The sequence below is a fragment of the Bactrocera dorsalis genome, chromosome 5, assembly GCF_023373825.1.
Source record: "Bactrocera dorsalis isolate Fly_Bdor chromosome 5, ASM2337382v1, whole genome shotgun sequence".
NCBI classification, from domain to species: Eukaryota; Metazoa; Arthropoda; class Insecta; order Diptera; family Tephritidae; genus Bactrocera; species Bactrocera dorsalis.
In genome coordinates, this window is record NC_064307.1 from 57,301,143 (window position 1) to 57,559,308 (window position 258,166).

At 35.9% G+C, this 258,166-nt stretch overlaps 2 protein-coding genes across 2 annotated transcripts; both read left to right on the forward strand.

Annotated features, from left to right (window-relative positions):
* The first annotated feature begins 26,794 nt into the window (after nucleotides 1-26,794).
* LOC105224760 (uncharacterized) lies at nucleotides 26,795-242,307 on the forward strand. The gene is made up of 9 exons (XM_049458844.1): nucleotides 26,795-28,714; nucleotides 87,574-87,638; nucleotides 105,534-106,721; nucleotides 191,335-191,558; nucleotides 234,123-234,267; nucleotides 234,510-234,623; nucleotides 234,865-235,023; nucleotides 235,100-235,595; nucleotides 238,169-242,307. The coding sequence occupies exons 3-8, from the start codon at nucleotides 105,974-105,976 to the stop codon at nucleotides 235,309-235,311; spliced, it is 1,602 nt and encodes a 533-aa protein (XP_049314801.1). The 5' UTR covers nucleotides 26,795-28,714; nucleotides 87,574-87,638; nucleotides 105,534-105,973; the 3' UTR covers nucleotides 235,312-235,595; nucleotides 238,169-242,307.
* Nucleotides 242,308-249,088: 6,781 nt separating this feature from the next.
* LOC105224759 (mitochondrial uncoupling protein Bmcp) lies at nucleotides 249,089-254,262 on the forward strand. The gene is made up of 6 exons (XM_011202953.4): nucleotides 249,089-249,486; nucleotides 249,878-250,025; nucleotides 251,583-252,002; nucleotides 252,067-252,127; nucleotides 252,641-252,739; nucleotides 253,028-254,262. Exons 1-6 carry the CDS (start codon nucleotides 249,315-249,317, stop codon nucleotides 253,142-253,144), a joined length of 1,017 nt encoding a protein of 338 aa, XP_011201255.1. The 5' UTR covers nucleotides 249,089-249,314; the 3' UTR covers nucleotides 253,145-254,262.
* Nucleotides 254,263-258,166: the final 3,904 nt, after the last annotated feature.

The window sequence follows — 258,166 nt, forward strand, 5'->3', positions numbered from 1 at the left end:
AATTATATTATAAAATAAATTGTGCATAAAAACTGTTTTTCTTTGTGTTTAATATTTATATATATAAATCTTCTGACAGTGTGTTTGAATTTGAACTGCTCCTAAACGGATGGACCGATTTTGATGAAATTTTGTGTGTACGTTCAAGGAGATTGGAGAATGGTTTAGATTTACAATTTGGTTCACTAGAAAATGTTTTTTAAATTATTTTTTTAATTTTTAATCAATTTTTAATTTTGGAATGTTTGACCGATAGATGGCGCTACCATCGCAGTATCCAATATTCAAACCTTAAATTGGCGTAAACGTGCATTAAACAAAACGATGCCAAAGTAAAAAACGACATCTGTGGATCAAATTTTTATGTTGTGGACAGAGTTCGTTCTTAATATCATGTTCAGACCGAACATTTAAAAGGTTAGATTTCATTTAAGCATTTCATAACCCAACCGTTAGAAAGATCAAAAAACAGCTGTTATTGTCATTCAAGAATTCACATCGCTTAATATTTATCAAAAGAAAAGATTGTCATATAGTATTTTGAAATAAAAGCCGTCTTTTTTCAAATATTTTCCATATAATAGAAATAGTGGATGCATTTTTTCATTTGTTAAGTCGATTTTCAGGTGAAATTAGATTCATTGCTTTAAAAAAAATTGTTTGTTTACATTTTTTCCCTTTGTAGTGTCTAAATCAGCTGTGATAATGTAACAGATTTCCAATGCTGACAAGTAGGTGGCGCAAAATCAGAGTCGCACAGAGAGATTTAGCGTGGATCAGTTTCAAACCATTTCAATGAAGTGATTTGGAAATGTCATTTTTGTATGGCGAAATCTTGATAAATTTTTAAGATTAGTGGGATAATCCATTCAACAGCCGAAATCGTGTGATTAAGTGTCGGTCTGAACATGGTATAAGTAATAAATTGGGTGATTCAATACATCTATGGGTAGCTATAACATTTTTTTCATACCTGCTAACTATTGGAGGGGGTATCTTGACAGGCAATTTAAAATTGCAAAAGGTCTGGCATAAAAAAATAGCGGCATAACTGAAGTGTTGATACAAAATGTGAGATATACAGACATCTTTTCGAAGCCTTGCACAGAGCAATACAATATTTAAACGGGAACGATGAATACATATATGCGTACAATTTCAAGCTGATCCTTTCTGAAAAATAATAAAATTGCTAAATATTGGGAATGGTAGAATAGAACTGCAATCAAATACACAATGCAATGAATTAAGACTGGCTCATTTATCATTCGATGAATAATATACCACGGGCATCCCAAAAGACTGATGCCATAACCTTGCCAGCCGATTTTTTTGTCTTTCCACGCTTGAGAACCGTTTCTTAATATGCAGTCCACCAGGCTGACAATCGATTGGGCTCGATTGATTTCACTGATGCACAGCCCAAATTCAATAGTATTTTTATCCCAAAAACCAATTTTTTCTTAACGCACGAAATGCTTTTGGATTCATTTTTGTTGCTTCATCAAAAATGCGATTATTCCTTAACTAATACTTATAATCCAACTAATAGGAATCATATACATGGTATTAGTAGTACTACCTATGTATCAGCCACAGTAAAACGTAGGCGGGTCCTATAGTATCTGTATATAAAACAAAGATTAATAATTTAATAGTGTAATTTGCTAGAAATTATGTTTTTGTTTATTGTTATTATTATTTATTAAAAATTTATAAAATTAATTTAATATTGCATATTGCTGAAAATTATGTATTTTTTTTTTTAATTTCGTTAATCAACATTTGCAAATTATTTATATGGTTTATAAAGCATAATTTTTATTTAATATTGTATATACCATATTTTTTTTTAATATTGTAAATATTTTTAATTTCAGTATAATATAATTTTTTTTTATTATTAAATAATATTATTAAATTATCCTCCGCTCTATAAATCACTGCCAAAGTGCTGCCACATTATTTCGCTTTTATTTTTATTTATTCAGACAATAATTTACCGCTACTGCATCGGTGCTCAGCAATAAAAAAGTGATTAATAATATTAAAATCAATAAAGCCGCCCATTTACAAACGCTTAATGAAGTGTAATGAAGACAAAAGCCGCACAAATCAAATCGCCAGCAGTTAATATGGCGCGCAAAAACAATTTACAAAAACAAATTACAAATAAATACAGTTATTACATGCCACCCAAGGGGGTCTGAGAGGTGTTAAACACGCTGCTCTGCGACACCATTTAAATGTTATCGGCATTCAATTAAATGATTTTTAATACCCAGCCTGCGATGACACACAAATTGGGCAACAACAGTTTTTTTTTAACAATTATGGCGTTTGCAAGGCGCATTGTTTTTGTGCAATTGATTATTTCGGCGGCAAGCAAATTTGTTTGTGAGCGTGTGTGTGTATGTTTGCATTTTTTTCTTATGAAATTGTTTGTATGTGGGTGTGTGTGTTTGCTTGTAACGGGTGTTAAACAACAAATTAAAACTTAATCACGCGCTAGACACCTACCTACATATTTACACACACACCTACACGTATGGGTGTCGGTCCATAAACTGTTGCGCACGATTTCACACATTCGATAGCGCAGCAAATACGACAAACGAATTAAAGCAACAAAATTTGAATAACAATAAACGTATAAAATGGATGAAATTGCATTAAAAAAAGCCAACAACAACAAAAATGTAATTAATAATAATTATAAAAGTAAAAAAAAAGTTTAAGTACTTAAAAAAAGATAAAACGGAAATCGACCTACTAACTTAAGGGCTCGAATACCAGAGGAATTAAAATGCAAACGAAATTGGTTCTTAGCCAAAATTCAGTGAATTTCCTCGAGCAGGTACATTCGGAGCCACGTAAGTTACGATAAGCAGCCCGTCAAATGCGCCATAAAGAGTTGCTCGGCGGCCGTGCTATCGCGGGACGTAGCGATCTATAATAGACTAATGCCATAGCGGCCATAAAGCAATGTGCGTACAAGTGTGAGTGTGTGTGTGGGGAAAAAGCTCTTTTCGTTGCTAAAAATAGTAACTAGTCTGACAACAACAACAATACGCGATTGTAGAGAGTAGTTACAAAGGCAATAAGCAACAAGAACAAATGAAGTCGCATGCCCTACTCTAATTTTAACAAATAGCAGACATATGCATTAGGGTGGTTCTCAAGAATTAATTTTTTTTCAAGTCGCCTTGTGCAAACTCCAAAACTATTACAAAAGCTAACCTTTTATAAAGGGTGATTTTTTAAGAGCTTGATAACTTTTTTAAAAAAAAAAACGCATACAATTTGCAAAATCTCATCGGTTCTTTATTTGAAACGTTAGATTGGTTCATGACATTTACTTTTTGAAGATAATTTCATTTAAATGTTGACCGCGGCTGCGTCTTAGGTGGTCCATTCGGAAAGTCCAATTTTGGGCAACTTTTTCGAGCATTTCGGCCGGAATAGCCCGAATTTCTTCGGAAATGTTGTCTTCCAAAGCTGGAATAGTTGCTGGCTTATTTCTGTAGACTTTAGACTTGACGTAGCCCCTCAAAAAATATGTATGGCCAACTTACGGGTCCATTTCTTGAGATGAATTGTTGTCCGAAGTTTTCCCTCAAAATGGCCATAGAATCGCGAGCTGTGTGGCATGTAGCGCCATCTTGTTGAAACCACATGTCAACCAAGTTCAGTTCTTCCATTTTTGGCAACAAAAAGTTTGTTAGCATCGAACGATAGCGATCGCCATTCACCGTAACGTTGCGTCCAACAGCATCTTTGAAAAAATACGGTCCAATGATTCCACCAGCGTACAAACCACACCAAACAGTGCATTTTTCGGGATGCATGGGCAGTTCTTGAACGGCTTCTGGTTGCTCTTCACCCCAAATGCGGCAATTTTGCTTATTTACGTAGCCATTCAACCAGAAATGAGCCTCATCGCTGAACAAAATAAAGCGCGAAACACATTTCGAACCGAACACTGATTTTGGTAATAAAATTCAATGATTTGCAAGCGTTGCTCGTTAGTAAGTCTATTCATGATGAAATGTCAAAGCATACTGAGCATCTTTCTCTTTGACACCATGTCTGAAATCCCACGTGATCTGTCAAATACTAATGCATGAAAATCCTAACCTCAAAAAAATCACCCGTTATTAACCAATATACCCGTAAACAAATTTATGTCCCGGTTATGGTGGTTTTTTATTATAACCTATTACTGATTTTTCATGCCAGTCGATCAAGAACTAAAAACCTATTATCTACTCGTATTAACTGTAATTTGAGTTCTTCAGGCTTTTCAAAAAAATCAATTACTGACTTGAAAACTTAACAAGAAGACTCTAACTCGCTAGTTTAATTAATAGGTACATACATATGTACATACATATTCGTGTTCTCGTCAGGGTGGTTCTTAATTATGTTCTGTCTCTAACCCTTTCAATTCTGTTTGTCGAAAATCAAAAACGTATTAATAAAACTCTAATTCGTTAGTTTAAAAAAATATATCCATTAAATTGTTCAGGTTAGGGTAGTTCTTAAAAATTTTTAATTACTAATTTTTTCTGAAAGCCTATATCTCGAAAAATACAAAAAAAATATTTAAACTTAAAATGTTCATATTAGGGTGATTCCAAAAAGTTCCAATAATTGATTACCTTATCGGAACCACATCCTTATTGTTTCAGTCACGGAAACGCTATATACGAGTATATCTTGGTCTGAATCGTGACCATGTATGAGATTAACATTAACTCAGTGCAAATGTAAACTAAATACTTGTGTTTTGTGTCTTGTCTTCGAAAATAATATTATGGGTTGAAAATTCATCATCCATCAATACTTGGACACGTTTTCCAACTTCAAATTTGATTTGTATTTGATATCTTCGAAGATATTATAATCGATATATCGGACATTACCTGTAAAAAATTATTAAATTTTGCAGACTCTTAAAGATTTTGTAAACTTTACCTGCAGTATTATTATTACATTCTCTAACATATACGTAGGTTGCTATATATATTTCTGGACTAGGCAACACTAAGTCTTGCCAGGTGCAATCTGACACTTCTATTGGAAAGTTTGACATTTTTTAGCATAACATCAATCAGAACGTTTTGTCATTTAATCGTGAATTGTTTTATTTACAGGGAATTAAAAAATTCATCTCGACCAAAAAATGGAATTAACTCGTGAACATTTTCGTGCGATCATTTTTCACAACTTTCGACGTGGATTATCACGACAAGAGTGCATCGATGAACTAAAATCTTTGTATGGCTATGAAGCACCATCCTATAGCACTGTGAAAAAATGGTACAACGAGTTCAATCGTGGCCGACGCTCGCTCAAAGACGAATTCCGTGAAGGTCGTCCAAACTAGCCGTTGTGGCAGAAAACATCGATGCCGTATGTGAACTGATAATGCAAGACCGTCATGTAACATACCTTCAGATAGAGGCATGCCTATTAATTTTTCCCACCAGCATACATTCGATATTGCATGAATAGCTGTATTCTCGGGTTTCTTTAGAGAGAGCTGAACATTGCAGCCTCTAGGCACTATGAATCATCGCCTCAGATTCGGAAAAAAATTAAATTTGTTATATTTGAAATAATATAGTTTCGTTTTTAGGTATTACTCTCGAAGAAATTTCATCATTCGAACTTCCAAAAGTACAACTGGAAACCACACCCTTCGTGTATCCGTCACTGCACCGAAAATGCAAAAGAAAATTTGAATGAAGGAAATAACGAAACAAGTTAAAGCTTAAAAAATCAAATACATTTTTCCTCATACAATTTCGGAATACCCTATTAAAAAGTCAAAAGTAGATACATACATATGTCTGAAGTACGCAGCTTTGTTATCAGTCGTTGAAGCATTGCGAGTAGTTAAACTTTCCGCACCTCAGTCTCTAATAGTTGCGCTACGAGTGTTTATGGCCTATGTATGGACTATGTAAATGAACACGCACTGGACGACAGCGGTTAACGGGTCGCGGGCATTAGACATTCTCCCGACTTGATATCAGCCGACAACTTAACTGGTGATTAATGATCGCACATGTCAGCCAGTGTAAGCATTCATTTGAATTGTCTGTTATCGTTTGTAGTTAAATTGAATGTTACAGAGGCCTGCAAAGTGGGGTTAGAGTATGGGAGAAAACATAAAAAAGATAAAAAGAAAACTCTAAAGCATTTAGTGGGTTGCTTAAAAAGTTCGTTCGAAAATAAGTGCTAATGACTTCAAATAAAGCCTACAATTGTTCGAGTTTATACGAATAGGGTGCTTAATTAGGGGTGGATAGATTTTAGTGGTGTAATTTTTAGATCAAGACTGTACATACATAGTTCAATATGCAATAAAATATATTCATATAGTCCAATCGACATAAACGAAATGGGCGGTAAGGGATTTTACGAGGTTTGACAATTAAGTAAAGAGACTTATTTTATTGCCGCGCTTGTGGTAAACCTGTGGTAAACCTATGACCTTTCTCTTTTTCCGGCATCTCTCCCCTCTCCATTGACATATGTACCATCGCTCTAGCTTGTTTAGTTCGCCTGCTGCGTCAAGTTGAGTAGACGGGTGTTTGTAGTGCTCGTCACGAAAATGGAAAAACGAAATCAAGAGCAACGCGTCGGGATAAAATTTTGCGCCAGATTGGGCGAAACCACTTCGGAAACGTACGCTAAAATTGGAAGAGTGTATGGTTATAGTGTTCTTAGTCGTGCCAATGCTCACAATGGTTGTCTCCGCGCGACCCCCGCCCGAAAAAAGCTCGCATGAGCAGGTCGAAGGTGAAAACGATGATTATTGCCTTTTTTGATAGCCGTGGAATCGTCCACAAAGAGTTCGTTCCACCGGGGAAAACTGAGAATCAAGTCTACTATTGCCAAGTACTCGAAAGATTGCGAAAACGAGTCAAGAGGGTGCGCCCACACATCGTTCGTAACTGGATCCTTCATCACGACAAAGCGCCGTGCCACACCGCCCTCAGCGTGTCCCAGTATTTGGCCTCTAAAGGGATCGGCGTGTTGCAACAGCCGACCCTGTGACTTTTTTTGTTTCCTCAAACAAAATCGGTGGTCAAAGCAACCCATTTTGAGTCGATTACGGACATCCAGGCGGCCGTGACGAAGATACTCGCGGACATCTCAGTCGAAGCGTTCCAGAAATGTTACGAAGCATGGAAAACGCGCTGGAAAATGCTATATAGCTGCCCAAGGGGACTATTTTGAAGGGGATGGCAGAGTTGTAGAATAATTTTCAAATATACGGTTTTTATGGAATCAGTCTCATTACTTAATTGTCATACCACGTAGAAAGATGATGGTAGGAGTAACAAACCTTAACCATTCATTTAAACATAAAAAAGCTATCCAGATAAACCGTCAGAAACAAAAATAAATCGAGTAAACAGATTTCTGACAGTTTGGAGATCCTTTTCATATGATACATAAGATATATTGCAATTGTTTTTTGGCTTTAAAAAGGAATTGTTTTTGACAGTCAGTCCAAGTTTAGTAGCTACGTTTGAAATCAGCCGTAGTAGTTAAACCAACCTGACTCAGATTACTTTGATCAGTATAATTTCCTTACCTCCCACTGAAGAAATGAGACTGTTATTATGGTGTCAGGCGATTGTTATATGCACCAAGCGGAGCTTAGTAGGAACTAGACCTCTCCGGAGTCTGTGGACGATGTCGTTGGCTCAGGGGAAGCTCCGCCACTACCAAGTCTACAATATGAGCCTATCGATTCATGTGAGGGTTGGTTTCGCATTAAAGGTTAGATTATTAGAGTGAATGGGCATAAAAATACCCGCCAAATCGCTAAGGAAGATCATAGGCACTCGGAATTTATAAATAATCCAGTACAACGCCAAAACCATGTCTGAAACTGTTTCTTTCATTTGCCGTTGAACGCTGTTTCATCATCGTCAACAAAATAATTGAAACCTGTACCTTAAGACCTCGAAAATACTACTACTATTACTATAGACCAGATTTAAACTATCTTGGAAAATCGACAGACACCATTTCTTCATCGATTTTAAAGCCACCTTCATAGCACGAAATAAAAAACTCCCCCTATGCCGATACGTCTGAACTTCGTTTCCTCGTAAAGCTAGTATGGTTGTGTAAGCTGACGTTGAGCAACTCCAAAGTTCCGTTAGGATCGGGTAGGACCTCTCCGAGCCGTTCGATACCAAAAGAGGTTTCAGACAAGGCGACTACCTATCGTGCTTCTGGAGAAAATAATTCGAGCTTCAGAACTTAATCGAGCCGGAACAATCTTCTATAAGAGTGTACAGCTGTTGACGAATGCCGATGATATTGATATCATTGACTAATCACCCGCGCCGTTAGTTCTATCGCCATCAGGATGGATAAGAAAGCAAAACAAATGAGTCTGGTTGTGAACGAGGATAAGACGAAATATCTGCTGTCATCAAACAAACGGTCGTCGCATTCGTGACTTTTCTCACACGTCACTGTTGTTGAGAGTCATAACTTCGAAGTCGGAGATAATCTTGTCTATCTTGGAACCAACATTCAGGCCCAGAACAACATCAGCCTCGAAATCCAACACAGAATCACTCTTGCCAACAGGTACTATTGGGACTTAGTTGGCAATTGAAAAGTAAAGTCCTCTCTCGACGAACAAAAAAAACTCGTCAAGTTGCTCATCATTCTGCTTTATGGTTCGACGGAAGATGAATGGTCCTTTGCGCATTGGCAACGGTGAATATCACAGTCGTTGGAACGATGAGCTGTACGAGGTATATCGACATAGGTCAGCGAATTATGAGACAGCGACTATGCTGGCTAAGTCCGAATGAATGAAAACGCTCCAGCTTTGAGAGTATTCAACGCAGTCCCAATTGAGGGAGGAAGGGGAGTAAGAGGAAGAGCTCCACTCCGTTGAAGAGATCAGGTGAGGAAGAACTTGGATGCACTTGGTATATTGGAAGAAACCACTGGCGCGCTGTTGTTAATTAGTCTGTAGCTGCGTAACCGGCTAGCAAAGAAGAAGAAGATAAAATGTTTGTGCTCGCCTGGTTGGTTATAGACCAGGAAGGCAAGAAGTTCGTTTGATCTTGCACGGCTGCTAAGCGAATATGTTACAAACCGCAAATTCTAGAGACCGATTATTATTGGAACAGTTACTCTGTCGCTTAAAGCTTAATGTCATATTTATAAGATATTTATTCTTGCTCGATGTTCAAATATTGCTGCCTGATTTCAATTTCAATTTGGACAAGGAAGAATTCCAACGAAATCTATGCGAAAAGTACAGGGAATAATTTCCTTGTCGTGGTCCAACATATGCTCCTTCGTTTCTTGAAACTTCGGAGAACATAGAATACAAAATTATATATAGTAGAAATACATTCAGAGATTTGCTGTTTTTAACTCCTAAGTGACCATTTTTAGAATAGTATTGTGTGTGTTAGTGAAAAGGATCGAACACTGATCCTACTTATCGGTAGCGTCTTTACTTACTAAGGTGGCCAAACTCTCAATAAAAATCGAATTGGTTAAATGTTGCTGAAGTCAACTAAAAAGTGCTTGCTGTTCTTATTAAGTTGATTAAATTTATTACCGCGCAAGCTCCTTTCAGTTCATACCAGTATTAGATTATACCCGCTGCTGAAGATTATATTCATCTAAATTCAAACATATTTCCTTGCGAATTGTGCGCCAGCAAATTCTGCTCGTGTGCCATTTAACTGGAAAGAATCTTCTATCACAACAAAAATTCTCGAAAGCGGACATAAAAATATGAAAATCATATAAATCTGAAAATTCTGAAAAATATATAAAAACTTTGCACAACGATTATCTGCTAATTAAATTTTAATGTAAAAAGTTCATTCTTACACTCCAGATATTTCCGCTGGCCATAAACCGCACTCGTGCCCCCTGCCTGCCTTACCAACAAAAACAAAGCAAGGGAAGAACTTGAAAGCCAAAAGAAGGGAAAATGTGTCTGCTGTCCTCCGGGGTGTGTGTGCTCGTCGCCAGCGCGACACACTTGGCGCAGCGCTGAGAATTTCCAACAACAAATGCAAAGAAAATTTCGAAAAGAAAGCTTTTGCGCCCAGCAACAGTGTTGCAGAAAACCAAAACGAATGTGTGTGAAAAGAAAACATTTCAAAGTACGACGGAGCCAACAAATAAACGCATGAGCCAGTTTGCGCGCCTAAATGTAGATTATAATTAACGATAGCCGAAAAAACGACGACGAAAACAATGAAAAAAACACACGCCAAATGTATGGAGTAAAAGCATGAAAACAATACCAATAACAACAACAACAACAAAAACTGGATTCTAAGGCAGCGCAGCCAAATGGACGATGGTGCGGCACAATATGTGGCACGAACACCACCAACAACAAACGTATACCGGCAGCCGAATGTGCCACCGACAAAGCAGCGTAAAATGCATCAACAACAACAACAGCAATGAAAAGAAACAAAAACAAGGTAATTACAATTGATATTTTTTCGACCAACTCACACTTGCGTTGCGCTGTGCCACTTGCTACATTTGTGGGTACGAGTGTGGACGAGGGCGGCCCGATATGTTTATAGGCTCAACGCTCGATAGCGCCAACAATGCAAGAGAAGATTACAATATATAGGTTCGCGTAGACGGTTACTGCCAGCCATACATTTGTACTCACACATTTGTTTCGAACACCTTTTACGGTTATTATGGAGAAAATCATGCTAAAAGTCCACGATCCTCTATTGAAACCCGTCCATTAGAAGTATGCGAGATATCATTCGGCATCTGAGAAGAGAGATGATGGTACCATGATGGGAGCGTCGACGAAACTTGCCGACCTCACGAATACACACAAGTATATTTCAGCAGGGTTCAAGTTGGATCATAGTTGGTTTAAGTGTGTTGAGCTAAGGGAAGACTATGTTGGGGATTAAATCTGCATTTTTCTGAAAATTTCGTTCTTCTTTTATTTGGGAAGTACTTATCGAACTGTCTTCTTATATGTGTGCGTGTGTGTTCGGTTCTGTTTTCTTTTCACTTTTCGTCCATGCACCGGCACAAGCCTTGACCATTTGGCTTCCTTTGCAACTGGGTAACCATTTTTGCGGGCGCCGATCATTCACTCATGTGGAAATTTGAAGAAGGCACACACACCGCAAAGCTACGAACACATTCACATGCTTGTTTTCAAGTACATGCGCACTTGTGTAAATGTGTCACACTAATATTTGCGCAAATAAATTGTAATAAATTGACTTTTTGAATTTTCGGCTTTTGTGCGTAATGGCGTTGGTTGCGAGGTCATGGTGTCTTCGGTGCGCGCTCCACTCTTAGCGTGGTGTTTGTGTTGCGGCTTGGCGTTTGGCTGCGTTGCCAAGTAGGTTTTGTGCCGTAGGAAAGGCAGAGAGGGGAGAGACAGAGAGTAGAACGACACAGCGTGGCAGACAGATAACCGTCTGGTACTCGTGTCAGCCCTTAATTATTTAATTGACTTAAGTGATTCTTTTTTTTTGTTGCTGCTTTAGTTTTTTATTTGCCTCTCTTTTTATTTTTATCTTTTGGTTTTCGGGGTTTTTACCTTTCTTGGTTTTGGCATTTGCATTAACATTTCGGAAATTATTCGCATTAATATGGCGGACAACTGAAACAACGAGGCATCATTAATCGTTTTATTACACGCATAAATGCGTTGATTTCTACAAATATTAATTAAGGTTAACAACTTGACAATTTAAATGCAATTATCTTTGGGTTCAGCGCACTCAAGGGCATATTTATTTTTGGGATTACATTTTCTGACTGCGGATAATACCACTTTGGGGGAGAGATGCTTCACAATGCCACTAACTCAACCGTAACTATGAGGGTTCTAAAGCTATAGCACGAGGTTCTAAACTACGTGAAGCTTTGACCTACCTAACTATGTTCATTTTCAAGAGAAAGCACTATCGACAAAACGCCTAGAGCTTGACACGTACAGCTAACACTTCAATGGATATTTTACGTTCCACACTGGTCCGGAAGGCTTTCGCAACTCCATCAGTGCTGGTTGCTCACCAATACTTGCTGAGCCCGCGAGAGCACAATAGATCCAGCGCTCGAATACTCGAAGAAAAGGGAACCCCTCTTCGTTACCATTTTTTTGTAATTTGTAAGGGTGCTATTTTATTTATAATTTCCGACGATCATTTAAGCTTCTATCCAACCCCATCCAAACATTTTTCGAAGGTAAATGCGCGGAGGAGATATGCTAGAAGTAGGATCCGCGGATAGGAAATCTTCCTAGGAAATCTTCCTTCTGCGACCCTTAACGGTTTAGCGAGTGTGGCTTTACTAAGCGCCCTCCACCAGAAAAATTCTATATAGATCCTTTTCGTAAAGCCAAAGTATAACTTTTGGTGAGAGACCCCACCGCTTCACAATAGCTCATTTACAACAATGTAAGCCAACTATTGCCTTTCTCACTCTCTTCAAAACATTGGGTTTCCATGACTGCTTTATGTAATGATTAGACGTAAGAACTTCATTTCACTTCGCGGTGAAGTCGATAGTTCCAAAGGAGGGAAGAGATGCATACGGCATTTTATACCTCCTCTTAAGGAAATCCAGTTTTACTTGGATTGCAAGCTAAGCTGCTTCTTTCCATGAGATCAACATCATCCGTATAGGCTATCACCCGATAGCCTCGTCCCTCAAGTTCTGTCAATTAGTCATTTACCACCAAAATTCAAAGTAAAGGAGATGGAACTCCCATGAGACTTAGAGTTCTGAAATAGACCAACACGTAAAGGGCTAAAAAATTTAAATAAACACGAGAAGTATAAGCGACTTGTAGAGTGTTAACTTTGCCTGCCGAAAGAAGGATATACATCTTAATTGTTACCCATCTCTAAAGATCCAGATCCAGGTCGTGATAAGTTAAATTAGGTTCTTGATTGTTTTCGACAAGGAGGCAGCTGATGTCGATTTTAAATTTTCGTGTATTATCTATTTACCTTGAAGTCGATGTATCTATAATCCTGTAAATAAATTTCTCATCTACTGCGTATAGTTAAGTCTAAGACTTCTCTTCTTCGTATATTGTTGAATGTGGGTGTGTTAGATAGAATTAATGTAAGGGACGGATGTAAAGGATGGAGCCATTCCTTTTACATTACAGTACATACAACAGGAACTAGCATTTATTCCTATAACAAGTTGCAGACCTGTTCTTTCTGCGTATTCCATGAACGTTCTCAGCTCTTTCGGTGGGGGTGGTCTCCGCGGACATTACAGCCACGCTGCCCTAATGAAGATGGGTCTTTAGGAGTTTAGGGACCTCTTCGCCCGCATAAGGCGTCGTTTGAAGTTGTCCCGCAGCTTCGGGAGATTCTCAACCATGAAGCTGATACTTGAAACGTCTTCAAGGGAGTTGATGAGCTGTGTTCATTTTGAACATTTACCAGTCCGAGGTCGACGACAGAACTAGATCCATAAGACCATCACTGAATATCGACCGGATCTGTCATTGCCGTTAACGGCATAGATGAAGGAACAGGTCACATCTGCGTAAGACCTTTTTTCCTTTCTGCCTCGTTACTGGTAGTTTTATTCTTGCTGGTATCTGAAACTGATGGTCCATTACTGCTCCGCTCAGCCGTTCTCTTGCAAGAGGCTTGATATTTCGCCCTTTTTGAGCGTTTTGTAACCTCAGGAAGTCAGGGTCGTTTAATATTTTCGGGGAAAGCCATTCTGTCCTTCGGGCTAAGTCCATCAGCTAGTATCCGCTGTTTGCGCTCTACGCGTCCCGGAGTTGCTAGTCTTTCGCACAGGGCTTCCATCTCATTTCGAAATAGTATTTGACTAACTCTTTCGTTCGTCTGTGAGTGGGGTTGGGGCCTGCAGAAGCCGTGCCCCTGCCACGGACGTACCAATGTATGTATGGTATACGACTTGCGTGTGTACGACCTGGAGTATTAGTCCAGTTTTAGTTACCTTCGCTCATTTTGGTTGGCGTATTTTTACCTTAATATAAAAGGAGGAAGCGTCTTTCAGGGGGTATAGTTCGCTCCTTCCTCCTACTTCCGGAGACGATTACTAGAAGCCAATTGGGTTACTCAGCTAATCCCCCTCCTGTCAAAACATTGTCTTGGGATCGGCTAATTGGCGGAGTAAAGAGATTATATAAAGTTCTAGACCGGCTGCATACCATATTTGTATATGTTGATTTTTGCATGAAAATTTTCTTAAGAACTATGATTCGTTCTAATTGTGGACTTATACCAGAGTAAGGATGCTCGCACAGTGGACGCTTCAAGCGGTCAACACTATGATTATCAGCGATACAACAACGGAAACTATCAACAATATATATAATTTCAGGTGCTGGTCTACATGTATTGACTCAGGGTCCATTTTGAAGGCGATAATAAAGTTGTGTATTAAAATACGTGAAAATGTCAGTCCGGGTCAAAATTGATAAGATGGTATACGATTATTTTATCCAGGTCATTACAGACTAATTTATAGATTTCTTCTTTCTCTCAATAGCATATACTCTGCTCAATTCCAACATTAACATTTTAATCTACATAGCTCCGTATATAGTTTATTTGTTATAATTTTCTTACTCCACCAATTCACACCTAATTCACCTAACGACTTGCCGAAGCAATTTTTGTGGTGCTTTTGGAATTTGTTTTGCAAGCCATTTCAATTTGTGATTGCTGTGCCACCAGGCAGCTGTTTGTCTGTGTGTATGTATATATGTATATGCATAAGTACCGCTACCTGGAGTATAATTGTAAGTAAACTGCGCTCACACAATTCTTACATAAATTCGATTTTTGTTACTTCCGGGCGTGAAGTAACTTCAAAGGATTCAATTGAACTGTACCACAACTTAGTGAGCCCTTGTTTCATGGTGGATCCACACACCTACTACACGCTGTACAAGCAAAAATGCAAAAACAAGAAATATACTTGTGTGTATGCAATTACGAGTAAAAATACATACAGGCACACACATATGCGCCTCTGTGGCTTCCCCACCGTCGGCAATGCTTTTAATCCTTTAACGAAATCAATCATTCAACCCTTTTTTTACCTTGGCTACCTATAGTTGTGTGTGCCTCTGGCGACACGAACCCCAATAAAGTGGCGTACAGTGGACGAGCCAAGCGAGTGCTCCCATGGGTGGCAAGTTTAGAAGGTGAATGAGCAATGTGGACGGGTCTGGATGTGAATGTGTACGGTTGGGGTAATTTTACAGTTACGGTTTGGAGATTTCTGTGTGTGTAAATGTTTCAGTTATAAATATATGTGGCAGTTGATATGAAAGTTTTTCTGAGGAAATCTATAAAATGCTCGGAAAAAATATACTTACAGGTAAGCGAACGGTCAGTGCTATACTACATATGTATATGTAAGTATATAGTCACATTCGGAGACCAACTGAAAAATGATTATGTATTGGGGCTATTTAAGAAAGCTGGTGCTTTAGATACGTTAATAGCTACTACTAGAGGGTATTGTGGCCCTTCACGAGAGATAATGCGCTCAGCAAAAGTTTCTTTCGTCGTCTGAGCGTCGTCTTATTGGAACTAAAGTTCGTCCCCATTAACGTCCTCCAATTCAGGCAAGAAAAAGACAGTAATCATAACTCTACGGCATTTCCCATTGGTTGTAAAGTTATTGCCGGCTTCATTTTTGAAGAACCATCGAACAATGATGCCTCATCACTTCTCTCAAAATATGTTTATCATAAATCTCATACCAGATTCGCACCATAGAATCCGCGTACGCATAAATTCGTTGGAAACTGTGATCAATAAGCTTACATAGATTTTAAGACTCCCGTTTTGGGTATGAAACGCGATCTTCTTCGACTCGACTCCACCCGATAAAGCCGATTTTTATTTCAAAAAGAGTACCGTAAATTAGTCTCTTTGGACATGCTTGATCGTGCCAGTTGCTATCCCACATTCATGGAGAGCATCATAACTGCCGATGAGATATGGGTTTATGAGTTTGACATGCAAACAAGTAAAAAAATCGTCGAAATGGAACCCGTTTTCCGTCGATCGAAGAGATAAAACAAAATTCGCTGGAGGAGCTGAAGATCATTCCAAAAAGTGCTTATGAAAAGTATTTCGAGGACTGGTAAAATCCTTGGCATAAGTGCATTACATCTGGTGGGGATTGCTTTGAAGTCGACAAAATAAAAAGTGATGAATAATTAAGTTCTATGTTGTACTAACTCAAATACAGGGTGGCGCACGAATTGTGATTCAAAAACAAACCGTAATCACTTTTTTATGTGTGAGTAATCGATTTACTTTTTGTTATTTGGTTATTTTTTATATTTAATAAAAATGAATTCTTGGAAAGTGCAGCGGTACAATGCTTTGACCTCCGTAATTTTCGTCCTAAAGGAATTCAGAAGGCATTTTGGCACTACTCCCCCAACTTATCGGCGCAACTTGCAGTTAGCAGACGCTCATTACAACATTCATTATGACTTAAACCTGTTAAAGTACAAAGTGCAAAAAACAGGCCACGTAAATCTTCCACCATCAAATTTTGCTAAAAATTATTGAAATGGCCGAAGAAGACAATAACTTGATAAATTGTCTGTTAATGTCTGATGATGTCTATTTTGATTCAAACAGAAATGTAAACAAGTAAAATTGCCGTGTATGGAATGAATTTAGAAATAATCCACGAGACGGACATCGCCCAGAACGAGTTACTGTGTGTTGCACAGATTCATCAAAGACTATTATTGGGCCATACTTCTTCGAAGAAAATGGTGTATCAGTAACTGTCAATAAGCCTCGTTATATAGAGTTGTTGAGTGAGTTTTTTTTACCCAGAACTGCGCCGAAGACTTATCCCTTTCAATAGTGTTTGGTTCCAGCAAGACGGAGCAACTGCAAACATAGCATAGTATTTCGAAGCTTTCACGAAAATTTGAAGGCAAATTAAAATCATGAAATACCACTCTCTCTCTGGCACCAGTCCATTTAATAGATGACTGAAGCAATACCGACTTCAAACCTTCGGGCGGCAATGGATAATTTTCTCATTAAGTTTCGCATATGCGTGACTGAGCATGGTGTGGTCATTTATGATATATAATTTTTAAAAATAATTTTTTAAAAATGTGTAGGTACTTTTCTGAATAGCCTTTTTTTAACAGATGACGCGTGAATCGTGTTGTTTAGTATTGTTAGGCATATCATCATGGAAAGACTTACGCTGGAACAACGTTTACAAATCGTTCAACTTTATTACGAAAATTCACGTTCTGTAAAGAATGTGTTTCGCGAGCTTCGCTCAACTTATGGTTAACATAATCGGCCTACTTAACGTATTATTCGGAACGCTATTACCCATCTTGAGATCCAGCACTCATTATTGGATAATATTCGACCGAATAGACCACATCCATAACGCAGCGAATAAAATATAGAAATATAGCTGAGAGTGTACAAGAAGACCGTGGAAGACGGGGCCGCTGGCAGCAACTCGCACCGACTATGGAACGACTTTTATGTCGAGATTTTACATTGAAATTGGACAATATACAATTTGTGCAAGAACTGAAGCTACTCGACCTTTTCAAGCGACGTCGCTTCGCTCTATGGGCTCTTGAATAGTTCCAAGAAGATCCAACGTTTTCGAACCAAATTTTTTTCAGCAATGAAGCCCGTTTTTGGCTCAATGGGTATGTAAACAAGCAAAATTGTCGCATTTGGATCACCCTTTTTAATAAGTTATTACGGTTTGATTTTGTAGTACGATTCGTGAGCCAGCCTGTATGTCTACTACTCTCTTGTTTGCCAAGTGTGCGCAATCTCTTAAATGCCTTTAAGGTCGTTAGTTTAATAAACCGTCTTTTCTTTGGCGTTTCTTGTCGTCTAATTACTAATCATTGTCTAAAAGCAGTTGAAGAGTTAATTTGGTAGAAACACCTTGTAACACAATGTACTAGTGGATACTGACGTATTGAGAGGAGACCTCAGTGACTGAATGTGAGATCACTACCGAAAAAAACATTATTAATATAAGTTGTAGTAATATAATTCCTTCTTTTATTTTTGCATTAATCGGAAGGTTTTTTTGGCATAGTTACAGGCATTCTGTTGCGATTCATCAGCGATTCCTTGAGTTTCCGCTTTTTCTTGTGAGGCACCCATATATCCAGCTTCCTTTTGTATCGAGCCTTATTTAAATAGTTTCAAAACGGTTTTTGCGCAATGTTGAGCTCCTGGACACAGAAAACTGTGCTTTCATGACAGTTGGACTCAACGATTTCTATTATTTTTTCGATTTTCGACAATTGGTCTTTAAAATGTGATTTTTAGTCAAAAAATCGGTCACAAGCGTCGGTCGAATGTTGGGTACTGATCAATTTTTGGTCGTCAGTCAATTTGTGCGAAACAAACCGTGCACACACCTTTCTAATTTCACCAATTTTAAAGCAAAATTTAATGTTGGCTCTTTTTGCTCCGATAACACAAACATACTGACACTTAAAACGCAATAACTTCTAACGCACCAGTCCACATATAGATGGCGCCATCAAGGGGAGCTAAATTTAAAAAGTCCTGCTTTTTTTGGAACTCCCCTTGTAGTACCCATTGGTTCCAATACACTTGTGCCACGTTTAACGTCTTCCATTGACTCAAAACGGTTTCCTCGGAGCGGTCGTTCGAGTTTGCTGCATAGTTAGAATCTGAAGTAGAAGAAGACACACGAAGCTGAATCAGGTGAATACGGTGGTTGCGGCACGATATTGTTTGAAAATTTGGCGCAAGACTCACGAAGACTCAATACAGCATGTGACGGTGCATTGTCGTGGTGCAAGAGTTACCGACCCATAATTCCGTCCTCTTTTTACGAAAAGCTTAGCGTAAATGACGCATAACTATCAAATAGTATTAGATGTTGACAGCTTGGTCGGACGGAATTAATTCGGGGTGCACCATTCCTCGAAGAATACTATTAACATAGCTTTAATTTTTGACCTGCTTTGACTTCGCTTCTTGGCTTCGGCTCACCTTTGCCACGATATTCGGCCGATTGATCGACTGTTTCCGATTTCTAAGCATAGATCCAAGACTTATAGACAGGAATTTCATAACCTCCTGGTAGTCGGAAAGTATTGTTTCACAGACGTTAAGGCGAAGTTATTTCTCGAAAAATTAAGTGATTTCACTTTTGTTAGGCCCAAATGATTTTTTCAAATGGCTTTCACTGATCCTTCCGATATTAAAATGCTGCCAGTAGGATCTCTGACTGTTAATCGTCGATTCTCAAGCACAAAACCTTTATTTTATTGACGTGTTGATTACAAGTTGATGTTGATTGTCACCGAAGGCCTTTTCCACTCTGAACCTGTCGACACTAGAAATTTGATTCCGCACACAAAATTTAATGGAACTTCTTTGTTGTATAATTTCATTAATAGTAAAATCGCCGAATTAGCTTTGTGTACTTCAGAAAACGTATGCTAAACACAAATGGTTATTTTGTTGTGACATTCGGCGCAGATGCCGCTGACAGTACCAACCTGGGAAAAAAATTTTGATTTTTCGCCCGAAATGTGAATTAAAAAGGCTTACTATTTTTCCTCACAGAAGTATTAATTTCTATTTTTTTTCAAGTATACAATATTTTTATTGAAATTTTCAATAATAATTTTAACTTATCATTCCTCTTATCTGCTCCTGCAAGGCATGCGACAAATCATATTTATCTGTTTTAATTGTATTAGCGGTGAAACGAACGGCACATCACTTGCTGGCGGAACAGAAGAAAGCGGGAAGCAACAGAAATTAACTCACTAACAACAACGCGTATGTAACGAAAGGGCTTACCTTACAAACACATACATCCTTATACACGCAATAACGGTGTGTTATCGAAAAGGGTAAGGAACTACAGTGGATATTGCATAATTTCAGGCGCATAAGGCTCATATGTAAGTCAGTTTATGTGCATATGTAAATATGTATAACTTGTACGGAGCGTCGAATTTTAGCGCCAAAAAGCGTGGATTACATGTTGCGAAAACAAAAGTGCAAAAAGACACAAAAACAAACACACTAACATTCACACGCACACAATCATACAGGCACAAAGCCACCAGCCACATTTGTATGTATGTATATATGCATGTGATTTTGCGGAGCAACCACGCTTAACCTTCCAAAAGCCTATGCAGCAGCAGCACAACCCTTCTCTCTCCCCCTGTTGCCCTCCCCGCCGTCAAGGCGCACATTTGTCTGTCCGCTTGTCATGATTAAAGTGTTTGCTCACATTGTTTGCTGTTTCAGTTGTTGGCGCTGATTGTTGTTACTGTTGTTGTTGTTCACGATGTTTTTGTTTTTGTTACTGTTGTGGTTGTTGGTTTCGGCTTTGTTCAACTGCTTACTGCGTGTAACTTCGAATTTCACACCAACAACTCACTTGAGCGCACACACACACACACACATACCAATAATTGCTGCTCGCCGCTACTGACGATTTAATAAAAATATATATTTACGTACATACATATCATATACATATATATTTATATAGCAGAAATTTGTTTATATGTATTTGAGCCAATGTACTCTCTCGAACTCAGGGACGCACACTCATACACACACCGACTTCACACTCTCTCTCTTTTCCTCTCTCTTCCATCCTCTTCAATTCATCTTCAGTAGCCAACTTACAATTCTACAACTTTTGGTTTTCGTTTTTCCGCCGCTTTGGCCTCCTTCGCCCTCTCAGCTCTGCTCCTCTCTGCTCAGTTTGGCATTTTACGCTCTGCGTAAAATCGATTTTGCTCATTTAGTTTATTCCTTTGGTAGGCAATTGAGTTGCACGGCGACACTCCCTGCACCCACAGTCACCGTCTGATTGTGGCAACTATGTAAGCTCCGGTCAAAAATCCGGCGTCGCAACGTCGTAAAATCTCGCAGTCGACGACGATATGCATACCACCAACCCCTCGCTGCAATTTTTTTGCGTGAATATGTATCGTCCTTCGCTATCAATGTCGTCGCCTTCGACGACGTTTCGTTCTTATTACCTCAGCTGCCGTCGGCTTAACCTTCGACAGCCAACCGACCGACCGAGCGACTTGATTGTACTTGGCTGTGTTGTATTTGTGTTCACGTTTCTTCCTTCTTTCTTTTTTTTTTGTAATTATTGTTGCTGTTGCTGCCTTGCACACGCTTCGTAAAACGCTTTTCATCTGATAAGCAATGAAAGGTGTAGCCTTTCACCTATCCAACGTCACCAATTACGCCTACTATGTGTATCCCTGCCACCACTCTATCTGCCCACTCTGCACCCGCACAGCAATTTATTCTTTCTATAGACTGACTCTACTCGATTTGGTCCGAGTATTTACACTTGCCGTCGCCACGACCACGTCAACGACTGTTGCCACCAGCACCGGTGTGTGGATGACGATTACGATTAATGGTTCACTGCACGTTGCATGGACAGTGCCACAGCGGGGTTTTTAGGCCGGGTGTTACTGCGTGTACCGTGGACTTGTAGTATTTTGGCGGTTTAATGTTTGGAGTTTCGTAGCTGGAACAATTTGTGGCACACGACGTATGTTTATGTGTCGTTTTAGTGTGAGACTCTGTGATTTGTGTATATGTTTCTGGTAAGTTTAGGCGCGAGTGGGTTAGATATTTGTGGTGTACGTGAAGAACCAGAAGAAATTCATCAGGTTATCTTGTGTTTGGTTAATTAATCACAATTTATACTCCGATCATTTTGCCGGCATTTTCGTGGACATGTGGACCTGATCTTCACAAAATGAGATCATTACTTAGAATATGTCGACAGAAATTCAATTAATTGGGGGTTGACGTATGTAAAGAGAAAATCAATCCTTTTTCGTGTAGTATTTTAAGACTCTTTGTGATTAAAGACCTCAGTGACCTGACGAACTTCTTGCCTTGAATTAAATTTCCTCATTTCGGGTTGGTTTCATATGACAATTGAGATAATGACAAGACGATAATAGATGACCAAAATGGAGTTGATAAAGCTTAATGATATTATCTTGAGCCCTACGCTCTAATATCGGTATATTATCCCAGTTCTTTTGTAGCTATTGTGGGTTCATTTTATAAAATTAGATTTCACAAAATATATTAAATACGTGGATTTGGTTTTGATTCGTGGTTCTGTCGATCAACCATCAAGAATTGGTATGCTAAGTTTAGAAACAAGCAAACCCAAGCTTTTACGTTGCTATGTGACAATGGATGAAACATGGCTCCATCATTTCACTGCGCAGTCCAATCGAGAGTCATTCGAGTGGAATGCATACGAAGAGCCCGTTCCAAAGTGTGAGAAAACGCAACTGTCGGTTGGCAAGGGTATGGCGTCTGTATTTTGAGATGCGCATCAAATAATTTTCATTCACTACCGTATAAAAGGAAGAACCATCCGTTACATAGTTTCATGGGACCGTTTGGACGAAATCGCCGAAAAACGGCCACATTTCAAGAAAATTAAAGTTCTTATTCACCAAGCCAATGCAACGTGTCAAAAGTCAGTGGTGACAAAAATCCATGAATTGGACTTTGAACTGCTTGCGCATCCACCGTATTTTTCAGATCTAGGCCCCAGTGACTATTTCCTGTTGTCCGATCTCAAAAGAATCTTCGCTGGGAAGATATTCGTCGAATGAAAATGTGATCGCCGAAAGAAGAAAAGGTCAAATCGTACTACCAAAATTGTATCGAAAAGTTGGTTCAAAAAATGTATTTTACCATTGTAGGCTGGGGACTTTTCACTTGATCTGTTATGAGAGATCAGAAACTACTGTTGTAGTAAAAAAATAGTAAGAGCTCGCAGGTTGCCTAGAGGCTAAATTAGGTAAAAATCGATTCTTGCACACTTTTGGCGATGATCATTTCGACATATCAGCCTTCAAATCCGCGTCAATTATTATACTTGCCGAAGAAATTTACACCGTATTCGCTAAGAATTGGAAATAGGTCAATACCGGTTGATATTTCAAGTGGTTTGATATCAATACCATCTTCTACCTTACTGACGTAGACACTGCTTACGCGATTATAGCCGAGTTAACAACAGCGCGCCAGTCGTTTCTTCTTTTCACTACGTGGCGCCAATTGGTCCTTCCAATAGGCCAATGCGCAAAGAACCATAAATCTTTCGCAGAACTTTTCTCTCGAAAACTCGCAACGTCGACTCTTCAGTTGTTGTCATCGTCCAAGCCCCTGCACTATATAGCAGGGCGGGAATTATGAGTGACTTATAGAGTTTGGTTTTTGTTCGTCGAGAGAGGACTTTGTGTCTCAATTGCCTACTCAGTCCGAAGTGGCACCTGTCAGCAAGACTTATCCTGCGTTAGGTTTCCAGGCTGACATTGTTGTTGGTGTTTACGCTCCAAGATAGACGAAATTATCTGCAACTTCAAAGTTATGACTGTCAACAGTGACGTGAGAGCCAAGTCGTGAATGCGATGACTGTTTGTTTGATGACAGGAGATATTTCGTCTTGCCCTCGTTCACTGCCAGACTCATTTGTTATGCTTCCTTGTTCAGTCTGGAGAAAGCAGAACTAACGGCGCGGGTGTTGAGGCCGATGATATCAATATCAATATCATCGGCATCTTATAAAATATTGTACCTGCTCGATTAAGTTCTGCAGCTCGAACTATTTTCTCCAGTAGCAGGTTGAAGAAGTCGCACGATAGGGAATTGCCTTGTCTGAAACCTCGTTTGGTATCGAACGGATCGGAGAGGTCCTTCCCGATCCTGACGGAACCTTGGGTGTTGCTCAATGTCAGTTTACACAGCCGTATTAGTTTTGCGGGGATACCAAATTCAGACATCGCGACATAGAGGCAGCTCCTTTTCGTGCTGTCGAAATCAGCTGTGAAATCGACGAAGGGGTGGTGTGTGTCGATTCTCCTTTCAAGGGTCTTTTCCAAGATTTGGCGGATGGTAAATATCTGGTCTGGATTTTCCAGGTCTAAAGCCACACTGATAAGGTCTAATCAGTTTTTTGACGATGGGCTTTAATCTTTCACACAATAAGTTGGATAGAACCTTGTATGCGATATTGAGGAGGCTAATCCCACGGTAGTTGGCGTAGATTGTGGGGTCTCCCTGATTTGGGCAGAGCACCCTTTGATTCCAATCGTTGGGCATGCTTTTGTCCGACCATATTTTACAAAGAAGCTGATGCATGCTCCTTATGAGTTCCCCGCCGCTTGGTTGTTGTTCAGGCGGGTAATTGCTATTTGAACTTCTTCATGGTCGGACAATGGAACGTCTGCTCCATCGTCATCGATTGGGGAATCGGGTTTGCCTTCTTCTGGCGTTGTACGTTCACTGCCATTCAGCAGGCTGGAGAAGTGTTCCCTCCGTAATTTAAGTATGCTCTGGGCATCGGTGACTAGATCCCCTTTGGGGGTTCTGCAAGAGAATGCTCCGGTGTTGAAACCTTGAGTAAGCCGCCGTATTTTTTCGTAGAATTTTCGAACTTTACCCCTTTCGTCCAGCTTATCAAGCTTCCCTCTTCAACTCTCGATATCTATCCCATCCCGCACGTGTTGTGGGCGATCGTAACGCTGCGAGGTAGGCAGCCTGTTTTCGGTTCTTTTGCATTTTCCGAAAACCAATGGTTTCGGCAGCAGCTGTACGTAAGGAGTTTGAAATGTCTTCCCATAGTTCCCTTATACCAAGTTGGTGAGGAGTGCTCTCAGAGAGCAGAAGTGCAAGTAGAAAATCGTTTGTCTGTCTGTTGTGATTGCAGCTTGTCGACGTCGAACCTTCCTTGTGTTTGTTGGCGTGCGTTTTTTACTGCGCAGAGGTGGCTGCGAATTTCGGCTGCAAAAAGATAGTGGTCCGAGTCGATGTTAGGACCTCGGAGCGCACGCACATCTATAATACTGGGGACGTGTCTTCCGTTTATTACAACATGATCGATCTGGTTGGTAGTTTTTCGATCCGGAGACAGCCAGGTAGCTTGATGTATCTTCTTATGCTGGAATCTAGTACTACAGATAGCCATATTTCGGGCCCCGGCGAAGTCGGTCAGCCTCAACCCATTTGGGGATGTTTCCTCGTGGAGGCTGAACTTACCGACCGTAGTGCCAAAGATACCTTATTTTTCCACCCTGGCGTTAATATCGTCAAGCACAATTTTGACATCGTGGCGGGGTCTGCGCTCCAAGCGCTCATAGAAGGCATCTTTGGTCACATCGTCCTTCTCTTCCTTGCCATGTGTAAAAGAATCGTTTCTGGCCACTCTCAGGGGAATGGCGATCAGAGAACTTTCCTCACTTGCTTGAACTTCTACACTTGACTTCATCCTCCGTTTATCAAATCATGAAAGACGAACTCATCATGAATGTTTATCCGAACATTGGCCAAATTATCGTAACTACGATTCCTTGAGTGCACGCGCAATTTTAGCTGCCAAAAATACCGATATTGGTGACTTAAACTGGAACATTCAAAGTCAATTTCCTAGAGACTTGCGCTAATCGAAAGATCGCCTTGACAATGAAGACGACGCCGTGAATTATTGCAATTAAAAAATTTCAGATTGCTTTATAAATCTACATATTGTCTAATACTTTACTTCTGCAAGATATTTCACTTAAAAGTACGAACCTGTGAAATATGTACATTAGGGTGATTAAAAAAATTTTTTTTTTGTTTGATACTCTACCTCTAAAAAGCCTCTCCAAGCATGAGTTCTTAATTGTAACGGGAAGGTCCTCCTACATACAGTTTTCTATTTTTTTATTATCAGATAGAAATTTTTTTTTCGTTTGGTACTCGGAAAATTGGTTCCTAGACACCTCTAAGAAAGGCTCTCCAAAAACCTATGAGTTTCATCACTCAATGATTTTTTCATTGAGTTATAAAATTCATAAGAAATAAATAATTTTCCCAAAAATAATCAAACATTAATATCTTTTAAACGGTTGGGTTTACGAAAAAGTCATAGGAAACCTTTTTTAGAGGATTCAATTTCCTACAAAATCTAAGGAACAAGATATTTTTTCAAGTAGTTGGAAGCGAGATATAAATTTTTCTATCTGAAAATAAGAAAAAAAAGAAAACTGTATGTAGGAGGACCTTCCCGTTACAATTAAGAACTCATGCTTGGATAGCCTTTCTTAGGGGTATCTAGGAACCTATTTTTCCGAGTACCAAACGAAAAAAAAAATTTTTTCTTGAATCACCCTAATGTACATAGGTTGAAATATTTTAAAACGTTGTTTTAGATTGCGGATTGAATTTGTTAATTATTTATTTACTCTTATGATTTTTTTTATTTATCTATGTAAAAAGAAAATTTATTATTATAGATGGCAAATCCTTATTATTTGAATACTGTTTTATAACAATTAGGAGTTCTGGTTATAAAAATCTTTAATTATGATAAAGAAAAAAGTTGGGCTTAGGTCTCTTTATGTTCAAATACAAGAGAGTATAACATTTGTAAATAACGGTAATCCAGAGCTAAAAATCTCACAACAGAGCTATTACAGAGTGAACAATGTATATTTATAAATTTACTCTTTCACTCTCTGCTCTTCTTTGCATTTGCACGTCGCGCTCTGGCGGGAGGGTTGCAAGCGACAAAGGACACCACTGTAAGACTACCACAAATACTACATATGTACACATTTACTACGGATAGTGTAAAATACGAGTATAAGACGAGCACCAAGTGCCGTCTGTGTCAATTTCAAAAGCACCGTTATTGTTGGCAGTATGCGGAGAGAATGTAAAAGGCAGGCACAGAGAGGTGTTGCATGGTTGAGAGGGTGTACGCTGTGGCTAAAATGGCATAACTGAGGAACATTTTTCCAACAAGAGGATGTGCGCTGCGCCGAGTTGGCTAGTTATTGTTGTAGTACTTTTTGGTGCTGGCGGTTATTGTACAGCCATGAATGGCATGAAAAGAAATTGGGGAAAAGTGCGTGCAAAGAAAACGCTGAATTATGGAAAAGCTTAGAAAATGTGCGAAAAATGCAAAATAAAAACAAAATAATTATGTGAAAACAGTGCAAAGTTGCAAGGATATATTTATGCAATGAAATTTATTGGAATTTAGTGAAAATTACGGCAAAGTAAGCGTGAAAGAAAGTGCGGGTGTGCCACCCAGGTTGGGTGTATGAGCGGTGAGCCGCCAAACTGGCGTTGCTTAAATAGAAATACACGAAAAAGGTGCAAGGCGAGTGTGCGCCAAGTGTGTGAAGTGGCTAAAGTGAGCTTAAAGACGTTGAAAAATTGTTTAATTGATGAAGAAAGCATATAAGTATTAACAATTTTCTAAAAAAAAAAGATTTTGCTTTTTCTACACTTTTTGGCTACATATAGCTGTCAAAACTCCAGCGAGTGACACTTTCTTGGCGCATAAAGTAGTGCTCCCATTCTCGCGCAACGCTTTTTAATCGAGATATTCGCTAACTGTACTTTGTAGTTGTGCTACTCTAATTTAGACAAGTTGGCAACCGTGTGCGAAAAATAACGAGTTATAGCAGTGAAAAAATCTAATCAATAAGGAGTAAAAAAATAAGCGACTACCGAGCTCAGCTAGAAATATTGCGGTGGTGTAACGAGTGCGCTCACACCAAAACCAAATATGCGAGCAGGCGCACTAATTGTCAATGCTTGCGCTCTCATACTATGCTTTGCGCTCTCGCACTATTTTGCGCTCGCCGTGGGCGCGTGTCCATAGTGACAGCGTTTTCTGCTATAACTTCAGTTGAGTAACGGTTATTGGTGCTGTTTGTGAGTTAGCCAGTGGCAGCCTAGTAAGTAGCACATTTTAACGGTATTTGCCAGTTTCACTACGGTACCGTGATTCGCATTCGTATTCGTTGCTTGATCGCTCCGGTGTGCTGTTCTCAACGACGCGCGTTGGGTAACGGTTGTGTGTGAAATAAAGCGACGCGTTTACAAATTTCCAAGAATTTGTGTGGAATTATTAAAAAATTAAATTTTACAAAATGGCTCAAAAAGTGAAGTGGAAGCAAAAATGTTACTAGAATATTTTCTATAACAAAGAAATCAATTACCTTTTAAAGTTACGGATTATAAGCGGGTTCCATGCTGCATGATTTAACAATTTGTGTGCATAAAATTCTAAGTTAACTGTAGTGAGTGCTTAAAGCTGGTTAAAAAGCTGAAAGTTTAGCGCTTGAAGTTGATAAAAAAATGTTTAAAGTGAAAATTTCTAAAGTGATTTATTGAAATCTTTATTTTTGTGTTCGAAAATTTGGATAAAAGTGTGTAAATAACTGCTAATAAATATAAAAAAATGTGACGCGCCTGAAAGTGTGCTAAATTCATAAAACCCTGTTTTGATATACTTTAGGCGCTTAAAAGGCAATTGAGGATTTTCTGCTGAAAATAAACTATACAACGCGACTGAAACTATGCAAATTATTTTTGGGCTAAAGCCATATTTTAAGGTAATTAAGACTAGGCGCCTGAAAGTCTACTACATAGCGGTTTAATTTGTGCAAGTAACTGCTGCTGATTAAAAATGTCGCAACGCGCCTGAAATATTTCTTGAAACTAACGCTTTTTTTTTAAGTACTTAGGGCTAGGCGCCTAAAATCTTGCTACATAGGCCTTTAAAAGTGTACATCCAACGCTAGTAAAGGACCCAAACGCAAAAGGTGTGTATAGAATACGTTAAAAAGCATTGAACAATATAAAAATTAACAAATATCAAGGCTAAGATATACCGCACAATAAATTTCGATTTTTTTGTTTAAGTTCTACAAAGTATAGCACATAGTTGAAAGCAACGAAAAATAAACAGCATTTCGTAAAAGCGCAAAGCAAACTTCTAACAAGAGTTTTTTAGTTTTCAATTTTCTAACAGCAGCAGAAAGGCCCATATCCATATATTCCTCAAAGGAAACGAGATGTATTCATATGTGTGTGTGTGTCAACGCATTCGCATGCACTTTTTTAGTATATTTAAAACGCACATAACCTGCCACTGAATGTTATTTCCCAGCATACAAATGTAAGCAACAACAAAAAAATAAAAAAATATGAAAAATGTCTACTATACCATACTATTCATATTAAGTGACTACAAATTCACATACATGCACACACACCAGCGCATGCATATTCATTTATAATTATTTCTGTATGTATGTGTGTGTGTGTGTGTAAGTGCAGTCGACTCTAGCATACAAAGTATTCGTAACACGATACTAGCAACGAGCAAGCGACAAGCGAATGTGTGGCGGCCGCGCAGAAACACCCACTACTCACCACCCACACACATACACATACGCAGACGTCGAAGTGGTGCAAAAACAAATATCTGAACAAACAGCGACAAGGACAATGAAAAAAAATGTAATGCTAAATCTCATTCATCATTGCTGTGAGTAAGTTTGCAGCGTAGCGGCGTTGGAGTTCATGTGACTGCCAGCGTGTCTGTGTGTGTGTGTGGGCAGGAGTGGGGGTTGAGTGTACGAGTGATGGAGTAAGCGTGAGTGAGTGAGTTTGGGATACACAAGCACACATATATAAAGTGGTGGTGTATGAAGTAGAGGCTTGATGGCTGAGCGTCTCCTTCTCTCATTTTGAAATCCTTCACATTAAATGTTAACTAAATGTCCGAGGACATCGTTGGTTGTTGTTGTAAATAACCTTACATTGCTTACTCAGAGCGATATTAGTTGGAGGAGCAGTTCGAGAGAGCGAGAAATGTAGAGAAAGAGCTAGAAAGAAAGAGAGTGAAACTTAAAGTAAAGCAATGCCTGCAAAAGCTTGGATAGTTATAAATTGACGATTGTAAAGGTTTACAGTAAAGGATTTAAAACAAATATTTGTTTTATGATTGAATATTACAAAATGCTTGTATATAGGAACGCTGATTTAGGAACTCTTGCTGGATATATAAATTATATTTACGCACATAAAGATAATTGAGATAGCGAGCTTTGGTCTAGTAGACAAAGATAAGACTGTCCAGAAGGAACCGAAGTTTCATAAACTCACTTTCAGACAATATCGCGATGTTATTATTAGCTATAAATCTCAGTTAGCCGAATTTATAAAAATCGAAAAATTGAAATGGATATCTATCAGGTCAACCTGGAGCGCTATTTTTTTATTCTCCAAACTATCTTTTCTTGTTTCTCCTTATTTAAAAAGTTACGAACAAAATTTTGCCTGACTGAAATTGTTCGCGAAAAGCTCTCAAAAAGGGTACCTAAATTAGTTCTAGAGTTCTTCTCTAGTTAATTATTTACCAAGTATTATTTTTGAATTTCAAATTTGGATCTTATGAATTAGTTCACTTCTAATAGACGTGGATTTATACCGGATTTCTCTGTTTAATCTTTATATATATAAATCTTTTTACCGTGTGTTTGCATTTGAACTGCTCCTAAATGGATGGACCGATTTTGATGAAATTTTGTGTGTATGTTCAAGGAGATCCGAGAATGGTTTATATTTACAATTTGGTCCACTGGAAAATGTTTTTTAAATTATTTTTTTCATTTTTAATCAATTGTTAATTCTGGAATGTTTGACCGATAGATGGCGCTACCATCGTGGATACTCAAACCTTAAATTGGCGTAAACGTGCATTAAGCAAAACGATGCCAAAGTAAAAGGCGACATCTGTGGATCAAGTTTTTATATTGTGGACAGAGTTCGTTCTTAAGTAATAAATTGGGTGATTCAATACATCTATGGGTAGCTATAACATTTTTTTCATACCTGCTAACTATTGGAGGGGGTATCTTGACAGGCAATTTAAAATTGCAAAAGGTCTGGCATAAAAAAATAGCGGCATAACTGAAGTGTTGATAAAAAATTTGAGATATACAGAAATCTTTTCGAAGCATTGCACAGAGCAATACAATATTTAAACGGCAACGATGAATACATATATGCGTACAATTTCAAACTGATCCTTCCTGAAAAATAATAAAATTGCTAAATATTGGGAATGGTAGAATAGAACTGCAATCAAATACACAATGCAATGAATTAAAACTGGCTCATTTATCATTCGATGAATAATATACCACGGGCATCCCAAAAGACTGATGCCATAACCTTGCCAGCCGATTTTTTTGTCTTTCCACGCTTGAGAACCGTTTCTTAATACATATGCAGTCCACTAGGCTGACAGTCGATTGATTTCACTGATGCACAGCCCAAATTCAATAGTATTTTTACCCCAAAAACCAATTCTTTCTTAACGCACGAAATGCTTTTTGATTCATTTTTGTTGCTTCATCAAAAATGCGATTATTCCTTAACTAATACTTATAATCTAACTAACAGAAATCATATAGATGGTATTAGTAGTACTACCTATGTATTAGCCACAGTAAAACGTATACGGGTCCTCTAGTCCTTTATATTTCGACAATTTTTTTTTGTCACATTTACTCGTATGTCGCTTGTTTCGTAATAATTTTTAAAACAATTGCAGATTTCCCTACCTTTCTACCAAACAACATTCAAGCAATATTTCAAAATATTCTATACTCTCTTCGACTCTTTAACTAGCTGCTATCTATAAAAAAAAAATTAGTATTTTAATATTGACCAAGCACAAGCTAATGTTTTTGAGTTCAAGGAAAAAATTTATTCTTAATCAAACATGTTGTTTCGACGCGGCGAGACCATTGGGAGAGTGGTGTTAGATGAGTGTCATACGGGCACTCTTTGTTTGCTGTACATACACCCTGTCCAGAAAGTGTCGGGAATTCTTCATTTCTCCCTCTCATCTCCCACTTATATGGAAGACTGGTTTCTTATGTCCTTAATTATGATGCCATAAATTAGCGCGATCTGTCAACCAATGTGTTTACAGTAGCTGTTTATGTCAGTCGACCTCAGTAGTGTTTGTCGAATTTTAAAATTTAAATCAACGCATTTGTGTTAAATTTTGCCCAAACACTCAACAAATATAATTGAGCAAGCACCGTATTCACCTGATATGGCCCCCTGTGACTTTAACCTTTCTCCATACTGAAATATTCACTTCGGGGAACACGCTTCGACTGAAATTAAGACATCAAAACAAATTCGACGCGAGAGCTGAAGGTCATCCCGGAAAATGCCAATAAAAAATGTTTTGACGATTCGAAGAAGCGTTGTCACATGTGCATCGCTTTAAATAGATGTTACTTTGAAGGAAATTTTCGTGTTATTTATAAATTCCCGATACTTTCTTGACTTGGTGTATATGTGATATGTTGAGGTCGATTCTGAATGAGTACGAGCAGATTCTCGCAGCAACACGAGTTCGTCGTTTGCAATTGGTATTAAATTCTCAAGACAGACGGTACTATGTTACCAGAATAGACCTGGATATTATCTGGTTAAGCGCTATTATTTAAGCGATTTACCCTTTTGGGATCGGCGAGTTTCTGGTTAAGTTATGTTCACATACGAGGGCTGCTATATATATTTCTGGCCTAATAATGAAAATAGGCATATTTATCAACGAAAATGGTTTTGTTTTTTCGTTGGATTTGGCTCGTCCTGGAAGACCCACACGGTCGATTGCTGTTTTGTTTCGGGCTCATACGCATAGATCCATGATTCGTCACCTGTGACGATCTTATAAACGTCTTTTGAAGCACCGCGATCGTATTTTTTCAGCATTTCTTTACACCAATCCACACGAGCCTTTTTTTGAGCAATTGTCAAATTGGTCGGGATGCAACGAGAACAAACCTTTTTTACGGCCGGGTGTTCATGCAATATCGAATGTATGCTGGTGGGAAAAATGCATAGCCATGCCTCTATCTGAAGGTATGTTACATGACGGTCTTGCATTATCAGTTCACGTACGGCATCGATGTTTTCTGTCACGGCTGTTTTGGACGACCTTCACGGAATTCGTCTTTGAGCGAGCGTCGGCCACGATTGAATTCGTTGTACCAGTTTTTCACAGTGCTATAGGATGGTGCTTCATAGCCATACAAAGATTTTAGTTCATCGATGCACTCTTGTCGTGATAATCCACGTCGAAAGTTGTGAAAAATGATCGCACGAAAATGTTCACGAGTTAATTCCATTTTTTGGCCGAGATGAATTTCTTAATTCCCTGTAAATAAAACAATTCACTATTAAATGACAAAACGTTCTGAGTGATGTTATGCTAAAAAATGTCAAACTTTCCAATGGAAATGTCAGATTGCACCTGGCAACACTTATTGTTGCCTAGTCGAGAAATATATATAGCAGCCTATGTATGTACATCTACGTCTTCACGTGCAATTATGGTCTGAATTCTATGCTTGCAGTGACTGTATTTTAACTCTACTAAAATCTGCTCATAAAACGAATGCAAATAATCAGTTCTAGATAATGATATAAATTGATATGTTTTGAAAGCTGTTTAAGAAATGATTTTCCGCAGCAAAAGCAGTAAGAATATATAATATTTTGAAAATTTCAGCAAGGAATTGGAATTGGTATTCATTATTTTTCAAACTAACACAAGACTAACACGTTTTTTATAACATTCTTACAACATAATACTGTTAGCTTATCTCTCTTAAGAACGTTACCAACACTGTGAATAACTTGAGGCAAAAAATCTGAACTGAAAACTTAAAATTTATATATTGAAAACTCATTCTCATGCCTCCTATAAAAAATACGCTTTCTCTCAGAGCGCTCTTACTTTATTAAAGTCAGCTCTGTTGTACTCTCCGCTCTCTGTGAATTACGGTGCTTGTCTTAGCTATATATTCTACCAAGTATTGTGTACTGCAACCATCATGCCATCTCCCTTGCCACTATATAGCCATACATTCGAGAGCAATACCCGTACGCACTTGTAGCTTACGTCGTCCTTGTCATAAATTCTCTCTAACTGATTTCTTAACATTTTTTATATGTTTTTTTTTTTTGTTTTGCGTTTTACCAACCTCGTTCGCTTAGCGGTTTCATTACATTCTATCGTTTCTTTTAATGAAGAGTTCGTGCGTGGCGAGTAAGTAAATTTTTCCAACATTAAAGGTATTACGTGCCAAGAGTGGGCTTCCGCGTCACTGTCAGCGTAAAAATCCCTCTAAATTTTTAGAGCGCACACACACTAACACAAACGCACATTGACATTTCGGTATGTTCGCACTGAAGTACGAGAGTTTAATTATAAGGCAGACAAATCCTGGTGCGACGTGTATTCCATCGTTGATTGTGATGGTGCTGAGTGATGAGTGGGCAGGTAGTTGCCAGTGTGACGAACGCTCGTGTATTATTGTAGTTATTATAACCCACAATACTCGTAGTGACGGCAATGATTATTATTCAATGCCATTTTGTGGCCCTCATATTGTTGAGTTTATTATTTGTGTCAGGCAATTATTGTGGCAATTGTCGGAAGTTGATGTGATTTCGCTTTGTGTAGACCTTTGCGCATGCTTTTGGTGAGCCTTCTTCTGGTTTTGATTTTGAGCGAGGTCTACAAAGCCGAGTTTTGTTGTAGTCAAGCAGTAGTTTATCTGGTCTTTCCATTGGTATGATTATCTATACGACCACAGTTTAAACGTTATAAAAATAGTCAGTCTCGGCAGTCATGACTACAGCAGATTCTGTAACACAGGGATCTCCCAAATTGAAATCGTCTGTCCTAGGACTTTCTTACTATATTACTGTTTCAAAACGGAGTCCAAAATAAGGTCTCCAAGCCTCTAACAGTAAGACTTGTGTGAAGGGTTCTAGAAGTATAACTTTAAGTACTATTGCGAGCTTCAAGATGCAAATATGTTAAAGTTTCTACGTTGACGTGAAATCATACTTAGTTTGCACTTCCTATTTTGATCCACAAGTGCCCCACATCTCCATCCAATTTTGATAAAGCCTTCAAGTGGATTACTTTAGAAACAATTCTTCAATCAATTACTTCTGTTTGCGGGTGAATCCTTTCGTTCGCCAATTATTACACAAACCTTGCTTCGTTTGTTTTTGCGGCGCCGCATCCTCGCTATGATTCAGTTATGCTCTTGATTACTGTTTGCTTTTACACTTTACTACCGTCATCTCCTCGTCGCTTCGCCAGCCATCGTACGCGCGTCCTAATTCAATTGCTACGCTCCAGACACACATGTCTGCTGCGTCATGGCACGTGACCTCATGTCCAAAGTGAATATCTTGGACCATATTGTGCGGTGGTTCTACCGGCCGACTGCCGGGCCGGCCGCATCGTCTTTGGTCGTCAGTTTGTTCATCTTTTCTTCAAGCTGCTCGAGTCAAAACTCCTTACCGTCATCGCCACATCATTTCTATTGCTTCGTTTATGATTTTAATTCTCTTTGCACACATTATCGCTTTGGCGGGTAAATACGCGTTATACATACATCTTTATTGCGGACACAGCTGAGGAATACCCACACCCTCCAGTAGTCATGCTACTCAAGTATTTGTTCATCATTGGTCGTCAAATGTTTGCTGTACGTGTGCTTGTGCATACTTCGGGGTTCTTTTTTCACTTGCAGACCGCTTTTTTCGCTCTTTTGTAGTATATTTTTTCCTTTTTTCCTTTTGTTTCTTAATTTTTTTTTTTCCGAAAATGAAATCCACTCATTTGGTAGTTCAAACAGTAATTTTTTCGTCTGTGCTCTCCGCTTATTTTCTTTTTTTCTTTGTTTAGTATCATTGCTCCATTTTGTGCTGCTGCTGCTTCTACTTTTTTTGTAAACTGTCTTCTGCAGTATCTGCCGCTTCTGTTTCTCTGCTTTGACGTTAGTTGTCTTTAGTTTAGTTTACTTAATCTTTTGGTTGTTTAAGAAAGTTGTCTGGGTGGTCTGAAAGTTGCGCCAATTTTACGCCCGTCCGCCACTTAACCACCACCTCAAGTCTTTCAACTGAGTTAGACTTTTATTTTGCTGTATTTTGCCACTCAGCTGATCCCCCCACTTTGGTGTTCTGTATTTTTTGCCTAACTGCAGCGACCTTATGTTTATCAGCTTGTCACCCGGTTGCTCGTCTTTGAAACCGTTTCCTTGTCGGCCATCTTTCCATATATGTGTGCTGGTATATGTCTGACTTGGCCTCTTTTGTGTAATTTCACTTGTCTTTTCGGCTGTCGCAATTCCAATCTGCCGCTATAGCTTTGCAGTCTCGCCTGACATGTCTAGGCTCGGCTTTGCGCCACCGCTGCGCTCCGTTATGGGAGTATTATATGGTAGTTGGTGCAGCGTTGTGGAATGATTTGATAGGTTCTTAGGTTCTTAGTAGTCATTGGCGTAGAAGTCTACTCGTGGCGCAGTTAATGTTTGCCGCTGCTGCTGTAGCTTGTCGCCGTCGGACGTTGACTGCACCACCAACATGAGTTGGCGTCTCTATCGATGTTGTTGAAATGTAAGTTTAATTTTCTTCATGTCCACATTACGACATTCTCGTATTGTATCGTTTTTTATTTGCTTTCCACTGAGTTTTGCTCACAGTTTTGCTGTAACGTTGTTGTATTTCGCGTGCTTCGTTCGTCGGCGGGTCACTAGCGCCGCTATGGCTTCAGGTCGTCGCTTGGTCTCGACGTGCTTTGGCATAACTGCTGCTTGATACTTACAGTAATATACAACAGTCACCGGCAGCACAGTCTAAGCTCGCGACCCCCGTACACTTACAACGCCAGAAAAATTAGGAAAAAATTAAGGTTGAAGTGACATGCAGTGTGGTCTCTGGTTTCGTTGACGTTGCCGGGATGGCCGGTGACCAACTGTATGTAGGCGGTTGTAGTTTATTTTCCGCTGGAACTTATCATTTTGAGTGACAGTTTAGAAAAGGAAGAAGAAGATGAAGATGAAAGAAAACAAGACATTCCGAAACGGTAGTAATTTAGTTCTGCTCTCCATGTCGGCACCCCTTGGCGTTTGTATAGGTTAGCTGAACAATAGTTAAAGTTCGAGAGAGAAGAGGATGAATAATGTTAGCTGTTCAATTTTTATTTTGAACGACACTTTCAGTAATAAGTGGAAGGAAGTTAATTCAATATAATGACCGATATGCTGAAGCAATGCGCCTTAATGGAATAAAGTAATTGAGCTTAAATTTGCGAAGGCTTAGGAGAGTCAAGTAGCGAGAAGAGGCATGCGAGTTAGAAAAAAGTATGTAATGTATATTTATGAAAATATCAGGCGAATAATTCATTCGTTAGTATAAAGTTAGAATAGTTTTAAACTAACCCCGTCTGCATATAAATGCCGATTTCCAAAAATTTGCAAAGTGGCGAATCGAACAATTAACTAATCAAATCGAAATGAAATAAAAAGAATTTATTCCACCATAATGTGTACAACATAGTCTTTTTAATGAAAGATTAAAGCGTTATCAAGCTTCATAAATCAGTTTGTAGGCATAGTCGCATATGTTGAAAGGGATTAAATATTTCTTCTTCTTAATTTTTATTGGGATAGACACCGCTATGTGTTATAGCCGAGTATACAACAGCGCGCCAGTCGTTCTTCCTTTCCGCTGTTTGCCGCCAATTGGAGATTCCAAGTGTAGACCTTCTCCACCTGGTCTTTCCATGAAAGTGGAGGTCTTCCTCTACCTCTGCTTCCCCCGGCGGATACTGTGTGAAATACTCACAGATCTGGAGTGTTTTCATCCATTCGGATGACATGACCTAGCCAGCGTAGCCGCTGTCTCTTTTCTCTCGAAAACTCGTAACGCCGACTCGACAGATGTTGTTATCGTCCATGTTACTATAATCCATGCCTCTTATAGAGTTTTGTTTTTATTCGTCGAAAGGGGAACTTCTCAATTTCCAACTTTGTCCGATGTAGCACCTATTGGCAAGCGATATTCTGCGTTGGATTTCGAGACTGACATTGTTCCAAGTTTTGATGCTGGTTCCAAGATAGACGAAATTATCTACAACTTCTAACAACTGTCAACAGTGATTTGGGAACCAAGTAGCGAATGCGACGAGTGTTTGTTTGATGACAAGGGATATTTCATCTTCTCACTTTAGCTCGCTTTCGAACGGATGTTCTTAGGCTACCCAGAGGATACTTGTTCTAAAACCGGGAGTCGTGAGCTGCTTGAGCAATATGTAACAGAATCGTTTGTGGCCACTCCCAAGTGAATGGCGATCAGAGAACTTTCCTCACTTGCGTGAACTTCTACATATGACTCCATCCTCCACTTTTAGTAATGTATTATATTATGGGCATAGTTAATTAGACAATAGGATGAGTTCACTATCACCTTGTAGTTGTCGTTATCGCGAAATTGAATACTTTTTTAATTGTGTCGACGGCAATAATCAATTTTATGTAGTGATGTCACTAGTACCTCAAATGTTAAACTATTCAAAGCTCTAACAAGTCTTATCTTATCTTACCAACAGTAGCAGAAAATATGTAGCTCTGGTATACCGTTGGTAATAGAAGAGGTCTATAGGTGTGTAGCACCAGTGCTTGAGAGAGGAATAGAGCCCCAGGTTGTGCCGAGCATCTGCATACCCGCATTGAAAGCATTGTTAGCTTTTCTCACTTTTTCTTCCACGTTGTGCTTCCACAGCAGTTTGTTGTTCAAGACAACTGCAAAGTACTTGATGCGGTTCTTGAGAGAGAATTGTGACCCATTTATCGAAGGGAACTTCCATATAGATGAATTTTGTGCTTTCTTGTGAACTCATGCAGATCCGTTTTCTTCGGGTTCAAACCCAGATCCGCTTACAATGCCCAATCCTGGACAGTATTGAGAGGAGTGATCATAATACTACTAATGGTCTGTAGATCTATTTCCATTTTTTGAACAAAAAATTTCAATTCGAACAAAATACTTCCATTTCATTGAAGTGAAATGGCATCAGCTGTTTGATTTGTTGATGCCGCCTTCAAAATTTGAAGAAGATGGCTCCAAGACACGATTTGCAGAAAATTTTGCATGGCACCGCCCACCTTTAGGTGAAAAACTATACTTCAGGAACTATATGACCAATTTTTACCATATCTAGTGTTTAAGGTTATCCAATAACAATTGTACATAATGGAGAGTGTTTCTTCTTGCCTGCGATTGTAAATAATAAGTGTTACAAAGTTCGTGGCAAACTTAATACAAGGTCCATTCCAAAGTAAACAGGACTTTTTGAAACTAGCGCCCTCTAATGGCTCTATTTATATGTCGACTGGTGTGGTGAATCTGCTAACTTTATCGATTGCCCAGTGAGAATTTCATAACATTTCATTGATTGGAAGTGAAGTTATTGCATTTTTAGTGTCAGTATGTTTGTGTTATCGGTGCGAAAATGAGCTTCAAACAAAGAGTCAACATTAAATTTTGTTTTAAAATTGGTAAAACTTTTACCGAAACGTTTCAGTTGATGAAACAAGTTTATGGCGATGATTGCCTATACCGTAGCAGAGCGCATGAGTGGTTTCAACGTTTTCAACATGTGAGCCAATCAAAATCCGTGATCACCGGAAACTCCATCGAAACTGTGCGTGAATTCATCAAAAATCAGACGAAATCATCGTTGAGATTCATGGAAATGGAATTGAACATCTTCAAAACATCGATTTATCGCATTTTGACCGAACATTTAGGCTTACAAAAGGTGTGTGCGCGATTTGTTTTGCATAAATTGGCTGACGACCAAAAATTGCTCAGATCCAACATTCCTAAAATCACATTTTAACCATTAACCAGTCCCCGTGTTCACCTGATATGGCACCGTGCGACTTCTTCTTTTTCGGAAAAATGCATTTTCCCATGAAAGGCAAGCGTTATGCAGACATAGAGGCCATTCAAAAGGCTTGCACCGGCTTACTGACGGCCATGCGGGCCAACGAGCTAAAACATTCAATCGACATACTGTTGGACCGTGCAAAACGCTGTATTGAAGCAGAAGGAGACTTATTGAATAAAATAAATTGATTTTGCCGAAAAAATCAGTTCTTCTGTTTTTTTTTTAAGTCCTGTTTACTTTGGAACGCACCTCGTATACCATTCTTCAGTTCGATCCGCCTTTTTGAAAGTTTGCTAATCAACATAACCCACAATTTCTAGCTTGCCGTTAACAAAAAGAAGAATTATAACGGAATTTTGGTGCTCTTCCCTACTAAATTTTTATTTTGTCTAAAACATTTACAAGAAACTGACAATCGCAATCAATTCAACCAAATTCTATGATTTTTTAGATCAATTCGCTTCCGGCAGAAAGAAACTACATATGTACGAATGACTTGCTGCAAACCTTCGTGCTTTAGACATGTCGGTTTCAAAAAGAAATAAAATGAATATATAGTAACGCATATAAAGTAATATTATGGCCAAGAATGTAGTTTTATTGTAAAGATAAGGGTTTGCCATTATGTTTTAAAAATGATTTCGTCCAAGTGACCATCGCAGTTGGCTCAAATAAATTTTAGCCTAGAGGCCAAATATACGACCCTTTTGCAGCAATTGGGGCTCTATATCAGCAATCAATTTAGGAAGCTAGCCTATAGTTCAACGACAAGATTCCTTCAATAAATTGATTGTTGCGTTGGCTGTGGGGCATGTAGCGCTGTCTTGTTGGAACCACAGGTCGGCTACATCGATATCACCCAATTCCAATACATACACCCTTCGTAAATTTTATAAGTTCTCTATAAGTAATAATGGAATAACAAAGGAAGGGCGGCATTTACGCTTCTTGACTGCCGAACGCTGGATTTGGTTTTTTCAACATAACCTATAATTAAATTATTAATAGAAAGCAAGGAACGAGCTTTGTCTCACGAAAAGCAATAACATCCATTAATACAGCGAAAAAAAACCATTAATACAAAGCCGAACGAAAACAACAAAATTTTTCGACGAATGGAATTTGGAAACACACACCGCTGAATATAGCGAACACTTTTGCCGCCAACAGCGACTTTTTGACTCGCCTGCAAAATTACTCATGCACGAACACAGTGACAGAAAAGTATTAATATATTCGTATATATATACATAGATATATAAGTATGTATATATATATATATGCCCACGAGTGTGTTGCTGCTGCTTCACACACACCCCAAGCCCAACTCAACACCGCAGACAACTTCAATGGATATAGTATGTGTCGACGCAAATTTTTACTTAGTAACTCGCTTTGAGCGAACATGAAAAGTAAAGCAAGTAAAGAATGCGTAGAACAAAGAAAAACACAACAACAACAAATAAAAAATAACACCCTCGCCAGCAAAAAGTGACTTCGTCGACATTCCCGGCAATTTTTATAGCACACGCACACATACATATATTCACATAACTGAGAAAATATATATATTATATACATATGTCTGTATGCATACACACAATAGTATTGTCAAACACATACATATTTATATACTTAGCCATGTCTGCAAGTATATAAACATTACAATAAAACACTTTACGCCACTTAGTTTTGGCTATATTTCCTCTCGCTCCCCCAACCCTCCACCCTACTCCTACGCCACTGCTTGGCTGTTGCTATGACCGGCATTGGCAGACATCGTCGTCTTCGTGTCGCTTTGTTTCGTCACACAACCCAGTTGTGCTTTTGTTCTTCAATCTATGTGACTATGTAGTATTTGTTTTTTTTTTTTTCAAGTACATACATACATACACATATCGGTGTATGAAAAAATTTTATTTTCCAACAAAACATGTGTGTGTGCGCAATTGCTGTTTGTTTCAAAGTTTTGTCAAGAAACAGGCGAGCAAGTCCTGAGACAAAGTGAATATTGAACGACGATATTGAAATAGGGAGTAGTTTAAGGGTTTCAGTGTTATTGTTGTGTGTTATTTCAATGTGAAAAAATTTAAGTTGCAACATGAATGAGAGACTTTTTGAAGATTGTTGTTAAAGACACACAAATTTAAATGGGCATGCAGTTCTTGGTAACTGCTAGTAGAGCCGCATAAAGGGTGTTGCAATTGCAGCTAGTTGTTGTTCTTCTTCTTCTTAATTGGCGTAGACACCGCTTATGTGATTATAGCCGAGTCAACAACAGCGCGCCAGTCATTTCTTCTCTTCGCTACGTGGCGCCAATTGGATATTCCAAGCGAGGCCAGGTCCTTCTCCACTTGGTCCTTCCAACGGAGTGGAGGTCTTCCTCTTCCTCTGCTTCCCGCGGCGGGTACTGCGTCGAATACTTTCAGAGCTGGAGTGTTTTCATCCATCCGGACAACATGACCTAGCCAGCGTAGCCGCTGTCTTTTAATTCGCTGAACTATGTCAATGTCGTCGTATATCTCGTACAGCTCATCGTTCCATCGAATGCGATATTCGCCGTGGCCAACGCGCAAAGGACCATAAATCTTTCGCAGAACTTTTCTCTCGAAAACTCGCAACGTCGACTCATCTGTTGTTGACATCGTCCAGGCCTCTGCACCATATAGCAGGACGGGAATTATGAGTGACTTATAGAGTTTGGTTTTTGTTTGTCGAGAGAGGACTTTGCTTCTCAATTGCCTACTTAGTCCGAAGTAGCACCTGTTGGCAAGAGTTATCCTGCGTTGGATTTCTAGACTGACATTGTTGGTGGTGTTTACGCTGGTTCCAAGATAGACGAAATTATCTACAACTTCAAAGTTATGACTGTCAACAGTGACGTGAGTGCCAAGTCGCGAGTGCGACGACTGTTTGTTTGATGACAGGAGATATTTCGTCTTGCCCTCGTTCACTGCCAGACCCGTTTCTTTTGCTTCCTTGTCCAGTCTGGAGAAAGCAGAACTAACGGCGCGGGTGTTGAGGCCGATGACATCAATATCATCGGCATACGCCAGCAGTTGTACACTCTTATAAAATATGGTACTTTCTCTGTTGAGTTCTGCAGCTCGAACTATTTTCTCCAGAAGCAGGTTGAAAAAGTCGCAGGATAGCAGGATCGCTCGTTTGGTATCGAACGGCTTGGAGAGGTCCTTCCCGATCCTGACGGAGCTTTTCGTGTTGCTCAACGTCAGTTTACACAGCCGTATTGGTTTTGCGGGGATACCAAATTCAGATATCGCGGCATAAAGGCAGCTCCTTTTCGTGCTGTCGAAAGCACCTTTGAAATCGACGAATAGGTGGTGAGTGTCGATTCACCTTTCACGGGTCTTTTCCAAGATTTGGCGCATGGTGAATATCTGGTCGGTTGTTGATTTACCAGGTCTGAAGCCACACTGATAAGGTCCAATCAGTTTGTTGACGGTGGGCTTTAATCTTTCACACAATACGCTCGACAGAACCTTATATGCGATATTGAGGAGGCTTATCCCACGGTAGTTGGCGCGGATTGTGGGGTCTCCTTTTTTATGGATTGGGCAGAGCACACTTAGATTCCAATCGTTGGGCATGCTTTCGTCTGACCATATTTTACAAAGAAGTTGATGCATGCTCCTTATCAGTTCTTCGCCGCCGTGTTTGAATAGCTCTGCCGGCAATCCATCGGCCCCTGCCGCTTTGTTGTTTTTCAGGCGGGCAATTGCTATTCGAACTTCTTCATGATCGGGCAATGGAACGTCTGCTCCATCGTCATCGATTGGGGAATCGGGTTCGCCTTCTCCCGGTGTTGTGCTATCACTGCCATTCAGCAGGTTGGAGAAGTGTTCCCTCCATAATTTAAGTATGCTCTGGGCATCGGTAACTAGATCACCTTGGGGGGTTCTACAGGAGTATGCTCCGGTCTTGAAACCTTCTGTAAGCCGCCGCATCTTTTCGTAGAATTTTCGAGCATTACCCCTGTCGGCCAGCTTATCGGCCAGCTTATCGAGTTGTTGTTACGTATCAGAAAAGAAAGATGTATGCATAAAATTAATGTTTACATTCCTTGACCTGACTTCTTCCATTATTTCGGTTTGCTTTTTACGGTTATTCAGTATATGGGGAGTTATAGTTTCTACTGTAATTCACTATTATATTTTTTTAATTCAATATTATATTTTTGAAAAGAAGGCAAATCATCACGGTTTGCCAATTTTTATACCACAGGATATACAAAATGCGTTCCAAAGTAAACAGGACTTGAAACAAAAAAACAGAACAAATGTTTGGCCAAATCATCGCCATAAACTTGTTCATCAGTTGAAACGTTTCGGTAAAAGTTTTGCCAATTTTAAAACAAAATTTAATGTTGCATCTTTGTTCGAAGCTCATTTTCGCACCGATAGCACAAACATACTGACACTTAAAACGCAATAATTTCACTTCCAATTGATGAAATGTCATGAAATTCTCACTGGGTAAACGATAAAGATAACAGATTCTAACGCACTGACACATAGTCGCAATGGACATATAGATAGCGCCACCAGGGGGTGCTGGATTGAAGAAGTTTACTTTGGAACTTACCTGGTAAGAAAATCTTTTGTTGGAGGAGATATTGTGCGTAGATAGGTGTCGGCTCGAAGACTAACTTTTGCTTTCAATTTTGTCCATATTGGTAACTATCAGATATAAATGCGTACGAAAAATGTGATATAATCGGTTTGGCTTTAATCAGACATCTTTTCCTTGGTCACAAAGTCTTGCATTGTCTTTAAACTTACTGTTTGTGTTCTTATTATTAAGTGGTTACATGAGTTTTTTTCATAACAAATTAATTACTTTTTATAACTTTTAAGCATATTAAAGAGCAAAATTTTTTTGGAAATTCAGCCATTGGTAACTGGTTTCCGGAGTCACCGCGCAAAACCACCTCCTCGCGGTAGTCAGCATAACAGACGTAGGATTCATTTAAAATCAAATTTCATCGGCTCTACTAATCGTGATTGATCAAAGAATTTGGAAAAATATAGTTATTTTTTGGCAAAACCTATCTAAAGGTTCTATATCCTACAATTTTAACGCGGTTGCCTTGAAACTTTGCGAAAAAGCTTGGACTTTTGGACTTGCCTCTTTGCGTCATATATCAGGCCCATTACAGCTACAATATTCAAATTCGTAGAGAAGAATTCTCATTAGAACTTTTACCAACAGTATGAAAACGGATAAAATAGGATGATAACCTCGCTCTCTCCTCATATAGCGGTACTGTTAAATACTACTTAAAGTGCGATAAGTCAATAACTAAATACACCAGAGGCATTAAATTTTACCCCCCAGATGGTATGAGAGTGCTTTAAAGGAGCCGGGTAAAACATTAGACAATGGGCGTGGCAGCGCCCACTTTTAGGTAAAATATCATATCTCAGGACCTGTTCTACTGATTTCAACCGAATTTGATGTAACGGGTGGGCCATATAAAATTTTAAATTTAAAAAGTCAATCAAAAAAAAAACGGCTTAATATTTTTCAAAGATCTAACATTTATTTAAAAGGTTGTTTTATGAAATTTATTTGTGGAAAACAATTTTTACAGTAGCTTATCCGATCCACCCAATTTTGGAGTACTTTCTCGATGGTTTCAGGCCTTATGGCAGCTATAGCAGCTTGAATCTCGTACTTTAGATCTTGAATTGTTTCTGGATGGTTGGCGTAACATTTATCTTTAACAGCTTCCCACAGAAAATAGTCCAACGGAGTTAAATCGCAGCTTCTGGGAGGCCAATTCACATCACCTCTTTTGTTGATTATGTGATTTTCGAAGATAGGGCGTAAAAGATTGAGTGTAGCGTTTGCTGTATGGCACGTAGCGCCGTCCTGCTGGAACCAAATGTTGTCCAAGTCTTCCTCTTCAATTTGCTTGAAGAAAAATTCGGTTAACATTGCGCGATATCGCTCACCATTGATGGTTACGGCGGTTCCTTCTTCATTTTCGAAGAAAAATGGGCCGATGATTCCACCAGATCAAAATCCGCACCATACAGTGATTCGTGCTGGGTGCATTGGCTTCTCGACGATTACGTGCGGGTTTTCAGTGCCCCAAATGCGACAATTCTGCTTGTTAACGTAACCATCAAGGTGGAAATGAGCTTCGTCCGAAAACGATGATCAAACGAACTTTTGCCCAATCTGCGAACAGTTTTCCAGTTTTCTTTTAGTGAATAGCGACCTATTTCGTAAATTTTAGACTTTACTGAATATCTGTTATTCTAACATTCTTATTTCACAGTGTGGAAATGGACTGCAACCACGCCTACTTCCCATATAACACAATTTTAAATTCCAATAGATCCCTTCACCTTTTGGTATGCAAATCAAGAAGAAATTAATATAACGGGATAATAATTTGAATGAATAATCCTTTTAAAGTATTCAATCTTGTAACCAAAAATTGTTCAAATCCAACAAAAAATTGTTCAAGCCCCTAAGTACCGATATTTGGACACAGTACCAATACTAAACTTTTGATCCAAAATATCGGTTAAGTGTGTGAGGTATATAATTGAAATTCAGGTATAATAATTCTCAGACAATAGTATGTTTGGATGCCTAAAATGGGATGAATTGGACCAATGGGAAGTTATTTATAGTTAGCGTCCATATACCTAATATAAATATTTTCGAATTCCCTGGTGACTTTATACCGCATATATAGGCTAATATGTGAGTTATCTGAATGAAAATGATGGAGCGAGAATCTCGAAGTCTCTCTAACTCGATTTTTTTTGTTTATTTTGGTAATACGTGTCAGAGAAGTTCAACTGTATAACTACTTGGATTCCGATCCATACCTTAAGGTACGTCCCTGGCTTTGATTCTTGCAAGTTACAAGTTGCGAACTTAGCCTTACTTGTTTAGATATCGAATTTTATACACGTCCCGTTTTCTCAAATAATCTGTTCATTTGTCGAAAACGCTAATATCGGGACGTTATAAAGATAGATATGCAACAGTTAAGGGTAAGCTGCTGCCAACATTAAGCTTTCTTCTTGTCTTTCTTCTTTATGAAGAGCACTTTTATTAAAAAACCTTGTCGAACTCAACGAGCCAACCTTTGAAACTTTTTCTATTTCATTGCGTTTTTAGCTCTTAATTCTCTGTGTCATTTTTTCATTTCTCTATTACTTAACACTTCTTTACAGTTACACCTTCACATCCTTTAACTGCATTACGGCAGGTGGCAACACCACACAAATGACAAACTTGCGCTCACAAAAGCGACTAACCGACAGTTATACAAATCTAACCACCTAGTTGAGACACACAGATGGCATACTGATTCAAACATAAACACACATGCACTCATACATTTGAATATACATATGTATGTATGATTGTATGTAGACGAGATTAAGCGCTCGTAAGTCCGATTCGCAACAGTCTAGTCCATTAGCTGGCATTTTAACTTTTCCAGCCGCATAAACTTACAAATACAACTGTAAATGCTAATATACATAAAGATGTATGTATGACTGCGTGTATCGGTGTGTGTGTGTGTTTATTGCTGCTTTTGAATTTTTACACGTTACTTTCTGTTTGTATGTGTGCGTGTCTGTTGGTGGACAGGTGGTGTTTTCGGCTGCGTGCAGTCGTTGTAATGCGATTAAGTGTGGATTGCGCGCACCAACAACAATAACAATAACGACAAGTGGCGCATTCATATAATAAAAAAACGAACAACAACAAAAAAGCAATACAAATTAAAAGGGCTGCTCTGGCGGGCGCGAAATAGCAATAAAACAAATGCAGAAATTGCGCGCGAACAAAAAGAAAAAAAAAACAGCTAAAATAACAACAACAAGTGCGACATGAGAAAGGCGCCAAAAAGAAAATAAAAGCTGAATGAGCAGAAAAATTAAAGGCTGACGCCATTGTAACGAAATAAAGTAACAACAACAACAAAAATAAAAATAAAAGAAAACAGCAACAACAACAGCAACATAATAAACGAAAATATTATGTAGCCAGTTGCAAAACTCGGAATGGCTTTTCTTTAACGCCACCGTCTACAACAACAACCACAACATTTGCAAACCAACAACTGCACAATAAACCAAGCAGCTATGTGGCAACTTGGCCATTAAGCAAAAGTGCCAAAGCGTGGCAACACTCGTGGGAGCACTCTGTCAGCAGCCACTTGTACCGTTATACGGCCTTTATGTTTGGTCATTTTTATGCATGTAAATATGTATTGTGTGTAAGCATGCACATATGTACATGTGTATGTATGCATGTGAAATTACAATTTCAACAGTTTTAATATTTAATAAAAATTGATTGTATGTGGTAATAATTTTCACCTTCACTGAGTGTAAGCCTTCCCACAAAACGTAATGGAAACAGTTGCCTGTTGTTGTTGTTAGGAGGATTGATAACGAGTTGTAGTCCTTAGCTGGAAAAAAAGCAGGACGCGTTTCGAAAAGTAGACTCAATCATCGTGGGATCACATGCAAGCTTATACTCTTTCAGGAAGCTTTCTTTACACTTTTATCTAAGAAAGAAAATTGCTTTATATACATATGTGCACATATACTATTACCCTTCCGTGCCAAAATTTATGAAGATGCCTCCTCAAATGAAAAACTTTTCCATAAAAGAACTTGAGTCCATTCGTTCAGTTTGCGTGTTAGTTATAAGTTAAAGTGCAATTCCGCGCAATTTTTAGGGAGAAAAGGACATGTGCAAAATTCCGGACCGAAAACTGAGGGATCGGTTTTCCTATAACCAGACAGACGGTCGGATAACGCTAAGTCGACTGAGCTCGTCTGGCTGATCACATATATCCATAGGCTGCTATATATATTTCTGGACTAGGCAACACTAAGTTTTGCCAGGTGCAATCTGACATTTCCATTGGAAAGTTTGACATTTTTTAGCATAACATAACTCAGAACGTTTTGTCATTTAATCGTGAATTGTTTTATTTACAGGGAATTAAAAAATTCATCTCGGCCAAAAAATGGAATTAACTCGTGAACATTTTCGTGCGATCATTTTTCACAACTTTCGACGTGGATTATCACGACAAGAGTGCATCGATGAACTAAAATCTTTGTATGGCTATGAAGCACCATCCTATAGCACTGTGAAAAATCGTGGCCGACGCTCGCTCAAAGACGAATTCCGTGAAGGTCGTCCAAAAACAGCCGTTGTGCCAGAAAACATCGATGCCGTACGTGAACTGATAATGCAAGACCGTCATGTAACATACCTTCAGATAGAGGCATGCCTATGCATTTCTCCCACCAGCATACATTCGATATTGCATGAACACCTGGCCGTAAAAAAGGTTTGTTCTTGTTGGATCCCGCACAATTTGACAATCGCTCCAAAAAAGGGTCGTGTGGATTGGTGTAAAAAAATGCTGAAAAAATACGATCGCGGTGCTTCAAAAGACGTTTATAAGATCGTCACAGGTGACGAATCATGGGTCTATGCGTATGATCCCGAAACAAAACAGCAATCGACCGTGTGGGTCTTCCAAGACGAGCCAAATCCAACGAAAAAAAAATATTTTCGTTGATAAATATTCCTATTTTCATTATTAGGCGAGAAATATATATAGCAGCCCTCGTACATGTATAGTATTATCTATTCTTTATAGGGTCTACGACGTTTTCGGATAGGTATTGAAATCTTCGTGGAAAATTTAATATACCCTGGTAAGCGTATACAGAGTTCATCGGAAAAATAGCCACCAAAGTATTTGTTTCAAATCTTCCCAAAAGATGTATCTTTTTATCAAAAATACACTTCTTTACTATTTGAAGTGGTTGTCAAGAGCTTTTTCGCTCATTCTGAAATGCGGAAGTAATCTTCGAAAAACAAAAATGTGTGGCTTTGTTTCTAATATCCACCATCTTCTATTATCAATTTTCTGAAGATTCGAACTCCGAAATTTTTCAGTACGAGAAGCTTTTGATTTAGCATGGGTTTTTTGCTATCAGATCAATAAATAATTTGAACAAAGCACTCATTGTTATGATATTTAAAATACCGTTCATTCCTTACTTTCCAAAGTTTTAAAAAACTACAACCACAGACTTAAACTGTCACTAAGCCGTTTTTTCATGTAGGATCCTACTACTTCATATCACAGTGGTGAACTATAACACTACTCGAAGAATAATTTTGCTTCACTTCACTTAATATTGATTGAATAGTTTGGAACAATGAAGGCCTTAATTAAAAGTTCAAACTTCATATTTTTTCTAAAAATTTCATCTGACTGCTCATTTCCGATTTTTGCTTGACTATAACTAAATCGCTTATATCGTAACTACATAGCTTTGCTTCCTTATTTTTAATATTAATGGAGAAGTTATGCCATCTGTCAGTACCTTAAAGAGCGATCAAAGAGAGTTTAGAATCAATCAATCGGAACATATTTAGTTTAAAAGACTAACTAAAAAAATCGCTAACATTTTTTGGTTACAAATTTCGGTTTCTTCTTCGTTACCCGCTATGTTTGAGTTTTGTTCAATTCGTTACTCAACAAGATACGAAAAATTGAAAGAAACTATTAAATGGAAAATAGGATTTCAAGATGTCGTATTGCGGCAACCTATCTTTGGAACTGAACCTACTTACATAGTTCAAGAAGGATGATATGATGAGTATTTTAAAGCAGATACTAATAGTCTACTAGATCTCTAATACAGGCTTACCAGAGTATTATCGGCCTAAGACGATTTTTTAATAATCGCCTCTTAACAACACATTGGTATAGAGTACATTTGCAAACAAAAAATATAAAAAATTGATAAGAGTTCTTGAAAACAGAGGACTATCAGTGCCGAAACTGTTGAATACATTGATTGAGATTATGTAATATGACAACAGGGATATTTTTCTGAAACTTTCGAACTAAAAAGATATATTGTGTGCTAAGAGATTGATCTATATTAACTACAGATCCATTTAGTACTACTACTATCATCTTTATTACACATAAATACTGTTCAATGTCATAGAATTTATACCAAATTTAATATTTTTCTCCAAAAGTCTCTTCTGTAGATCTGCAAATTGTTTTCTTAAGAAAACTTTGCGTTGAAAGCGAAATAAATGTTTTTTATGTCACGCCTCCATATTACTAAAACCATTTATCACCGAATTCAAAACAACAACATCGACAATCCATTGTCCTCAATTTAGTTCGAACTCTTAATGAAATAACAACAAAGCACACCAACAAATAAAACCATTAAAGAATGAAAACTTTCTTCGAAAATAAACATAACAAAAAGGACAATTTCTTCACAAAAGCGCCAGAAACTCCGACAAGCAGAAGTAATGAAGAAATACAACAAAATAATAATATGGCGAGAAAAATAAAGCGAGCATAAAAACTCCGAAAAATCAACAATGAAATTCCATTAAGCGTTAAGAATTATGAGTTTACGCTGCAGGAAACGCGAAGTGATAAAACGGGCAAGATATGTGTGGGGCACTGGTGAGGTAAAGAAATAGCTTAAGCAAGCATGTGACTCCCGCTTAGTAGAGCAATAATAGTGAAAGAGTTATTTAAAATTAGTTAAAGAACCTGGTGCCACCGTAAAACTGCGAGCCGATGACCTGTAGCAAAGTACGAACGATTGATAAGGCATATTAAAACGCGCTAGATGGTAACGAGAATAATGTATATATGTATATGGGGTCTTGGTAAATGCGTTAAATGGTCTAGTGCTTCCAATGTTGGAATAGCTAGTGTATGGAAAGCATAAATTGTGCCAAGTATGATACATGCCATCTCTGTTCTCTAACTTATATACATATCAATTAATTGCTGTCCTAAATATTAGTTTATAAATACTTCATGGGTTTCAATGTGAATTTTATAGGGGACCAAAGCATTAACGGTACTATTTTCAGCAACATAATCGGCTTTATAATCTAACTTTGAAACATTTAGAACACAGGGTCTACATTGAACTTATGTATCTAGTCTTCATATATATAAATCTTCTGACCGTGTGTTTGCATTTGAACTGCTCCTAAACGGATGGACAGATATTGATGAAAGTTTGTGTGTATGTTCAAGGAGATTCGAGAATGGTTTAGATTTACAATTTGGTCCACTGGAAAATGTTTTTTTAAATTAATTTTTCATTTGTATTTAATTGCTAATTTTAAATGTTTGACCGATGGATGCGCTACCATCGCATTATCCAATATTCAAACCTTAAATTGGCGTAAACGTGCATTAAACAAAACGATGCCAAAGTAAAAGGCGACATCTGTAGATCAAGTTTTCATATTGTGGACAGAGTTGTTCGTTCTTAAGTAATAAATTGGGTCATTCAATACATCTATGAGCAGCTATAACATTTTTCATACCTGCTAACTATTGGAGGGGGTATCTTGACAGGCAATTTAAAATTGCAAAATGTCTGGCATAAAAAATAGCGGCATAACTGAAGTGTTGATAAAAAGGTCTTTTAAAATTTGAGATATACAGAAATTTTTTTGAAGCATTGCACAGAGAAAGGCAACATTTAAACGATGAATACATATATGCGAACAATTTCAAACGAATCCTTCCTGAAAAATAATAAAATTTCAAAATATTGGGAATGGTAGAATAGAATTGCAATCAAATACACAATGCAATGATTTTAAACTGGCTCATTTATCATTCGATGAATACTTAATATACCACGGGCATCCCAAAAGACTTATGCCATAAACTTGCCAGCCGATTTTTTTTGTTTTTCCACGCTTGAGAACCGTTTCTTAATATGCAGTCCACTAGGCTGACAATCGATTGGACTCGATTGATTTCACTGATGCAAAGCCCAAATTCAATAGTATTTTTACCCCAAAACCCAATTCTTTCTTAACTCACGAAATTCTTTATGATTCATTTTTTTGTAAACTAACACAAGTTGCTTCACCAAAAATGCGATTATTCCTTAAATAATATTTATAATCTAACTAACAGAAATCATATAGATGGTATTAGTAGTACTACCTATGTAACATCCACAGTAAAACTTGAGCGGGTCCTCTAGTATTATATATATTTCTGGCCTAATAATGAAAATAGGAATATTTATCAACGAAAATGCCTTTTTTTCGATGGATTTGACTCGTCTTGGAAGACCCGATTGCTGTTTTGTTTCGGGCTCATACGCATAGACAATGATTCGTCACCTGTGACGATCTTATAAAGGTCTTTTAAAGCACCACGATCGTATTTTTTCAGCATTTCTTTACACCAATCCACACGAGCCTTTTCTTGAGCGATTGTCAAATTGTGCGGGATCCAACGAGAACAAGCTTTTTTTACGGCCAGGTGTTCATGCAATATCGAATGTATGCTGGCGTGAGAAATGCATAGGCATGCCTCTATTTGAAGGTATATTACATGACGGTCTTGCATTATCAGTTCACGTACGGCATCGATGTTTTCTGGCACAACGGCTGTTTTTGGACGACCTTCACGGAATTCGTCTTTGAGCGAGCGTCGGCCACGATTGAATTCGTTGTACCAGTTTTTCGCAGTGCTATAGGATGGTGCTTCATAGCCATACAAAGATTTTAGTTCATCGATGCACTCTTGTCGTGATAATCCACGTCGAAAGTTGTGAAAAATGATCACACGAAAATGTTCACGAGTTAATTCCATTTTTTGGCCGAGATGAATTTTTTAATTCCCTGTAAATAAAACAATTCACGATTAAATGACAAAACGTTCTGAGTGATGTTATGCTAAAAAATGTCAAACTTTCCAATGGAAATGTCAGATTGCACCTGGCAACACTTAGTGTTGCCTAGTCTAGAAATACATATGTAGCAGCCTATGTATATTGACACTTAATTTACCTCTTTCTAATAAATTTTACAAAAACATTATTTGAATGTTTACAGATCTTCAGCGTGCGAACCATCTTTGGGTTAGGTCTGTCTTTTCAATTCAGCCAAACGTCTTAAATTTTAAGAGTCACAGAAAACTAGTTAACGGCTTTTTATACCGAGGAAGTTTGTAACACCCAGAAGAATGCCCCTAGATAGATAGGTAAGTAGGTAGAGTGGATGTATAATGACGCACCTGGCTTTTAGGACATCATTTTGAAACCACCGGAACTGAAACCGCTCACTCTTATTTATCTCCTCTGACCACCCTGTGCGTTTAATGAAGTTCATCAATGCAAATGTTTTATTTCTGAAATTTTCCAACATTCGTGGTTATTTTTAAGGATATACAAGTAGTACACAGGTTTTATATAGTACCTACTACTCGAGGGCTCTATAAACCTAAAACGTTCTGATTATATCGGTAATGTTTAAGGCCTTTGGCGTCTTTGACCATTGTTAGGAGAGTCCTAGTTAGTTTTTGAGCTTGAAAGCTTGGTGTAAAAGCATTAAAACTTAAAGCACACTTTAGTAGAAATAAAAGTCTCACAACGAAAAACTTCGTAACACATGGATTATCAAAATGCACTCTAACGGCAAATATTTTGATCTCTTCCGTCACTTAGCAGGCAAAACGTCGCTTATTGTTGTCTATTTGGCCGCAAGTTTTACAAAATATAACAGAATATTTAAGCGCCTAAAAGCAGGCTGGCTTTACAGTAACAGTGGGTGTCACAGCAACGCACAAATAAAAATGAACATTTAATCGCTTTTGCTGGATTAATGAAAAATATATGAGAGGCAAACACACACACACACACATACACACATATAAATATATGGTATATACATATAAATATAGATGTGACTGCCCCACTAGTCAAACAAAAGGCTTAAGTAACGGTTACAAGGTCTATTGTGGCAAATAAAAACAAAATGACAAAACAAAATACGCACACATATCCACACATAAATGCTGTGTAGGTGGGTGTGTAAGTCGTCCCTTGGACTCAGTCAATAGCATGCGAACAAAACCGACGCATATTTCGTTAAATGTGACTATCGCACGATTTGTAACAGTTTTTTTCTCAGGCCAACGACGACAACATGCTGGCTAAGTCGCTTTGATTACAAAACAACAAGAACAACATAAGGTCGAAGGGAAATAAAATACAATCAAAGTAAGAATAAAAGCAGAAATAATAATCGAGCAGTCATTTGTGGAGGCGAGGAGAGTGGAAAGTTTGTGGCTACGACTGCGGTTGGTGAGCGATGATAACAACTGCTCTATAAATGTATGTCTTATATACTCGTATATGTACCATATATACTTTTTATATGTCATAAGAACTTATGTATGGACATGTTTGTGAGGGAGTGCGAGCTGCTAAAGTTTTATTTATGCAAGTGAGGTGTTGAGGGCAGAAAGGTTTCGGTATCATATTCATAAACCCACGTCTCGTCACCTGTAATGATGAGTTTAATGATTGTTGGGACCTTAGCTCCATTGTCTAACATCTCTTTTGCGACATGTACTCAACGTCGTTTTTGCAAAAGGTTCAAGTCTTTTTGTACGAGTTTGGCATTGATCTCAAAACGTTAATCACAATATGTTGAATCGTTTCATGAGTGATGTTGTGATCCTCACCTATGTATCTTTCTGGTACCAACACTACGATTATCAAGCACTGTTTCTTTAACTCTTCGACCAAATAGCAGATAACTTGTATCAGGGAACAAATAACCTGCTTTTTCGACGGATTTTTCTCTCCAAATCCCTTGTGTACTTATAACAGAAAGAGAGTTCAAACCCTTAGCCAACAATGATGTTACCTATGGAATTGTCCGACTTTCAGATAGATTGAAGTAGATACTTTGAATATTGCCACGTGCTTTGTTTTCAAGGGAATCGAACTGAAGTCAAAATCAAATTATTTTCAAATGATATTGAGAAAAAAGTTTTTGGGGAGAATAATATTGCTATTAGTGGGTATTTAGTGGAATCGCTCACGGTCATTTTAATACCCTCAGATTTTGGAAATTTGACAGCTATCATTTTGTCTGAAGATATGTATATAAGATTACATAAAATATATGCAATATCTATAATATATTTATTAAAATTATCAAATACCTTTTCCTTTTCCCTAATATTGCAAAAATTCAGTTTCCTTTAAAAAAATTTTTAAAATATTCTTCCCATATATTTTTCAAACTAAAAATTATAAAATATCTTATACTCTATCATTGAAAATAATAAAAAGAATTTAACAGGTGGTAACTCTTTTCAAAGGTAGCTTCAAAAGTATGGTATAAAAACACCTTTTCAATTACTGAATGTATTGAAAATCTTGCTATATTTCGTAAACACTTCTGACACTCCTGAATTGTAGACAAATTATAGAAATTTGTTAAATTTAAATATTTAAATTTTCAAATATAAATTTTTGATTTTTTTTCATTTTAATATAACAACCATTCACATAGATTTTACTTAAAATATTAAATAGGTGGCAAGCTTTTTTCAAAACAAGTTTTAAAAATATATTATAATATTTTCTTTATTTTTTATTAAATTAGTTATTCTGAAAAAGTTACAACATTAAGAAACGTTTCTTAAATAGCTTTACAACAACAAAAATAGTGATGAAATAAATTCTAGAAATTTGTTAAATTTATATTTGTAATTTTTTTTTATTTTAATTTACCAACACTCCTCATAAGTATATTGTACATACTTTTTAATAAATTAAGCTTGAAATTGGTGGTAATCTTAACTGTTTGTTCAAATAGTAGTATAGTTGCTACTGTAAAGTTTCTATTTTCAGCTGAGTTTAATATCCATATTATACCCTAGCTTTTTCTAGCATATCTTATTGTATTATTTATATTTATTTTTGAAACAGGTGGCAACTACATATATATATATGTATATATATAGATTTAATTTTTTTTATTTTTGTATATTCTAATTTTATCTCTTAAAATTTTTGTGATGTATAATACATTCTCAAAACAGGTGGCAACAATCACGTAAAAAATTTTATGAGCTGTAAGCTTTCTCAGCGCCTCTTTGTTTCATAGTCGTGTTGTGGTATAACTCTACTAAGTCAGTTTGTTTGACTTAAAAATTGTCAAATAGGTGGCAACCATTATTTTATATTTAGTTGCCGTTTAGGATGATCGGGTATTATATCGAACAAAGAAATGTATATAATCAAATCAGTCATCACGATAGTGATATCGTGACGGGATTTTGTTGCGTAACGCCTTTTTGTTGCGCTCCCTATTAATATAAAAGCCTGAAAAGTTCTATTCTAAAAAAATTTAACTTGCATATCGTGGCAGTTTCGAGTTTAATCTAAGAGCTAGGGCTGGCACTTCCTTCTTCTTCATAATGTAGTGTGCCTGACGGATATACCAAGAACTGCCTGATTTTTAAACTTTTCTTTACTAAGTGGAAAACTTTGGAAAGTGTTTTTGTTTAAGTGAATATATCGGAGAATTCCTTAGATCTCCAATTGGGTCAGTCCCGGATTGTGTCTGACCTCAAAATGAAATAGTTGTTAGAATACTTTGTAAAACACTTTTATCGATCGGCAACAACTACAATAACAAGAACATGGCATTCTGTGTCGCCATTATTTACTCTAATGCGCTGCTTAATGTCACAATAGATTTGTGACGAATGAGGACATTGTATTAACGCACGTATATTTGTAGGTGTGTGTGAGTCTGCCTCTAATGCCATCAGCGTCGCTATCAACAATAAACGCAGCCATTACAACAACACACGCCAACCATTTAAAGGGTGATTTTTTAAGAGCTTGATAACTTTTTTTAAAAAAAAAACGCATAAAATTTGCAAAATCTCATCGGTTCTTTATTTGAAACGTTAGATTGGTTCATAACATTTACTTTTTGAAGATAATTTCATTTAAATGTTGACCGCGGCTGCGTCTTAGGTGGTCCATTCGGAAAGTCCAATTTTGGGCAACTTTTTCGAGCATTTCGGCCGGAATAGCCCGAATTTCTTCGGAAATGTTGTCTTCCAAAGCTGGAATAGTTGCTGGCTTATTTCTGTAGACTTTAGACTTGACGTAGCCCCACAAAAAATAGTCTAAAGGCGTTAAATCGCATGATCTTGGTGGCCAACTTACGGGTCCATTTCTTGAGATGAATTGTTGTCCGAAGTTTTCCCTCAAAATGGCCATAGAATCGCGAGCTGTGTGGCATGTAGCGTCATCTTGTTGAAACCACATGTCAACCAAGTTCAGTTCTTCCATTTTTGGCAACAAAAAGTTTGTTAGCATCGAACGATAGCGATCGCCATTCACCGTAACGTTGCGTCCAACAGCATCTTTGAAAAAATACGGTCCAATGATTCCACCAGCGTACAAACCACACCAAACAGTGCATTTTTCGGGATGCATGGGCAGTTCTTGAACGGCTTCTGGTTGCTCTTCACCCCAAATGCGGCAATTTTGCTTATTTACGTAGCCATTCAACCAGAAATGAGCCTCATCGCTGAACAAAATTTGTCGATAAAAAAGCGGATTTTCTGCCAACTTTTCTAGGGCCCATTCACTGAAAATTCGACGTTGTGGCAGATCGTTCGGCTTCAGTTCTTGCACGAGCTGTATTTTATACGGTTTTACACCAAGATCTTTGCGTAAAATCTTCCATGTGGTCGAATAACACAAACCCAATTGCTGCGAACGGCGACGAATCGACATTTCACGGTCTTCAGCCACACTCTCAGAAACAGACGCAATATTCTCTTCTGTACGCACTGTACGCATTCGTGTGGTTGGTTTAATGTCCAATAAAGTAAACTGAGTGCGAAACTTGGTCACAATCGCATTAATTGTTTGCTCACTTGGTCGATTATGTAGACCATAAATCGGACGTAAAGCGCGAAACACATTTCGAACCGAACACTGATTTTGGTAATAAAATTCAATGATTTTCAAGCGTTGCTCGTTAGTAAGTCTATTCATGATGAAATGTCAAAGCATACTGAGCATCTTTCTCTTTGACACCATGTCTGAAATCCCACGTGATCTGTCAAATACTAATGCATGAAAATCCTAACCTCAAAAAAATCACCCGTTACAATATAAAAGCCGCCAATGGTCGTAGTAATAATGAAAATAATAGCCATAGTAGTAATAGTAATAGCTACAATAACAAAAATAACATATGTACATAGGATATGCTGTGTGGGAAGCAAAACATTGTGGCTTAGTGCATTTGCAATTATGTTTATGATTTTACACATTTTGCGACCGAAGGTCTATTAATATATACATATATAGTAGATATATCTATGTAAATATATATATGTATATAAGTTTGTATATTTATTTGTGTTTGTGTTACATTGAATTCTAACTGCATATAGAATGTGTGAGTATGTACCGTAAAATCCATTATGGTCAACACTCAATGAAAACAGCAACAAAAATGAAAATACTAGCAAAAACCGTTGATTTCGGCTGCACTGAAACTACTAACATTGTGCCAAAGAGGGACCCGGAATATTCATCAATAATTATTTTGTCGTCTCTAAAGTAATTCCTACCAGATGTAATACACTTATGAAAAAAGTAGTCCACTGAGCGCAATTCAGTTTGGGGAACAAGAAAATATCACACGGAATCAAATTTGGTGAATACGGTGGTTGATCGATAGTATTCATTGCGTATTTGGCTTTTAATTTGGTCACAATCGTGGCTCAATGCAATGTTGCATTATCATCGTGTAAAATCCATGAATTGTTCTTCCATATTTTCTCCGGTTTTTGATGGACGTTCTCACGGAAACGCCTCAATACGGCCAAATTGAACTCCTTATTGACCGTCTCCTCCTCCGAAACAAATTCATGATGCACCAATTCGCTAATATCGAAAAAAACTTATGAGAATTTCTATGTTTTGTGAACGGCTTTGGCGTTTTTTTTGGATTAAGCTCGGGTTTTCTTTCCATTCCGATGATTGTTGACTTGATTGCATGTCTAACACATAAACCCATGTCTTATCGGTAGTTATAATGTCCTCCATAAATGTGGGATCGGAATTCGACGATCAAGCATGCCAAAGAGCCCGGTTTACGGTAGGTAGGTAGGTAGGAGTGCAGCCCTATCGGGCTCAATTAGCACTGATGTGCCATTTTGATACACTGTTCGTGGAACCTCCTGTATCTGCTGTTACGTTCCACCTTCTCTCTCAAACCATTTTGAGGTTTCGATGAAACTACTTATGTCCGATATGCTTTTGGTGGAAATCCATTCAAGGTTTGGTGCTTGGTGGATTCCGAGTGTTTTGTGTCGGATCTGTGCCAGAGCTGGGCATTCGCAGAGAAAGTGGAAGATTGTTTCCTTGTTCCCTGCTACTCCGCAGCCACGGCAGATGTCGTTGTAGGGCATACCCATTTTGGACGCATGTTCCCCAAATGGCCAGTGCCCTGTTGTGGTAGCTGTTATTCTGTATATACTTTTTCTTGACCTATTTAATAGGTCGTTGGTTCTTTTCCTGTCGTATGTTGGCCATAATTGTTTAGCTATGACGCATTTTGTAATGTTTTTCCACCTGTTGTTAGCAATTTGTTGAAATTGTCTATTGATCTCTCCTTTGATCGATCCTAGCGGGCTCGGTATGAGCTTCGCCTAGGATTCATTGAGGAAAGCTCCTACCTTTGCCAACTCATCTGCTTTTTCATTACCGAAAATGTTCCTGTGGCCGGGAACCCAGATCAAGTTTAGCTGGAGCTTGTCTTTTATTGAGCTTAGCGCTCTCTTGCAGTTGTGAACTATACTGGAATTTGTCATGGGTGAAGACAATGCCAGGAGGGCCGCCTGGCTATCCGTAAATATAGTTGCTTTATGTATATTCCCGTGGTTTTCTAATAGAACTTCGCAGGCTTTTTCTATGCCGGACAGTTTGGCGTCAATCTCCACCCCCAAATACTTAGCTGTTGAGGATAGAGTGAGTGTTGTGCCGTTTAGTACCGGAAGTTGAAACTGAGGTATTTTGGTTCTGCTAGTGAATAGCATCAGTTCTGTTTTGTTCGGGTTAACTCCTAGACCATTGCTTTTAGCCCATAGGTTTAACCTACGAAGTGCTCTTTCCATAATCTCGCTGACTGTTGAAGGAAACATACCTGATACCAACAACACTATATCGTCTGCATACGCTACTGCTTTCACTCCTCCACCGTTTAATTGGAGGAGTATTTCGTTCAGCGCTACAACCCATAGAAGCGGAGAGAGGACCCCCCTTGAGGCATCCCTCTACTCACATAACTTGTTTGTGTTGCAACGCCGTTTGAAGCTATAATCTTCCTATTCTCAAGCATCGATAGTATCCATCTGCGCACAGTGTCATCTATGTCCCCATGCGCCAGAGAATTAATTATCGTATTTACTTCTATGTTATTGAAGGCGCCCTCTATGTCTAGAAAAGCAGCCATGGTGTATTGTTTGTGGTGCAGTGATTTTTCAATCACACTTATCACCTCGTGAAGGGCGGTTTCGGTTGATCGGCCCTTTATGTACGCATGTTGGGACTTCGATAACTTCTCCACCATTATTGTTCTTACGTGTATATCTATCAGCCTTTCTAGTACCTTCAGCATAAATGAGGTAAGGCTTATAGGTCTAAAATCCTTGGCGTTCTCGTGCGTTCTTCTGCCTGGTTTCGGAAGAAACACAACTTTACTCCTTTTCCAACTTCTTGGGATGTAAGATAGTTGAATGCTTGCTTTGTATAAATTTTCAAGCCTTAGAACCATTGGTTCTACCAGTTTCTGCAGCATTATGGGCATAATCCCGTCAGGACCTGCCGCTTTAAATGGTGCAAAACTATTTATGGCATATTTGATTTTTCTTTTGTCTACTATTTGGCTTCGATAGTCAGCTGCGTTCACCGGTGGTTCCGGTTCCCTCGTTGAAGGTGTTTGCTGACTCCCGGGGAAGTGTGTTGTGATTAGTACCTCCAGAGACTCTTTTGCCGAGGAGGTCCAATCACTTCCCTCCGCCCTAATGTAGGCAGTATTAATATGGTCTTTGGATAGCATTTTACTCAGCCTAGCGGCTTCTCTGCAACTTTCAATCGATGTGCAGAAAGCTCGCCATGAGTCATTTTTAGCTTTCCTGACTGCTTTTTTGTATTCCTTCATAAGGTCTTTATATGGCTGCCATATTTTAGTTCTAAAACTCTCATTGAAAGCTTTCCTTAGTTGTGTTCTCAAATTCTTGAGTTCACTGTTCCACCAAGGAAGAGACTTTCTCTTTTTCAAAACTGTTAGCGGAGTAGATTTATTAAAAGTTGTGATTAGGATTTTTTCCAACTTTTCTTCTTCTGAATCTAGTTCCTCTGTATTTCTGATACTCTTATTGTCTCCCTTTTCGAGGCATTTTGTTGCTATACTGGTAAATTTTCCCCATTCCGTTCTTCTAGGGTTCCGGTATGTGAGAGGCGGACTGTACCTCTCGCGGATGCTGAAGAGTATCCATCGGTTTACGGTAATTTTCGATTCTTCAAGTATTCAGCTTTATAGGGACGAGTCAAGCAAGAACGCGTTTCATATCAAAAATATCCACTAAAATCACTCGAACGGAATCGTAGGAGATTTCGCGCTTTCTAACGCTTGCCTGACATTTTCAAACATCATTTCCTACACTTTTTATTAGTTGAAAAGGTTGAAAGTCGTCCAAACGAGACATGTCTTCAATGGTCTCTGGAGCATTTTTGAAGGTTTTGTACCACTCGTAGACTTGTGTTTTTGATAAAACTGAATCACCATAAGCCTTTACCAGCTTAGAAACATACTTTATTTGTGAAAATATCATTTACCCGGGGAATTTAATTACACTTTCCGGGTGCTCTTTTCAACAATATGTAATGCTCTTCACATGGGCATTTCCTGCAGGATAAAAGGTAAGCAAAGATCTTGACTATCTTTACCTTGATTTTATTCGATCTTTTTAGCAGCTATGTATGTAATAAGCTGTATCTGCAAAAGAATGTCGGAGATTTTACCTACCTTGGATAATAATATATGCTGAATGTGGAGAAGATACCTTGACAAATACAAATAAAAAGTTTCCCATACAAAAACTTGATTTTCTCTATATTTTCTAAAGTGATCCGACATTGGCGGTTCCAACGAATGAGCAACTGTTTGTAGAGAAATATGTGGGTGTAAATTCACAGCTATCCCAAAAACTGAGAGAATAGTTGGGGTATATAATGGCTGACAGACCAACTAGACTGAATTTACTCATTGATTATTTATATACATATATATATATATATATATAATTTATGGGATCTCCGACGATTCCTTCTGCAAATAGCAAGCTTCGTACATATTTAAGCTTATCTGTATGTATGTGTGTGTTTCTGTTTGCTAGCTGCACAAACAAGCGGAAATAAAATTGCCAGCAATATACTCGAGAAGAAGCGATAACATCGCCTACAAATAATGACAATAGCAATGGTCAGCAAAAACAAAGAATACAACAAAAACAATAACACGCACATGTAAGTAATTGAGTTTATACTAAAATATGCAATTCGCTTGGAGAAAGCAACGTTTCAACTTCTCGCTCTTTTCCAAAAAAACCAACTGCAACAATTTCCTGTTACTCCACTTCCCCACCTCTTTCGCCGCATTACAACTCCGCCGCGAGTTTCACCGAAAAGCAGTCTGAGTGGCAGAGCGGTAAACTAACGGCCCATTATTAACCCACCCACTTATCCACTTACAGTTGTGCCTGCTTCCGCGCTCGCCTTCCGCCGCAGACGCGCGTCACCACGCCCATTCGACTAACAAACCAACTCGACGACCATCATCAACTCGTAAAATATTTGTTTTGCCGATTTGTGAATTGTGTTACTTTTTACTGCATTGTTTCAGTGCTCATTGCTGCTGTTGTTGCTGTTGTGCGAATAAATGACCGTTATTGCTGTTGTTATTGTTGTAAAAACTTAAATTATTGCTGTGTCCGTTTTAGATTTACTCCATAAATTCCCAGTACGCTACATTTCCACCACATTAACGGCATATTACCATTACATACGAGTGTGTGTGTAGTGCTGAGTCCGGATAATAAAAAATTAACAGTAAAACAATAAATTTGAATTCGTAAAGTGAAAATTTGGTGAGAATGCAGGATAAGCTAAAAGGCAGTTGCAGAGGTTAGGGAATGATAGAAAAAGTAGGATGTTGGTGTTTGGTAGCTAAAAGATTGGTGCGGATAAACCGGATAAGAGGGTATTTAATGTATAAGAACCGGCTATAAGGGAATATACCATTTTGGTGAATAGGTAAAGGCAGGGCAACAAATGGATAAGAAGATAATGAAAGAACTGATATATGTAACAAGAGTAAAGTATAAAACCAAAATGGATAAAAAATAAAAACTACGGATAATTATTAAACCAACAAAACTTATATGGATAAGACCACCAATATCGGATCGGACTTGAAATGCATAATAATATAATGAAGGATCGGATATTAAAGTGAAATGCTTGTTAGAATTCAGGATAAGCTAAAAAGCAGTTGTGGGGATTGGGATTGGTAGAAAAAATAGAATGTTGGTGTTTAGTAGCTAAAATTTTTATTAAGATAAGTAGGGTAAACCGGATAATAGTAACCAGATATAAAAGCATACTGTTGTTTGCGGATAAATAACAACAGGATAATAAATGGATAACAAAATAACAAATAATCTGATAATTGAATCAAATCATAGCTAAAGGTAAAGCGGATAAAATAGTAAAAAAGGGGACATGTGCATATGTACGAGGGCTGCTATATATATTTCTCGCCTAATAATGAAAATAGGAATATTTATCAACGAAAATGCTTTTTTTTCGTTGGATTTGGCTCGTCTTGGAAGACCCACACGGTCGATTGCTGTTTTGTTTCGGGCTCATACGCATAGATCCATGATTCGTCACCTGTGACGATCTTATAAACGTCTTTTGAAGCACCGCGATCGTATTTTTTCAGCATTTCTTTATACCAATCCACACGAGCCTTTTTTTGAGCGATTGTCAAATTGGCCGGGATCCAACGAGAACAAACCTTTTTTACGGCCGGGTGTTCATGCAATATCGAATGTATGCTGGTGGGAGAAATGCATAGGCATGCCTCTATCTGAAGGTATGTTACATGACGGTCTTGCATTATCAGTTCACGTACGGCATCGATGTTTTCTGGCACAACGGCTGTTTTTGGGCGACCTTCACGGAATTCGTCTTTGAGCGAGCGTCGGCCACGATTGAATTGGTTGTACCAGCTTTTCACAGTGCTATAGGGTGGTGCTTCATAGCCGTACAAAGATTTTAGTTCATCGATGCACTCTTGTCGTGATAATCCACGTCGAAAGTTGTGAAAAATGATCGCACGAAAATGTTCACGAGTTAATTCCATTTTTTGGCCGAGATGAATTTTTTAATTCCCTGTAAATAAAACAATTCACGATTAAATGACAAAACGTTCTGAGTGATGTTATGCAAAAAAATGTCAAACTTTCCAATGGAAATGTCAGATTGCACCTGGCAACACTTAGTGTTGCCTAGTCCAGAAATATATATAGCAGCCTATGTATAAAGCCATCCAAAGATTAGAAACTAACATCGGTTAATTTACGAAGAAACAGAGAAGTTTATGCTAAAGGAAAAATTGTCCTAAATTATAGCATGTGGAAAAGGTGAGAGTATTTTCGATTTCAATATTAACATTACAATGTGTGTAGTTTAAGGCATTATGTATAAGTAATAATACCCAACGGTTACCCTCCTCCCGCCCAACCGACGCGAAGGGCGCAATCCGCGAACGAGCGGAATTAGCCGAGTCATAAAAGGCAAGAGAGTTTTAAGCGTTGCGATCTTAAGCTGCTCAGCTACAGAAACAAAAATTTCAACAGCCAAAATTAAGAATTAAATTAAAGTTTATAATTTTACTTGTTAAGAGTAGATAAAATAAATTTTTAATTGTAAAAAGTGAGTCTGTTAAATCAAATGTGCTGGAATGAAAATTGAAATCATGACATATACGGCGGAATGGTTCGTTTAACTCAAAATTTGTTCTAGAAAATTTTAAAAGTAAGGGTCTAAACTGCCTGGTAGAGCGAGCGGGGACGTTAAAATTAATATCAGATAAGAGAGATGGGCTACAGACTGACCCATTCACGAGTTTTACAAGAAATATTATACCAAGCATCTCCCTACGACTAGCGAGTGTCGGGAGATTTATAAGTTTTAAACGGTTAGTGTAAGGGGGAAGATTTAAACTGGAATCCCAATTCAAATGATTTAAGGCAAAAAGTAAGAATTGTTTTTGAACGGACTCTAACTTATCCGAATGGACTTGGTAACTAGGGTTCCATACCACAGAATCATACTCTAATATAGGCCTCACCAGAGATGTAAAAAGAATTTTTGTGGTAAGCGGATCTCTAAATTCTTTAGACCAACGTTTAACAAAACTAAGAGCGCCTTTAGCTTTAAAAACCGTGGAAGATACGTGAAGAATAAAATTGAGTTTGGGGTCCATAGTTACTCCCAAATCAACAAAGTTCAGTATAAAAATAGATCGGATAAAACATGATAAACATAAATATATTTCATTGATAAGTTTGAAATCTCAGATAACAATAAAAGACAGACAGCTGAGAAAAAGATAAACATAAACTATATGGATAAATTGAGAGAATACAAGATTTTATTATTGATACTTTATTTTGAAGACATTACATTGTGACAAAAAAGAACCCGGAAAGTGTAAATAAAACGCAAAATATTTAATTTAATCATTATTTATTTTGTCGCCTTCAAAGTTGTCCCCTCCTCTCCAGATAAAATACACTTATACCAATAATTTTTATAGGCTTCGACCTTCAGCTCCTCCTTGTTTTATCTCTTCGATCGACTAAAAATCGGAGCGATAATTTCAGTTCGGGTATTAAGAAAAAATCACACGATGCCAAATCTGGTGATTACGGTGGTTTATCGATGTTATTTATTGCGTTTTTGGTTTTAAATTCAGTCACAATAGTACACTTTTTAAAAAATCGCTGCTTTATCGGAACGAATCGAGCAAGAACGCATTTCAGACCTAAATTACCCACCAAAATCATTCTAACGGACTTGCGATAGGTACTCTCTTGCCATCTCTCTTATACTTGCCTAACGATTTTCTAGCACCATATGTTTCATTTTTTAATATTTTCATTAGTTAGAGAGGTCGAAGGTCTTCGAGAATAAGGCGGATCTTCAATGATCTCTCGATCTTTTTTGAAGGCTTTGTACCACTCGTAGGCTTGTGTTTTTGCTGAAACTGAATCGCCATAAGCCTTTTCCAATATTCGCAATAATACCACACACGTAATTTGGTTAGAAATACATTTACAATTTTGATAAATTCTTTTTTCAATATTTTTGTACATTGTAAAAATCGCAACACATAATAATTAAGGATAGTCCTACCAACTTAGTAAAATATATTTTTTTTAATTTCGTTTTCTGGATGCTTTTTGTCCCAATTTATAGCTAATGAGCGGGGTTATGATCCAAATCCACTCATTTTTAAACTGTCTGTAGGGTTTCTTGCAAGATTTATCTTTAGCGAACGGTTTGAGAGCCAAAAGTTTTAGACCACGGGTGGCCCTTGCTACTGCGATCCTCTGTGCTTTGTGGGCGTGGCAGTGGTCTGATTACGCCCATCTACTAGCTAGATTTTTTATCTTGCCAATTTTTACACAAGTTACAGATAGTCACCCGGATTTAAACTCGTCTCGTCATCTTACATAATTAATTATATATACATAACCCTATATCTATCCCGCTTAGTTTTAGGTGATACAACCAACCGTTAGGTGAACAAAACTGTTATACTCTGTGGCAACGTGTTGCAAGAGTATAATTGTGGCACTGGCTTCATTGATTTCTCTTCATCTAATGTTTCGTAGTTAACGGCACTTCAGTCCGAGTTGTGGAGGTGGTCGCAGAAGCCTTGGAATTATAACTGTGAAACAATTTATTAGCTTTTATGAATTTCACTATTGTTTTTCACGACTTGTTTTCTCTTTCTTTTCATTCCTTCATTCACTTTCTTATAATTTATGTTTTTCATCGCCACTTGCTGGATTAAAGTTTTTTTTTTCAACTTAAAATTCGCTTCAACTTCCATTGTTCGATAATTTCCGGAGTTGCTTATTTATGCTTTTATTAAGCACGTATGATCTCACGATTTTGTAGTCTAGTAAGGCATAGACGTGTTAAGAAAGAAGGCGCAGAAGAAGTGTAAGAAATAATTAGCGAACGTAAAGAGTAAATAAAAAAGTAATCGTTAATTATGGCATCAATGCTAGCTAAGAACAATAAATATTATTGCTATAACAGTAAATAATAGACGCGCGGCAAAAGCTAGGTTAGGTGAAATATTCAGGGAAAGAAAGGCAAAATGCTTCCTTTTTAATCAACTAAGATGTTGTGTGATCAAATTAAAAGTGGAGCAAGGCAGCGATAACTTGGCTGAAATAAAAGTTCGTTTTTAATTGTAATTACCGAAATTTCGAATGATAAGTATGTAGTTTTTTTATCTCGAATTAACAACTTTTTCAAATTTAAAATTACAAATATTAATGTACGCCCAACGATTGGAATTTAAGTGTGCTATGCCCAATCCATAAAAAAGGAGACCCCACAATCTGCGCCAACTACCGTGGGATAAGCCTCCTCAACATCGCATACAAGGTTCTATCGAGCGTATTGTGTGAAAGATTAAAGCCCACCGTCAACAAACTGATTGGACCTTATCAGTGTGGCTTCAGACCTGGTAAATCAACAACCGACCAGATATTCACCATGCGCCAAATCTTGGAAAAGACCCGTGAAAGGAGAATCGACACTCACCACCTATTCGTCGATTTCAAAGCTGCTTTCGACAGCACGAAAAGGTGCTGCCTTTATGCCGCGATGTCTGAATTTGGTATCCCCGCAAAACTAATACGGCTGTGTAAACTGACGTTGAGCAACACGAAAAGCTCCGTCAGGATCGGGAAGGACCTCTCCGAGCCGTTCGATACCAAACGAGGTTTCAGACAAGGCGACTCCCTATCGTGCGACTTTTTCAATCTGCTGCTGGAGAAAATTATTAGAGCTGCAGAACTGAACCGAGCAGGTACAATCTTTTATAAGAGTGTTCAGCTGCTGGCGTATGCCGATGATATTGATATCATCGGTCTCAACACCCGCGCCGTTAGTTCTGCTTTCTCCAGACTGAACAAGGAAGCAACGCAAATGGGTCTGGCAGTGAACGAGGGCAAGACGAAATATCTCCTGTCATCAAACAAACATCAAACAAACACCAACAATGTCAGCCTTGAAATCCAACGCAGGATTACTCTTGCCAACAGGTGCTACTTCGGACTGAGTAGGCAATTGAAAAGTAAAGTCCTCTCTCGACGAACAAAAACCAAACTCTATAAGACGCTCATAATTCCCGTCCTGCTATATGGTGCAGAGGCTTGGACGATGACAACAACCGATGAGTCGACGTTGCGAGTTTTCGAGAGAAAAGTTCTGCGAAAGATTTATGGTCCTTTGCGCGTTGGCCACGGCGAATATCGCATTCGATGGAACGATGAGCTGTACGAGATATACGACGACATTGACATAGTTCAGCGAATTAAAAGACAGCGGCTACGCTGGCTAGGTCATGTTGTCCGGATGGATGAAAACACTCCAGCTCTGAAAGTATTCGACGCAGTACCCGCCGCGGGAAGCAGAGGAAGAGGAAGACCTCCACTCCGGTGGAAGGACCAAGTGGAGAAGGACCTGGCCTCGCTTGGAATATCCAATTGGCGCCACGTAGCGAAGAGAAGAAATGACTGGCGCGCTGTTGTTGACTCGGCTATAATCGCGTAAGTGGTGTCTACGCCAGTAAAGAAGAAGAAGAATGTAAAGAAGAAGAAGAATGTACGACAAAATAAAACATATTTATCGAATATTTTGCTTCTTGGACTATAGTGTAGAATATGAATATTATTTAAAAATTTTAAGTTATATAATTTTGATTGCTTCGACACAATAAAAAAGCAATCATAAAAAAGATCATATTTATATTTACTTATATTTAGCTCCGACTCAAACCTTGATATTCAAAATTTTAAAAATTTAAGTTATAAATTTATAATGCGTTAGGCACACTGTAAGACAAAAAAAAAATATTTTTATCACATTCCCTTGTTTGGTTGTGACCCAAAAGAATTATTTTAATATTATTTTAATATCTTAAAATATAAATTTTTGACTAGTTCGACACACTGTGCGATAAAATATAAAAAAAAATATAAAAACAGATCATATTTATATTTATTTTTAACTCAAACCTACATATTTAACAAAAAAAAATAAGTTACAAGTTTTTAATATGCTAGGCGCACTGTGCGACAAAATAAAATACGTTTATTGCATTTTTTTATTTTGTTGTGACACAGTATTATGTTGGATTTAGTATTATTTGAAAATTTTAAGTTAAAAGTTTTTAGTTGGTTTGACACACTGTGCTTAGATACTCATCATACACCGTTATTTTGGCTTTAAATTACATTTGATGCAGTTTAATATAATTATATATGTATGTACATATATTGATTTCTATACTTTATATGGTATACACATACAAGTACATCTGCCAACAATTATGCCCGCAATCAGCCTTAATTTTTCAAACTAAACCAGCATCGGCAAACAAGATATTTGCTCCATTGAGTCCATATTCTCCATTGTTGGATTTCTTTTGTATTATTTGTTTTTCTATGAAACTTAATTTTGTTATTCTTTTCTATCATATTCTGTCGTTTAGTTGTTATTTTGCCTTTTGTTTGCCTTCATTTTCACTTTCCGTTTTTCGGCGTTGCGTAGACCCGATTTTTCACACTTCTCCGCTTCTCTGCGCTTTTGTCCTAAATCCACTATTATTTTTTTCATTGTTCGTTGAATTTTCCGCAATTTCGTTGCTTTTGCTATTTGTGTCGCCTATTTTTGCGGCATTATTGTGTTTACCTCGGTGTATGGCTGCACTTTGTTTTTATTTGTTTTTCCATTATTTTAGTTTGTAAAGCTTCGCGTGAATTTAGTTGAAGCTTTTATGTGCTTTTTTATTATTATTTTTTATATACTTTTTTACTTTATCTACTTTTTCTGTTATTTTTTTCAATACTTTTTTTCTTCCAATTTTGCGGCCATTGTTCAGCATTAAACCTGTAATTTATACCATGGCCATTGTATCATACAAATTTCAGTATTATATTTATATTATGTGGTCGTATTTACTGTAATGCATTGCGTGTCACGGTCAACCGGCTGCGCGATAAGCATAATTGCCGCGTCCCCATGGCTGAAGAATTACATTTAAGTTTTGTACAACGAACAGGGTATATTGAGTTTACCACGATGTTTTCAACACAAAAAAAGAAACGTAGAGACCTTATTAAAAATATATGTAAAGGGTGATACATTTCGGTATTCCTTACTTTTTTTTAAGAAAACACAGAAATTCCAAATTTAATGGTTCGAATGGATCGAAAGATCATTCCTTCGAGTTTATTTTTTCAAATGTCTCAGATGATCAATCCGTTGAGTCCAACTATCGATGACTCGTTCGTGCATTTTGACTGGTAACTGGCGCGCGTGCTGTTTCGCTCCAAGGCCTGAATCGAAGCGGTATGGTCCGAATGGACTTTAGACTTTACATATCACCAAAGGAAAAAATCTAAAAATTTTATATCATATGATTTTGGGGCAAATCGACTGGCCAAAACGTGAAATTATCTGTTTACCAAAGTGTTCACTCAATAAATCAATTGATTGATGCGATGTGTGAGAAGTGGCACCGTCTTCCTGAAACCAGATGTCGCCAAGATCATGAGCTTACGACGTTATTTAAGGCTTGTTCTTGTGTACCTATTGGTTTACTTATTGTGTGACGGTGTGATGGACAACCAGGTTGCGTGCCAGCTATGTACTCAGTAAAAGTAGTTTTTTCTTTCTTCGATGGGCAAATAGATGCTGACACTGTCCCCTCTTCGTATTCTTCGTACCAGTAATGAAGAGGCGTCTGCTCCGCGTTTTGTCGATTTGTGGTATGATATGATATTTTCCAGGTTTACTAAGCATGTATACTTTGAAAGACATCTACTTTGAAAAGGAATAAGCTGTTCGTCAATCGTTATATTAACAAATAATTTTTTGACATTTACTTGCTTGAACAACTTTTAGAAATCCGTCAACTTTATTACGAAAATTCACGTTCTGTAAAGAATGTGTTTCGAGCGCTTCGTTCAACATCGGCTTACTGAGAATACTATTCGCTACACCATCACCCATCTTGAGACCCAGCATTCATTATTGGATAATAATCGACCCAATAGACCACGTCCAGTTCGAAGTGAAGAAAATATAGCAGCCGTAGCTGGGAGTATATATGAAGACAAGCAGCAATTCGAACTGACGTATGGAACGACTTGGCGCATTTTACGTCGAGATCTTAAATTGAAAGCGTAAAAAATTAAGCTTGTGAAACAACTGAACCCACTCGATCTTCCCATGTGACATTTATTTGTTCTGTGGGCTCTTGAAAAGTTCCAGGAAGATCCGACGTTTTCGGGACAAGTTTTGTTCAGCGATGAGGCCCATTTCTGGCTATTGTGTTTATAAACAAGCAAAATTGCGCCTTTGAGACGAGTATCCTGAAGAGATTCAAGAGCTGCCATACCATCCAGAAAAGAACACCGCTGTGCGGTGTGGTTTGTGGGGCGGTGGAATCATCAGTCGACATTTCTTTAAAAATGATGCTGTGGGGATATGTAAAATCTAAAGTCTATGCAGACAATCCCGATTCGATTGAGGCCTTGTAGCAAAACATCGCATGTGTTATTCGTAGTTTTTATTCGAAATACTCAAACGAGTTATCAAAAATTGGACTCAATGGTTAAAACAGTAGAAAACGTCGATGTGGATCACCCTTTACAAATAGAACACCAATGTTTACCCTTTAAATGTCAAAACAATTTACCTATGCTTATGGTTATGCCACTGAATTTGCTCCTCAAAATAAAAATAGACTCTATGAGGGCTCCTATGTTTTATTAAGTCCAGAAAATGGCTGCGTTTTAGAAGTTGATCCTGGGTGAAAATAAGATATGAGAACTTTTGTGTGGAAGAACCTATCACGACCTTACACAAAACCTGAGTTCCAATTAGAAGAGGTCCAAACATTATTGCTATTTCTAACGGGGAACCAAACGCCGCACTTACATTGAACTCTCCAGTGTAATATCAAATATATTAGCACACCGCTAAATCAAATTACTCCGTTTATTTGAAATCTGCAATAAATTCGTCATTTATACAACACTGCGGAAATTAATAATTGATTAGCCCAATAATGATTATGTAAATACATATGTATATAAATTCATGAATTACTCGCTTTGCTTTGATAAACCGTCATTCTTTTTTTTGCAACAGTTTCATTTAATTTAAACCTATTAGTCTTAATTTCAGTGCAACAAATTGAAAATAAGCTTTCCGAGTCAATTTCATAATTGCCTATGCATTTACAAATTGTTGACTAATTTGCCAAGCCGCGTTCTGGCAATTACCTAAAAATGTCGCCAAAATATTTTCGTAAATTCGTGCAAAATGAAGAGCGATCAATCAAAAGCTTAACTAAATTCGCAACTTATTTGCAGTATAAATACACAAATCAAACCAAATATTTCCAATGATGGATGAAATAGTCCATGCAAACGATTAAATAGGGAAAGCCATAGGTGACAGGCGAAAGGGCAACTGATAATGTTATTGTTATATTTTAGAGGTTAAATGGACTGCGAAACGTGAATTTATTAAGAACGAGACAGGCGGCACTATAGGCCAGATCTTTTTTTAACAGAATGGAGCCTGAAGTTTAGGTTTTAAGGCGAGTCGGTTTATAACAGGCATGTTTGAGCGTTGAAGAGAACCTTAATGGTTTCTCTAGAAAAAAGTTTGCTTTATGAAATGGCAGCTCTTAAATTTCTTCCGGTTGCTCTTCGTCCCTAATAGGGCAGTTTTGCTTGTTTAAATATCCATTGAGCCTGAAATGCTCTTCATCGCTGAACAAAATGTGGTTCGAAAACGTAGGATGTTCTACACACCTACACTCAGTAGGCCGATTATGATTACCATAATGTTCAGACGTACCATAAGTCTTTGCTTGATGAAATGTAAAAAATACTAAATAAAAAATACATGACAGCTTGACACGACGCACCAGTGATCTGCCAAGAACAGGTTATTGAAAAGAGTGTACCTACTTGGATCACCCTTTATAATCAATAACAGTATTATGAAAATACTAATAACATTAACAGATTTCTTTTTATATTGCATGATTAGGAAACAAAAACAAATATTATATTAATCACCGAAAATTGCTTTATTGTATTTCAAAATATTCTGCAATGAGGTCTTTATACTTTTGTATGCGTTTGAGGCAATTGTCAAAACACTTTTGTCACTCTAATTAAGGTAGAGGGTGGGCCATCTAACGTTTTAAATTTGAATTATCTATATTTCGACATTGGAAACTTCAAATACCATTCGAAAAGTAACAGATATTAAGTAAAAAGTCTAAAATTTAAGAAACGAGTCGCTATTCACTAGAAGAAAACTGGAAATCAGTTCGCAGATTGGGCAGAAGATGGTTTGACCGAGGATGGTCAATTTTACCGAAAAATCATCTTTTCGGACGAGGATCATTTCCACCTCGGTGGTTACGTTAACAAGCAGAATTGTCGCATTTAGGGCACAGAAAACCCGCACGTAATCGTCGAGAAGCCAATGCACCCAGCACGAATCACTGTATGGTGCGGATTTTGGTCTGGTGGACTCATCCGCCCATTTTTCTTTGAAAATGAAGAATGAACCGTAACCATCAATAGTGAGCGATATTGCGCAATGTTTGCCGAATTTTTCTTCAAGTAAATTGAAGAGGAAGACTTGGACAACATTTGGTTCCAGCAGGACGGTGCTACGTGCATACGGCAAACAATCACTACACTCAATCTTTTACGCCCTATCTTCGAAAATCGCATAATAAACAAAAGAGGTGATATGAATTGGCCTCCCAGAAGCTGCGATTTAACTTCGTTAGACTATTTTCTGTTGGGAGCTCTTAAAGATAAATGTTACGCCAACCATCCAGAAACAATTCAAGATCTAGAGTACGAGATTCAAGCTGCTGTAGCTGCCATAAGGCCTGAAACCATCGAGAAAGTACTCCAAAATTGGGTGGATCGTATAAGCTACTGTAAACTCAGCCGTGGTGGTCATTTGTTTTCCACAAATAAATTTCATAAAACAACCTTTTAAATAAATGTTAAACCTTTGAAAAATATCAAGCCGTTTTTTTATTGACTTTATAAATTTAAAATTTTATATGGCCCACCTGTTATCTCCAAAACATGAGTTCTCAACATATCAACCGTTTCTTCAGGTGTCGAAAAACGTTGACCTCTTAGTTTATTTTAAGAACGGGAATAAGGAGGAAAAATGTCATTCGATGCCATGCAAAGACTTTACGGTGTGATATTCATCAAATACATGTTTTAAGTGCTCAAAAATGCAGTTGTTTCAGTCGCTATGTAAGAGTTCTTATTTTCGTGGTGTAGAGTGATCCGTCTTCGGTGGTTGATTTTCCTGACTCACTCACTCGCCATACTAAAGAACTACTAAAAATTCAATAAAACAATTACTAAATATGCCAAAGACATTAAATTTCACTTTCGAGGTGGTATAAGAGGGTTTTATAGGAGCTTGGGTCAAAATTGGACAAAGGGCACCGCCCACTTTTAGTTGAAATCACTTACCTTACCTCGAGACGCGCCCAACCGATTTAAATTAAATTTGGTACGTGACATTCCTAAGACACAGTGTAAAAACGGGCGAAATCGGATTACAACCATGCCTACTTCCAATATAACATAATTTAAAATTTCGTTTGAAGCTTTCACTTTGCTCTTATGTACCCCATTTCCCCCATCTGAATCCACCACTGACTTAGCTATTCTTTACTTGTTTAATATTATGATATGTCTAGAATATTTTCCTAAAGCTACAAGGCAATCACAATAAAAATTTTGAAGGTAGAACCTTTGGGAAAGCGGTTTGTAAGTTTGACTGGTCGGCTACTTCAATCTTTGATCGGATTTTTCTCGAAACATCGTTTTCAAAGTTGGTGGTCCCGATTTTTTAGAAAGTAGTGGAGGGCTTTTATTTGGATTTTTCACAGTTTACAGATGACCTTGTAATAGAAGAATGTTTTTTCCGATTGAAACTAATTTCTTCAAGGCAATCTGTGGTACAAATTAAACCTAAAATAATACTGTTTTGGTTGCAACTTTTCGAAAAACTAATTTGTTTCCAAATTTTCCGATTAATTGCGACCTATTGTCATATGCTTACCATTGATATTTAATTATGGAAGAAACTTCAGGTTGACTTGATGAAAATAGGAATGTTTTCGGCCGTTAAAATCCAAGTGTCCCTTTAAATAGGATACTCTAAAATACAGGAAGCGTGCGAAGATACTCTGAGAGCTCAAGTTGATTACTCCAACCGACTTGGGAATCCTCGGTTTTGCAGTTTATGCAGTTTTAACAGCTTATGTACTCTTTAAAGATAAAATTAATTCGTGAAATTTAGCAGTAAGGTAATCAAAAGTTATCTTAAGCGAGTCGGCCGTATATGGTATATCTTTTATTTGGTTCCCGATTTCCTGCTTTTCGGACAAACATTTTTATACTTAAAATTAGATCCCCTAATGCCCTAATTATGTGCTTTATTTTTGCAAAATTGCTACGCGTCCGACATTTTTCCAACTTTACTGAGCAGAAAATCTCTTTACCTCCATCACCGTCCCTTTGCTTTGTCCAAACACGTGACTGATACCGGTAAGCACTTGTGTGTTGTTTGGCACTTGCTGCGCCGTCAACCACTCCAACTAATAAGTGTAACTTCAGCCCATCCTCTCATTGCGTTGACACATTCCTCGCGCGATTCAGTTGCATGCCACACCCCTACCGCCTATGGGCTGAATGCCTTGCCCTGCTCCACGCTTTGTTAATTTCTAGTTAATTGCGTACGTGGCAAATCAGGCAGGCATACATACATACAAACATGTAGCCAGGTGTGTAAGGTGACACCGAAATGCAAGAGGCAGCAACCCGCGGAACGCCTTTTGCGCGTGATGGACGGCAACGCTTTGGTCAGCGACACTACGAAAGTTGCATAAACTTGAGCGTTTTGTTGGCGATGCCCGATGTTTGTCAATTTAGCAGGTAACACTAATACCAACAACAACAACAAAAATGATATGTGTTCATGCTACACAAACAATAACAGTTGGATTGGCAACGTAACATTAGATGCAGTTTCAAAGTGCTTAGTTGTGACAGAGGGAGAGGGTAATAGAGGGTATCGCTTGCTTATAGTATGCAAACTATTTGCCAAATCATGCAACAATACGCGAAAACAATATGCAAAGCAATAACAATCCAATATTTTAGGGAAACAACAATAGCAACAGCACAAAAACCATACATATTACAACAACAATCAATTTAATTCAATTTGTCTGTCAACGCCGAACTGAATGCCACGTCTTACCTAACCTGCCGCCCTCCACCATTATCTGCCTCTGCGTTTGAGTGGCTGAGCGCCACATAGCCATAGTCTGCTTATAGGCGCACAAGTGCTTGTTGGCTTGGCTATTTGGTTTCAGGGGTGCGTTGTTGATTATTTCGCCTGTCGATAGGTCTGTGCGGTTTGTTAGTGGGTTTAGCTGCTTGATTGGCCACATGCATACTGACACACACATACTTAGTAATGAATATGTGTGCAATGCGTAGGTGGTGTTCGGCGCAACCCACAGATATGTACGAAGTGTGAAATGTCATCGCGTATACGCCATGCTGTGCGAATTGTTTGACTGCCGGTCTGCGTTGTTGGCATTTTTGCGTGAGTGTGTGTGTTTCGAGTATTCATATAAACTCGCTGGGGATATCTGGTAAGGTAAGCGTTGTATAAATGCCGAAGTAAAAGGTAAATATAATCTACCTAACATAAGGTGGAAGATGGAGCATGATTCCAGATTTTAGACCTAACAAATCTCTGACAATCCTACTAGATTTGCTTTTTGCTGTCTTGATCATGCTGATTTGATGTTTGCTAGACTAACTTAGGTAGCAATGAATGGATGAAACTGTGATAGCTTCAAAGTGGGAACAGGCAATGTCTTTCGGATGAGTAGATAGACCGGGAGTTTTCCATCACTAGCTCTCTACCAAATTCAGGTTGACATTACAATACGGTGTCAAGCGGCTTTGACTGGGATCAAGGTGCTGATCTGAAACGCATATTATTCAGGGAGATGTGCATTCACTCCGACAGCACAGAGACAATACTGGCTTTAAGCCCACTGATAGTGCGTTCTACATATGCCAAGGGGTGTTTGACCTTTTTACGAGCATAAAAATACTTTGTTATCCAACATGTTTGGGTCGCAGTCGCTGGAAACTAAAGAGCTGATTTTTTTTTTGAGAAGATATCCTTACACCGATTTTGTAAGAGTGGAAAATAGTCCGTACTTTGCTGTTATCTTTCGCCTTAGCGTTGGATATTTGGATAACACGCGAGCAGATTTGATTCTAGCTCAAAACGCTTCATTATCATCAGAAATATCTATGTATTACTATTACAAAAGACGAGAGTTCACAAGTGGGATCATGCGTTATTTATGTATTGCCTTCTTTTCTTTAAATTCCTCACCTGAACTCCACAAACCACTTTATTATCTTGTATAGCTGATGCATTCTTCAATGTGTTGGCGTACAGATTAGAGAAAGCTTTCTTAGATATCTCTTTATGGTTTTGTCAGAGAAAGAAGACAAAAAGAAGGTTCGAAGTCAGAAAAAGACGATGATATGGGTTTCGCTATTCTCGTCTAGACAACTCAATACTAAAGTTTACTCCTACTTTATTCTGCTGCTGTAGCCTGATAAATTATTCTGTAAATATTTTTGAAGAATACTGTTGAATTAATAGCACTTGTCCGACAATAAAATAAGGTACCCATAAACATATAATTAGCTATCTTCCGAACAGCATTTCAATTGATATTTGTTTAATTTATAGTCACTTAACTCTTTTCATATAAATTTTGAGGAGTTCCCTAGTGTAGTCTCAAAGTTGTGCTTCCATTTTTATGACCAAGTGGTTGTTCAAACTCTTTATAGCTCGCGAATAATAATTTACTTTCAGAAAAGAGAAAAAGAAAGAGAATGTTTCTCATCGGAAATGGTGATCCTCTCGAACTATTATGACACTAAATTTCACTTACGAGAAGGTAATTTCCTCACAATGCACTGGAAAGATCCCGAAGGGCTCAATTTAGGTCAGTAAATTTCTGTAGACCGTGAAAAGCATCTCTTAGTTCACATCCGCAACAAGTTATCGAACAGCTAATTTCGTCAGGTTCTCTACTTTTATTTCGCGAATGCAGGCTTCATAGCATCTAGTTTTCAACTTCGCAAAAACATAATCTATGGATCTCAAACAACCGTTGGTATCTAATTTAAACTAGTCAACTTGGAACCCTCTATTTTAGATATATCTTTACCAACTAACAATTAAGTTATCCGGCAACAATGTTAATTTTTTCCAAAAACTGCAATATACTTGTATTCCTTTACAATTATGAACACTGTACATTTGCTTACTGGCTAACAGCGCCTGTGGAGCTCCGCGCGAATTGTACTCCATCATGTTGCCCAACAACGAAATTTAACTGATTTATTAGACCAAAAATGCCATGCAACCAGTAGTAGAATTATGTAGCGGCAAAACCACACAACTTCGCCAGTCGCCGCACGTTGCAACTTCGCGGATGCGCAACGCTTAACGTCCACTAACTAACGGCACATGAAAAGCGGTTAACAGCGAGCAATGAGATTGCATTGCATTGCCATTTAACTCGCCGGTTACCTTGGTTACCATTGCCAATTTGTAGCGTTGGCCCTTCGCGTTGACGGAGATTTATGTGGTCGCAGCAAGCGCATGCCGTTACTGCTGTAATTCGTGTTGTAATGCGTGAGTGAGAGCTTGTGTGTGTGGGTGGGGAGTGCTGAATTCATTTCTACGATTGGGTGCGCAATCTAAGTAAAGTGAAGGCATTTGCACCGCCATCGCAGACTTAATTAAGCTAATTAATGCGGGGAACTCCTCGAAAGTATGTGAAAAGGCTGTGAAGTTAAAAAGAATGTAAGTCCTTCAGTTGTTAATGTAGATTGGTTCGCTGAAGTTTTTGGGTAAAATTATCGATAATTTTTATTATCAGAAGAGGTTTTTCAAAACAAATTTTTTTACGAAGTCGAGATTTCCGATGAAATAGTTGTACTTAGGAAAGGCTGTACGAGTAGTAAAGGAGGTAGTGGGATTACAGCAACTGGTTCTCTTTCGTAATTTGCTGAAAACAGTGATGGAGCTTACTGGTATCTCTGGTGAGACCGGCTGATTGAAGGTTCAAATAATTAACAACTATTGGGGTCATAACATATTTGGGGATGAAAACTCTTTTTTTCAGGTATCTATCCATGACAGAATGAGCTAGCTCTTATAGCATCTTAACCAGTTATCTAAATATGCTTAATTTGAGCGCTCAAGTCAAAACGCTGCAGTAATATTATCAATCTTTATATATATAAATCTTCTGACCGTGTGTTTGCATTTAAACTGCTCCTAAACGGATGGACCGATTTTGATGAAATTTTGTGTGTATGTTCAAGGAGATTCGAGAATGGTTTAGATTTACAATTTGGTCCACTGGAAAATGTTTTTTAAATTATTTTTTCATTTTTAATCAATTGTTAATTTTGGAATGTTTGACCGATAGATGGCGCTACCATCGCAGTATCCAATATTCAAATCTTAAATTGGCGTAAACGTGTATTAAACAAAACGATGGCAAAGTAAAAGGCGACATCTGTAGATCAAGTTTTCATATTGTGGACAGAGTTGTCCATTCTTAACCAATAAATTGGGTAATTCAATACATCTATGGGTAGCTATAACATTTTTTTCATACCTGCTAACTATTGGAGGGGGTATCTTGATAGGCAATTTAAAATTGCAAAAGGTCTGGCCTAAAAAAAGCATAACTGAAGTGTTGATAAAAAATTTGAGATATACAGAAATCTTTTCGAAGCATTGAACCGAAACGATGAATACATATATGCGTACAATTTCAAACTGATCCTTCCTGAAAAATTATAAAATTGCTAAATATTAGGAATGGTAGAATATAACTGCAATCAAATGCAATGAATTAAAACCGGCTCATTTATCATTCGATGAATAATATACCACGGACATCCCAAAAGACTGATGCCATAACCTTGCCTGCCGCTTTTTTTGTCTTTCCACGCTTGAGAACCGTTTCTTAATACATACATATGCAGTCCACTAGGTTGACAGTCGATTGGACTCGATTGATTTCACTGATGCACAGCCCAAATTCAATAGTATTTTTACCCCAAAAACCAATTCTTTCTTAACGCACGAAATTCTTTATGTTTTTTTTTTTTTGTAAACTAACACAAGTTGCTTCACCAAAAATGCGATTATTCCTTAAATAATATTTATAATCTAACTAATAGAAATCATATACATGGTATTAGTAGTACTACCTATGTAACAGCCACAGTAAAACTTGGGCGGGTCCTCTAGTATGTATATAAAGAGCAAAATACACTTATTTGTGATACTGTGAAAAAAATCGTACGTACACACAATCCTTTTAAACTTACGTTGCCATAACCCGGTTGAGAAGTAGATCAATTATACAAAGAATCGAATCAAGCAAACAACGCCTAAAATAATAATAAGTATGGCAAAAAACTGTTTGACTTCGTTTCAGCAGTATTTAGACACTTAGAACATTAACTCGCCACATATTTCTAGAACGCATCTGTCCATATATGCTTGAAAGTGTCATGTGAAATTTCTATCTCGCTTCAAAATCTTTCCTTGCAATTTTCTCATCAGACATTTTATTTTTAATTACTTCTAACTGTAAGGCTATTTCATATGCACAAACCTTTCAATTATCAACAGTTTCATTTGTCACTCATATTTGTGATTTTAATGGAAAATGTTATCTCGGCAACACAATAGTCATTTCAGTGGTCGGAGAGTTGCCAAATGGAATTCTAGTCTTCAAAGGTTTCTACGGTTTTTTATTGACTTTCCACTTGATTAGCAGTACAAATGCAAATGACTTTTCAATGTGCACATAAATATGCACAAAGGTATATATAGTACATATGTTTGGTATATGTATTAAAATTGTTGTCGCACAAGCAATGGCCACAAAAGCAGTCATAACAAACAACAACTGCAATTCCATTTCACTCCTTTTGTGAAAGTAATTTGAGCAGAGAAAATCATTTAAATGCAATTGAAATATTAAATGTGGAAAACTACTTAGTTACTACTCGAGTTACGTAAGGCTATGGCTAGTGTTTTTGGCAGTTGGCAATAGCTTCTGAATGCGATGAGCGTAAAGAGTACATATTTGGCTATTATTTTGAACAGGAAGCAAGTTCTTTATTAAATGAGCAGCAAATTTGACTGTTTTTTTTATTTTAAATAGTGATATTTATTTTGCGTGTAATATAATGAAGAAAGGAAATCAAAAAAAAAAATACCTTAGTTCAATTTTTAAAAATGGGTGAGAACCATTACAATATCACTATCTCCTAGTATGATAATTACTAAGCTTTTCAGTTTAGGACCCATATTACATTTTTACATTTATGTCGATAATTTATTTGCTTACAAATTAAAACAGGTGGCATCTCTTTTCAAGTTTTGCTAAGTTTAATTCTCGTTATAATCTTATAAAAAATATATTTACCTTATCATTTTTATTAAATTGAAATTTTATATAAGTGGCAACCTCAATAAAAAATTAAAACAGGCGGCAACTATGCTTCAAAATATCTTCAGCTGAGCTTTCATTAGTTTGTTCTCCATATTGCAAATATTAATTTATATTTTTATATTTCTTTAATTAAAATTTTAAATAAGTGGCAACCATCATAATAAATTCAAACAGGTGGTAACTCAGTTGCAAAATATTTTAAGCTGAATTCTCATTATTTAAGTAGTTATTCAGATTGTAAATATTAGTCTATATTTTTATTTTTATTGGATTAAAATTTTAAATACTTGGCAACCATCATAAAAAATTCAGACAGGTGGTAACTCTGTTTGAAAATATGTTAAGCTGAGTTCTCATTCTTTTGATATTCATATTTTAAAAACTGGTTGAGCATATCATTTTAACTGAATTAAAATTTTTTAAACATGTGGCATCCCTATGAAAAGTAATGTTTCACAGTAAGAATTTTACAACTTCTAATGCTTAAGACTCTTATTGTAGTGCTTATATCACACATTTTTTGATTCAACGTTAACTTTTCGAAGGTAATGGCGATGGTGTTCCTGCTATAAGCATACAGTTTAAACGCTTTACCATAGAGAAGTTGTCTTATTGGGTTTATGACCAGATTTAATGTTTCTAAAAATGGGAATTACTTTCCTTGAATGTACTACACATACTTATACGAATTTTCAATTCTTTTGATACCCGGCATTTGGTTACTTAGAGCCAGATGTGATGTTAAGGAAACTTTATTTTTAGCTGGGCAAGATTCCAGATGGTTTATTTTAGGCCTAGTCTGTTGAGAGAGAAGCTATCACGATTGCTTCAAGTCAGAGGTCTACATATAACAATCTCTCAAATATGAGTGAACTCTATAGACATCTTATTTCACTTTAAAGTAGAAAATAAGTAAAATTTGAAGCTAAGCCATTCAAATTGAAATAAGTATTAATATTTGTTAGAAATTAAGTTCTCTTCGAAGAATAGTGGAAACCACCACCACCGCCAATATATGGCGACATGAAGAGTTCTCTCTACAATTAAACATCTATTTTTGAACTATAGTCTTTCAAGTAAGAGCGTGGTTGTGTTAATTTATAAAAAATATTTTTTTATGAAACTTTCATATTTATAAATACATGTCCAGTCACCACCGGCGTCGATAATTGGCTGGTATCTCCGAGGCATGCTTTCTACTAATTTGACGACGAATTTCGTAAGACAACTGCTTCAAAGTGTATGTGCCTCTTCCACGAAGCTTCTGTTTAAAATATGCCCACAGATTTTCAATAGGGTTTGCATCGGGTGACTGCAACGGCCAATCCAATGTAACGATGCCAGATTGAGTTTTTCACTGAGTATAGAGCTTGCTGCGGTGTTTAGGATCGTTGTTCTCCTGCAGAATCCAATCTTCATTTTTTCTGATGATTTTGTTGATTTTTATCATTTTCGCGGTATTTAGGTTGTCAGTAAAGAGGTACAAAGTGCCGAATCCCTACTTTGAGAAGCCCCAAAGATTCACCTTTATTCCATGTTTTACGGTCCGCTGAACAAGCTTATTGGTGGAAGTTGACCAGGCTCGCGTGAGGATAGAACGTGCTCATATAGAACATTCATCAGTAAAAATTACATTTTCAAAATCTCTATCAATATTCTTTTTTGTTCAGTCAACAGAGGCTTCTTCATTGTATTGCGTCATTTCAAAACATGAGTATGAAGGAGGGTTCAGATAGTTTTGTAGGATATATCTAAGCCTTTCGCCATTAATTTTGCTTGTACTTACTGCAGTGTTAAAGCAGGATTCCACGAAAACATATTCACTATCCTTTTTTCATCTTTTTTGTTCACTTTTCCTATCGATCCACGTTCTGGTAAATCATCGAAATTTTTAGCCACTATACAAGTATATCGCCGTATCCACTTCTGTACAAATACCTTCGACTTTTTCATATATTTAGCAGCCGCTGATTGCGACATTTTGGGACCTTTCGGGTGGATGCAAAGGAACACAGCTTCGTAGCGCGACGCGTACTTAGCACTCATGGCGTTTAACGTGATTCTCTTTCAAAAGATCAACAACAATTGAACCTTTGTTGAAAATGCATTATTGACAAAGCTTCTCTCTATAGGCTCGCGAAGGAATTAGAACGAAATCTTTCATTAACTATCGATAAAGTCGACCACGCTCTTACTTGACAGACTGTAGTATCTTCCATTTTTCTACCAGTCGGTTTTTGGAGAGGAAAAGTGTGCCCCTTAACCTTGGACGGGCTTTCGCTGTTTGCAAAACACGATGATTTTTAGTCGAATCGACTAACAAAGCACATCCACGGTTATAGAAACTAAAGTCATATATATCTGACTCTGGGCATGTCAAAACATTTTTGAAGACCATTTGCACCCATTTTGGTTAATAAAGTATTTATTAATAAGATTGTGATTAGGTTTGTTGGGAAATCATATAATTTGTGTAAATTTGTTGATCTCTCAGGAACAGTTGGGCTAAGTTTATGATATAGCAGAATTTCTAAAATTTTAAGCTAATTATGTCATCTATTCAGTACATTTTGAACTAACTAATGATACTAGCTCAAATATCTCAACAAACTATGCGAAGCCATGGTTTTAGGGTTTTAGGTTTATAATTAAATTGACATGTTTCAAGACCACTATGAGCTTTCTGTTGTAATAGCGTAGAAAAAAATAATTTTCAAATTACCCTTTTCGGAACTAAGGAAATTTTGGTCATAATGCAGAATGATATATTGAATATATCACCAAATTTTGCGCGAAGAGAATGTTTCACGTTGATAGCCTGAATACTTTTCGCAATGCTTCCCTTATCCATTATTAAATCTTCTTTTATTTTCCTTCCTAAATTCTCAGAGTATACTAACTCCACCTTTTATGGAATTCCTCAACACTTTCAGAGCTTAAACCAATTTAAAAAATGAATTAAAAGCTTGCATTGCAATGGAAGCGCACGATACCTACGAGTACTCGTACGAGTGCATGTAAATAATAAAAAAATAGAGAGGAGAAAAATAATTGAAAGAGAATAAAAAAGTGGGCAAATTGTTGGCACCGTCCAAATGGAGCACTGAAATGTTGAAATTACTAATTAAACTATGAAACAATTTTGCAATTGCAAACAAATAGCAAACAACAACAACAACAATACTAATAACAACAAACAACAGCAAACGCAGTAACGTGAGTAAAAACTTTTGCCAACAACAATAGCAAACAACTGCGGCTTGTTGTATTTGTTGTTTACATATTTTTACGATTTTGCGGAGCTTTTGAGCGGCTGAAGTTGAAAGTTGTAACCGATGCTGGGCGGTTGAGGTGGTGGCAGCGAGAGGGCGGGACAAAGAGAAGGAGATGGCGAGTTAAACTAGTAATACAGGAAAAGCGAGTTCAAATAGTTCTGTAAAATGGTTGCAGGCAACGACTGATGTTGTTCTTGTTTACGGCGTTGTAACCTTAGCCAGCAGGCTACCGTCAGTTGCCGAGATTTTATTTAATTTACTTTTGTTTTAGTTTCGTTTTTCTGCAATTTTCTTAAGTGAGTGAACAGAGAGGGAGAGCGATAAAGATATGCGAAAAGAGGAAAATGTAATAAAAAATAACAAATTTAATGTATTTTAAAAGCAAGTGCTTGGAGGAATGTTGTAATATGATAAAAATATTAATGCACTATAGAAATCCAACAACAACAAAGAAAATAAAGTGTAAAAAATTGAGAACATGGACAATAATTTACATGCAGACTAAAAGCGTACTGAAAGCTAGCTGTTTATAATTTTTACAATTTCGATGTTGCCATCTTGTATCATTAAATTTTTTATTTATTTTTTTTGTACAACAAAAAGATTTGTTATTTACCTTTTTCGGTACAACACTTCTATACAAAGGAATACATATATAAAAACATATGTATATATTATTTTAAATAAATTTGTTGTTGCCACCTTTTACTATTTTAAAAAACTTTTCTGACTTTTATTAAATTTTTTCTGACATTTATTTCATTTATTTCTTTTATATAATGTTTTACTATTTTTATTATTTCGGTATTGCCACCTTTTACTATTTTTAAAAAATACATACAGCTGTTGAGCAGGTAGTCTAAGCAGTATATGCGCTTTCTTTTAGGTGTGAGTAACAGAAATTCGTTCAATCATCTGTGTTGCCCATGGCGTATGAGTGACATACAAAAGTTCAATATCTTGATTATGAAAATAATGAGGCATGGTATATACCACATATGATATGCATGCATATATGTATACAAATATACAACTTTATATGTGTGTTTGCAGACTTCTATAGTCGACAAAAGAAACTTTCTAAAACAAATTTACAACGCGTGAGTGTTATTGCTTCAGATGTATTGCAAACAGTGAAGAAGGACTTATGGCCATTACCGGCGACTTGATTGTCGGGTCGGAAGAAAAGTTTCCTACTTTTTACAACTTTTAGGTTAGTTGGTTAATGAATAAATCAATTGAATAGGAAAGTGCTTCAGTTAAATTAAACAGTAACTATTATATTTAACAAAGTCTAATAAATTAATAAAATTAAGTTGAATAATTAAAACTATATTTTTATATCGGAATTTTAGCTGAAATCTTAAATAGTTACGTATTAATTACATTTTCCAGTGTAGTGGTTCAATCCAAATTTTATACAAAGCCTCCAATCTTAAAGTATTTTTTGACAGTGCTGCCATCTATTTCGAAAACATTGCATAAAATAGCTGAAAGTGTGTTTTAACTCTATTAATAAGAATTTATATTGTTGTTTTCAATAATTTTTAATGTTTTTCAGGTTTAACAACCAACAGTCAAGGAAGCATAAATAGTGAACATTCAATAAAAAAAACTGAAAATAAGGTAAATAACTCAAAAATGCATGTAATTTTTAAGGACTTTTAAATTGCTTAATAATGTAAATATAGGTATATATATATATATATGTATATATATACGAGTATCGTCAACTGAAATGCAAAATAGCGTAACAACATTTTCGGAAATTTACAGTGGCATGAATGAAACACGAAATAAAATGGAACATGAGTGAAAAAACATTTTAATATTGATTAAAACTGGTTTATATGTGACCACAGAACCTGAAAATATTGAACATATGTAATATTATGTATGTAATTTGAAGTAGTGAAGCGTAGTCAATAAGACACTCAATTTCGAATTTTTTGATGATACGTTATTTCGCATTTCAGATGTCGATATACAACTAAAACAATCCACTTTTCAACTAGCTAGTTTATTATAGGGTTACCATATTGTTGCACAATTTTTTATATTAATTATAACTTCAGGAATATCGGACTACAATTTAATTACATTTTTATTAGGGTTGCAATGAACTTAAATTATAATATATTTGCATATACTTCACACCCACGTATTTATAGGTTCGTTTTATCATATTAATTAAATATCAGAGTTCGATAGGATAATAAATATAGGATAATAATAAATGAAAATTTAGTCTCAGAGTTACCCTATATATTTTTTTAGTTAGATAAATAATTTCCAAAAACATAAATGGTTGCCACGCATTCAAAATACTATTATTTTTAACATATACCAACCCAGTTGTATGTATTTTAAATAGAATTAATTTCAGATATAATACATAATATGTTGGATATTAATAATAAGAACTAAATAGTTTTCTTGCTTTTAAGGGAGGTTTTCACTTAGCAACTAGATTTGGTTGCTACATACATATATGGTTTTATTATGTATAATAATTTTCTTATATAAAAATGTGTTCGACAAAAAATATAAACAAAAAATATGTTATTATAAAAATATAAATTGTTCAGTTGGCAAGCCTTTTTAAGAAAATGAAATAAAATTATGTTCAAATACCTAAGAAAAATAACCGTTCGAAGTAATGAAAATATTTCTGCCGTTGAGGCAAGTGTTGCTGTAATCTACAATTTGACGATTCCAAGACGTTCTCTAAAATTGGTACTATCTCAAACTACAACCTGGAGTTTGACTAAGAATTTAGGCTTGCATCCGCATAAAATTGTTCTCACCCAAGAACTGGAGCCATTGGACCACTGCAAATGTCGTGATTTTGATTTTGTTGATTTTTCCTCAGAATAATTTGAAACGATAACGATTTTTTTAAGAAATTTATCTTCTCCGATGAGGCTCCCTTTCATCTGAAGAGTGTGTTAAATAAACTAAACTGTTGATGCTGGCGTGAAGCTAATCCACAAATTATGTATGAACAACCATTACTTTCAGCTAAATTCAGAGAATTGGTGTGGTTTTTGGTCTGGAGGAATCATCAAGCCCTATTTCTATCAAAATGAAGCTGGTGACTTCGTTACTGTCAATGGAGAGCGGTATAGATCGATGATAAGCAACTTTTTATGGTCGTAGTTGCAAGAAGTTGATCTTGACAATATACAAGTATGTTTCCAAAAAGACGTGACTATGTACCACACAACAATTGTGACATTGAATGGCCTCCAAGACGTTTTGATTTAACACCATTATACTACTTCTTGTAACGTTATTTGAAGTCATTGGTCTTTAGCAATAAACAAGACTCTCTTCACGCTTTAAAAGTCAATACTAAAAGCGCTACTGATGACATACGACTTGATCGACATCGAAAAAAGTACTCGAAAATTAAGTTCATCGAATTCGTTCTTGTGAAGAGAAGTCGTAGAGGACGTTTGAATGATATTACTTTCGTAACTTAATTGTATGGATTATACTTCACATCAAACAAGAAACATTTGAAGTTTTTTAACAATTAGTGTGTTGTTTGTTTTTTTTTTTTTAACAAATCATATCACTCTGATATAAATACTTTTTTTAATACACTTATTGTCTGTTCTCTCCCAAAGCTATTTGATGGTAATCTCTTCATATTGGCAATTTCCGCCGAAAGTAATTTTCATTGTTACTCACAAACACCTTTCAAAAAGAATGAATTTGCTGCAAATTTCTAATAAGTGCAGCATTGATTTCTGCTACGATTTTATTGGCGTAAGTGTGTATTGTCTTCAATATTGCCACTTAGCACAATCGAATGTCAATTTCGTGCTGCGATTTGCAAGCACTTTCGATAAGACTGACTTCAGGATATTAAGGCAAATTGTTTTTAACAAAAACATACAATCATACATGCATGATGTATATACAAGTACGTTATATATTATAAAAGCATATTCTTTGTTTCTGGAACACAGATAAATATACATATGTAAATATGTAAATTCATCTGGTCACATACATACATATATGCACATATTGCAGCAGCTGTGTTATATACACACATATTACGAGTATACAACTTGAGTTCACGAGTTGTTGTCAGACATCGTTTTAACATAAAAAATCTGTGCTTTTGTTGCTGCATTCCTGTTGCACTCGTTGCATTCTATACTTTAGGTGACGTCACAAGTGGCATTAAAAAGCATTTTAAGACTGACAGGAAAACTTTTTAAGCATTATTTTGCAGAAACTTTTATGAATGTCAGTGTAAAAAGAGGAGAAAAAAAAAAAACAAAATGAAACTGATTGCGGACTGATTTATGTGACTTTAAAGAGGTTGTGAGGTATACAGCATTAAGGGAGTATAACTTTAGCTAAAGGTGTTGCGAATTATTTGCATAAATTCAGTTTTTTCGTGTAATATTTTTTGTTTATTTAGAAAAAAATGGTTTCTAAACCTTTTTGATGGTTAATTAACGTACTTAAATTATGCCAAGACTTATATTTAGTTTCTTAGTGAAATAGTTACCAATAATGAAAATCATTACATGTTGAATACGGAAGTCGTGGTAATTCGCAGACCTATTTTACATATTTTCGGCGTTAAAATGAAGTACAGTTAATATTATACGCTGGCAATTATGATAATATATCTTAGTTATTGACCGATAAAGAGCTGGTACAAAGCCAACTGGAAGTTTGTCAATTGTGTGTTACATATATGTGATATAAGGCTCATATTGACCTGATTTTTATCTATTTTTGACAATATCACACATTGTTAATGGAAGAAGATGTTTTCTGTGTTTAATTAAGGTTCTTCACATACCATCACCAATCCACTAATGCGATAAAAAGTGAGTTGAATTCGTTTATGAAACGCAAATTATTTATTCATTCTGCTAAATCAATTTCGTCCCATTCAATGTAATCCCCGTCCAATAAAACCCACTTTTGTGAAGGCTTTTTCCAGCTCTCGAAACAGTATAGTATTTTTTCGATATTTCCTTAAGCACCTTGTTCGATTCGGTCTTTATCTCCTCAACGTACCAAAAAGGCATGCATACTCGTATTCGTTTTTTTGAGTTTGCTGAATAGGCAAAAGTCGCACGGAGCCAAATCAGGTAAATTTTTAGCATGAAAGTCGCGAAGAACCAATGCGAAAAAGTGAGGATTTATAAGCCTTAAATCTTTGATTTAAACATGAAAGAACGTAGCCCTGTTGTTGTTGTTGTAGCGGTAGAATACCTCGCTCAATTAATTTGAAGAAACGCTGCCGTTGACAGCCCTTGGCCAAATGAAAACCCGGGACCATTCCGGTTACGTAGATCCGACTATCGTAGGAACGTGGTAGAGGTTCATGGTCGCCAAGAGCGAGCTTCGTCTTAACAACTTCTTGGCCCACTTTGAACACGTATTGACCCGATTAAACCGTTTTTGACATAAGGGTATATTATATATATATTATTCCAAAAATCATACTAGTCTTGAGCTCACTAACCGTCCGTTAAAGGCTGCTTAAAGAATGTCATCGATCAATGGAATCCAGTCACTTTGTGATAAGCTTAGCTTGGGTGCCAGTGGAATCGCTGAAAGGCATCCTGGCCCCGCTATCACTTGGAAAGGAACGGGTTGGTGCTCCACTCTTCTGGTTTTTTCTGCTACCGGAGCGCCGCTAAAACATCGTATACAGAAGTACTACTTTTATTTTTTCACAAAGGATTGCATATAGTAATCCAAATGCGATCCTTGGACCAGCCATTGAACCTAACCAAAACGGTATGCGGCAAGATAAACTTTGCAGCGAGCAAGTAGATCTGAAAGCCGTTATACTCTAGGTCCAAAGGACCTCGAAGGCGCACAGGTAATCATTTGCACCTGCTCAGCTCACGCAAAGTTCAGTAGTATTGGTAGTATTTATTTGTATTTTCACTTTTGGATTATCCTAATATCACTGAAGTTCTAGTACTAAATTCTTTTTCAGAGCACGTCTAGGAAATTGTACGTAGTTTGAAGGAACTTGGATCATCAAAACCCACTTCGAATGGTTTAAATGGCAAAGATAAGTTAATTCTAAAGCACATAATAAAATTACCGCATGGTTAGTGGATTTTTGTCTGAAATTTTTAAGGAACTTTTCTTGAAAAGAACTTTCATTTCGATTGCACTTCCGTTTGTTGTACTGGCGTGTCTAGAAAATTTATTTTACTGGTGAGAGGAGAGAGAGAGAGAGCAGTATGCACACATGGTGCTAGTGAGAGGACGAAGAACTAAAGTGAGATAAGGGAGGGAGAATCGACTAGATGTGAAAATGCTTTATATAGGAGCTTAGTGATAATAACGACGCTCATTTAAGATATCGAGAGCACACACACATACTTACAAACATATACCATATACACGCAATTATTTGCGCTATTAAGATTGCTTATCGGAGTTGTCCATCTGTTGACTCCGCAATTGAAAGAGTTTTCTGCCAACGACGACTTTGCTGCCGTCAGCAGCAGACCTTAGCGATAGCACAACAACAACACACTAAAAGATTTGCAATACCATTTGTATGAGAACTTAATTCGAATCTTCTATTAAACTTTATCAGCGATAAAAATCTCAAACGCAATTGAAGGCGAGCATATGAGCGCAGACTAGTTAAATGCCTACAGACGGACTCACACGCACATATACACTTGCTTGATGTGCTCCGTTAATACACTTAATAGCTTGCTGCTGCAGCGAGCAGTTTTTTTCTGACACCGTTATCGTTTCTTCACTGGGACTGAAATTGAGTTGTGCGCCGGAACCGGAAGTGATTGACCCGCATGCACCCCGGGGGAGTTTGGCGAACAGCAAGATTGTAGCAAAAGAAATACTTTGTGGCTCGGTACTCAGCTTGTAGCGGAAGCGTGCGCTAGACACGCATGCTGCTCATATTTTCTATTAATACCAGCTTGTTGTTGTTGTTGCTGATTTTATTGATTATGCTATTCGATTTTCTCCGATATCTTCATTATTTAGTTCTTCTTGCTTTCGCTTCTTTTTATTATTTACCGTTCAAATGACTCAACAGCAATCGCCAGCTCGTCGGTTTGACTCACTTGATGGTCCTTGCGGTACCCCTTAGCTTCGTAGCTATATGTGTTTCCTATTTAGAGGCAACCATTTACAGTCAAGACTTCGTTGGCCTCAACCACAGCGGCGTCTCCCCAGCTTAACTCATTTTCCACTCGGTTTTCTTCTTCTTCCTCACCCGCTGCTGCTGAGCAGCATTGTTTGCGTGCTACTCACATGTGTGTGTGTGCGTTTGTTTTTCTGGGCGAGCAACTGACCCAATTCCGCATTTAATTAAATTTCGCTATTTATATCCGGGCGTAATGGGCGGACACTGAGGTACTATAATTTTATTATTAAGATATATTTATATATACCTATATATATGAAGAATAAAGTCTTGAAGCAATACAGAGATCTGCCTTTCTCTCTCTTAATCTTAATCTTCACCGCATCGACTGAATCAAAAGATAAAACATCTATTCTAGAAATTTTAAAATTGTCTTTTGCAAGATAAGCTTGGGTTTATACGCCGAACTTCGCTTTTAACATTGAAAAAGTTTCTGCCAAAAACAATTTACACTCTTAGAAAATGAAAATAACCTGCGTTAGTCATAAAATCAAAGCCGCCTTAAAGCTCTTCCACGGATTTATAAAATTTACAATCGTAGTAGTAGAAATCATTCTTGAAAAATATTAAAATCCTGAAAACACAGACTCCGAACTCCGACCGCTAAAGCTTCTAAATTTTGAAAGTTACCTGTCATTGAAAGCTGCCGAAGGCTTCTTTTTTATTTTAGAAAAGTAATGCTTAAGATTTCGATCCAATAGAAACGCAAAATTACTATATATAATTTCTAAGAGAGTCTAGAAAATGCTTAACTTTTGTTTGTTATAAATAACTAGCTCAAAGTATGTAAGCTTTTTTACAAAACTTAAAGCTTATATCGTAGAACTAATAATTAAAACACAGTAATACTCTTCAATAAAATAGTCGAAGGCTTCATAAATGTCCGGAAAAAATGGGCATTTATTTCATGAACAAAAGATAAACTCTTTTGAATATTTTCCTTAAACGGTATGTTCTAATCGGTTAATATTGTATTTCATTCTATAAAAGTATAGTATAGTATATAATAGATAATTTAGGTTTAAATTTTCCAATGTCTAATATTAAAGTGCCATCCGCTACTGTTTATTCATTTTTTATTTAAAGCACTGTCAAAACAAAAACATTGGCACTATAACATTATTGTGAATGTCGGTTTGAAACTCGGATTTTATAGCTGGTCTAAGCGAAGACACACGCCATTAAATTGACGGAATTTTCATACATATATATACGAGGTGTGTTCAAAAAGTATCGCGAATTTTGAATTTTTGCGGGTTACGTATATTCGAATTTTGAATTTTTTTATGGCGTTATGTTGGTACTCATGTCTCTCACTTATGCCGACAAGCTCGGCCATTTTGAATGTTCATTTAATTGTTGACAGCTGCTTTGCTTGCACGTGTTTTGGATCGTCTTCGATTTTTACCTATCAAAAAATTGCACCACGATAACGCCCCTGCTCACACATCGTTGCTTGTGCGCGACTTTTTGGCCAAAAATCACACACTAATGACACCATCGTAGTCCCCAGATCTGGCCCCTGTGACTTTTTCTTGTTCCCTAAACTGAAGAGGCCCATGAAAGGACGACGTTACGCTTCTCTTGACGAGATAAAGACGGCATCGAAGGAGGAGCTGAAGAAGATAAAAAAAAAAATGATTTTTTGAAGTGCTTCGAAGATTGGAAAAACCGTTGGCACAAGTGTATAATATCTCATGGGGATTACTTTGAAGGGGACAAAATAGATATTCATGAATAAATAAATAATTTTTGAAAAAACACAAAATTCGCAAACGTTTTGAACACACCTCGTATTGTATTTATGTTAAATATTACTGTGGTAGAGACCATAATAATTGAAAAATGATGCTTATATTTATTACAGTTTTATCAAAGCAAAACCTTAAATGAAATGTAAAATGAACAATAAAACTATTGCGAGTTTCTCTCAAATGAAAAAATTAAGCGAAGACACAAATCTATCTGCAGATTTAGAATAGTATTTATTGTTGGTTGATGAAAATCTTAGCTTCATAGTCGATATCGGAGCGGAAAGTCTCTAAGACAATATCTTTTAATAATCTGCTAGAAATATTGTGTCCACAGGCGTATATTTAACTAAAAATGGTTATAAAATGGAGTCTTGCGTAACTGATTTCTTAAACACTACAACACTACATTATTTTTTTCTTTAAAACATGACTTCAAATAAATTATATAATTATATTTAAATTAGTGGCAGAATTGAAAGGCAATATTCTTAAAAATATTACTATTTTCATGGAATATTTTCAAAATGTTTTACTTACATATAAAGGATCACATATAAAGGTTCCGTACTCGTTTAAAGAAAAAATATAGAAACTTCAAATTTAATAGATTATGTTTATTATCATTCGAAAGAACATTCTTCGGCATTTATTGTTTGAAGATTATCTCTTTCAAGTATTGGTCGCGGCTACGTCTCAGATGGTCCATCCGTTGAGTACAATTTTCGATGACTCGTTCGAACATGTCGACTGAAAACTGACGACTGACACGCGTGATGGTCTCCAAGGCCTGAATAGAAGCGATGTTGTCCGCATAGACTTTAGACATATCCCCACAGGAAAAAGTCGAACAGTGTCATATCACACGATCTTGGTAGCCAATCAGCCGGCACAAATTCAATATCAAATGAAATTATCTGCTCACTGAAATGCTGAAACCAAATGTCACCGAGACCCCGCACTTCAATTTCAGGCATCAAATAGTCGGTTTTCAAATTTTGAAATAAAATGCCAATAGTTGACAGTTTAACTCGACTGACACGTGATCTATTGAAAAAAGTACCATTACTTGGATCACCCGTTATTACAATATACTTTAGCTTGGATATGTTTACAAGAGTATGTACTCATAGGTTTCAATTTAATATTTATGGGAAAACTTATCGCATTAATTTGAGACATTTAAAGAGAACTTTAATTGTATAGCAGCCTGAGAGCTAGAGTAAAATATTAGTGCAATTGGTTTTGTTATAATAAGTATTTAGAATCTTAAAAAATTCTAAACAACTGTAACAAAAAGCACCGACACTGAAATAAAATATAAAAGGAGAAACAGGCTTACCATATCATTTCAATTAGGAAATTGTAAAAAGCAGCTTAAAATCGTATAATAATAAGAAATATTAATTAATACCTACTTGGGCAGGTTATATTACAAAAATAGAATTTTGTAGAAAGAGGGTTGCCACATTTTATATATTATGTAATTGAAAATTGTAGAAAAAGTTTAAAGTTAGCTAATTAGAAGGTGTTTAAACATTTTTTTCTTCTAAAAAATAATTTGACGAAAAATTTATAGTAATAACTAAAATATGAAGGATGAGCGTAAAATATTTTCAATACATGTACTCAAAATGTATGTTAAAAAAAACATTTCAACAAGGTTGCCACACTTAAATTTTTACAAGTGTAAAACAACTAAAACATTGTCATGTAGTTTTGGACAAATGTAGGAGAAAAGATGTTGCCACCTAATAAAAATTAAAATTATTTTCGTTGGCTTGGAGTTGTGTTTTACGCCTGGTTTCCGGCAACACCTGTTGAGTAAGTTGTGCATAAGAAAATCATCTGGAGATACGAAAATAAAAATAATACATATTTAGGTTAGAAGAGCATATTTACCGTTGCCAACCATTTTTTGTACGAGTACTAACAATGGTTAGTCGTTATATTAAAAGTTATTATTCTAATAAGATATTTCATATTCGGCAAAAATTCAAAAACTTCAATTACGTTAAGTGCGATCTAGAAGAACATATCGTCACCTGAAATGCAAAATAACTTAACAACATTATAAGAAATTTACATTGTCATGAATGAAAAACGAAATAAAATCGAACCGGAGGGAAACAAAATATTAATATAGGTTAAGACTGGTTTATATATGACCGCAGAACCAGAAAATGTTGAACATATGTAATATTATGTATATAATTTGAAGTAGTGAAGCGTAATCAATAAGACACTCAATTTCGATTTTTTTGATGATACGTTATTTTGCATTTCAGGTGACGATATACTGTTTCTAAAATCCATTATTGAATCATAGTTCGTATTACAGATACTTTTTTGGAAGTATGATTGACATTGAGACAATACTTTTTTGGGAGGTTTCGGTAGTTTTTGACAACTGATTGATTTATACTTGGTTTGCCATTTCATAATGAATAGACTTTGCAAATCACAGTTTTTATCACCTAAATAATGGTTCGGTTGGTGCAACGCACTGCGCTTTGCGCCCAATATTCGGTCGACATAGAGCATAGCCGATAATTGGACCAACCAAGGATCGGTTTCGCACCATGTTTTCTATGTATAAGTAGTAGACAATGAGTATCCTCAGCGAGTAGCGAACAAGACCCGAAACGGTTCATCCGCCATCGCTTGATAATGGAGATATGTCCTTCCACTTTATGGATGATTTCCAGTTCTTCCAAAAAAATATTGTTAATAAATTAATTTGTTCCACTTGAAGTGATGATAAAGCTTCAAATCATTGTTGAGACACCGTTACATCCTCATAAAGTCACTGTTTCATGTGCTCTGTAGGCTTTTTTAGAAATGAAGAAATCAATAGGTAAATGGGAAACGCTATAGAGCTTTAATTACTGACTTTTGTGCCTGAATTGGAGTATATTGGTGTGGATGACCTTTGGTGCCAATTGGTTCAGGTCCTTTCTCCACACTGGGCTCTGCTATCCCCGGTGGGTACTGTATCGGTACTGTATATACTCTCAGAGCTGGCATGTTTTTACCAATTCAGTCGACATGCCCTAGCCAGCGTAGCCGCTGTCTCTTAATGCGCTAAACTATGACAATGTTGTCGTATATCTCCTACAGCTCATTGTTCTATTGGCTGCGGTATTTGTCCTTGCCAATGCGCAAAGGACCATAAATCTTCCGCAAAACATTTCTCTCGAAAACTTATAACGTCGACTCGTCAGATGTTATCATCATCCATGCTTATGCGCCATATGACAGGACAGAGATGACGAGATACTTGTAAAATTGGCTCTTTGTTCGTCGAGAGCGGACTTTACTTCTCAATTGCCGACTTTGTCCAATGTAACACCTGTTGGATTTTTATGTTGACATTGTTGCTGCTGTTAATGCTGGTTCTAAGATTGAAGAAACTATCTACGACATCGAAGTTGTGATTATTAACAGTGGTGTGGGAGTCAAGCCGCGAGTGCGACGACTGTTTGCTTGATGATAGAAGATATTTCGTCTTGCGTTCACTACCAGTTCCACTTGCTTTCTTATTGTGATTCACTAATATTCCTGTGCAAAATATTGAATACATATGTATGTGTATATAGTAATGTGCATTTATGGCAGCCTCTCCTCCAGCTGTCCACACAAAGAATGCGCCACCATTAACTATCCTACTTTCCCAATAACTCGGAATGACCAAAATAGCCTTGGCTTGAATTGTTGAGTTGCTTGGAGAGTTGATTGGACTGTGACTCACTACTGCTAAAGTAAATTGGAGCACACCTATTTACAAAGCGATATATATATTATATACAGACATGCGTGTATATACATATATGAGATTATATATCATCTATATACACAAATATATATTTATATAAGTACTTAAAAGCTTGAAAGTTGCATGAAAATGCATAGTTGACTTGATTGTCTAATGCTGTTACCATGGTTTGTTTGCACTCATTGTTGTTGCTGCTGCTGCTGGTGGTAAAAAGGTTTCTTTGATAGTTGGTCGGTTGGCTTGTGCGGTCACTTGGTTCGTTAGTTTGCTGAATGACTAGTGGCGGTGGTGCCTAAGCAGCGCTTGCCAGGCGGCACCACATCATCGCCACGCCACAGCCCAGCCGCCTGTCGCCTCCCCACCTGTTGTTGTGCTGTTCATGGATGTTGTTTATTGCCTGCAGTCCGGGGCGTATACGCAACGCCTGCTCAAGTGTCACTTTCGTTCTTAATTTGTTTGGCGATGTGGCTTGGCGCCAATGTGGCTTCCAGCCCACCAACATATATATGCAATGTAATTATAAATATGTATGCATATGTACATAAGTATATGTATATATGCATAAACTATATTATAGTATGTTTGTATGTGTATGGTTATTTAGCGCTATGCGCGTTTTGCGCTGAAATGAGCGCATTGGGTGGTCGATTGCCTTATCAGACAGCACACATATACATACACACTCAAGCGTAAACAATGCTTATTGCATATTTCTCGTGTGCATTTTTAGTTGTCTCTTTGAAAGTGATGGCAACATTAGAATGTAGAAAAATAATATAAATCGTCCTTACCGAATCTATAATACCCTTCACAGTTGCATTTCGTATATAATAATAGGGTATGAATAGATCATTATCTAGATTTTTATCGTTCAGTTTGTATGGAAGCTATATGCTCCCCGGATTCTTTTTACGAAAATCTTCGCGCAAACGACGCATAACACTCGGAAAGTATTTCCTCTTGACGGCTTCGGCTCATCTTTGCATCGGTCGTTTTCACGTCTATTTCTGGGTCGTAAGCATAGATCTAAAACCATTCGCCAAATCATCAGCAGCTGATGGTGATAGATGTCCTAGATGTTGTTCGTCGTTAACGCGTTCTCGACCCTCTTTAAATTATTTGTACCAATCAAAATGTCACTGCCAGTGACCAACCTAGAAAAAGAAGGATATTCGACGATGGGGTTTCGCGCGAAATTTCGCAAATGAAAAAATTTTCCATACAAGCACTTTATTTCCAACGTTCAGTTTGTATGGATATAATGGTTGGTTTAAAAATATATACTGTTTCCCTTAGCAAAAACAAAACCAGCAACAACAACAATATTCGCAATTAAGTTGGCGTCATGTTCCTATGCATTGAACTCTGAAGGTTCTCCTTCGTTACTCAATGCAAAAAGTGCCTGTACATTTAAGTATGTATATATAGTTATGCATACATATACTTACACTTATTATTTATTGCATGCGTGGTGCGTTGGTGAAATGAATTGAAATGCGCGCAGTGGCAATCAGCTGTCAGCAAATTAAATATTTGTGCCAGACAATTGGATATGAGAGAAAATTCCACTTCTAATGCAAAAATCTGCATGGATCGAGGATATGAGTACGGAAAAAACTGCATATAGTGGGTTAGTATACCCAAGTGTGCAAATAACTGTGCTAATATATGGTATGTACATATGTTAAATAAATATGTATTTGCAGCGGCATTGATTGGTCTCTTGTCGCTTGGGTACTTAAGTATTTATATTCGTATTAATTTGCTTAATCAAAATAATTAAAAAGTAATTAAGTGGTTATATGGGTTTTCTCCGGTTAAAAAAAGCCTTTTATCAACATTTTTTTTTATATAAAAAATTAAATGTTTTATTAAATTTTTTATTGTTACAGACATACACCATTAACAAAGAAATTCTGAAATTTTGAAAAAAAAAATGTTTTAAGCTTTCGTGACAATTTTTTTCTTCAAATAGTTGTACTCGACAAAAAAATCCTTTGACCAAGTCTTTAAGAATTGTATTTCAAAGACCTGTGTAAAATTTCATGAAGATCGGTTAAGTCTCGAAAAATCTTGCCAAACGAGAAAAACCAGTTTCGAGAAAAACGCGTTTAAAGACGGCAAACGTTGCCTAGCCAGCCTCGGGTGCACAAATTCTCAAGGCTCTATCTCTGAAACTATTACTCGGATCAATATTACTTAGGATAATACTCAAGAGGTGTTGTAGAATGAATTTAATAAGACAAAAAATATCGATTTTTTGAAACTCATAAATTCATGTAACTCCTTAAAAACACTCAAGTTTCAAATCAGCGAAGCAATATTATGACTACTTATCTGCAAAAGTGATAAGAAATTACGAGGCAAACTGGAAACGTGCACTTATGTATTACCAACATAATTTTCTCCTCATGAGCCCGCTATTTACTTTAGCCTTTTTTTGCTTTAAAAGCTTGCTTCTAGAAAATTTCAACAGAGCTAAGCAGTTAACAACTTGATTATACAAAGGCCAAGAGTCTTTAATAAGATAAATAAAGTTTGATATATCAATTATACAGGGTCCGGCACTCGAAGTGTAACCAATTTCACACCGTACGCGCAGCTGTCGCACTGGAATCAGCTGTTTATAAATTTGCTGAATGACAGTTCTGAGTATTTTTCACAAGTGCACATAAGTGTACCACGCATATTGAAAAGTGAGCTCAAGGTCAAGCCTTACAAGTTCCAAAAGGCCCATGATCTCACACTGAAACAGCAACAAGTAAGACTTGAGAGAGCGAAACAGTTGCTTCGCTTGGCCGAAAGCGGTCAAATTCCGAACATGTTGTTTTCTGAGGAAAAAATTTTTCCAATTGAGCAATTCGTAAACTCTCAAAACGATAGAGCTTACTTGACCGACCGTTCATACGAGAATCCAAGTCATCGGTTGGCCACCAGGAGGCAGCACCCGCCACAAATAATGGTTTGGGTCGCTGTCACTGCAGATGGGCGCTCTCCAATTGTTTTCATCGAGTCTGGCGTCAAAGTAAATGCGACATATTATTGGGAAAGTGTTCTGGAGGCTGCTTTTAAGCCGTGGGCAAACAAACATTTCGATCGCAAACCATGGACGTTTCAACAAGACTCAGCACCGTCTAACAAAGCGCGAGTGAACTAAGAATGGCTGAAAAACAACGTTCCGAACTTCATTACAACCACACAATGGCTCTCGAATCCACCAGATGCGAATCCAATGGACTAAGTTCTCTCTGGGCCATTTTGGAGAGCAAGGTCCGAAGTAAAAAATACACCAGTCTCGAGATGCTGAAGAACGCCACTGTCCGTGAGTGGGCCAAAATACCGGCAAATCACTTTCGAGCAGCTTGCGATTCGTTTTTTGACCGTCTCAAGGCCATAGTTAAGACAAAAGGTGGTCATATCGAGCAAAAGTGAATTGGTCCTAAATTTTTTCACACATTTTGTACTTTAAAATAAATAAAAATAATTTTTAAACCGAATTTTAGGCTGATTTAATTATTTACACTTCGAGTGCCGGGCCCCTAATGTTGTTAATGCAACTTCCTTCAAACGCCGACTCAAGAACTAAATTCTTTAATCCGTGTAGAGTGGATTAGAGAATTTAGTTCTCGATGTCTATTATATATAATTCTCAACAGAATAGAGGACGGTTGAATGCGTCACTGCTATTTAGTAAATAAATTGTTCGAGTATAGGCTGACGAAAGTCTAAAACAAACTAATTTTTTGAAGATTATCCTTCTCAAATGTTGCAAACGGCCCAAAACGTGAAATATCTGCTCACCGAAGTGTTCTCTCAATAAATCTATTGATTGATGTGATATGTGAGAAGTGGCGACGTCTTGTTGAAACCACATGTAGCCGAAATCACTATTTTCAATTTCAGGCATCAAATAGTCGGTTATCATGGTGTGATAACGGTCGCCATTGACGGTTATATTCTTACGGGCATCATTTTTGAAGAAAGAAGGATAAATGATTCCACCGGCCCAGAAACCACTCCAAACCGTTGTTTTTTCTGAATTGAATAGCAGCTTTTGAATCTTTTCAGTTTCTTGTTCCATATCCATTGAGCCAGAAATATACATACATTATTGTTGAACAACATTTTGCTCGAATCGTCGGATCTTCTTGCGCAAGCTGTATTTTGTACGCTTTCAATTTAAGATCTCAACGTAAAATGCGCCAAGTCGTTCCATACGTCAGTCCTAGTTGATGCGAATGGCGCCGAATTGACTTTCCACGGTCTTCGTGTACACCATCAGCTTCGTGCATGCTGGACGTGGTTTAGTCGGTTGTCTATAATCCAGTAGTGTTGCGAATAGAACGCTAAGTAGGCCGATTATGTTGACCATAAGTTGAGTGATTATAAATCTTTCCATTATGTAAATTAAAAAAAAAAAAAACATCGAAAAATTGTTCATCTTTGCATGATGTAATGCCAAAACAATATGACAGCTTCACACCACACCATAAAAAGATCTACTTGGATCACTCGTTATACTCATCAATCATCTAGATAGTATTAATCTTTTAATTATTAAGTATAACAAATAGACGCGAATATTTTGTTGTGTATTCATTTCTAGCTAAGGCATTCACTTTTTGCTGAGTTGTGAATAACCTTTTCCATTTATTTTAAATTCTAATCAGAAGTTTGATTTTTTAAAAAGAAAAAGCATATATGTTTAAAAAGTTTAAGTTGAATGAGATAGGTATTTTGTATTATAGCAAAATTCGGTACTTGCACTTGATCTCTGTGCTATCATTCGTTTGTGTTTCGGAGTGATGGAGAGGTATTGTGATTGAATATTTAGTTATTCGAAATTTGGTTGATTAAATGTATCGGTTATGTTACGGTGGAATACGGAATAAAATTGCTATCAGTTGTAGGTTGAGAGATCGCTGGTGATGTTAAAGTTCATTAGGCGTGACAAATTAGTATATTATATTAATACATATGTAGGTATATTAATAGGCTCATATTTATTTGTGTACAAAGTAAATAAGCGATTTATTTCAAGAATTTTTGGCTTATCACTTTAGGTACTAATGCTGATACTGTAAATTCGAACTCGATTCTTAGAAATTTAAAGCAAAATATTTGTACTTATGTATATTTATGAGTTATTTAGCTATCAGTAATTTTAATTTGCATTACGTTAGTGACATTCTATCAAGTGAGTAAGATAATTGTGGAAAACAAAGCGAATCTTGTTAAGTGGTGAATCGAACAAACAAAACCCTCCCATAATCAAAAGGATATTAAGGAAGAAAAAAGTTTGCTTGTACGGAAGTTTGAATACAATTCACAAATAAATAAGTTTCCAACCAAAAATATAATTTTGATCGCTCAGTTTGTAAAGAATGTGAGGAAGATTTCAGAATGGCATATTAAAAACTGAGGTCCTAGTACGGCTACTCGTCAGAATATATATACTACTATGAGGATAGGAAGGAATTTGGAGTGCACCACGCCTCGATAATCGATGAAAGCTATCAACATAATCTTGATTAGACCTGCGTTGATGTGTTTTTTCGGCTTCGGCTCCTCTTTGTCATTATATTCGGCCGATTGATCGTCTGTTTACGAGTCTTAAGCATAGATGCGAGACTCATCGCCAATATAAATACATTTAATGGCATCCTGGTGGTCGGAGAGCATTATTTCATAGTCGTTAACACAAGGCTGTGTTTCAAAAAAATTGAGTTATTTTAGAATTTTAGAACCAATCATGCTTTCTCTTTTCTTAGGCTTGAATGATCTATCAAAATGGTTTTCACTGATCCTTCAGATATTCCAACGACGATACCAGTAAGATCTCTGTAGTCGTCGATTCTCAAGTACCAATTCATTTATTTCTTTGACGAGTTGATCACTAGTTGGTGTTGACGGCCGTCCTGGACGTGGTTCGTCATCAGCGCGTTCTCAAACCTCATTGAATAATTTGTATCAATCAAACACACTTGCTCGCGACGAAAAGTTATCACCTAAGGCCTTTTCCATACCAAACCATTTTTATGCAACGAGAGGGTATCAGTACACCGCTGGTCCCCTGAAACTTTGTCCACCAAAATCTATTTGAAGGTTGCTATTAATCTTGTGGAGCGCAACTCTGAAATACGTCTATACATATGTATATTCTAATGCTTAAAGTGTTGTTTAGCGATTGACCGCACATCTCCGTTTATTTTTGCTGTGTTTTTGGATATTAAGCATCAAACTGAGAAATTTAAATGCGTGTTTAGTCGATCTTGAAAGCTAACTGACTTCATAAGTAGCTTTTTGATGGATGAAATGTGCACGGAGGTGGTTTGAAATTAACGGTGAAGGAGCGATTTTCAATTTGAGTTGGTGTGTAGGTAAAATTCAGATCATTGAGGCCCTAAGTCGCCTACAGGTGTTTTTTGGGTTATAATTTCTAGGTTAACTAAGGTTTGGACCATATAAAGAATCGACGCCAACGGTTTCCCTCGTGGACTAGATTGATCCATTTTGGTTACAAAGCGGTGAAATCTCGTAGGAATGCAAGGTACTCTTTTTATTTCCTAGGTACATTTGGTCACGCTTGACGACTACATTGCTTGGCAGGCCTCTTAGATTGGAAATATAGTTTTATCTGTTCAGGCATTTTAGTAAGGCAAAGTTTTTTAAGAGTTCCTATGAACGAAACAAAATATTAATAATAATAACAACAAAAACATCTACAATAAAAAATTCTAATAATAATTTTGCTTTATGAACTCAGCTAACAAAATATCCACTAATAATGCATTTCCCTCAATTTTCAATTTCAGCAAACTTATTACGGTCAGCAGTGAGCGCCAGAGAAGCATATTTTCTCACCCACACAAAACCGTTCGCCGATGGAAATTGATGAGAATTTCCGAGTAGCAATGCGATTGCCGCCAGCTTCTGCAAGTGTCATTGCAATTAAAAGCGCCTAATTGCGCTAAAATGATGCAGCAAGCAACAACAACAATAACATTAACAACAATTTCAGTGGGTGTGTCAGAGGAGTAGTGTAAAAACACAAAGTAGAAAATAGCAAATGCAATTTAAAGTGACTAAAAAGGTGCAAAACACAACAAAAAACGAAGGACTTACATAAACGAAGCAAGAAGAAGAAGACGACGAAGTAGAGGAAGAAATAGAAGTAGAAAAAGGAGTGTAGTCAAATCAGCCAGCTTGGCCGCCAGTTGAGCTGTAAAAACGGCGCTGCAGACGTGTAGACGCCATGTTGCGGCCGACATCGTGTGGACCGGGGCCACCGTTGCCGCCACCACCTCCGCCACCGCCGCCAACGCTATCAACTGCGGGCGGCCGCATCAACAACAAGCGTTCACGGCTTGCGGGCAAATGTGTTGAAACGGTGGCGCAAAAACAGCTAAAGTCAATAGTTGTTGTGGCCGAAAGTGTGGCAGAGTCAAAAGCGAAAATCGCAACAACAACAAGTAGTCGAGTCGAAGCAGCTGCCGAGCGCTTGGCTGCCCGTACTGCGGCTGAGCGAACTGAAGGATTGCAGTCGGCCAAAGCTGATGATGATTTTTGCATACCAACAACAACAACAGTTTTGGATTGCCCAACAACAAATTCAACCAAAGCGTATACTACTGTAATTGCTGAGAGCGCCAAACAAAACAAAAACAATAACAATTGGTCAATTTTCAAATTACCCATGCTGCTGGCAACTGCCTGGGCAGCAACAACAACAACACTAACAGCGGCCGTCGCAAAAACCGACTTTGAAAGAAAAAGCGTTGCGAAGCAAGTAAAAAATGAGACGGCAACAGTTGGCGTTGTGAACACAACAACAGAAGCAGCAGCAAAAACAACAAAAATCCATGCAAATGCTAATTCGGAGCGTTCAACAACAATGGCAACAACAGCGCCATCCATAAAATGGCTGCTTATGTGGCTAATGCTTTTCGGCGTAATGGCCCAGGCGCCCCAACATCAAGTCGCTGCCGAGAAGAGCAAACACTGTAAGTAACCAATATTCAATCAATCAATTCTAGTTCTTTATAAAAAATATTTTAAAAATTCTGTGATTTTTTTATGAAAATGGGAAACTAAATTGAACTAACCACGAAGACTTTACAATTGATATGGTGGATGGTGAAATTACTTTCGAAATATATGAGACGAGATACTTTCTTTCACTTCTCCTATTTTAACATTTTTTTAACTTTCTCCAAACCATCTGCTGTTCTTCGAATCTTATTAGACTAATGTGCGGCGCTTTTGTGTACTGTGTGTTGGAAATAATTGCTTAGTTTAAGCCTAGTATCGATATAAGGCGTAATGTCCTTCTAAGGTCAAGGTTTTATTAACATACATTAGTAAAAATGATCCGGTGTAAACTGTTAAGAGCCCAGGATAGCAAAGGCAGGTGTGTCGACAATGCTTCGCACGGTGTAGTGTTAGCTTTAGGAAAAACTCTTATACACCAGGAATTGCCGTAAGCATTTTCCTCGACATTGAGAGAGCTGTAAACAATATACGGTTAGGCGGTGAGTAGGGTATTTTCTCTAATGTTTTGGATCTAGGGCTTTAACTGCCTACTTACCTACTGCTTCCGTACTTGTTGGTTAACTATCTACTTAAGGAACTCGAGCAACGCGGTTATCGTGTGAAAGCTTACGCTGACGACAACATTGCTCTTATGGTTAAAACCACCGTCCATAAGCTAACGCGTCATTCAATTGGGCGAATAGAAGCGGTTTAGAGTTCAAACTCCTCGAACCATAGTCAAGCCAATAATGTTCTGTAGTGTAACCGTCTAGTGGAGGATGTTCGAAAAAGCTACACTTATTAAGCAGCTGCACTGCGAACTACACCAATAACAGCACTTTGCGATTTAAGGCTCAGGGAAGGGGTTTGAACAAAAAAAGGAAGTCTTGTTAAACGCAAGCTGCTAACGCTGTATTGAGGTTGGTGAGGTGGAAGTATTCAGACGCTTTCTTCTCTATGGTCCAGCTTTTGCAAAAAAGCATTGCAATTATACAAAGCGAGATACAGATTATTAAACTATCATCTATTGTGAAAATAATGGAGTTTCTTTCCTTGTACTATTTTTTGCATTGAGTATATGTATAACTATGGCCAAAAATTTATGTATTCGACATTTATCCATCTTGTAACTGTTAGCGATCTCATTTGCTTAAAAATGTTATTAGCTATTTTCAATTACCCAAGCACTAGAAAGTATTCAATCGAACTGCTTATGCTAGTTAAGCTCATAAGCAGAATTATGTTTCGTTCCTTTTGTGGTTAGAGAAAAACTTCTTTCACGCCAAGAAACAGTCTAGAAACCCTCTAATTTCGAATGTTTAATAAGAAAAATGTATTGAAGATAGTGCTTAAACTACTCTTATGTGGTCTGCCCACATACTCTCTTGTATCGAATTCAAGTAAAATTAAATTTGTTGTTGCTTCCGGAAATGTTTTGACAGGACAGCAGCGACCAAAGATAGTGAGCTGTGAAAAGTATTTAAGGTAGTCTGGTAACTTATGCCTACTTTCATGGCTTCTTTTGAGGGTGGTTTTTTATAGGAAAATAAAAATGTATTTTATTGAATATTTAGAGTGTTTTTATTTACATATTGAAAATAAAATTTGAAAAAATTTAATACTTTATTGCTATTATTATTGTCACTCGAAGTTGGAACCTCAAAAAAAAAATGCACGTGGGTGGCCCGGGTGATTTTGGCTCTTGATGTTATCTGAAATCAAATATTCTTGATTATTCTTAATCTATAGACATGTCATTCTGGTCGGAACTACTGAAATTAAATTTCATGGGTATATAACAAAATGGCGGACTTTGAAAAAAAGTCCTTTTATTTTATCAAAGAAAGGGTTGTAAAATAAAAAGTTAGTGGTGAAAACAACTCCGATAGAGGAGACTCCGAGGCGCTCTAAAAAACTCATTATAACTCCCGAAATATTTCGAATTTCTATCTGAAATTTTCACAGTATATTCTCAAGACATTCTACTTTCAAATTAAGTAATAAAAAATTTTCGATTTTTTGAACCCAAGTAATCAGACTACCACCTTAATTCTGAATTGCTTATGCTAGTCCTTACATTTTTATCTCAATTGTTTGTACGATTCGCCATTATATAATGCATGTTTGACATATAAAACAATAAATTTTGTTGAAAGTGCGCAAAAAGTTGATACTTTAAATTTGCTCAGCTGAAGGTTGTACTCGTAGTTTGTTCGATGCTCTTTAGAGTTGATGCAACTTTATCTCTCATATGTGTACATACCCCGCATAAGCAAAACTAAAGGTTTCTCTATATTAATAAGACTGGGTTAGTCTAGATATCATCAGCATGGCCGCCGCTTAGTAATTTGATTTATATTTTATTATTTATTATTTTTGCGTTATTTCACTTGGATGTCCAAAAATATGAGATCCGAGGTGTTTTGGCCTTTTTTTTCTTGGTTTCTGATTGAATTAATATTAATTAGTTCTGTTTGAGAAAGAGTACTCTTGCTTAGAAAACATACATAAACTTAAAGGTAGAGGTACTTTTTCGACAGATCACCCGTGAACTGTTAAGTATTATTTGGCATTTCATCATGTAAAGACTTACGCCCGAACAATGTTTACAAATCGTCCAACTTTATTATGAAAATTCGCGTTTTGTAAAGAATTTGTTTCGCGCGCTACGCGAATAGACGATGTCCAGCATGCAGTGAAGAATATATAGCAGCCGTAACTGAGAGTGTGCACGAAGACCGTAGAGAGTCGATACGGCGCCGTTCGCAGCAGACGTATGGAAAGGCTTGCCGCTTTTTACGTCGAGATATTAAATTGAAAGCTTACAAAATACAACTTGTGCAAGAACTGAAGCCAATCGACTTTTCCAAATGTCATCGCTTCAGTCTATGGGCTCTTGAAAAGTTCCAAGCAGATCCGACGCTTTCAAACCAAATTTTGTTCAGCTCAATGGGTATCTATGTAAACAAGCAAAATTGCCGCTTTTGGGACGAAGAGCCACCTGAAGAGATTCAAGAGCTGTCGCAATCATCGGCGATCGTTCTAGCGCCATGATAAAAGACAATTTGATGCCTGGAATTGAAAATAGTGATCATGGCGACATTTGGTTTCAACAAAACGGCGCCACATCCCACACATCGCATGAATCAATGGATTTATCGAGAGAACACTTCGTTGAGCAGATAATTTCACATTTTGGGTCATTTGATTGGCCACCAAGGTCATGTGAGATCACACCATTTGACTTTTTCCTGTGGGAATGTGTAAATACTAAAGTTTATACGGACAATCTCGCTTCAATTCAGGTTTAGGAATAAGACATCACGTGTGTCATTCGCCACTTTCCTGTCGAAATGTTCAAACGAGTCATCGAAATTTTTAACTCCACGGATGGACCACCTGAGATGTAGCCGCGACCAACATATGAAAGAGATAACTTTCAAAAAATAAATGCTAAAGAATGTCCTTTCGAATGATAATAAACATTGTCCATTAAACTAAAGTAGGGAACCTCAAAATGGATCACTCTTTATATGACGAGCTGAGTCGATATACATACGTCTGTCTGTCTAATCTAATTTGTCGCCTAAACCTTAGTGTTTAATTATTATTATTCAATAAACCGAATGCAAAACAGCTTTCAAAGCCTGGAATTTTAGTTTTTGTATATTTTTTTAGCACGTGCGCGTGTTAAGCTGCGACCACAAGCGTGAAGAAGTCTAATAAATTAAATAATTATAAATAATATATTGATTTCAATTACATCACCGTAATTTAATGCGTAAAACGGTAATTAATTGCGCTATCAAATTGAAAAAGCGCATTGTTTCCAGCAATTAAACTAAGTTATATAACATATATTTCTTGTAATAAATGTATATCTGTATGTATGGCTATGTGTGTGCGAAATGAAATTATATGTTTTCGTTTACCGCACACACCAACAGAAAGTGGTTGCAGGAAAAATAATATTATTTATTATTTTTGTGCTGGTTTGAATGGAAAACACACACAAATATAAGTGAGGCATTCTATTTTTGCCATTGTATAATTTAAATGCAATATAAATACAGCAGCAAATATCAATTCATCTAAAAATATCAATAAAATGGCCATAAATACACGTGCACGATTGCAGATAATCAAATTGTGTGTATTTTTATTGCTAAGTCAACCGAAATGTAACTGACCACACAATTTCCACTGCCGCATCATTAATATTTACAAAAGTGTCGGTGTGTATGTGAGTTGCACACGTGTGGTATATATGAGCAATTTATATGGCCGATATTTGCTTTTGATACACATGCAACCCCGACAGCTTTAGGCTGTGCTTTGTTAACGGTAAAGAGCGGATGTTCGTAGGGGCCGCTCTTCTCATTTATTATTTTTATATTTCGTATGAATTTTGGGCTAAATAATATTTATTTCAATATCATGAATTGTGCTTAAAATACCTTTTTCTATAATTCAACAGCTTCAAAGGTTAAGCCCAAAAATAAATACCAACTGAGTTATACCTGTCGCAGTTAAATTTGATTTTCCAAGATTTTCGTCGCTCAATTTAGCAAAACACAGCCACACACACACAAAAGCAACAGAAACAGCAAAACCAAATTCAAACCAAAAAAAAAAAACATGACATAAAATTAGAAAATATTTATAGCTAAATATGTTAAACTACATTTACACAATTGCATATATTTACATACAGCTCAAATATATTATGGATAAATATGTACCTAAGTGTACATTCTATTGACCAATAACGGAAATGTACCGACAAAATGTAACCAGTTGTTTTGTGGTGGTGTTTGTTTGTGAGTAAAATCGAAAAAAAAAATATTTCAATACACAAACGTGCTACTAATGTTCAGAAGTTTTTTTTTTTAATTCACATCTACATTAGGGTGTGCCATTTTTTTAGCACGCTGCTTAGATATATTCAGTTTGCCACGAAGTTTGTAACACCCAGAAGGAAATGTTGGAGACCCATAAAATATGCTCATAAATAATCTGCGTGAGGTTATTAAGTGATTTAACCATGTCGGTTAGGGTGATTCAAAAATTTTTTTTTTTTTTCGATTGGTACTCGGAAAAATAGGTTCCTAGACACCTCTAAGAAAGCCTCTCTAAATATGAGTTTTTCATTGTAACGGGAAGGTCCTCCTACATACAGTTTTCTATTTTTTCTTATTATCAGGTAGAAAAATTAATATCTCGCTTCCAACTACTTGAATAAATATCTTGTTTTTTGTAGGAAATTGAATGCCCTAAAAAAACGTCTCTTATAATTTTTTCGTAAACCCAACCGTATAAAAGATATTAACAGTTAAAGTTTGATTTTTTTGGGAATTTTTTTTATTTCTTATTAATTTTATAAATCAATGAAAAAAAATTATTATGAATGATGATCAATCTAAGGAACAAGATATTTTTTCAAGTAGTAGTTCAAGTCGTTTTCTTAGAGGTGTCTAGGAACCTATTTTTCCGAGTACCAATTGAAAAAAAATAAAAAAAATTTGAATCACCCTAATGTCGGTATGTATGTGTTATACCAAATATGCGCTTTGGTCCCACAGTTATTCAGATATTGAACTGAAATTTAACAAATTTTTAGATCGGACCACTTAAGTACACAGCAACAGTACTTAAACTGACTATTTAAAATCTAGATGAAGAACTTTTTATACCCTTTACAGGAAATATACCTGTGAACGTATCATAGCTTCGGTGCAGCCAAATCTAACCTTATTTGTTGTTTATTTATTTTTTTGCTGTTACTGCTCTAATTGTTGGTATTTAATAGAAAATAAACCTCGTCAAATGTTATTTCGAATCACCCTAATGTACATACATACAAACGCACATGCAACTATACATATACAATTATATTCAATGTGCAAATATAATTATAATACGATTTCAATTTAAATACCGTTATTTGTTTTAAAGTGTTCAGATACTCAATGAAAATCGAATTTGTAGAAATGAAAAGTAAATACAAATAAAATAGAAGTAAATAAGAGAGGAAATTTACAAAAAGATTAAAAATAACAGAACTGTTTTTAATAAACTAAAAAAATAATATTTAAGAATGAATGTGGAAGATAAAATAAAGCGCAGTGATGAATATCTTGTCGGGAAAGAAATATACAAGATTCAGAAAAAAATTTATTTTTTAATACTAAGCTACTACAGATATATATACAAGGTCTGTCGCAAAAGAAACAGGACTTTAAAAAAACAACAACAAAAATTAATATTTTTCAAAAGTTATATTTTTTCATTCAAAGTAGTTTCCTTATGCTTCGATACAGCGTTTAGCCCGGTCCATTAGCATTTCAAATGAGTGTTTAAAGTCATTTTTCGGAATGTTCTTGAGAATATCAGTCGTCGCCTTTTGGATAGCTGAAATGTCCTGAAACCAGTGTCATTTCATGGGCAAATGAAGTTTTCCAAATAGGTAAAAATCACAGAGTGCCAGATCAGTTGAGTAGGGTGAGTGATTAATGGTTAATATGGAGTTTTTTGTCAAAAAATCAATGACAAGCGTCGACCGATGACAAGGCGCATTATCGTGCAACAGACGCCAGGACTCTGCCTCACTGTATTGTGGTCGAGCACGACGAATGCGTGACAAAAGACGCTTCATAACACCAAGGTAAAACACAGCATTAATCATTTGGCCAGGTGGAACGAACTCTCAGTGTACAATACCCTCGGAATCGTAAAAACAAATCAGCATTGTCTTCATTTTTGACTTTTTCGGTGATAGCTCTCGTTCTCACGACCTTCCGACCTTCCTGGAATCGCTTAAACCACTCATGCACATTACTACGGGATAGGCACTGATCACCATAAACTTTTTTCATAATTTGAAATGTTTCAGTAAACGTTTTCCCAAGTTTAAAACAAAATTTAATATTTGCTCTTTGTTCAAAATGCATTTTACGACCGATGTTCAAAAGCTGCTGTCACTTTTTGATCGATAACATTGATTGTAGTTATCCAATCGTCTTAAAATTTTTACGAAATTTCAACAAGAGGTCATACCTTTTATTTCATATACCCACCAAAAAACAGTTATATTTAAAAAGTTATGTTTCTTTTGCCACAGACGTTGTATATATAGTATATAGTATGTGTACATAAGCAATGAAGTTCTGAAATCTTACAACAAAAAGAAAAAAAAGTTAGAACACCTGTAAGTGTACTCATTATTCGATTCAAGATCGGTAGATACGAGTACATTATGACGGAAGGAAAACATCATTTACAGAAGTGAGCCACACGCCTTACAAAATGATGTTAGACTCTGTTTAATTGGACACCAGCAAAATTGTTAAAGAAAGAGTGTTCAAATAAGACAATATGAAAGAATGAATGAAAAAAAGAAAATATTTGACAACAGCTATAAGAGCTTAGTTCAATGTTCTTAACTATTGAAAGAAGATACGCCAACGTTCAATAAGAAGCTTTCGAAAAGGTTAGGTCCATAGTAATGGTGCTTGTACTTAGTAATGTTAGATGTAGGTGCAGCTTAATTTGTGCTGAATTATGTGCCATAAAGTGCGTCAACGGCTTTTGCGAAATTTAAGAGCGACTTTATATTTAATTATAATACTTCATCTAGTCCATTCAGTCCTCCTAGATATCTAAGACGAGTGCTAGATAAGGCTGGATATATGTAAGTATAAGAGCTATTCCAGCGTTTCTATCATGCCTATTTTCCTGCTCTTTCTGCATGTATCATCGTTATTTATGCCTAGTCATGTGAGAGCAGTAAGTTGTGGCCTGGCATTAAGCGAAAAACCGTTTTGCAGTCCTTTCGCGGTTCTTACACATGATCTTGTCGATCCTGCATGTGCTTAAGGAATGCCATCTCACCTTCATCCATCTATCAGCCTTTTGGGAAATTTCGGAGATTTCGAAAGTATCGATCGAATTGTTGAATCTATTTGTTGCAGATTTTTGTTAAGAATCTATTTTACACCCTTTTCATCATTCTTAAAAAATGTGCAGCGAGATTAATATATATTATATTATCTTTTAGCACATTTAAGCCAAGCTAACAATGTCTGCTTGATGTGCAAACTTCGAACTGTGTGTTTCTATTCTATATCATGATATGTGGTTATCAAGGTCTATGTTTTCCATTTGTTATTCAACATTATGAAAAATTTATTGAAGATGAAGGAATTTTAACTCTGATCACAGTTTCTCCGAGAAAAATCTGAGGCTAAAACATGCAATCTAGAAAAGTTTAGAATGAACAATACAAGAAATGGGCAGGGGGATAGGGTTCGGTTTAGGCGGTTTATTTCACGAAATATTATGGTATTTGACTTCAAGATATCATTATAAAAAATTACTTTTACAATTATTCCTTGAAAATGTGGATACCAACTCTGCCGAGCTTATGAGCACTTTGTTTGATGTTCAGGCACAGCTGAGGGTTTAATGTCCTTATTCCTTCGAAAAAGTTTATAATCTCTCAGTAAAGCCACATTCCTCCGTCTTAAACACCTGGCATTAAGAAAAAGGACTTAAAACCTCCTGGCTGTGAAAAACAATTAAACATTTAGCAGTAAACAAATAGCGAAAAAGATTGACCATATCTTTATGACTAAATAGAACCTTCACCGGTAAGAGGAGTTGCGGCTTGTTTGAAGAATTTTGTTGGACAACATCTTACATTCTATATTCTATACTCATATCTACCTCAATTTGTAGCTTTTGGTCAGCAAACTTGAGATCCTCATTTTTAGAGAGGTCCTTCAAGGTTAATCTAGCTTAATTCAGAATCAAACAGTCAACAACTTCAAGGTCATCCGACATATCCTAGAACGGAATTGTAGACGCGGCCTCAAGTCATTACCGATCCCACTAAATATATGGGATAAAACAAAAGTCGTTCAAAATATTTGAAAGTTTCTGCTTCTAGACATACTCAAAGTCCCTACAGGCACGTCAAAGCAGATATTGCGGAGCTTCAGCTCTTAAACGAATTTTTATACACTGAACAGGATATATAAAGTATGCCGCGAAGCTTGTAACACCAGAAGGAAGAAACGGTGGTCTTATAAAGTTTATATACAATTGATTAGCATGATGATAAATACGCGATCTAGTCCCTAAGTTTTTGAGATATCGAACTGGAATTGTGTACATATCTTTTCTTAAACCTCATAGAGTAATTTGCAGACTCCTGACTTCTAGTACTAACACGTATAGTAATGTGTTATAAAAATATATAAAAATTGTATTTCATTTGTATGTATGTATATTTGCATATATATATATATATATATATATTTGAATATGATGCTATCAGCCCAATATAATCCATTGTCTGCCATGTTCGCATGAATCTTATTTCTATTGTTTTTGCTCAGACACATTGTTATTGTTAGACTTGGCCTTTTATTGCTATTGTTGCTATTTGAAACGCATTATTATTCCACACACACAACACAATACTGTACACAAACACATATGCAAAGCCTTGCCACAACACACACGCATAAATTACCATTGAAAGGCGGCCTGCGCACAAAAGTAGGCAACAAAAGCAGAAATAACAAATATCAACTTGGTTTGGCCACACACAAAATACCGAAAGCATACGCACACACATACACATACATAGTTGAGTTATGCTACGCAAAGTAGAAGCAACAACAATGGCTACGGCAAACAAAGTAGCAAATTCGCATGCATTCGCACGCATTTACGACGCATGTTTACAAGGCGTTTGCTGTGGCCGGCAATTGCTCGCAGAATTCTGTTGTTGTGTTGTGTATATATACAGAATATCACTGCGTGAGGCCAGCGCTTCATGTACATTTTACAACGTCCAACGTGAAACCCTTCGTTTCGTTTCCCTTCTGTGTCTCTGCCGCATTTGCTTGCTGCTCAGCTTCGTCGCTGCCTTGCTCGCCTTATTTCCGTTGTGCGTCTATGACATGCGGGCAAATTGCTGACAAGTATGCTTTTTGTCATTTTATTGCATTGAATAAAATTGAATGGTTGGACAGTTGAATGCCAGAAATGATGCCGCATGCGAATCCAGCGGCATTGGGCCGACCAATGTGAACGATGACGAACGGAATGTTTGACAGGTTGACTGAGCGTGCGTGGTGGTGGGTGCTGGGAAGAGAGAGCTGGAGAGTGGTGATGCTTGCGCGAAAAGGTATTCCAAGTAATAAGTTTGTGTGTGAAGCAGCAATTTATGCTCAAATACCTTCGTTGTATTTATACATTGTACATATAAAAATATTTATAAAATGAATTGGTGTATGTATTAGAGTGGCTGGTAGGAAAGTTGTGGTTTTTATATATGTATTGCCTGATATATAGATATATATATTTAAAATATATTATAATATATGCAACACAACTAGCCCTACTATTACTACTTGAACACTAGTTGTAAATGAAATAAATTATTATCTTTATATATAAATAAATCTTCTGACCGTGTGTTTGCATTTGAACTGCTCCTAAACGGATGGACCGATTTTGATGAAATTTTGTGTGTATGTTCAAGGAGATTCGAGAATGGTTTAGATTTACAATTTGGTCTACTAGAAAATGTTTCTTTATATTAATTTTTCATTTGTAATTAATTGCTAATTTTAAATGTTTGACCGATGGATGGCGCTGCCATCGCAGTATTCAATATTCAAACCTTAAATTGGCGTAACCGTGCATTAAACAAAACGATGCCAAAGTAAAAGGCGACATCTGTAGATCAAGTTTTCATATTGTGGACAGAGTTGTTCGTTCTTAAGTAATAAATTGGGTGATTCAATACATCTATGGGTAGCTATAACATTTTTTCATACCTGCTAACTATTGGAGGGGGTATCTTGACAGGCAATTTAAAATTGCAAAAGGTCTGGCATAAAAAAATAGCGGCATAACTGAAGTGTTGATAAAAAATTTGAGATATACAGAAATCTTTTCGAAGCATTGCACAGAGCAATACAATATTTAAACGGCAACGATGAATACATATGTATATGTGTACAATTTCAAACTGATCCTTCCTGAAAAATAGTAAAATTGCTAAATATTGGGAATAGTGGAATAGAACTGTAACCAAATACACAGTGCAATGAATTAAAATTGGCTCATTTATCATTCGATGAATAACATACCACGGGCATCCCAAAATAATGATGCAATAACCTGGCCACCCGATTTTATTGTCTTTCCAAAAGACTGATGCCATAACCTTGCCAGCCGATTTTTTTTGTCTTTCCAACTTGAGAACCGTTTCTTAATATGCAGTCCACTAGGCTGACAATCGATTGGATTGATTTCGCTGATCCACAGCCCAAATTCAATAGTATTTTTATCCCAAAAACCAATTCTTTCTTAACACACGAAATACTTTTTGATTCATTTTTGTTGCTTCATCAAAAATGCGATTATTCCTTAACTAATACTTATAATCTAACTAATAGAAATCATATATGTAGATGGTATTAGTAGTACTACCTATGTATCAGCCACAGTAAAACGTAGGCGGGTCCTCTAGTTTTATATAAAAATTAACTCTAACATTAAAATTGAACTTAAAAGATTGAAATGTATATAGTCGTGAAGTACTCGGCGCTTATATACTTTCCAATATGTACACGTAATGTGTAATAATTGTTGCTGGTATGTCCGTTAAGGGTATATAATCCCGCAGAAAATCGAATCTTTTTCTTTACTGACACTGCTTACGCGGTGATAGCCGAGTTTACAACGACACACATTACATATTAATGTTGTCTAATAGGATCCAAAAAATAAAGAGGTTGTGATCGAATAATAAACTATATATTTAAGTATTAGTAGCAACTATTTGGGTCTTTACTAATTATAGTTAAACAAATATGTGAGTTTCGGCTAAGCAAATAACCCAAAATTTACTAGTTGCTAACCAGTTTGTAGTCAACTAACTTATATTACAAAGAGACAAATTGCGACCATTTACATATAACCTAGTATTAATACTAAGGATCTTATTGGCAAACAGATAGGCTTCTACTCTCCACTCGAAAATTTCTACAATATTTCTAAAAAAGTTTGCCTTCCAATTGTTGGAAAAGATAAGCTCAATTTCTTACGGGGCTTTAGGCATCTATGACTATTTATATTTATACAAATATAATATGTACTGTGAAATTACATCGCCTGCAGCCTGTCACGCTTATTGATCTCGGTTCACAATTTGATGTAAATCAAAAATATTGAAATCAATTTGCTTTCCCTTCACTTACCCCGCTGCGCTTGGCATGAGCGCCATTGCTTTGCCTGTCCTTTTGCCGTTGAGCCGCTGTCACTGCAGAAATTGTGTAAATTTACAACTTTACTACATTGTTTTTGTTTTTATTGCCATTTTTCCAACCTTTTTGCATTTTTTACGCTGCGGTAAATAAAAATCTACACACACGCACATGCCTACTGGCTTTTATGTGTTATTTTTTAATAAAAAGATTTATGCGCGCTTACAGCAAATAACAACAAATAATTTTGTGCAATTTGTTTGCCATTTTTTGCAATATTTTTATTTCCTTGGCATTACGTGTCACACTCACTTTATCAGTTTATCACTTTTTTATTGTTTGCAGAACAAACTTCACACACATACCCTTAGTGTGTCCTTTGTGTGTATGAGGCGTTTCGCTGGCGATTTAACATTTTAATTGATTTTTAATTTTATGTTAATTTTTTCGTAGTCCCTCACATTATTCACTTTATTTATGTAATTAAATAAATAACTTCGCGGTGATATGGAAAAGCGATATCTTCATAACCGTTTTAAAAAATATATATTGCTCGTAATCGCATTTAAATCACTTTAAAACTGTTTGCTTATAAAAAATAAGCAAATATAAAAAATGTTGCATGCCTTTAGGCGCAAAATTTACCTTTTATATTTTGCTCCATTTTGTGACTTTACCACTTCTCAACCGATTTATACAAATTATAAATAACGCTAAATAAATAATATTAACTCATTCTTTAGGAACTGGATAGAGCGTGTGAGCACTATCAATAAAAACCGACCCAATTCAATAGCGAATCCTTGTCAAAAACTTTACTGAATGCTTTCGCTTTTAAGAGCTAAGCGAAATCTATGCCTAAAAGTACAACCAATCCAAGAACCCTGTGTCTGCCCGAAAAAACATTACTAAAATGTAGTCTGTTTTAAGGAAGAAACTACCGCGTAATCGCCGTGAGACCATTATGTCGCTAGAAAACTTAAAAATAAAACTGCCAAAATAACACCAAACTTTTTGCTTTCTAAGAATTGAAAACCCCAAGAAGGCTCTTTGCATAATTTTTGTCGAATTTAAAAAAATAAATAGTGATTGTTATTTTAGATGCATATATATATGTAAGAAGAACATGTAAGAATACAATACATGTCCAAAATTCTCTTCTTAGGCGTCAATCGGGGTTATCTGCTTAAACATGTGCCTTTACATACATAGTCACAGGCCCATGGCCCGACATAATGCGCTAACCAAAGTGAAAATCGGGCTTTCTGATCATCTCGTTTGGGTCCTTTCACCGAATGAACGAGGCGAATGATGGTCGTTCGGCTTCAATTTTTTCACAACCAAGATCCTTTCGTAAATTATTTTATTATTATATTTATATTGGCTTAGGTCCAATCGTTGCGTGCGATGGCGAATGAACTTTCTTCGATACTCGCTCTGCAACAGCAATAGTGGCTTTAGTGCGCACTATATGGCTTCTCTGAAGATGCGCATTATCCGCTAGTGTATGTAAATGTGTACCTAAACCGATCGATGGTTGCTGAAATTACCGCTTCTACTGGGCGCTTATGACGACCGAATATTGAAAGCGGCGGGTGTTAACACGCTCGAAACTAACCATTTTATTAGTAATAAACTTGCAGGATTTGGGAACGTTGTTCATTGCAAGCCACGTGTTCTATTTCTCATTTGAGTGCTAAACGAAGCGTGTGAGGGCTACGAACAAAAGCCTCTATCAAATTATTTTTTCATTATCTGAAACCCCTTTTTTTAACTAAAGAAACATTTTGACGATTATTTCTGACATAATCAGAAAAAAGTATCTCAGCATTATAGCTTATAGAGTTGCATATTTGACTAGTACCATCAAATGGAAAAGACTTTGCACCGCGTTTAAGTTTTTAAAATTAATGTAGTTCCACAGCATTGACGTCCATCGTTGCGTGTATGAAAACTAATACTACGGATTATGTGTCAATAACCGAACGAAACATTCGTTACGTACTAGTAGAGAGATTGACTAGCAGAACTTGGTGACCACAAAAGGAACAGAATTCAACATTCCATTTCAATCATGAGACATGAAATAGTTTTGGACGCTTATGATAGTAGAAGATAGTACAAGTATTATTAAAGTTAGCTTCCAAAGATAAAAATTGTAAAAATTTGAAAATTGTTATACCTCTGCTATATTTTTCTTCTTAGTCTCTAATCGTAAATCTACACATATCCCTTGGTACCTTTTTGCTTCAGTCGATGCTGTTGAGAAGAATTATTCACAATGTGATTTCATATCCGTTACATTTCTTTCGGCTTTCGTCTGATAGCATAGTCCATTTACCTTATACTTTGTTTTTATACGCTCTTGTAAAGAATAAAAGCGTTCGACCCACTCTAGCCTCTAGTCCATCCACACGCGGTGTTGACACTTAATAGAGTTTGATTCGATTTATTTCAGACCTGGAGAACGCTTTCGGTATCCACTCTTATACTTTACATTATAGATTTGGCATAGGCAGGGACTTGAAAGTATTTTTTTATAAATATCCCCCACACTTTCGTCCTTTTACTTTTACTATTTAAATATACGTACTACATTTTCGTAGTACTTTGGTGTGCTGACCGCTTTCTTGTAACTTCCAACCAACAATTTGATGGTGCATTTTTTACAACCACCACAAAGTAGTTGTCCAAATTCCAGTACTTAATATTTTTATTACGTCATACTTTTACTATACATGCACTTACAGCAAGAAAACACTACAAATACCCTGCCGGAAAGCAAAAACTATTCGGTAAAGTTTCAAACCAAGAACTAAGTAAAGGTCAAAACAAGAACTAGGTAAGTTCATTACAGTCAATCTACCGTTATATACCTCGTTTCACTTTGTCGTTCGGCGAGCGTTTACCACTTCTACTTTTGAATATATAAGATATATAAAAAAGGTGGAAATTTGAGTTTGCTCGGTAGATTGGCTCACACTTGTGATATCCAAAAATCAATATACGGATGCTGCCCCTTACTATTTCTATTTCTAGTTCCTAAAATATCTGATTATGTCTAAAATCAGTTGTGGACAAAGCGTTAGCTAATATCTAAATATATTCATGTTCCAACAGCCGCTTAAGTATCGGATGTCACACTTGGTTGTTGTCTTTGAAAGGTGCGAGAGTTGGACGTAAGAAGAGTCCTTTCTCAGTATTTAATAATTACAGCCATATTCTTTACAAACAAATTGTCAAAATCAAAAAATTCAACTGACACTGAGATTATGGAGCTGAGTTCGCTAATACAATCCACTATTCCGTATTAGTCATATTTTGGTTAGATATGCTTAGTTATCTTACTCTCCCGAAATGGCTATACTATCTTATACTATATTTTGAGCGGACGGCTCGACCCAAGGCCGTATAATAACTCATTTACGTAGAATCGACAACCATGTTCAGTTTATATGCTCAGTAGCGTCTAAAGTGATCACCTCGGTTTTCTCTCTGGCTTAACTTCGAAATTGGTTAATTAAACGATTTTCTAATACTCTTTTAAGACCTGTACCCAATATTCCAGGCTAGAGAAAAAATTGGTCGAGCTCTAAGGTAGTCAGTGCATATAAAAGTGTCTGCAAACTTGTTTATCTATTTATAAGTTGGACGAATAGTACATTGTCGTTCAAAAGTACTATCGAGGTATTCTTAATGATTATTATTTGGGCTTGGGAAAAACTGCTTATGTTTGGAAGAACAAAAGATAGGTAGAGATTTCGTTACTCTGAACAAATTCATGGCTTTATATTATTCTACAATTTGGATCCGTTTATGATGATTTATTTTGAATTACACTTGACTATATAATCACTTTTTCGATAGACAGTAACCGAAAGCAAAGTCGGAATCGGTATCAACAACGGTAAGTTGATTTGTCTTTCAACTTTACTGAGGTGTGATGCTTTTTTGAGGAGAAATATGACAGGCATTTGTTGTTAGTGCCCTAAAGTCGAGAAAGTTGTGTGCTAAGCCAATTTCTCGCAGGGTGTGTGCGAGCAACTAAGTACCACTAAGTATATGTGTGAATGCTGGAGTGCATTTGCAAAGTTGCAACAAAATGCACGACCCATAAAGTATAAACATTTGGTTGTATATGTGTGTGCAGTTGCCGTAATATTAGTACCGAAAATTGTAGGCGAATGTAGTGGAAAGCAGAAATAAATTGTACATTATATCATTTACAGTTATTGGCATAAAGTGCTGCGTGCGTGTATGTCTGTGGGTGTGAGCAGTTGGTTGGATGCTTGTAAATGTTATGTATGTATGTACGTGTGCACATTTGCACTTTGCCGCTTATAATTTGATATTTGCAATTTGTTGTTATTATATTTTTTCATTTCTTGACTTTTATTGCAAACATTTGCTCATATTTCATTATAGTTTTCGCAGTTGCCACAAGTCAGAGTAGCGAAACTACTTAAATGGTGAAATTAAAAAAATGATCTGCATTATTCGTTGATTTCCCGTAATTTGCGCTCCACTTTGCTCGCATTTATTAGCAAATTGCAGCTGGATGCATGTATGCCGGTGTATGTGCGTTTGCGTGTGGCAAATGCAATGCGAGGTTTTTGCAACGCGGCAACTTTGACTACAACTTTACTGTGCCATTAGCACACTTTACCGCCCATTCGCTCTGCAAATATTGTTGCCAGATGTAACCGAACGACAAATGCACTTAAATATATGTAGTTATACACTTTAGGGCGGTCCTTAAAAATTTGAAGTTAATGATTTTTTTCAGTATCGGCGCAACAAACCTTTCTGTTCTGTTCGAATATAAAATATTTGAAACTTATTTTTAGTTAGGATGTGCCATTTGGTGGTCTTCAGACTGTGGATTTCTCTTCCCCCTGCGGGTAGGTGGGACCCCCTTCGGGAGAGAAACCGAATATACCCGCGGTAAGGCATGCCTGTCGTAAGAGGCGACTAAGATCCTGGCCACCAGGCCAGAGTTGTGTGGAAACTCAACTGGTAGTAGCTTCGGTTACAAGGTCATACAAAATACTTTAACCTGGTACCACGGGGAAGAGTAGCCCTTGGAGGTAACTCCAATCTGCTCATTGGGTTTGGCCCTTTGGAGAGATTCGTGGTGGCTATGGTTTAAATCTAAAGGCAGGAAGGACATGAGTCCAATGTGAAGACGCACTGCAGCCGGGTGCCGGACCCAGAGTACGGCAGAAGTTTTACATGGGCCTCGAACCCTACCACGGTGGTCAGTGTGACCTTTCCACACTGCCAATCGGTACCGAAAATGTTTACTCAGTTTTCAGGGCGTTGATCAACGCATTGTATTGATCCGTTGTACTTCTGAGCATCGTAGATTTACGCTGTTCGACAGTAGGAACCTACGTTAAACACAATTCACAGTTCACTGTTGTAGATTTGTTTATAAGAACTCAAATAGAATTCATTTTAACTCATACTGAATAGTAAAATTATTGCAAAGGTACAGTTCTTATAAAAGTTTATTCATGAAATACTGTATAAACATAAGGTCCTTTAAAAAAATTAAGTAAAAATTTTTTCAGTCTCATATATTATTTTTTTATGGGTTAGGATGGTTCACATAACGGTCTTCCGACTACCGAATTTTCTAAAAAGACTCAATAATTTGGTTTCCAAGCTTTTATATATATATTATAATAATTTATAAACATAAGGGTAGTCCTTAAAAGTTTAAAAGAACATTTTTTCATAATCACTGTTTGGAACGATATTTGATTTTTTCACCAATGTTGGACGGTTAAGAAAATCTCATAATGGTCTTCAGTCTTTTGATTTTCCTAAAATAAAACTTGAAACAAACATTTTTTTATCGCTGAAAGGTTTTAAGTTGAAGGAAGTAAAAAAAAGCTTACTTTGACCAGATGTAAGCATCGCCCTAATGTGATAGAAGATAAGCTTTGAAAAATAAATATATAAATATACTTAAGTACTTCTTGTTTTTAACTCTTATTCAGTATTGCAACAAACATTTCTGATCTGATAAAATTTTTGGATCCTGTGGATCCTGCGATCTGAGCTACCGATTCCGGTATCATCATCTCTTTGTATTAGTTTCGTTTACTTATATTAGTAGTGCCGCACATTTTTTATTAAAAAACACTTAACCGATTTAAGCGCCCCTTAATGTTCATAAATATAACTCAAGGCATTGCCAGTTTAAAGTGAATTGTTGTCATGATAGCAGCACATAATATTGTATTACACGCGCACGCTGTATGAATGCGTGCACTACATAGTGCAGTGCGAAGACGCAGAGTTGCACAGTAAAACTGCCACCAGGCCTGTAAAGGTAACAAAATTTTGCAAAAACAGCAGCAAATACATACGTTGCAGCAAATGTAATATTTTATGCTGGGCAAAACAGTTGCACTGGTAATGGGCGTACATTACGCCCGTGGGCGTGCGCCCTTAGACAACAGTGCCAGAGACCGACAACGTCTTCTTCAACTATCTGCGGCGCCACCTACTCCATTTTCATTTCGGAATATTTTCATTTGACATTTCGTTCAAGCGCTGCACTAGAAAGTTCCACAGAAAAAAATCACAAAAAATGTGAACACCCTTATGTAAGTGTGTGTGTGTAAGGGTCCAACAACTTTATGACAAACTGCAAAATGAAATGGGAAAAACATTTCATAATTAATTTTATTGAAGTTTGAAGTGTGCACAAAAGGAATACGCCCCAGCTCTGGTTGTGTTAAAAAATTGTATTAGTGTTGGTAGAAGAAGAGAGCGGCGTAGTGGGGTTGAGTGCTAAGATAATAGTTGACAAGTTGGTTCGAAAAGCAGCTAAATTAAATTTCAAAATTGCAGTTCAGATTTTTCAGCTGAACGTAGTAGTTCTTCTATTAATCAATCGAATACAAATCGAATCTCGATTCTCAATTCTAAGCAAATTTAAAATTTAAAAGTAGAGTGGGACCCAGTCGTCATAATTTGGCGATAAAACAGCTTGAGGTCGTGTTCGCCGTGTCTACAAGACCCATTGTTTCACTATGAATTCAAGAGTATCTACCAGAATGACAGCTTAGGATCTTGATATGACTGATCATAAACGGTTAAAACTACATATAAATCAGCAAACATGAATATGAGTAAGAGATTTCTTTAGTACTGATTTTCCTGCCTTTTTCGCACTGTCTAGTTCATCTATTACAATATATCTTGTCTAATATATACATGCGATTGTCCCTATGAGCGCGACAACTTTATGTCTATATTTGGATATTGTCAGCAGAAAAAATTTCGCCCTTAATCCAAAAAAAAAAAATATTTTAATAACATTTATGTAAGAACAAGCCAAAAACGTTATAGAGCTACAAGCTGAGGAAGAGAGAAAAATGAGCAAGCATGAGCGCATGTAAAGATAAATAGTTGTACGAACTGTTTTTAATGAGTGGGCGTGTAGCATTGGTAATTACTTAGAACATTAATTTTAATTAGCAGTGGTGCGTGAGAGTCCAAAATAACGCATACAAATGACAGTTTGGGTGTAAAGTTGAATCACTGATGAGATAGTCACATAAATTTGTAAACAAAGCAGTGGGACAGCCTAATAAGGTACTCAAGAGAGGTATGCAAAAAATTGCCTTTATTCAGATTTTCAATTTTTAAAGAGTTTCAATTATTTCGAAGGCTAGACTACTAGAAGATCAAATCGGAGAGTCATATGATTGGTTATGTTTCATATAATGATAGGGATTTCTGGCTCCACAGCACCAATTACACTTGACTGACCCTGATTTAGATGTAGCGGCGGAATGCTTCATCTAGGGATATAGACAAAAGTTTAGAGTAAGATTTCCGAAATCTGTTATTATCCCTATGATTATGATAAAAAATAATGACTGATTTTAGCCAATTTTTCTTTTAGATATTGAAATCCAGCGCCATTTTTATCCATTCCTTTTACAAAGTTTTTCATCACACCAAGTTTTATATGGAGAGGTGGTTGTTCTAATGGAGAATGTTTCACATTTTTTATTCCTGGAGTAAGATATCGTCTTTTGCACCAATTTTATTCACGTAATGGTTCTTCCTATCCCTACTGTCCCATTCACAAAGAAAACAACAAAATTTTGTATACCCAAGTTGCAATCCTAATAAAAACGCAATAACTTTTAAATCTCCGGAAATTTTCCATTTATGTTCGTCATACTGAATCCTTTCTAAAAGAAATTGCATTTTTTCATGGGATTCTTTCATGATAGCACCATAATTTACCGGTACGGAGGGAAAATTATTGCCATTATGTAACAAAACTGCCTTTAAGCTTGTTTTTGAAGAATCAATAAATAAACGCCACTCTTCAATTTTGTGTTGTGTTCCCAAAATATTCATAATATCACAGACACTGTTACAAAATATCAAATCATTATCTTGTGAAAAACAGCTTTTTAGCTCTTCATCTCCATGTCGGAAAAAAGTTATTTTCGTGTTTGGTTGCAACAAATTCCATTCCAGTTCTCCTTGTTGTTTAGACAAGTGTAAATCACAAACTAAATCATTAAGATCTCCTTGAGATAGTAGGTGTGGCGTTTCTACCTGGAGACAGATAGATGAAGAAGAAATATGAAAATCAGGATCAGTACTTATATTATCTGTTTCCTCTGATTCAGTTGAAAGATCAGAGCGCTGAGGTGGTTTTAGTGTAGGTAGTTCTTCACTGTGAGGAATTGGGTTTTTAGTAGATGACACATCAGGATACTTAATTTGTTTTTTAGTTTTAGTTTTTAGTTTTTCCCAACCCGTAAGAAGTCCTGCTCACGTAACACAACAGATATGTGGTACCCACACTTTATCTTGCTGTCCAATAGGAAAACCGAAATAACTTTCATACAATTTTTTTATTAAAATTGTTAAATTTCTTCGTTGAGATACAAAAGTTATTTCACCACAAATGTAACAGAACTTGTCAGGATCATTTTTACACTTTCTTGACATTCTTTAAGAATCACTCCACTTAGCAAACACAAAATACAGCCGCTTTTCTGAAAAATAAAGCACTGAGTTAGATTATAATAAGGAAAAGACGATTACTATTAAACTTTACTGATAAGTACCGGAACACGGAAACTAGTCCTAATCAAATCAATATACGTATTATTTGGTAGGGAGGTTAGGTAGATGTTTCGAAAGTACTGCTTACTTTGTTTGTTACAAAATTTTGTTGATCAATGTTATGATTAAAAACAATGACCTCGCTATGACTTGAGGAAGAGCTGATAAAACCTCAAGTCATAGCGAGGTCATTACTTTTGAATTTATAACACATTTAATAGCATGCCAACGATTATAGAAGCATGCCAACAGAACCTGCCATACACTTGTTGTAAGCCTCGACTGAGCTTCTTTGATTTCGGCCTTTTCTGTTTCAGTTTGTTTTTGAAGCGTTATTCTCTAAATTTTCTGGAAGCTTCGACTTCATATTCAAGAATTCATGCCTTGTTTCTAGAAATGCTGCGTTTGATAAATGGAGAGTCCTCAGCTGCGTCGTCAAACATCTCATTCTCTACTCGACGTCATGTTTGCAAAAGATTTGGGTGATTTGGTACAAACATTATACCCAAAACATTAAGCAAAAAGTATTGATTTGATCTAGAAAACATGTTGAGACCTTTAATGAGAAATTTCGGTTCGTATTACCCAAGTTTAAAATTAGTAAGGCTAGTTTTCACACAACTTCAAATAACGAGGCTTGCTTTCATATAACATCAAATCATAGTTTTTCGGAAAGTAAAATACTGTCATAAGTGCTTCAGCTCAAGCGATTTCAAATTATAAATGCTATTTGGTTCAGTACTTGTTTATGAATTTCCATGTTAATCAATTAAATGTAGCATTACGAAAATAGTACTACTAATATTTTGCTTTACCTCTCATACTTTTGCGTCGATTTGGCGACGAACATAAATTCCAACAATAATCGCACACGACTTTGCGGCTCCATCTGCTCCCACTTGGCATCGAAGAACTTTATCTACTACAGTTCGACACACTTTGGCGTTCAACGTCGCCGAGCCAGCAATATTTTGTAAACAATATTTTTGTCGCAAACATATTTTGTTTATTCCTGCGTACTTTCTGCATCAACAACAACAATTTTCTCTAAACTTTACTTCGATAGAAGTGATTTTGTTTTTGCTTTTGATTTTGAATGCTTACGGTGGGTCTGTGTTTGACATTACGACTTGGGGTGAAATGATAGGTTTTTATATTTTTCGTTGTAGTATAAAACATTACAATGTTTAGAACAATGTTTAGAACTCTTACAAATCTTGGACTTTAACGTACATAGCGTTCTTTGTATTTTATATTTCCCTCTTCTGTCTGAAGACCCGATAAAAACTGGAATTAATAGTTTGTTTATTTGAAATCTGGGTTTCTCCAACATTTTAAAGTCTACAACTCTCTGTAAAGGTTAAATGTGCTAAAATTCAGGAAGACACACTATTGAAGCGTATAGACCCCTACACATACGACTTGCAAACCTGCACTCAGAGGGTATGCATCCAGCTTTCTCTATATTATAGCTGGATCCATGGGCCTGGCGCGAACTCAGAAAGCGTCAATCAGCAACCACTGTCCAGTTTTCGTCAGAACAATATTGAAACACCACGGTTGCCATACTTTCCATGAATCCGGGGAATTAGTTGGAATTGATATTAGAAGCTTCAATATATTTGCGAATTCGAGGCATTTTTTCAATATACGACGGTGTTTCGATCTATATCTACGAATTATATGTACCACAATGAGCGGATGTCTCTAACAGCTCAGTTGAGATTATTCGTGGTCTCACGAAAAATAAGCATATTTTTCTAACTTACTCTAACCTCATCTAGCATTGCAAAAGTTATGAAATTATTCTAATATACAATTCTGAAGAAGGTGTCTGTAGCAGTTTGTGAGTTGAAAAATAAAACCAGTATAAAAATGAGGCACTAAAAATATGTTTTTCGAAATAAAAAATTGGGATTATGCAGGAGAATGAGAAAACTAGATATTTTTTAATTAGCGTTATTCTGAACGTTTTCTAGAAACGTTCACGGAAACAGATATAAAATTCTATACGAAAAAGGATATTGGCAAATGGGGGAAAAGAGACAGATGGAAAGAGAATAAGATGAAAAGAAAGAGACAAAGAGAAAAAGCGAGAGTTAAAATATATATTATTTGTATAGCTCAAAAGGTTACACATTTAAAATTTTTATTTCTATTGATGGTATTTATAACACAAGATTTGTGAAAAGTACCCTTAATAAAAAAGTAAATATCTTATTTCTTTTTTTTCTCCATTTTTTTATGCTTTTTATTAATTCTTTACAATACCAGATGGTGGTGGACTTTTCAAAATTTAAAATTATACCCTCGCTCAAACCGCTCTACGCAACCGCTTACACATAGCCGTTATTTGCTTTACAACTCTCTCCCATTTACCGTCTTCGTTTTACTCATTAAACATATAATTTACTTTATCATATTTGCCTGCGCTGACTCTCTTTTTTTGCCTTTTATAACATTTTCCTCTCACTCTCTTTGAGTTTTGTCTCAGTAATGATATTGCGTTTAAATTATTATTATTTAAATTAAAATTTATCGTGAATATAAGGAATAATTACATACATTCGCCGCTTGCGCCTTGTTTCAACTCAACTGTCGACCTCGTGCAGCGCCCTTCACTGCTTTTGCCGCACGCTCCAAATGCGTGTAAAGTTGGCACTCGGCGCTTCATAAAAACTGGTTATACATGGCGTATACGTACTTAATGTGTAATTTGTGAAGCGCTTGTATAATATGCATGTAAATTGTGATTTTCTGCGACCGTTTTCTTCATGCCACGCCGCACGGCCTGCCAGTGGGGGTTTGTGAGTGTGTATGTGTCTTCGTATATGCTTGGCGCATGCGGTGGCAATTAATTAGTTTTATTGCTTGGATTCATTCATTTTCATGTAGTCTGTGGCGCAGAATATTCGCTGCCTCATTTGGACTTATATTCTTTTTTTAATTTTCTTCCTTAATTTTTCTTTTGAGTGAAACTAAAAAGTGAGGAAAGGAAATAGTGAGATTAAATTTCTTTCTGATAAAGAATTATGATGTTATACACATTTACGACTGGTTTGCAGGCTTGAGGAAAAGCATCATACTGGGACATTAACTGAGTTACCATAAATATATAGAAATTAATCATATTTGTTCATAAAGTTAGTTGTAACTTAAAATCTTCGCTCAATCTCGACAGTTTGGACCAGTAAAAAGCAAGAGTATTTATACTCAGTTAGAAGAAACCTATGTAATCGGTGCACGAGGAGTACATATATAATATGGAATAGGACCAACTGATGGAAATTCTGCAAAATTTGTCAAAAGTATATGGAAATGATATTATGAGGCTAAAATTGACAATAACAACAACGATATAGCAAATACTTCATAAATCTCCTGTATCCGATAAACGTTCTTAGCCTTCCCACGTATTGGCTGTTGCGTTTGCTGCTTCCGAAAAGCGCGATCTTGTGACTGAAATTTGAATCCATTGACAAATCTAAAAGTTGTCGAAATAGTTTACAGGTTGAACCTGCTTCGAAGAAGCCGAAAACTGCCCCATAGGCCGAAAAATAATGACCGTCGTTTTTTTGCAAATTGGAAGGCATGACGACTACTTGACGAAGACTAAGATGGATACTGTGCTCCATTATACCCTGTTTTTCGACTAACTCCACTCCGAAGTGCAAAAAAATTGCATCACTTGGCAAAGAAAAAAGTATTCTTCCACCTTGACATCGCATCAGCTTGCATCTCCGACCCGCAAAATCAGTCGAGCCGCTATTCTTTCGTTGGAATTTTCCAAATTTGGCTTCGTGCGACTTGTTTTTATTGTCAATCTTGAAATAGTCATTTGTTCTACATAAATTTGATTCGCATTAGCCGGATTTTGCCTATACAGAAGCCTACTTTCCAAATATCCAGAAAACATATTTTTCAGTCCGGTAGCCGAAGTTAGAGCATTGCTGGAGTTAGTCTTGCTTAAAGGAGACCAACTTTTTTATAAAATTTGATCATAATCAGTTAATGACGTGGAATCAAATCTTTGTTTTAAATAATGACCTTATATGCCACACAAAAATCCTGTCGACTTAAATGGTATGAGACAAAGTTCCTCAAATAAAACCGTCGACACAATAAATTGACAAGGTAGATAATGTAGTCTATACCTGAATTGGTAAATTCTTAACCTAGTTTCACAACCTATTCGAGAGAGTCTGAATAAATTAGAGTGGAAGACATGAGACCATCCAAATGGCGGATCGTACTTGTTTAAACATGAATGAGAGAATCGATATTTCTTTCGCTCTTTTGAGAAGTTGAAATTGTGTAAGCTTTCTAAGGAGTTTTTCAGCAACATTTCATTGATTTAGTTGTAATTATAATTTAATGTTAATTATATGTTTTATACTTATACATATTTCTCATAATTTAAAGATTATTATTTATATATATTTTGCCATTGTATGGAATTTATAGCATTTTTTATATTACTCATGACTTGAATTTATTTTTCTTCGCAAACATATCAGATTCAAAACACTCCGAAGTAAGTTTCCTTGCAAAAATTCTAAATTTAATTGCACTCTATATGTCTACAATGTTCCCTATGACAACGAAATGATAACGTCCTAACAATTATGATGCGTCGAAAACCGAAAAATTTTTAATAATTTCAATTTTAATATTAATGAGGTTCTTTGTTTCGTGATTTTTTTTCTTCCATATGCACTAAACAATAGCAAATTACGAATACAAGATTAATTTGATATCGAATGGCATCTTTTCTCGCATATTAGAACAATCAGTCAAAGGCGGTACACGTTACTCTCTATTTGCTGGACTTTGTGAAGACACACGCCACACATGACATAAGAATATCGGCCGAATTGTTGTTAGTCAGCATCATTTACGATACCAAACATTGTCCATCCAAAAACACCCTATTAGTATACTTCGAATAAGGTACATATATCAAGCTTGCCACGAAATTTACAAATCCTACAATTTAACGTCGAAGATCCTTTCATTTCTAAGTTAATTTTTCGCCAAAAAACTGATCAATGTCGGAATCTCCGACATATACTCGTAGCTGTTATTCAAATTCATTCATCAAAATCTTCATAATGTATTGTGTATACCCTTTTATACTATAATAAATGCAACTATATATGAAGGATATTAGAGCTTCGATGAAGTCGAAGGTAACGTTTTTTCGTCTTTTGAACACCCCATGATTGTATGTTTCCGTAGTCTCAATGCTGGACAACAATCAATGCCAAATTTCGTGAAAATATTTTACAAATAAAAAAGTTTTCTATAGTATTTGGTCCATCAGTTTGTATGGCAGCTATATAATATTGTGCTTCGATATCAGCGGTTCGAACAATTAACACGTGCTTAGTGAGAAAAGAACGTATGCAACCATCTCAAAAACCGAGTTACTAGTTCAAATATATGTAAATTGAACAACGGGCAGGGCTTAATTGTCTCAGTTCGCCCCTCTGCGCTCTTATACATACATATGTATAAATGGCTAATAAAAACAGAACTGTGATGATACTGACATGGATCATATAAAGGGTATAAATATAGCGTAGCTTAAAAATTAATGAATATAGTTAAAGGTTAGCCTCAAAATTATTTGTTAAATACATTGTTTGCTGCGGTTCTAGATGCTAGTTTAGAACAATTCTGAGGACTTCAGTTTTTATCTGTGCCGTGAAATTTCGCCAATATATATTAGTTTATATCTATCTAACAATAAGACCTACAAATGTACCGTCACCTTCTCGTCTGAGTGCACCTTATCGCCTCGTGCGCTTCAATAAATTCCCGACAAATGCTCGCCGTTCTCTCCACAAACACGACAATAACATTTTTTCACACTATCACAACACTTAAATTGCTTTGTGAATGTTGTTATTGGTTTATTTCCGCTACCGACCGCCGTCATCGTCAATATGTCAACCGGCATTTTATTATAATGACAGATTTTGTTTTATACGCAATTTTCCTATTTATTTTGTATCAACATTTGTCTTCGCCACTAAACTAAGTTACCCACGCATCGCTCGCCCACTCCCATCCTCACCTCGCCTATCGCATTTCATTCGTTCTGCGTGCGCCATCCACTTTGACAGTTTGTTCAATTCGCATTTATTTGTATTTCATTTACATTGCAATTGATATTATTTTTCACATCTACACATTTTCGGTTGTTGTTGTTGTTGATGGTGCGTAGAGAGCTGTGAGTTTGTGTGTTGCTGTTGTTTTTCGTTTATTGCGCCACTATTGGCATGTGCGAGTTATTGTGATGCTTATTGCATGCAATATTACATACAGTATTTGCTATTCACTATTTAGTGGCATGTAATTCATGTGTATTTATGTAACAAGATAACCCAGTAAACCGAAATATCAAACTCGAGATAATATTAAAAAAATTTATTTTTGGGAAAATATATGAGTTTTTGATACATTTTTTTTTTTTGATCCACGCTAGAAATCCTTAGATAGTTAAGATAACACAGAAAACCAAAAAATTGGAGATCGAAAAAAACTTAAGGTTTGTAAATACAAATACAAGAGAAACTGTTTTAAACCACTTCATTTAAATTATTATGCTTAAAGAATCAGCCATAATGACAACTTACCCATTAAGGGGGAGCCTGCTTTAGAGACTTAAAAAATCGATTTTTAGAGAGGGAAAGAAATAATTGATTAAAGCGAAATTCTTGGGGTTTATAGTTATATATTTAAACATCATTCACATTTTGGATACGAAATCTTTGATATTCTGCCTTTGGAAAGCAATTGTCCGATGCATCGCGCATGTAGATTTGTCGTACGGTGGGCAGGATTCAGGTCGCAATTTCTATCGGAAACAAAAAATTCAAAAATATTTATATTTTTTAATAATTTATCTTCTAGCTAAACTAAAAAAAATCAAAAAAAAAGTGCAAAATTTTACAAATTTAAAAAAAAATTGAAAAATAGTGGTTTTTGACAAAAAAATTTTACTTTATGCTGTTTAAAAATATATTCAAACTTGAGTTTTCTTAGTTTTTTTTAGTTTAAATAATTTAATGCCAAAGATAATAAATTTTACCCCAATTCCATGCGACGTTTAGTTTTTTTCTATCCTGCCCGCTTATTAGGAAAAATCGTAAAAATGCGAAACTGAGAATTCGCGCGTCAAAGTTTTCCCTTTTTGGCCAAACGCTAATATATCTGTTAGACGCTCGATCACTATTTTCCTTCTAGCTTCGAAAATATTCCGAATTCTCATCTATAACTTTGGGGATTACTTTTAAAGAGATTTAAGCAAAAAAAGTCGATTTTTTGAAGCTTCTAAAGCAGGCTCCCCCCTTAAGCCAAATATCGAAATCATAGATTATTAATAAAATTTTATTGATTGTCAAAAAAATTCTATTATTGAATAGACCACATTAACACCATAGCTCCATTGCTTAATAAGCTAACCCAATAAACCAAGTGCCGCGAGCTCGGAATAAATTCATGCTTTAAAATTAAATTCTAAACTCATACTTATACACTTTTTTTTATATTTTATTTTATTCAGCTCTAAGAAACATCATACGGTTAAATAACCCATATCTTAAAGTTCGAAAACAATATTTTTTATATGGGATCCCCAGTATCTATAGTTGTCTTTTGCCCAAAAATATCGGTCAATGTGTGAAATATACAATTGAAATCAGCAAACTGTCCTGACAATAGTATTTCTGTGTATCGAGAAAGAGTTGTTTCGTGTCAATCATAAAAGTTAATAGATAAAATCTGTTCGATACTACCCCAACTTCTATATACTGCGTACATATAATCATTTTCGTTTAAGCTGAAACAGCGAACAACGTAAACCCGCAGCCCGAATCAGCTGATACGACCTATCTTATGAGAGCGCAATATAAATAGTTATAAATATATTGTATAAACTATTTTTAATAGTTTGATTTCAATTTTGATATTTATATATATGCTTATATTATGAAAAATTGTAATTGAAAACTAAGATGTGTACAAAACTATATATACGTATTGAGCAATGGCAACATTGTTCATTGAAAACAAAAAAGAATGGCTGATTTCTACGGGCTCAAATTTCGAAAAATTTTGTTCACTACGGCCGATAACTAAGGAAGAGAGGAGCGGAATTCGCTGTTTCTGCTATTTTTATGACAAATATTATGCGGCATTTGTCGGTCAGTGTATGAGTTATAAAGAGTATATATACAAGTATACTATATATAAAACTGCTTAGATCTCGATCTCGATTCTCAGGTAGACCTTTTACATCTTCAGGTATTTCCTTGGCGTTGATTCTTGTAAGTTGCAAGAGTATAAAATGTTCCGTTGCACCCGAACTTAGTACTTTTTTCCCTGTTTTTTTTTTGTTTTTGAACGTGTGACATATTATTTCTAATTTTTCTCTATAAGTATGTTTTTATAACTTACAAATATTTTTGTATAATCAAGCTAACCTAATAAACCACATAAAATTATGCAAAAAGATATTCGAAATTTAAATTTTTGAAAACAAGCCCTAATATTTATAAGATAACCCAGTTCACCTAAATATTGGAATCCGTGCAGATTTTTGTTTAAAAACAAAAAAACGAAAAACATTTGTGTTTTTGAATGTAAAAAAATTACAGACGTGTTTAATTTATCCCAGTAAACAAAACCTTTGAGATCAGCGGTAATGTTTGTCGAAAGTAAAAGGAATAACATTTGAATGCTATGTTAGCTAGTACAGCTAACCCAGTTAACCAAAAATTTAAAAGCTTTAAACAAAAAAAAAAAAATTATAATAAATAACTCAGTCAACTGAAACTTTTAAAACTAAAAACATTATTTGATTTGACTTTTTAATTTAATCGTTGAAAATCTAAAATTTAATACTTTTAACTGGGTCTTTTTGAGAAAACTCAGCCCTATATTTAATACTTTAAATTAAAAATTTTTATGCATGGGGCAACTATTCTCAAAAATATTTATAAATATTTGACAAAGACTGTTTGCTTTGACATTTACCATTTGTTATATAATTTTTCGTAAATTATTAGCTCTACAACTTTGCTTCCGACGTTTTTTTATGTAAATTTAAGGTTTTATTGTATAAAAAAGGTCCAAAAGTGTTTTCGCTTATTCCCTCAAAAAGCAATGCTTAATTAACAAACGAAATCCTTTATGATCCATTTTTTTGTAAACTAACACAAGTTGCTTTTTTAATACCTTATAGAAATCATATAGATGGTAGTAGTAGAGTAATAGTATTATCTACATATGTATGTGTCAGCCTCAGTAAAGCGTGGACGGATCCACAGCCGCACTTTTCTTCGAATTAAAAAGAAAATGTCGAGAATTCGGCTCAAAAAGTGACACTTTCAGTTGAGAATAAGTTTGGGATGTAAACAGATCTCTACAAATATTTTGTTGGGGTAACCAAGATCGATATAAAACGATGTAATCGATTTAATCAACCAGTGCTTAACCCTAGATACATCTATTGGAAAACGGCGGAAGCAAAGTTGTAGACCATAATTGAATAGACATTTATACAAGAGGCATCCTCTACTAAAACATTTTTAAATATGGGCACAAGTGAAAACGAACGACGCTGAGGCATACTATCGCATTGCTATTTATATTCTCCTCTTCTTGATACTTACATTGCTCATTTGAAAAGCCGCTTTCATGACCACAGATCAGTGTTAGAAAATTTTTGTGTATTTTTCCCAAAGTACGAATTTGACGCTAAAAAAGCTCGAGAAATATTTTCTTTTTATGAAAGGGTGATCAACTGTTCAGAACAAAACTTTCTTGCGGAGGTGAAAATGTGGAAATAGCGAATTTCAGGCAAGCATTTTCGGAATGCTCTCGAAGCTTTAGAAGCAGTGAACAAAACGTCTTTTGGGAATGTTTTCAAGATTTTACGCTTTTTGTAGTTATTGCCTGTTTCAATAGCATCTCCAAAAAGAAGTTTTTCAAGTTTAAAGAGAATTAAAACCTATTTACGAAATACGACAGGTCCAGATAGGCTTAATGGTCTAGCATCAATGAATATTCATATGGATATTGATCTGTCATTTGATGAAATACTAGAAGAATTCTTTAAAAAACCAAGGAATGTGAGATCCCGTGTAATCCTCAATTAATCACTGAGCTTCAACGATACTGCTTGTACAAATGTAGAGAAAGTTCAAATTATATGAATAACAACAAAAATCTTGTAACTTATTATAATTGTTTATAATTTGATGTGATCTGTTTGATCAATAACCTCATTCCAAACCCATATCATGGTGTTTTAACATCAAATCCCCCCCGTGGATCCGCCACTGACCGGCACTCTAAACTTATTCAATTAGTATTTCGGAAAAAAATTATTAAAATACAAACAAATATCAACTTTCTTGAAATTACTGACTGAATGACTTTTTAATAATTTTTCAAATTTTCAATATATTAAAGCTTTCTACAATCTTTCAATTTTTACAGCCCAAACAGGGTATATTAAGTTTTTCACGATCTTTGTAGCACCCAGAAGGAAACATCGGACACCTATAAAGTATATACTACAAAAATAGAAATGATCAGCGCGACGAGTTGAGTCGATTATATATACAATTAGTCCCTCACTTTTTCAGATATCGATCAGAACTTTTGTACATATTTTTTTTCACATCGCGAAGCGGCTCAATAGTCGGAGTGATATCGGGTCCCCATAGCATATACATATGTAGCTGTCATACAAACTAACGATTGAAATTAAGTTCTTGTATGGAATCCTGTATATTAGTGAAAGTTATTATAACTTTGGTGCGTCCGAAACTAACGTTTTCTCTTATAAAAAAAAAAAAACAAATCCTTTATCAAAAATATTTAATTAAACAGAAACTTTTTAAGCTCTTCTCTACAAATCCATTAAAGTTTTGCAGCGAATGGTTAAAAAAATTGCGGTATTCGGCTCCTAAAAGCAATTTATTTGTAAACGCCTCAATAAGTGCATTCCCAAATGCCGCCGAATTTTGTTTACTGTGCTTTTAGACACATGCTCTTACTATCTTCTATTCTATATAAACTGTTCCTACATTATTCCAGACACTTTTTTCTGTAAGCGCACTATCCTGCCGCTGTGGGAAAATATCAATATCAAAAAAAACAATAGTAAGTGACAAGCCTTTATTCTCTCCCAACCATGCCGCAATACTCCGCAGTACATTGTTCTTCTCTGCGCACTTTTCTTTTTTGCGCTCTATTTCTAAGTATTATTTCTAATACTAACATACATCAATATCAACTGACAGCATCCCTATAGATTGCCGTTTTGTGCCCTTCTCCTCCACACACTCTCATATTGAGCACCTACTTTACTCGATAGCAGCTCCTCTTCTGTTTGCTCGACACCCCTTTCCTATTGTTATTTGTTATGCGGCGACCGCCATCAAAGAGCCTGTTGTGTTGTGGCTAAAATGTCGCCGCCACTGCTTATCAGCTCTTCGGCATCGATAGCAGCATCGGTATCACCGGCGTTATCGGCATATTGCCTATTGTCTTTTGCCGCACTTGTGTTGTTTTTGGGTAATTTGCTGTTCAACTCTTTGTTTCGCCATTACCGTTATGTATTTTTATTGCCAGAGACATTCAAATCACCGAGGTACGCCCGGGCTGCAGGTATATACAGTAAATATAAAGAAGACAAAACCCTTTTGCAGTCGCTGGCTGGGAGACTCTTCAAACAGGTGTAATTTAGCTTGAAATGGGTCTTAAATGGTCGCATAGATTAGTGAGAAGTGTGTGCATTTTGTATTTAAAAGCTTTTGATTTATTTAATACAGAAAAGATTGGTTAAATAAATATTGTAGAAAACATGATTTGATGTGGAGGGTAGTTAATGGAACGGGAATGTTTGAGAAGGGTTAAATTGAAAGACTTAATTTGAGCTTGCCCACTAATCTGGAGGGTAAAAAATCTCTCTATTATTTTTTCAACAATTTATTTTGTATAGGGAAAAAAGGTTTAACTTTGACTGCATCAAATTATAGCCCGTCAGTTTGTATGGAAGCTATATGCTCAAGTAGTTCAATCAGAATTTTAAGTTCGGAGAATGTTTCGTTGGTTTGGAAAATTATCTACGTCAAATTTCGTAGCGGTATTTATTAAACTAATAAGGTTTACCATGCAATGACACGATTTTGATTACAGTTTATAAAACGGCTGTATGATACTCGTATAGTGGTCCGATATCGGCAGTTCCGACAAATGAGCAGATTCTTTGTGAGAAATGGACCTGTGCAAAGAGGAACTAGTTAATATACATACATACATATATACAGATGATAAATATACATATATATAAACATATATACCTGTATACAACTCTTTTCGACTATTCGGGATATAAAAAGTAAGGGATCCTAACATCTGCAATACTAAAAATCTCAATTGCTGTATACTACATAAAGCTGTGGGAACCTTTTTACTCCTAATTAAAGAGTATTAACGCTGCAATTGGACTGCTCAAAGCATTTTACCTCAAGCAGATCAAGTTCTCCATACGAACGGGTATGGAAAAGCTCAAAAGCTCCCCAAAATATTCCCAAATAATGTAAAACTTTAAACAACTTTTGAACAGTGTTGATCACATTAATCCAAACTTTGTCCCTTGAATGAATATGACGGCGAATCCATTCCATTTACGTAGAATCGGATGTCATGGGAGGGGCTTGGTAAGAAAGTATCTAGGTATGACATATAAATCAGAATTGAACTTAGTTAGACTTCAAATTATAGACTTATACTCTTGAAGATTCATAGTTTGTACGAGTTAAGTTACAAAAGTTGAACCAACATGACAGAATTTATTGTCATAAAGACATAATTGTGACCTTCATGGTCCAAAATTGGATCCGCCATACTGTTGTTTCAGTTGCTGATACGAACTTTACCTTCTGTTCATGAGATTTTCAACTATTCTTTTCTACAGGTTCGATACAAGTTTAGGTTCCTTTTTCAAGAAGAAATTACGCCACTCACTGGAAAGATCTTCATGATATTAATGCAGATCGTAAATCAGTCGATTCTTATTTCTATAAAACTCAGTGATTATACTTTTACAGTAATTATTTCATTTTCTCGAAGTAAGTACCCTGGTACGCGGTGGTTTCGCTGGCAAAAAATATTGTCCATAAAGTCTAAAATGCGGTAGTTAACTGTACTTAACTAAATCACGACAAAATAGATTTTGTCCTGGGTTTGTGGGTTCTATGAAGCTTAAGGCTCTCTCTTTGACGCAAGCTATTCCGCTGCAAAAATTATTAACTTCAAAGAACTTCTCGAAATGCTTTGAAGCCAGCTAAGAAAGGATATATGCCCGTTATTCTAAAAAATTCCGCTTTTCCAATCTTAACCAGCCAAATAATCGCTTATCGACAAGCCACCCACTTTTCAATCGCTTATATCACGCGAACATGTATATCAATTCCCTAGAATGGCTAGCAGATAACGAGCCCAACAAGCCCAACGAACCCAACATATACACCAGACAATTCAACAAATCGAACAACCTACAGGCCGGCCAAGCAACCAATCAATGAACCGGCGTACCAAAATACCGCAACTATACCGTTATACGAACGACAGTAGGAATGAGAAAGCAATCACCCGACAAAAGCAAGCGCAATAAGCGTCATGAGGGGCAGCATCGGGTGGCTGAACGCGGTGTATTGACTGTAGTTTGAGTGGCGCTGTATTGAAGCATTGCAAAGAGTGGGCCACACAATTTTAAACAGTAATATGAATACATCGCTGAACGTATATACTTGGCAAGGGCTTTGGAGCGGGATTGGGCCACTTGCGTTCTGGGTTCACCATTGAACAATGGGGGAATTGTGCGCGCAAACAGATCATTTATCAATATTTCCGATTTAAGTGGCGCTCTTTTGTGTATGCAACTGAATTGTTGCTATGCTCTAAAATCTGTACTGCTGCGCTGTGTGTGTGCGTATTTGGCTATATATTTATAACGGTGTGCATTGTATTGGCTAAAATTATTGTGTGATTTGTAGCAAGCCATTTAGGAAATATGGAATGTGAGTTGAGACATGTTTACTTTGAAAAGTGCTGACTTTAGGTTAATTGTTGTGTTGAGCTTTTAAGCTATACTAAGTTTTGTTATGCTATGCTGTGTTATGTGGTATAGCTACCTTATAAATTTTCAGCAGATTTTCAATAAAATATCTAGTATATTCCATGCTATCTTTCGATGTGCTATTTTTTGAGGAATTTTAACTCTGAAAAACTTATTTTTTAATAGTTGCCTTACTTATTAGTTCCTGCAGGGTCCTTGAGCCCTCTATTTGCCTCTATTATTTACCATTGTATTTGTACGAAAATCTACTTGTTTGTTTGAGCTATGGCGTACGTGTGTTTGTGTTTGCGCACATTGTAATAGATACTTAAAAATTTAATCCGTTTGTTATGCTTTTGTGTTTACTCAATTGTGCGCAGAAGCTTATACAATTTTTCCTCTGTTCTCAATATTTAAGGCAAATTTGTTATATTTGCTTATTTACTATTTATATTTGAATATTTAACAGGATGTGTTTCAATCAATGAGGCACATTAAACACGAAAATATACAAAATAAAATGAGAAAAATTTTATTTTGTTTTCTTCGCCAGAATAATTGCCGAAAATTACCTCAATTTGGTGAAAAAGAAGAAACCCCGTTAATATCGGTTTCACCGAAAAATTCCTCAGAAGAATTTGATTCCGATCGGTCAGTTTTTATTGCTGTTATATGCTATAGTAATCCATGGCAAATTTTTGGAATGAAATCTCATCAAATGAAAAAGCTTTCTATACAAGCACTTTATTCCGATTAAAACTGACACACAATTCAGTTTGTGTGGTAGCTATATAAGTAATATAGTGGTTTTATATTGGCGGTTCTGACAATTAAGCAGAAATTTCAGATCGATTTCTCAAAAACTGAGAGGCTAGTTCGCGTATATACAGACTGACATGGCTAAATCGGCTCAAATCGTCATAATAATCATGTTTATATATTTATAAATTCATGAGAACCAAATACCAAGAAATTATCACTCATCTAAACTGTTCATAACACAATTTGCTTTTCTCATCGACATCATTGGTTGGATGAGTATTTTGGCACTTGACTACAAAGCCAAGATGGTAAGCGTACAAAGTTCCACAAAAATTAACGACTTGTAGTTTGTGAGACTTCACTGTTCTCTCAAAACAGTATTTAAGCGGCTATATATTGTATATATATTTTTTTATTAATATTCATCTTAATTTACAATCTGTCGTGTGTGTGAATCACATTGATGCATTAAGTGCAATTTGGCCTTAACCTTCCAGTGGGCGCGTAGTCGAATCGACCGCGCTTAGTACATTTACGTTCATATTACTATTTAATAATTGTTTTTTTTTTTAATAATTTAAGGACAATGATAATATATCTAAGTACAAATAAATAAATAATTACTGAATAATTAGTGCTTTATTTCTTTTATTCATCCCAAACGTATTTTCGGTTACGCGCGAACGCTCCCGTTACAGAGGACCGCGCGCCTGCTTGAAGGTTAATATAAGGTTATTTAGTAACTAGTATTTATTAAGCTAAATTACGTAATGTGTATCAATATTTTTACAATGTGTATTATTTTATACTTAGATAATTCTTGCGATCTAAATAGCAGGTCTAGAGGATGTAATCTTTTCAATCGTCGTATGTCATCGCTGTTGTCTAATAAGTTTATAGCGTATGGATTAGGGTGCCAAGTTAATCTTGTTATGTACCTTGAGCTGTATCCCTTTATTTCATCAATCACCATAGGCATTCTTAGATCCTTATGTAGATGAATATTTTTTATGTACCATGGAGCGTTAGCGAGGTGTGCCGTGCATAGGTCTGAAATCAAACTGATGATCTGGAATAATTGATTGCTTTTCCAGCTCTGGCAGTAGTCTGTTATTTCGAGTATTTTCGAGAATATTATCAGTAGGCTTATTGGTCTATATGAAGATAATTCATTTTCCGGCTTGTTTGGCTTTGGTATCATTACAATTTCAGCACATTTCCACTGCGTGGGGAAATGGCTCAATTTGAATCTACTATTAAAAAGCAAGACCAAAAATAATAGACATTTCTTGGAAAAGTTTTTGATTGTCCAAGTGTCGATGTTATCATGACCTGGAGACTTTGAATTTTTCAAATGCGATATTTCAAATTGGACCTATGAGAGTCTTACGTATGTAAGAGGTTTATCCATTGGACATGGGCAATCAATGTATGATTTAACGTCCTCACGATGGCTGGTGCTACTGAGGTTAAATGGCTGAAATCTATCTTTAAGATGGTTGGCAGAAGCGTGTGCTTTGCTTTGCTGTTGTGCCATATCCTTCGAAGTCGCCTCTTGTTCTTAACCAACTTAGATATTTCGTCAGAATATGGTTGTCTGCTTCTATGTGTTGGAGAAGTTATATTACAATAGTTGGTTGAGGCTAGGAAGGCGGCTACATGTACTTTGTTAGTAAAAATCTCTACTGCATCATCTAAATCCCTAGTTGATCTTATCTCCATGTTGAGATTTATATTGGATTCAAGTCGAGATTGAAAGAGTTTAATATGGAATCTTTTATTTAATATAGCTGTCTCTGAGCAGTAAGTAAAGCAGGCAAATTAAAATTAATAATTAAATCGGAATGGTCTGAAATAAGATCATAATTATTTATTACTCCGACTAGGTTAGCGCCAATTCCAAAATAAACAGCAAATTCAATCAAATCAGGGGTCTTGCTGGGATCTGTGGCCCAGTAAGTGGGACAACCAGTAGAAAGAACATTTAAATTTTTTTCCATAATGCATTTGTATAGTTCGCGGCCTTTGGGATTAGTAAGACGAGATCCCCACCATGGATAAGCGGCTATATCATTCTGAAAACATTTTTCAGATGATTTCTGATGAATTTAACACATAATCGCCACCAGAAATTTCTTTTCGGTAATTCTCAAGTTCTTTTTAAAATAAAAGGGTGTACTACTATCGGAAAGAAGCAGTTCTCAATAGTTTGATTTAAATACAAGCGTTCTTAACAAGTTTGACAAGTCGTCTGAAACTGAAACAAAACGAAATATTAAAAAAATTTTCGTTCAAGTCGTAAAAATTTTTGGTTTTTAAAGTACACTATTATTAAATAGGTCTATTTTTTCTTAGATTTTATAGCTTAAAGTGGAGTGTACTAAGAAGCTGGAACTTCTGGTTGTGAGAAGTAATTATTATATAGGTCTGAAGTTTCTTGTCATTATACCAATTCCTTGTGGATAATTTATATTATCAGTCCGCCATTTGTCAGTTCAAAGACTGATCAGAAATTCTTTAAAGCAATTTTAGGATTGTTAAACAATTGTTTTCCAATCCAAGAACTCTACTTAAGGTTAAAGCTTTATAGCGTAAGCCTAAAGCTTTTGTTGTCGACATTTAGGAAACTTGAGCTTGAGCTCAAAAAAATCAACTGATTGGAAGCTTGATTTTGAAAGTTCTTGTTTAACAGATGTGATTCATGATTCTTTTAAAGTAATCCTGAAAAATAAATTAGAACGAAATTCTGCAAACAAGACGAAAAAGTTTGAACTGATGTGAGAGATTATTTATAAAATTTTAATTCTTAACGTACTATGTGAAACTTTAGCTAACTATTAATGTGGACACCGACAAATAAATTCGAAATTATTCGTGAGAGTTATTAGTGAATTGCCCAATATTTACGATCTGAGCTCTTCCTAAGAGTTATCGTTGATTCTTCGGACTTGTTCGCAGAATTCTAGTTATTACTATTATGTGAGAGATTTGTATATTTGAGTGTAGAAGAAGAAGTTTAATATGTTCCAACATGAGTCATAAATTATAAGGGGATTAGTATTATATCAATATCATTACAATAACATCAATGAGCTCCATGGAACTCCATTCGATGTATATACATTTAGTTTGTCAATTGGAGTTTTGGGCGACTTGATTCTTTGAATCTTAAGGAGAACTCACTGAACTGAAATGTCTTGTTTCTAGATTATGTTTCCAGTTTCTCAGCCGATATCTAAAACTTGAATGGGAAAGAAAGAAAAAATAAAAAATGTATGACTTTGTGACCATTTCTAATTGTTTTCGCGGAAGCATATTTGTAAAAACTTTCCTTTTTGATGGAAGATGTTTTCAACCTTCCTTATCCTATTAGATAGTGCCAGAGTTTTCGAAGTTAAAATACATGCAGCAAGAAACTACGTGTATCGGTCTTCTAGTCCCACCTGTCCTCACTTCTAAAACAAGTTCAGCTGTAAATTCCACTTTCAAATTATTTGGCTTGAATATCAGAATATATTTCATAAAGACTTGCCTTCAAACTCTTCTGCAGCGATTTGCTGACAAACTTTAAAATAACGGCTTTGGAGTGCTCTTAAAGCGCAAACAAACATCTAATCCGTTTATGCGCGAATAAAAGGAGGCGCTTGTGATGTCATAAAGACTTATATAAACATGTAAATATATATGTATATGTATATATAAGAAATATAGTTATAATATATGTATACTCCATAACCAAAATCCCTAGTCTCGATTTTTATGCGCAAAATATAAATAACAAATTCAAATTCAAATTTATTGCGTCCACGTCACGGGTGTCATCGTCCCAATATATCCGAAAGCTATTGAACGTTTTCATAATTTATTTACTTCCACACACATACATGACGATGTGTATATATGTATGTATGTACTTATGTAACTATGTGTAAGTGCATTTATTGCCGCCTTCGGCTACATTTGCTCTAAGCGCTGAGCAAAAATATGGCAGAAATATTAGAAAATAAAAATGCTGTACATGACAAAGCGTCAGTTAGGCTGTACATACACTAAGGTGTGCATAGTAGAATCACATACATACTTATATATGTACTGGCGAGATGTTTCTTGTATTTGAAATACGAATAGGCGCCGAAAATTGCTCATGTAATCATGCAAGATGGTGAAGTCTTGGCTAAAGAGAAAAAATAAATAAAAAATTTATTTAAAATATGTATACATATATTTAAAATTTATACATAAAAAATATAACAAAAAAAACTTTAAAAATAATAATTTTAATAAAAAAATTAAAAATTAATAATTTTAAGTTTTTTTATAAACAAATTATTCAAATTTTTGGAAAATTAAAAAAAAAACATGAAACCGAAAATACAAAAAATATTTTAAATAATTTATTAAACAATAAAAACGCAAAAATAATTAACAGACATAGTATACAAAAAAATTTTAAATTTATTGTAAAAAGTGTCAATAGATACTTAACCAATTAAAGCTATAAAAAAATCTGAAAAAAAATACAAAATCATATTCAAAGAAAATTATAAGTGCTCATTAAGGTGAGCCAAAAATTAGTTTATATTTTATTTTTCGTAGTTACCTTGAAAATCTCATTCAACATGACTAAAAACAAGTCCTGGTAAAATCTGAGCTCTTTATAACGGGTGATTTTTTTGAGGTTAGGATTTTCATGCATTAGTATTTGACAGATCACGTGGGATTTCAGACATGGTGTCAAAGAGAAAGATGCTCAGTATGCTTTGACATTTCATCATGAATAGACTTACTAACGAGCAACGCTTGCAAATCATTGAATTTTATTACCAAAATCAGTGTTCGGTTCGAAATGTGTTTCGCGACAAATTATGTTCAGCGATGAGGCTCATTTCAGGTTGAATGGCTACGTAAATAAGCAAAATTGCCGCATTTGGGGTGAAGAGCAACCAGAAGCCGTTCAAGAACTGCCCATGCATCCCGAAAAATGCACTGTTTGGTGTGGTTTGTACGCTGGTGGAATCATTGGACCGTATTTTTTCAAAGATGCTGTTGGACGCAACGTTACGGTGAATGGCGATCGCTATCGTTCGATGCTAACAAACTTTTTGTTGCCAAAAATGGAAGAACTGAACTTGGTTGACATGTGGTTTCAACAAGATGGCGCTACATGCCACACAGCTCGCGATTCTATGGCCATTTTGAGGGAAAACTTCGGACAACAATTCATCTCAAGAAATGGACCCGTAAGTTGGCCACCAAGATCATGCGATTTAACGCCTTTAGACTATTTTTTGTGGGGCTACGTCAAGTCTAAAGTCTACAGAAATAAGCCAGCAACTATTCCAGCTTTGGAAGACAACATTTCCGAAGAAATTCGGGCTATTCCGGCCGAAATGCTCGAAAAAGTTGCCCAAAATTGGACTTTCCGAATGGACCACCTAAGACGCAGCCGCGGTCAACATTTAAATGAAATTATCTTCAAAAAGTAAATGTCATGAACCAATCTAACGTTTCAAATAAAGAACCGATGAGATTTTGCAAATGTTATGCGTTTTTTTTTTTAAAAAAGTTATCAAGCTCTTAAAAAATCACCCTTTATTAATATTAAGAGGTGCCTCATCGACATTTTCGATTTCCCATATAAATTACATGGAAAAAAAATGCGTTAGCTGTACACTATATTTGTCCGATATCTGAACTCGAACTAGTCGCTCAAGTCAAGGCCTTGTATGGAAAACTTTTTTATTTGTGTAGATATCTTCATGAAATTTGGCACAGATAATACTTCAAGGCATTGCTACAATATCCAGCGAAGCGATATCAGTTCGGCAAACTACAGCATATAGCTGCCATACAAAATGTTCGGTAAAACTCAAGTCCATGTAAAGAAGATTTGTTTACTTGACCGATCAGAATCAAGATAAATATATTATCGGTCAAACTTAAGCGTAAAGAAGACTTCTTTATTTTGCAATATATATTTATGAAATCTGGAATAGATTATTATGTCAGGTAGCTACTAACTCCGGAAAATTTGTTCCGAACGTACCGATATAGCAGATAGTCGCCATATCAGCATCAAATAAATAACTTTTTATACGCTTTCAGGCTGTAAAAAAATGCATCTGTAAAAGGTGTTATAGTTTCGTGCAAGCCCTAGTTAACATTTTTTCTTGTATTCTTTTTTTGTCTCACACCCGCTGGGGTGTTGTAACATATCTTTATTAAGATGAAATACTACCATTTTCTACTATTTTCTTTACATATCAACATATCCATATATCAATATAAACATAAAGCAGAAGTGCTAAGACACACGCCCACACATGACGCCGTAAATTGTATGCACATATTTAAATTTATGCAAATGTACATTTTTATAGCATATTTTTTGGCGGCCAGCATGACGGCATGACCAAAATGCTGCTATCAATTCGCCTGCGCGCTCGAATGGAGTTCGTGACATTTTTTACAATATTCATAATATTCCATAAATATATTAAAATGTGCTTTACAACTGCTTGCCGGCTGTCTGTCTGTCTGTCGGTCGGTCTGGCTGCCGGCAGCATATACAAATATTCACTCACACGCACACATCTTTACAATATTTAATGTTTAACGATGTATATGCCAGTGCCACGTACAAGCACAACCGTGTACAACAATAATGAAAACGTCAGAGCGACACAGACAGCAGCACCGTTAGACGACGATAGACGACAGCCAACAGCCGCCAGCGTGTAAGCAGTCAAAGCTAGCGAAAAGTTTATGCATAATTTAAATATATTGTAGCTAGATGTAGTGTAGTTGTTGTAGTCTGTCGCATCTTTATGATGGCATTTCAACTACTTAGCGCACGCATCCACACGTACCGTAATTTATGTGTGTGTTTGTTGGTAGATTCATGCTGTGATCCTTGCGCGCACCATTGACAGGCGCTATTGAGCAGACGGCAATATGAAATGGCGATATGCTGATTTGCCAGCACAGACGGGGGTGAGGTATGTAAACGACATTTCGTTGAGAACTTAATTGCCCAGCTGGAAATTGGAGATACTCGTGATATGACAGTTACATTTGAGTAGGGTTTCGCAAAAAGTACATCACATACGGAACTGTGAGAAAAAGAGTCGAGAGAGACAGATAGCAAAAGAGAAAGACAGAGATGACATCAAATCTCAGACTTCCAACAATTAGATATATGTAGAAGTACGCCTCCTCAATTACAAAATTTATTATTTTAATTAATACTACCTGTCCCGAAAGCAATTTTATATATATAAATCTTCTGTGTGTTTGCATTTGAACTGCTCCTAAACGGATGGACCGATTTTGATGAAATCTTGTGTGTATGTTCAAGGAGATTCGAGAATGGTTTAGATTTACAATTTGGTCCACTGGAAAATGTTTTTTAAATTATTTTTTCATTTTTAATCAATTGTTAATTTTGGAATGTTTGACCGATAAATGGCGCTACCATCGCAGTATCCAATATTCAATACCAATACCTTAATTGGCGTAAACGTGTATTAAACAAAACGATGCCAAAGTGAAAGGCGACATCTGTGGATCAAGTTTTCATATTGTGGACAGAGTTGTTCGTTCTTAAGTAATAAATTGGGTGATTCAATACATCTATGGGTAGCTATAACATTTTTTTCATACATGCTTACTATTGGAGGGGGTATCTTGACAGGCAATTTAAGATTGCAAAATGTCTGGCATAAAAAAACAGCGGCATAACTGAAGTGTTGATAAAAAGGTCTATTAAAATTTGAGATATACAGAAATCTTTTCGAAACATTGCACAGAGCAATGCAATATTTAAACGGGAAGGATAAATACATATATGCGTACAATTTCAAACTGATCCTTCCTAAAAAAATATAAAACTGCTAGGTATTAGGAATGGTAGAATATAACTGCAATCAAATACACAATGCAATGAATTAAAGCTGGCTCATTTATCATTCGATGAATCATATACCACGGGCATCCCAAAAGACTGATGTCATAACCTTGCCAGCCGATTTGTTTTGTCTTTCCACGCTTGAGAACCGTTTCTTAATATGCAGTCCACCAGGCTGACAATCGATTGGACTCGATTGATTTCACTGATGCACAGCCCAAATTCAATAGTATTTTTACCCCAAAAACCAATTCTTTCTTAACGCACGAAATGCTTTTTGATTCATTTTTGTTGCTTCATCAAAAATGCGATTATTCCTTAACTAATATTTATAATCTAGCTAATAGAAATTATATAGATGGTATTAGTAGTACTACCTATGTATCAGCCACAGTAAAACGTAGGCGGGTCCTCTAGTTTTATATAAGTATCTTCGAGTATGTTATGTACATATATCAACGAGTAGAAGGTCGCATAAAACTGTTAGAAAGGCTAAAGTCTATTTTTTATTGATATCAGATATGTCTGATAGTCTTAAGCTCAGGTCAAGCAATAGTGATGGTCGAGAAATATGATATCAGAGTCTTCTTACTACTAAGCGGTTCTCAGCGATCCATGTCCATGGATATTATCATACAACTTTATATTCTTGAGCTAGATGTGGCTTAGCGTTATAGATCAGCGACTTCAGAAAAACCACAATAATTCAATATATCATCATCAGCTCATCTAAAAAACGATCACTACAAAGTCGCATGAATAAAAAACTTCTAATAGTCATGTTTTTTCTCGAAATCTCCATCGGTCACCATCTAAATCGACTTGTGACGATGTCCACTTCAGTTAGAAAGTTTTTACAAAAATCTTCGTAGATCGTAACTCTCTAGATGTTGCTATTTCTTCAATAGTCAATAGTACTCATTGCTAGGAACTATTTGCGCCATGGCGTACTTTTTTCATATGCGCAGATATTAGTCCTTTAATGTGGGACCAAACTGAAGCTTCAACGTCGAATCTAAGCAAAGAAGGCGATAATGCAGCTATAAAGGTCAAACAGATAAACTGTTTCTACAAGAACGCTATGCTAACTTTCAATTCATTCAGCAAATATAGTGGTCCTCTCTGATGAAAAAAAACAATATCTACAAAAACTATATATTTGTTAAAATTGAAATATAATTGTTTAAATTGTATGGTCATTTGAGTTAGATTAAATTGTTATTGTACCAATATGAAATACAGTTGAATTCCCATAACTCGAACTTCCACAACTCGCACTTCCATAACTTGGACTTTTATAACTCGAAGTCCTCCATAACTCGAACTCTTGAATTGTCAATAGAAGTCAAATTTCAAATAAATTTCCTTCCATAACTCGAAGTCTCTCTAACTCGCAGCTTCTTTGTGGATTATGGTGCTTCGAGTTAGGAAAGCTCAACTGTATTCAAATATTTCTATAAAATACTTCCGAGTTGATAGGCCTGGCGCTGTTAAAATCTGCGCTCATTCTGGTATCGTAGAAACGACATGCTCAACACATGAAAATAGAAGACAATTTGTGTATACACCAACAGTGAAGGAACCAATTTTAGGAGTTCAAAATAATGATCGGAACTTTGGTATAATGAGAATCAATCATTATGGGTTACTTTTCTATTTGAGACACTCTGAATACGAAGTATACCGTGAGACTTCAGAGTAAACTGTGTGATTTGAGTTTATTCAGTTCAGTGATTTGTTCGAACTGCAATTGGTTCCGGCACGACGTCATTTTAATTATTGAAAGCTTAAAATCTGTTCTGGGAACAATGATATTGTGGGGATACATATATACATCAAACGCTTTCCGTCCAAAATCGACCAAGCTCCTCAGAGATGAGCGAACACGGTCTTCGAATATAGGTATGAAGAAGACCCGCTCTTTGCACTCAAAGGAACAAGACCTTTTAGAGCTTGACGAACTATTTGATAAGTAGAATGTATTTTTTCTTAAAATTTCAACTACAATTTCAGAGCTTTCCAGTCACTACAGCTATAAAAGCTTACACACAGTAAAAAGCATTTAGAATATTTTATTTGGCTCACTTTCGCCGAAGTGTCGATTTTCTAAGCAACGGGGTTCAACTTTAGAAACTTCTGATCGTACGAGTATTTATTTGTGCTACCGAAGAAATTTTCTTTCTCACCTGCAACCTTCGTTAGCTAAACTATCCCATAGAAAAATATTTGGGGGAACTCGAAAGCAATCAAATAACTTGAGTTTAACTTCTATGTGCTTTTTTTCAAGATGCCTGTATAGATGCCTGTTTGCAATAATGTTTACAATAATATTAGCATCCTTGCAGGCTTTCCTTTAATATCTCAACGAAATTGTGACAACCATTCACATGACGTTATTTCGCTTTTGCGATAAATTTCGTTTACTTTTGCGCGTCAAAGCTCGAAAGCTCTTTGATAGACAAAAAAATCCGTACACAAATTTGTCGCCTTCGACGTTGTTTACTTAAGTACAACGTGCAATAATATTGCTCACAAAAATATTTATTTACAATCACACACACATATATATGCATATACACCCACACATGCATATTTATATACAAGATATATCGGTAGACATATATTTGCTTAAATATCCTTCGACAGCTGCCAAGTCAGCAGCGACATACGGCCGCCATGCAGTCGAAATGGAGCCGACTAAAAAAATGTAGAAACGACTAAAAATGTATTTGTAACAACAACAAGTGCTCCATTTCGGAATTCTTGCAAGCATTCTTCCTGACGGCTATATTAGATATATCTGTGGGGGTGACGTTGGCGTTCGACTTGTTATTGACTGTAGCATTTCTCAGCTTTTCTTGCTTCGGGCGGCGAATATGGTAATGTTGGAATCTGATCTAAAAAGGTTTTCGCTCCATTCAAACGCACGGCTGCTTCTTCTTATTAAAGCCTCGTTTGCTTTGCTCAGTCGTAGCAGGAATTTGAGAAACTGCTTTTGCTGGTTCTACTTTGTTTTGTGCCGCTGGCCGTCTTCTGAACTGAAATATTCGCACGATTATTTTTCATATCAGTGTTGCAACTAATCGCTCCGTATTCAGACAAGTATTTCTAATTCTTCGATCCCCAAAACTTTCCAAACTCATCATATTCTGATTTGATTAATTTAATCGTAGCTTTCAAGAGCTTTTTAACGTAATTGTTTTTGGAAAACGAAATCTATTATTGGCTTGCTTTATCATTTTTAAACTACTTAGACAGGTTACAGAGCCATGTTCTTATTCCTGAAAACCCTTTGCAATTTTCTAATTTTACCGTTTTTATGGGGGACTTTTATAACGGATCTCCAGTATCCAAAAACGCTTCGGAAAAACAACAAACTCACAAACAAGCATTGAAAAATCTTCCAGTCAGCTGAGATTTAGTAATTATTTGCAGGTAAATCTGTCTCTTCTGAAACTACACCACGAACGCAACCATCGTCATAGCTCGTCGGATGATTAATGCCTTCTGCACTCTAAAATCTAGTCTCGTCTACAGCAAATCATATTAAACAGATCTACGCAGATCCATGCTTTACTTCTTCTCAGCTTTGAGTTCTGATGCTTGTATATAAGCCACATGTCTCACTAAAAGCTCAAAATTTTCGATATTCGTCGTCGACAGCATTGATCGGAAGGGAGTCAACTTTGTTTACATTAAATGTTTGATCCAGAATCACTGAATAAAGGTCACGGACACCTTTGTAATGTACTACTATAAAACGACCTGAACCAGTTGTAGTTGACTTAGCATATAGACCAGTGGGCTTGATTGAACTAAAGCTAAGCTGCTCGTAAGGTTATTTGTAAGCTCTCGAGGGTCGGTAAAAGTTATTTAAGTCTTATGCTGAAGGCTTCATCATCGTAATTCCTTTGCTCTTATTGCTCTTATTGAAAAATATGGAAACTTTTACTAAATATGTTACGAAGTCAATTCAATTTAGCTATTTCCTCAAAAAAGGAACCACCTTTATGCTCTATGTATGAATTTGGTATCTTCGCAAAACTAAAACGGCTATGTAAGCTGACGTTGAGCAACACCAAAAGCTCCGTCAAGATTGTGACGGACCACTCCGAGTTTTTCGATACCAAAGAAGGATTCAGAAAAGGTGACTCCCTTCGCGTGACTTCTTCAACATACTTCTGGAGAAAATAATTCGAGCTGCAGAATAGAATAGAGAAGATAAAATCTTCTATAAGAGTGTACAGCTGCTGGCATACGAGTATGTCGATTATATTGATATCATTGGCCTCAACATCCGCGCCATTAGTTCTGTTTACTCCAGAGTTAATAAGCAATCGAAGCAAAGGGGTCTGGTAGTGAGCGAGGACAAGACGAAATATCTTCGGTCATTAAACAAACAGTCGTCGACTATTGCAGTCATAAGTTCGAAGTCGTAAATAATTTTGTCTATTTTTTAATTAGTATTAATATCAACAACAATATCAGCCTCGAAATCAAACGCAGAAAAATGTTTGCCAACATGTGCTACTTCGGAGTGAGTAGCCAATTGACCAAATTCTTCAAGCCACTCGTCAATTCCGTCCTGCTGTATGGTGTAGAGGCATGAACAACGACAACATCTGATGAGTCGGCGTTACGAGCTTTCGAGAGAAAGGTTCTGCGGAAGATTTACGGTCCTCTGCGCATTGGCAACATGTCGTTCGAATGAAAGAAAACACTCCAGCTTTGAGAGCATTTGACGCAGTAGCCACCGGGGCAAGCAAGGAAAAAGGAAAGGACCAGGAGAAAGACTGGGTACACATGGAAGCCCCAATGGACGCCAAACAGCGAAAAGAAAGAACGACGGGCGCGGTGTTGAAAACTTAGCTATAACCGCGTAAGCGGTATCCACGCCAATAAAGAAGAAGAAAACCCCAAAAATTGTATTATTATGTCAGATGAGTACAGGTAATGATTTAGGAACTAGTGACAGTTTTTCTGTTGGACGATTAATTGCTTATTATGAAAAAAGTTAGACTTCAAAGGGGTTTAATAGTTTAAAATTGTTATTAAAAATTAAATTCGAGTGGAAAACAGGCTTTCAAGAAAAGACACATTAGTGTTTAAGATTTCTGCATTCGATTTCATTAAGCTATACATTTATTACAAAAACGCTCATATCTTCAGTAAATATGTAGTTTCAAATCCACTTAAAACTTTCGCAAAATATTCTCAAACAACGTATATTTTTATATGCAAATCAAAATTTCGAGATTTTGAAATACCATTGGTTTAACCCCCTAAATAAACCAAGACAATTTTTCTTTCCTAGCACAGCAAACGCTTTAGATAGCTAATTACTAGAGAAGCCCAACAAGTAAGAAAAGAACCAGTCATAAATCGTTCAAACAAAAAACTATTAGTGTTATCGACATTTCATTCGACTTCATGGAAGTCTTCTTTAATTCTCAACCTATTTATACAATTTGTATCATAATAACGCTAATAGAGATTTTGTGAAAATAATTCATAAATTATTTCTACAGCAACTACACACACCAGTGCAAAGTTATGCACTTACAAAACCTCAAAGTATTCTCACAAATGAGTAGATCATTTTGAAAATACCCAAAACACTATTCAAGTGCAAATTGGTGTGACAAATAACTTGTTAACACAATAAAATAATTAGAGAGGAGAATAAATATTTCTTGTGGAAAATTGTTGCACCGCAAACTTGTGCAAAATACTTGAAAAGGATAATTATAGGGAAATACTTCGACAAGTAGCAACACACACATACTTATGGTGGTGCTTGTGTGAAAGAGGGGAGGTGTGTATGTATATGTGCGTTATACGGGTGAACTATTTTTAAGCAGCTTAGCAAAACAAAAGTTCATGACTTGATGACTTGAAGAAGCTTGTTGCATGACTTATGATACAGAGAAAGTGGGAGAACTAAGCACAAGCCTAAGCAGTTTGGGAGCAGTTGAGAGGGAGAAAAAGAGCGTGAATGCCAGAGACTGCTGGAGTGGGTGAACATGTGCTGAAAATGTCTAAAGTCAACTTGGTTTTTGCTACTAATTTGCAAATCATGTTGCAAATCATTTCAATCATTTGCGCCTGCCACATTGCTACACAGTTTACCGTTCGCTTTTCATGACCGAACATGGATCCTTTGTTGTTTGGAATGTTGTTTTTGTTATTGCGCTGTTCTGCTGTTGCGGCAGCAAGTTGACAAATCACGTAGTGTGTAATTTGAGACACTTCACACAAAGAACGAACGAATGAATGGCCAACAGAGAGGTCACACCAACACACAAACACATAGCTACATTAGCTCGCACACACACACACACACACCCTCTCACTCACATAAGCAAACTGTTGGCACAAGTACGGCTAGCAAACGCTTCTAAGCACATATGTTAATCTATAAATTCACCGATGTTTAGGTGTGTATGTGTGTTGACTTGCATGTTCATGGTTGGCCTGTGCTTCAAATTGCCGCCTCAAGTGTCTGTGATTTTGATGAAGTTTGCCGTGCCGTGCCGTACGTGAATGACCACGAAATCACTTGATTTTCCAACATTTGGCCGCTTCAGCACGAAGTGCAGCAGCAGCGGCAGTTTGGCTATTTCGTTGATTTGTCGCACTTAATATACATAACTACAAATACACATATATGTGTGCGGAGATAGTTAAAACCATCAACTGTCATATGTCAGATGCGGCTTTAGCTCACCCATATAACCGCTGGCGTGTGCCCGCATATAAACAAGTAATGCATAGACATAACCAAACCAAAAACATACATACACACACACTAAAATGCATACATGCATAACTATTCCCTTACATACTAATGAATATGCATGTAGTTCGGTATATGTATGAAACAACTGCATTATAGCAGATAGTTGATCGTATACAACGTGGCGTATGAGTAACCTTTAGTGTATTTGGGCATGTGAAACACATAAAAAACAAGAAAAAATGTTAACATCGGGTACACATAAAACAAAATACCCTTAAACCTATATATTATAGTGGTCCGATATCGGCGAACGCAACAAATAGGCAGCATCTTGGGCAGAAAATGACGATGGCGAATCGATATTACAAAAACTGAGTGACTAATTCACATATATACAGACGAACAGTATACCCTATACAAGTAATAAGTTTCACTACAGATGACGCAACAGAGTTAAATTGTTAATAAAAGTAAATAAAACCCTGAATAATCCACGTCAATTATAACTTCGGCTAACTCTCAACCTTAGCTACATTTATAATAATTATAAAGCTAGAGAGTTGACCGAGTTGAAACCGGATCGAAGTTCTGATGGCCCCAAAGAGAAGAGTATAACATCAATTTTTAGAAAGTAGGCCAATAAAGAAAAATAATGTCAAAACTGATGAACCCTACCAACAGTCCTCTATTTAGCCTCTTAGTGCCCAAAACTATTATATATCAGATATGGGGCATTCCGACAACATCAGAAGCCGAAATTTCATTTTGAACACCTCGTAATATACACGTTTGAGAATTTCGAAGGCAGAAATGCTGAGTTCTCACGGCAGTTTATTAAATCTCGCCTCCCTAATAAACCGATACGGTTATCAGGCGCTCCGGTAGGATCCGATAATCGATACCTTGAGCAATTTGACGATTTCGGATTAACAATTGGATTCGATACTATCATACTAAAAAGCGCGGACACACATTTTCTTGGCACAATTCTTTTTTTATTCCAACATTCCTAATTTAAGGGTGACACACTGATTATGACGATCTTCCAACTCTTCGATACGACCTTTATTGTAGTACGATTTGTCCCTTTCTTTATAATAGCCCTCAGTTTCGTCGATCAGCTCCTCATTCGTCACAAATTTTTTCCCAGCGAGCATTCTTTTGAGATCTGAGAACAGGAAAAAGTCGCTGATGGCCAAATCTGGATGCGGAGCAAAATTTATGATTTTTTTCCATCATTTGCATTGCTTTGCCTTAGTTAAGCAGCACATTCCTTTTCTTCAAATGCGGCCATTTTTCGGCGGCTTCGTCCTTCAAACAGTCCAATGGGTTAAATGGTTCAACTGCGCTTTAATACAGTCCTTCCTTACCTATTTGCATACTTTTTTTTGGGAAAATTTAGAAAACTAATTAAAAACTTGTTTTATCTCTTAGAATATATAATATTTGAATCAATTAAAGAAAAGACAAATATAAAATATTCGGCTTTCATTGAAATGCCGCAAGTTTCTAAAAACAGTTATAAATGCCAAAAATGTACCAAGCTGTCAGTATCATCATTGTAACCGCCAGTAGCCGATTGAAGTACCTTCTATATACAAAATTAAGCAATAAATGCACTTCAACATTCCACAAGCATAACTGCGCTTTGCATTCCTTACACACATGCCACTTCACTGGTCGCTACATTTCCTTTCACACTGTCAACCTTATACAGCCTCCCGCATATTCTCTCTCTTTCCAGCATCTCAACTCTCATATTTCAGTGCTTACTACTGAACAACTTCTTTTGTACATATATAATTATATACAAACATATATACATATGTACATATATGCACCAAAAAAACACACATCGAGTCACGTGTTGTCACCCTCGAAGCTTGTCGTTTCTTGTCGTTTCAACGACACTTCTGCCATTTTCAACACTTCATTTGCTCGCCTTACCATCTCCAGCCATTACTTTCGTCAACAACAAGCGTTCAATCGACCGCTACATTCGATATTGGCTGTCAAAGTCTTGCCACATTTCGCCTTCGAGCATCACATGTCCGACCACCACAACTCGCTTTCAGGCCAAACGCCGCTGCTTGACGCCAAGAGCGAGCTTCGACTGTCATTTGCCAGCCGTCAATGCGCGTTCATTGGTAACTTCATTCATTCGTTGTTATTGTTGTAATTGCTATTATAATTATAGTGCTTTTGTTGCTTTTACGCTGGTAATTGCAGTAGTGGTTCATATTGTTGTTGTTGTTCATGTTGCAGCACATAAGTATATAAGCACTAACCGTTCGCACTCGGCTTACGTGCTTATACGCTCAACGCCTTTCGGTGTCATCGCCGCCGTCGTCACCGACACCGTCCTCCATCGTCATGTCGCCGCTGGCATCGCTGTTCGCATCACTCTTGTCACCGTTGGCTCCGTTGGAGCCGTGAGCATTGCTCCAGTTTGATATGAGCTGAGATGGAGGGACCACCAACAGCTGTGGCCGCGACTCTGCTGATATGATATCATTAACATTTCGATGTCTGTTTAATGGATGCGCAGTTTACCCTACCAGCAGTGACCAGCGATTTTTCCCACTTACTTTGAGCTACTACATTTGCACTCATCCTTTAAGTAATTTAAGAATATCTATGTGGTTCCCTTTGATTTTAATGAGGAACTTTTTGAGTTCGTAATATTTATACTTCTCGGTTTGGCATAGAAATCGAAGGTAAGCAGAGCTTGGAGAAGCAGACCTCTAATCCGCAAAGCTTTGTATAACACCTACTGCTTTCATATTCGTTTGACTAAGACCAATTTGCGATACTTTAAAAATCTTTCCCATGATGAACATGACAAGTTTCTATCTCAGACTTCTTAGTGTTTCGTGGTCAACCCAAATAATGCTATAGTTCGTGGCTTCTTAATTCGAGTTAAGGATAAGTTTCGTTATTTATGTACCTGTTTTTAGAAACTGCGAAGAAGTTTTTAGGTCTAAGAGGTTGGTGCAAGACTTCAAGTTGCATGTGAAGATTACTGCAAAATTAAATCAGTCAGATGTTATTTTATGAAAAATATTTCCGAATATGTCAAAGTCCTTTCCAAATCTTCAACGCAACCTTGCGAATTTAAGTACTGAGGTTAAGTTAGGTAAGTTAGCTGCTTCTCCGTGACGTGGCGAGGGCCAAACTAAGACTACTAAGTACAGACTAAAGTCAAGAGAAAAAAGTGTTGAGATGATTCTATCTTATTCTCTTCCTGCTTTTTCAGCCAGTAATATTTTCCATCTTAAGGCTTGAGTGCCACTATGGTCGAAGAGCTCACAGACCTCTTAGGATTTACGCTGGAGCTGAAGGACCTTGCAGCCGCGAAGTTGCCAGTTGTTGTTGTAGTGGCAGAAACATTCCTGAACTAATTTCGTGGAATGGCGACGAGTTGACAGCCCTTGGTAGGATAAAAATCCGCGGTCGTTCCGGTTACTTAGATCTGTTTGGCATGGAATGGTAGCTATTATCTGACTAGCGCTTGGTGAGCTCGTCTGGGATACAACCATCTAGTAGTGAACCCAAAAACTCTGTTCTGCTTTCCTCTCTTGTGTGAACTTCTACACATGACTCCTAAATACTTTCTTAAGAAATACAAAATTCGCGGTACTTTTTTAACCTACCTCGTATTCCATATTATTCCACGCACAGTCTCGCATAATAATTTCAACTCGAAATTAATTAAGCTACTACATACTGCATTATTATTTCATGCAAGTGTACCAAGTAGTTACTACACGGATACACAACTCAATCAAAAACTCTATGGACTTGCTACTTTCTTGCAGACATTCGCTGCAGTCAGCGGGCAACTCAATTTCATTTAACTTTCCATACACGTTTCGACTGTGGCAAATTATGTTTACCGTAACCAATCGATCGCTGCAGCCAACTAAGTGCATATGCACTCACACACACAAGCATAAAGCATGGTTTTTGTTGTAAACTGACAACAGTCTAACGACGATTGAACTTTTCTTACCACCAATATGTGTTTGCGTGTGTGTGTCTGTGGTAGTTACTGCTGATTTTGTTGTCACTCACCGAGTTACAACTAACCGGCTCCCCACTGATATATCACTGATACTTGTGTTGTTTGTGCCCTCCACCTCTTCCCGCAGGTTGGATAGTCTTTGATGTACATGTCACACGCTTATCTTTTCACCTGCTTGCTTGCCTGCCACTCATCTATACACTACGCTTTGTTGCAATTGTAAGGCTGTGTTCGCACTTTGCAAGAAAAATGTTTATTAATACAGTGCTTGAAGTTCTTTTCAAGGGGATAAAACTCTGTCGAAAGATCTGTACCTTAAAAATTTTCTACAAGTAAATGAGCTTAACATTTATTACTCAATCGTTGATACGTGAAACTTCACCTTTCAGTTCGCCTCAAAAAACTTCTCCTCTTTCAGTTAAACAGTAAAGATATTTGAGATTTCAAATTGATATCGTAGACTGAAAAGTAGTCCGGGTCCAAAACTAACTGGTATTGTGCTTATTGGATTATTAAATCAATGAATTAGTTTTTAAGAAATTCATCTTTTTGCTGCACTGTTTCCTTGGTTTACTAGCGATAATGTAGAGCCTCGACACAGACCTAAACTGAATCAAAAGTACGAAGCTTTGTATTGATATGACGGTAGAGACGAATTTAATCAGGTCACATCTACTAAACAGGTTTTTCTCCGTTTAAGCCTACTTAAGCCTCACTTTACTTTGAGTTGCGTCCAAGAGTGTGGTCGTCGACAGATTTTTTACGGATGATATGGATGGATACTAGCCTTCATTAAAACATTATAAGGTATTCCATTGCATTTAAATATTCTAAAAATTATGTAAAAAGTTGGTGTCAATTAAACTTAAGCAATTAGGATTGAAACAGTTCGGAAATTATATCGACACCTCGCGTCTCTCTTTGCGAAAGTTTCCGTATTTTTAATGTCCTTTGAAAGTTATTCCTCAAAGCGCACATAGCTAGGGTTGTATTTAATGTGGAACAAGTGGGTGCTTGTCTAACCAACCAGGAAGTGCTATTTTTTGCGGAGTTCTACTTAATTACTTTGAAACTTCAGCTTGTTGTTGGTTAAGCATTTTTTGTTTTTCTAATTTTTCGCTGGTTTTTATTACTTTTAAATTCTACCGTGCTCCCTTCTAAGGTATCTGCCGGAAAGTTTAAGACAACCCTGAGGAAATTTGAAGGAATGTTACCGAATCGGCAGTGCTTAGCCGGATAAATAGAATATTTAGGCAGTAGTAGTTTTTGAGGTATATAATTCCGGATGGTTTTCTTATGTTCTTTATTCTTTTCTTTTATTTCAGTACCAATTCTTTCTCAGTACTCTACTTATGCTGCAAGCACTTTGGCCAAGTATGAACACGTCTTAAGCTTCAGTTGCATCATCGGCAATAAAGTTGTTACTTGAATGTTTTAGTGTGTGCATACTTACATATATACATATATATACATATCGATGCTACACTTACAGGTATCATTGTTCCCGTTTGCTCCACGCTGTACCGGCAACTAGCGACACTAGCAAATTCTGCTGCCAGCTTGTTTGCCAAGCATCGCAATGCAGCGTCGTCATTCTTTTGCCACCGATTCTACCGATATTACAACTGCACTTACGGCGTCACACACACACACATGTGTATACATAAGTATAGATTTTTCTGCAATGCCAACTAATTCTTTTGCTTTGCTCCGTTACCTTTCGCAGATACACCTGCCAGGCCCAGCTTCTTTGCCATCTGCGTTGCACTTCGTTTGGTTTTGTCATTCAACTGTCTCTTGGGCGGGTAGTCAGGTGGTTTGTCAGGGCGGTAGCTGGTCAGGGGGACACTATGCCGTTTGACGAAACCAGCATTGATGTCAACGTCGTCAGAAACAAGAACAACAACAACGCATTGCAACAAATTTGGCTGCTGTAAGTGGGAGTAATTGCTGTTATTGTTGTTGTCACGTTGAGTGCAATTGCACTGCACCTTCAGGCATATTTGAATGAATATGCGCGAGTGGCTGTGTTCGTGTATGTGTGCATATTGGCGCGTCGGTTTGTTGGGTGTGTGTGTGTGTGAGCTCTCTTGCTATTTTCAATATTTACACATAAAAGTGGAGATAAAAATTGTCAAAGCAGTTACGGCAAAAACGAATGCGATATTAAAACATTAAAAAATGTTGCTGAAAATTTTTCATTTACTCGCTTCTTCGTGAGGTAAGTGGGGCGAGCTTACTTCATTCAGGAAGAAAGTAAACATGACTATCAAAATCAAATAAGTGCCATTAGAAAACTTGACGATGGAGTAAAAATATATTTTGTTTGGTGTTTGGTTTGGTAATAATACCGTAATGAAGAAAAAAATGAACTTTTTAAAATTATTATATATTTTATATATACATATGTACTAGAGGACCCGCCCAAGTTTTACTGTGGCTGTTACATAGGTAGTACTACTAATACCATCTATATGATTTCTATTAGTTAGATTATAAATATTAGTTAAGGAATAATCGCATTTTTGATGAAGCAACTTGTGTTAGTTTACAAAAAAATGAATCAAAAAGAATTTCGTGCATTAAGAAAGAATTGGTTTTTGGGGTAAAAATGCTATTGAATTTGGGCTGTGCATCAGTGAAATCAATCAAGTCCAATCGATTGTCAGCCTAGTGGACTGCATATTAAGAAACGGTTCTCAAGCGTGGAAGGACAAAAAAAATCGGCTGGCAAGGTTGTGGCATCAGTCTTTTGGGATGCCCGTGGTATATTATTCATCGAATAATAAATGAGCCAGTTTAAAATCATTGCATTGTGTATTTGATTGCAGTTCTATTCTACCATTCCCAATATTTAGAAATTTTATTATTTTTCAGGAAGGATCAGTTTGAAATTGTACGCATATACAGTGGCGGACAAAAATCTACATACACCCCCTATTTCCATTGATATGAGAGTACAAAAAGTTTTTAGAAAAATGTATTTATACAGTTTTATTCTAATATTTATTATAATAACAATTAACTAAAAAAATTCATTATTTAACATAAAACAACAAATTTATGGAAGAAAAACTCAAAAATTGCTTTGACAAAAGTCTACATACAGTTCAAATCTCATACTTTGTACATTGTTATATTAACAGTAAGGTAACGTTAGCCTTTTTCTTATTTCAATATGTTTATTGTTTGATATTTATTGAATTTAGTTGTGGTTTAAACATTTCAATAGCTATAATGCCTCCGCGAAATGAAATATCAATTGATGTAAGAAATTTGGTGATAAAAGAACAAAAATCATATGGTGAAATTTATAAAAATTTAAACTTTAGTCGACCAACAGTACAGACAATTCTAAAAAGCTAAAAAAATAATTGTTCCAACGAAAATAAACCGCGCAGAGGACGCACAAAAAAACAATCTCGTACAGACGTCAGCCTGATTCTCAACGAAGTAGACCAAAATCCAAAAGTAAATGCTCCAAATTCAGCCGAACGCATAGCAAGTTCGTCACAAATGAGTATCCAACCAAGAACAATAAAAAAAAAACTGTAAACGATAACGGATTCCACAGTAGAACACCACGGAAGAAACCTTTTATTTGTTAAAAAACCGGAAACTTCGTTTTTAGTTCACCAAAAAACATAAAGAAAAGGAAATGGATTTTTGGAAAAAAGTTTCATTTACAGATGATTCTAAATTCACCCTTTTTGGTAGTGACGAAAGGGCTAAAATTTGAAGGAAAACTAACGCCACGCTTGAACCGAAGAACGTAGTATCAATTGTGAAGCTCGGTGGCGGCAGCGTAATGGTTTGGGGAGCTGTTGCGGCCTCTGGAGTTAGAAAGTTGAACTTTATTGAAGATGAAATGGACGGTTATAAATGTAAGTCTCTGTTGGAACATAATTTGAAGCCTTTTGTGGATAATTTAGGGCTGGGTTCCGGTTGGATATTTCAACAAGATAACAATCTAATGAATGCGGCGCAAATTGTTAAGGACTGGTTGCTTTATTATACTCCAAGGCAATTAAATACACCACCTCAAAGTCCAAATATGAATATTATTGAACATGTCTGGAAGATTTTGGAGCGTAGAATTAGAAAGCACCAAATTTCTAGCTCTGCTATACTCAAAGAGCGCATATTGGAATATTGGAACAGCATTACATCTGCAGCGTTGACAAATTTAGCAGAATCAATACCATGGCATCTTCAGCCAGTTATAGATGCCAATGGGGGCTCAACTAAATACTAAAACGTTTTAATAACTAGCATTTTGTAAAGTTTACGCACTGAACCAAGATATTTTTGTACTGTATGTAGACTTTTGTCAACACAATATTTGAGTTTTTATTCCATAAATTTGTAGTTTTATATGAATTAACGGATTTTTTAAGTTTGTTGTTATTAGAAAGACGATTAGAATAAAAGTGTATCAACTCATTTTTCTAAAAAGTTTTTGTACTCTCACATCAAAGAAAACAGGGGGTGTATGTTGACTTTTGTCCGCCACTGTATGTATTTATCCTTCCCGTTTAAATATTGCATTGCTCTGTGCAATGTTTCGAAAAGATTTCTGTATATCTCAGATTTTAATAGACCTTTTTATCAACACTTCAGTTATGCCATTATTTTTTTATGCCAGACCTTTTGCAATTGTAAATTGCCTGTCAAGATATCCCCTCCAAGAGTTAGCAGGTATGAAAAAATTGTTATAGCTACCCATAGATGTATTGAATCACCCAATTTATTACTTAAGAACGAACAACTCTGTACACAATATGAAAACTTGATCTACAGATGTCGCCTTTTACTTTGGCATCGTTTTGTTTGTGCACGTTTACGCCAATTTAAGGTTTGAATATTGGATACTGCGATGGTAGCGCCATCTATCGGTCAAACATTTAAAATTAGCAATTAATTACAAATGAAAAATTAATGTAAAAAAACAGTTTCCAGCGGACCAAATTGTAAATCTAAACCATTCTCGAATCTCCTTGAACATACACACAAAATTTCATCAAAATCGGTTCATCCGTTTAGGAGCAGGTCAAATGCAAACACACGGTCAGAAGATTTACATATATATATATAAAGATAATATAATTTTATTATTTTTCACTTATGTAGGTCAATGTATGAATACTCCTGCTTATGGCGTTAAATAACGGTATATAATTTTCCATTTATTTCTAGCTTCTGATATTTTGCTCTGCTATCTATAAGTTTTGTAATAAATTCTTGTAAAAGTTCCAAGAAATCTTCACCAAGTCAATAGCCTATCACATAGTTATCCGTACAACTTGTGAATGATTACGTTAAGAATAGTCACACAAACTTCAATAAGAAAATTAAGGAAACTCTTCTAATTAAACAATTATGGAAGGTTTAAAATCAGGTGGAACTGAACATTGCTACTAACGTGCTGAGATCGATTTTTTACTGTATTATCAAATTCTACAATACATTTTTTTCAAAAATTTCAGTATTTCTTTGTTAATAGTGTTTGTTTGTGAAAGTAAAAAAATTCTAGTCAAATATTTCAGTTTTTATTAGAACACAGTTTTTATTAGAAACAAGTTGCTGAAAAAATATTGTTTTTTACACGAAAAAATCCCTTAAGTAACCTCACACAGTATAAAGTCAAATGGAATTTTGAAACATGTTGCAAGAATATGGTATATAAAATGTGGCAACCTGGCTAAAATAAATTTGAGCAAGGCTTTGCTTATTAAGTTCAAATTTTTATAACCTGAACAGAGTATATTAAGTTTGTCAAGAAGTTTGTAACACCCAGAAGGAAGGGTCCCTATAAAGTAAATATATAAATGATCAGTATGTTGAGCTGAGTCGATTTAGCCATGTCCGTCTGTCTGTCGGTCTGTGTATATACGAACTAGTCCCTCAGTTTTTAAGATATTGTTTTGAAATTTTGCAAACGTCATTTTCTCTTCAAGAAGCTGCTCATTTGTCGGAACTGCCGATATCGGACCACTATAACATATAGCTGCCATACAAACTGAACGATCGGAATCAAGTTCTTGTATGGAAAACTTTTACATTTGACGAGATATATTCAAGAAATTTGGTACAGATTATTTTTTAAGGCAACAATGTAATCTCCGAAACAATTGTTCAGATCGGATTACTATAGCATATAGCTTCCATACAAACTGAACACATGGTTACTAACATAAATGCACCCGTGAAGGTTATTTAACTTCGATGAAACCGAAGTTAACTTTTTTTCTTGTTTTAAAAAAATTTAATGATAACACTTGTTAACAGTCATTTGGATGTTTAAGGCCATTTTTTACTAATTTTGGGTTGCTAAAACCGAAGATGATGATAAAATTTTCCTAAGGGTGTCTACAGAGTTGACTCTCAAAATCGAGTCTAAAAGTGCGTGTTGTGTAAATGGAGAAAATACGCTCGGCTCTGCGGGCACCCCAACACGTAAAATTTTTTGTGTTGCAGTCAAGTGGTGTAGGGGTCAAACCAGCACCATTTACTAAAACGACAAAAATTAGCTGTACGTGATGGAACATTTTGAACCCAAATTCATAACTAATAAACCTCATACATCCCACAGAAATCTATGCACATCAGTCGCAAATTTTTCCTTCAGATTTTTTGGGGAGTGTAGTAAAAATTATAAATGTCGTTTACAAAGGAGTAGAGGTAGAACGTAAAATAAGCACTTAGAGTAAGTGAAAATTTCTTTCTCTCAACTCATATACGCCATAGTGGAACAACCCTCTAAAAAACTCAAAGTATTATTGTCCAGCTTTTATCAATGAACACTCCACGCTAGAATTTCACTTTCCTAAGACTCTATGCTTCTAGTCCAAACTGTTTGAAACAGCATATTTTCTGGCTCTCTCATTCGCTGATATTCTCAACAAGACCCGAACATTTGACAAAAGCTCTTAGATTTTTCTAATTGATAACAACAACAAGAATAGATTCCGACAAAATATTTCCCACATATTTTTTTTTATTTATTGGAAGCTTGCATTGCCCACCATTGCCATAAATTCAACCATGTTAACCGGATGCACTCAGATCTTTGTATGCAGAAGATTTTCCATTTAACTAACAACGCAACAACTACAAACTAAGTATGACAACAACAACAGCTGTACGAGCTAAGCAACGCACCGGGCATTCCAGCCAAAAAGTGGGCAAAAAGGGGCGCAAAATCAGGCGCAAAATGACTAGTATTTACACATTCAATACCTTCTTCAACATTTGGGTGGCAGAGGGGTGACAGTGCAGTGTTGCTGGATGGCTGAAATGAAATACACTAAGAGATTTGTCAAAGCTACACTTTGGCGCATATGTGTGACGTACATTTGTCACTAATATCGTACATTTTGCTGCATGCCAAATATTGTATTTGCAGCACACACCGCGCATTCGCAAACGCCAAGGAAGTGGCTGTTGGATTAGAGGGCGCGTATGATAATAGAGCGAGTACATAGTTGGCAGTAAGCTGGTAATGTTGGCAATACCACACGCGGCGGAGACTAGCAGGCCACACAGCGAGTGACACACACACACACACATACAAACAGTGGCAGCTGTCAGTCAGAGCAGCGCTGTTGCAAGCGCTTTCAATCTATCTTCCAGAAAAGCTCAAGCTGTCCGCCCTAGAGTCGAGCGGATGCTTAAATACATATTTACATATATACGGACATACACATGTGCATATATTACTACTCACTTGCTCTCACGCTCTCTGCATCCACATGCAGCAGTTGGCAGCTGTAACTGTCACCGCGCTTGTCACAGCGTTGTCTTCATTTCGTTGACAGTTAAATTTATTTAAGTATGTAGTGGTGAACTGGCAAGAATCCGCACACTATATCACTTATATTTGTATACACATACATACATATATACATATATAGACTTACATAAAAATATAACTAGTATATATCTAACATAGATTTCCATAGTTATTTACTTCCTTGACAATCCTTCACTACTTTTCTTACTCAACTTCTTAATGTCACTGCTGCACCCCTTCGCACTTCGCACACCCCTCATACTCCTCCAGCAATTCTGGCTTTCTGCTAGTGCTGGCGCTCTTCATTGCTTTGCTTGGCAAACACAGCTGCCAGATAATCCCACAGCATATATCGAAATGATTGAAGGATTTGCTGTTGGAGTGCAAATGTATGCAAACACACACAGGCACACATATGCACACATGAGAGCGTTCCATGCATTAAATGAAACATGCAGCTTTAAGCATACATACACATGTATTTTTGTATTTCAGCAATAAAACATGAGTTTGTTTGATCAAAAGCAAGCAATTTAAGCACTTTACTCACACACACCCACTCTTATATACGCGTATTTATTAGATATATGATATATGTATAACTGTACATATGTTTTTTGTTAGCTAAGTTCGCGCATTTCCTCATTTGGCATATTAGAAAAATAAATAAATGGTGCGGCGGCGGTAAGTTGTGCATGAAAACGCATACGGCAAGAGTTCGCAAGGGTGATGCGACGTGACGTATACGCAACATTTTTTTCAACAAATAAACACAAGCTTTTAACAACTAAATTTCCGCAGAAAGTCGATGGTTTATAGCAAACAAGAAAAATATACACTCGTCTTATATACAGGATATAGTACTATATATGGTATTTTAAAGATGTAATCAAACTCTGGACCTGGCTGCTGGGTAAAAATGTTGCTGGTAGCAAGATAAAAATTAGAATTGAAATATGTATAGTTTTCATTAAGAAAAAATATATATTGAATATATCGATATATTAAAAGTATCGATATACAACGATTTATATATTTATCGATAAATTATAGATAATCGTATTTATAAATAGTTATCGATGAATTTTAAAACCATTAGAATTTTAAAACAATTAATTTATGGTTTGATGTGATTTTTTTTATCCGATAATAAGCAAAAAAATAGAGAACCGTTAGGCTTTACAATCAAGAGATCATATTTGGAAAGCCTTTTTTAGAGGTGTCTTTCAACCAATTTTTTCAGAGAAATTTTTTGAACTATTTTCACATACAAATTTATGTATGGTACATATGAATAAGTATACTATTTTTCGATAATTTTATGTTAGCCTTTTTGAATTTACTTTTAGCCAATATGGAATGTGTGGAAATATAGTTCTGGGTATTTTCTAAACAGAAAATTTAGCTTTGACATTTTAATCAGTTTTTCTCCACAATCGATTTTTGAATTCATCGATAAATAACTGATTTTTTATATATCAATAGATAATCTATTATTGTATATATCGATAAATTTATCAAAAATATCGATAGAAATACGAAAAGTCCATTTTCTTGTTATTTTGTTGTCTTTTAACGAAGCCTAGAAAGAAGGAAGTTCTAAGAACATCAGTATTAGTAAATTCCCCTATTTTGGAAATAATCATAATAGCTCATAACTCAACAGAATTGGTGTATGCAAACGATTTCCGACCTATAGGATGATTTCCTAAATTCTTTGCAAATAGCTTCTTCTAAACTTTGATTGACAGGGTTTTTGAAATCTAAGAGAGATACTCAGATATTTTGAGGTTAAGAATCAATATGCAAAATCACTCTCATCTCGACTCATACTTTGGGTGGAAATATGTCAGACACTCATACCATAATTATATGGGGTCTACCCATAATAACATGTACATATGTAAGTATTATATTCAGTAGCTCCAGGTTACTACTAAAAGTACAACGTCTTCTTGGAATATTACATGCTTCAATGCAATGCAAACGGCTTACATATATAGTAAGTACATTGTAAATCGTACATGCCAGCATATAAATTCGATAAGGCAAAGATTTGCTTTGTTATGTAATCCACAATTGATGGATTGTGGACAATGTGAGAGATTGCTCGATTTGAACTTGAATTACATATATCAATTTGGTAACCATTGGCATTAAAGTATTTACCATTGTTATGCAATAAATATAAATAAATACTTGTGTAGTATATTGACGTGAACATTTACTGTTAACTCACCGTTAAATGTGATATATGTGAGTAATTTGGCAAAGACTCAAGTCGTCGTAGATAGCTTCGAATGATGTGGCTTGCAACAGACACGAAAATGAGCATATACATACATACTTATAGGTTTCAACTGGAAAAAAATTAGTATCACTGTTTTGTATTTTTAGGATGTACAAAATGGATCCTTCTTTGACGAAAACTTGTGAAAGCTTTCAAAAAGCTCATTGGTAAACTAATATCATTTTAAAAATTTTAAATGCCTCTATAATAGAAACAATTAAAATCATCAATTATTAAAAAAAAATAAAAAAAATAAAATCCTTTTAAAACTTAGCAAACCTTTTAAATTCGGGTCGAAAAATATTAGTTGAAAACCTACGGTGAGAGTTGCTGAAAGAGCCTGTTTTGTGAAAAAAATTGTGAAAGCTTTCAAAAAGTTCATTCGCACTAATAATATCTTTTCAAACATTTTAATTTTTTAATAGAAACAATAATCAGGTGTATAAAAAATAGCAATAAATGCTATACTTTAGTGCTTAAAGCTTTTTAAAGCTTTCGATTCGGTTCGAGAAATTCGAGTGAAATCCGATATATTCTTATATCTAACAAAAAGCAACTGTTTTGTTTAAAAAGTTGTGAAAGCTTTCAAAAAGCTCTTTCGCACTAATAGTATCAATTTGAAAATTAAAAGATTTTAGTAGAAACAAATACAATTATCAATTGTATAAAAAGTATATTCTTAGATCTAACAAAAAGCAACTGTTTTGTTTAAAAAGTTGTGAAAGCTTTCAAAAAGCTCTTTCGCACTAATAGTATCAATTTGAAAATGAAAAGATTTTAGTAGAAACAAATACAATTATCAATTTTATAAAAGTGCTTAAAGCTTTTTAAAGCTTTCGATTCTGTTCGAGAAATTCGAGTGAAATCTGATATATTCTTAGATCTTACGAAAAGCAACTGTTTTGTTTAGAAAGTTGTGAAAGCTTTCAAAAAGCTCTTTCGCACGAATCGTATCATTATAAAAATTAAATTTTTTAGTAGAAATAATTATAGTTATCAATTGCATAAATAGCAAAAATTTTATTCTTTGAAAGCAATGCTTAAAGCTGTTTAAAGCTTTCAATATAAATCTGATGTAATCTTAAATCTTGCAAACAGAACCTGTTTTATGTAAAAAGTTGCGGAAGCTTTCAAAAAGCTCATACTAATGAAGAGATATTTTATATTTCTCTGCAAGGCATATGTTTCTGTTATACGAATAAAGTTACTACGTATAGCTTAAAGTACCAGCTTATTCAATGAGCTTCATTAAGCTTATGCAATTATTCATAAGTGCAGATACCTGAACTAATGAGATTTTTAATTATTTGATAGTACATTCTGTCAAATAAGTACTCGAAAATTTGAAATAAGACACAAAGAGTTTGTCAATCATCTAAATTTATTATATCCCCTTCAAAATACTACTTTAGTATACTACTTTACAGTATACTACTATACTGTATCTGCCAGAATACCAAAATGAGACTCCTGACTAACAGAGTCACTAAATTACGATTGTGACAATTAGAGGCATGAGACAATCGTGACAAGCAGAATACCAATATAAATGACACATAGCAATAAAAATTGACAGAATAGTGGCTGACAGTTGTGCCAACCTGGGAAAAAAAAAATTTTAAATATTATCAGCGGGAAAATTTAAAATGAGGATTTCCGGGTATTTATTTGACTGAATGTATTTCCTACTTCTAAAGTCATTTTGAGATGTTTGGAAACCAGTTGTTAACGTTGACTTTACTCGGCTTAAAATTTACAGCTAAAAATAAGAATATTAAACCAAAAAGCTTATGGTATATGCAGAACATTGAAAACGATCTTAGCAGAGACAAAAAAAAATACTTATTTACGCTGTAAATCAAAGCAATGTGATGAATATTTCTATAAAAAAAAGTACGTTGAAAAGAGTTCAAAAAGACCAGCAGAACATTTCCTTTCGAAAATTATTACTTTTTTCTAAGTAAAACTTTCTTTAGATCTCGTACGGTTGGTTGGTTTCGTAAAAAAATCCAAAAGCGCTTCAACAAAATGTGAATGCTTTAATCCTGAACAACCCGAGTACTTCTGCATTAAAGATTAAGTAGCGGTTTCGCCACAACTAGTTTATATAATAACAGAAGTGCTTTCACAAAATGTGTTCGAATTTTATGTTGAAATTTTTTGCGTGAAAAACATATTACTCTAAGTACATGTATATTTAGCCGAAATTCCAACATTTTAGTTACCTTCACTTTGGTATTTTTATACCGAAATTTGCGGTACAAAACTGAGTGTGGTAAATTCAACGGAAGTGCGGCTAAGCGTGCTGGTAAAGTGACTTCAAATAACAAACATATATACGTATACCATACAAACAAGTGGGCCATTGCGCTGCATAGACAATAGGTAACAACAACTAAAGCAACTATTTCCCATTGTACAGCTAGCAGCTCTGCCAAAAATCTCCGCACTATTGTATTTTTCGTCGCCTGGAAAAGTGGCCACCTGTGAATGCTGACTTGCTGCTGAGCTTTCTAGCGTCATAGCGCTATAGCGCCACAGTCCCATGTAGCCGTTGACTCTCCCACGCGCACGGGCGAATGCCGCATGCACCGTTGCACACACGCACAGTCGCAATTCAATTTGCTTCAGGTAAGCAGCGCTGAGGAAAATTTTGCTGAAAAATAGCGAAATACCGTCTGCAAATTGAATCAACGGTAAATGCGATTAAATGAATTTTGGCATGCTTGGAGAAATTTTTTGTTTTTGTTTTATGTTATTTTTGTCAAGCGACGGTATGGGGGTGGTGGCGCTGGTGAAGCGCTATTTTAGGAGAATTCGGTATTTTTGTTCTTGTTGTTGTTGTCGTTATTACAAATTACATACATAGCTGTAATTTTAGACAATTTCCTGCTTAGCAGCCACTTCCTGCTCTGCCGCAGTAATTCAATTTCCAATTTGAGTGTCGCAGTGGCAACGACAAAACTGCCAGCGCATACACAACTAAGTATTATATAATATAATATACGTTATAATGACAGTGTAAATATACAAGTATGTATGTACATATGTTGTGTGGAGGCGCCAATGTGTAAAGAATGCTCTGCAATACCCATATAATGCACTAACCTTATACTTTTTAAATGAAATGGCATTGATTTTGGTAGTTGTCGAAGCTTCTTTTAATAATAAATGGTTTACAGATTTTTTCATCGCTAGGGCTCTGCTACAATTGGACCACTTCTAAATCACCCTTTTACGTAGTATGGATCATGTAACCAATACGCTTCTTATAGCAATAGCTCAAACCAGTTTCAGGGATATCTGTTAAAATTGTAGACTCTGATCTTGTCGCATGGTTTTGATCCAATTGGAGTATCCCAACCATAATAATGGAACGCTTTACTTTCTTCTCTTACTATTGAAGACTTATGCGACTTTTTGCAGATCCAAAACCCCTTATTGAAATGTATTGTGTTGTGGGAGTTAAAAGAATTATCAACATGTAATCTATTGCTCGCAAACTATAAAACAGTCCGCAAACTGTGGACTACTAATATATTTGGGCATAAGTATCCGAGACAGTCATTTAGATGATATGAGAACGCTATCAATTTTTGTCGAATCAGGAGCTGGAGTTATGTGTAGAAGTTCACGCAAGTGAGAAAAGTTCTCTGATTGCCATTCACTTGTGAGTGGCCAAAAACGATTCTGTTACATACGGTTCAAGCAGCTCAAGACTTCCGGTCTTTGGCCAAGCATCCGCTGGGTAGCCTAAGAACATCCGTTTGAAGGCCAGCTAAAGTGAGAAGGCGAAACATCCCCTACACAGGGTTGTGCGCTAGGTTTGGGACCCGTAAACAAACGCACCCAATTAAAAATAGCAACTAGCCTGGTCCCTTAATTGGGAAGGTACCGCTGCACTGCTGGTTGGTGTCTTCGTTAGATTTCAAAACATTTACCCTCAAATTGCAACTCGCTGAAGTAATATTGACTTTACTAATAAGACTCCATTGACAATGCATTCGAGTACAAAGTTGAAATTATCACTCACAAAATTCCCTTTTATAAGATATGTATACTGTGCCCAAAAAATAAGATGACATTGTATTTATTTTGAAAATTCTTTATTTATTCTTCCAAATCAATTTCATCCCCTTCAAAGTAATCCCCTCCCGATGCAATGCACTTATGCCAACGGATTTTTTTTTTTCTTCGAAACACTGGTTGTAGTCACTTTCGGGGATGGCCTTCAGTTCCGTCTTCACTGCGGCTTTAATCTGCTCTATCGTATAAAAACGGTGTCCCCGGAGCGGTCTTTTGAGCTTGGTGAACAGCCAGAAGTCGCACAGCGCCAGATCAGGTGAATACGGTGGTTGCGGAACGATATGGGCTGAGTTTTTGACGAAATGATCACGAATTACGAGGGCAGCATGGGATGGTGTATTATCGTGGTGTAAAAACCAAGAATTGTCTTTCCATAATTCCGGCCTTTTTTAGCGGATAGTTTTACGCAAACGACGCATAACGTTCAAATAATATTCCTTGTTGACTGTTTGACCGGTTGGAAGGAATTCATAATGCACAACACCACGATAATCGAAGAAAACAGTCAACATGACCTTGATTTTTGAGCGACTTTGGCGCGATTTTTTTGGTCTCGGCTCTCTTTTGGCACGATATTCGCTCGATTGATCGGTTGTTTCGGGGTCGTAAGCATAGATCCAAGTCTCATCGCCAGTTATAATGCATTTCATGACACCCTGGTAGTCGGAAAGCATCGTTTCACACACTTCAACGCGACGCCTTTTTTCCAAAAAATTCAATGTTTTCGGTACCAGTCGAGATTTGACGCGCTTGAGGCCCAAAACATCCTTCAAAATGGTATTGGCTGAGCCTTTCGATATGCCAACTTCATCAGCAAGGTCTCTAATTGTTAATCGATGGTTTTTCAACACCAAATCTTTGATTTGTTGAACGTGAGCTTCGTCGGTTGAGGTTGATGGTCGCCCTGGACGCTTTTTTGGGCACAGTAGTATATTGCTTGAAGGAAACGATATACACCAAATTGCTTTATTTAATACGGCATTCCCTTAAATACAAAACTAATAGGATATTGTTACAAACCCCAGTCTTCCTCCTAAAAATTCAACTTCGAAAGGCTTTACTTTTTTGACTACATGTCGCACATAAGGACGACTGTTTTATTTCCTTGAATTTTAATTGCAAAGTATGCCTTGATTTTAACAAAATTTCCAATAACAGAAAATATTTCATTAACAATTTTATTAGATATCAGCAAAACTCGATTCGAAAATGTAAAAATCGACTGACACAATCATTCATACCAACTCATAAAAGCCATTAAGCCTTTTCGTCTGTCCCATAAAAGTTTCGCAACCGCGTAAAAATACCATCTAGCAAACTCTCTCTCTCTCTTTCCAAATGGAGTTTTGTATTGGAAGCTTCAATTCATACGTTGCCATACTTCACGTATATGAGTTTTTATATGCTTACAAAAGTGTTATTGTTGTTTTTCTATTTGTCGCGTAATTGGCAATTTGCTTTGATGTTCTTTGGTGCGACAACCTGAGATGCCAACAAACAAAGCACAGACGATTTCAACGTGTGTAGTCAGCTCGTTCGCTGAAACAGCAAAATTCACTTTTTTGCATTTTACCGTTATTCGCAAACTCTCTTGTTTTTCGCGCGCTTTTATATGAACTCACTGCAACGGTAGCGTTTAGCAAGAAATTGATATTAGTTCTTTTGAAAAATCGCACGAGAGAAAGTGGCTGAAAATGCATAAGATAATAAGCAAAACCTTAGAGGGGATTTAGGTTTAAGAGCATAGAGAACTAGTAAAAGAAATGATATAACTTAATCTTATATTTTATACTTTATCTTTCACAACTTATCTATTTCTTCGAGAACTCGTAATTTTCACAAAGTTTTCAGAAACTATAGAAATTTCACAACTCTCATCTTTCGATAAACACATAATTTAATGTTGTCATATACATACGTAGTAAACTTGTAGCAAATCGATATTTTTCGACTTCTTGTCTGGAGAACCTAATACATGACCAATCCGAGACAGAGTCTGAAAAAGACCTAATATTTGGAAATTTATTTCTTTAACAATGCTTTATGTTCCAACTTCTTTACGACTTAGTTTTCAAGTTCTTTCTACGACACCCATCATTATTTGCTAAACTTCCATCTAGACGTCGCACTTTTTGGATCTCTGAGCTCATTTTTCTTCTTGTCGCGACCTCAACTTCCAGCTTATGCTTGGTCATGACAATACATCAGTACATTCTTTAAGTCTTGAGCTAGTTTATTAATGAACCGGAGATTTAATTCAACTACATTTTCTAAACTAACTTGTGCCCATCTCAGCAGCCAAATATTGATTGAACATTGATTATGGCGATAAATATATATATGAGTTCCCTACTGTGGTAGGAACAAGCTCTTTGGTTCACTGAGTGCTTTCGATGAATAATATATACAGGCTCTGTGGCTCTCAAATTTTCACACATATCCACTTCTTGGAATAGTGAGAAAAAGTCGATACTACCTCCGATTTCATACCAATAGGTTTCTTTCTCCTCTGCTACATACATTTTGACCTCATTAGACTTCATAAAATGTTTTAATTCCCAGCTAATGAGCTGTGTGAAAGAACATTTGTAGAATTTCAAATAATATTGCTTTTGTTGTACGCGGAGGTGGATGCGCCGTTGAAAATGAACGAATGAATAGCCGCAAGTAATTTGCAAAGTGACAAACATTAAGACGATTGTCGAAGTTTGTCGCCAACGAAAATGAATGAGATTTAATTGCTGATTATAAATTCATATTTTGTGCGTAATTAAAATGAAAACTACTTAGTGCTTGGTAGAAAGCAAAGTAAATGCGTTTTAGGGCAACATTTTTCTTATACAACTACTTAAAGGCAGCTTACTTAAGAGAAGCTGGTGAGATGTAGGTGCCTTAGTTACTTAATAATTTTCGTGCGTTGTAGCGCCGCTTGAGCTGCTCATCATCATCGTAAGGCAACAATATTAAAGCGTTAAAGCTCCACTTCATGCAAGGGCGAATAGAACAGTAACTTACAAAAATGTTATAAATTGGTATAATAAAACGTATTTTTTGAACAGAGAGCAATATTCGGTAATAACAAGAGAGAGAGAGAGAGAGAGAGAGAATTTGCAACATGTTTTCAAAACATCTTACGTTGAAAGATATATATTTCATGATATAGATCATAATCATGATATGAATCATAAATATCTACCAGACCTACTAAGCAGAAAACTTCATATAAGAGCGGAAGTAAATGTTTGATTTTTGAAAGTTAGCCAACGTTATTATTAATATGCAGTCCTATAGAATATAAATTGATGACACAGGCTATTCGTTTTCTGTATAATTAATCAGTCAAAGGTTTGAATATTTATTTATATCCCAAAAATCTATTCAGCACAGTTTTTGGCGTTAGATTCACTTTAAAACACTTCATTCGTCAATTTAGTGAGCCACCGCCTTTTCTAAGGCTAGTATTTCATCGTCCTCATATAGAGATCCCTCCCAACTAACTGATGTGTAAAGGGATGCAAGTCAGTAAGAACGCGATATTTCTTGAAATTGTTTTGAAGAGCAATAATTTTTAATTAATAAATAATAAATAACAATATACATTTACAAATTTAATGTACCTACATTAATATTTACTGATTTATTTTGAAAAGTTCTGGATTACCTTGATCCCGTAGCCGATCTACAATATCTGACGTTAAGGAAGATTTTTCTGTTTAGAATTATCTCGTGTCCAAAACCACACAAATTTTTTCTCACAATAATTCGATGGATAATACTGATCGAAAGACTAACCAAAGTTTTATCTTTTGACAAGCTTTTTATGAAAAATTTAACTCCTCAGAGTGAAAATCGAAGTTGTTTTCGAAATCTGATTTATTCTATCATTAACACGCAAATGCTAAGGTCGTGCAAAAGTTTCAAGTCGATCTGCTCCATTTCGAAGAAAATTTTCTCCCTGACGCTGAAAACAGCGTTTCGCGGAAACGCGTTTAAAGTTTTGCGACGCGATTACACTAAGTTAAAAATACGCCCTAATCTCCGATACTATTTCCGGCAAACTGCAAATTTTCGGAATATATTTTAAAATTTCTCTTTTGACTGACAGTACACACAAGTAGAGTGCATCATATATGTGTTTGGGATTCTCAAAAAAAAAGTTACTAGTTGATTTCTAAACTATGTGGTAACTACAATATTATCGACTTCAGATCCTTCTTGATACGGAATCACTATACAAAGAGAAACTCTTCAAGATCTTTGAGGAAGAACTCAAACCGCAATAAATGAAACTAAAGTGGCTATCAAAGCACAGCGAAGCGAACCTCATCGGCCAAATTTCTTAGAAATTAAAAAAAAAAATTCTAGTTTCTCAAATCATTTGAAACACCATGTCCAACTCCCCGTTGAAGTATTTTAATACCGATTCCACGGAAATCAAGACAAATGCAAACCGCATCTAGCTTTAGTGTGGTTCTATAAATCGCAATCTCTACCCCCTTAGGTGACAATCAGATTCAAATACACAACTATTTGTATGTGCCTATGTGTGTGTGCGTGCACCCGCATAGCGATGACAGATTTTCATTTTCAATTTAACGCTCACAGGCTTAGCGTTCATTTTCCGCATGAGCAGAGTAGTTAAGCTATGAATTTCATTATGCATAGCGTGTGTATGTGTGTGTTTGCCTGGCAGGCTGTGGAGTCATGTACGAAATTCGCAGCTGTGCTTGAAGCCTTGAGGCAAAATCTCGCTTAATTGATAAATAGCACTTGTGGTCGTCGTTTTGAAAAAAAAAATGCCGGCAAGTTTTATACTTCACTACATATCTCGAGAAGTGCGTGTGTAGGAATACCCATTTTGATATCTCCTTCATCTTTAATTTTATATATGTATACTTGAGGACGCGCCCACGTTTTACTGTGGCTGTTACATAGGTAGTACTACTAATACCATCTATATGATTTCTATTAGTTAGATTATAAATATTAGTTAAGGAATAATCGCATTTTTGGTGAAGCAACTTGTGTTAGTTTACAAAAAAATGAATCAAAAAGAATTTCATGCGTTAAGAAAGAATTAGTTTGTGGGGTAAAAATACTATTGAATTTGGGCTGTGCATCAGTGAAATCAATCGAGTCCAATCGATTGTCAGCCTGGTGGACTGCATATTAAGAAACGGTTCTCAAGCGTGGAAAGACAAAAAAATCGGCTGGCAAGGTTATGGCATCAGTCTTTTGGGATGCCCGTGGTATATTATTCATCGAATGATAAATGAGCCAGTTTTAATTCATTGCATTGTGTATTTGATTGCAGTTCTATTCTACCATTCCCAATATTTAGCAATTTTATTATTTTTCAGGAAGGATCAGTTTGAAATTGTACGCATATATGTATTTATCGTTCCCGTTTAAATATTGCATTGCTCTATGCAATGCTTCGAAAAGATTTCTGTATATCTCAAATTTTAATAGAACTTTTTATCAACACTTCAGTTATGCCGCTATTTTTTTATGCCAGACATTTTGCAATTTTAAATTGCCTGTCAAGATACCCCCTCCAATAGTAAGCATGTATGAAAAAAATGTTATAGCTACCCATACATGTATTGAATCACCCAATTTATTACTTAAGAACGAACAACTCTGTCCACAATATGAAAACTTGATCCACAGATGTCGCCTTTTACTTTGGCATCGTTTTATTTGTGCACGTTTACGCCAATTTAAGGTTTGAATATTGGATACTGCGATGGTAGCGCCATCTATTAGATCCAATGTAAAACATTCCAATTAATAACAAATGAAAAATTAATTAAAAAAAAAAACATTTTCTAGTGGACCAAATTCAGAACTTAAACCATTCTCGAATCTCCTTAAACACACACAAAAAATTTCATCAAAATCGGTCCAGCCGTTTAGGAGCAGTTCAATTACAAACACACGTTCAGAAGATTTATATATATAAAGATAGTATAAGTTGTCATTTCAAATTAAATGTAATAGAGTTTTTCAATACGAAGACCAAAATCTAAAAACAATGGTGAGGGCGATTAGAGAAGAAAAGCTGAAGAGAGTGGAAGTATATTTATTTCAGATTCTTGAAATAATTTTTTTATTTCCGTCCGACTTTAAAAAAAAATTGTCTACTTTGTATTACTCACACTAGACGAGAACAATAACTATTTTATTCTCTCAATAGAAATCAGATTTTGTATGAGACTCATTCTCTTGAGAAACATCCGGAGACCAAACGATGGCGATTCGCATTTTTGAAATCGCTCGAAGTCTTAGGTCACCACTTATATCAAAGAGGCGTTCATCTTCGTTTCGTTTTGGGCATATATACAGTATAACTCTTTAACTTGCTCTCTGAATAACGGCCTTCTTGGAGTTATCTTCATTATGAAGTTATTTCCAAACGACTAATCGATTTTAGCTCAAAAAAATTATTGAAGCTCTGATCAAGATATGGTATAAAAAGTTAGTTTGGAACCTGTCGTTATATTTTATTTCTTTGATAAGAAGGGCCTATTTGTGGTTCGAAAATTAAATATTATTTGTGTATTTTGAAAGCTTTGAAAAGGAGTGGGTGGGTAAGTCTTATTCACTGTTGTTATTGCAGAGCACATCATTCTTTTCATGGAGTCATGTAATGGAGAAGCATTAGAGCATACAGCTCCATCTGCTTGATTTGAGCTACAGTTATATAATTCTTCCGAGTTTTAAACTGATTAAACTAACAGAAATTTTATTGAGATCTAAGTTAAGCTCAACCGTAATAGTTTTACAAGAAAATTGTTCAATAATAACTATAATAATAGTTTGAAGTTTAACTTTTTGAGCCTTAATTCATGAGCATGAGAGATTGAGCATAATAAATGTTTTTCCGCAGCAGTTCTGCCAGCTCTACTACTAGCTTTCCACTAAAACTCAACCACATATTTAAAACTATTAAAATAAAAGAGAGATGGGTTGAAATTAAATCCGTATATACCCAAATTCATTTTATTATCTAATAGCTCGCTTATATAGTATAAGCGAGTGTGCCTTAGTCATTTGATACGACTGTGGTAATTAGAGCCAAATACTGTATGTACACACCATTTCACCTCAAATACGAAATACCCATTGTTCGCGAATATATTTTTGTGCATATTTTCCAGCTTTCATATTATTCTAAGGCATTAGTATACTTTTGTGCGCGCATGGCTTTGGTTACCCTAACAACAATGAAAAATTTATATTCACTCAAATTAGTTATTATTTTACGGCATTAGACGGACATGTCTAATTATATCTGAGTAAAATAATCTTAATTTCAGAAATACAGTGCGAAAAAATACCAAGAAACCCGCTTTAATACTATACGCATTCTACATTGCTTAGTTTTAGGCGCTTTAGTTATTTATTTCGTTTTGCATTTTTTTCAGAAAGTTGGCAATTTCATCAGTATTTGACAAAGTGGTTTTAAGTTGCGGAAAGTTTGCTTCAAAAGAAGCTTCATGAAATTTTGAGCAGAGAAATTTTCGGAAATAGAAACAATGTAGAAAGTTTTCAAGTGTAAAGGCTTGAAATGTGAGTTGAAAAATATTAAAAGTCATTCGAGTTGGCTCTTGTTCAGGGGAAATAAAAAAGTGTAGCACTGAATTGTGAGACTCAGAAATTAAAACCAAAGATAAATCGAAGATAAAATAATATTAGGCTTAGTTCTTATTTTAAAAACTATTTCTGTTCTGACTTAAGTTCTAGTTCCAAGCTTGAAGCCTTTGTTATTACCTTAAAAAAATATATCCACAAGAAGAAACAGCTTCTTTTCCATTACATATTTTCTTCCTTTTTCCATCACTGTTAGAATAAGTTGATGTGAAAATATTCATTCCACAGTTCTTATGACCGCTATACAGCTTTATGAAATATTTTGATTCGAGTTAGAGCTAAGACTCTTTAAACTTCTAACTTTTAACTCACATATAATTGTAACAGTTTTCACCAAAAAAGGGGTAAAGCTTCCAGAAATTTCATTATCTAAGCTTTTTTAAAACCTTTTCTAAGCCTTTTTCCTTCATTTAATCATTCGATCTCGGACATTTATTTAACAATTTTAAATTTCAAATTCATACCCTATGATGCAGGTCTTTAACTACCTACGTAGAGGCCCAGATAAGTTTTCGAGCTCCATGATCCATAATGGATTATGGTCTAGAGCTCAACGTATAGTGGTATCAAGACTACTTTCCTTTTCGTTGATCAAATATCAACCCATGTCCCATATATATACGTCGTGATATCCTCGTGTTTGTAGCGTTTCCGTAGGTCCATTTTCGGCATCTAAGTTTTATCGATACTTCATATCAACTGAGGAATGGCCAACTTACTAGCCACATCATCAGACAATGAGCAACAGTGTGTGTTTGATCTTGAAATCGAGCGCATGCTATAAGGCCACAACAATTTGGAGTTGTTGAAGTAACTCAGTGATCCGAGTGGCAGAAACTTAACTTCAAAAATATTAAATCTTGTCTGAACCCTCGCGCTAGTCCCACTTTGAAAGCGGCTGAAAAACTGGTTCACAATCTGCACAATCTTCCAGAAAGCACCTACTAATGCAACTTTTTTATTTTAACTTGAATATTATGCAAACTTTCCCTCAACGAAATGTCTGCGTCAGTCTTCACAGCTGTTATGAAAGCAAGTTGCCCCGAGGTAGTCGCTACGGCGTTAATTGCTTAAATGACATTCATAATGAGACCCACGAGCCACACTAATAACTCAAAAGAGCGCGCGCTCGCGTTGTCTCGCCAACGCAGCAGCATTATTGAGAGTGATGGCAAATTAAAACAAAAAAATGCTTATTAAAATTTTAATTTTCATTTTGAATTCTTTTTTATTTATTTATTTTTTTTTTTCAAAAAGTTTCTGCAGCATTTCAAGCAGTGCAGCTAAATGTTCTTCTCGAGTAAAATACAGCCGCATTTGTATGTGTATGTTGTGTATTTGCTTGTGTGCGTTTATCTGTCCGTCTCCCGCTCAAAGTGGCTTGCGTTAAATACGCCGCAGTGACATATTAAATGCCAACAATTGAAAAATCGGAAGTTAGCAAACTTTCTGCTTTGCTACCCAAGTATTTACTTTCCAGCAATTTAGTTCCATTCTTCCCGCAAGCAGCTTTGGGCCTGCCGTTGTCTCTGTCACCGCGGTGTCTGTCGCTGACTACTTGCTTGTCTCTTAGATTTACTTAAAACTTTCGCTGCCTAATAAATACCACTAACACCCCTTAAACTCGTTACTCTCCTTTCATTTTCAACTCCATCTCTCGATCTCTCATACACACTCAGACAATGCGATATCACTTTAAATGTCTGCGTTGACAGAAATCATATTTAAAAAGTTGAACAAGATTTGCTCGTCATACTTTGCCGTCGGCAAACCAAGCAATTTTCGTACTTAGCAAAGTTTTCAACCCACTCTCTCACACGCCCGTTATGAGGAATTAGCTGTGTTCTACGCCCGCTAACTTTGGCAAAGAGCACTTCCACATCTCACAATATCCAGCCCACGCATTCTCCTAGTTCACCCTCTTTCCTATAGCACCCGTTCTCCTATCTCTTTCACTTCCTTCGCAACCACTGTCTCACACCTCAACTTAGCCTAACATTGTCCTCGAGCACTCAATCAATTCATCTTCTTTTTACTTTGCAAATCTATGTTTGACTTTTCCTTCAATTCCATTCTTCACTTTCGGGTTCCTTCATTATTATTTTCGCTGCTGGTATTTGAGAAGTGCCAAAAGTTTAATGATGCGCTTAAATTCGGGAAGCAGCGCAAAATTAGCCATCGCTATTTCTATGCATTTGGTATGAGCCAGAAAAGTAAAAAAAGAAAGGAAATAATTTAAAAGATTTGGGCAAAATGTTCTTTCACTTTTTGTGGTGATGATTGGCAAAAAATGTCAACAAAACTATCGCCGAAGTGTAAAACAAAATTAATAAAAGTATCAGCACTGCATGTTCGCATGAAGCGAACATCTAAGAATATGTGCAGAGCACCTTCTTCTCAGTTTGGGAATGCATTTTCGCCAATGTCGCAGAAATTGGCAGGAATTTGACATAACAAAAGTCAGATGTGAATAGTGGGTTAGCAGTAAGACAATTGAAAAAGAACATAAAGGGACATCAACAAGAGTTTATTATTTACTCCGGAGTTATTCAAAATTTATTTTTTGAGATATTTCAGTTTTGCGAAATTATAATAGAAGATATAATAATTATTCTGTCATTCCTTTAAATAGTTCAGATGAAGGTCCATCAGACTTCCTTTTTGTATACGGTAAACAAGGCTTACCGCTCACGGTTTCAACTCCATTTAAACTGAAGTGAACGGAGTTCAGTATTTCTTTAAACTCTCTCAGTACAAGAGAGAGACAACCAATGCCATATGAAAAATCAAGTACGCGGTTTTAGTCGAGTTTACAACAGCGTGCCAGTCATCCTTCTTTTCGTTGTTTGGCGCCAATTTCAGATTCCAAGAGTAGCTTGATCCTTCTCCACCTAGTCCTTCCAATAGAGTGGAGGTCTTCCTCTGCTTCACTCGGCGGGTACTGCGTAAAATACTCTCAGAACTTGACTATTTTCATCCATACGGAAGACATGACTTAGCCAGCGTAGCCGCTTTAAAAGTCGTCGTATACATATCTCGGACAGCTCATAGTTCCATCTGCTGCGGTGTTGTCCGCTGCCAATGCGCAAAGGACCATAAATCATCTACAGAACGTTTTTCTCAAAAACTCATAACGCTGACTTATTAGATGTTGTCATAGTGCATGCCTCTGCACCATATAGCAAGGCGGGGATGATGAGTGCCTTATAGAGTTTTGTTTTTGTTCGTCGAGAGAGAACATTACTTCTCAGTCCAAAGTAGCACCTGTTAAAAAGAGCTATTCTGCGTTGGATTTCTAGGCTGATATTGTTGTTGGTGTTAAGACTGGTTCCAAGATAGGCGAAATTATCTACAACTTCGTAGTTATGACAGTCAGTATTGACGTGGGGGCCAAGTCGCAAGTGCGACGACTGTTCGTTGCATGACAAGAAATTTCAGGACGAACGAAAGTCTGGTTGAATACTAGAAGAAGCGTTTAATCATTCTCGAATCTTCGAAAGTATATGGTTAAGAGAAGAAATTCTTGAAACAACTTGAAGAATATTTCGGTTTCGCAGGGTGACTACTCCGTCAGGCTTGACTGAAGGCCTGACCTCTGAACCGGTCTATCTATCTACCAAAAAATATTCGAGGTATTAGATCTAAAGACAATCAGCTAGTTAAACATATACATAGTTAAGTAAAAGTTCAACGTCTCTCCGCCGCCGTCAGACCGCCAGTAAAATACTTGTTAGACTAGACTGCCAAATTTTTTCAAAAGCAAAAAGGTCTTGCCTTGGTAAAAATTTCAGTAAAAGTCGATTTTTTTTGTTTATACACTTAACCTGAACAGGATATACTAAAATACTGAATTGTTAATATTTTGGTGATAGAATGATAATTGATAAGAGCAAAGCTTAGCTTAAAAGGACTCAATAGAGCACACTGTATACCTACATATTAATCTATCATAAATATGTTTGAAATATTCGTACTATAGCTAATCACTGTCGAAGTTCGGCAGTCCCAATGAGGCGTCAATTTAAAATAAAAAAAAAATCTAAATGGCGGTCTCTTTTATAACAAACTTTTCACTTTAGCTGACAACACTTTGGTTACAATTTTTCACAGAGTACGAAATCTTACGTAATTTCATGCCAACTGCCAGAAATTAAGCACGTACAAACATTTCTAAACCACATAACCTTATTTAATATTCCACACCAAAATTTTCTCTCGAATTTCCGCTCTTATCGTCGTCATAATTAACAATTTTCATTTAGCATTTACTATTAACGACCAAGTAGAAGGCGACGGAGTCGAAAGCAACTCACACAAACCTTCACCGTTACGCGAATTTGTCAACCTGCTCATATGTGCGCCACCCACTCACCTCACACCCTCCACAATGCACCCGCTTCATCGCAATCATTAGGCAAACAAATTTCGAAATTAGAGAGAAATTTTTTGAAGCGCTTTTTGTCTACAGGGTTTATCCGGAAAGTGATTTCGATTTAAAAAAATTTATTGAACCAATTGTTACAGTTCTTTACAAACTTTCAAAAAAGGCTCCTTCTGTGTCGATGCAGTGCTGCCAGCGCGATTTCCAAGTACTTTTGAAAGCGTCACGAAAGGCATTCTCCGGAATAGCCTTGAGAGCCTAGGTGCCTGCTGGGCGTTGTCGGAGTGTAACTCTCAATCGGCTACGTTGTCTTGTCGGACCCGATTGACCCTTCGTTTGACTCTCTTAAGGACTTCCACGTAAAAATTGGCGTTGACGGTTTGTTCAGGAGGAACAAATTCATGGTGGAGATTCAAGAATTTAATTGCGCACCTCTGCCCTAACGAACGTTGCATTTTGGCTTGCACCACTCACAGAAACATGTCGCGCGAAAATGTTTGTCCTGACTATCCAGGTGCTCGGAACAGGTGCTCGAATTTTAGTTCGAGCTGAATACTTTGGAGAACCAATAATAATAATAATATAATGCATTCTGCACTTATACCTTGGTTCCAATTGGTTCAGGTGGGACGCCCTAGCCGCCGTGGTCGGGTTTGAGGCCGATCTAAAACCTCTGCCGTACTTTGGGTCCGGCATCTGGCCGCAATGCGACTTCACATTGGACAAATGCCCTTCCTGCATTTAGGTTTAAACCACGAATCTCCACAAAGGGCCAAACCCAATGAGCAGATTGGAGTTACCTCCAAGGGCTAACTGTTCCCTGTTGTACCGGGTTATAGTTTTTGGTATGACTATGTCGCTTGGACGACAAATTCTTTATATTGTATTGTGAAATAATATGAAGCATAGAATGTGACTTCAAGCTGAATATTATAGCACTTTTCTGACTTTAGACCATGCTGACATTCAAACCAAGGCCTGTAAATGTCAGACACAGTGCATGTGGATTTTAGTCGCCTCTTACGACAGGCATGCTTTATCACGGGTACCTCGAACCCAAAGGGGGCCCCCTACCCGCAGAGGGTGCTCCGAAGTACAGTCGCGGCAAAAGAAAATCAGTCCTATTACTTTCCGAACAAACGCTGTATACTCATTTGCGCTCTTCCGGCATTTAACTCGTGTCGCTGGCTGCTGCACATCCGCCCACAAAATTAACAAATGCCTCTTTGGCTTTGCTTGACAAGCACAAACGTAAATTTTTCCCGATAATTTTGTAGAATATTTAAGTAGAAGTAATTTTGTTGTGCTAAAGTTTTAATATGTTTGAGAAAGAGTTAATCAAATCATGCTATTCTAATGAAGATTTATGTAAATACAAGTATATTAATTCTCTACGGTCTACAAGAACATATATGCGAGAAAATAATTGTCATTATACCTACCACATTTTGACGACGGAAGAGCATGTAACAGCCATGTTTTCTGACAAAGAACGACCTGAAATGATGTAACGCCGAAAGATCATCCACAGTCCCACTATTTCACTTTTACTTATCCCATCTGGAAAAAATTTCGACAACGTATACCACCAGAAAGCGAGTAAAATAAGAAGGACTTGTCTTATAATTAAAAAATAATTTTTCTGAGAAAAGTTTTATATTTATTCATCCAAAAATTTGAACACATATTATGGTATATTTTAACTGTATTTTAAGGCTTAGTGTTAGTCACAATAATTTTTTTGGAAAAGAGCTACAGCTGATCTCCGGAAGCTCATCTCAAAAAAGACGTTTCGCAGGTAATCACTAAATCTCTGATTCGGAACCTCTAAAATTAAAACACCAAACATATTTCGTTAAAGTAATGTTAAATCTAGTAATCAACCGAATAATTAAGCCAAATAAAATTTCTTGACAAAATCGAGAACTATAGGTTTCTTTGAAAACACGATTTTGAGCAAAACGCGTTTAAAATTTGGTCTCGTATTTTCAAGTAGTATGAAACGCCCTTTCACATTTTCGTGTAACTTCGAAAAAATTCACCGAAACGACATGAAATTTTCCGTGCGTATTCTTAAATATATGTACCTACATTAAGAAAAAAAATCTTTTGAAAATTCTAACTGTATATAACCCCTTAAGATGGAAGTTGCAAATAAATACCAAATTCATCGGGAAGACCAATTGAAATTTCTTGAGTAAGGAAAGCATTTTTTTCCGAGATCACGCCCAAAATCTCCAATAAAGAAAAAGGTTCTTATTACCCAGAGGCCAAGCTGAGTTTGTATTCCAATATAATTGAGTATTGTCCGAGGAATTGAATGTTCTGTAAACTTTAGGCTCCCTATAAATGTGTGCTGAAATTGTTTTGAGAATATTTTAATTTTAATTTCAGTTTTCAATTGACAATATGGAGAGCAGTTTTGCTTTTAAATCGTTAATTTAATACATTAAACAAGCGAAGAAAAGTGAAATTTTTGTGACGCTTAATATACTTTGTTTTCTAGGAACTGAAATATTTATAATATAGCCAACCAAGCTTAAAGCTACTTACGACTTTGTTATAGTTATTTTCTACTTTTATTCGACCTGAACCAAATTTCTAGCAGAAAAAGTTGTATTATCTGAAGAACAAGGCTAAAAGAAATGACGTTGGCTAGAATATGGGTTTGGCCCACGCTGAGCTACAATTCTCTGTTCACATATAGCTCCAAAATATGAACCGGTATAAGCTCGATACTAACCTTAAAACGTATCTGCCTTAGCTGTCAGAACCTTACGATATTCTATAAAACTCTTATTTATTCTTTTTCTCGCCCTTTTCTTAAAACCACACGGCTTAAGCTGCCAGGCTATATATATTCTCCCGCAGGAAGCGTCTTAACTTTTGCTTATGTGTGTGTTTGTGTGTGTGTGTGCGTGATTTCGCGTGCAAATTTTCCGCCAACGCAGCGTAAATGAATTTTTTATTCGCCATTAAAATTCTAATGCACTCGACTGTTGGGTCCACACAGCCACAAAGCGCGTCAGAAAACCGTAAAATCAACTGCCCTGCGAAATGTGGCAACCACTTTTTGGCCATTTGCGAGCATTAAGTTGTGATTTTCGACTATTAGCGAGGCGGTGGAGTGCCGCATGCGGATTTACTGCCACTACACACGTACTTGGATATGTGTATGTGTGTTAGTTTGTGCAACAGTCATTCACTTTAGTTTCGTGCGTGCGTGCAACGGCGCTATTCTCGTAAGCCACTTACTCGCGTTTTACTCAAACGAGAAGCTATGTACTACAAAACTCATTTTAAGCTTACTGCTTTCTTCCCTCCTTTCACCTCTCTTATATAGCGTATAAATCTTGTTCAACTATTTCATATAAAATACGTATACTATATATTTCTTACTTCATCTCTTTGCAGATTATATGCAAGCTCTGTGCAAGAATCACTTTCTGCAGCAGCTTTATCGCAAAATCGACGGTGCTGTACTTTGGTCGCAGAACGAACGGAATCTGGATTGCATCATAACATTCCAAACGCATTCGATATTGCAACGTTTCATGTTGCGCTTCGATATGTTGCAACTAGATTGTAATGATCATTTGTATGTGTATGATGGAGCGCACGCTGTTTCCACACCGAAGGTAAGTGTGAGTGCCGCGAATATGTGTGAACTTCTTACATCTTTATTCAGGTGAATATTAGCATGAGTGTGTTCCACTACAATTGCCTGCAGATATACTCATACATGCATATATTTATTGGGAGCACGTGCTTGCAGTTGCTTGGAGTAAGTGAAATGAATGGCTGTTGGGGCAGACTAAGTGTGAAAGGATTTAGTTAGTGCACAGGAAAAAATTAAAATTAACAAAAAACAAGAAAAAACGTTAACTTAGGTTGCATCGAAGCTAAATACCCTTCACAGGAGCATTTCTATTAGTAACTATGTCAAATGTGAAAGTTGTACATACGAGAACTTGATTCCGATCGTTCAGTTTGTATGGTAGCTATATGCTATAGTTAACCGATCCAAACAATTTCTTCGGAGATTACTTAGTTGTCTTAGAAAATAATCTCTGCCAAACTTCATGAATATATCTTGTCAAATGTGAAAGTTGTCCATACGAGCACTTGATTCTGATCGGTCAGTTTGTATGGCAGCTATATGCTGTAGTGATCCGATATCAGCGGTTCCGAGAAATAAGCTGCTTCTGTGGGAGAAAAGGATGTGTGCAAAATTTCAGACCGGTTTCTCAAAAATCGATGGACTAATCACAGGCAGACAAATGTACCGACATGGATAAATAGACACAGCTCTTCATCGAGATCCCTTATATATAAGTATTATATATATATTTACATCCAAAAGTCGACGAAGAATATATCGCGGCAGCCAAAGAACTCCATTTTTCGATCTGTTATCTGCTGGTTGAAACGATTGCTTCTGGTACTTATAGAATTCCCCTTTACCTTATACTTTTCTTCTTCTCTCAAAGGCCTTGGTATTTATTGTCTGTCTCAGCCATCTGGTAAAGACAAAAAAGTTTATGCTGAACTTTCTCCCGAATATCATAACATTTATACATAGTCCAACCAAGCTATATAAGTTTCTAAGAATCTTCTCTGGATATAGCTTTTATGGTCTGACTATACTCTTTAAAAAAAAGTAGAGGATTTTCTATCAAAGCATAAATCTTTCGAACAAACTTTTGAGATAGTTATAGGGAAGTGAGCAACTATATTTTTGCTTCGTAAGACTAGACGAAATATTGATCAATAATCAAGTCCGTTGTCAATGCAGCGGGGTCTGTTTGAATCGCACGGAGACGTGGACTGACCCCATATTAAAGATACTAAAAGTATTTGGAACTAAAAACAAAATTGTCTGGTGAGGATGTATCTGCGTAGATACAAAAGCAGCTGCAATCTTATAAAGTTTATGGGTACGGATTACCGTGACTTTTCAAGAAAAACGATCAGGGGCCACCCATCCCCCGGTATCTTCATATTCTGCAACTAGCTGTTGTGTATGCTCCGAAAGAATTAGCTCACTACTTGAGCTAATCGAGGCTCATAATTAAAACAAACTCGTGTTTTGATTGCTTTGAAGAAACTAAACTTTTAATAAAACTTTATGGAGTTTAGATTTAAAGAAAAGAAAATGTGCAGCAGATTTTCAGGAAGACTTAACCAAATCGATGGTGATGAATAAGATGCATGGGTAATACGGTCTATTGCAGGTGTAGTCTATAAAATTCTTTGGCTGGCTTTAAACTTTACACAACTATAGTTATATATACTATAATTGAATTTTCAACAACAAAAATTCCACCCACATTTCTCCGAGTGCAATGCACTACTCTGTAATCTCAAAAAGCGCATCAGCACATTCGCGTTGTGATAACTCACCAAAACAAAAACAAAAATAAAGTATATGGCGAAGCCAAATAACTGGAGCATAAAATATTCGCGCGTCAGGAGGCAAAAGTACTTGACTTCACTTACGAGTATAGTAGTAGAGATTTCCAAATCAATGGTGTTGGCACGTCCAGAGAGAAACTGGCGGCACGTAACCACTTGCACGTATGCGGTACTCGCGACGCGTCAAACTGCAACCATGCCACAGTGCATTTGGACACAATGTCTAATCTACATGTGAATGAAGATAACCTGTTATAAATACAGACGGACATATAACATAAATATATATGTATTGCAAGTAGTTGTTTGTGTTTCTTTTATTAAACCGCGCTAAAAATCCAAGGCGGCAATCTACGCCGGGAGTTTTGAAAGTCAAGCTTTTTGAAGAAATTCGCCAACTCAATAATGCAATATCACCGCAAAGAATACGAAAAAAAAGTGCAATGAACCTAAACAACAAGCAGCGTCAGCGTGCTTTTAGTAGCGTAGAGAGGTGAAGTGATCATGTGCTTGGTGAAGGCTAAGGCTCTGTGATTAAGAGTGTTTCATCTTGTTCATCTTGATTTTTCTGATGATCCAAATTTGACCAGATACACAAGAAGCTCGATGTACAAGGCACTTACAAGCAAGCAAATGGAGACTATAAAGAAATAATTTTCTTAAAGTTTTGAGACATCGATATGAAATTTTGTACAAGCTCTCTTCTATTGAGTTTTCGGAATCACTTATATCGCACCATTATGGCATATACATATGTAGGTCCCATACCAACCGACCAATAAAAATCAAATTTTTCTTGGAACTTTTTCATATGACAACCAACGGTGTAATCTCTGAACATATTGTACGGATCGGACCATTACAGCAATCTTGCATAAAAAATTTTCTTAATTTGACAAGATATCTTCAGGAAATTTTACATAAGTAGATGATTATTCAATGCAGTGCTCCAATCTTCGAACATATTATACAGATTGATCCTCATTGGCATATAGTGGGCATACGAACGTCGATCAAAATCAAGTTTTTGCATGGACAACTCTTTAATAATAGAAATTTTAATATAATACGAGGGCCGCTATATATATTTCTGGCCTAGTAATGAAAATAGGAATATTTATCAACGAAAATGGTTTACTTGTTTCAAAATATTCTCCATCAAGATTTATACACTTTTGCATGCGCTCAGACCAATTTTCGAAGCACTTTTTCCACTCCGATTGAGACACCTCCAAAACATGGTTTTTGAATGCTTCAACAGCATCTTCTGGCGACGAAAATCGTTGACCACGCATTATTTTCTTGATGTGTGGGAATAAAAAGAAGTCATTGGGTGCCAAGTCAGGGCTGTACGGCGGATGACCCATCAAATCGACGTTTTGGCCGGTCAAAAAGGCGCTGGTTTGAGCCGATGTGTGAGAGCTCGCATTGTCATGGTGCACAATGATTCGCCTTCTCTTCAGGCAAACAAATGGTGGTGTACCACTCAGAATTGACCGCTCTACGTTGCTCAAGCGGAACAGTCGCCACATGACCAGTTTTGCCGAAGAAACAGGCGACCATTTGCTTCGAAGTGCTTTTTCCACGAAAAACTTTCGTTGGATTTGGCTCGTCTTGGAAGACCCACACGGTCGATTGCTGTTTTGTTTCGGGCTCATACGCATATATCCATTATTCGTCACCTGTGACGATCTTATAAACGTCTTTTGAAGCACGCGATCGTATTTTTCAGCATTTCTTTACACCAATCCACAAGAGCCTTTTTTTGAGCGATTGTCAAATTGTGCGGGATCCAACGAGAACAAACCTTTTTTACGGCCAAGTGTTCATGCAATATCGAATGTATGCTGGTGGGAGAAATGCATAGGCATGCCTCTATCTGAAGGTATGTTACATGACGGTCTTGCATTATCAGTTCACGTACGGCATCGATGTTTTCTGGCAGAACGGCTGTTTTTGGACGACCTTCACGGAATTCGTCTTTGAGCGAGCGTCGGCCACGATTGAATTCGTTGTACCAGTTTTTCACAGTGCTATAGGATGGTGCTTCATAGCCATACAAAGATTTTAGTTCATCGATGCACTCTTGTCGTGATAATCCACGTCGAAAGTTGTGAAAAATGATCGCACGAAAATGTTCACGAGTTAATTCCATTTTTTGGCCGAGATGAATTTTTTAATTCCCTGTAAATAAAACAATTCACGATTAAATGACAAAACGTTCTGAGTGATGTTATGCTAAAAAATGTCAAACTTTCCAATGGAAATGTCAGATTGCACCTGGCAACACTTAGTGTTGCCTAGGCCAGAAATATATATAGCAGCCCTCGTACCACTAAACTTTTTAAGTGCTAAAAACAGCCGTTAGGTGAATAAGCCTATTTTATTTCGTGCAACATTTGGTGATGATAAAAAAATAAAGAGAAATGCAAGCAACAAAACATTATGCCAACAAGAATATAGAAAAAATTACAAAATAAAAACCGAAAATTAATACCAACGGATAAGGCTTGAAATATGCCAAAACAACTAACGCCATCCATCAGTTGTGCGCAAAATAAACTGCCACGAAAATTCAACGCGCCACAAATTTGCTAGACGACCGCATTTATTTACACAAGCACTAAATAAAATGTCACTCATACGCCATGCAATGCCACATGCAGGCCCAACGCACACGCATACTTCCATATGATCATAAGTGTGTGAAAGTGTGTGTGATTGTTCAAGCGCCAGCATGGAAGCTAAGCGGCGTGTGTTCGTAGTTTTGGGCGCCTGCAGAAATCGCTGCTAAATAGTTGAAGCAGATTAAGCAAACACGCACACACATACACACATGCAGGTGGTATACAGTGGCGTAGGAATGTCAACAACAATAACAAAAGTTGCCAGCACCAAATTTCCGCATACTTGCCTTGCCACACGCTCATTATAGACTTAATATTTGCCACCATTTACTACCAGCCAGCACATTCGAGGCAACATGCGGCAGCAACAGGCAGCGCGCAGCAGCGCGGTTTAGGTAACAAAAACATAAAACAGTAGCTACAACAACAACACGCACTCACACTTTCACATAAGCTTTTGGGCATGCAGCGCCGTCAGGCAACACCAAAACCAAAAAAACAATTCCTCCTTTCCTCTCTGCTTTGTCGCTCTCTTAGTTGCCTCGAGGCAGCGGCGCTGTGCAAATTGTGCTCATAAAAGTCGCGCGCGCGTTAAGTAATTAATTTGATTAAATTATCCACTCAAATATTCTAATGTCCTAATCAAACTAAAACTTTCTGCGTGTTCGTGCCCCCTTGTCGCATGCAACTCATACGGCGTGTTTGTTTGTCTGCATCTAACGGCTTGTAGTTTTGTGTTCTAAGCACATTCTGGTCGCTTACCGGCTGTCACCTTTCACACTTTGGCCAAATTAAACACGCAAATATGCTGATTGTAATCGTTCTACGTTCTCCTTTTCGCAAATGCAACTCTTTGTGTGTGTGTTCGGATATGTATGTGTTGGAATTTGTGTAAACCTCGACATATATACCAACGAATAATCACTTTTACTATGTCACATATAGTTTTCTGTTTGTTAGCATCTCGCTAAATCACGCGGTCAACGTTCATCGAAGAAAGAGAGCTAGAAAGTGAAAAGAGAGAGAGAGAGAGGAAAAGATATGGAAAGGAGTTCGTGCGCTGCTGTGATCAGTAGTTTTAAAAGATTCACGCACTCAGCGTCTATAGAAGTGAGAAAGAGTGAGAGAGTCAGGAGAGAGAGAAAAAATTAAATTATTAATGTCTTGATAAGAGAACTATGTTTCAAAACTTCTTATACCGGTTTGAGCACCCAATCATAGACTTCGCTTATTTCAAAACACGACTAGCTGCAATGAGAAATGATAGAAGAATGCTTAAAATTGTTATCCATTAAAACAATAAAAAATTATATTGTTGGTTCTTAGGTGCATTATATTCTTATTACCTCTTTAACGATATAAAACAGTGAGCGAAGATTCTTAAGCTTAGCTTGCTGATTTCTTAAAGAGCGAAAGGGCGTCTCCTTCTTTTCGCTTTGTGCTCTACATGCAACTAAGAGAATGCCAATTAAGAAGAGGTTTCTTACATCACACTAAGCCTAGAAAGATCCTATACAAAAAATTGTGAGTCAGAAATCAGCGCCAACATTGATCGATTAGTGAAATTGTTAGAGGCTCTCGCTCTCACTTCAATATAGTAACGGAACTAATACAAGAACAGACAAAGCGTAATAGTGCTGCGCGTTTAATGCAGGTTTCTATATGGGCTAAGCAAAAGGGTATATGGTAAAAACATCAACTCTGAGACATTCGGTGAATGCTCACAAGACTCTACCAACCTTCACTCTGACTATCGAAAGCTGGCGTCTAGTCTGTGAAAATATTCAAAAATTTTACAGGTAGAGTCAAGTCTATGAATTTAGAAGCAATATTGGCTTAGAATTCCATCTTGAATCTATATCTTAAACTATCATATCGTAATTTAATGAACTTGTTGCTTCCATTTGCAAACACATTTTTCAACTCCTTTATCAAATCGAGAGTAGCACTTATAGTGGGATGGGGATAGGTTGGCAATACTTCTCTAGCACGATGGCATAGAAATATTTTCGCAGCGATTTAATGGTGCCGTTCTTGATAATGAGCCAAATGGCTGGGAAGTTTTTACTTACAGGCCCACCCTCAAAACTGCCTATTATCAAAATGAAAAAAGCATACATAGAAACTATCTATCCACAACTACCATAAATCAAGATTATAATAATAGAAACTTAGATTCATTCATGGAAAGTATAAAGCTTTACGAATAATGTAAAAAAAATTGAATACACGAGAGCATCTGATACTCCTTTTGTACGCTCTCTGTTAACCTTTCCTCCCTCGCTTTACTTTTCTTCCCCTTTGTTCATACTAAAACTCCCCCGTTTAAGATTTCCATACATACTAAGACGCACAACCCTCCGTAAGCCAATAAAATAATGCACACACTGATTGAATATTATCACGCAGGTATTCCGTTGCATGCAACAAACTCACGTTATTCATGCAACAAACCCTTCGTCAACTCACTTTGTTAGCAGATAATTATAGTCTGGCTGCTTGCGGCAACTTCTGGAATTTCACACACATGAAGTAGCGCGTACAACAAGCCAAGGAATGCAGTCGTTTGGTATGCAACAACAACAACAGCTATTTTGACTCCACGTACCTGTGAAGGTACGAGTATATGCCAGTGATTGTATTAGCATATTAATTTTAAGAAATCTGCTTGCAGAAATATTTACCTAGCTTGTGTGTTTAGCGAGCGTGGCGAAGAGAGCTGCGAATGAAGTAACGGTATTGTAGGAGATGAGGAATTGAGTGATTCTGTGGAGTGAGACACTTATCGAAACGCAAAAACATTTATACATATTCATGTTTACTTTAAGACGGTATGAATTTCAGTATATACACTCAGGAAAAATATTAGGGTGGTTCTGAAAAGTGAGTGAATTTTTTTTTTTTTTAATTTTGTAACTCTCAGCATTTATGTGATCAATATTATTATTAACAATATCACTACATAAGTATAAACTTTTCTTCGATTAAAAATGTTCTAGATGTGAATTTCGAGAGCAAATCTGAAAATTAATCTCTGCAGAGTAACTCACAGAAAAATTTCAATTACAGAGACAAAATATTTTTTTTTTAATTTAAAAATGAATACTTTTATGGTTAAAGTGATCACAAAACCTTTTGATTTCCATTTGAGGGAATTAGGTTGGACATTTGTCACAAAGCTATATGCCTTAATGATCTTTTATCAGTACCAAAATTTGTATCTGATAATATTTTACTGTTATATTGTCAATTGTAGGTCTGAAAATGAACAACTAATGAATTGAATTCATTAAGAACCACCCTAGTGTGCATAACGCCGCAAAGTATGCAGCTATTGAGGCCTCATATCAACACCGCAATTTAAATTTGATCATTTTTGACTGTTGTATTGAGGTTGAACCCGAAAATTAATTAAGTAAATAACTTAAGAACCCTGCAAAATAAATAACTAAAAAATTTTTTAATTTTTACCGTTGTATTGCGTATGAGCGGGTTGTAACAATAATATGCATAGCTGCACAAACTCTTATGGCCTCTTATCGGCACAAGACTGTATGTACAATGTAACCGAAAAAAACTCTATTAAATGTCTTAATCGTCACCCTAATGTACTATATATATAACCCTAACGAGTATATATGGCATATTTTTAACGATATATCGTATATTTTAAGCACCGTATTGTCTATTTCAAGGTGGAAAAAAAAATAAGAAAAAACAATCGAATTTCTTAAGGAGCACCCTATTGTGCATAGCCCCTCAAAGTATGCAACTATTTGCGCTGCTACATTGATGCTTTATTCTGTGCTGTAATTTTAATATTTCAACATAAACACAGTAAACTACGGCAATAGAAGAGTGAAGAAGAAGAAGCAGCGTTCTCTACACCACACACACACACACAAGCACACGAACTTGCAGCCTTACGAAGGCTACCGGAAATTTACTACTTTACAGGCATATTTCCGTGGCAGCTGCTGAGCTTAAAAGCGCTATGTTAATTTTGCGTGTCACATTCGCACGCTCTGCGTGGCATGTGGCAAGGCCAATGCATAACGCTATTTATGTAGCGCCGCAGCTACAGCTAAGTCAGCGCCCAGCAATTTATGTTGTTTTTATTGTCATTGTCAGCACAAAAGATTAATGAAGTATGTAAAGGAAGCAAGCAAAATTTAATATCAGCATTTTTTTTTGTGGCACCACACACCCCTACATGCGTACATGCAGCCATTTGAATGGAAAGTTTTAGCGTTTCGTTGCTGCCAAGCGTATACCAGCGCGCGCTGGCGGGCGTGTTCATTGCCGCCATCGTCACTACCGCCTTCAAGTTGATGCAAATAAATGATGGAAGTTTTTATTAGCTCCTCTAAGCTGCCACAAAGCTTACCACTACCATGCTACATACACATCTAACTGCGCTTTTAAATATGTATATTTATGCGTCGGGCACTTTGAGCGCTGTTTGTTGTTGTTTCAGCTAAATCTCGTAATTTGCTTTGTTGTTATTCGCACTAGTAGTCGGTGTCCGCCCTCATGCGGCGTGCACAACTTTGGCGATGAAGCTGCATCTTTAAGTAATTTGAATACAAATCACTCAACGCGCTCCTTGTTGTAATTGTTATTGTTGTTGTCGCATCGTTTATGCAGCGTTTATGTTGGGAAAATGCATCTGTTTGAAAATGCAACTGCATATTAAATATACATACATATTTACGCTCATACACACAACATACCATATATTAAGATCTATGTATGTATGTCAATGTGTGTATATATATATTATATGTATGTAAGCAGTTTATATATGCATGTACATATAATACAACTATATATGTTTCGGTGTCATGGCAAACAATTTTAAATGCGCCATTTAACACTTACGCATAAATTCATGTGTGCGCTATTGCGTATACGTAACATATGAAAATTGCTGTTAGTGCTTCAATTCACAGGGGAACATGAATAAAGATTTTAGTTAGTGAGTTTTGCTATGTTTTCTATTCAGTAACTGCTTTAAGCGTAAGAAACACCATAAAAGTCTTTTGCTTCAAGAATAAAATTTTCAATATTTATCGATAATTTTTTATTATTACTGAAGAAATATGTTTCTTAGAATATTAAATGTTCAATATTTGTTATTATTAAAAAGTATGTTTCTTTGAAAATAAAACTTTCAATATTTATCGATAAATGTTTATAAATATTAAAAATATGTTTCTTTGAATATTAAATGTTCAATATTTGTTATTATTAAAAAGTATGTTTCTTTGAAAATAAAACTTTCAATATTTATCGATAAATGTTTATAAATATTAAAAATATGTTTCTTTGAATATTAAATTTTTCAATCTGATAGATAATTTTATGTTATTACTGAAAAAGTATGTTTCTTTCAAAATAAAACTTTCAATATTAATCGATAAATTTTGTTAAATATTAAAAATATTTTTCTTTGAATATTAAATTTTTCAATTTGATAGATAATTTTATGTTTTTACTGAAAATGTATGTTTCTTTGAAAATAAAACTTTCAATATTTATCGATAAATTTTTATAAATATTAAAAATATGTTTCTTTGAATATTAAATTTTTCAATTTGATAGATAATTTTATGTTATTACTGAAAAAGTATGTTTCTTTGAAAATAAAACTTTCAATATTAATCGATAAATTTTGTTAAATATTAAAAATATTTTTCTTTGAATATTAAATTTTTCAATTTGATAGATAATTTTATGTTATTACTGAAAAAGTATGTTTCTTTGAAAATAAAACTTTCAATATTTATCGATAAATTTTTATAAATATTAAAAATATGTTTCTTTGAATATTAAATTTTTCAATTTGATAGATAATTTTATGTTATTACTGAAAAAGTATGTTTCTTTGAAAATAAAACTTTCAATATTTATCGATAAATTTGTATAAATATTAAAAATATGTTTCTTTGAATATTAAATTTTAAAAATTTATCGATAATTTTGTGTTATTACTTAAAAGATATATTTTATTGAAAACAAAGGTTTCAATAATTATCGATATTTTTCATTACTAGCAAAAAAAATCTGTTTCTTTGAAAATAAAGCTTTCCCATATTATCATCTCACAATCGAGAATTCACCGTTCCTCACATAAAGAATATCACCGACGCAAAGAAGTCTTCGTACCACCAATTAAGTTGCCTTAACGATAACTCTACAATCTATATATAACTTTAATATTTTTGCAGAAACACATTTTGGGAAGCAAATTGAATAATTTTTTAGGTACAGTATTTCCAAGCAAACATATACATATATAACTGGATATCATTCATAGATAGTCTGTTGAACTGTCTTTCAACGCTCACTCAGAAATGACACTGTGGAATCAAAATACCATATAATTATAAAGAAGACCTATGTATGTGTATAAGGAAAGCTGAAGTTATGGCATTTAACACTACATGTATTATCTGCAACTATGTAACCACTATCTTAGAAATTAAAGATAGTGGTTTCAATATGTTATTTGGTATTGCCACCTTACCTAAAATATCAATTTATATAAGTATTTACAAATTTTTTTCGATACGGAGTTTGCAACCTTACTATATTTCCTTGCCTTCACACTCCAGTTGAAACATTGGAAAACATTGCGTGTATATGAGGAAAAGTATTTGAACAGTTATTATTTCAAAATATTTTTGATGGAGTTGCCACCTGACGTTAAGTATAAATTCGAAAATTATACATTTGTTAGTAGAGAACTTAGGATCAAGCATTGGCATAAAACTCGGATGTATTTGCATAAACTGTATTGCAAAATATTACTTTGTGGAGTTGCCAACTTACTTTAATTGACAATTTTTAAAAATATTGTGTTAAAAAGTAGCACTACTAAGAGAAGCATTTCATCCCTACATTTTGTCACAAAAACCGCTTAAAAACAAATGGAATTTTTACAACAACACAAATCGATATAAATATAAATATTTAGTAATACCTACATACATATACCCATATATCTGCCACATATCCTTTTTACCCATACTTTAATTTACTCATACGAATAAATGACACGAACAAAAATAATAACAAAACAAAACAAAAGATAATGCATAATCTCATTTACGGCACAGTACTGGGCGCTTAAGAAACCTAAGTCGCCTTATCTAACACATAGCACGATAAATGCATAATCTTATGCAGAATTTTCTTTGTATATCTGTATGTATATTCACTATTAGCATACAAACTCTGCCGCATAAAAGTAAGCAAATCACGCTTGCAACTATTACAAACACATAACCCCTAACCTGCTTGCTTGCAAATAGTTGGCAATGCACGTTCATCATACGCAACGTACGCCCAACTAGCTAAAACGAACTAAGCTGAACCATATCCCTTTATGTGCCGTTCACAACATGCATATAATGAAGGATAACTGTAAAAGCAACCACACATGCAATTTTAATTCAATCTCTGCACAATTCTCGGTTTAGCCGTTATATCTAAGCACCCTGTGAGTGGATGTGTGTGTGTGCAGGTGAACTACTCAACAATCTTTTTGTTAAATGCCATAACAGCAGCAACAACAACAACAATAACAATGAAAAAACGTGCACTCACATGCCACAGCGCTTGTGGTTTTCTATGTCAAGCGGGCGTAACTAAGAAACAATAACAAAAACAACTAATAAGATTTTATATAGAGAAAGTTATAGTAATAATAGCAAGCAGGAAAAAAGCAACAAGTCGAATGTTGTAAGTTGCGGCAAATTGCTAAGCACTGTCACTCCGAGAAGAACAAGGAGAAACAACTACAACAGCTAAGGAAGAAAAACAACAACTAAACCGCAAGCGCTGAAGCGCCAATAATGCAAGCGGATTGCGTATGCGGTTAGTTGACGGACTGACTAAAGTAAAAGTTGACTAGCAGTCGTGGGGTGGACGTACTGACTGACTGACTGCGGCACTGAAGGACCATAAACAAGTTTCTCGCACACACTCAAGGACATACATAGATATAGGTATTTACGTTTTTGTTGGTTGATTTTTGTTTTGGTGGCTTTTGCTGCTGTGGCTGCTGTTAATACGCCCTCGACCGCAAGGTGAGCTACTTTTCGTACAACTTCTACAATATTTATCTATATATATAGTATATAGATATAGATTTGTGATATGTATCAGCGCATAAGAAAATAGTTGCACAGTAAACAAAAGTAAACTTTAATGATTTAAAATATGGAATTTCATCTGATTGAGGGACGAGAGGGAAAGTGGAATAAATTTAAAATATATTACAAATCTTATAAAAAAATAACATAATATAAAATCTCTTTCAACATTATACAATAAGCTTCGTGGCAAACTTATTAGCATATATGTACACAGTTCAGGTTAACAAAATTAAAATTTTTTTGAAGTTAGAACCATAAACTGATTTTTCAAACACTCTTCCAGATATAGGTTGAATAAAATTGTGTTCACCACATTCTTTATTTATAAGACTTGCTTAGAATCAATACTATAATTTTACAAATATTAACCTTTTGAAGTAAGAGCGACTAGCGCCACCCAGCGGATCGGATCTTAAATCTTAATTTTAATCTTAAATATAACCTTTGTGGTCTCAAATTGGAATCTTTTCCTGTAAGCTTTCGTACCATATTTAAATAAAATATTTTTCCAAACTACTAACTACATATTTAATATAAAAAATAATTTTTTTACTAACCGACCACAGCGCCACCTAACAGAGCTTATACTCGTATTTTGTTGTTAGCTCCAAAACCGACGACTCTCTTTGCTTTCAGCTTCATTTTATTTAAATATTTTTATTCCAAGTAGAAATTGTCTGTAAATGAAAAAGTTCGACTAATTTGCTTTTTGTAATTCCAACTCATATGGTCACATCTATTTTTTTCCAATTATCAAAAGTGAGTTCCATAGAAAGTATAAATTGATGCAGCTCATTATCTGAGTACATTCGGAACAAGTCAGCTGAAAGATAGATTTTTTGCCGTATTGAAAACAGCGCCATCTACCGATTCAAAAGCTTTAATGCTTGCGAATACTTCAAAAATTGTATCACAATATTTTATTGATGTTCTTGGTAGTACTCACATTGGGAGCACCGACTAAATGCCCAATTCTATGAGTGTAGTTTTACAGTTTTTCTTTTTTTATTTCTGTAAGTTAATTACATAACATAGCAAAATAAAATCGATCAACATGGTCTCAATTCAGCTTTACAGATTTCAAGCAAGTGTACTAAGTTTCAGACTCTCAAAAGGTTCTAAATTCGGGTTTTTCAGAGCCAATCTTAATATTTGAATTCTAAACTTGGTTTTAGACATTTTCCTTTGCCCTGGTTGATGCATAATTCCTCGAATTCCGGCAATCAGACTTTTAAAAATCTTCAATAAGGCAATGAGTAAAGGTATTTTCATTATGTCTGATCTAGTTCTAGCTTCATTCGTCTAAAATGTTCTCTATTGTCTGTTATTCATTTGGAAACGAACAGTGCGAAGACAGTCGGATCTCTTAAAAAAAAATAACAACAGGTTCTTTCAAGTTACCAACGAACTTGCAGTAGTTAGTGGTAGTAGGCGTCAAATCTGTGCGGGGATTCATTGGTTCACAGATTTACTAGATATCGCAGTTATTACTTTCTTTATTTACATCTAGGATGTTTTTTTTATTAAACAAATCATTTTCCTTAACAGAAACAATAAATTATTTTTGTTAGAGGAACAAGCGACAAATCAACTGACAAGTCAGCTACCAAATTCAACAAATGCTCCGACGTTTATGGTCAAACCCCTCCAAAAGTTCACTAAAAATTTACGCTTTAGTTTGACACCCGCTTTGCTTTGAAAAAACATTACTTCAAAAGCTCATAGAACTTTCCGAAGTTTTTGATTGCGGCAACCCTGCAAACAGGGTAATACAACCCGTTAGGCAAAAAATAAAATAACAACAAAGCACTCGAACATACCTAAACGCTCACCACCAAGTATATGTAAAGCCACTTGTTTATTTGCATGTATGGGTAATGGGTAAGCACTTGCTTTCATCACACACACACACATAAATGAAGCAGCCAACCGCATGCAACCATGCAGCTTAGTGCTGCGGTCTGTCACCAACAACCACACAGCCGAGCGGGTCCGAAACACAGCGTGCACAGCACAGCGGTGGCAACAGTCAACTAAATCCGGCAAAAGTAAAAGTAACAATAACAACAACAAGTAGCGATTGTGCCATCAAAAGGTAAAAGTGACTTTTTGAGCGTTTCCTCTCCGCTTTTCTTTGCTCTCTAGTCGGTTGGAGACACATTTAGAAGCCAACAACAACAAATCGCCATATATGCATGAGCATGTACTTATAAGCTTGCATTGCTGCATGCTCATTTCACCGTTTTAGTATGTGTACTTATGCGATTAGTGCTAGGATGAGCAAAGCTGCTTTATTCAAGAAAACCAACAACAACAGCAACAACAAAAAATAACAGATTGTGTTGTTATCGCTTGCTTGTGAATGTTACTCGAAAAAAGTTAAGAACTTATTGAACAGCTTTAGATAGTGAGAGCAGGAAAGAGTTCAAAGAACTGTTAGAAGAAATAAAGATTTAAAGATTTTAAACAAAATATAATCCTGAAGTGTAATATTGTATAACCGAGACTACAGCATTTAAAGAGAAACTGCTTTAAGCGTAGCAGAAAAGTGCAACAAAAATGTGTTACGTAACGAAATTTCGAAACGTACGATGTGCATATACACTACCAATATTATGCCAAAACCGGATATTATTACGATTTTTAACAATAATTGAAATTATTTAAAATAATAAAGCAGGTTGCCACCTTTTTCACAAAATTAGTAAGAAATTATATTGCTGAACTAAAAGCTAAAAACTACTATATTCACTGAAGTAGTTAAAACAACTGTAGAGTTTCATTTTTTTTTTTTGAGAGTTGCCACCTGTTAAAAATTGTCAACATTTTTTTTTAACAATAGTAATAAAAATAAATAACATTTAAGGCTAGAACAAAGTACCACTTTCAACGCAGCAGTCACAAATTCCCGTTATATTTAGTTAGACATACATATAGGCAGCCGAAAGCAGAAGCAAGATAAGTTTTAATTATTATCGAAAATTTTAAATAATTTAACGCCAAATATCGTTACAATACAAAACAAACATAGTTGGGATTAAAATATCGATCCTAAATAGGATCATTAAATATACCTAAGTATTAAATATTTAAGTTTAATATTAATTCCGACTAACTCACCGGGTTCACCGAATAGAGAACTAACATCTCGGACAGTCTTGCAAGAGCTAGAAAGTGTCTGGATGTCTTCGCCTTACCTTCCTCCATACAACTTTAACAATTAGCACCCGCCTTATGCCTTACCGCATACTCGCTTATTGGACAATTTCGCGAAGAGAGCAAATAGTTTTCATTTGATGTTCTGCATTTTATTCTAAACCAGAACGATCTTACAATCGTACAGGAGCTAATTGTTTACGAACGGTTGCTAAGTGCAGTCGATGTCCAGAGCTGCAGCGCTAGAAACAAGAGGATAACGAGGTCCCAGCTCATTCCCAAACCGATGATGCACTTGGGCTTAGGGTGGATTAGGGTGCCTGTCTTGCGAGCTCAACGGCTATGCAATTTCCAGCGATTCTGCCATGATCAGACATCCAAAAAAGTTTGATAATGAAGAAACTTGGTGCTATGGATAGCGATTGCCAAAAATTATTAAGTTTGAGCACACAGTGAGCGAGCTCAAACTAGTGTCGCCTCTCTGCTGAGTAAATGTTCACCTACTTGAAAGAGGTTGCACTTTAGGCAGTACATCAACTGTACCTTAAGGACAGCCACGCTGCTTGAAAATCACTACAATGCTCTTTACAGAAACCTCCCCTTCGTACCTTACCTCCAAAATTCGACCTGCGACTTTTCTCCAAATTAATTTAAAAAATATATTTTCACTAAATTTAGGCATTGAAGTGTATAGAAGAATAACTTAAGAATTAGCACAAATATTGTTAACATTAAGTTTTATTCGAGAAAATATATAATTTCCAAATGCTAAACTGACGGCATTAGCATAAAAATCTTCGCCGAAGCGTGCCCTCTTTGCGTCCATTCGTAAAAGTTTCGCATTTCTAAGTCGTAGAAACTGTAAAACAACTTGCGGCTATTATTTGAGATTTTTTGGTTTTTCATGTAAGCGCAAAAACAGCAACTACAAATAAGTACTACGCAGCTCGGCAACAAATGCGAAAAACATAGTAAATGAGATACGAAAAAAGAAAACAAAAACAAAATGTGTAAAAAATATTAAAACACCAAACATTTACATATTTAAACATAATCTACACTTTATACGCACACACACACACACACTATGCATTCAAACACACACAAATATACGGACACTTAAATGCGCTTGAACTTAACATTGTACAAAAGTGTTAAGTGGGTAAATGGGGTAGCGTAGAAAAAATATGAAAAATAAAAATAATAATATGAAAATATGGAAAAACATATTAAAGGAATAATAGCGCACTCCGCGCAGGATATACGACGCGCGTGTACGCCGAGAAAATGGAGGGCAACTGCAAAGTAGTTCGCATTAAAAGTAACACACAAAAGCAAGCAAAAAAGTATAGAACGAGAAAAGTGCGAATATGCAAAAAATTAAAAACAAAATTCTATGCTGCACATTTTTTGTTGCTACTGTAGCTGACAAGCTCGTCCAGCTACTACTTTAAGCCTGTTACTTATTCTAGCTAAAGCTTTGCTGTTATTCTCTTTTGTATTTTCTAATTTGCAGAACTAATGGAAAAATTAAGCTTATTCTTCTGATTTGTGAAAGACTATAATTTTATTGTTGCTGTTTTTTCATAACTTACAATATTACGCGCTGCCTTATTAACTGTAATAAGGGGGGCAGCTACGAATTATATGAACTAATAAGAAGAAGAAGTTTAAGCTGCCTCTTAGGAATAAGATTGATTTAAAGTAACGGTAAAATTTTAGATAATTCTAATTGCAATTACTTTCAACTTACTTTAACCTGCTAGCTGGTTCTATGTTACCAGAATTGATACGAATTTTATTCAGCAAAGTACTCGTAGTATACTGCTATGACCAAAAAATAGTAAGACTTTCTTCATAATTTTAAAGTTCTTAAGGGGTTAGGTGTTTTTAATGTTTTTTTTTAATATAAGCAATTATATATTTGAAAAATATCAAAGGTACATATTTGAACAATATCTCCTGAAAGTTTGATATAAAAATGTTGAAAATTCAGCCTTTGAGAGCTTATCTCCCTGGATGTTTCACAAAAAAGTATCTTCGCCGTGGACAGCATAACTTATTATTGGCTCATTTACAATTAAAAAACTATACATATTTCGTAAGTACATATATAAATCTCGTTTTGAACGAAGGAAATATTAAATTTTCTGTTTTTCTCAGACCTTGAACAAAAAAATCTAATTTTTTGGTAAAATTTCGCCATTTATTGGTCAAAACAATTGTAATGAAACAAAAAAATCCTTTGTTCAATAACTAGATAGTGTTATTTTAAAGATGTGTAAACAATTCAAACTTAATCGGTCCACAACTTTTCGAAAAATGGTGTCCACCGTCATCAAAAACACACTTTCAAGAAAAATGGGTTCAAAAACGGCGCACTTAGTGTACCTAGCCTCGAGCGCACAAGTTCTCAAGGCTGTATCTCCGAAACTATTACTCGGATCTTGATTACTTGGAAATTTAGGACAATATTCTAGAATTGTTGTAGAATTTGATAAGATAAACAAAAAACACGATTTTTTGAAATTTTCAAACCCACCGTCCTCCTCAAAGTAGTCGCCCTTGGCCCTAATGCACTTGAGACAACGTTTGTTCCAATCTTCGAAACGGTTTTTAAATGCACTCAGCAATTGACGTTTAATGTCTTCAATTGACTAAAAACAGTTTCCCCAGGGCGATCGATTGAGTTTGCTGAAAAGCCAGGAATCGCATTAAGCTCAGTGAGTCAAATACGGGGGTTGCGGCACGATATTTATTGAGAATTTGTGAAAAAAACTCACCAAGAATCAAACAATACAATGTTGCGTTATCGTAGTTAAAAACAAAAAGTTTTAGGCCCATAATTTCGACCTCTTTTTGCGAGTATCTTCGCGTAACGACGGGTAACAGTCATAATAATTCTTGTTCACAATTTGAGCAGTCGGAAGGAATTCGGAATACATCACATCTCGATATACGAAGTAAACTTTGATTTTTGACTTGTTTTGACGTGGTTTTTTGAGATTCGGCTCTCTTTTGCCACGATATTCAGCCGATTGGTCTGTTTCCGAATCATAAGCATCAGAGAGCTGCAACGATCATAATTTCTTCAATCATACCCGATCATTGACTCCGATTTTTTGTGACGGAAAACTTTGCTTCAACAAAAATAAATAATCATAAGCGAGCGTGCTCAAAGCGAACCATCAGTTTCAATCACTGTTGCTTGTTTCGTAATGATTTTTCTCGATCGAACGCCTTGTGTGAGCAGCAAAGAATGTTCGAGAATGCTGCTTGCATTCAGATCAATCACAATCATACCGTTTGGTCATACCGGGTGGTTCCTGCCAGCAACGTAGCCGCTGAGCGTTCTTTTTCTTTACCTGAAATATTATAGCTGAAAAAAGAAATAGGCTCGGACTATGTTCAGTTGATAGCTTATTGTTTTTAAATTCATTTTATAAAAGTTTTAGCTATTAAGATTGAAACCAGAAAATAAACTTTTTTTTAATTTCAAGTTTTTGTTGATCTCAATGAAGAAGTGATTAAAATATGAAATTTGTGTTCCCTATTATTTTAAGCATTACCTTTTTTTTATTAATTTTAAGCATTAATTGAAGTTTAGTTTTAAGTGTTACAAATGAAGAAATATATGCAGTAATGTTTTGGTTAATTTTATGCATCGCAACTTGTTTCCGTTAAAACACACAAATATGTAAGTACATACAAACTATGCACATACATACATATTCGTAGGGCAATTCTCGATCTGATTGGTTCAATCACAATCAATTCAAACGCACAGTTGATCGATGTCTGAGTTTTCGTGCATCGTTGGGCTTGATCGTCTTTTTCTGTACAATCATTTCCAATCATCATACCGGAACCAACCAATCAGTTTCAATCAGTAAACAGAGCAATCAAATCAACTGATCGAACTCCTTCGTTTCGAGCCCGAAACTCGATCGAACAATTTTGTAGCGAACCGCTGTGCTGAGTTTGACGGTTTTGAGCGTGGCTGATCAAACCGGATCGATCATACTCAATGCAGGTCTCCGATAAGCATAGATACAAGCTTCATCGTCAGTATTAATACGTTTCATGACATCCTGGTAGTCGGAAAGCATTATTTCACAGACGTTAAGCTGCTCTTTGATACTTTGGCCCGCTCAAAAACACTTGCTCGCAACAAACAATTATAACCAAAGTCATTTTCAAACATTCTGAATGCTTCGGCACCTGAAATTTGATTCCTCACTCAAAATTCAATGGAACGTTTGTGTTGAATAATTTTGCTCGTCGTAGAAATCGCTGAATGCATTTTATGTACTTCAGAAAGACAAGACACTAATGATTGTTTATAAGTTATATTTTGACACTGATAATCATATCAATCTAGAAAAAAAATTATTTCAACGAATATATTTTCGGGAGAAAGTTTAATTAAAGCGTCTTACTATATTTTTGCAACAGCAGTATATTTGGCGAATTAACTTTGCTTAGATATATATGTTATAAACTGGTTCTTTCTTTCGTCGTCTTTTTTTTCTATCCTTCTAAGCTGAATAATTTTAACCCTTGGAATACATAACACCTCGATTCGAGTTCTTTAATAAATATATTGTTTGAGTGTCCTATAGGCTAGGATATTTTGGTATATCTATAATCTTATCGGTAATTTGAAGAGCTCCAGCCCTTTACGATATAAGACCGTAAACCTTACTATCAAAATATTCGACACACAAACACATAAAAGAACTTTAGAGATATATTAAGAAAGGATGGGATTGTTTATGCTATTGGAGTAAACCATGGGATGAATAACAAAAAATAGTATAGGAGAACATACAGTATATAGTAAACGATATGACAGGTTAGACAAAATAGGGTAAGTTAGCTTAGTAGTGAGATAGAATAAAATTATTGATAAGATATTGTAGTCAAAGAAAGAATAAGAGGTAAGATGCCTTTTTAAAAAAGTTCATGAAAAGCCTTCAACGGACCCGTACTAACATTTGTATACAATAGCTGGTAATGCATTTCCTACGACAAATTCGCTGGATTTTCACAGTTCTCAGTTTCATATTCATACGTCTGAAAACGGTTTTATCATTGTTTCTACATTCTGAGCAGAGTTTAAGTTTGCCATCCTATAAAGCATATATGTATGTATATAAAAGCGATCAGCGCGACGAGTTGAGTCGATTAGGGCAACCACATCTGTCTGCATATACTCGAACTAGTAACTCAGTTTTTGACATATCCATCTGAAGTTTTCACTCCCTTTTTCTTCACACCTCTTTCAACTCATTTGTTGGAAACGCCGATATCAAAGATTTTTTTTATACAAATTATCTTCTCTAAACTAAGATTACTTCCCATTTTTTAGATCTTCCTGCTTTGGAAAACATTCATGAAATTTCGTCTTGGTTTGAACTTAAACCAACAAAATGCGCATCGAATTGTAAAGACATTGGAGAGTTAGATTTTCATTAGGACGGAAAATTGAATTGATTTGAACTTTGAACATATGGCTGAGAAAAAACTCCTGTCTAGTCTTCCACTTTTCGGTTATATTAAAAACTAATTTAAAACTCAAAACGAAAAAACGTTTTCAGCTCGCTGTTTATTCAAGCGACGAAAAATGGTAACGCCTCAGCTTCAAGCTTGTTGGCTTTATAACTACAAATATGAGCACTTTTTTCGAAGTCAAAGGCTTAGGTAATGCGTTGGAAAAGCATAAACATTGCATAACCATATTTATTAACGACTTTAAGTCCCTACTTTACGCACACACTTCTGCTTATTTCGCTCCACTTTGCGTTGCTATTAAAATAAGGAATTTATGTTGAAGGAAAGCACTAATATTACACGCTGATTTCCTTTGTATGCGCGCATTATGCATTCCACGCGCACAACTGTAAATAAATATTAGCAAAACAACAACAACAAAAACTAAACGGAAGAACTGCATAAAAACGAAACATTCAAGGAAAATAAGCGTGTAGGAAGAGAAGGGAAGAGTGCGCGCAGCTGAGCTGGTCAGGAAGCATGCAAGGCCACAAGCGAGCTTTTGAGCTACGCACAAGCGCATTAAATTGTAAATAAATATATATTTTTAAGACGACTAAGCGCAAGCGTCTGAACTTGCAACAACTTGCATGAGCGCTAGAAACGATGAGAAAAAAATGTGAAAAAAATAAAAAAAAGTTTGGCCTCCTTTGTCGCCCTTCGCCTTTGTGTGAAGTTCGCACGGCGTAAAGCCTTTGTTTTCTTTCTAGTTCATTTTTGTAGTAGTAAAAATTTAGCAAAGTATTAGAGAGCAGCCAGCCGAGCAGGACTACGCAAACAACCGAAATATGACAATAAAAGCGCGAGAGAAAATAACAGTAAACGCAATACAACTTACGCTTCGTGAATGCAAACGAAATTAAAATATATATCTATATAGGCATCTGCATGTGGGCATCCACATAGAAAATACAGTAATCGACAGAAAAATGTTACCACTTGCTAAAAGTTAAGAAGATTTTTTTTCGATTAGCAAAAATTAACTAGACAACTCTACAGATAACTGTGCCTGCAAATGTTTAAAAATTAAATTGTGTAAATAAATTTTCGTGTATAATTTTCTGGCGCAGTTGTATGCTCGTCACCAATTGTAAAGACAAGTTTGAATTACTAGAAGATTGCAATAATGGATAAAGACAATAATAACGGTAACTACGATTTAATTGAAAGATATACTTGCAAAAGTATAAAGAAGTTATAACCAATAAGTTATTGTGGCGAGTCCCATCTTTTCTTACCGAGATTTTGCCAATTCAAAACATCAAAGGATGGCTAGCTCTTTATTACTAGTTCTTTCAACGTAGAGGAGTCATAAATTTTCCTCTTTAATAACCTGCAGGATTCAGAGTTGGAGGCTCCACAGCCATTCGAATCAAGTTGTACCAAAAAATAGAAAGACTTTTTTAAAAATTTCACGCGAAAACCAGTTCATCATTTTCCTCTAGGTTGATATGACTGTCAGTGAAATCTGTACCAAATGTCACATCAAAATAATTATTAGTGTTTAGTGTACGCTTGTCTTTCTGAATTGCATAAAGTGCATTCCGCGGTTTTTACGATGAGTGAAATTATAATAAATAATTCGAAGAGGGTCGAGAATGTTTTGACAACGAACCACGTTCAGGACGGCCGTCAGCAATAACTGATGATTAACATGTCAATAAAATAAAGGAATTGGTGCTTGAGAATCGACGATTAACAGTCAGAGATCTTATCATTTGGGCCTAAGAAAAGTGAAAGCACGATCAAAATCACAATTTTTTTTCGAAAAACAGAACAGCGTTAACGTCTGTGAAACAATGCTTCCCGACTACCAGGATGTCATGAATCATATTATTACTGGCGATGAGTCTTGGATCTACATATATAGTGGCAAAGGTGAACCGAATCCAAAAAAACCACATCAAAGCAGGTCAAAAGCCAAGATTACGTTGACAGTTTTCTTCGGTTATCGAAGTGTGGTTCACTCCGAATTCCTTCCGACCGGCCAAACTGTCAAGAAGGAATACTATTTGTATGTTATGCGTCATTTGCGCGAAGTTATTCGTAAACACAGGCCGGAATTACGTAAGTAGTCTCATTGATCCTGGTTTCGAAACTTCTTTCGTATCAAAAGGCTTTAAGAGATCGGCTCGAAACCTATGGACTTTATATCAGTGAATGCGTATTTATATTAAAATCGCATTGGAATCGGTCTACGATTGACCTGAGGTCTTCTGCATAAATTAGGTGCGCGTTTATGGACAATGCCTTGATCTAAAGTCAAACAGGTAAAATAAGGAAGTCCAACATTAGCATAACCAATGAATCCACCAATTTGCTAGTTTGGGACTTGATTATGATTTTCAGAGGTGTAATTTCTCAATTGCTTTAGTTAACTTTAGCCAAACTATTTCTATAATACAGCTATATAAAGTGATAAAAAACATAATGAAATTGTTTTTACGATTCGGATTGATATTCTTGGATTTTTTTTCAATTTAAGAAAATAGTGTTCCACATTACATTTGAAGCTGGTCGGTGATCTATCATCTTCTCTTTTTTCAATACCAGCTGAGAAACTGAAAGTAAAGAAGAGTTTTGGAAAATATTTTTATGTATGTATATAAGTCCTTAGCGTTAAGGGCTATTAAAATCTAACAAACATACTTTTAAGGAATGCTCTTATGTTAAAAAAAAATTCTGCATAATACTTTCAATGGCTATCCTAATGAAAAATATGGTTAATTGATTTCAAAGCATTAATATACGAGTATTGTCAAAGAAAAAGTAAGAATACGTAAATTATTTTTCTAAGAACTACCCTAATGTATAAGCCAGCTTCAACAAAAAATGTAAATGTGTTTCCTTACGGCTTGGAACAAGTTGCAAATTCTATTTTAATGTAATAGCAAATGCACAACAAACAAGAGCTAAGAGCAGCCAACAAGAACAACAACAAATGGCAGCACCAAAAATAAATATAAAGCAACAAAATAGTAAAAAAAAAAACGTTAGCCAGTGCAACAAGCCAAAAATATTTCAAAAACTTGTACGTATGTAGATGTGCTAAGAGCTTTTTATTTAGTATTCAACATTAATCGTACCGTTATTTTTTGTGATTTTTATTTTCAATATTTTCGCTTTTGGGTTTCAAGGCTTTTGCTTTTCGTGTTGCAAGCAGCGTGTGGTGCACACAATTGCAGCATTATTATTGTTGCTTTAATATTTTTATTTGCTGCCTTTTATTGTTGTTGTTGTTGTTGTTTTTGGCATTGTAGCCTCGACTGTTGCCAGTGCTATTGCAAATTCGCCATTGTTGCAAGTCAAAGCACAAAAGATTTAGGTTACGCGAACTTCTTGTTCGTCTGCCAGACTCACGGTCCTCCGTTAGTAATGCGCGTTTTGTGGGTCGGTTGGTATCGCTGCACAATGTTGTACACTGGTTAAAAATATTAGAAGAGTATTTGTAATTCTAAATTCCAAAGAACTTGCATAATCCCCATTTAAACATGTTTCCATTCGACGAAATTTTTAAAAAATCTAGTTTTCAAAACTCTTTTGAGTCGAAAACGAACGAAAAAGGTATTCTTGCCTTTTCCTCTCAATGTTGGCGTTCAATCTACTATGTTCCTTATGATTGCTCAGAAAATCGCAACTTTTTTCATTTCTGATTGACAAAGAACTGCCTTATCCGAGAGTTCAAGAACTTTTTGAATTGACCAAAGAACTATTTTGCTTCACAAATGAGCTCATGCATAAATTTACAAATCGTTAACCAATCAATTAAACTACTAGCCCTGGTCTTTAAAAACTCTACCCTGCGGTATAATTTAAAAATAATTTTACAATTAGTGATTTATATCTCAAAGCCATGGGCAAAATAAATTAAGGCCTCTTGCCAGCGCACAGTGACTTTAAGAACCGCAAACCGTCAAGCCTGAATTTTCAAGAGCTTCCAAGTCAAATGCTCTTTTAGAACTAGACCACCATTGCTTTAATCAAAACCCAAATAAGAGTAACCGATTTATGAAAGATGTATACTCGAACAGGGTACAAATAAAAAGATATTTTCTCGATCTTCCTAAGCAACATCGCTTCCTTCTATGGTCTCTTGAAAAGTTCTGAAAATATCCGATATTTTCAAGCTAGCGATGAAGCCTATTTCTGGCTCAATGGGTATTTGGGACGAAAAGCAACCTGAAAAGATTCAAGAGCTGCCCTTTCATTTACAAAAAACAACGGTTTGATGTGGCCTGTGGACTGGCCGTCAATGACGACCGTCATCGTGCCATGGTTATCAACATTTGGTTTAAATAAAGCGGCGCCAGTTCCCACACATCACATCAAACAAAATATTTATTGAGAGAACACTTTGGTGAGCAGATAAGTTCACGTTTTGATAGGTTCGATTGACTACCAATATCGCGTGATATCACAACGCTAGACTTTAAAATAAATTTCGAAGAATGTTCCTTCGAATGATAATAAATATTTCCCTTTAGATTTGCAGTTTCTGTGGTTATTCTTTAAACAAGTAGGGAACCTCGAAAGGGTTCACACTTTATAAAGATGTTCCCTTCTATGAAATATTTTTCCTCCTAAACCCAACTACATAGTTTCGTTTCCTTTATTCAGAACTTTTGTCGTTATGTTCTATGAAAGCAAGAAAAAATGTTAACTTCTGTTGCACGGAAGCTATAATGCCCTTCACAAATATAAAACATTCCTTAAACGAACTTTTACAAGCTGTATTTTGTACGCTTTCAATTTAAGATCACGACGAAAAATGTGCCAATGTCGGTCCATACAGCAGTCCGAGTTGCTGCGAACGGTGCCGAATCGACTCTCCACGGTCTTCGTGTACACGCTAAGCTGCGGCTATTATATTTACCTCACTGAGTGCTGGATGCAGTCCAAATCGGTGGAATATTATCCAATAATGAATGCTGGTTCTCAATATCCTGATATTAGTTATATGGGGCGTAAGGCAAGTTTTCGTTAAAATTTATGTATTTTAGGCACAAAGAGTAAAATACGTTAGCTGAGATAACTCACAAATTGTCCGATATTTCCAGAACAAAGTTACCTGGATGTTTGAAAATCTTTATAATAGGTATATGGAGGTCCGATTCAACCCATTTTTAACATACAGACATACCATTGTCTGAGAAGTGCTATCCCTGAATTTCAATTATATATCTTACACATTGACAGGTTTTTCGATCAAAAATCAACACAGGTACTGGGGTCCAAATATGCGGTAACTAGGGGCTGGAACAGTTTTTGTTGGATTTGAATAATTTTTGGTCAGAGGGTGGCATACACTATAGACATTATTCGTGCAAATTTTAATCCCGTTATATTAATTGTGCTGTATGGGAAGTAGGCGTGGTTATTTTCCGATTTTACTCATTTTCACAACGTGACACAGAATTATGAGAAAAATGCCATGTACAAATTTTGTCGAAATCGGTCAGTCGAGTCCCGAGTTGTGGGATTTCACCAAAAAGTGGGCGATGCCACGTCCATCGTCCATTTTGTTCCCCCAGTCCTTACAAAGCCTTGTCATACCATCTCGGCGGCAAATTTTTACGTCTCTGGCGCCTTTAGATCTTGATCGCGCTTTTAGTAGTTTTAAACAGTACCGTTATATGGGGAGTGAACGGGGTTTTCATCCGATTTCATCCATTTTCGCACTATGGGTACTTTATACTATGTTCAGACCGAAAATTTCAAAGATTAGATTACACTTAAGCATTTCATAATCCAACAGTGTTCTCACTGCCGTTAGAAAGATCAAAAAACAGCTGTTATTGTCATTCAAGAATTCACATCGCTTAATATTTATCAAAAGAAAAGATTGTCATATAGTATTTTGAAATAAAAGCCGTCTTTTTTGAATATTTTCCATATAATAGAAATAATGGATGCATTTTTTCATTTGCTTGGTCGATTTTCAGGTGAAATTAGATTCATTGCTTTAAAAAAAATTAGTTTGTTTACATTTTTTTCATTTGGAAGTGTCTAAATCAGTTGTGATAATGTAACAGCTTTCCAGTGCTGACTAGTATTTTTCCAGTGCTGACAAGTAGATTGCGCAAAATCAGAGTCGCACGGACAGATTTAGCGTGGATCAGTTTCAAATCATTTCAATGAAGTGATTTGGATCTGTCATTTTTGTATGGTGAAATCTTGATATATTTTTAAGATTAGTGGGATAATCCATTCAACAGCCGAAATCGTGTGATTAAGTGTTGGTCTGAACATGGTATTAGATTAAATAATATTTAAAAAAAAAATTAATGAAGGCAAAATTTTTACTGCAATGGTTCACATTGGTAATTTTCTCTCTGACTCAACACGCCGCGAAGCTTCTAATATTTTCTAACAGGTCGCATCACAAGCCTAGTAATTGGCATCTTGATTCCAGTGTAGCTTGCAATTTAGCTTTCTTCGGGTACCATGGATATTACAAAGAAAATTGCAAAGGAGCAACAAACTACTTACTATAAATATCAGCAAAGAAGAAAGAAATACAAGGACAAGATGAAAAGAGGGAGAGCGCTGTGTGAGTAGCGAATTAGAAGTATGCGCTCTAACTAGGTGGAGCTCTTACCGGCGTGTAGGAAACAAGGAATCTGTGCTGTCTGTTGCTGTCAGCCCTTTGCTTCCATAGACAAAGCAGCAGCATCCTTGCAGTATGAAAAATTACAAAAACAAAAAATAAAAAAATTGTGCAAGCATGCAAATGCCAACCTGCACTGCCACCTGATATTCTGTGAGATTATGCACCCGCAAATGCAGACAGGTGGATAAGCCAGCTTAGGCCATATTCATATCAACTCCTACAAGCTAGCACTATACGCATGTACACATCAATCTTCAAGCAACAACAACAATAAAGCCATTACAGCGCTATCATGTAAACATGTGTAGCAAGTAAGTAGTATAGTCGTAACGATAACAATAACAACTAAGCGTTATTGTACAACAGTGAAGATGTGAAAACCGGCACAGAATCGCATCTACCATCTTGCATGTGATGTAGAGATATTGCAACAACAACAAACATAATAGGAACAAATATCATCAGGTAATGCTGTCATCTGGCATGTGTGGCATCCGCAGGAGACAGAGTCATCACGGCACTTTGATCGTTTTATGCTACATATATCAGCTTTGCGCCAACAACAAGAGTGGCTTAAGCAATAAAAACAAGAAATTTATATGGAGCTGTATGAAACCGGAGTTGAACAGGCCATAAAGTGTACATTCCCCTTAGATTTGTATATTCATCGACAAACAAAGTCTCTGAGTACTTCGCAGATACAGAAATCTCGAAATTTGTGTCGAGACATGGATCTAAATTATGCCAACCCGCAGAAATCTTAGTTTATTTTAAATGATCTAAGCCAAGTTATTATCATTTCACGAACATTTTATGAGAATCCCCTACCCACATCCTGAGATTTGTTACGAATATATATTTATAATAAGACGTCAATAAGGATCTAATTAGCTCAAGATTTACCAAGCCTTCGAGTTCAGTTACAGAGTCATTGTAATAAATCAAGGTATTAGATTATAACTTTAGTGCCGGTACGCCCTGTTCTTATACACACACAATACCTGTTTGAGGTACAGAAATAATGCTTACATATTTACAATATTCCTAAGTCTAAAACTATCGATTTTTCCTTCAAAAAAAGGTACGGCGGACAAGAAACGTATTTAGGGGTTTTTAGTTTATATATGGTGGTGTTTTATGGCTTTGCGGATTGTGGTCGATGAATCCTAGGGAGATCGTAGACACTTTTTTAACCTCCAAAATATTTTATATTGTCTGACACCCTGTTTTGTAGCGTATTTGATCTGGTCCTCGATAATTGATGCCTAATGCGATCGATAACACGTCGTTTTTGCATCAAAAATGGTTGAACCCCGCATTTACTCGACGAAGTCCGAAGCATTTTTAATTCTTTAATCCTTTATAAGGCTTCTAGTTCCAAGCTGAAGGGTCAAATTCGGGTAGCATATAGGTACAGCTATATTGCCGAATTCTAAAAAAGCATTTCTCATATCACAAGACATGAATTTACGGTTTCATTAATTTATCAACCAAGTCGCTATCCGAAAAAGCCCAATTTCGCGATAACTCCAAACTACACCTTTCTGGATTATTTCATAACACAACAAACAACCTTTACTTCACGAAACTACAGCATTCACCGCGCGCGGGTGTAAAAAATGCATATGAGCGAAACCGTTATCGCTTGCAAAATAATCTGCACAGTGTGGCATACTTATAAATCTAGATGAGTATGCATATACAAACATATATACTTCAAAATGTACATAAATGCATACAAGCGTACATACATACTCTTACTTGCAACAGCAGTCAAGTTAGCGCTGCATCATAAATACTGTCTGCAGGCTGCATTGTGCAACAACCATCCACCCCCACGCCTTCATGTTTGTGCAATTTGTTGTTTTTGCATATCTTGCCATTGTTTTCAATTCATTCTTCTTACAAGCCAAGCCACACTTGTTTCTTTCTACCCATCATCTTCCGCGCGTTGCAAGCATAGCAGCAACATTTGTTGCATTTGTTGTTGCTGCAATAGAAAAGTGGAAAATGCACAGCATAGCAGAGAATACAATGGTATACATATACATACATATATATATGTGTGATACGTATATGTATGTATGTGTACGTGTGTTGGGGCACTACCATGCCAATGACGAATGACTCTAACCACGCCTAGCTATGTAGTTATAAATGTAGAGCATTCAATTCCTTGCACACTTGCACATTCACATATATACATTTGTCAGTGTGAGTGTATTGTGCTGATAACCTCCCAGTGATTTGCAATGTTCGTATAACTTCAAAGGCGCCAACGTAGCTGACAATTTGTTGTCGCTCGCAAGATTGAGGGGGTGTGACTCAGCGCTGTGCGGATTTGAAATATTAACAGTAATCTTTATACCATTAGGTGGGCAACAGGATTTGCAATAATTGCTTACATACCATACATACGCACATACTACTACGTATGTGATGAATATTTAAGAGCTGGAAGAGGAGGAGACTTGGTTAGTAATAAGTCTTTTTCTTACATGGTTCTAGAATTGCTAATAGAACAAGTGACTTATCCTAAGCAAGATAAATAACTAAAGTACGTTGCATTCCTTTATTTTGGGCTTGCCTTAATTTTGATGTACCGACTTGTACTTCCTCATTGCAACCGAAACTTTTTTTTTACCTTCATAACTGAAAAGCATCATTCAACCATATCTATACTCACATTACAACAAGTCAATTAAAAAGTCTCCGTCCTACCATAGTAAAACACATTATTTTAGCAAACTTTGTTTTTTATTCAACATACATAGTTCCCTTTAAGAGTGATACACTGATTGTGGCGACCCTCCAACTCTTCGATACCATTTCTACAAAACACACAGTCCACTGGCCACAGTTCGGCGAGATTCTCTTCCTTCGACGAAAATTTCTTCTCAGCGAGCAATATTTAGAGATCCGAGAACAGGAAATAATCATCAGGGACCAGATCTGGGGAAAATGGTGGATTCGAAACATTTCGTGAAATTTGCCATCGTTTTCACTGACTTGCGATACGGTACATTGTCTTGAATGCAGCCTTTTTTGGGAATATCTTTCCTTTTTAGAGGTAGTTAATAGAAACTGCTCCATGCGCATCCCAAAATACCGACGACATAACCTTGGCTGCTGACTTTTGTGTGCTTTCACGCTTTGAAGCGGGTTCATCGCTGCAGTCTACTCGGATGACTATCGAATGGACTTCGGAGTGAAATGATAGAGCCATGTTTTATTTATCGAATTTATTATTTTTATACGCTCGCAACAAAGTTGCCAAGGAGAGTATTATAGTTTTGTTCACATAACGGTTGTTTGTAAGTCCTAAAACTAAAAGTGTCAGATATGGGGTTATATATACCAAAGTGATCAGGGTGACAAGTAGAGTTGAAATCCGGATGTCTGTCTGTCCTTCCGTCCGTCCGTGCAAACTGTAACTTGAGTAAAAATTTAGATATCATGATGAAACTTGGTACACGTATTTCTTGGCTCCCTAAGAAGGTTAAGTTCGAAGATGGGCAAAATCGGCCCACTGCCACGCCCACAAAATGGCGAAAACCGAAAACCTATAAAGTGTCGTAACTAAGCCATAAATAAAGACATTAAAGTGAAATTTGGCACAAAGGATCGCATTAGAGAGGGGCATATTTGGAAGTAATTTTTTGGAAAAGTGGGCGTGGCCCCGTCCACTACTAAGTTTTTTGTACATATCTCGGAAACTACTATAGCTACATCAACCAAACTCTACATAGTCGTTTCCTTTAGGCATTTCCATATACAGTTCAAAAATGGAAGAAATCGGATAATAACCACGCCCACCTCCCATACAAAGGTTATGTTGAAAATCACTAAAAGTGCGTTAGCCTACTAACAAAAAACGTCAGAAACACTAAATTTTACGAAAGAAATGGCAAAAGGAAGTTGCACCCAGGCTTTTATTAAAAATTGAAAATGGGCGTGGCGCCGCCCACTTATGGACCAAAAACCATATCTCAGGAACTACTCCACCGATTTCAATGAAATTCGGTATATAATAGTTTCCTAACACCCTGATGACATGTACGAAATATGGGTGAAATCGGTTCGCAACCACGCCTTCTTCCAATATAACACTATTTTGAATTCCATCTGATGCCTTCTCTGTATAATACATACATTAGGAACCAATGATGATAGCGGAATAAAACTTTACGCAAATACGGTATTTGAACTGAGGTATTCCTTGTGGAAAAATTGTCGTGATCGGACTATAACTTTTAAAGGTCCCTGATATCGAACACGAAGAACTCAGTGCCTAACCTAACCTAACCTAATTTTTTACCAAAAATATTGGTAAATCTCTCAGAATTTAATTATAATTAATTTTAAAGCAAAATAAAAAAAATATGTAAATGACGGATAATGAAATCTCGATTATCACTTTATCATGCGAGAGTATAAAATGTTCGGTTACAATCGCACTTAGCCCTTCCTTACTTGTTATTTATCACGTTTGAACATCTCCAAGCACTGTTTCGAATCATTAAATCGTCTGAGCTTGAATATTCATGAATTATATATATGATTTACACGTTCAGTGGTATCTTTAGAGTGCCTGCTATCTCAAAGAACTTCACATACGGTCATCCAAAATTATTTAGTGGACCTTTTTTGATGTTTTGATATCAAAAAAGTTGATATCATTTAGGACGACTTTAATATAATTCTCGCTGTTGGAAACTTAACTATATTATAATTTAAAAAAATGCCAAATTTGATTGGATTTATTCTCCATTTCTTTTTGGCTCCACCTGCGGTTTTTCCCCCGGATTTGATCATTGCAAGTTGTAGGAGTACAATATTTTTCTTGCGCGCAATAAATAAGGTGCCATAACTAAGGACTAAATTAAGATATAAAACTGTAAGTTGGTACAGAGGATTGCAGTAGCAAGGGGCACCTGTGGCAAACAATTTTTAAAAAGTGGGAGTGGCGCCGCCCTCTCCAAAATTACTAAAGCTACAATAACCAAATTTTATGCCAAAAACATTAAATTTTACTTCCGAGATGGTATGACAGGGCTTTATAGGAGCCGGTGTGAAAATTGGACGAAGGACGTGGCACTGCTTACACTTTGAATTATCTCGATGAAAATAAGAGAACGTGTTTTACTCGTAACAGTGTATCTTTGTGCCTGAAATAGTTAAATTTGAGTTAATACTTGACCTAGCCCCTAACTAATATCAGGATTTTCGAACATCCGGCTGACTTTACTCTATACGATTGGTTGTTTAGTATGTGACATGTTAATAATATGTGGTATTGAGAAAAATAGATAAAATTTGGTCGAGGTTCCATAAAAATAATGATTTTCGTTTTTCCAATAAATCGTAAGCCAAATTTGTCTGTCAGTGTATGCGTTATATGTAGTATTTGTATATATAACCCTTTCAGCCCCAAAGGACTTTTTAAACGATGTCAAATATATGTATATAGAAGTTGCTTATAAGCAACTTTGGGACTAAAAGGGTTAATCATGATCATGAAGTTTATCTATAAGATGTGTATTTTAAAGAAGTTTTTGTGTATTTGACTTTTTAAACGATGTCAAACATATATAGAAGTTGCTTATAAGCAACTTCGGGGATGAAAGGGATAAACTTGCTTAGATTCCGATTATTTAGTTGATGTTTTATATATTAAGGTATTTCCTTGGCTTTGATTCTTGCAAGTTGCAAGAGTATAAAATATTCTCATCATTTTAATTCTGGGTTCTTGTTACGTTTTTTGTTTTACTTTGTCTCTCACTTTATGCCACTTGCATTTGGCGGCTTATTTATGATTCCGAGATCTCTGTGAATTCACTGTCAACCGGTGATATATTCTGTGTTTGTATTATATTTGTTTTTTGTTTTTTATTCTGCTTTTGCTTTTACATTGCGGTCGTTTAGCTTTGCCAACTAGCACACATACACACATAAAAATGCTTTTGTATTTAATTTATCTGCCAGCAAACGGTTATTTGTGGTTGTACATACTTTTATATGTGTATATTTTTAATACACATACGCATATATATTTATGTGTGTGTATAAGTACGTGTTCGTATGTGTGTGTGTCTATTTTATAATTAGAATTTTAAGCTGTTTATACACCCGTTATAGCCGCCACAAATGTCCATACAGCTAAGCTCAACAGGCACAAAGGACCTGATCACAAATCTATATACATATGTATGTATATCGTGTATATTTTATATTATATGTATACTAGGGTGTCTATTTTTCTCAAGATGATTTTTTTTCAAAAGCTCAAAAGCTAACACTAAAGTTTTAAATTGCGGCCTAAAATGACTCAAACCTGGGAAATAACAGATACCCTAATATATATGGTATATAACGGGTGATTTTTTTGAGGTTAGGATTTTCATGCATTAGTATTTGACAGATCACGTGGGATTTCAGACATGGTGTCAAAGAGAAAGATGCTCAGTATGCTTTGACATTTCATCATGAATAGACTTACTAACGAGCAACGCTTGCAAATCATTGAATTTTATTACCAAAATCAGTGTTCGGTTCGAAATGTGTTTCGCGCGCGTGTTTTGTTCAGCGATGAGGCTCATTTCTGGTTGAATGGCTACGTAAATAAGCAAAATTGCCGCATTTGGGGTGAAGAGCAACCAGAAGCCGTTCAAGAACTGCCCATGCATCCCGAAAAATGCACTGTTTGGTGTGGTTTGTACGCTGGTGGAATCATTGGACCGTATTTTTTCAAAGATGCTGTTGGACGCAACGTTACGGTGAATGGCGATCGCTATCGTTCGATGCTAACAAACTTTTTGTTGCCAAAAATGGAAGAACTGAACTTGGTTGACATGTGGTTTCAACAAGATGGCGCTACATGCCACCCAGCTCGCGATTCTATGGCCATTTTGAGGGAAAACTTCGGACAACAATTCATCTCAAGAAATGGACCCGTAAGTTGGCCACCAAGATCATGCGATTTAACGCCTTTAGACTATTTTTTGTGGGGCTACGTCAAGTCTAAAGTCTACAGAAATAAGCCAGCAACTATTCCAGCTTTGGAAGACAACATTTCCGAAGAAATTCGGGCTATTCCGGCCGAAATGCTCGAAAAAGTTGCCCAAAATTGGACTTTCCGAATGGACCACCTAAGACGCAGCCGCGGTCAACATTTAAATGAAATTATCTTCAAAAAGTAAATGTCATGAACCAATCTAACGTTTCAAATAAAGAACCGATGAGATTTTACAAATTTTATGCGTTTTTTTTTAAAAAAAAGTTATCAAGCTCTTAAAAAATCACCCTATATATGCACACATATAGTCGAATTTTTTTTTTTCAAACGAACCCGGAAATTCCAGGTTTTTCCCTAAATTTAATTATTATTATTTTTTTTCTTTTTTTTTTTGCAAACCGAAACTTAAGGGGAATAAAGAACACCCTACTATATATGTAAAGGGTGATTTTTTAAGAGCCTGCTAACTCTTTAAAAAAAAAAAACGCATAAAATTTGTAAAATCTCATCGGTTCTTTATTTGAAACGTTAGATTGGTTCATGACATTTACTTTTTGAAGATAATTTCATTTAAATGTTGACCGCGGCTGCGTCTTAGGTGGTCCATTCGGAAAGTCCAATTTTGGGCAACTTTTTCGAGCATTTCGGCCGGAATAGCCCGAATTTCTTCGGAAATGTTGTCTTCCAAAGCTGGAATAGTTGCTGGCTTATTTCTGTAGACTTTAGACTTGACGTAGCCCCACAAAAAATAGTCTAAAGGCGTTAAATCGCATGATCTTGGTGGCCAACTTACGGGTCCATTTCTTGAGATGAATTGTTGTCCGAAGTTTTCCCTCAAAATGGCCATAGAATCGCGAGCTGTGTGGCATGTAGCGCCATCTTGTTGAAACCACATGTCAACCAAGTTCAGTTCTTCCATTTTTGGCAACAAAAAGTTTGTTAGCATCGAACGATAGCGATCGCCATTCACCGTAACGTTGCGTCCAACAGCATCTTTGAAAAAATACGGTCCAATGATGTAAAATCACCCTATATATGCACACATATAGTCGAATTTTTTTTTTCAAACGAACCCGGAAATTCCAGGTTTTTCCCTAAATTTAATTATTATTATTTTTTTTCTTTTTTTTTTTGCAAACCGAAACTTAAGGGGAATAAAGAACACCCTACTATATATGTAAAGGTTGATTTTTTAAGAGCTTGATAACTTTTTAAAAAAAAAAAAACGCATAAAATTTGTAAAATCTCATCGGTTCTTTATTTGAAACGTTAGATTGGTTCATGACATTTACTTTTTGAAGATAATTTCATTTAAATGTTGACCGCGGCTGCGTCTTAGGTGGTCCATTCGGAAAGTCCAATTTTGGGCAACTTTTTCGAGCATTTCGGCCGGAATAGCCCGAATTTCTTCGGAAATGTTGTCTTCCAAAGCTGGAATAGTTGCTGGCTTATTTCTGTAGACTTTAGACTTGACGTAGCCCCACAAAAAATAGTCTAAAGGCGTTAAATCGCATGATCTTGGTGGCCAACTTACGGGTCCATTTCTTGAGATGAATTGTTGTCCGAAGTTTTCCCTCAAAATGGCCATAGAATCGCGAGCTGTGTGGCATGTAGCGCCATCTTGTTGAAACCACATGTCAACCAAGTTCAGTTCTTCCATTTTTGGCAACAAAAAGTTTGTTAGCATCGAACGATAGCGATCGCCATTCACCGTAACGTTGCGTCCAACAGCATCTTTGAAAAAATACGGTCCAATGATTCCACCAGCGTACAAACCACACCAAACAGTGCATTTTTCGGGATGCATGGGCAGTTCTTGAACGGCTTCTGGTTGCTCTTCACCCCAAATGCGGCAATTTTGCTTATTTACGTAGCCATTCAACCAGAAATGAGCCTCATCGCTGAACAAAATTTGTCGATAAAACACATTTCGAACCGAACACTGATTTTGGTAATAAAATTCAATGATTTGCAAGCGTTGCTCGTTAGTAAGTCTATTCATGATGAAATGTCAAAGCATACTGAGCATCTTTCTCTTTGACACCATGTCTGAAATCCCACGTGATCTGTCAAATACTAATGCATGAAAATCCTAACCTCAAAAAAATCACCCGTTACATATGTATATATAAGTATACTTGTATATACACATATATCTATTGGAGCTTGTGTTAAATATATCGTGTCTCACAATTTTCTGTGTCACTGCTCTTTATCGCAGCGAATGCCCATATAAGCATATATATAGTATATACAAATGTACACTCATACATACTTACGAAAAACGTATGCATGAGCATCTTCTCCCTTTATAATCTCCCGCCTGTTACTCGCTTAAAGCCATCGCCGCAGTTCACTGACATCAGTGCCACAGTGTGTGCCATAAAAAATGGCACATTTCTCTTTATATCGCCTGTCGCGTTCCTATTTTACATATATATGTATGTGTGTTTGCTCTTCTGTAGCTGCTGATCCCCTTTATGGCTCTTATGACAGTCGCAGGCACGACGAGATTTTCTGATCCCAATTTGGCCCTTTCATCTACTTGTCTGCGCTCGCAATTTCATTTAATACATGCTCTTTTTTCCAGCAATTCTTCATTGTTTGTTTTAGTTTATCATTTTTTTTCTTTTGTTTTTATACTCTTGTGTTTTTTTTTTACTTTTTTAACGTTTTGCTAGCTTTATGATGCTCGATGTATTATTACTACCGTTTGGCGTTGGCCAAGTTATATGTGTGAGACGTTTTTTGGTTCAAGGTTTTACCCCAGTATTTAATGCGTCCACATTCGATTCAATTTCTTTTGCTATTGTTCGCTAGGGACAATGACAAAAGGAGAGAAAGCTAGGTAGGAAGACTACATTAGAGAGCAACAGATAAATAAACTGTACTTTTTCTTATATATTTTTGCATATTATGCTTGTTTGTGTGTGCTTGTACGTATAACAATAGTGTAGCCCAAGCTTGTAAGCGCCCATGATGGCGAAACCCCCATTGACATGATTTAAAATGCGAACCCATCCACGAGAATGTAATGAAACAGGAAGAAATTGTACACACAGTAGTTATAAAAGTGAAAGCCGAGCGGGACGACGGGTGGCGAAACGTTGAAAATCAATTTGTAAATTTAAGACAGCACTTTTGGCTGAAAACGCATACAAGTTGCTTAATTCAACATTTTTTTCAGCCATACACACACCAACGCACTACGTGAAAGTGTAGGACAGCACGTGAGCAGGTTAATCTGTTGCGCTTAGCAGACAGTTACGAGCAGCGTCGCTCGGAATTACACTTTACACGAGTTTACTCAAATACATACACACACATTTGAGGTTAGCTGTGTAGGCAAATTGTGCAAGCAACGCTAGTAGGACTCCTCAATTAGGGTCAAGCAAGCCGGAAATTTCATTATAAAATGTCTTTTCATGATTTTGCTTTGCTCTTTACTTATGCATTGTCTCTTATTTGTATTCCCTTTAGTTACGGTCATGCGCTCAATTTGATTTTTTCGTGTTTTTAGTGCAAACAGATCAATATTTACGCTAAGAATCGTAGACCGTTGTGTATTTGCGCAAACATTGTACTTTTGTTGTGAAATTACCGTTAATTACAACTTGCATTGAAAGTTTATAATAGCAATTAATTAAGTTAACGATTTTTTGCGAGAATAGCTGCTCTGAACTACATAGTTCATACACAGTTGTGGATTGGACATGAATGAAAGCAGAGAGAGAAGGAATTGCTGCTTTGTTTAAAACCAAAGTATAAAGCAAAATTATTTAGTTTAAAGTATACAAATTATCAAAATCTGAAAATATGAATCGTATTTTATAATACCAAGCACTATGGAGATTGCTGGTATTGTTCGGTTCGGTTAGGTTCTACCGCTGATCACTCAGCTGGAGAGCTCACTTCAACTGCTGCATACAGGCTAGTGAAGTCAGAGTAATAAAAACTTTAACATAATACCCTTCACATTTTACTCTTCATACCCTTCATTATTTTGATTGTACAATTAGTATACAAATATGTATGTAGTAGAATATTTTTACTATCTTTGGTGGTTCGATATGAACAACATGTTCGGAAATGGTAGCGTTTGCTATTTCGAGAAATAAAAGGTTTTCAGACACAAGAACTTGATTAAAATCGGTCAGTTTATATGGATCGTGCAGAAAAGCGTAAAACCGCAGAGCGTAAAATTTCGGATCGATATCTCTAAAACTTGGGGACTAGTTCAGACAGACGGTCATGACTAAGTCGGCTCTGATCCGCACGTTAATCATTGATATATGAAAGTAATCTATAAACTTAACATACTATTGTAATACGTACTCAGGAATGAAAATACTGCCTGAGATCGTATATGTATGACGATAAAGTTCTTTGCTATTATCCCTGGAGACTTGCTATACAGCAAAGTCTTAACAGATTAAAAAAAGATAAACTGCAATTAGTATTAGTTTTCTAATCTTTACTTGACTATACGAAAAGTTCAAATGTTTTCATTATTCATCCGAACCTATTTTTTCACATTACTACTAGCCTGTTCCATAAATCGATGATATAATATTAGCTTAAACAAACAAATTAATCATTTCTAATTGAGTTCAGTAAAAAATGTTATGCGTTTCTTATTTTAAATACCTACTAAGAGTACTATTAAAAGGTGATTATTTTTACCACTTGAAAGAACACTCTTTGGCATTTATTTCTTGAAGATTTCGACTGTTAATTTGCAAATGACACGGGTGATGTTTTGCTCCACAGCAGAGAGCTGCAACGATCACATTTTTTTCAATCATACCCGATCATTGACTCAGATTTTTTGTGACGGAAAACTTTGCTTCAACAAAAATGAATGATCGTAAGTGAGCGTGCTCAAAGCGAACATTCAGTTCCAATCACTGTTGCTTGTTTCGTCATGATTTTTCTCGATCGAAAGCCTTGTGTGAGCAGCAAAGAATCTTCGAGAATGCTGCTTGCATTCCGATCGATCACAATCATACCGTTTGATCATACCGGGTGGTTCCTGCCAGCAGCGCAGTCGCTGAGCGTTCTTTTTCTTTAGCTTGAAATATTATAACTGAAAAAAGAAATAGACGTAAAAAATGAAGAAATATATGCAGTAATGTTTTGGTTAATTTTATGCATCGCAACTTGTTTCCGTTAAAACACACAAATATGTACATACAAATTATGCACATACATACATACATATTCGCAGGGCAATTCTCGATCTGATTGGTTCAATCACAATCAATTCAAACGCACAGTTGATCGATGTCTGAGTTTTCGTGCATCGTTGGACTTGATCGTCTTTTTCTGAACAATCATTTCCAATCATCATACCGGAACCAACCAATCAGTTTCAATCAGTAAGCAGAGCAATCAAATCAACTGATTGAACTCCTTCGTTTTGAGCACGAAACTCGATCGAACAATTTTACTGCGAACCGCTGTGCTGAGTTGTGACCGTTTTGAGCGAGGCTGATCAAACCGGATCGATCATACTCAATGCAGGTCTCTGCTCCCCAGTCTGAAGCGGAGGGGGGTTGTCTGTATATACTCACCGAAATGTTCTCTCAAAAAATATATTGATGCGATTTGTAGGAAGTGGCGCCGTCTTTTTGAAGCCAAATTTTTCGCAGATCACGAGACTCAATTTCAGTCATTAAATAATCGGTTATAACGGCCGTCATTGTCTGTTACGTTCTCACCGGCATAAAATTTGAAGAAATATGGACCGATGATTCCATCGCCACACAAACCACACCAAACCGTTGTTTTTCTGGATGAAATGACAGCTTTTGAATCTCTTCAGGTTTCTCTCCGTTTTGCTTGTTTACACATTGGCCAGAATTGGACCTCGTCGCTGAACACAATTTGGCTTGAAAATATCGGACCTTCTTGGAGCTTTTCAAGAGTCCATAGAGCGAATTGATGACGCTTGAGATGGTAAGGGGGATACAGTTCTTGTACAAGCTGTATTTTGTACGCTTTCAGTATCAGATCTCGACGTAAAATACTTCAAGTCGTTCTATACATCGGTGGGAGTTGCTGCGAACGGCGCTGAATCGACTATCCAAGGTCTTCATACACTTTCAGCTACAGCTGCTATATTTTCCTCACTGCGTGCTTGACGTGGTCTATTTGGTCGAATGTTATCCAATAATGAATGTTAGGTCTCAAAAGTTGAAAAAAGGAACTCTACATGGTTCTCCTGTTAATAGCTGGTATGTACATTTCAATAAGTAGAAGGCTTTTTGAGTCCAACACAAACATCGACACGGCTGCATAATGAGCCTGATATTTACTTGCCGCTCAGGCCTAACCCTCGACTTGTATCATTTGGACGGAGCTGTATCTACTATACTAGTATCAAGAACCATGAGTTGAAACGCAACAAAAAATGTATATGTTCGATGTAGTCTAACATTCGGAACCCATTTTGTATGTTATTGTCATTATTTAAAAGATGTTTATAATTATGTTTATGATAGAAATACAAAAGAATTGGTACTGCAAAACCACCTCCACGGCGTTGGAAGCTATACGTATTTACATATGTATATAAGAAAGTCTCTCCTCACAAAATATAGTCTATAATTTTCTTCACTTTTCCGTATTGGTTTATGTAAAGTCTTTCCATGATAAATTGTAGAAAGAAATCATTATTTTTACAATTTGTGGTACAGTAATCTGTATCTCGAAAACGGTCGTGGTGAGCTGCCTGGAACAGAGCTTATTTAATTTAAAATGGATTAATCTAACTATGCTAAATTAAACCTTCAATTTAATGCAAACGTAAACTTTATATATAAGAAAGTTCAAATATTTCATAGGAATTTCAAGACCAAACCAGCCCCAAACATATTTTTTAAATAACTTAGGATGGAGTAAGACGTTATTTAACAGATAATCAATTTGATATGTCTGTATCGGTACCTAAATTTTCTCGTAAATAACTAACCTCTACTTTTTCTTCGTAATTGGCGCAGACACCGCTTACGCGATTATAGCCGAGTTAACAACCGCGCGCCAGTCGTTTCTTCTTTTCGCAACGTGGATACTGTTGCCGCTTTTTCATTGGTATGTTTTTTTACGTAGCGGGTCCCAAACCCAGCGCAGAACCCTATGTAGGGGATGTTTCGCCTTCTCACTTTAGCTCGCCTTCAAACGGATGTTCTTATGTCACCCAGAGATTACTTGATCAAAGACCGAAAGTCGTGATCTGCTTAAGCCATGTGCAAAAGAATAGTGTCTGGCCTGGTGAATGGCGATCAGAGAACTTTCCTCACTTGCGTGAACTTCTACACATGACTCCATCCTCCCTCTAACTTCCCTTGAAATCAGTTACGTAAACTAAAACAGCAATTTGGATATATTTCCTACTTTATTTGTTGTATTCGACTCTCCTGCCATGGGAATTGAATACCTTGGTATAGTTTAAATACATAAGATACTAAAAGACTACGTCTAAAACTTGATTAACGAGACTTAGTATAGAAATATTTTTTTGTATTGTGCCACTTCGGCTTCATTGCTTTAATTTATTATTATATATTACACCACTTCCGAGTTTGTCTTACTTAACTTCCTATGGATAATCTCTTTAAGCACACAATTTTTTTAAATTTATCTTCATTTTTTTGCACTTTTAGGTTGATATCTCCTGCCGCAATACCAAACAAACGGTCAGCTCTATATTGACGCGCACAAACTTTGTCACACTCAAATATGTCACCGACAATTGGGGTACAGATGCGAATGGTTTCAAGCTGGTCATAACATCGGTGAAGGATCCAAGTGAGTACATACCTATGCTTAGGCAACTTTTCAACGCAGACACTTAAAAGTTAAGCAAGTTTAAGAATGCAGTTTTAAATTAACTCGCAGAACTTGCTAATTGACTTTAAAGTTGAAGGGACAAACACTTTTCTTATTATAAACTGAACTTGATGCAAATTTCTCAGCTTATTTACTAACGAATTTCTCTCTTTTCTATTTTCATTATATTTTGCGCTATTTTTCATTATGCAAATGAAAAGAACACACCTGCAATGATTTCACCTGTGCAGCTCGTGAATTTTGCATAAGTCCGGATTTACTCTGCGATGGCATTAATCATTGTGGTGACAATTCTGATGAATCGGTGTGCCAAAGTAAGTATGAAACCAACGCTGTGGGGGTGTGTGAGAAAAATAAGTTGGCTTCCTAATATTATATATAAGCTTTATAAGCTTTATCTATAATTTAGTCAGCATATTTAGAAAATTCATATATGTACTTGTATTTAAATTGGACAACAGGGTTAAATTTTGCGAAGTTGAATTATAGTCGTGCGAATATACATATGTACATAAAGAGCGTATTATAACAGCATTTCTCTCCGCATAATTTCAGGCGAAACAGCTGCTACGGTCTTCGGTGTCGACATGACCTGGTTCGTGCTGATCGTGGTTGGAATAGTGCTGGTTTTAAGCGCCGTTATTGTCGGTATTTCGATATGCGTTTGCAGGCGGCAGGAAGAGTCAAATCTCAACCAGAATACCGCAATACAAAGTAAGCACCCTCATATCATTTATACACTCGAAAGTAGTACCGAAATAATATTTGATATATTATAACTCACCTTTAGTGCGTCACACCGCCGAAACGAATGGCTCATCGAAGCATTTACATTATCATCATGGCGGCACATTGTCGCGCGAACACACACAACTGCCACCGACGTCGGGAAACTGGCATCACCCTGCGGGACCTTACGGGTACCACCGCATTCTACGCAACTTATCGAAGATGGCCACCAAAGTCCGTCCCATTTGGTGCTTAGCAAATTCCGTCAATTAGGTCAAGATCTTTCACATACAAATCCGGCCGCTGCCGCCGCCGCCGCTACGGCGGGACTCAATCAAACGAACATTTCTGTGGCTAATCAAAATGCCGCCGCCGCCGCAGCAGCTGCGGCAGCTGTTGGTGCTGCACAGAAGGATGAATGGTTCGTTTAGGTAGAGACCGAGGTTCGAGGCTGAGCAAAAGCTTAGCTTAAGTGAAGTGATCAATTAGACTACAGGAAGATGTTTTACTTAACATTTTTTTAATTAAAACAAGGATTTTGCATGGCATTAAATGAAGTAAGTACATTTTGAGTTGCAAAATTTCAAAATATAAGTAATAGGGTATTTTCAGGAAAAGTAAAGTAGTGTGAGCTTACGAGAGTGAAAGTTTCATTCATAAATTTTTTCCTTTTTAACAAGATTGAGAATTTTATTTTAAGGAACACCTTTTAAAAACGTGAAAGCTCATTTACATACAAAATATTAAATTTAAAAAAAAACAGTTTGAACTTTCGAAAGTGAAAGCTTCATCTATAAATTTTCCTCCCAAAATATTTTTTAGGTAAATTATTTTAAAAATGTGAAATCTTTCTGTGTGCAAAATATATATTATATTATAATAAAGATGAGAATAAGTTTAGCTGATTAAATAAAAATAAAAAAAAGGATAGACTAAAATCTAAATATACTTTGAAATTTCAGAAGTTTTTGTTTGCGAACCCATGAAACTTCGATATTCGAACTTTTTTATTGGTTGAAAGCTTTTCAAAGCCAGACCAATCAGTCTTCTACCCTGTCTTTCAAAGATATTTGAAAAATTGTTACTATCAAAGATGACTCCTTTCCTCCACGAAAATAATATAGTACCAATGCACCAATTTGGGTTTCGTGAAAAACATAGCACGATTGAGCAAGTAAATAGAATTACTAACGAAATAAGAAAAGCATTTGAGCACAGAGAGTACTGTTCAGCTATATTTCTAGACGTGGCTCAGGCGTTTGATAAGGTATGGATGGCATGAGGGCCTTTTATACAAGATTAAAAATATTCTACCTTCAAAGTTATATAAAACATTGGAATCGTATTTAAAAAATAGAAAATTTATGGTAAAAGTGGGAGATTTCATATCTGATGAAAGACAGATAAGGGCTGGTGTACCCCAGGGCAGTGTTCTAGGCCCAACACTATACATCATATATACAGCAGATCTTCCAACAGCTAACAATGTATTAACTTCTACTTTTGCGGACGACACAGCTATAGTGAGCCGTAACAAATGCCACATAATAGCATCAAGAATATTAGCCGAGCACTTAAAGTTTGTCGAAGAATGGCTAGCTAACTGGCGTATAAAGGTAAATGAACAAAAGTGTAAGCATGTTACATTTTCGCTTAGACCAAAAATGTGTCCGGCAATAAAAATTAACAATATTTTAGTACCCCAAGCGAATGAAGTAACCTATCTTGGTATTCACCTAGATAGAAGACTTACGTGGAAAAAACATATATCTAGTAAAATAACTTGCATGAAGATAAGAGCTGCAAATTTAAATTGGCTATTAAATAAAAACTCCAAACTTAGCCTAGACAACAAAGTGCTTTTATATAATGCGGTCATAAAGCCGATTTGGATGTATGGCATTCAACTGTGGGGTACGACCTGTGCAACTAATATAAACATAATACAAAGGTTTCAATCAAAAATGCTTAGATCAATCACGTGTTCACCATGATACATGTCATTACGGAAATATCCATAAAGACCTTGGTATTTCTATGGTAAGGAAAGAAGTAGAAGACAGCAGAATTATATATATATGTAAGCTCCGTGATCACCCAAAGCCTTTGGCTAATGCTTTGGTACATTCCTGCAATCAAACACGCCTTAAAAGAAGAGATATGCCCGCGTACTGAGGAGCAATGTATCACCAAAACACCTCAATCATTTGCTTGAGCGTGTCTAGTTTTTAAATAGGTTTAAGATTTTATTACTTATTGTTAGGCTTTCAAAACAAAAAGCAGATTCAATAAATAAAAAAAGATATTGAAAAAAAAGAAGTTTGTTTATTTGCAGTAGTTTAAAGTGATTTCGGGGTAATATAATTATGTGGGATTCTATTAAAGCTTTTATAGAGAAAGTTTCGTCACATAAAAGGTTCTGAGGCACAGAAGAAATATTACTAAAAATTAGAAGCTTCGAATCGTATCTACCGGCTGCACTTAAAGCGATGCAATGTTATTTGAAAAGTCGGAAGAGTTTAAGCTATAAAAAAATATATTTAGTTTACATAATTTAATAAAAAAAACTCTTATAGCCTTCACAAATTCATAAAAGCACTATTAAGAGCTTTCGAAAAATTATGATATACTGAATCCGAAAATCAAAAGAATATTGAATTTATAAAGCTTTATTAAGAACTTTAGCAACATAACAAAGATAGAGTTCGTAAAACATCAGCACTAGCAAGGTTATAATATTTAATTTGAATGATTTACTAAAAACACTTGAGCTTTCACAAAATCATAAAAGCTCCATTAAGAGCTTTCACAAAATAGTAATCAATTAATCAAAAAAAAAAAATATTTCAGAACTATTATATTTAATTTGAACAACTTATTAAAAGCACTTGAATTTTCACAAAATCACAAAAGCTCTATTAAGATTAATAATCGAATCTAATTAAGATTAATATCAAAATTGTAATCTATTGACACCAAAAACAAAATATTTAAAAAATAATTATATTTAAGTTGAATAATATATTAAAAACACTTTGAACTTTCTCTTAATTCCGTAAGCCTTCTTGAAAGCTTTTCATTTGAGAAATATTTTTTTTACTAAACGTTCTTCAACTTTTCTTCATTACAGGACTGTACAAAATTTAACAACAACAAATTTAGTGGACATCTACGCGCAGGGTGATCGTTAAGAGATTTATAGTACCCAAATCTCTTGGCGTTGAGCACGAAAATTCTCAGCATGTACTTTGCAAAAGCATGACAGAATTTTTTTGTCGGATAATCAACGCAACTTGTATATAAATTATAAATAAATAATTAATTAAAATTAATGTAATTGTAATTGATTAAAATTGAAGGAAATTATTTTTAATTATTAATGATTACTGATATTAAAGTGTGTAACAGTAAAAATATTAGCAAAAAATGTGTAATAACAAATATAGAAAACACTTAAGTAAAAAAGAATTGTAATTTTAAGCCTAAAATATAAAATTGTAACAAAAAGTAAAAACTCTTACGGTAAATAGCTAAGCAGTTAGTGTTAGCCTAAGGTATGTATGCTCCTTTTTTTACAAACAACCATTGAATTAAGCGAGTAAACAAAATAATGAAATTTATAAAGAGAAAATGTAAAATTTTTTGAAATAGAACTTCTTTTATATTAAAATTTTAATAAAAGGAAACGATACATATATACATATATTTGAAATACAAGTTTAAATATAAATGAGTTTTCCAGCTTAAATCAATAAAGAGTTATAGATGATTTTCCACTTCAATTACTTTTCTTGTATTTTTATATTTCTTTTCCTTGAATGCTTTGTTAACAACATAACTATTACTGTAAAGAATAGAGTAAAAAAGAAAAATACTGATAACGAGTTTTCACAAAAGATTTGGTAGCTTTTGTGGATTGATGTCTGCGATAATCACTACAAATAAAAATTTCTATGCATTCAAATTTTAAAGCTTTCACATATTTTGTTTGAATGCTGTTATAAAAAATTGTTTATAACTCAAAGTTTATATATTCTAGCATGTGAAATGATGAGCTTTCCATTGTTCCCATTTATACAAGTTGGAATTATGAAAGCTTTCACTATCAAAAGCTCACTTCTAGAAGCTTTCGTAAAGAATTTGAAATTGTGAAAGCTTTAAATTTCAAAACTCGCTTATAAAAGCTTTCGTATTTTATAGAAAGCAGTTGAAACTCATAAAAGCTGCCAAATACATGGAAACCGTTATTACAAGAACATAATGTGTATCTAAAAGGCATCTAAACTCAAAGGAAACTGTTAAAATGAGACTTTTTACACTGACAACAAAAACTGTAGAACTGCAACGCCTAGTAATAGGCAATATTCCAATACAAATGTATCCCATAGTATTACAAGTCAATGTCAACGGCAAATGACATACCTAAAAAGTCACTTCCAAAATGGGAAATTAAAGTTTTTAGACGTAAAACAAAAAGAAAAAAATACAACAGAAATGCAAAACTGTGAAATGAACGCACTTTGTGTGTATAAAGCAGGGCAGTGCAATAATAAATTAAAGCGTGGTCGTAAAATACAGATTGATTTTAATAAACAAAATCGATTATAATAAACAAATTCTTAGCGAGAAAAATTCCATAACAGCTATTAGTTATTTTGAAAAAATATATTAAAGTAAATAGTGCAAAACTCAGAAATCCATTAACAGTAGTAAAATAATGAGAAACTAAAGCCATATAAAGCAAGAAACCAGAACTCAATTAAATATATTAATAAAAAACAACAACAACAAACAAGGGATGTAAATAGTTGACAATACAGCATATTATAAATCGCAAAAATAACACTTACTTAAAAATACATAATAATATTAAAGGATAATTGATGATATTGAAAGGCAGTTACAAAAACAAAATTATTAGAATTTTCATTAAAAAGCAGTCATTGAGAATTTCAAAAATTTTGGTTATAGAACATTGAATTCATTCAAGCATTCATAATTTATTCAAAGATGCGTAATTAGTTCATAGCTCATCAACTTAAAACTTTAAAGGCATGATTTTTTCTTTCTTCGACAAAAATTGTTTAATGAAAATAATATTTTGTAAAGTCATTTCACAATTCATGATTAAACATCACATAATGAGTGGAGCTGAAATTTCGCAATTCATGAAAAATAACATAAAATGATGAATTATAAGAGATTTTGCGATTATAGCACATCATATCATAAAACATCACATGATTATATATCACGTGATACATCAGCGCATGCTTAAAAATCATATGCAGTAAGTCATAAAAAAGAGAAAAGCAGTTTAGGCAAGCAGAATAGACTAGAGGGGCTAGTAGTGCAACATCGCTTGAAAAAATCACGTTTTCCCAGTCACCAATAAATATCACAAGATTCGTAGTAGCGTCACAGAGATGCATTTAAAATAGGAAAGTTCGTATTTTTTTAAATACTACATAAAAACTCAGAATTTGTATAGCTTTTGAGATTTCAAATATATCACATCATGAGAAATCACTTGATCAGAAATCGTATGTTGATCACATCTTCCACAGATTTTTAAAAATTTTGTATTATATCTGCCATAATTGTAATAAAAACACTTAATATGTCAACACTTCAAAAAATATAGCTAGATGAAGTAAGATATCAAATAACATACGGTTATGAGAAAAGTTTCGATTTTGATGGTTTTATGATCACACATTTATACATCACATAATCAAGCATCGCGCGATCAGGAATCACATGTATACACATCATGTAAAAATGCAAAGGAGTTATCTTAGCCAGTCAAATATTATTATCATTCATACAAAACGTCATAACATTTAGTAACATCATCATATTTCCGCAGCTCTCGGCAGCTTAAATTGGCGGCAAATTGTCATTTATATAATACGTATATTTTAATATGTTGTTATTATAGATTGGGCCCATTATAGCAAGCAAAACATTATATTTTTATTAATATTTCAAAATTGCAAGTGAGATAGGCACTTTTCCTTCCGCTGCTCATATTTAAGCAATTCTAGCTCATTATTGTACCATATTGTTTGCACTAGCAACTCTAAGCATATCACCTCACACAATAGTCACATCACCTGTACATCAATATCACTTATTATATACGGAAATATATCCAGATATATGAAAAGCATTAACAACATATCATTTTCATATTATTTGATTGTCATATTATGTTATTTCATATCATCAATACAATTTTTTTTCACAAAAAAAAAACAAAACTCCTCGTCACATCACTTGTATATTCAAAACGCTCCAAAACAATTTAGAAAATAATCACTACAAACGCCATAAAATCATTAAAAAATAAAATCATCAAAAATATTTGTAAACTAACTACATCGTACATACCGTTACCACATACGACAACTTCAATTCCAACACATTAGTAACTCCGTAGCGAACCAATCATACTAAGTACTTGCAATCAAGTCCAATCAGTCACGTCAACACCACTAAAATAAGCAAAGGGAAATATGAGACACAAATGACAATACGAATTCTGTTTTTATTTTTGATTTTATACAAGAAAGCGTAAGCAAAATAAAGAAATTTAAAAATTGTTCTGAGAACGAGATAAACTAGACAAATGATGTGGCCACATCCAAAGAAATATATATAATAAATAAAATAAACTAAAAAACACGCTCTTCAAAACAAGCGAAATAAAAAATTCCACACTAAACTATTTTCTACTAAGAACTTATATAATTACTAAACAATATGCATACAAATATTTTAAATAAAAAATAATTAAAAGCTCATAAAAGAGAGTAGTTGAAAATAAACTTGATGAAAATCCAAAAAAAATATACTGGCTAAAGCTTCACATTTATTGGGAAAGTAAAGAAAATATTATAAAAGTATTATTAACTAAAAGCAAAAACAATAAAGTTGCCACTTAGGCGCAAAAAAATATTCAAACAAACATACAAATGAATCAACTCAAATTTTTTGCGATTAAAGCTTAAACGTTAGTACTTCCCGCCGTTTGAACATTTTTTGTGAAAACAAAAACATAATTAAAATACAAAAAATATATTTCAAGTGAATTTACCTACAAAAAAATAAACACTCAAATAACAGTACATAGCGTTAGTTGAAAAGGCGCACACATTTTAAAAACTTTCTTTAACTCTTTAGATTTCTTTCGGTAATTTAGATGACTTACAATATAAAATTTATTAAAAGTAATATAAAGAAAAAATAAAATAATATAAACTAAAATTTATTACAAAAAAAATTAAAAAAAAATAACAAATAAGTGGCAGCTTGCGCCAAATAGCAATTCAAAGCTGGGGTTGACTGTAATGTTGAGTTTTGTGTGATGTGACGAAGAATTCTAAACAAGCCTAGCTGACTTTTCTACAACAAATGCACTAAATTGCGGTTAAGGTGATTTGCTTGTTTCATAATAATACGAAACTGCTGCTTACACAGAAATGTGGCAAAAACAAAATTAGGCAACAAATGGACAATATTGAAATGAGTTATTTACAAGTTTAAGCAAGTTTCTGTCAAACTGTTTGACAGCTGTCAGTGATTTGTCAATTTTCAGACTTCAATAAAATATATATATTACTTGTAGGTATTGACAGCTGTCATAGCATATTAATTAAAATTTACAAATTTCAAATTCTAAATGTCAATTTCTTTCAAACTTAAAATCAGTTAAGTATGAGCTTTCATAAAAGCACAATATCAGTTGGATGTCAATTTTAAGTGTAATGAGAAAAATACATTTATATAGAAATGAAAAAATAATAAAATTTATGCCTAAGAAGGAATGAGTGAATAGCTGGCAAGGTGTGAAATTTGAGTTGCAATTTTCGAAAGTTAAAAGCAAAATAAGAAAGTTGAAAATTATAAATCAATAAAGCAAATTTTAAATAATTTTTCACTGTATTTAGAAGACAGTTTTAAATATGATATATATTTGGTATTTTATACATAATTTTTAAATCTTTTGACAATTTTAAAGAATGCTGATATTCATAATATTTATTTGTGAAGGCCATTTTTACTAATTTTGGCTCAAAGTAGTGGATTTAAACGCTGAAAATTAATTTAAATACATTTTTTATCTAAACATTTAATGAAAAAAGTTTAAATTCTGTTTAAGCTTTGTTTTTTACTAAAATATTATGAGAAAAGTTTAAAATTAAATAAACTTTAAATATAAAAATATTTAGAAAAGGCATCTCAAAAACAAATGTGTCTCCAAAAATTAGTAAAAATACAGAATTAATTATTAAATATTTGTTGTATAAAATGTCACAATTTTAGCCACTTACTGATTAAAAGTGTCGGAAAAATTTAAAAAGGTAAATAGTTCAAATAAAACATAAATTTATTAGAATAAATTCGGCAATGAAACCCAAAACAAATACAAATAGTAAAAAAGCCGCCAACACCAACAACATTAGCGCATTAAAAATACATCTGGTAACGCCAAAGCAGGGTAAAACAAACTAGAGCTGCTACTAAGAAAAGGTTCAGAATGTCTTGAAAAATAGGTTTTCTCTGCTAATTTAAATAAAAAATTTCTTGGAAGAAAAGCATAAAAATAAATATTAAATTTTAAAATGTTTACTTTAATTGAGGTGATGCTTTGCTCTTAAAAAATATTTAACTGTGAATTTATTTTAATTTTTATTTTTACAAACCACTACTTACTACTTTTTTATAAGTGTTGTCAGTAAAAAAACACTGCTACTTTTTTTGTCAGTACTGTCAAAGCTTTAAAATGGCAGTGAGAACTCAGTATAATGCTGAAGTGTGGTAACAGTTACGAAAAGTGTGACTTTTAGACGTTCTTGGAAATTCTGAAAGCGTATAATTTTTGTGAACTAAAATTTTTTTAATATCTAACATTTTTTTTTTTTTTTTTTTAATACATTTTTATTTGCAGTCTATTTTAGTAAATAATAAGCAAATTTGATAACAAACCCATAATTTAAGATTTAAAATTAAAAATTATTTGAGCTAAGCTGATGGCCCTAGTCGCTAATGCTGATACTTTTTGTATTGTTAAGGTTTAATTGTATTATCCTTTTTTTTAATTTTTGAGCTAGTGTTTTTAAATTTAATTTTAGTAAACATTTTTTTTAATTAATATTTATATTCACAAGAATGAGCTAACCATTTTCTTTGATTTCTAATTTTTAGCCACGTACTCTTTTAAATAAAATTTTTGCTTGTGTTGTTCTTATGACCGCATAGTGACTATTGCTACTAAACTACAATAAATGTACTAATGCAGAGAAAGAAATATAAAGAATACATTTTAAAATATATATATAAATATCACTACCGACAAAAAAGCATTTCGTGTACTCGTCTCTCAAATGTATGTATGTTTAGACAAATGATTAGGCAAAATTAGACAAAAAATATTATTACAAATTCAAAACATAATAAAGAAATTTAAAAAAGGTATGGCAATGCTGGTAGTAGATTAGAAGCGTACAATTGAACAAGTGGAACAGCAAAAGCAAGTAAAAGCTTATGATGGCATGTTGAACAAGTGGAACAGCTGGTAAACAGCAAATGATTGGCGGCAAATAGCAGTTAGAAAATTAACTAAACTGTTTAGAAACTAAACTGCATTAGCAACAAAATAGTAAAGTTAAAAAATTAAAATTACAAAAGAAAAATAAGCTACAATTTACAGGCATGTAGCTTAGTTGGAACAAAATGTATGTATATGCAAACAAGAATGGTGATGTAAAATTTGCTGAGAAAAGGCGAGCAATTGCATTTATATTTTTAATTAATAACTATGTTACATTTTTTATTAAAAACTAACCAATACAAATGCAACTTGCATAAGTTTAAATGAAAACGTTAATTTATAACAATTTAACAAATTTAGTAAAAACAAAACTAAACGATTTTCTTAAATGCAATTAATTTAAAGTGAAAAAATAATATTATTTAACATAATAATGAGTAAAATAATTGAGAAAAATATCATTAAAAAGAAAACTGCGTAGCAATTTTAGACATTGTAGCACAAAACAATGTTGTAGGCGGGGCAAAAGCGGCAAAAGCAAAGCAACTACACAGGCACATACAGCAAATAAAGAAAAAATTAATTATAAATGTGTAAGTTTGTAGTGTTAGTACGCGTAACAGCATATTTGATAGGTTATAAGCAGAACGCAGGGACGCATGCTAGTTGATTCGAAAATTTGTGCGCGCTAGTGTAGTTGAATATAAGAGACATAGTAGAAAAAATAGTGCGCGCACAAGCAAACGACAACAGTTAGCAGTTGGCAAAGGACAAGCACTGATATCGAAAGCGAAAATTATTAGGAAAACACAGCATAACAAGAAAAAATAATCAATCAACTGTTAATTTTAAACAATTGTACGTGCATTTAACAGTGCAGGCCAGTTAAGGAATTTGTATAGTGTGCGCGCTAATTATAATTAAATGCAATGGTATGCATAATGGATTGATAATTAAATAAAAATAATAATATTAATTATAATTAAATAAAGTAAATAAATTTAATTGAATTGTATTTGAAGAACAGTTATAAAGCATTAATATGTAATTGAGATGTGCATTTGAATGGATGGTTTAAGTAAAACAAAAAATTAAAATTAAAAATAATTAAAAAAAAAACACAAAGATATTATATACAAAAAATATAATATTGAAAGTAAATTGCTTAGCTTTGTGTTAAATTGCTGTTAAATGTATAAGTATCAATTGAAATAATAATGAATATTTAAAAACGATATAAACTGAATACTATTAAAATGAAATAAAACACAGAAACACACACGTACATAAACCAATGAAAAACAATAAAGAATTGTGAAAAATATACCAAAAAAATATTTAAAAATAAATTTGTTTATTTTACTTTAAAGCAATGGGGGAAGGGAAAAATTATGGTGTTCGGTCAGGATTTTTTACGGCGCTCCTGGTACTGTGTTATGAACTCTGAAAGTGCAAAATGAAATCAATAATGTTCCAAATGTTACTATACAGGTTCTACGTCTCTTACAAGAACCCAGATTACTTTATTCACAATCGCTATGAACCCGAGAGAAAACTCATATGACTTGTCAACACATCTGGGGAGAAACAACATCGTGCTATGCATGGGCAGAACCCTTCCAGCACACCCCATGGAAGGATAATTTGTACCCACACACTAGAGCTACTCTATGAGGTCATTCTTCTTGGGTCATCATGCCCTCCGGGACACACAGCTGGTGGTAGAGGGGCAATCGGCCTCCTGTCTACCTTTTCCTCTTACAAGAACTCGCGGTACCAACCCGCTTCAACTCACCCGATTCCAAAAAGCTGAACATGGTGAGAGAAGCTTTGGTGGAGTTCGCTTCAACAGCAGCGGTCGCAGTAGATCTCGCAGAAATGACCGCCCATGACGCGGTAAAGCTACCGAACGGTTTTTCAAAACCTCCGTTTGAATACAACCGAATTAACCATCTAGCTGTAAATTATCCAAAGTATACGAGAGTCGCATAACACCCTGAATTCGAAGGTGGCAGCTCTTTGTTGTCGCACGCATGCAGCCTTTGAGCAGTGCCACTCACACCGGTTGATAGGTACCAAGAATGCTTTACAACTCAGCCTCCTGCGCCACGCAAGGTGCCTGCCATTCGCAAAGAGTGAAATGGGTAATACAAAACGCACAAAATTAAAAGTAAAAGCAAAACGAAAAAAAGAAACAGTACTTTGTTTCCAAAGCAACCGATCAATTTATAGCTGCTGAAATAAAACTTAAAAAAAAAATAAAGTGGAGTTATACCCTCCATGACATTATTAATTCTCCTGAACGGTCCATCCCCGAGATGCTCTTAGTCCTCTTGCATTGAATTCTTTTCAACATTGGCGGCGTTCGGACGCGTTTCAAAAATAATCCTGGTCGATCTAATACCGGGGGTCCTCGGTTCTTATGCATCGATCTCCTATTTGTAACTAATCAGAATTACTTACTTCAAATGGATATATAGGAGGTATATATTTTTCTTAACATAAAGTAATCCCCTTTCTTCTCTTTTAATTCGCTGAACTATGTCAATGTCGGCGTATATCTCGTACAGCTCGTACAGCTCGTCGTTCCATCGAATGCGATATTCGCCGTGGCCAATGCGCAAAGGACCATGAATCTTTCGCAGAAGCTTTCTCTCGAAAACTCGTAACGTCGACTCATCGGTTGTTGTCATCGTCCAAGCCTCTGTACCATATAGCAGGACGGCAATTATGAGCGACTTATAGAGTTTGGTTTTTGTTCGTCGAGAGAGGACTTTACTTTTCGTTGGATTTCCAGGCTGACATTGTTGGTGGTGCTTACACTGGTTCCTAAATAGACGAAATTATCTACAACTTTAAAGTTATGACTGTCAACAGTGACGTGAGAGCCAAGTCGCGAGTGCGACGACTGTTTGTTTGATGACAGGAGATATTGCTTTCATCGATTTGAACTATTTTAGCTGGGTCACCTATTTTTCCATGAGATTCCTAGTGGTATATTTGATAAAAAGCAACTGCTCAGGAGGGTCAGCTGTCAACTCTTAATCCAGTGTGTTTTGCGACTCTCGTTCCCATTAGATGATTTAATTCGTCTGTATTCCATCGAAGCCTTCCCAACAGTCGATCAAATTGGGAAGTAGCAGTGGCCTATCGTCTTAGTCTTAAGTCAAGGGTCGTAAATAAATATGAAAGACAACAAAACAACAACTACGACAAGGCAACAACCATTGAATACGACCAAGTACAAGGGAACGATAAGCGTAAGTTAACTTCCTGGATTCTGTGCGCTGTTTCAAGAACATGCCAGGGAAGACCACGCGACATCCACTGCGACCGCTGAGAATGTAGCGAAGACCACCAAACCTCCCAACTCCTAACCTGGGCATCTTACTAATTCAGAAACCATGGGTCCACAAAGGGGAGGGGATTGTCCCCCTGTTATGAAGCCTTATCGTGAACGACCTACTCGATTTGTTAACTAACAATGGGATCCGCTGTAAAAGATATGCGGATGTGCTAGCTGGCTGAGTCGTTATGACTTAGAAGAGGACACAATAGAACATAGGTCGCGGTGCAAACCTTATTTATTTATCTATCTATCTATCTAAAGATTTAGCTGCTATAAAATATACAAACTTTAAATCCATTTTTGTTTCTATATAATAGAAAAATATTTTTTTTATTTAAATATTTATTGAAAATTTCTGTTTTTGATGTATAAAGTCTATTCTTTCGTTGTTAAAAAACAGTTATGGCAAACAAATATTATTTGCTAGAATGTAACCTGCTATAATTGATAAGATATTTATTGTTTTGGAACAATTCAGCGATGTGTTATTATATGAAAAGTGCTTAATATTAGTGAAAACTCATTAAACATATGAAAACCGGCTAATTAAAATTGGCGAATTTGTGAATTTTAAATATAATACAATAATCTTAACTATGAGTCAGAGGTAGAGGAATGCTATTTTATACCACAGCCCTTTAAATAAATAATAAATAACACACTTTACCAAAATTTGCATTGCATTTTCATTAAACTTTTATATTTATTGCAGCCCACCCACCAAATTAGCATCAACTACTTGTTTGCTCACAAAAATCGCTCTAAATAAACCACTAACACATTACAAACAAATTTTAACATACAAATAGACAAACTTTTATAATTTTCACAAAGATTGGTAGAAAACAAAGGCACGTCTCGAAAAATAACTAACGGATGCTGTCAATTGAGCTGTTAAGGAAAATACAACAAGTGGAGTAATCGGAAGAAGAGACGCAAGTTTATCGATAACAGCGACAAAAAGGTTGAAAAGTTTTAAAGTAATATGGCAAAAAATTTAGACAGTAAAGTAAAATTTCCATATTTTTACTTTTATTGGTACTTCTGGTGGATATTTATTTACATATAGTATATTTCAATAATTTTATAAAACGTTAACATTTTAAATACATCGAACAAATTTGCAACCATGTTCCACAGCATTTGCTGAACATACCCCATTACAAACAGCTGATTGTAATTCTCTACCTTGAATATACTCCACAGAATATTTGCAAAATTCTAATCTAACCTAATAGACGTAAAAAGTTCTTTAAGTAGCTCAGTGGTTATTTATAAATGGGAACAAAACGCCAATAAACACTGAGTAAATACATATTATACGCATAACATATTAATAAATTTACTAAGGGAAACTTTACGGGAATTGTGATGCAAGGAGTAGGCACTGCGACGACGGATTTTACACAGCCGCAACCACATCATCTGCAGCAGCAACAGCTACAAACACAAACACGACGGAAGCAGCAAGTGCCCATGAATAATGTAAATGATTGGAGGCCATTCGTTTACGGTGGACTAGCGTCAATAACAGCGGAATTTGGTAAGTGCCTTTACATTCGTTGTGACAAGGGCACAGCAAAGAATATGTTAGAAAGGTCCTTTGATTGTGTTCAGTCACCGGCGCCCGTCGCCAGCTGACATGACGCAAGTATTTACAAGTGCATAATTTGTGCCTACAAGCCGTTGTGAGCGGGTAAACAAGTGCTGTATGTACTTAAATAGCAGAGCAATTGAGTAGGTAGTTGCTTTCGCGAAATTTGTGCTGTGCTGGTAATTGACGTCGGTGCTAGCACAGCGCAACGACACGCTTATCTCGTGCGTATTGCTTATATACACAGCATATAGGTGCCGCTTGTGTATGTAAATAATAGTATTTTAAAGTTTTTTATTTGTTTAATATAAATGCATTTTTTTCACATTATAATCCACAGGTACTTTTCCGATTGACACCACGAAAACACGCCTCCAAATTCAAGGTCAAAAAATTGATCAAACATTTTCGCAGCTAAGATATCGTGGCATGACCGATGCCTTTATAAAAATTTCACAAGAAGAGGGCCTTCGAGCCCTCTACTCTGGGTAAGTGCTATTATATTGCTATTTATTAATGAAGCCACACAGGTCTATAAGTATATACATATGTATGTTTTTGTGTGTATAGGCTTGCTTGTAGAATAATTTCGAGTGTAATAAAATGCTTGTATTAAAATCAAGTTTTAGTAAATACATCTGTGTGGGTGCAAAGTATGAATATATTTATTAATGTGTTACATATTACAATTTATGGAAATCAGAAAACAGATTTTTAACAACTGTTTAATGAGAAAATAATTTTTACTCTACATATATTGCTATATGATTAGGGGATTCACAAGTCGTGGTACTTGTTGTATATTTCTATATGTATTTGTATTACTGCTTAAATAATATTGTGAAGTTCGGTTTGTGATAAAAGTCTGAAATTGTATTCAGCTGTTTCTGTTTATGATAAAATGTGCAAAAGTAATTATTAAAGGCAAAGTAAAGTCTTTGCAAATTTTTAAAAATATATTTATACACAACATTATTGAAATATGCATTCATTTCATTTATTTAGTACAAAAAATTTATTTAGTACGAAATCAATCCCATTACCCCGCATATACCGTATTATAAAATGCGTTAAGTAGCAATAGTTTTGAACGCTATATTAACTGAATATTATTTTTGTTTTATAAACAAGAAACATATGCGTCTACACTCAAACTGTATATACGCAGATATCTTCTGTTTATCAGTAGACAAAACTTTCCACATTACTATTAATAGAAGCAGCACACAGGATTTCACTAGCTAATACCAGCCACGATTGAATGTTTTAGTTTCACATTTGAACCGTATTTAAATAAATTAAATGACGGGTATTAAGCAGTTAAGACGATAAGCTTCAGTAATTGATGATTGAGTGGCATTAACAGCTGCTAAAGACAACAAAATCATGACTATCACGTGTTGCATGCAAAATTGTATACTTTAAATGAAAAATTAGCTAACAACGATAAGAATTGTAGATATGTAATTAGCTTCATACTTTTCGTAGCCAATTTGTGTATGAGTATGTGAAAAGTAATGAGTTTTTGCACGTTTCGTGTACATAACGGCGTAAGACCTTACGAGGTTATTTAAATTTAACCCGTAGATAAAGAATATTATAAAGGAGCGCTGTGTTATGCCTTAACTAAGCTGCTTATCGGATCGTTTTTCCGCTCCCTTACAATCCACTACGCTTATGCTCATTAGCATGTGATTAGCGTCACTTTAAACAAACTTATTTACACATTTTTTTAATTTATTGCAACTATTGTTTATTATATGAGTTTACCTTTATCAACAATCTATCGTTCGCTATTTGCTACCAGTTGTTTATTAAGGGGCTTGTTCGCATTGAAAATTAAAGCTAGTCATAATAAATGAAAATTTATAAACTACAATGTGATTAAATTGTTTGATAGTCAACATGATTTTGCTATTGCTGAAAATAAAGCGGTGAATTTAATTGGTAAACACAAAATGTTTAGTTTATGCACAGAGTTCTGATTTTTTGACAAATAATGTAAATAAAAAATATGCAATAAATAAATTTCTGCTTCCCCACAGCATCTGGCCCGCGGTGCTGCGTCAAGCTACCTACGGCACCATCAAGTTCGGCACTTATTATACGCTCAAAAAATACGCGCATAACTACGGTTTACTTGTGGATCATGAAACCGGTGCCGAACGTGTGTGGGCGAATATTTTGTGTGCGGCCACGGCGGGTGCTGTCTCCTCGGCCATAGCCAATCCGACTGATGTGTTGAAAGTGCGTATGCAAGTGCATGGCAAAGCGGCGCATCAACATGGTTTGTTAGGTTCATTCCTGGAAATCTACCGTTATGAGGGTGTGCGCGGGCTATGGCGCGGCGTTGGGCCAACAGCGCAGCGTGCTGTCGTTATTGCCTCGGTGGAGTTGCCTGTTTATGATTTTTGTAAAATGCAATTGATGACTGCATTTGGCGATCATGTGGCGAATCATTTTGTGTGAGTATGCTGTGTGCTTTAGAAAATGTAGGTAAATTAATTTTATATTGCTTTATAATTGCAGCTCCAGCTTTATAGCCAGTTTGGGCAGCGCGATCGCTTCCACACCAATCGATGTGATAAGGGTATAAATAATTGTTTATATAATATTTTGACACTAAGCTGGTTATATTAAGGTTGTCACAAAGTTGTAACACCCAGAAGGGAATACCGGAAATATACATATACACGTAAATGATCAGAGCTGAGTCGATTTAGTAATGTTCGCCTGTCTGTCCGTTTTTATATACGCAAACTAAACCCTCAGTTTTTGAGATATTAATCTGAAATTTTTCGCGTACGCTCTTTTTCCTCAATGAGGTGCTTATTGGAACCCCTTATATGAGAACACTATAACATATATGTAGCTGCCATACAAACTGATCGATCAAAGTATTTGTATTGAAAACTGTTATATTTGACAAGATATCCTCACGAAGTTTGCGATAGTTTATTTTCCAACGCAATGTTACAATCGCCTATTGTTTTTTTTTAATCCGATCTGATCCACTGCAACATATACTTTCTCAGATTTAGTTATACATATAAGAATAAGTTAAAAATAATCTCTAATTAATTACTTGTAATTTGCTTTACAGACGCGTCTCATGAATCAGAGGCATTTAACGGTTGTTAATGGTGTGGCGGTGGCGAATACGCAAAAGCTTTATAAAGGCAGTTTCGACTGCGCGGTGCAGGTGTGTACGAAAAAATTTGTATTTTTAACTGTTTTAAAATATGTTTGTATCAATTCTGTATAAAAATGTGTACATTATATGTGACCTGGTGTACGGAAAGGGGGCTTAGGTGTCAAAAAATCAATGAGATAACGAGAAACTGACGAAACTAGTTGTTTATTTTTAACAGCTGTTTCCCAGAAAACTAGTTTTCGCACGTTAGCTCCCTTTTCGTAAACCAGGTCACATATAATTATTCTAATATTCTATAATTCCTGTAAAATAAATTATTTATTTATTTCTTCTTAGACTGTCCGCAACGAAGGCATATTAGCGCTCTACAAAGGCTTCATACCCACCTGGGTGCGCATGGGCCCTTGGAATATCATATTTTTCATAACCTACGAACAATTGAAGAAACTCTAAAAACATTTCATCCACATCTTTGTACAGTACAAGCCGCATTTACAAAGACTTTTCAAATCAAAACATTATGCATAAGTAGCGTTAATCATATGAAGCCAAAAAGCAAAATGTAGCCTGTAAGCTTATAGTATATAGATATAGCATATTTATAACGGAACGCATTACTAACAAAGTAATACAAAGAAATTAAAAATATATTAGCGAAATGTTAATATGTTACTTTAGTAATAGCAAAGCAACGTTTTTTAGTGTAAAACAACAACAACAATAGCAACATAAAATCGTAATTTGTACTTTGTTATAGCGCCAAGCCACCGCTATAATGCATACTAACGCATTGTTAGCAACTAAATTTATTGCTGTGCAAAAATTAGATAATTATGATGAAAACAATGCAAATTTGCAAAATGTTGTTAACTATTTCTTACACTAGTAATAAGGTATTAGTTATATTATTAACCAGTTCAATTTGTTAGCGTATTGAAGTGGCATTGTTTCCTTTAATTACAAATTAAGTAGCCCAAATGTATTACGAAAAGTCGTACCACTAATATTTTGCATAAATACATATATACATACAAACATATGTCGGGACATAGGTGTGTGTGTTAAGTTAAGTAAATATATGTGTACTAAATATGTTTTACTTTACGCTTTATGAAAATTAATTATTTATATTTAAAATGTATTAATTCATTGCTTGCATTTTACCGCTACTACCACAAAAACAACAATTTATCAATATCTCTAACTGCTGTCCGAAATTTATTAAGTTTAAATTAAGAAAAAAAACTTTTATTTTCATATTTTATATTTCTGCATTTTTTATATTAATTCTACAGCGCGTCTATATATTTACAAAGTAAGCTTTTATAAGCATTTCACATATATTTTATAGCTTTATAGATATACAAAATGTTTACGCGTATATTTTTACATTATTATATTAACAATGTTTGTTGGCAATATGTTATTATTATGTATACTAATGGTAGCCGCCTCGATATTTAAAAATATCTTTAACTTTACTCTTACTTTCTAAGCACTCAAACATGTTGTTACGTGATTTCACTATTGTGAAGTAGCTAAAAATAAACGAAAACTTGTTTAAAGAGCAACAGCGAAAACGGAAAATTATTTAACAAGGAACTAAGGGGTGAGGGCACACTTAGTGTGCAATTAAAACAAGAAAAAATATTTTTTCTCATAATTCAAAATCTTAAATCAATATCTGAAATTGTTTTCGTGTTACAGCCTTCTAAAATATAAGACGCTGAGCTCAATCACAATCTTTAAATGTGTTTTCCCGAAACAGCCTTTATTAAATTTGTTTAAATGTTTACTCGGACACAAATTCTCATGAACTAAAACGACGCCATTTTCGGATTGGCAATATCTTCTAATAATAATGGAACCAGCATTAACGCCAACAACAACGTCAGCTTCGAAATCCAACGCAGAATAACTCTTGCCAACAGGTGCTACTTCGAACTGAGTAGGCAATTGAGAAGTAAAGTCCTCTCTCGACGAACAAAGACCAAACTCTACAAGTCACTAATCATCTCTGTCCTGTTATATGGTGCAGAGGCATGAACGATGACAACATCTGATGAGTCGAGATTTATGTTCTTTACGCATTGCCAACGGTGAATACCGAAATCGATGGAACGATTTGCAGTACGAGATATACGACGACATTGGCATTTCAGCGAATTAAGAGGCAGCGGGTACGCTGTGTATGTCTGAATGGATGAAAACACTCCAGTTCTGAAAGAATTCGACACAGTACCCTCCAGAGGAAGAGGATGGGGTCAACACCGTTGGAAAAACTAGGGGAAGAAGGACCTAGCCACTCTTGGAGTCTTCAATTGGCGCCAACAGCGAAAAGGAAGAGCGAACGACTGGTGCGCTATTGAAAACTCGGCAATAACCGCGTATGCGATGTCTACGCCAATAAAGAAGAAGAATAGTTTCTAATTGAAAACTATTTCTTTTAGGACTTTTCTTATCGCTGTCGGAGATCGCGTGTAACTTGAAAAATATTAGTTTTTTGTTCAAAAACTTGACTGTATATTCTGTAAATATGTATAAATATTCCCTTGAAATTTTTAAATAATTGATGAGGTAGTTTTTTTGTTTCATAAAAACGTTTAAGGCTGTGTGCGCCTTAAATACTTTCTAGATTTTGCTACAAAAGCAAAATATGTGTAAATCTAAGCAAAAGAAAAGAAAGAAAGAAACTAAAAAGTTGAGTTGTAAAGTCAAATCAGAAATATTTAAATTAAATCAATCGCTCAGCATTTCATGTATCCTAAAAGTATGTAATATTTTCTAATTTTAAGACAAATTTTTGGTAGTGATTTGAAGGAAATCGCTTTTATTTGGCATCTCTTAGGCGAACTTTAATTTACTAATATTTAAGTCTGACTCTAGACTAAATTTGTAAAAGCTACCATAAACCTAGTTCCTGGAATCAAATAGCCTATAAAATCACTAAATATTTGCTGTTGTTACACTGACTTTAAATTTTTCTCAAACAGCTCTTCAAGTAAAGTAATTTTTTTTAAGTTGTATAATGGTAATAGTCATATTGCTGAAAGAATGTCTTTGATATAGCGCATACAACTGGAATCCCTCATATGCTCGAGAGTGAGCCATCAGCTTCAAACATGCTTATGGAGGAGTAATCTCAGCAAAACCAGCAGAAAACTTTCGTCTTTTAAGGCATTCCATACAGCTTCCCTACCGTATCGCGGTATTCCTCTGTGCAGAACTTGTCATGCGTGGTTTTAGCTACTCTCAATGTGTATCCCATTCATCCGGTTAATTAAAAAATTCGCATTGAATTTGTCAGAAATAAAAATTGAAGTGAGAAGGTCGTTGTTGGTGCTGTTGTTGTAGCGATTATCTAAAACCTGTATGGGCAGAGTAATATGTTAACTGTCATCGGAATCACTTAAGGGTAGGACCAAAAAACAAACTGTTTTGACGGGCTCGGACCATATGAGGAGAGGTGTTAAGTGAGTTGGTTTCATTAGACTTTCAAAGAAGTGACTCATTGCATTACCCCGTATAATCCGGGTCAATTCTGGTATCGTATAAGCGCCTATTGTGATAATTAAGCTTGATAATTGAGTTAAGAGGGTCGCTTAAAGTCGGTAAAGTACCAGATTTGTTTACAAATGGTGTAAAAATCTTGTCAGGGTAAAGCAAATAGAATATTATTTCCACATTTTTTACTTTTTGACTTTTGTGAATGCGCTTAGGACTAAAATTTAATTTTTTTAAACAAAAGTCCTGGAATTTTAGCAACATTGTGAGCTTTACAGGTATCCTACCCTTCCATATATTCCTATTATTCTACAACTAAATAACTCTTGATTGGTGATAACTCTTAAAAATATCAATCCTTAAAGAAGAAATGATATATGACATATACTCGTACAACAACAACATTAGGTAAATCTTGGACGGGCTTTAGCTATGTTACAACATATTTAACCGCATCTGGTCATTATTACTCATTGTTCGGATTCATGGATGGAATTGTAGAATGCAAATAAACAGAAGCTTACTTTGCCGATAAAACTGCAGGCGTTGTGCAAAATTTTCAATGTAGGATCCATCAAAGATGTATAACCCGAATTTGAGGCTTAGCTTTGTCAAACACCTATCAAAGTCGTAAGAGAACTTCTAATTATTTCTCACATTTGACCTTTCAGGGTCATCACATGGTAGAAATTAGGACTCCAAGCGCTTGAATCCGACTGTAATTATAATCAATTTAATCACGAAACAAAAAACCCGAAACTTTTATAGTCCACGAAATTGGTAGTCAAAAATGTCTTACCAACAACACAAGAAACGTCTGATAATGAAGCTGTAACGCTAATAATACTAATTCATCACTTCTTAAGCGCAACGCCAAACCTCTAAACAGCCAGCCAACCAGCATTTCGTACGCTTGAGTTACTGAGCAAAGTGCAAATTTTAACGGAGCAACACGTGCGCACGGGAAATTCCCAAAAAAAACTAAGCCAATGCTTTTGTGAGATTTTTCAGTTCAACTCTCTTCTTTCTTTTGTCATTTTTTCGTTTTCCTTGCTTTTTATCTTCACTGATGTATTGTTATATGAAAATTAATTAAATCGGGTATTTTGGGCAAATTTGTATTTTAATTTTTCGTTTTCGTTTTTGTTTTTTTTTATTGATTTTTTTTATTTTTTATGCCTTTGGTTTGCTTCGCTACACAAGATGCAGAATCCGAAAAACCCAGTGAATTAAAGCAATAAAAACAAATAGATAGCGTTCACATAACCTTAAAACCGCAAGCGAACGCGCCGAAAATCGAAAAGTTTTGGGTTTTTAGTTTTTTGGTCGGACCGGCGCCCAAGCCACACCGCAACTATTAATCAAACAATGTGAAATGTCACATTTGTGCGCTAATTGTATGCTAAAAGCGCTTAGTAAACAAATTAACTATGCAACGTGTGGGCTGAGTGTGTGAGAGAACGAGAGCGCGGATGTGAAAGAGACAGAGAAAAAGAGCGTGAAAGGTGTGTTTGGGGAATACCTACGACGAGATACATATGTTGGCTGAATAGAAAAAAAAAAACAGTTATAAATAAAGGGTGATTTTTTAAGAGCTTGATAAATTTAAAAAAAAAAAAACGCATAAAATTTGCAAAATCTCATCGGTTCTTTATTTGAAACGTTAGATTGGTTCATGACATTTACTTTTTGAAGATAATTTCATTTAAATGTTGACCGCGGCTGCGTCTTAGGTGGTCCATTCGGAAAGTCCAATTTTGGGCAACTTTTTCGAGCATTTCGGCCGGAATAGCCCGAATTTCTTCGGAAATGTTGTCTTCCAAAGCTGGAATAGTTGCTGGCTTATTTCTGTAGACTTTAGACTTGACGTAGCCCCACAAAAAATAGTCTAAAGGCGTTAAATCGCATGATCTTGGTGGCCAACTTACGGGTCCATTTCTTGAGATGAATTGTTGTCCGAAGTTTTCCCTC

Coding starts and splice junctions, on each gene's coding strand:
- LOC105224760 (XM_049458844.1), top strand. CDS start 105,974: ATGTTGCGGCCGACATCGTGTGGACCGGGGCCACCGTTGCCGCCACCA. Junction 191,559..234,122: donor ACGCTGTTTCCACACCGAAG/GTAAGTGTGAGT, acceptor TTGCACTTTTAG/GTTGATATCTCCTGCCGCAA. Junction 234,268..234,509: donor AACATCGGTGAAGGATCCAA/GTGAGTACATAC, acceptor GCAAATGAAAAG/AACACACCTGCAATGATTTC.
- LOC105224759 (XM_011202953.4), top strand. CDS start 249,315: ATGCAAGGAGTAGGCACTGCGACGACGGATTTTACACAGCCGCAACCA. Junction 252,003..252,066: donor CATGTGGCGAATCATTTTGT/GTGAGTATGCTG, acceptor TTATAATTGCAG/CTCCAGCTTTATAGCCAGTT. Junction 252,740..253,027: donor GTTTCGACTGCGCGGTGCAG/GTGTGTACGAAA, acceptor ATTTCTTCTTAG/ACTGTCCGCAACGAAGGCAT.